The following is a 288,358-nucleotide window of genomic DNA, read 5'->3' as shown; positions in this document are numbered from 1 at the left end:
CAATGGACAGCTGTACTTAGAGAATGTAGCAAACAAATGTTGGTCTTTCTTACTGATTATAGTAGGTACGGTACTAGTAGTACTACAATTAAGATGCTTTTTCGGGTGAGAGAAGTTAGGATCTGTACACTCATAGGAGATTCAACGGAGGAACTGCATCAAAAATCATGGCTCCACAAGCAACAGCATTAATATGGAAGCCATGTTTTTTACTGCAGCTCTTTAGAACCCAAGTTTTCTCTCCATAGATTGTTTTAGTGAGAGAAATGGGAGCCAATACACATTCGCCTTTGTAAACAAGAACAATACTACTAACTACTAAGACTACTACTACCAATAATAACAATAAGTCAAGTTAATACAATAAGTTATTGTATCTGTGAGAGCCATATTGGGCATTAAATCATTCCAATATGAAAAAAGGTCTGTCTTGTTTGTTGCTGCACGGCGGTCTAGTGGTTAGTGCGCAGACCTCACAGATAGGAGACCAGAGTTCAATTCCACCCTTGGCCATCTCTGTGTGGAGTTTGCATGCGTGTTTTTTCTCAGAGTACTCCAGTTTCCTCCCACATTCCAAAAACATGCTAGGTTCATTGGCGACTCTAAATTGTCCATAGGTATGAATGTGAGTGTGAATGGTTGTTTGTCTATATGTGCCCTGTGATTGGCTGGCCACCCGTCCAGGGTGTACCCCGCCTCTCGCCCGAAGACAGCTGGGATAGGCTCCAGCACCCCCTGCGACCATTGTGAGGAAAAGCGGTAGAAAATGAATGAATGCAGAGATATTATGTAAAACGCCACCGTCACACCTCCACACCTGTGTTGTGTGTGTGTGGGGGGGGGGGGGGGGTCTACCATTCTCGAGGTCATGTTCGATGTTCCACTTACATCTTGGTATTTGTCACTGTCTTCTTTCGTACATTATTACGTGTTAAATGTCGTTTCTTGTGTCATGGCCAAAGCTACTTCTACTCAGCAATATATTACAATAATAAATTAATAGAATAATCCATGAGTGTGCCTGCTTCTCTTATTCATGCCATTTTTCTAACGATACTTCAATGACGGCTCAGTTTGTTTGGCCAAGCTCTGTTTATTTATTGATTCTTATTGCACTGCGAGGCCTCTGTTGCTTCACTTCATTTTCATTTTCTGTAGGAAGCAGAAAGGCACACGTGTACACATCAGATATGTTAGAAAAAAAGTTGTGTTAAATTATTAAGTTTGCCCAACTGTCAGTGAATAACTGAACACATGTTTTACAGTGGAAATAATGTGCTTATGAGTTATAGTACTGTATATACTACACGGTGCGTTGTAATTAAGAGCTGAGGGTCAACACCACTGTCAAGTCTGCCTCACCTGACATGTCTTTCCTGGAGATAGTTAGCCTTCATCATCTGCTAACGAAAAGGCTTTGGAGAAAGGTCAGATGTACTCAGTATTGAAGCTCTAATAGCAGACCAAGAATGACAAGTCAGAGGTGGCATAGAAACTTAGATCGTAGTTGATGGAAAGCTTAGAGTAGATAGACGAGGTGGAGAACTGGCACTGCAGGTCTTTTTAATAGTATGCTTTAAAAATTGGAGAGGTAAGGTAATGCAATATAAGGTAATGTCATCCATGTAACATTACTGATGCCTAGTGAGATATTTTTTGGGGGATATTTTTAATGAGTAAGAGTCAACCACGAAACAACAATCATGTATTCATACATTTTGGAAAAAACGTCAGAGTTAGGTAGCCATGTTTGAACCGCCAAGTGGAAGGGATGGATATACTCATTCTTTCATTTTCTATCGCTTATCCTCAGAGGGTCGTGGGGGGTGCTGGAGCCTATCCCAGCTGTCTTGGGACGGGAGGCGGGGTACACCCTGGACTGGTGGCCAGCCAATCACAGGACACATAGACATAGACAAACAACCATTCACACTCACATTCATACCTATGGACAATTTGGAGTCGCTAATTAACCTAGCATGTTTTTGGAATGTGGGAGGAAACCGGAGTACCCGGAGAAAACCCACGCATGCACGGGGAGAACATGCAAACTCCACACAGAGATGCCAGATGGTGGGATTGAACGACGGTCTCCTAGCTGTGAGGTCTGCGCGCTAACCACTCGACCACCGTGCAACCAGGATGGCTGTATGTTATATTTATTCTTAGCATATATACTAAAGAAAACAATGATCAAGCGCCCACGTCTGGTATTTGAAGAAGTGTAGTGAAGCCTGAATTTTTTGTTTTTTAGAAAAAGCTGTCATTTTTAGAAAACCTGAAATTTTGAGCACCTCTTCTGACAAAAAATGGCGCAACCAGTGTAGATACTCGTCTTGGGATATTTTTCGTGAGTAAAAGTCAACCACAAAAAACAACAATCATGTATTCGTACATTTTGGAAAAAAAACATCAGAGTGAGGTAGCCATGTTTGAACCGCCTAGTGGAAGGGATGGCTATATATTTATTTTTAGCATATATAATAAAGAAAACAATGATCAAACTCCCACGTCTGGTATTTGAAGAGGTGTAGTGAAGCCTGAATTTTTTGTTATTAGAAAAAGCTGTCGTGAAAACCTGAAATTTTGAACAAAAAAATGGAGCAAAGAAGTGACGGAGATGATCTATTTTTGTCATGTTGGGTCCTGATAACACACTTGAGGAACACATACTGTTAGAACGTGATTAAAAAGTACATTTTGTGTAATAGGGGACCGTTAAGCAGGCTCGTAGGGTTTGTTCCTAAGTGCATTTCTTCACAACAATAACAATAAATCGTTGTTTTGTTTTCTTAAACATTCATTTGCTACACATATAGCCGGAGAAATTGGTTGCATGCTCCTGGGAGCTTAAGGGGATTACAAAGTGCATGCTGAGCTTCCATCCAGCTCGGTCCAAGCGTGGTGACGATCACCTGCTGCTTTTTCATGTACCGCTCCCCGCAGCATGCGCCATGTTCTGGTCTAATGAGTCCTTCAGCTGACCTGTGTGATCATTTGTCCAGCCGCTAGTACTTTTTTTTTTTTTTTTTTTAAGTCCTGGAGCTTCTCATTAGCCACCGTAATCAATGTACTACAAGTCAACTGCAATTTGTAGTTTTGCAATAGTTCCATTTCCATCCTCTGATTTTCTCCGAGCTATACACCCCTTGAATAATAGAAATGTCATCAACTTGCTCGCTTCCCCGCTGGTAAAATGATGTGCTTCATTCGCACATAGGCTCAAGAGAACATTACAGCAACATTGTGTAGGGAAACCTGCAGATTTATGACTAATTTATATCCGGCCCGACTGATTCTATTATTTGTGTACTTTGTTCTCACTCCATGAAATATACACAGTATGCCCGTGTTTGAAAATGACACGGGAAGGAATTGAATATATGCTAATTCTGCATATTGGATCAATTGTAGCTTATAATAGCCGGCAAATGGCCCCTTGGAAAAAGCATGTAGAGTAGTTAGAACAACAACGTTAGGCTAGCAAAGCGATAGGAAATACATATCAATCCATTCGGTTCTTTATTTTCTACCTGTCCCATTGTTAAAATGAATGCTGAACAACAAGCCAGTCTCTGCTGACTTCAGCACTTTTGGCATATCAGGCACTGTTTTGACAAAGGAAGTTGCCAAATACAGCATGCCACGTATGGAGGATGCCATGTGAAGGAATTATACCTTGTATGCCAAGGTGCATCATAGATCTATAATGGTATGTTGCATATAGTAACCCCAATACAACATTCATTCATTCATTCATTTTCTACCGCTTTTTCCTCACGAGGGTCGCGGGGGTACTGGAGCCTATCCCAGCTGTCTTTGGGCGAGAGGCAGGGTACACCCTGGACTGGTGGCCAGCCAATCACAGGGCACATATAGACAAACAACCATTCACACTCACATTCATGCCTATGGACAGTTTGGAGTGGCCAATTAACCTAGCATGTTTTTGGAACGGGGAGAACATGCAAACTCCACACAGAGATGGCCGAGGGTGGAATTGAACCCTGGTCTCCTAGCTGTGAGGTCTGCGCGCTAACCACTCATGCACCATGCAGCATTTCTCGTACTTGTTACTTGAAACGTATTTCTATCTGCAATTAAATGTGATTAATTTGAGTTAACTATGGACAAAAAAGGTGATTAATCGTGATCAAATATTTTAATCGATTGACAGCTCTAAAAAAGTAGTCGCCCCCAATACAACATATACTACAAAATAAGCATTTAGATGCTATGATGTAGCATGGCACAGATTACCATTGTCAGGAGATTGGATCAGATTTTGGGTCCAGTGTCATCTTCTTCAAGCAGCACATCATGCACCATCTTAAGGACGTAGTGTAACACAAAGTAGTCTGGATCCTGAAGCCCGGGCCACCTAATCTGGATCTACTCCAGTTCCTCCCTGATGAGAGTGCACCTCACCTTATCTCTAAAGGAGAGTTCTTGTCCTTTCGGCCTCCACCCAAAGCTTCCGAGCACAGGTGAGGCTAGAAACGGAGCTCGACCGGGAAATTGAGAGATTTGCCTTTGGGCTCAGCTCCCTCTTCCGATGCAGAGTCTACATCAGTGCAGATGCTGCACCATTACGCCTTTCCATCATTTCCATCATTTTTATTTAATTCTGCCTAAAATTAATCCCAATTTTGAAAAAGATGTGTCTCCCACAAAGGAAAATGGAACCGTTATCGAAGAAGTAGTCAATGATCACACAATTTTTATTCACCTCATGAATTCACCATATCACCTTGTACTTCAGTATGTGACAAAAATAAAAATAAAAATAAAAATAAAAATAAAAATAAAAATAAAAATAAAAATAAAAATAAAAATAAAAATAAAAATAAAAATAAAAATAAAAATAAAAATAAAAATAAAAATAAAAATAAAAATAAAAATACTAACTATATTAGGAAAGCAGGAAGTGAACAAATGTAACAGTTGTTGATTGTAAATGTACCAGATGGAGGGGTAGGATTTAATAAGCTTTGCTTCTTCCTACTCCTTTTGGACATGTGGAACTGTGAACTGATTATGGGATGCATTCAATTGTAATCTGATGCATGTTCAAATGAAATAAAACCATTACCATTACCATTATTTAAAAACTAAGAGCTCAATCCCAAAGCCTCGGCCATCTCTGTGTGGAGTTTGCATGTTCTCCCCGTGCATGCGTGGGTTTTCTCCGGGTACTCCGGTTTCCTCCCACATTCCAAAAACATGCTAGGTTAATTGGCCACTCCAAATTGTCCATAGGTATGAATGTGAGTGTGAATGGTTGTTTGTCTATCTGTGCCTTGTGATTGGCTGGCCACCAGTCCAGGGTGTACCCCGCCTCTCGCCTGAAGTGAGCTGGGGTAGGCTCCAGCACCCCCGCGCATCCCTTGTGAGGATAAGCGGTAGAAAATGAATGAATGAACAAAGAGCAATATATTTGGTAATGGCAAGGAAAATGGAGTGAAAATAAAGTACAGTATTAAATCAACATTACTGATGCCAAGGAGTGACCAGAATACTACATACGACCTGCCTTTCAATATTTTTGACTAATAGTCGACGATAAAATTGTCATCATTGATTTATTTATACATTTTTGAAAAGCAGTAATCAATCAACTTAAGCTTGTGTGAGAGAGGCTGGCTCGACTTTCTAACGATGCTGATAGCGTGTCTATGTAGTATTTTCTTTACTTAGTACTTTTCCAGGGGTTATATGTGAGTGTTGTGCAACTCTAGTTGTGCTGTGTGTGTGTGAGGGACATCTATGAGAAGCTATTAGACTAAAAATGCATTGAGCTCGTAGACTGAATCTGAAAAAGTGTAATAATATCTAGCAAATAATATACAACAATCTTATATTTCATTATTTCAAACACAACTCGGTATAAGATAAGAAAAAAAAAAAGCGCTTGGTGAATCCGGTGTCTATTTTAAGAGGTCTCAGGTGAATAATGTTGAATAACTCTCTTTTCGGCTAGAAAAACTTCATCTGAAGAACTTTTTTTTTTTTCATTCACCCCTCGTGGCTCCAAATGACATTTAAAGTGATCAAAAGCAATTACTGTCGTTACAAAATTCCATTTCCTTTTTGAAATTAACTTTGAGAGTGGATTAATTACATTTCTTCACTGTATTTTTTTTTTTTTTTTAATTTTGAAACCAATTACTCAAACTGTCTAACTGTCCCAGCTCGGGGTAGGTAGGCTTCAGAAGTACAACATGGTAATCTTCCCAAAATAAATACAATTTTAAGCAGCACTGGAAGCGAAAGGAAGTAACAGTTTCTCAAACGTTATGGCCATCGGTGGTGTCGGTAATCCTTAACAATGGCTTCTCGGTTACAACAATAAATAAGCAAAACACCGTCTGGGGAAGTCAATCAGGATTACACCTCAGGACCGATGCTGTGTTCCCCTCCCAAGAAATGCAAACACGATTACGTCGAGGCAGATGACTTAATACCTTTTGATTGGCGTTGATTTTTAAGGGCGCACGGCTGCAACATGCTGACAAATGTTGAGTAGATACATGATTAGCGAAGTTGTATTGTTGTGGTGTGGGGGAGGGCGGGGGGGTCTGCGTTCCTATAGACACCGGCAGCATGATTTAGGTCCTTTTGCAGGGATTTCATGAGACGTCAGCTCCATAAGTAAATCATGCACACCCACACAAAGTGTGGAAACACGGGGAATTGGTTGACTCGCATCCCTGTAATTAAATTTGTGCTTGGATATGTCCAATTAGCCTGACTTGCCAACAGGCGGCTCATTAACATTCAGTCACTGGCTATGTAAATTTAGCTCTATAGACTTTTTGGTGATAGATTGCAAAGCCGGAAAAAGCGAAATATGCAAAGAGACCGGTTATGATAAATTTAAATAGCCAAGACAGCGTACAGTACGCAAGCACCAAGGGAATTGATCGGGTTAAATATCGGACTCAAAGGTGCAAAGTGAGATCAGGAACTTCTCACTATGACCCTTGGAGGTGCATTTAATCTAGTTTGGACACCTACAAGGTGAAGAAGTATCGATCCCTGGACGCTGTGCGTTGAATGAGCGGTTAATGAAAGCAGCGGCGAAGGAGTGAGCATGTGTATTGTATAACGCCTCATCTGCAGTCTTCCATCAAGTGCAGTGTACTGGACCAACGGCTAATCAAAGACCCGAGGCCGTACTTTATGACCTCAGTCAAGCTGATTTTTTTGGAAGTAGGACATAAAACCGTGTACAGTGTTAATGAAAAGGACATTCCTTCATTCATTTTCTACCGCTAATCCCGCTAATTGCTGGAGCCTATCCCAGCTGTCTTCAGGCGAGAGGCGGGGTACACCCTGGACTGGTCGCCAGCCAATCACAGGGCACATATAGACAAACAACCATTCACACTCACATTCATACCTATGACAATTTGGAGTCGCAAATTAACCTAGCATGTTTTTTCATCCATTTTCCTCCGCTTATCCGGGTCCGGGCCGTGGGGGCAGCAGTCTCAGTAGATAAACCCAGACTTCCCGGTCCCCGGCCACTTCCTCCAGCTCCACCGGGAGGACACCAAGGCGTTCCCAGGCCAGCTGTGAGACATAATCCCTCCAGCGTGTCCTAGGCCTGGATGTGGGATACCGGGGCCTCACCCTGGAGCCAGGCCCGGGGGAGGGGCTTGCAGGCGAGCGCCTGATGGTCGGGCCACACAGGATCTCCCCCTCATAGACCCACCATCTACGGGGGCAAGCATAAGGGTCCGGTGCATTGTGTGTTGGGGAGGCGGTCAAGGGCGGGTGCCTTGGCGACCTGGTCTTCGGCGGTCAAATCTGGAAACCGGAGTACCTGGAGAAAACCCACGCATGCAAACTCCACACAGAGGTGGCTGAGGGTGGAATTGAACTGGGGTCTCCTAGCTGTGTGGCCTGCGCGCTAACCACTCAACCACCATGCAGCATTTCCCCTACTTGTTACTTGTTATAAAAACATATTTCTATCTGTGATTAAATGTGATTAATTTGAGTTAACTATGGACGAAAAAGGTGATTAATCACGATCAAATATTTTAATCGATTGACAGCTCTTAAAAAGTCTGTTATCATATCAGTCCCGAGAAGCCCAAAGTTATTGGTATCAGTTTGAAAGAAGGATCTGGACTGTAAATGCTCTGAAGAACTCGGGTCTCCTAGCTGTGTGGCCTGCGTGCTAACCACTCGTCCACCGTGCAAAATAACAATAAAATAGGAAGCCATTGTTAATAATAAATTTGCGTTAGGGTTAAATAAAGACATATGTCTGACATTGTAATTGCTGTGACTATTTTGACATGCGCTCCCAATCGACGTATAGCAAGTTCTGTTTTTCATCACGCAGCGTCTGTTTTTTATCTCATCTCCTGCTGACATGCCATTTGTTTTACTGCATCAGAGAACTTGGAAAAAAAGGTGAAAAACAGATCATTATAAAATATTGAATTAATGTGCCTCCGAGGAATACCAGATGTTGGACTAATCCGCCTACTGTCTTTGTCACAAACTTGGAAGTTTAAGCAGCAAATATAAGGATAAATGTGTGGATAAAGTTGGAGGATGACGCAGAAATGGTGCATCGGATACTTTTTTGCTGTAAATTATTTTTAGCACAGCGTCAGCCAGATGTCTCAGCTGACGATGTCATCAATCAACAGTATGGCTTTATGGCATGAAGGAGCCCGGGTGCCATCTTTGAAACTAACTACCGTGTGTTGATTACTTGAGCTCCTTCTGGCCTGCAAATCTTTTATACATTTTGTGATTAGTCACACAGGTTTATGCACTTACTGGGTCATGGGTATTTTTTGCAAAGGTGCAATATGACCACGATAACTCATATATTTGATTATTTTTCAATATGGCACCCTGAAAGCCCTGAAACGGGCACCCCCTTCTTCTTGTTGTTACTTTGAGTATTCTTCTTATTTTGTTATTGTACATGCAGTTAGTTTAAAAAATATATGAATCATGACCCTTTTAGATCTTGATAAATATTTTTTTTTTCGAATTTGCACCCCCTTCTCATTTTAAATGTGTTTATGGCCACCCTCCCTGTCCCTCATCTTTAGCTACTGTACTCTGTTGAATTACCATTCATCTATTTTCTATGCTGCTTATCCTAACTAGGGTGGGGGTGCTGGAGCCTATCCCAGCTGTCTTTGGGCAAGAGGCGAGGTACACCCGGGAGTGGTGGCCAGCCAATCACAGGGCACATATAGACAAACAACCATTCACACTCACATTCATACCTATGGACAATTTGGAGTGGCCAATGAAGCTAACATGTTTTTGGAATGGGGGAGGGAAGCAGAGTACCCGGAGAAAAGAACATGCAACCTCCATGCAGAGATGCAGAGATTCCGGATGTCCAATGACCACTGTTTTTTTTTTATTTTTTAAGTTTTTTTTTTTTTTTTTTTAATTTATGACTCCACCAAAAACTGCCTTTCATGTTGCCAGAATGGCCAATTGTTATCATTATTTTCACTTTAGTAAAAGAATACCACCTTGACACACGCACACTCACATAGCTCCATCAGAGTTGCGAAACAGTTCAATATGAAAGCGGCAGACATACAAAAGATTCAAAACATTCATTTTCATTTCAACAGACCAAGTTAGTATTAGTGAAAAAAACTGACGTGTTTTTTTTTAATAAAGAATTGTTTAGAACTAAAGATGCATTGTTGCCACCGTTTGACGCCCCCGCACAACCTGAAGCTCCATTGAAGGAAAAAGCACCCCAGATTATGATGGCGTCACCTTCACTGTTATGTGTGGAAAACATCTCGGGGAATCTCCTTGTCATCAGGACTGCCAAGGTTACATTTCTTCAGAGAATAAAACTTCCAATGTTTAAATGATTGGTGCTCTCATGTAAATTCCAAATGAGTAGTTTTGTGGCACTCAAGGACTTTGAAGACGTATTTTGTTTTTAAAACCCTTCTTCTCACAGATGCCGTGTGATGGTTATGGGACTGCACTTGGCATGAGTAACATTAATGTGAGCCGACGATAGTCCTGTGTCTTGGCAGACAGCCAATCAGATCATCCGGCTTTACCACTTCACTTTTTTTGTTCCATAACACTCGGAATCTTTTGACATTTCAAACGACTCCTTTGCGGCGTCCAATCTCAGCAGCAATGGCGTGATATAACAGGCCGTGCTTAAGAATCTGACTACGTCCAAAGAGAGAAAGCTGTTTTGCCTTTGCCATGTAGAAATCATGACACAGTGAATACCAACAGAAAATGACATTGAAACCACATTTTTGTCAGATTTAGGTGCAGATTCTGAAAAATATTATTGTTATTATTAAATCTTATTGTTATTGTGTGTAGCTGCTCTATAGGAGACCACAACTCAATACAAAGGGTGGAAAAATGAGCATAATATGTCCCCTTTAGGGACGACAGTAGAGTGGTTAGCGCGCAGACCTCACAGCTAGGAGACAAGGGTTCAATTCCACCCTCGGCCATCTCTGTGTGGAGTTTGCATGTTCTCCCCGTGCATGCGTGGGTTTTCTCCGGGTACTCCGGTTTCCTCCCACATTCCAAAAACATGCTAGGTTAATTGGCGACTCTTAATGGTGGACGAGTGGTCATTGGACATCCGGAATCTTTGCATCTCTGCATGGAGGTTGCATGTTCTTTTCCCCGGGTACTCCGGTTTCCTCCCCCATTCCAAAAACATGTTAGCTTCATTGGCCACTCCAAATTGTCCATAGGTATGAATGTGAGTGTGAATGGTTGTTTGTCTATATGTGCCGTGTGATTGGCTGGCGACCAGTACCCCGCCTCTCGCCTGAAAACAGCTGGGATAGGCGAGGAAAAAGCGGTAGAAAATGAATCAATGAATGAATGTTGTGTCCCTGAAGAGAATTATACTCCATAGTCTCCACTTTGCTGCAGTGGCCCGTTTTCTCATTCTTTTTGGATAAAATTTTTCTTCAACAGCCACATGCCTAGAAATAGTAATAGAAGTCTCCTTCATTGTTGTTGTTTGTTCGCATATATCCAGGGTGTACCCCGCCTCTTGCCCGAAGACAGCTGGGATAGGCTCCAGCACCCCCGCGACCCTCGGGGGGAAAAAGTAGTAGAAAATGAATGAATGAATGAATGTCCCCTTTAACAGTGCAAATTTTGATCATCAGTGTATCTGATAGTGTGATAGATAGTGTGAATTCAGCATTTTCAAACTTCAAACCTCTACTGAGAGTTTCCCTATTTCCAAATGTAATATTGATGCTATGAGAACTCGGGTTAGACCATCCTCCTTCTGTGCATCAGAGAGTGGTTATGATAACATCGCGGATGAAATACGCTTTTCTGTACGACAGCAGCATGATTGTTAGCTGTACTAATAAGACCATAAAGCTCAGATCTTTTCCCCTTTTAACCACACAAAAGAATCACCATGAACTACACTTTCTAATTCAAATAGAGTCAGACTTTGGGAAAGTCAAATGAGTTCATTTGTGCTTAATGCAGTGCGGTCAATTTCTTTTTCCTGGAGAAAAACGACGGCCTGCCAACAAATGGCGGCCGCTAATCTTGACCTTGGCACACCTAAAACTCTGGCTTGTCTCATCATTAAGCTTGTCATTTATCTCCGCCATCGCCCTCCTGATGACTTGTGACTGCTGAGCTAAACAAGGTTAAACTGCACATTCTTTTACTCTGCGGGCCGACCGCTCGACCGCTCTGCATGATAAAGAATAAAACAAATATTTCTTTTGGCTAGCGCTGTTAAAGAAAAAGAGTGACAATATCGCATTAAACTTTCATATAGAGGCTGTGCTTCTTATTATTAATCTTTCCCAATATCTATTTTAGTCAAAAACAGGACAGAAAATTAAAGTTTAAAGTATAAGACAAAGGAGTAATATGGCTGCTGCAGTGCCAAAATTAGAGCTGCCCCCCCAAACAATATTACATATACATATTGCCCTTGGCCAAGGCAATCTCCCAAATTACCTCTTCAAATAAGGAAATGCCACCACTTGATGTTTATGTGCGTGGCGCCACTGTTTGGTTTGTTTTTTTACTCGTAGCGTACAGAACATAATGTATGTTGGACATATTGCACCCCCACAGCAGCAGCAGCAGCAGCTATGGAAATTACAGTGGCTGCGTTTGACAAGCTCAGTAAATATTTAACGTAGCGTGCAGAAGAACTCAAATTAGTTTGGATCATCTAAAGAGTTTTGGGAACTTTGCTGATTAATCACAAGGATCTAAATAATACACCGGCTTTACGACAAGTACTTCTGGAGCTTCTTTTAAGTGCTTGACAGCTTTGTAAATGAAGAAACCCCTTATGATTATTTATACCGTGAATTTGCTATTCCTTCTAAGGATGAGGCAAAAAAAAAAAAAATGGCCATATTATTTAGAGAGGCCCCAAATCTTTTAGTTGGATACTTGCTGAGTGCTCCCAAGCTCCCTCGACGTTTTGTGTCCCGGCTGCACGGCGGTCGAGTGGTTAGCACGCAGACCTCACAGCTAGGAGACCAGGGTTCAATTCTGTGTGGAGTTTGCATGTTATCCCCGTGCATGCGTGGGTTTTCTCCGGGTACTCCGGTTTCCTCCCACATTCCAAAAACATGCTAGGTTAATTGGCCACTCCAAATTGTCCATAGGTATGAATGTGAGTGTGAATGGTTGTTTGTCTATATGTGCCCTGTGATTGGCTGGCCACCAGTACCCCCGCCTCTCGCCTCCCCATAGCTTTCTGTGCGGGTTATTGTGTGTAGCCGCTCTACAGCAGACCACAACTCGACACAAAGGGCCAAAATGAGCATAATAGGTCCCCTTTAGGGCGGCACGGCGATCGAGTGGTTAGCGTGCAGACCTCACAGCTAGGAGACAAGGGTTCAATCCACCCTCGGCCATCTCGGTGTGGAGTTTGTATGTTCTCCCCGTGCATGCGTGGGTACTCCAGTTTCCTCCCACATTCCAAAAACATGCTAGGTTAATTGGCGACTCCAAATTGTCCATAGGTATGAATGTGAGTGTGAATGGTTGTTTGTCTATATGTGCCCTGTGATTGGCTGGCCACCAGTACCCCACCTCTCGCCTGAAGACAGCGAGGAAAAAAGCGGTAGAAAATGAATCATTGAATGTTGTGTCCCTGAAGAGAATTATACTCCATAGTCTCCACTTTGCTGCAGAGGCCCGTTTTCTCATTCTTTTTGGATAAAATCTTTCTTCAACAGCCACATGCCTAGTTTCCTTCATTGTTTGGTCGCATATATCGTCTGACTGATGCATGTGGTTTTGGGCTGTACCATTTGGCATCTATGCATCTATCATAGGACATAGTTAAATAATAACATACATTTTTTTTCAAGGGTCCATGTACAGTATGACTTGCACGCTTTTTCCATGACTACCGTTGTTCCATGACTACTATGTTCCTGTGATGGCTGCCATGGCCGCCAACATGTGGCCATAAACAACCCTAACTAAGCATCCGCAAGCACCGCGAGCATCTCTGCGGGGCCGCACTTAGGCGCAGCGTTCATTTATTGCATTCCTTGAGGCACCACGGGTATCTGGACACATCGGTGCAGCCATCTATCTCGTACTTGCTGAGATATTTCAAGTTGCAACAGAGAAATGGTTTTACACGCCCGACGACAGACACCTCTCGCCATTCGTGTATAAATAACATATCATGCTAATTCTAACGGGAATACATGTTTGGAGATCCGGTTTCCATTTAAGGCTTTGCTGACAATCCCAGTGGTAATGTTACAGTAATGTCAATAACATTTACATGATGGCAACCGGACTATTTGAACTATTCCCATTACACGTGGGAACATTTTGTACAGAATTCCATGGTATGTAGTTCTCAGCTTCTTTCTATGGTGACATTCAATTACTTTTTAAATTAAATAATTACTCCATTTTGATGTGTTTCACATATTTTGGTTATACTTTGACTACTGGATTAAGTGATATGAATTTTAAAAATGGAAGGAATTAATTCCATGCAGGAATTCACCCATTTAACGGCCATCATGTATGTGACTGCCGTGTAAGTGTTATGTTTCCACGGTACCAGACGAGGCGTTTGAGGCTGATCGGCAATGTCAACCATCCCTCACCGGGCGACAATGTTATTAAGGTTTTGTGTTAACAAGCCATCAAATCATTAACACCAAATATGAGGAGGCCCACACTCGCGACACCTGTCTCGTATTCGTCAAAGTCAACTTGGTCAAAGTGGGTGTGTTGTCAGAATGTGTGTGTTGATCCAAAGCAGCTGCCCCCCCCCGGCGGCGAAGTCTCTTTGTGTAAATTGGAATACAATCAAATCTGGCAGACAAATCCTATTATGTTTTTTCTTCTTCGTTTTCAGTCGCCACAACACTTTCCCCTAATTACTTTAACAAAGTTGATTAGCATAAATTATTTTCCCTTTTAATTCAACTGTGGTTTATTCTCAAAATGACATTTAGGGGGAGGCGGTTTCTGATAAAATTCCCTTTATTGAAATGGATGTCCAGTATGTCATTAGCATTTCATTACCTCCAAAAGGAAGACAGCATAATGGCTGGTAGCTCACCTCTAACAGGACAAATATTAAAATAAGAGTCCATAAAGTGATGGGAATTAGAAGAAGTCTTTCGGATGAACTGTCATGTTCACCCGGAAAGGATGTGCTTCACAAAGGAGGTGTAGTTGATGCACCCGTTGGCGTCTTCCTGGCCGGCCATGAGTCTGTCCACCTCGTCTTCCGTCATTCTCTCCCCAAGTGTTGCCAAGACATGGCGCAGCTCGGCCCCCATGATGGTGCCATTGCCCTCCTTGTCGAATACCCTGAGGCCCTCCACAAAGTCCTCAAAGTTGCCTTGGTCTTTGGCACGGGAAATGTGCTGAAGCATTGGCAAGAAGGTCTCAAAGTCCACCATCTTGGAGCTCATGTCCTCCGGTCGAGGCTTCCCGAGCACCTTCAGTACGTCGGCGTTTGTCGGGTTCTGGCCAAGGGCTCGCATCACATCCCCGCACTGGGCATAGGTGATCTTCATTTCGCCTTTCGGCGTTCTGTCAAACAAGGTGAAGGCCTCCTTGAATTCCTCAATTTGATCGGCGGTGAATTCGAGAGTGATGCTCTTGGGATCAAAGTCGGGTTCCTTGGGACGGTCAGGCAACGGCTCCGGAGTCGGAGCCGGCTTAGAAGCCAGAGAAGCCTTGGGTTCCGGCTTTTTGGGCTCTGGTTTCTTTGGTTCAATCTTCTTGGGTGCCATATTTTGATAGGTATTGAGAGGTGAGCTTGTATTGGCAGTGAAACACGGAAGTCTGGAAAGAACTCAGGAGCACAGAGGCCCTTCTTGCTTTACTGAGCTTTTATACGCGGTTCTTCAGAGGGAGCCACACTGCAATTTCCAACGGCGTACTATAAAAGGAAGAAACCCGAAATAGATATCCCATAGCAAGTGATGTCAACATTAAGTATTGTTCTCAGCTGTTGTCATCTGGCCGGCGGTGCTATTTGCTGTCATTAGCCAGGGTCCAGTTGCATTAGGCCAAAAATGTTCTGTCTCTCTGATGGACAAAGGGATCAGAGCACAGATAATATATCAAGCCACCAGGGAGAAAGACTAAAATAGCTTTTCTCGGCAACTGTTAAAAGTCTGGGAATCAGTGCTTTCTGAGGGAATATCTTTTTTTATTATTATTGACTGATTGCATCCTGTTTCAATTAAGCCCAACAGCCTTCATGTAATACTCTGTCATCATTTATGCATCGAATTTAAATATGCCAAAGTACAGTGTCAGGTTCAAACTCCTGTGACACTTGTAAAAAACACTTAAATACAGAAATACCGAAGAGACAGACAACAATATTCAAAGTTACTCGCAGCGAGGAGAGTGAAACAACATACCCAGTGACATGCTGCTCCACTCTGAATATGCAGTTCAAGCTCCTCTCTTGTTATTCTCTTTCGGGGATCCCTACTACATGGTTGTGCAACTCTAAGGAAGTGGGGGGGGGGGCAGTTCCACGAGCTGTATTAGTTTGTCTAAGTGTATGTGTGTATGTGAGAGAGTAATTACTTTTATTGTTTTATGAGTTCTTATCTTGACACATTCTTGCAGGATTAACAGAAACATCTGCAGGGTTGCTGTTGGCGCATCCAGGCATCTTCAGGACCTGGGGGTATCTGATCAGGGTCATGGGAACATTTCTTCTTCAGCGCATTCAAACACTTTCCATTGCCTAAGCAAATGCATATAAGGGTGATAACTACTGCTATATTCATGCTATTGTAGTGGTAGGTTACCGGGACGTAATTCACCCCGGAACTATCGATAGGGAAGGTGTTGCCACCCGGAGGGGTAGGCGCAAGGGACGGGGGGTTTTCCGCTTCCTGTTGTGGTTGAGAGACGGGGCTTTCATGTCTTTCATGCCTTTTACGTAGCAAAAGAGTGCAAGTTAATGTTGGCAAGTAAAATAAAGTTTTCTCCCAAATTTGACACTCCGCCTCAGACTCCAGTTCTTCGGCACTTCACTGGTGACCCCGACGTGATTCACCCCGGAACTATCGATAGGGAAGGTGTTGCCACCCGGAGGGGTAGGTGCGAGGGACAGGGGGTTTTCCGCTTCCTGTTGTGGTTGAGAGACGGGGCTTTCATGTCTTTCATGCCTTTTATGTAGCAAAAGAGTGCAAGTTAATGTTGGCAAGTAAAATAAAGTTTTCTCCCAAATTCGACACTCCGCCTCAGACTCCAATTTTGTGGCACTTCACTATCTACATTTTATTCTAACATACAGTAAAACAACCAATTTAATTTCTTGCTGTTGCGTCTTCATTGAAACAAGTTGCCTCTGTCATTCAGTTTCTGCTGATATTAATAAACATGCATTCCCATTCAAGAGTTATAATACTGTCCTGGTACATAACCTACCCTTTTTACTCAAATCGTGTGGCCACAGCCATTCATTTACTCAATTATGGTAGTTCAATACCATACATTTAATGTGTTAATAATAAACCAATATTATAAGTTACAATTCAAAACCTATTTTAGAAATGCAACATGTCCATTGACACAGCTCGGTCCCATAAAGTCTCCAAAACACAGCAGTAGCGCTGAGTTCCAAACTGCTAAACACCTCTTTGAGTCATAAATGACTTGACACCATGTTGTCTCTAAAGTGTTTTGACACCTGCAAACAGATAATTTGAGGGTAATGAGATGCCACCTCCAGGATTTAAGCACCGGAAGCAAGTAGTCCAGTAAGTCGCATTAGTGTTAGAGCAGCACAGCTCAACCAGCATCTGTGGTCACATTCCCAGATGAACACAGTCAACTAACCCTGTTGGATGAAACCCAAGATTTGTCCTAGAATGGCCCTGTGTGTGTGTATGCTCCTGCTACATCAGTTGCCCGGCAACCGCCTCTGTCTCATCATGTATGCCCAACCTGATGCGGTGATTTGTGGAGGGCCTGCAAATGCGGCATTTACGGTCAATAGACAGCACGGGCATAAGGTTCTTTCTTATTTAGTGACGGACATTTCTTGAAAAATGAAATATAGCTGATTATGAATTAATAGTCCAGCACAAATATCAGAAATCTGATGATTTTGAAGTGAGGCTACTTTTGGGGTGGCTCTTCTTCCCTGGCGTTCTTGTGTGCAACAAATGGTGAATAGTCAACACATTCATTCATTCATTTTCTACGGCTTTTCCTCACAAGGGTCGCGGGGGGTGCTGGAGCCTATCCCAGCTGTCTTCGGGCGAGAGGCGGGGTACACCCTGGACTGGTCGCCAGCCAATCACAGAGCACATATAGACAAACAACCATTCACACTCATATTCATACCTATGGACAATTTGGAGTCGCCAATTAACCTAGCATGTTTTTGGAATGTGGAAGGAAACCGGAGTACCCGGAGAGAACATGCATGGCCAAGGGTGAAATTGAACCCTAGTCTCCTAGCTGTGAGGTCTGCACGCTAACCACTCGAACACCGTGCCACCCGTCAACACATTTCAAAATTAAAAAAATACACATGATGGCGTTGTTATTAATCCTAAAGTTTTGACTCCATAAGTTTGTGGAAAGTCGCCGCCGACTCCCTGAATAAAAACCCACTGTAACGTCACGGTGTTTAGATGAATCACCGCAATCTTTGGTAGACACGTTCCGAGTACTGGCAACCACAAGCCTGTAAAATATGAGCAAGATTGGTTGACAAATATGGTTATCATCAGTGGAAACGTGCCAGCAACAAATTGGCCATAAGTCAGTTACCATTTGTTTTGTGACTGTAACACTTTGAGTATATACATAGTACATGTATTTCAAAGTATTAGCGCCATAGGGGGGCGCTAATGGGTAGTCACGTGGAAGAAAACAGGCCAACCTGTGCGTATTAGGTACTGCTTGTTTATAACCTGCAATGCATTTTTTGTTAAGCCACAGATTATCAGTATTTTTCCAAGATTCTATCCACATTTCAAGTCAGAACTTCTCTTCTGAGTGCATGCGAGGCTTACTTGTGCTAGTGGATTAAACAGACCGTCTCCGGTAGAAGCAAAAGTTTAGAATCTGCATTTCTCCAGTAGAGGAATGGCCTCTGAAGACATGTTTGGTCCACTTTCTCGGGGATTAAGTGTCTGAATTAAACATACTGGCATCCCAGCTGAGAAAATCACCTGGTAAGCTCCAAGGAAAACATCTTCTAAGCCCGTGTGCTGCCGGGATAAACAGGTAAAAGCCATTCGGAGACACGCGCCAACCAGCATCAGAGGTACATCAGAAAATAGGCCGGTCCGGCTGAACGGGGGAAAAAGGATTGGACCACCAAGCCAAGTACTCCATGGAGAATGGATGGGGTATGAATAGCCTGGAAACTTCCCTAATCTCCCTGTCAGAATTCCAAGTCAAGCTTGGGAGAAATGGGCATAGTGCTCATTCCTAGCTGGGGGTGGTGAGGCAATTGTGCAGTGTGATCCTCCAGCTATTGTCTGGCTCGGAGAAAGACATGGGTACCTCAGAGAAGTGATGCCAAACAAGAATAGACAAAAAGTTGATGGAGCATGAAGCATCGTGAAGTTCACTTTGGCAAGTAGTGACTGCGTACTTTGCCTTTTGTATCCATAACAACAGCCCGGGAGAATCAGACTGCATCAAAGAAGCACTTTAAAACAACAATGATCCATTTTACTGAGGGAATAATACTCATGCTAGGAGTCTATTGGCTTTTTTTATATTCTACTTTATTGATCTTGATTAAATAACAATAATGCCGGCTAACAGTTGATGCTTTCTCACAATCTTATTGTATGATAAAAAAAACTCGTATTAGGGTATGTTGGCTTATTTAAGTCTCATCATCTTATTTAGTTGGCACAAGGACCATAATTGTCCGCTGTCTTTTGTGGAAAAGTTGTAGTCAACCCTAGTCCAATTTCGTTTTGTAGGCGACTGTACATGCAACCAAAATCATTAGCCTAATAGCTTAACGGCTACTATAATACCGTGGAACCTCGGATAGCGTGTCATTAATGTTAAAAATCTACGCTACAATTTTGCCTGGTTTGCCTGCATTCTCAGTTTAGTAAATGACAGAATTTGGTGTTGTTTGTGTGATCCAATAATATGTAATATGTTATCCAAAATAATAATGTACACAAACCAAGACAATGTACAAGAACTGGGGCAAACAGGCTTATTTAAGTCTCATCATCTTATTTAGTTTGCACAAGGACCATAATTGTCCGCTGTCTTTTGTGAAAAGTTGTGGTCGACCCTAGTCCAATTTCGTTTTGTAGGCGGCTGTACATGCAACCAAAATCATTAGCCTAATAGCTTAACGGCTACTATAATATTGTGGAACCTTGGTTAACGTGTCATTAATGTTCAAAATCTACGCCACAATTTTGCTTGGTTTGCCTGCATTCTCAGTTTTGGTGTTGTTTGTGTGATCCAATAATATGTAATATGTTATCCAAAATAATAATGTACACAAACCAAGACAATGTACAAGAACTGGGGCAAACAGGCTTATTTAAGTCTCATCATCTTATTTAGTTAGCACAAGGACCATAATTGTCCGCTGTCTTTTGTGGAAAAGTTGTGGTCGACCCTAGTCCAATTTCGTTTTGTAGGCAGCTGTACATGCAACCAAAATCATTAGCCTAATAGCTTAACGGCTACTATAATATTGTGGAACCTTGGTTAGCGTGTCATTAATGTTCAAAATCTACGCCACAATTTTGCTTGGTTTGCCTGCATTCTCAGTTTTGGTGATGTTTGTGTGATCCAATAATATGTAATATGTTATCCAAAATAATAATGTACACAAACCAAGACAATGTACAAGAACTGGGGCAAACAGGCTTATTTAAGTCTCATCATCTTATTTAGTTAGCACAAGGACCATAATTGTCCGCTGTCTTTTGTGAAAAGTTGTGGTCTACCCTAGTCCAATTTCGTTTTGTAGGCGGCTGGACATGCAACCAAAATCATTAGCCTAATAGCTTAACGGCTACTATAATACCGTGGAACCTCGGTTAGCGTGTCATTAATGTTCAAAACCTACGCCACAATTTTACCTGGTTTGCCTGCATTCTCAGTTTTGGTGTTGTTTGTGTGATCCAATAATATGTAATATGTTATCCAAAATAATACTGTACACAAACCAAGACAATGTACAAGAACTGGGGCAAACAGGCTTATTTAAGTCTCATCATCTTATTCAGTTGGCACAAGGACCATAATCGTCCGCTGTCTTTTGTGGAAAAGTTGTGGTCGACCCTAGTCCAATTTCGTTTTGTAGGCGGCTGTACATGCAACCAAAATCATTAGCCTAATAGCTTAACGGCTACTATAATATTGTGGAACCTTGGTTAGCGTGTCATTAATGTTCAAAATCTACGCCACAATTTTGCTTGGTTTGCCTGCATTCTCAGTTTTGGTGTTGTTTGTGTGATCCAATAATATGTAATATGTTATCCAAAATAATAATGTACACAAACCAAGACAATGTACAAGAACTGGGGCAAACAGGAGCTTTGGACCACCCTGTTTGGTTCGGTTCGACTAGGCTTAGGAAGAACTGATGTAGGAACATGGTAGTTTATGTAACATTAAGATACATTGTTACAAAAAGTGTAATTTGTGTTAAATCCATTTACAATTTGCTACTTTGCTGGAAGTAATCCATGTTACAATCTGGTGGCCAACTACAAATGACAAATGGTAAACAAGACAATCCTATTCCCGTATGCCAAAACGGCGTATAAAGTCATATTTCCCTAATCCCACAAACACAAAATCCACACACAATCAAATGTCAAATCCACGACAGAGCGATTAGCTCTTTGACTGATTAATAATATGGTTGCTGGCTAGAGTCTGGCCATTGACACGCTGACATTCACAGTCAGACGGTGTATCTTTTTTTAATCGCTCAGTCACTTCTATATTTATTGCTGTCTAAATGAAATACACAAAGGGCTTTTCTCTGGAGGGACAACGTATGATTGTATAATACCATTGATTTACGCTGTCTCATCCGAGCAGCATTTGTCAAGGGACAGCATGGCTCATACCACTTCCACTTCATTCTATCTCAGACCTGTTGAATAAACTCAAATCTGAAATTTGTGTCCGAAAACACTACACTAGTGTTGGCAAGTCGTACCTGTGAAGCCTCGCGACTCTTCAGCCTCCTTGTTGCAGCTCCCTTCGCCCAGGGTGGTGTGTTTTTTTTTTTTGTCTCTCTCTTTGAAATATGCATTTTCAAAAAGAATGTCAAATATCCGACTCACCACAAGTCTGTGAATGCGTCTGGACTGCATTCTGACTGCTGATTGGATGAGCAAAAGAAGGGGACATAGGTTATTATATGCAGTGCGTCACAATGGAGAGAGAAAAAAAAGTTGAGGAGGGTTTGAGTTCAGAGTCTAAAGCAAGTTACTGTGAAGTAAAATAAAACTACGGAATTAACAAGGGCGTGGCAAAATGGCTCTGTAGCCTTTGATACGCTATTTGCAGAGGTGGTGACTCTGGGAGAGGGACGGGGGATGACTGTTGGGGACGAGCGAGTCCAGTACTATCTGTATTTGTACTGTATTTGTACTGTATCTGTATGTGTACTGTATCTGTATCTGTATCTGTATCTGTATCTGTATCTGTATCTGTATCTGTATCTGTATCTGTACTGTATCTGTATGTGTACAGTATCTGTATCTGTGTACTGTATCTGTATTTGTATCTGTATGTGTACTGTATCTGTATCTGTATCTGTATCTGTATCTGTATCTGTATCTGTATCTGTATGTGTACTGTATCTGTATCTGTACTGTAGCTGTATTGTTAGGGATGAGTGAGTACAGTACTATCTGTATCTGTACTGTATCTGTATGTGTACTGTATCTGTATCTGTATCTGTATCTGTATCTGTATCTGTATCTGTATGTGTACTGTATCTGTATTTGTATCTGTATGTGTACTGTATCTGTTTCTGTATCTGTATGTGTACTGTGTATCTGTATCTGTATCTGTATCTGTATCTGTATCTGTATCTGTATCTGTATGTGTACTGTATCTGTATCTGTACTGTATCTGTATGTGTACGGTATCTGTATCTGTGTACTGTATTTGTATTTGTATCTGTATGTGTACTGTATCTGTATCTGTATCTGTATCTGTATCTGTATCTGTATCTGTATCTGTATGTGTACTGTATCTGTATCTGTATCTGTATCTGTATCTGTATCTGTATCTGTATCTGTATCTGTATCTGTATGTGTACTGTATCTGTATTTGTATCTGTATGTGTACTGTATCTGTTTCTGTATCTGTATGTGTACTGTGTACTGTGTATCTGTATCTGTATCTGTATCTGTATCTGTATCTGTATGTGTACTGTATCTGTGTCTGTATCTGTATCTGTATCTGTATCTGTATCTGTATCTGTATCTGTATCTGTACTGTAGCTGTACTGTTAGGGATGAGTGAGTACAGTACTATCTGTATCTGTACTGTATCTGTATGTGTACTGTATCTGTATCTGTACTGTATCTATACTGTATCTGTACTGTATCTGTATGTGTACTGTATCTGTATCTGTACTGTATCTATACTGTATCGGTATGTGTACTGTATCTGTATCTGTACACTAGCTGTACTGTATCTATATGTGTACTGTATCTGTATCTGTACTGTATCTGTATTGTATCTGTATCTGTATCTGTATCTGTATCTGTATCTGTATCTGTATCTGTATCTGTATCTGTATCTGTATCTGTACTGTATCTGTATCTGTATTATAATTGTTGGTGATTCATACAAACATGGTAATAATCATAGCAGTAATCTGTCAATCCTTGCTGATTGTATTACAAGCAGTTTTCCAACTGACTTAATATCACAAGCCAAACCACCCAAAACAAAACAAAAAACACACACAAAAAAACACCGTCAGTGACTGATGCACGATCGTGCCCACTGTCTTGTATTTCGTGAAACAAGTTTAAGATTGCAAGGTGCGTACTGCAACGTATTGAGGGGGGTGTAATATCGAAATATCGAATATCTCAAAAAGGCGAACAGAGTTCGGTGTGTCCGCTGCACTTTGCTGAATTTTGCTGTTATAACATTTAACGTTTTTAAAAGATTCAAAGTTCATAACCTGTGTCATGTTTTGCAGCTCCTGGCTCTTTTGTTGCCAAATGTTGTGGACCCCCGCACTTACATATATCACAGAACCGAGGACTGTTGCTAGTTTCCAATTGGTTGATTGTGAAGCATATCACTGGTGGCAGTGGGGAAGACAACGGGTGGGGGAGACTGGGGCCTTGAGAAAAGAAGCATGCCTGTCTGTGGTAATTAAGGGAGTGAAGTATTGGAACAGGCAGTGCCGTCACCAGCTGTAATTCTTCAAACATGCTCTTGATTAAACTGTTTACACAGTGGCGTGTGCTAACTGCTTCCTGCAAGAGTCTCACCCATTATTACAATTCAATAGCATTACTGGACTATTAGACGCTTTTATTTTTACCTAATTCAAATGTTCATCCCGATTATCATGTGGGATGAAACACAACTGGAACAAATCAGAAGTTGACAGATTATCATCTGTTTAGCCACCCATATCTCCCCAATTTGATTTGTTTGTTCTTTTTTTGTTGTTTGGGGGTACTAGTAACTCCCAAAAACAAAAAAAAAATATTTAAAAAAATGTAACAAGTAATGGACGAGATACAATTTCTGAAAAAAATGGTAAAATCAGCCCCCCAAAAATCATACAAAATACATTTACCACTGAATAGATATATAATTCAGATGGATTAAACAAGTGTAAAATAAATGCAAGTGTAAAATAAATTAGTCTCTTACTTTATGTAACTGAAAAATAAAGTTAAATATAAGTTAAACATATAAAAATATATGAATTTAAAATGCATTATATGTATCTTTGGGTCACCAGGCTTCAGTTAAATTAAATTAAATTAAATTAAATTAAATTAAATTAAATTAAATTAAATTAAATTAAATTAAATTAAATTAAATTAAATTAAATTAAATTCATTCATTCATTTTCTACAGCTTTTTCCTCACGAGAGTCGCGGGGGTGCTGGAGCCTATCCCAGCTGTAAATTAAATTAAATTAAATTAAATTAAATTAAATTAAATTAAATTAAATTAAATTAAATTAAATTAAATTAAATTAAATTAAATTAAATTAAATTAAATTAAATTAAATTAAATTAAATTAAATTAAATTACCACTGCATACCTTCAGGGCATGTCTGACACAACCTAGTTCTCCTCACATTCCATGTGGAAGTGGTAAGGTTTTTCTCCACTTTGAAACACTTTAAGTTTAGAATAAGTAAATTGGAGAAGCTAACTAGTTAGCTATGGAGCTTGCTATGCTAGCGGCAACCATCTGTTGTGGAACGTTGTGGAAATTCCCCTAACAAGGTCAAATAAACAAATAAACAAGGGACGACCATGCATACCTAAAAGGGAATATATGCAGCAGATTGTAGCGGGTTGTAGCGGTAGTTTATAGACTTGAAAAACATTTGTCGTCTTATATGTGTGTTTGAATTTTGATGACTCACCTTTAGCTCTATCTGAAGAATGTACAGTCACCGGCAGCTCTGGACTGTTGTCCTATTTTGGGAAGTTACTTAAAGCGGGACTCAGACCGGATCCACCGGTGAATTATAACCGCTGTCTCAATAACTGGCCGTCCCTGCTAGCTGGGACCGTACCGGGGGTCTGCCTGTCATCATCCCCGGTGTTATCTGGAGGATTAAAGGCTGGGTGTTCATGCCACCCGCTTACTCGCTATCTCTACACCTCGTCACACAGATATAAACAAACAACACATAGATCTCCACAAAACACACTCTCATCCGTCCATGCATGGAGTGGAAGGCTGGAGTCAAAAGGGAATGGCAGACATCAGTTGGGGATTTAGCGAAGGGATTTGAACGAACACACGCCGCCACCCTTCAAATATATCCCAAAATAGCACAGAATGCAGGCGGCTATACCAAGTGCAAATAAAAAGTGGAACTAAATAACATTGATATTTTCACACTGAGCCGCCGTGTCCTGCGGTGAAGGAAGTACAATGTACCGAATGATACGCCGCTAGCAGTCACAGCAAAGAAGAAGATTATAAACAGCTAAAAACAATGAGCCAAAACGTCTGCCGATGTTGATGGTCTTCCTAGCATCCAAAGCTAGCACTCAACCCCATTGGATTGTGCCACTGAAAAGGGTGATGTTTATCAACGCAAGGTAAGTATGACGCAGTGGCTTATGAGTACCATGCATGTCAGATCGAGTCCGGCCACCAATGCTTTTGCCTGAAGACTCTCAGGCATTATGTTTGGCATGTCGTCTGGAATTTCTTGAGATCTCGAACAACTTGAATCCTTTGCTACATTCGTTGTGCCATTGAGTGGGATCTTCTGCCGCTCTCTCGAAAGGATGCAGGATCAATTCCATGGCTCTTCAGCGAAGCTTTAAGCACATCCTTGTAGCGTTTCCGCTGTCCTCGATATGATCTTTTCCCAGAGTACCGCTCACCAAACAGGAGAGCCTTCTGTATTTTCTCAGAGCCCAAACGCACCACATGTCCAGCGCATGCCTAAGAAGACATTTTACACTTTGGACTCCACAACAATGTCAGTGTTGGCCAGTCTCTCCTGCCAGGGATGGTGGAGCTGCTAATGTACCTGGATGTGGAGATGGTACTGAGTCCATGACTCATAACCACATAGACGTCAGCACTACAGGTTTCTACACTTGGACCTTTGAGCTTAATTGTTGGTAATGGTAATGGTTTAATTTCATTTGAACATGCATCAGATTACAATTGAATGCATCACATAATCAGTTCACAGTTCCACATGTCCAAAAGGAGTAGGAAGAAGCAAAGCTTATTAAATCCTACCCCTCCATCTGGTACTTTTACAATCAGTAACTGTTACATTTGTTCACTTCCTGCTTTCCTACTATCGTTTTTTTTATTTTAATTTATTTTTGTCACGTACCGAAGTACGAGGTGATATGACCATCCAATGACATAATGGGTACCATAGTAAGTGTCAATATAGTGATATATATAGCACATCATGACTGGTTCAAGACTCTTCATCCTTGTATTTAGCAAACATTAACTGCTTGTATTGTTTCTTGAATTGGCTCATCGTTGTGCATTGTTTGAGGGTCTTACTCAATCCATTCCATAGTTTGATTCCACATACTGAAATGCTATGGCTTTTTAACGTAGTCCTAGCATATAAGTGTTTCAAACTAAATTCTTCCCTGTTTGCCATGGTTAGACCAGACAAGGCTTGCCTTGATGACGCATGCTGTGAAACACACACCATTTTGAATTCTTCATTAAGACAAATTAGGCTGTTTTGGAAAGAAAATGCTGTGATTGGCTGATGACCAGTCCTGGATGTACCCCGCCTCTTGCCCGAAGACAGCTGGGATAGGCTCCAGCAACACCCCCGCAACCCTTGTGAGGATAAGCGGTAGAAAATGAATGAATGAATGAATGCAGCCTCCCACCATGTAGTCAGAGTGGTACAATATTGGTCACATGACCGTTTTACATGTTTTACAGTATTCAACAGCAAGCTTGATAGTCAAATCAGACTCCTCCAAATTGTCAACTCCCCAAGAACAAACAGATATAAGACGTTTGTCCCCTCTTACCGAAAGGTCATAAAAAGGTGTAGTTTTCATGTAATCCTGCTAAGCAACCAACCAACAATACTTTTCCGCTTCCGCAGAAAACGAAAGTAGCAGCAATGATTCACTCGAGACATCTAATTTGTCCTTCGTTGCAAGGTTTCTTCATTGTGTCTTTCTGGTACACACACACACATCGCACAAAGCTGTCAGTTGTGCTAACCGCGTGACCCCCCCGAGTAAAGATATTAATCTTAAATTAAGGTCAAACACTCTCAGGCACCCACTCTTCAATTACACTGTCCAAGGACTTCCAGATCCAGATTGACAGATCTCAGAAGACTGGATTGAGATGGGAAAAGGTGATTATCAAGATGACGGATTTCTTACGTCCCAACACCAGTTGATAAACATTGCTGGGCGTCTGTTAAATCGAAAAAGGCCTGTGCTGGCTTGATTTAGTATATGTTAAATGAGTTAAAGTCACATTTTCATTTTATGATGAATCTTCTACCGCTTATCCTCACAAGGGTGCTGGAGTCTATCCCAGCTGTCTTGGGGGAGAGGCGGGGCACACTCTAGACTGGATCATTTCCACTCACATTCATACCTATGGACAATTTGGAGTTGCCAATTAACCTAGCATGTTTTTGGAATGGGAACGAAAACCCACGCATGCACAGGGAGAACATGCAAACTCCACGCAGAAATAGCCGAGTGTGGGATTGAACTCAAGTCTCCTCGCTGTCTGCGCACTAACCACTTGAACACCGTGCAACCCCTGCAAAAAACAGATACTACTTGGAAAATGGAGGCTATAAACAATAATAATTCAACTAATGCTAAATAGATTATACACATTTGCATACTTTTAGGCAAGTTGAGTGAAGGAATGATTATGATTATTTTATTTGGAATATTATTATGATTTAGTGTGAATAAATAATGAAGAATATGACCTTATTTCACAATATAGCCTACAGACTGAAGTCAAGCTTGATAAAAACAAGCTAAAAAATAATTCATTCATTCATTTTCAACCGCTTTTTCCTCACGAGGGTCGCGGGGGTGCAGGAGCCTATCCCAGCTGTCTTTCGGCAAGAGGCGGGGTACACCCTGGACTGGTGGCCAGCCAATCACAGGGCACATATACTGTAGACAAACAACCATTCACACTCATATTCATACCTATGGACAATTTGGAGTCGCTAATTAACCTAGCATGTTTTTGGAATGTGGGAGAAAACCCACGCATGCACGGGGAGAACATGCAAACTCCACACAGAGATGGCCGAGGGTGGAATTGAACCCTGGTCTACTAGCTGTGAGGTCTGCGCGCTAACCACCACCGTGCCGCCCTCTAAAAAAACTTATCCCATTAAATTGATTCAATTAAAACAGGGGTCTCAAACACGCGGCCCGACACTACTTTAAATTATTACATTTGATTAATGTTCATGTTAAAGGTTAAATAACTGTTAATAGTTATCCTCCCTATCCGTGTGGAAGTGGTACGTTTTTGGCTATTTAAGTTTAAAGGAAATAACTTGAAGGCTACCGTTTAGGTCGCTAGATCTCTAGTTTGCGAGTTAGCATGTGTCTCTAGACCCCGCCGTTGCGCAATATGTCGTAAATAAAAAAAGTATAAATGTGACTATAGTCGTGTTTTGTCATGTCTACAGGGCTCTAATAATGCTTTGTTCATTTTAATCTGAAAAAAAGAATTTGTCTACCCACCAACTATATGTGGTTTCTTAATTTTTATTATTTGCCGTTTTATTACTATTATTATATTTATTTATTACTGATTGATTGATTTTCTTTATTCTTGATTTGTTTATTTTTCATCTTATTTTGTGCAGAAAAATAAAAATTAAGATATTTGAGAACAGTGGAATTTCTTGTAGAAAATCGGAACCAAAGCACTGAAAAAGTTTGTATACTTTTCTGTTTTTAATAAATGTGTTTTTTTTTTTTTGGGGGGGGGAAACCTGATGTGGCCCAGCCTTGCCCAGACCCTAGCTCCAGTGGCCCCCCAGGTAAATTGAGTTTGAGACCCTGAATTAAAAGATTAAAACCATCACAACATTTGCAGAAAGGCTGAATGTGGATTTTTTTCTTTGTCACCATTCAATAGTATACTTTCTAAAAATTAGAATAAATGGCGTCCTTGGCTTTCATTTAGCGCGTTCTCGTTTTCTGGTAATGTCGGAGCAGGGAGAGGGCAGGTTTACGACGTCCAAAGCACTATGGGATGTAAGCACCTCATGCAGGACGTCACCGAGGGAGACAGCACCTTTAACACGATGTGGTACAAATCCAATACAAGCCTAACAGTCATATTTAATTCACACAACCACAGCCTATACAGGCCTTCGATTAGGATGACGTTAGCATGCCGAGCGTGGACATTTCTTTCTCTCGCCTTCCTTTATCAAGCCTGAGTCAATATCACCTTGGGGATGCGGGCGAGCGGAGGTGGCTTGTATTTGCTTGATGTATGACTCGCCGGCACGGCTTGTGACCGCCTTATCGCTCAATCACTCAGCAAGATGGAGACGCAGACGCTGGCGGACTATAATAATCACCCCCAGACCTCCATTGGCCCCCACCAAAAATACCCCAAAAACACCCCTCTCTGCATGAGTGGGGAGCACATGAGGTAATTGTATTGTTTTCTTCTTGTTCTCTGCTTCAAGTGTGATATAAAAAAAGATGGATGACACACAATTCTATCTTCAAACGTGACGAGACTGTAATATCTACTCGCACCGAACCGCATGTGTGTGTGTGCGTGTGAGGTCCAAGTTTAATTCCAGGGTGCGTGCCAATCACGTTCTTAGCCATGACGCACTCTCGGACTCCCGGAACAGATCTACCCGAGTGCTTTCCGAGCCTTTCGCTTGCTGTGTTTGTTGGCCCCTAATTGCCTGCTGTCAAAACGTCTTGAGTGAGATGATAGCAGGAAATAGGACAAGGCATGTGTGGCCCTCATTACCCCATCACTGGTGCAGCAGATGTGGCAGAGTGAAAGATAGAAAAGTTACACGGGCAGATATTAGCCGTGTCACTCAGGCCTCTTTATTGATGCAAGATTGTCTCGAAATGAAATGCAACATCTCAATATCGTTAACGCGAAGAAGGATTTGGACGGGAGACAGCATACTGATGGTGACCATTCATTCATTCATTTTCTACCGCTTTTCCTCACGAGGGTCGCAGGGGTGCTGGAGCCTATCCCAGCTGTCTTCGGGCCAGTTGCCAGCCAATCACAGGGCACATATAGACAAACAACCATTCACACTCACATTCATACCTATGGACAATTTGCAGTCCCCAATTAACCTAGCATGTTTTTGGAATGTGGGAGGAAACCAAAGTACCGAAGTAGTATGATTAAATAGTATGTGATAATAAGATCATAACATGGTTTGTCTGGTATCAGGCCCAGTATCATGCCCCCGCGTGATTTAATCATGAGCTTATTATAACGTACTATTTAATCAAAAGACCATTTTGTTTCCAGAAAAGGTTCAGTTTATTACATGTATTATATCTAAACAGTGTAAACACAGCAATTGCAAAAATATTTCAACAATAATATTTTATCAACAATCTTATCTTATCAATGTCTGTCATTCATTCATTCATTTTCTACCGCTTTTTCCTCACGTGGGTCATGGGGGTGCTGGAGCCTATCCCAGCTGTCTTCGGGCGAGAGGCGGGGTACACCCTGGACTGGTCGCCAGCCAATCACAGGGCACATATAGACAAACAACCATTCACACTCACATTCATACCTATGGACAATTTGGAGTCACCAATTAACCTAGCATGTTTTTGGAATGTGGGAGGAAACCGGAGTACCCGGAGAAAACCCACGCATGCACGGGGAGAACATGCAAACTCCACACAGAGATGCCCGAGGGTGGGAATTGACCGTGCCGCCCGTCTGACAATTAAAGTTCCATTAATCTAGTTTTTTTTTTTTTTAGGTACTAAGCACTCGTGTGCTGTTCTCTGATTGGTTGTTTCACGGGCACGATACCAGAGCAGCACGCTCTGAGTGGACAGCTACGGGGGCTGATACTGGACATGGTTAAACTCTATATTTTATCAGTATCACTGCCCTGGGCTTTGACACAGTATCATTTGGGCCTTTTCCCGTATCATTCATGGGCGGTTTCTAGGGTACAGGGCCAATTAATACTGTAGTATATGATAATAAGATCATCACATGGTTTGTCTGGTATCAGGTCAGGTATCATGCCCCCAAGTGTCAGTATCAGCCCGAAACCGAAGGTTATAGGATACTGTGATAACCTATAAATATCATCCAATAACCAACCAAACCAATAATCAGCATCTTCATCATCAAAGAATCGATAGACAGATACTGTATGCTAATCAGGCCTGGTTAAAAGCCAGCATTTCTACGGGAATTTAGCAAAAGGAATCCAAGAAATGGAAAGCCAGGAGCCAGAGTACCAATTTACTGATCTCTGTTATGGCCGTGTTGGAATGTGCAATGCGATGGTGCACCTAAATGAGTCCTAGCGAGAAAATGAGATTCTTGGGGAAGGACATTAAAAATACAAAGAATATACAGAGGAGGAACCCAGAGGGTGCATATCACTGAGATGTGGGCCTATACATAATGCACAAGGCTGAAGATGCCATCTCAAATATGCTAATAAGAAATTGGGATGGAGGGGGCTCGCTAATGGATCAGCACATTAAGTACACTTGGGCGAGATGAAGCAGCATAAAAATCCAGCCTAAATTTGTTGGATTGTTCCTGTTGCCCGGCTGGGTTCTTTGAATTATGTGTGTATTATTTATCAGGAATCTCTTCATTTTAGCCACAAATTATTTCTATGGAGTCCTGCAGTCAACAGTCGTGACTTTGCAATCTCATGAATGTTTTTTTTTTAATTCTTGCCTAATATTTATTTAAAAAATCAGTAATTTATGCTAATTTATTTATTATAATTTTACATTTACATTATGATTTTTAACATATGCAACTTAAAATATATTTAAAATATATTTTGGAAGTTCTTGCCGTTGACCAAGCCACGCCAAGCCATGCCAAGCCACGCCATTGCCATGCCATTGCGATGTCACGCCACGGCCATGCCACGCCACAGCATTGCCATGCCATGCCACAGCATTGCCATGCCATGCCATGCCATGCCATGCCATGCCATGCCATGCCATGCCATTCCACAGCATTGCCATACCATTGCTATACCATTGCCAGGCCATGCCATTGACATGCCACACCACGCCACACCATTGCCATGCCACGCCATTACCATGCCACGCCATTGCCATGCCACGCCATTGCCATGCCACACCATGCCATGCCACTGCCTTGCCACGCCACACCACACCACACCACACCACACCACACCACTGCCAAGCCACGCCACGCCACGGCATGCAATTGACACGCCACGCCACGGCATTGCCATACCATTGCCACAGCCATGCCACGGCCATGCCACGGCCATGCCACACCACACCATTGCCATGCCATGGCCATGCCACACTACACCATTGCCATGCCACGGCATTGCCACGGCATTGCCACGCCATGCCACGCCACGGCCATGGCACGCCACGCCATTGCCACGCCATTGCCACGCCATTGCCACGCCATTGCCACGCCATTGCCACGCCATTGCCACGCCATTGCCACGCCATTGCCACGCCATTGCCACGCCATTGCCACGCCATTGCCACGCCATTGCCACGCCATTGCCACGCCATTGCCACGCCATTGCCACGCCATTGCCACGCCACGCCAACTAAAACTCAATGTTGGGCGGCTTTCATTTAATGAATGAACTTGCATATTCAGGTAGGATTTAGCAGTCCAAACAGATGCTGGTAATGCCTCGGCTCTCCTGGGGGACGGAGACTATATCATTGTTAATTGCACCGAGTTAAGATCAGGCTAATAACGGCCTCGGTATTAACACGTTTTTCTTTTCACAATTTAAGCGCCACCAAATGCTAAGAAAGGCTGTTTGTGTGTTAAAGCAGATAATCAATATGCTATTCACAAATCCCTCCTCACCTTTCCTGAGCAGATGGCTTGCCGGAGAGGGAGAGAAAAGGGAAAAAAAAATGCCAAGAAGTAATCATATGTGCAATAAATGGTGCTGCTTATGTTCCTGTGGAGTGACTACAGATGGCGTGGTGACGGCCCTGCCTCAATGTGTGGACGCACATTTAAGAGACACCCTCACGCTGCCCCGATGGAGACTTGTTAAGCACAGTGGACAGTCCCTACCAATCGCCAATAAGGAGCCAGAAATCACACGGGGAACATATTTTAACCACTTCTAATTCTCTGTTAGCATGAGAGACTGAAGGCGCTTCAAAATGAAGGTAAAATGAAAAATGAAATGAAGGTAACAAATGTAGAAATGTAGAAAGCATGTAGAAATCATCCCCCTGAGGACTCTAAGTGAGTTTCGAATAGAGGATAAGGGAATCTTAAAGAATCAAATTATAGTCCCTGTATTCCTACAAGTAAGCGGGTCTTATTAAGCGCAGCTGCAAAAAAAAGGTTGTTGTTGTTGTTTGTTCTTCTTTTAATGAAGGTGTAGATGTCATTTTGAGGATTTTAACAAGATAATTCTTTTTTTTCTTTTTTTTGTGGAAAAAATATTATTCAAGGAGTATCATTTGAATACATAAAAGGAATCTTTAATTATTAAATTATAATATATTTTATATTTAAAAACAACATAATAGATAAATAATACATAATAATAAAAGATAACATAATTGTGATAATTGCAATTGTTTTAATAAATTATTATTACTTTTATTATTATTATTTCTTTTGATTATTTCTTCCCCATATACACACAAAATCACACATACAATAATATACTGTAACTAAAACACACATGTACGCCCACAAACAAAATGTAATTTATTACATTTATTACATTAATTAATTTATTACATTTACAGGAAATTATGTGTGGAAAAAATATTATTCAAAGAGTTTCATTTGAATACATTAAAGGAATCTTTAATTATTAAATTATAATTTATTTTAAATTAAAAAATAACATAATAGATAAATAATAAATAATAATAAAAGATAACATAATTGTGATAATTGCAATTGTTTTAATAAAATTATTATTACTATTATTATTATTATGTATTTTATTATTTCTTTTGATTATTTCTTCCCCATATACACACAAAATCAGACATACAAAATAATATACTGTAACCAAAACGCACATGTATGCCCACAAACAAAATGTATTTTATTACATTTATTACATTAATTAATTTATTACATTTGCAGGGAATTCAGCATTATGTTTGCAGTGGGCAAATTTTATTATGTTTGTGGGAAATTTATTACATTTTTTCGGGATTATTACATTCAAAGCTGCAGATTTGTATTACGTTTGTGGTTTATAACGACGTTTGTGGGCAGTTATTACGTTTGCGGGTGTAACACTGCAGTCTGATTGGCGTTGAATGGCCGATCATGTGATTTTTCACAAAAATCGCTGGTCAATTGATTGGAGCGTCCCTAATTATGATACCATATGATTTCAAACTTGTTGCTTTTCAATGTAGCATGGTACGTATGTAAGTTTGACTCCGACTCTTAATTTGATGGACACTTGCAATAGTAATTGCCGAGAGCATTGTGAGCTCCACAATGTCGCCTTAATGTGACTTTGATTGCACATTGGAGTCACCGGGTCCGAGGTCGTATCCATATCTGATTCCCTTATAGCCATTGGCTTTCTATGTGTGATAGATATGATCTCAGCAATCCTTTAAGAACAGCATGCGGAGAAGTTGCAGCCCATCCATTAGCTGATTGGCATCAGCAGTTTCATTCAAGGCTCACAATCACCGGCTCATTGTTCAGCTGCTTGGCAACCGGCTCGTAATCATCAGTCATACCTGTAGCAACACTAGCCACCTTCACAAATACAACACAGTATGCTTTAATGCCAGACAAAGGCAACTCGCCGTGATTAAATACCCTTTTCTTCTGACATGTTATATTGTGTTGCCTGCCAGCCAAATCTGTGGCCCAGAGGGATTGGGACTCACGTTGTGTTGATCACATATGCTTAGCTCCTTTTTTTTTTTAAATGTGGATCACACGTCCAACTGTGTGCAAACATATGGGTATGCTGGTGTATCAGCGTCTATGAAGTCTGCCGCCATTGTTGCTGCTTTGCGAGTGAAATGAAAATCAAGCAGAGAACAGGCTTTTGAATTTTAGTCCAACTCCTCGGCTAACATTAATCAAGGAAGACGCACACGTATTTATACTTGATTGTTGCTTGGTCTTGGGTGGTCTGAAAACATCAAGAATCAGATGATGCATTTCAAATTTTGCGGCTTTATTCCCACTTAAAAAAAATTCAATAAATGATGCTGATTTCTGGTTAAATACGACCTATTATTATTTTGAAATGCATATTGTGCTGTTAGGGCTATGTCGGTTTGTTCCTCATTAAGTAATGTCATTTTGTTCACCTGACCAGTCCAGGCTGAAGACAGCTGGGATAGGCTCCAGCAACTCCTGTGACCCTCGTGAGGATAAGCGGTAGAAAATGAATGAATGAATGAATTTTGTTCACCTTTTTGTAGTGTTACCAAAGATGGGTCTTCTACCCAAATATAAAAAAAAAACAAAACAGATCCATCACCTTAATGTAAGAAAAAAGTCTGTTGTATTCCAAGCTTAAAAAATAAATCCAAGTTAATAATAATAATACATTTTATTTGTACAGCGCTTTTCAAAATACTCTACATTTTATTTGTATAGCATTATACAAATACTCGCACACAGATTCAAACTCTGATCTCACCGATCTTCTGTGTAGCCAACATGCTAACCACTGGTCCAACATGCGGCCATTTATTTTTACTATTTTTAGATAATTCATTGCATTTATTTCACAGTTTTTAGATAATTAATGTAATGTATGTTGAAGTATTTTTATATAATATTTTGTGTTATTGTACATTATTTGATGTATTTATTCATTCATTCATTCATTTTCTACCGCTTATCCTCACGCGGGTCGTAGGTATGCTGGAGCCTATCCCAGCCGTCTTCGGGCGCGAGGCGTGGTACACCCTGGACTGGTGGCCAGCCAATCACAGGGCACATATAGACAAACAACCATTCACACTCACATTCATTATCCATATTTTGGATAATTTTATGCTTGTATTTGAAATATGACATCATGATCCAAATATATGAGAAAATGTCTGACCAGGACAAACACATCCATGACCCTAGTATGAGACTGTATTCTCTCAAAAATAACCATGTTCGGCTTTCCCCCCGGGATTGATAGCCAACTGCATGTCCATGTGGAAAGGCAGTTCATGGATGCTAAGGTGCAGAACCGTTCCTTAAATAATTGTCCCTATGCTGAAGAAGAGAACTCCTTTAACCTGTACCAGTGGTTGGCATTCAGCACCAGGGACAGCGCCCATCTCCACTCTTCCCATCTCCAGCCAGAGTGTGGATCGATCTGTGATCAATGCTCTGTGGGTAATTTGACAAGAGCTTTCATCTGGATGCGGCCCAACCCTCTGCTTTGTGTCGTCATTAGCCATTAGGTCGATGCACCCAGAAGCTGACCCACGTTGGAAAGATTCAATGACAACTTGAACTGCAGACAATTCCCCTATTATCTCCTAATCTCTTCCCTGTCTTACCGCTAGTCAATGTCCCTAACTGATTCATCATCTTCTCCACTGCGGCACCCGGGTCTTTTATTTCCATTCCAAAAGTCCCTCTTTATTAACTGTACACTGTAAAAAAAAAATGACTCAACTTAAAAAAATTTGTAACCTTGCTGCCTTAAAATTTTGATTAAATCTAGCAAATTATTTCAGGTAATTTCAACTCACAACTAAGTTTCTCCAACTTAAAAGATCAAGTCCACATGACTTATTGCTTTGTTTTGGGAACTTTCTTTATTAGGTCTAATATTTTTGTTGTATCAAGAATAGAACTTAAGTAATTTCAACTCACTTTTGATTTAGTCTAACTAATTAGCTCAAGTAAATTCAACTCACAATTAAATTGACATTATTGAAATAATTTGTTAACCTGATTTGGAAATGAGTTGAGATGACTTGATTTACATTGTTGATACAACCAAAATATATGGTTCATTCATTCATTCATTTTCTACCGCTTTTTCCTCACGAGGGTCGCGGGGGTGCTGGAGCCTATCCCAGCTGTCTTCGGGCGAGAGGCGGGGTACACCCTGGACTAGTCGCCAGCCAATCACAGGGCACATATAGACAAACAACCATTCACACTCACATTCATACCTATGGACAATTTGGAGTCGCCAATTAACCTAGCATGTTTTTGGAATGTGGGAGGAAACCGGAGTACCCGGAGAAAACCCACGCATGCACGGGGAGAACATGCAAACTCCACACAGAGATGGCCAAGGGTGGAATTGAATCCTGGTCTCCTAGCTGTGAGGTCTGCGCGCTAACCACTAGACCGCCGTGCCGCCAAAATATTTGGTTATTTGACCTAAAAAATGAAGTTCTCACGACAAATCAACTTGGTCTTTTAAGTTGTAGAAACTTAGTTGTGTGTTGAAATTACGTGAAATAATTTGCTGGATTTAATCCAAATTTTTAAGGCAGCGAGGTTACAAATTTTTTTAAGTTGAGTCAACTTGGAATTTTTTACAGAATGTATCAACTTCTTGAATGCAGTAGTCGGTTTTGAAATCTGACACAAATCATAACAACGAGAAATGTCATGTTAAATCAACTATTTTGTTACAAAACAAAAGGCTACCAAACATAAATTTGGATTAAAGTAAGTTTGGATTGAAAACATTAAAAATGTAATGTTTTGTCTTTAAAATATATTTTTAAAACATTAGCATAAGAACAATATGTTTCTTTCCATCTGTCAGTGTGTGGGATGATATTTGTGATGTGTGTGTGTGTGTGCATGCATGTATGAGTGGCACCATCACAAGTGTCTGAGCATGTGCAAAACCCATCACACTCTTGTACAAGTTGGCCACACCCACATTTCAAAGTAGACTGAACTCTTTCATTAGTTGGGAACATTTTTAGTTGTCTCAACTTTTTGGCAAAATTTTGTTGAAAATTTTTCTTGGCAAAATAAGTTGACGGAACTAAAAGCTAATTTTTTTTTTTTTTTACAGTGCACATGATCTGGGGTCTGAAAGTCACAAGGTAACAATACAATACAATACAATACAATACAATACAATACAGCTGTTTATTGGGAGAAAACCTATAACGACAACATGACAGCTGATTAGCTTCTGTAACAGTTGAGCTGTGAAGTAAATAGAATGGAGTTGGCCTCAACGTCCTCGACCAGGCAGGACTTGACAGCCATGTTTATTCAATCTCTGGACAATGTCACGTCAGAATGTCATTAATGTCAAACAATAGCAACAGAGAATAGAATCTGTGGTTTTTTTTTCTTTTTTTTTTTTGCTTTTGTTGAATGACCTCCACTTCTACACAACCCGCAATGCAGTAAAGCCCAACTCTGCCTCAGGCTACAATCCTACCATCCTCCTCCACCAACTATATTCTTATTCTTTGCATGTCCTTTGAAAAAAACACTCCTGCTTGTTCCAAGGTCAGAGTTGCAAACCTTGGGACCAAGAATTTATACGGCCAATTTAAAGGTCTGGTGAAATCTTTGCAGTCCACCATGTCTGCCTGCTTCCTGTGAGCTTGTTAGGAATGGTATTTAGGAATGGTATTAGGAATGGTATTAGGAATGGTATTCATTGTGTCCATTGTCTTTGCTTGTCTTAAATGTAACCCTGCTGCCTTCCAGAAAGGGTCTCTCTGGTAAAAGAGATCTTGATCTCAGTGGGACACCTGGATGAATAAAAAAGGACTCCAAAACGGTTTAGCTTGCTATTCATGTTTTGCTATATAATAATAATAATAATAATAATAATAATAATAATAATAATAATAATAATAATAATAATAATAATACATTTTATTTGTATAGCACTTTTCAAAATACTCTACTCTACATTTTATTTGTATAGCATTATACAAATACTCTCAGGCAGATTCAAACTCTGGTCTCTCCGATCTTCTGTGTAGCCAACATGCAAACCACTCGTCCACCGTGAGGCCATTCATTTTTATTATTTTTAGATAATTCATTGAGTTTATTTCACAGTTTTTAGATAATTAATGTAATGTATGTTTAAGTATTTTTATATAATATTTTTGTTATTGTACATTATCTGATGTATTTATTTATTAATTCATTCATTAATTTTCTACCACTTATCCTCATGCAGGTCGTGGGTATGCTGGAGCCTATCCCAGCCGTCTTCAGGTGAGAGGCGGGGTACACCCTGGACTGGTGGCCAGCCAATCACAGGGCACATATAGACAAACAACCATTCACACTCACATTCATACCTATGGACAATTTGGAGTGGCTAATTAACCTAGCATGTTTTTGGAATGTGGGAGGAAACCGGAGTACCCGGAGAAAACCCATGCATGCACGGGGAGAACAAGCAAACTCCACACAGAGATGGCCGAGGGTGGAATCAAACCCTGGTCCTCCTAGCTGTTAGGTCTGCGCGCTAACCACTCGACCGCCGTGCCGCCGGAGAAGAGGTATTTGATCAACAAATGTGCCAATGGAGCAAATTTCACGAAAGAAAATGTTAAAAACGGTTGGAATTATATAGAAAATACTTTTATAGTTCAATTGACGTATTTATTTCATTATTTTTTTATTTTTCACCATGATGATGATTGAAACAGTTGTCATAAAACAACTGTTAAGCAGCTAACATATAGGATTTTTTAAAAAAGTCGTAACAAATATCGAACAGCAGATGTCTCCGATGTGAAGAAGGGTGGTCTTCCATTCAGGACCATATTACATTCAGGTCAAGGCGCTATATAAAAGTTCCATCCATAAGTTCCAAGTTCCTCGTCCATCTGTCAGTCCATGTTGCGTCTGTCAGACCCGTTCTGTGTCTTCGTCCACTGGCTCTTTGTGTGACAGTCTGTCAGCTGGTCAGCATGCCTTAATGGTGGCCCCTGTCAGATCACTTCCTCCCCCATCTGTCAACTCATCTTCATGCAAGGCTCGCATCCCCACGAGTGCCTCTGAAATATGTTGGAATTAGAGGCATAATTATCAGAAGTTTGCTTTGCTTCCTTTATTACGTCCCTGAATGTAAGACGTGAATACGCTCATCAGGGAGGTGAAGTAGGGCTATGCTAACCTTTCCTCCTTGTAAACAGCCCTCACTTTTTACTTCCTTGCTTGTTCTACTTTATATCGCTGCCCGTGGATTGCATTACAAAGCATATAATTATGTTGCTCTTGAATTATGAGCCTGCATAGGGCTGTAAAGCATGCACCTGCCGAGTAAGTAGAGCCGTTAAATCATCAGCGCAAATGCAAACTGCTCTGCATTCCCCCCGTAGGAAGTTGAAGATGAAGAAGAAGAAGAAGCTTTGTGGTGGCTGTCTTTTTTTTTTTTTCAATGGCGTCGTCATTCTCATCAACACAAGGGAGGGAAATTATTTTTGTCAGCGTGACAGGATATCACCTCAGCGAACCAGCCAATAGAATAATAATGTTGTGTTGGTACGGCATGTGATGACCTTGGCCGTCTTGGAAGTGCATCGGGATTGTTTCAAGAACTGCAAAAAATGTACTCAATTGAATTAAAATAAATAAATACACACTCCGGTTTCCTCCCACATTCCAAAAACATGCTAGGTTAATTGGCGACTCCAAATTGTCCATAGGTATGAATGTGAGTGTGAATGGTTGTTTGTCTATATGTGCCCTGTGATTGGCTGGCCACCAGTCCAGGGTGTACCCCGCCTCTTGCCCGAAGACAGCTGGGATAAGCTCCAGCATACCCACGACCCGCATAAGGATAAGCGGTAGAAAATGAATGAATGAATAAATACACCAGATTATGTACAATAACAAAAAATATTATATAAAAACACTATAATACTATAATATATATTATATAAACATACATTACATTAATTATCTAAAAAATGTGAAATAAATTCAATGAATTATCTAAAAATAGTAAAAAAAAAAAATTGAAGTTGAACGAGTGGTGAGCATGTTGGCGACACAGAAGATCGGAGAGACCAGAGTTTGAATCTGTGTGCTTGGATTTTCTCCGGGGAATCCGGTTTCCTCCCCCATTCCAAATACATGCTAGCATATTAGCTTGGTGACTCCAAATTGTCCATAGGTATGAATGTGAGTGTGAATGGTTGTTTGTCTATATGTGCCCTGTGATTGGCTGGCCACCAGTCCAGGGTGTACCCCGCCTCTTGCCCGAAGACAGCTGGGATAAGCTCCAGCATACCCACAACCCACGTGAGGATAAGCGGTAGAAAATGAATGAATAAATGAATAAATGAATAAATAAATACATCAGATAATGTACAATCACAAAAATATTATATTAAAATACTTAGACATACATTACATTAATTATCTAAAAACTGTGAAATAAATTCAATGAATTATCTAAAAATAGTAAAAATAAATGGCCACACATTGGACGAGTGGTTTGCATGTTGGCTACAATCTGCGTGCGTGGCTTTTCTCCGGGGGAATCCGGTTTCCTCCCACATTCCAAAAACATGCTAGGTTAATTGGCCACTCCAAATTGTCCATAGGTATGAATGTGAGTGTGAATGGTTGTTTGTCTATATGTGCCCTGTGATTGGCTGGCCACCAGTCCAGGGTGTACCCCGCCTCTCGCTCGAAGACAGCTGGGATAAGCTCCAGCATACCCACGACCGGCGTGAGGATAAGCGGTAGAAAATGAATGCAAGAATGAATAAATAAATACACTAGATAATGTGAAATTACAAAAAAATATAAAAATACTTAAACATACATTACATTAATTATCTAAAAACTGTTAAATAATTTCAATGAATTATGTAAAAATAGTAAAAATAAATGGCCGCACGTTGGACGAGTGGTTAGCATGTTGGCTACAATCTGCGTGGAAATCCGGTTTCCTCCCTCATTCCAAAAACATGCTAGCATGTTAGCTTGGCCACTCCAAATTGTCCATAGGTATGAATGTGAGTGTGAATGGTTGTTTGTCTATATGTGCCCTGTGATTGGCTGGCCACCAGTCCAGGGTGTACCCCGCCTCTCACCCAAAGACAGCTTACCCCCTTTATCCAAGGCATTCCCAGGCCAGCTTCTCGCCATGCCCGCAGCACCTCACCAAGGAGGCATCTGGACGAATGTGGTTCTTTGGGGTTCTTTGGACCAACCCTAACAGTTTGGAAGGATTGATATCATTCTAAGGCGGTCACACCAATCCCCCACGGCATGTCCCCATGTTTCTGATGTGGAACAATCAGACTATTTTGGGAACTGTGGCCTCACAGTGGACTAATATTTGACACGATAGAAGCGGTATCCGTGATGCTAACAGTAATCAGGAAGAGTGTGATTGCTTAGACACAACAAGCACTTTGCAGAGACTGTGATAATGATTGGAATGTACGGAAGAAGCAGCGAAACCATGGTTACACGGTGAACACTCATGTCATACTTGTCTGTCTCTCCATAAAATGGAAATGAAACCACTTCATGTTGTGACAACAATATGCAGCAGCTTTATTAAAGTGTACGTCAAGTTGTCACAGGCGGGTGCAAGGGACACGGGCAGACATTATGGAACATAACTCGGACTGAAAAAATAAAAAGGCATACGGGTACAGATGCGGCACGGACTGCTGGGATAAAAACCTTGAAATAAACAAACTCAATTCCTGACATTTAGGGGGATTTCTTGCATCTTGCTCATAATAATGAATATATTGTTATGTTCAGTGGTGTGTTGGACGCTTTGTGTGTTTGTTTTTTTTACCTTTTTCTGTGCAGAGTGGTGACACACCTGGAAGGTGAATCCCAGGTGGGCCTGATTGCCAATCAGGTGGAGCTGGCATATATAGGAGGCAGACGGCAAGCAGTGCTCTTTCGCTTCTCTCCGTCTCTCAGGTGCTGCCAGGTGGCCATGCTGTGTGCTATTTGCTGTGTGCTGTTTGTTGTGTGCTATTTGCTGCATGCTGTGTATTCGACCATTTTTGTTGGGATTGTTTTCAGTTGCTCCTGGAATGAAATATTTCATTTACATTCACCTGCTAGTGTGCTACCTGTCCTATTTTCTTTTTACACTTTTGGGACATAACAATTTACTCCAGGTTACTTTTATAAATCTCTAACTCGCTTTACGTTACTATTCAAAGCATTATTTGCATGTCACTGTTTTGTACGTAGGGTGGCACGGCGGTCGAGTGGTTCGTGTGCAGACCTCACAGCTAGGAGACCAGGGTTCAATTCCACCCTTGGCCATCTCTGTGTGGAGTTTGCAACATTCATTCATTTTCTACCGCTCATCCTCACGAGGGTCGCAGGGGGTGCTGGAGCCTATCCCAGCTGTCTTCAAGCGAGAGGCGGGGTACACCCTGGACTTGTGGCCAGCCAATCACAGGGCACATATAGACAAACAACCATTCACACTCACATTCATACCTATGGACAATTTGGAGTGGCCAATTAACCTAGCATGTTTTTGGAATGTGGGAGGAAATTTTCCTCTGCTAGTAGGGAAACCCAGACTTCCCGGCCCCCGGCCACTTCCTCCAGCTCCACCGGGAGGACATCAAGGTGTTCCCAGGCCAACTGTGATACATAATCCCTCCAGTTTGTCCGAGGCCCGGATGTGAGATACCAGGGCCTTCACCCGTAGGGCTCGGCCGGGCCAGGCCCAAAGAAGCCACACGGGATCTCCCCTTCATAGACCCCCCACCTACGGGGGCAAGCATAAGGGTCCGGTGCATTGTGTGTTGGGTGGCAGTCAAGGGCGAGTGCCTGGGCGACCCAGTCTTTGGCGGCCAAATCTGGAAACCGGAGTACCTGGAGAACATGCAAACTCCACACAGAGATGGCCATGGGGTGTCTTCAACATGCGTCTCACTGCATCACTTTCCCATAATGTTAAACTGCATACACTTCTATATACAGTATATTCAGTGTTCCCACGTTTATCGCAGAAGATAGGTTCCAGTAGTAGCAACTTTTTTTTTTTTTTTACGTTATACGGTATGTTTAGAGGCTGTAAGACCCCTCCCCATACACTTCATGAACTTTTTTCATTAATATTTTATACCTTGTGTACTGATTGCCGAGTGACCAGTCCTGGGTGAACCACAATGCTAGTCGCCTTAAGACCCTGATATTGAAAACAATATACAATATGAATAAATTGTATTGGACCTTATTGGATTGTGCAAATCTAAGTTATGCCAAGTGACTGAGAAGTTACTTCGAAACGTAATACCACCTTGAATACCGAATGTCAAATACATACTGAATTCCCACTCACCATTCTTCATGTTAAAAGGACGACTTGATCGTATTGGCTCACACGATACGGTACATAATGAAACCGATTTGGAGAGGAACAATTGCATCAGTGTGCAGCTTTGGTGGTCATTTAGAGAGCAGCTTTCGTTATTCAATGTCTCCACTATTCTCTTCCGCGGCGGCAGAAATGCGCTTCAAGGAAACAAATTTCGATTCATAAGGAACCCAAGGACAGGGGGCAAATATAAAAGCAATAAAAGATATCCAGGAGATAGGAGCTATCTGCAGTCATCACACTGCAAAAGCATGCATCACGCTTTTGTCCTTGAGACATTTTGCTCTCCCTACGTCCTCCTTCTAATACTTACCCCTATCATATGAAAAATGTGATTAAACTCTTCACTGCTGGGAAAAAACGGGTGGGTGGGTGGGGTAGTGATTTTCCCAGAGACATTATTTTGGAAGCTGCACATGTAGCGTCCGACGCTCTCATCCTTCGGTACATTATTTTATTTTTTGCTCCCAGTATTGATCCCCATTTCCAGGGACGCTGATGGTTTGAAATACTCCAGACGTGAGCATGTAATAATAGAAGTAAAAGACAAACTGATTAAAATCTGTTTCCCCCCGTCTTCCGTGTCATAACCCAGACACTCAAGTAATGCTACAAAAAATGTTGGTTCGATACCATTTGTGTGGGACATCCGCTGCTTTGCTGGAAGAGTATTGATCATGTCTTTAGAAACACCTTAAGAAATATTCACACGGCAAACTTTAGCCGAGATCCAAAGTACTGTTATGAACACATTCACCAATTGCTGAATGAGTATTGATTTAGTCTTTAAAATACCTGTAGAGGTAGTCACATTTCAGTTGGTACAAACCGATAATGTACTGGATGTCTTCTGGTGTTTGGAGTCAATAAAAGATATAATCATAGCGCTACAACGTTGGCGACGCCTTCAAGAACACAATGTAACCAAATTGGAAAAGAAGGTAGATTTCAATCGGAAAAGTATCTGATTTGATCGGGTTGTCCAAGTCCAAAGGTGGGGTTTACGGTGTTAGACTTGGATGAAAAGTACTCACAATTCATATTAACAAATCGGGCATATGGTCAGGATGCCCCCCCCCCCCCACCCCTGGACGGAGGTGTTCAGGGCATGTCTGACCAGTAGGAGGACTTGGGGAAGACCGTGTTGGAGAGACCATCTTTCCCAACTGGCCTGGCCTCGGGATCCAGCGGTCAGAGATGGCTGGATGGATGGAAAACTACTACTTTTGAAAAAAATCTATATTTTAAGGTTATTATTTTTTGACCAAAAATAGTTTTCTGTTTAATTGGCAAATCGGGAAAGTGCGGGATCCACTGTATTCTCGATGATTCGGTGGAAACTAAAATGACATTGCACAACAATAGACACAGGGCCAGATGGGAAGGAAGTGGACATCCGGACAGGGAAATGGATTCATAGAAAAATTGGATTAAGGTTAGAGTTCAGAGGATTTGAGAAAGAGAGTGATGGAATGGAGTGGAGCGGAAAAAGGAGCGCTTGAAAGAAGGATGGCTGAAGGAAAGAGCGGAGGGAGGATAATGCAGCAGGAGCGAGAGATAAATGCGACAGTGAAGTTGGCTTTCCTCGCCTCCAGCTTTTATGATGGATGGTGTGTTTTTCTCCTTCGTGTTTGCCACAGTATGTCACTGTAGGCTGCTGTTTAGGCGCCACTTCAGGACAAGGCAGCGAGCGTGGCGGTGGTTACGGAAGAAGGAAAATTAAATTGATGGATTGTCAGGCCTCTGCTTTATTTACTGTACCCGTGCTAGCAACACTGAAGCTTAACAGAACGCATCAAAATACCATTAAAAGTACATGGTACCTTTTGGATTCGCAGGCGTCAAATGTTTATATTTTAGTACTTTGCAGGTTTTGTTTTTTTTACCTTTTTAATATGTAAGTATGTAATTGTTAATATTCTTCTTTCATTACTGTTGATAAAAAGGACGGGGGGGAATCATACTTTATTACATACATGGGTTGCAGAACATTCATACAAAACCTGATCAGTGCTTTATAATAATAGTAATAGACAACGTTGGATGGAGGACATTGCGTCATTTGGCCTATTTTAGGGGGGCTTCATCCCCCTAAAATGTTCTTAATCCCCCCTAAATAATTTCATATTTTTTATAGATTTTTTATTATTTTTTTTTAGATTTTTTTTTCAAAAAAAAAGTTTTTATATAATAGGGCGAAAGCAGACTAATAAGCAAGCCAATTCGCAGGCTAATACTAGCCTACTAGTAGTAGTAGTAATAATCAGAAGAAGAAGAATGATGATAGTAATAATAATAGGCTAATTAATAATATAGTAATGATTATTATATCATTGATCACTGTCCACTGCACTGTAAAAAAATCCAAGTTGACTCGACGTAAAAAATTTGAGCAGCGATATCCCGACTAAATCTGTCCAAAAGTGGGAAAGTTATATCCATGTTCTTGTTCCTTATTTGTTTTGGGAATTTATGGATTTTTTGGAATTTGTCTACTACATTCATTCATATCCTGTACATCTCCAGGGGGCTAAGCCCCCCCGTCTTCAGAACCTAGGGACGCCCCTGATTTCCAGACTGAATCAAAACCAAAACCAGGAAAATGCAACATAATGGAGAGCTGTGAAGCATACAAGCGCATTCAAGAGTCAAATTGCAGGTTGAGTACAGTAAATGTGTACACGTTGGCAGGCCTGCAGTACCATTGGAAACAATGCGTGCCGTTAATACCCCCTCACAGTTCCTCGCCCCACTATTTAAGAAGCACTGCCCGAAAGTGACAGTGGATGTTTTGTAGAGCACATTTAAGTGTGTGAGAAATTCCAAGTCAACCGACTTCTAACACAGTTGGGGACATGTTTTTGACACATTTTCACTCTTTTTGTATGCAGCGATTCAGGACTAGAAAACTTATCTTACATACACAAACGGTCATATGAAAAAAAGTAGGGCGCTCCATGCAGTAAATGAAAATAGTAATAATATATATCTTTGTCATACTATGCATGTTATGCATTTTCCAAATGCTAACCTAAGCAAAGTACTGACGCCACCACTTAGAGGAAATTGAGAAATTTGCCTGTCATGTCAGCTGACGCCACAAAGTGGATTATTGCTCCCCCCTCGAGGCGAAAATCCTATTTAAGCTGCTATCTATTTATAGATAGTGATAGTACAGTGGCTCAGACAATGAGGGAGGGGGGGAATCATCAAAGTCAAATTCACAAAGGTCATTTTCAGAAGTGAGCATTTTTAATTGCAAATAACACCATGGGATCCCATTATGCCGATATGGAAATCTGTGCTAAAGGGACAATTATGCAGCGAGGATTAAGGTTAAGCACCTACAAATGTACCTGCCACGTTTATTTGGAGGTCAGACCGCTGTATTTGTATATATTGTCCTATATGTCGGAAAGGAAAAGCATTCATGTCATCTGGAAAAAGGTTTGTATTCATGTCATCACATCCCCTGCTGCTGTTACTTATGCATGCCGTACTCCACTCATGCTCAATTATACACCTGCTGCTTCTACTCATTCACCCATAGAAGGTGCCGTTAATCAGCTCATTCGCCTACTTTTGGAGGATTTCGATTATTACTCACACAGCTAAATAGTGTTTTATATGAAAATGCCCAAAATACAAGCTGAAACAGGAGATGATGTAGTTATTTATAGTTTGTCTGTTTCGTTTTGTTAGTTATATTGCAGGGGTCTCAAACACGCGCCCCGTGGGCCAAATGTGGCCCGCAGGACACGAGTTTGAGGCCCCCACCTTGATATGAAAGTTTAATGTTAGTGCGGCCCGCGCAAGTTTGATATGCATGCTGTATGGTATCATGTACCCAGAAAAAATTAAGTTTGATTAATGTTCATGTTAAAGGTTAAATAACTGTTAATAGTTATCCTCCCAATCCGTGTGGAAGTGGTAAGTTTTTATTTTCTACAAGAAAAGCTCTGATAAAACATTCTACTGTTCTAAAATATCTTACCTTTTATTTTTCTACACAAAATAAGATGAAAAATAAATAAACAAATCAAGAATAAAGAAAATCAATCAATCAGTAATAAATAAATAAATATAATAATAATAATAATAAAACGGCAAATAATAAAAACTTAAGAAACCACATAGACAAATTATTGGGTAGACAAATTCTTTTTTTCAGATTAAAATGAACAAAGCATTAATAGAGCCCTGTAGACATGACAAAACACGACTATAGTCACATTGATACTCTTTTTATTTACAACATATTGCGCAACTGCAGGGTCTTGAGACACATGCTAACTTGCAAACTAGAGAGCCAGCGACCTAAACGGTAGCCTTCAAGTTATTTCCTTTAAAATTAAATAGCCAAAAACTTACCACTTCCACACGGATAGGGAGGATAACTATTAACAGTTATTTAACCTTTAACATGAACATTAATCAAACGTAATAATTTTTTCTGGGTACATGATACCATACAGCATCCATATCAAACTTGCACGGGCCGCACTAACATTAAACTTTCATATCAAGGCCGGGGCCTCAAACTAGTGTCCTGCGGGGCACATTTGGCCGCATGTTTGAGACCCCTGATTTTTTAATCTAACATATTACATTTTATTCTAACATCAGAAACCACCTCGTCTTCATGATCTTCATGATCCTCGTCCTCATCGTAGCTGACTTGAGTGGACCAATGCTCACATTTGATTCCCGGATGAATCCTGTTTTTCACCGTGCAGGGCAGATGGCCGACAGCTTGTATGGCGTTGTGTGGGTGAGCGCTTTTCTCATGTCAACGTTGTGGATGCATTGGGCCCATGGTGGGGTTACGGTATGGGCAGCCTTGATGAACATCACCTCATGTTGCAGCGTGATGAATCGCTGCCCCGTGTTGGAAAGATCTACACAATTCCTGGAAGCTACAAAATGTGCCACTTGTACTATTCCTGCCCTGTTTCTATTATCCTTGCGCTGAGAAGAAACAAAAGGCAAGATCCCAATTTCTTCAATGAGAGAATGCCATCCAGCTGATTAAAAATTGTAGGTAAAATCCCCCCCCCCAAGCTTTTAGATACAATTGTACTGCTAACTATCAACTGACACTGCTTCCAGGCCTAACATTGATTTTATTTCCGTCAGAAAATATGCGCCTTGTCAGGCCACAGTGGCAATAATGGATGTAGCAATTACTCCCAGGGCGACACGTCCTTCTCGCTCTTGCTTGGAAGAAGTGTAAATTCTGTTAATTAGATGCAATTTTAAGGAGGTTAAGCCCATTAGTATATCATCCACATAATCAGTCACACACTAGCGCTGCTTTGTTAGTCTGTATCCAAAGAAATGCCTTGTCAGTCTACAGGTCACAGTTGTACATCCATCAGTTTGGGTCTTCTACTCATTAAACCAGCTGGTGTGAGTCCTTTATTTTACTAGTCCTTGGTATTTTTAAGGATATTTGACCTAGTGATTGTCAAACGTCCTCCTGTAAATGCTGCAATTAACTCCTGTTAATCGGAGCATCACAGCAACATTGTAATGCTGTAACAACATTGGTTCTGTGCGGCTGTGTTGTGTATTATACTTGCCAATAAATGACCATGCAGTCAAAGAAAGCTACCGTATTTTCTGGAGTATAAGTCGCTCCGGAGTCGCACAAGGCCAAAAATGTATAACTAGATAGAAAAAAACATACATAAGTCACACCGTAGTATAAGTGGCACGAGGACAAAAATGCATAATTAGGTAGAAAAAAACATACATAAGTCGCACTGGAGTATAAGTTGCACAAGGCCAAAAATGCATAATTAAGTAGGAAAAAACACACATAAGTCACACTGGAGTATAAGTCGCACAAGGCCAAAAATGCATAATTAGGTACAAAAAACCATACATAAGTCGCACTGGAGTATAAGTCGCACAAGACCAAAAATCCATAATTAGTTAGAAAAAAACATACATACGTCTCACTGGAGTATAAGTCACATTTTTTGCGGGTATTTTATTTTCCAAACTACTTGACCAAAACAGACATTACATCATCTTGGAAGGCAAGTTCTAACAATAAAAGAATAGAGAACAGGCTGAATAGGTGTAAGATATGCTAACACAATGCTTATTCAGCTACACAAAAAATAAACATGAACAGAAAAGGTGTCCAGTGTTTATGTAACAAACAGTTTTTTCATTTATAAGTCGCTCAGGAGTATAAGTCGCAGGAACAGCCAACCTATGAAAAATAGTGTGACTTATAGTCCGGAAAACACGTTAGTTTGTAAAATAAATTACCCGCAAAAAATGTTACCTAATTATGCATTTTTGGCCTTGTGTGACTTATACTCTGGAGCAACTTATAGCCCAGGAAATACGATAAATGTGTTGATGTTTCACATAAGGGTTGGCAATGATGGGCAACATTCCCAAAAATGTGCAGTTCCTCTTTAAATCCCATTCAGCTTTTAGATGTTGACTGTTTCAGTTCTTATACTTTATTTTCAGCTACACAAAAAATAAAAATAAACAGAAAAGGTGTCCAGTGTTGTAATATAAACAGTTTTTTCATTTATAAGTCACTCTGGAGTATAAGTCGCAGGAACAGCCAACCTATGAAAAGAAGTGCGACTTATAGTCCGGAAAATATGGTACTTTTTCCTTTCCACTTTTGCATGCACTCTAGATCATTCTTAAAGTTAAAAGTTTGAGCTTATTATTGTCATTCTAAGTGTCTTCCAAACTATACAGCGACTTTGTTTTTGTTTGAATTCACATTATCCAAAAATTGCCGAGATAGGCAAATGTGTAACGATAGATCCGATATGCACAAGGAGTTCCAGACTGCTTTTAAGAAACCGCAGCTGCGACGATTGAATGATTATGAGACAGGCTGGAGATCAAGGCCGTCAGCTGCTTTCACACAAGACTGCACTTGGGAACGCGTCACCAAGGGGGGAAGAATTATACTTGCTCTGCGTGCTAAACAGGCTGTCGCCTTTCAAAACCACCAATTGTGACATCAAGGTATTGTTAGGGCTTTCATTTTCCTTTTTAAGACTCATCTTCTTGGCTTTACCAGGCTGCCCTTTTGACGTAATTGTAGGGTTTATCTTGTGAAGTATTCTCCCTCTTTGACTTTAAGTTGGCAAAAACTGCTTTCAGAGACAGGAAATGACTGTCAATCTGTCCTTTGATAAAACTAGGCCTTGAGGAAATCTTTTTATTATTAATAGGAAGCTATAGGACGCCATCCCCAAGGTTGGGTGTACACTGGAGGAGCCATGGTGTTGTTTTATCGAGTGACATGGCCAACTATGCACGGTGGCCGAGTGGTTAGCATGCAGACCTCACACCCGCAGACCCGAGTTCAATCCCACCCTCTGCCATCTCTGTGTGGTGTTTGCATGTTCTCCCCGTGCATGCGTGGGTTTTCTCCGGGTACTCCGGTTTCCTCCCACATTCCAAAAACATGCTAGGTTAATTGGCCACTCCAAATTGTCCATAGGTATGAATGTGAGTGTGAATGGTTGTTTGTCTATATGTGCCCTGTGATTGGCTGGCCACCAGTCCAGGGTGGACCCAGTCTCCCGCTCAAAGACAGCTGGGATAGGCTCCAGCATCCCCTGCGACCCTCGTGAGGATAAGCGGTAGAAAATGAATGAGTGAAAACAAAATGACAAAAAATAAGTATATATATTATATATTATATTATATATTATATATATTATAAGTAAGTATAAGTAATAAGTAAATATTTAAAAAAAACTTATACAAACTAACAAAATATACAAAACAACTTATATTAAGCATACCCATTATGTCATTGTATGATCATATCACCTCGTACTTCGGTACGTGACAAAAATAGAAAAAAAAATACAAATAAAAACAAAAATAAAACTTAAACTATATTAGGAAAGCAGGAAGTGAAAGCATGAAGTTTATATGTGCCCTGTGATTGGCTTGCCACCAGTCCAGGGTGTACCCCGCCTGAAGATAGCTGGGATAGGCTCCAGCACCCCCGCGACCCTCGTGAGGATAAGTTTTCCCCACTTTCCATCCACACCAGTGGAGTTTTAAAACCATGCATCCACATCACATGCAAGCCTGAGAAAGCAGTCACAGCTGACTTGGTCAGCCATTATCAACAAGTAAGAATTATAGGTAGCCTCTATTCTGTATGTAAGGTACGTACATGCATGCCAAGTGGGAACATGCATGGCAAACTGGCCAAAAAGGGCAGGGATTGTTTCAGACAGTCTCTGCAAAATGAAGCAAATTGTGTTCTGTGGAGGTTAAGCCCACCGGCTTTGGAATCAATCTAATTGAGAGAAAAGGTCTTTGCTGCCGAGCCCCCGGGGCTCTTTTAAACATCGCTCTAGTGCCAGCTTTAAAGAAAGAAGGCCGTTTCTTCCCTTGCTTTTTCTCTGACCGCTCCTCGGACAAATCCCTAAGCCGTGGCGATGATCTGGATTCAGGGGAAGGTTGGCGATAAAAGGTCACAATATTCTCCGGCCAGATGAGAGGTAAGACTAAATTATGAGGCGGCACGAAGCTTGGCAAGGCATTGTTGGAGAGTTGAAATGGTATCATATGCTCAGCATCTTATCGCTGCACGCACGATAACATCTCATACATGGACTCCGTGAGGAGAAGATTAGAAACATTATCCAGAAATCTAAAGCTTCTGTGAAGGATCTAACCCTCCAGCGTATTGGACTAACATTCTGTGGAACGCTAATTGCAAAGCTTAATAAAAGATCTCCCATTCAGAGGATGAGCCCTTGTAGAAAACATCTGGAAGACGGCTGGCTCTCCTTTTCTCCTTTCAACTTTGTCAGGTTTATTGCAGGTTTAGTAAACTTTGGGAAGCCCAAGTAGCAACCAGACAACAAAACAACAACACCGAACAAAGATTCTGAAGATAATCCACGTAGAACACCAGCAGAGTCAACCAGGGAACAAATGATGACTCCACGAGACCACCAGTGGGGTGACACAAGGGCAGCGAGAGAGCTCATTGGCTGGGAGTGAAGCGTCCGTAATTAAACCCATGAGACACAGGTGAAACCATTCATAGACAGGAAGTATAGCACATACGCGAGGAAGTAGTGTTTCAAAATAAAACGAGCTGAATTGTAACTCTTAGAGGCTCGTATCTAAAGAATGACAAAAAATAAAACAAAATGACATGGGCTGCATGGCGGTCGTGTGGTTAGCGCGCAGACTTCACAGCTAGAAGACCAGGGTTCAATTCCATCCTCGGCCATCTCTGTGTAGAGTTTGCATGTTCTCCCCGTGCATGCGTGGGTTTTCTCCGGGTACTCCGGTTTCCTCCCACATTCCAAAAACATGCTAGGTTAATTGGCGACTCCAAATTGTCCATAGGTATGGATGTGAGTGTGAATGGTTGTTTGTCTATATGTGCCCTGTAATTGGCTGGCCACCAGTCCAGGGTGTACCCCGCCTCCCGCCCACAAACAGCTGGGATAGGCTCCAGCATCCCCCGCGACCCTCGTGAGGATAAATGGTAGAAAATTAATGAATGAAAACAAAATGACAAAAAATAAGTAAATATAAAAAAAACTTATACAAACTAACAAAATATACAAAATAACTTATTTAATATACCCATTATGTCATTGTATGGTTATATCACCTCGTACTTCGGTATGTGACAAAAATAAAAATCAAAAAATACATATACAAACAAAAATAAAACTTAAACTATATTAGGAAAGCAGGAAGAGAACAAATGTAACAGTTACTGATTGTAAAAGTACCAGATGGAGGGGTAGGATTTAATAAGCTTTGCTTCTTCCTACTCCTTTTGGACATGTGGAACTGTGAACTGATTATGTGATGCGTTCAATTGTATTCTGATGCATGTTCAAATTAAATAAACCCATTACCATTACCATTACCAAAGAATGAGGGTCAGTTTCTTCCACGCAGCAATAAGGCACCTCAAACGGCACCTTACTAATTATTTGAAGCTATTATTTTGAAGTGTGTACGAATGATGCAATGGAGGCCTTACAATTTTATTGTGATGTTCTTTTACGATGACAATAAAGCAAGCTATGAAACTTCAAGTTGCTGGCCATTTGATGGCGATGTGCGATACCAGTGATTTACCAAACTGAGTACAAGTGGGTATCAGTGCTACCAATCCAGGCCCAATGAGTGACCACGTGATGCAGTAGCAAGCACCAAGTGCAGGCCCAAGGTTGACTTTTGCCGCTTAAATGATGTTTAGTCATCAATCTGTGAAGATGCTTTAATTTTCCCATCTTCCCCTCCTACTAGTCTTGCTGTTTTTTTTTAACTGAACCTTTTTGCTTGGGCGGTGACAGAAGTGTCAGTTTTTCCTATTAGTCTTTGAGCAAGATGACAGGCGAAGAGAAAAAAAAGCAACAAATGGGCAAGTCAAGACTGCACTGTGGCCATTGTGGACTTTGAAATTGCACACAACACGTACATACTCCAATGAATCCTAATGTAAAAACTCAGAGATGAACCCCTGACGGCCACGCTGCCTTTCCAGGGATTCTAATTGTCTGGTGGGTTGCATTCTTCAACAATGCCGATGGACAGAAAATGGAATTCTGGCCCTCTGGAAATACTATCCTGCAGCGCCTTCACCTCCTGTGACATTTACAACTGGTAGCTGTAACAATATAAGAGGCAAACTTTGGGGGAAAAATATCTCGACCTCTACGACCCAAAGTTCTCGTATCACAACTCTAAAATGAAACATGTCATCGGCTGAGAAATTAAACCCTCTAGTGAAGAACACACAACGGATTTCAGAGCATTCGTTTCTTTTCTTCCTGAGTGACATGTCTTCAGCAACAGAACCGATGTTGGAATAGCAGTAGCAAACTGATCAGCTCAGTGTGGCATCAATACCGCTTGTCATGTCTTTGGGTCAGAGACATTAATAATTCATAAGTTTCATAAGTTAGTTAAAATGAAAGTAATAAATAGCTAAAAGTTCTAATAAATATTGTTAAAAGAGCTAAGGTTCAAAAGTTTACAGAGTGAGACATCTTCACTAGAAAGAATCGTTTTGGGCCACGAGAGTGAAAAGCGGGCTGGCAGAAACAAAACGGGAAACTTCATAAACACGCTGAAAGTTGCTCCAAACGCTTGTTTCTTGGGAAATTATAGTCTTTGTAAGTATATTGGTGTATAAAGCACTTACATTGATGCATTTTCTATTTCAAAAGTTGTACTAGTTTTGTCAAGTTTGCTAGCTTCATGCTACTGCTAGCTTGCATTTGCAGCTGGTGTACGTGTGTTAGCTCACTGTTAGCTGATGTGTGTTTAGCCTGCAACATGAGCAGTATTGGAATTTTTTTTTTCTGTATGTTTCAGTTACCACTATTGTAAATATTGTATATATGTTCATGTTATAATTACACAAATTTCTGTTTAATTTAAGTAATACCTGATGTGTTTGTGTTGTCATGTTGATGTGGAATGCTAAAAACGTCACAGTGTACCCCCTACTGCTCCTAACTGTTTACGCTGTACATTGTTGTTCGTATTTGATGTAATCTATTTATTCACTACAACGACATTTTGTTGGCAATTTCACTGGTGTGTTATTGTGCAATGACAATAAAGTCCATCCATCCATCCATCATCTTTCCATCCATTTATCCATCCATCCATCTGTCTGTCCGTCCATTTATCCATCCATCCATCCAATCCAATCCAATTAGTGCAACAAGTTTTGGCCACTCCTTCCTACTTCCCTTTTATTGGCAATCTCTATGTGAGAGGTAGGCGTGTGTATGGCTTAACAAATGTCTTTATTTTAAAACTTTATTTCTCATTTTTGTCTTGTGTTGTAATCTGTGAAGGGGCATGTTATTCGGCCACATTTTGACTGCAATGTGTTTGTTATACTCGATCAGCCGAGAGTAAAGTGCAGCAACTGCAGGAACCCTGTGTATGTCATCACTCTTCGATCACAACGCAGTGAGTCAAACACCACCGGTTACACATAAATGATGACGAGTGGGTCCCGCTACATGGGAGAGCAGTAGGTCTTAGTAGCAGTAGCTACTCAATACCACATTGCTAATAACACAAATATGAAACGCATGTAAAAAAGAAACATTCTCATCCTTTACAGATTTACAATACAGCCAACACAAAAGTTAGTCGACAATAACAGAAGAAAAGTCTGAAGTGGAGGCTTTGGCCGTGCTTTTCGCTCAAAGCCACTTTTCCATAAATTTTTCAAATGAAACCTTTACGTTGATTATGGTCCCGGTGCACAAAATGCATTATGCTTCATTTGTTTTCATTTTTAAAGCTCTTTTCTCTGGAACCTTTTTTGACAACATTCAGCAATAAATGCATTTTGGCATTGGTGTATTGTGCTTGCATCTTGCCACAATTGAGACAAACAAACACAACCTCAGTCTAAAGTCTAATGCACTTAGACCAGGACATTAGGAACACACATCCTGTTTTATTAATGTGGTCAATACAGTCCATTAGGCTAGGGGTTTAACTGCCACAAAGCTCTCTATCCGCCATTAATAATTTCCTCCTCCAGCTCATCCTAATCTTGTTTTTTGGGGTGAAGAACGATGGGTTGCGTCGCATAGTCTCTATATTCTAGGAGATAGAGTTTTCTTATTTTTTTGCATAATTGCTCTTTATCATAATGCATGGGAGGTTGCCTAAATTCAATGGTGACTTTGTCAAGGTTTATGGTCTCACATTTTATATTTCATTATTTAAATTTCACCCAGATATATGTGTAATTTTTCACACCGTGTTTCCCATTTTTCTGACACATTTGTCATAACCTATACATGATTATATTGCTTTACTTTTTATTTCCATACTATTTTTATTCTTAGAGTCGGTATATATTCATAGTTATTGCATTAAGACAATAAAACTCCCTTGGGTATGTGTTATAATGACTACTAATAAAGGATTATGTCTAAACTAATGCACTTTTGTTATATGTTTCTACCTGAGACGAACAGGCCTTCTATTTCCTAGCACCATTAGTGCTTGTCCACAATAGAGTCAAGGTTGTGTTCGTGTGTGTGTGTGTGTGTGTGTGTGTGTGTGTGCGTCACATGTAGAGGCTCAGCAAAGGTGTATTCCCTTTACTGCCTGACAAGGTCGGACAAAAATGGTCAAAGCTCACTTTGCTGGGCATTAACAGAATTCATTTTTTAAAAAGTACTTAAAGACGTATAAAAATACACTTTTTGGACAACTTTCTTCATTTGACCAATACCTTCAACTATGGCAATCGACAAAAGGCTAGACAAAAGATGCTGCAAAAAATGTTTGCAGACTTTTAGCAGAATCTCCCTTCATTCTTTTTCTATGCCGCTTATCCTCACTAGGGTGGGGGCATGCTGGAGAGGCGCGGTACACCCTGGACTGGTGGCCAGCCAATCAATTCCAGGGCACATATAGACAAACAACCATTCACACTCACATTCATACCTATGGACAATTTGGAGTCACCAATTAACCTAGCATGTTTTTGGAATGTGGGAGGAAACCGGAGTACCTGGAGAAAACCCATGCATGCACGGGGAGAACATGCAAACTCTACACAGAGATGGCCGAGGATGGAATTGAACCCGGTCTACTCCAATTAATTTAGCTAAACCTTAAGATTTTATTTTGTGATTTTTACACACGTATACACAACATATGGATACCACATATATTAAATATAACTGCTATTTTTTCTACTTTTTTGCCAAAAACCAATCCATAACGCAGACTTTATTAGAGAACAGACTTTTCAATCTCTTACTATGGTTTACTGTTCACGGGTGGTCCCAGCCTTTAATCTCATCCAATAGCAGGCATCTGCTGTATATTCATATGAATGTTAGCAGAAAGTTATGTTATTTCTACCCTTAAAGATGACACCCCATGCCTTGGCTTCGACTTGGTTGCAGAAATGAAGACTTGTCCAGTGAAGGCTGAACCACAGAAGAAGTCAATATTAGGACTGGAAAGACACTCTGCTGATTGTATTTACTGACTTTGTGAGCAGGAAGAAAGATTGTGGAGGTACAGGGTGGTTGACATCTACACTGCATTGATCCCACAGGGGAAATCACTGAAGTCTGGGTCTTACTTGCGGTAGTCGAGCAAACATGAAGCTGGAATGCTAGTGAGTGTCGACTCTGAGGACTGGGGGGGTGTGAAGAGCTGGCTTTAGAGACTGAATGCTGGCCAGGCTGCTCCTTTGAAAGTGGGGGCCACCTGGCCAGCTGTCACCTGCTACTGGGAAGAGGAAGGGGCGCCGCTTGAGACACATTGAGGTCTAAGACTCAAGGAAATGGACGAGAAGATTTTACATCAATTATAACAATTATGACTCAATTGTCCTGAAAAGATGTGTTTTTGCACCTCATTCACCCTTTTGTTGATGCTAATACCCGTTCCTCACCCTCTTTAAAAGCTTAAAGAACCATGCAGTGACAGGATTCATGATGATGGAGAACTTTGGAGGAGGGGACGAATACCAAGGTTTTACCATCCATGGAACTTAACACTCACGTAGCACAATAACTGGTAGCTTACTAGGTTGACAGTGCCCAAATTCAACTTTAAAGGAGACCTATTATGCTAATTTGTCAACCCTCTGTATTGAGTTATGGTCTCTATAGAGCAGCTACACACAATAACCTGCACGGAAAACTTTTTGGTTTCAGTGTCAGGTTGCAGGAGTGTCAACTTTCATCACGATTAGAGCTGTCAACGATTGGTATTAAATTGTACGCTACTTTATTTAGATACAAAGAAATATTTTGTCACTAGCCACGTTTACATGAGGAGTTTTTGTCTTTCTGAATGAAATCTTTCCGAATGACCTTTCCGAAAGCAATGGTATACATGGAAAGGAATATTCCAATCTCGTGTCTACATGCACCGCTATAATAAACCAGAATAGTCAATGGGGCATGCCCAGTAAAGCGTAAACACCAACATCACCGACTTTCTCCAGTTTTTCTTTCACTTGTTGGAATAACTCCATATTGCCAGTTTTTCCGTCGTCCAGTCTTGAAATTTAGTTTGAATCAAAAACAAACTTTCCGCAGCAGTCCAGTGCCGATTGCTCGCCTCCATTTTTTTAAATCGAAGAACGTCTCGAGCTGCGTGTTATGTCATATCTCAGCATTTTCCGGGAACAGGAAAAGATAAAGTTCAATCTTGCTAATATTTTATAATTAAGCTCGGCACATGTTTTATATAGATATGTATTTTCTTTTTTAATAAAACTGGACTTGTGAATGGCGTATAGTAGGGTTTAGATTCTGTTCCACAGATGGCGCTAATGCACACGAAAGCTGCTTGCCAATCGCCAATAAACAACAGAAGAAGAAAAACACCACGAAGAAGAACGCAATCCGACAACTTTCCGTTTGAGCGGGTACAAGATACCTCAATCGGATTGGGGAAAGGAATATTCCACCCCTGTAAATCCGATTATATATTCATTCGGATTGGCACTTTTCTTTCAGAATGAGGTGTATACAAAGGTTACATTCTTTCCGTTTGAGCAAATAACCCAAATGGAATTGGAATATTTGGGTACATGTAAACGTGGCTACTGACATAGATTTCTGATATTTAATCTTACAATTAGATTAGCGTTTTTGCTGTCGAGGTGTTGCAATACAATCGCATACAGTTTCAGAAACGGCTAAATATGATGATAAATTGCTGTCATCGTGAGTCAGAGTAGGATTCTGTGCTCTCCATGGGCGGATCAACTGCCATAAAAACATCATCAGACCATCAACAAGCCACTTCCCAAATAGCCATTTTGTGTCACATGGAATGAGGCAAAAGGGATACCGGGATGGAGCGCTAGAGGAGGACGCAGGCACCATTCCAGGCCGCAGTAACCTTGATGACACCCTTCATTATAGGGGGTGCAGGCTGACATCCTGACAGAGGCGTGCGGCACCAGATGGAGGGGAGGGGCGCACACATTCCCATCCTTTGGCTCCCTCGCCCCGCGAGTAAGAAAGTTGCCGATTGGGAGAAAGAAGAGCGAGGCTTTTGACTGACGCTGCACGGGCCGCCCTTGTCCTTGTGCCCGGGCAGCAGGAGGCCTCCACCGCCGTCTGACCTTGCTGTATCGAAAAAGCCAAGCCCACTCTGCATGAAGCAAGAAGACCCACCTTCCAACGTCTGTGCGTCCCCCGCAGAGATGTCAGCATCAGTACGCTTCATCATAAATTTAAATGGTCTCTGCAGGTAGAAAAGAGGACCTTATTGAAGACTGACGGCTCATACAGAAACTCTTTTTTTTAATGTGGCTGCTCACGAAGCAAGAGCAGATGTGCATGAGTTGTTTCTTTACAAAGTAACAGCGCCAACTAGAGGCGTGGCATGCAGCATCTTCAATGATATTTGAAGGACAATCAGGGTTGAAAAACTTACGAGATGTTCTCCAACTATGGGTGTGCTGTCCTCACAATGACAGCCAGCGAAACAATGAAGAAAACTCTGCACACAAGGCTTGCTTTATGAAGCTTTCTTGTAAAAATAACTGGTAACTGAAACATACAAAAAAATAAAAGGAAATTCCAATACTGCTCATGTTACAGGCTAAACACATCAGCTAACAGTTAGCTAACACACTTACACCAACTGCAAATGCAAGCTAGCAGTAGCATGAAGTTAGCTAACTTGACAAAACAAGTACAACTTTTGAAATAGAAAATGCACCTATATAAGTGATTTATACACCAATATACTTACAAAGACGATAATTTCCCAAGAAACAAGCGTTTAGAGCAACTTTCAGCGTGTTTATAAGGTTTTCCCGTTTCGTTTCTGCCGTGAAACCAGCCTGCTTTTCACAGAGAGAAAACGACAAAGATTGTCGATATGCCAGAGCACTCACTCTCTAGTGGTAATAAACGATACTTTCTACAGATGATGTCTCACTCTGTAAACTTTTTGATCCTAGCGTTTTTAACAATATTTATTTACTTTTAGCTATGTATTACTTTCATTTTAACTAACTTTTGAAACATATGATAATGGGAATGAAACGGGAAAAATAAAAAGTAGTTCATAAATGAACTAATTCATGCTTCAGAAGCCTTCCCTCTCGGCATCGGCCATTTTTGATGATTATTGGGTTCTTGGCCTATGTAGACATGGTGTATACCAAAAGAAAGATTAGACATCATCTTTCATCAGAAAAGAACTTAAAAGTTTCCTTCCACCTTTTTCCGTTCTTTGGGAATCAGCAGTAGAATATAAGTACATTTTTAATTGACATAATTTAAATTATTTATTTATTTCTATGTATTTTAATTATTTTATTTATTTATTTGTGTCAATTTTTTTATTTATTTTTACTTTACAATATAAATCATATACATAATTCTATAATAATGTTTAGTTAGGGGAAAAAACTAAATATTTATGTTTTTTATCGACCATGCAAAGAACTAGCTTAAAGTAATGTTTTATTTTTATTATTTCTTCATTATTTTTTATATTTCTTATACTCCTGTGGAAATCTTCCGGAAAATCCCCAGTGATGTTTAAAAAATGTAGAAATTTCCATCATGTCCATAATGTTTGTGTAGCAGAATAATATATAAGCCTTTTTTCTTTATGTATTTGATTGTAATGGTGACTGCGGCGATGAAAAAGCCCATGCGTTGTTCACTGGGTTGCATCACTTGCTTTTAACAGTTTAAGGTGAATAACTTGAATTCCAAAAAAATAATCTTTAAGAAAATTAAGTGAAAGGCGCTGTGATATAAGATAAGCTGAGACTATAGAGTTGTTTTTAGTGACACGTTACAGAGAAGATCTCAGTCAGTCAATCACAACAGTGCAGCTGCTGTGGGAAATAAAGTCATGGCGGAGTGATCAAAGGTGGCATTGCCAGCCAAAGTCCTCCTTTTAAGGGCATTTGCAGTGAGCAAAGGGCTGCCAAGCGTCTTTGTTTCTCTGGCAGCCCCCTTTGATGGACGGCCCCCTGGGGTGATTCACTGACTTACACCAGCGAGGAATCACGTCAAAATGGATTGAATGCGGAAAGTGGAAGTGAAGGGCAAAAGATTAAAAAAGGATCAATAGCTTGATATGAACATTACCGTGAATGCGACTGGAGGTTTATTTGTCGATGGAAGATTAAAATGCTGACGCCATGCTGGACTTTGGGAACAGGTTAGACATTATGGATAAAAACTAAAGGTATGTTCGTTTTTTTTTTTTTTACTACTGTGTAAAACTACATTATATGACATGTTTTCAGAACCTGCAGATATTATTCCAAGGATTTTTTATTCAATGTTTTGAAATTGTTAGTGGTGGGTGGAATGGAAATGTCATGCTTGTAAGTGGTTAGCTTTAATATTAACCGTAGTTGCATCCTTTAAAATGATGCGCAGTGGAAGTAATTATTGATGTACTGCAAAATACGCACCCGATTTCTGTTGGAAATCCAATAACAATCATTACTTTTCGCGTCCCCCCGCCATCACACAGGATAATTGAACAGCTTCTGTTTTGATTCCAACACACACCAGCCGCAAGGCACAAAGGCAGTTCATAGTCATGGGACTCCATGTGTATAGAACCTTAAGTTAATTATGCACTGGTATATAAAAATCATGTGGTGTCCAACCATCATGATTGTTATCACTGACAGCCTTTATATTTTGGTTAATTTGCGACAGTTTTTTATCCTACAGTTTTTACATGATGTTTTTATTTTGTAGCGGTGATTGGACACTGCAAAAATTTTGGCTCTATTATTATGAATTAATTGTATAAAACTTTGGGTTCTTCCCGTTACAATTTGTGTTGTTGCTTTGTTTTCCCTTTTTTACTGTTTTTTTGGGGAGGGGGGTTCATTTTATTTTTATAATGTGCAAGTTCTGAGTTTAAAATCGCTACGAAAACGTCCAACTTGAGTAAAAAAATAAAATTAGTTAAATGATCAAAAATGTCAATATTAAAAACTACTGGTTTGTGCTCTTTAAAAATGTACTACAAAAATCTTTTATTTTTTTTTGTTTTATTTTTCAAATCAATATAATACACGGGCGGCACGGCGATCGAGTGGTTACCGCGCAGACCTCACAACTAGGAGACCAGGGTTCAATTCCACCCTCGGCCATCTCTGTGTGGAGTTTGCATGTTCTCCCCGTTTATGTGTGGGTACTCCGGTTTCCTCCCACATTCCAAAAACATGCTAGGTTAATTGGCGACTCCAAATTGTCCATAGGTATGAATGTGAGTGTGAATGGTTGTTTGTCTATATGTGCCCTGTGATTGGCTGGCCACCAGTCCAGGGTGTACCGACTCTGGCCCAAAGACAGCTGGGATAGGCTCCAGCACCCCCCGCGACCCTCGTGAGGAAAAGCGGTAGAAAATGAAATGAAATGAAATGAAATATAAAACAGAAATGGTGCAATTCCAAGCTGTGGACCATACACGGCACATTTAGTTGTTTTCCTTCATCTGACATTTAGAACAAACTATGTATTATTGTGCTTTGTATTATGCATCTACAGGCTGAACTTTGCGTGACATTACAGAATGATTGTCAAAAGCTGTCATCTAGCTGCTGTTTCATGTGGAGTGCTTGCAGCCAAGTCAGCATTTTATTTCATTATTTTATTGACTGGCAGCAGTGTCGCTTCCTGGCTGTTGTGGTGCAAGCAGCGAGAGGCGTGCAATAAACCTGCTCAATTCTGCCGGCAGATGGCAAAACTGTGTGCATTCCCAAGAGGGGGGGCAGCAGCAGCCAACCTGGCCTCTGAGATGATGCTGTGCTGGAAAGTTAAGGGATAACAACAAATGACAATAAACAGGAAAAAAGAATGTATGTTACGTGCACAATAACCGGCATCATCATCTGTTGCATGAAAATTGCAATCTTCATTGATTAGCATCACGTGAACTGAGCCGTGCCGTCCCGTTAAATTAATTCATTACCCTTAACCATTCGGGAATCACTTAAACTTGTGAAAATGTGCCTGGGCCACGTAAGGTTAATTGGGCATTTAAGCCCGAAGGGAGCTAGCCTCAACCCCAAAGGAACAGAGTGTCCCTAAAACAGACACAAGTTCTTAATAAAAGTAGCACAGTGACCCTTCCAATATGCGGAATAACTAGTTTTTGTCTTTGACCCGTCTCAGCCATGTAAGGCGTACATGGATGAACGCCTCCACATAATCCTCTTCTGTCCTGTCCTTGCAAGCGAGAGGACACTCAGGTGTTTTTATCATTTTTATCTCTGCCAAATGCAATGCTTTGATTGCTGTTTGTTTGTTGGCTGGTTGGTTGGTTGGTTTGTTCGCAGGATTATGCAAAAAAAACTTCTCTAATTGCTGTATATTCTTTTTACCATTTGAATCATGACGGGCGGCACGGCGGTCAAGTGGTTAGACCTCACAACTAGGAAGACCAGGGTTCAATTCCACCCTCGGCCATCTCTGTGTGGAGTTTGCATGTTCTCCCCGTGCATGCGTGGGTTTTCTCCGGGTACTCCGGTTTCCTCCCACATTCCAAAAACATGCTAGTCCAAATTGTCCATAGGTATGAATGTGAGTGTGAATGGTTGTTTGTCAATATGTGCCCTGTGATTGGCTGGCCACCAGTCCAGGGTGTACCCTGCCTCTCGCCTGAAAGACAGCTGGGATAGGCTCCAGCACCCCCGCGACCCTCATGAGGAAAAGCGGTAGAAAATGAATGAATGAATGAATGAATCATGACGGATGGTACATTCCTGATGTTCCCTGTGTTTTTTTTATTATTATTATTAAACTATATTAGTATTTTTAAACTTTTCTTGTGTTTTTATCTTTTTAGTCCTATTTTATGCTCTTAGTCTTCAGCTTTTAACTCCAGTATTTCCTCATGGTGGGTCCTCCACACTGGGGGCTGTGTCCGGTCTGCTGAGGGGGTGCCATCCTTGGGTCCCTTCGACCCGGCCGGCTGGGGGTTCCTCCCTTTAATGTGGGGGTCCGCCCGTCTGTCGGAGTCGTGGGGGCCCGGGTGCTGGTCCCCCGATGGCATGGTCTGCAGCTCCTCCCAGTGTGGACGGCCCCAAAGGTGGCGTTTCCTTGATCCTCAGTGCCATGCCATGTCTACCTACTGTGTGTGATTGTGTGTGTGTCTAGTATTTTTTTTTCTTTGTTCTTTCCTTTTAATTGTGGTAATTGTTTTAATTCTGTAAAGCACTTTGTGTTGCATGTCTTTGCAGGAAAAGTGTTATACAAATAAAGTTGATTTGATTTTAAGTCCTGAACACCAGAACGTTGCCTGCTATATGCCGTCTCCCACTGCGCCCTTGAATGATTCTGTCCCACAAACAAAGGAAGACCTTGTTCGGGGGAGTTTTTTTTCATTTAATTTATTTTTTTAAGCTATTTTTACAGACATATCTAGACATCGACAGACGGTGCTAGCCCATTCAAAGCTTGGACCTTAAAAATTTCCGACATCTAACTTTGGATGACCGGCAGTTGTAATATTTACTCAGTAAACGCATCGGATTCTCGACTTTCATGACTCTTGGTTGGACGGAGTGTGATAGTAGTCCCAGATATAATAGTATTCCAAGGTAACGGTGATCCACGTTTGAAAAAGAGCCAGCAGATTTGACTGAGCGTACGTTGATTAGTCATGACTTCATGAAAAGGCAGCTGTCATGTAAAAACTACAAAAGAGTCAAACTTGCCAACCTTTGGTTGCTCCCATTTAAGCAGACATTCCTCAGGCTTTTCATGTGCAGGAACTTGGGCTCACTGAAGACTCCTTCAAACTCAAGCAGACGTTTTGAAGACATGTTCAGACATCCTGTTCTGGACCGACATGGCCAGAAAAAAATTGACACCGTCTGACGTGGATAGAAGCAGTGGGACACAAGTTTTTTTTCTTAATGGAACAGTTTTATCCCACCCCAGAATAAATACAAATTACAGACCCGTGTTGTGTCATCTAGATAGAGCATGCTAACCAGTATACAGCCAGAAGAGCACAACCTATTGTTTATTTTTAAATCAAGATTAGCAATGTCCTATAATCGGCCAACTGATATGATTGGCATTGTGATTGGCTCATATCAGTATCAGTGCATTTTGCAAACCTAAGGCCACCTAAATATTAGCGCTAATTTACTATAAAAACTGGTATGACTGCACGTGCTTTCCAGCAGCTGTGGATCATACCAATCAGGAAACAGTAGGGGTGCCCCAAGATATCCAGCTCACCAGACAAAATAATAGATTTTAACAAATTCTACAAAATCTACTGCAAGGGGGCTGCACGGCGGATGAGTGGTTAGCGCACAGACCTCACAGCTAGGGTTCAATTCCACTCTCGGCAATCTCTGTGTGGAGTTTGCATGTTCTCCCCGTGCATGCGTGGGTTTTCTCCGGGTACTCCGGTTTCCTCCCACATTCCAAAAACATGCTAGGTTAATTGGCGACTCCAAATTGTCCATAGGTATGAATATGAGTGTGAATGGTTGTTTGTCTATATGTGCCCTGTGATTGGCTGGCCACCAGTCCAGGGTGTACCCCGCCTCTCGCCCGAAGACAGCTGGGATAGGCTCCAGCACCCCCGCGACCCTTGTGAGGATAAGCGGTAGAAAATGAATGAATGAATGAATGAATCTACTGCAAGGCCCCTTCCCTCCTCAAGTTTGAATATTGGTGATCCCAAAAACACACCAACCCCCACAATGTCCTCCACTTTAAGCAATGGAGGATGAGCGTATACGTCCGTGGGCGTAGGTGTGATATTCTAACCCGTAAAAACAGCCAGACAGTCCAGAAAGAGCTCCACTGCTTTTGACGCCTTAGCGACTTGGCGAAGTCCCTGATGTGGGTTCAGAGAGTAGCAAAGTCGATTCCTTCATTGGTGAATCTGTGTTCATCCCATCTGATTCCTCATCTGATGAGGATTCGGCACGAAACTGCATCTCTAATCAAAATGGAAACCCAGAATAAGAAATGGTACGATTCCGTCAATGTATGACCTAAAAACCAGCCAATAGTCAACCATGGACAGATGGATGAAAGCTAACAAATATGGCGCTTGACTATTTTTTGTTGCTTGTCTTCCATCATTTTAAATCTTTGTCAAGTCTGCTATTGTTGTGTTTACGTTGTGTTATTTGTGCGAAATGCGCCCCCCTGACAGAGACGGATACGGCGGCAGTCGCCGCTTTTTACCAGTGCAAGCAGCTCTCGGAATATTGTCAGGGGAGTGTTTCTTTTTCTTAAATCCAAACTTTCAAGTCGCAGCCATCAATCTGGCCTCTGGCCGTCGAGAAAGAGGCAGCGCTTGCTTTGTTAGCGCTCACAAAAAAAAATATGTGAGGTCTAGGTGAGGATGTTGGTCATGGATATGTAAATAAATTGCCCCATTCTATCCATCAACTTTTAAAAGTGGGCCAAGTGTGGATCCACCTAGCAAACAGCAAACAGCTCATTGGGAATGCACACCAGGGAGTAACAATACGTCCGACCATTTACTTTGCACTGATTGTGTTTATCGTTTTTTTGGTTGTATCTGCTCATTGACTCCCCTTGCTGTTAGTTTTGGGGCATTTTTGCTGAATTTGCATAGAATATTGATTTTTAGGACGACATAAACATTGAAATGATGTGAAGTAGTCAGTTAAAGTGGGTTTGAAGAATCAGCATGCTAAACATAAGAAGTAATCACTATGGTCAAGGTTATTATTATTAATATTATATTAATTATAAATATAATTATTATTATTTATTCTAAATTATTTGTGCAAATTACTGTTTATGCTGTACATTGTTCAGATCTGATGTCATCTATTTATTCTCCATACACTATTATTATTATTATTATTATTATTATTATTATTATTATTATTATTATTATTATTATTATTGTTGTTATTATTATTGTTATTATTATTATTATTATTATATTTATTATTTATTATTATACGGGAGCCAGGCAACGACATTTCAACGACAATATAGAAATATAGAATCTATCTATCTATCTATCTATCTATCTATCTATCTATCTATCTATCTATCTATCTATCTATCTATCTATCTATCTATCTATCTATCTATCTATCTATCTATCTATCTATCTCTCTATCTCTCTATCTCTCTATCTCTCTATCTCTCTATCTCTCTATCTATCTCTCTATCTCTCTATCTCTCTATCTCTCTATCATAAAAGCTTTGCACACAGATCTAAACAATGATTCGAGCACTAACGCTAACATAGCATGGGAGGCGTCCTGGCTGGTCCACCAATGTTAGGACTAAAATATGTAGTTAAGCATTGGTTGCCGTGGCCACATCAGTGCCGCTATTCCGCTAATTAAATGGTAATAATAATGGTTTTATTTCATTTGAACATGCATCAGATTACAATTGAATGCATCACATAATCAGTTCACAGTTCCACATGTCCAAAAGGAGTTGGAAGAAGCAAAGCTTATTAAATCCTACCCCTCCATCTGGTACTTTTAAAATCAGTAACTGTTGCATTTGTTCACTTCCTGCTTTCCATAATACAGTTTAAGGGTTTTTTTTCTTATTTTTTCTTATTTTTTTTATTTATTTTTTTATTATTTTATTTTTTATGTATTTTTTTAAAATAATGTTAATTGTTCACTTCCTGCTTTCCTAATATAGTTTAAGTTTTTTTTTTTTTTGAATTTTTGTTACGTACCGAAGTACGAGGTGATATGACCATCCAATGACATAATGGGTACCATAGTAAGTGTCAATATAGTGATATATATAGCACATCATGACTGGTTCAAGACTCTTCATCCTTGTATTTAGCAAACATCAACTGCTTGTATTGTTTCTTGAATTGGCTCATCGTTGTGCATTGTTTGAGGGTCTTACTCAATCCATTCCATAGTTTGATTCCACATACTGAAATGCTATGGCTTTTTAACGTAGTCCTAGCATATAAGTGTTTCAAATGTAGTTCTTCCCTGAGATCATATTTCTCCTCTCTTGTAGAGAAGTATTGGATGACATTTTTAGCTAATTGGTTATTTTTAGCCTTATGCATTATTTTAGCTGTTTGAAGATGAACTATATCAAGTGGATGACGCTCTAGAAATGCTAGAGATTGTTGGGTTTTTGTAAGTAAAAATCAGAACTACAGGATGGGCTGATATCAAACACCAAATATCAATAGCAAAGGTCGTATCGTATTGATACCACCTCTTCCCACTGTACAAGATCTTCACATTAAACATAATAACCTTTTTGTAATTTTCTCCCTCAAGCTAATCTTGTAGGTTTTAAGGCTGTGTTACTTAGAAGCATGAGAATTCCGTTTTAGCTGATTCTATACTGTCTGCATTTTGAGCTTTTATGATGAGCCGAGCACTGACAGCTAATAAAATTGAAAGCTTCAATTTACTATCCACATCTTACCAACGTCTGCTAAGGTTGCTCCTTGTACCGCCGTACAGCCGGTGAAGCTGGGCGCCAAGTACACAATAGCGACTCCAATAACCTTAAAACGTCCATGCACCATTACGCTGTGTGTGCCCGACTGTCTGCACATGTCCACGTCCACCGGGGGTCTCTTTCTGAGAAAATGAAAGGAATCATCGGCGGTGGCGTCAGTGCCTGCTAGAACTATCTGGTGGGTATCAAAGAAAAAATAAAGCAAGTTTAAAAACTAATTTAAACCTTAAAGAAAGTTACTTTTGTAGAAAGGTTTCATCTTCCTTTACTTCCTGTCATTGGACTGCTTGTCAGTGACTATTGGACAAAATAAAGATAAATCATTAAAGGTTAAGCAGGAACACCTGAACGCCAAATATATGCATGACGTATCCCAATGCTAACTTGAGTCTATGTTATGTCAACAATATGCATGTCATAAATGTATTATATTATTATTTCCTGCCCGAACTGCTCTGCTGCTCCCCATCTGCTCTCTATTGTGGTGCACTACCGATCCTGTCGGGGGCGGCGCCACCTACAAGCACCTGGGAGTAATTCAGGTCTTCATGAGCCGTGTTTGGACACTCACAATATTCTCATATATTATATATATATATCATATACTCACAATGTCAATATTATGGCTATTTTGCTTAGCTTTTTTTTTAGCTTTTACCTCCCTTTGTTGTGTTTTTTCTGTGTGGCTTTGCCCGGATTTTTATGTTGTACTTTGCTTTTTGTATTTTTCCACTCTGTTTGAATTCGCTTTTTCTTATTAAACCATTTTTCTTCACCGTTTTTGTTGTCTCTTTGGGGTCCAACCACTGGCTGAACACTGATCAAAACAAACCATGACTGTAGGGGTGCTATTTCATATGTATAGGGCTCTAATGTTGAAAAACAACCAATTTAGAATACCGTAAAACGGTTTTATGCTATGCTGCTTATTTTTACTACAGTCATGGGGGTATGCTGGAGCCTACCCAAGGTACACCCTCAACAGGTCGGTTTACTATGATCTAAATACAAAAATTGGAATCATAATTCACAAAATTTCACTCATCACGGTTGGGTCGTTCATTCATTCATTTTCTACCGCTTTTTCCTCACAAGGGTCGCAGGGGTGCTAGAGCCTATCCCAGCTGTCTTTTGGCGAGAGGCGGGGTACACCCTGGACTGGTGGCCAGCCAATCACAGGGCACATATAGACAAACAACCATTCACACTCACATTCATACCTATGGACAATTTGGAGTCGCCAATTAACCTAGCATGTTTTTGGAATGTGGGAGAAAACCCACGCATGCACAGGGAGAACATGGCCGAGGGTGGAATTGAACCCTGGTCTCCTAGGTGTGAGGTCTGCGCGCTAACCACTAGACTGTGCCGCCCCGATTGGGTCGTGATGCAGTTAAATTAATTTAATTAATGTACAAAACTATTATAATTGAAATCCATTAACTTTAGTTCCCTATGTACCTTCACAAAAAAGGTACAGTAGAAGGTATACACAGTATTATTTTATATGAATAAATATGTCCATAAACTATTTTTTTAACGCTGTTTGTCCCTGTGTGCTGTGCTGTTTTGCTTTTGTGAAATGTTTTAATGACTAATTCCGTGTCCTATTCACAAATAGCTGCTCTTTGTTCAGTTCAGCTCAGTTAAAAAAAAAAAAAAAAACAGCTTTTGCCAAGCAACAAAAAAACATATTTTCAATGCTCCAAATATGTTTGTCTCACAAGTGGAATACCCTCGCATTGCTGTCATTACACAAAGAATGGAGAATAACAGCCTTGGGTTGTTTGTGTGAGATGTGTGCTTTCAGTTTTCAGGAGAGCTAGGGCCGAGTTGAAGTCCTGACAAGTCTAAAAGTGTCCAGCAACTATGAAGTGTCTGTACTGAAGGTCATTGAAGGTCATTCCATTGGTGTGGAACAGGTGAGATTATCTGCAGTTGTGTTTTTTTTTATGTTTTTAGATGGTTTTGTCAGATGTTACGTTATTTTTTTTTGTTCTTCCACGTTTGTCTGTGGAAAAATCATCAATTGTTCTTGGATGGTTGGGAGAAGTTGTTCATTCATTCATTTATTTTCTACCGCTTTTTCCTCACAAGGGTCGCGGGGGTGCTGGAGCCTATCCCAGCTGTTTTCAGGCGAGAGGCGGGGTACACCCTGGACTGGTCGCCAGCCAATCACAGGGCACATATAGACAAACAACCATTCACACTCACATTCATACCTATGGACATTAACATTTTCTATTCATGGTTCTGTTTTTGGGCAGAATTGTGAGTGAACCCACTTCATTGGCTGAGAAGAAACCTGACACAGGATGCTTTACTGTTGGCATGACACAGGACTGATGGTAGCACTCACCTTCTCTGGACAAGCTTTGTTCCTGGATGCCTCAAACAGTCAAAGAAAATGCTTTTACTTTGACCACTAGTCCGTCCTTGATGTTTTCCCAGAAGAGAAGTGTCTCCTTTGTGCCCTTTTTTGACACCAGACCATCTTCTAAAAGTCTTTGACTCACTCGCACATGCACTTCCCACCCGCCTGCTACCGTTCCTGAGCAAGCACCTGAGCTACATCAACTTTGGGCAGCAGTCCAGACGCTTGCTGAACTTTCTAGGGTGCCCTGGATCCTTCTTCACATCAACTGAACCGCTCTCCTTGAAGTTCTTCATAATCTGATAAATGCTTGGTTTAAGTGCACTCTCACCAGCAGCACGTCCGTGTCTATGATGACTGTACTGTATCCTTGCAGGTAACTATGGTTACAGCTAGTCGTAGAACTCAGACATACGTACAACGTACCCGGTCATTAGCATTAATGCAAATGTGCAATATTTTCCATCACTGCCTCTGTTTCTACCTCAATCATATTTATTTATTTAACAACCCAATACAATACACTCACATGTGACTTTACTCACCAGTATACACCATTATACATCATTATGTGCACTATGACCCATTTATCATTGCACTAAAATTAATATATCTGCAATATGTCTGCTCCTGCATATGCTCCTGTGCAATACTATGTGTATATTCTGGATACCTTGTATATATCTTGTATATATCTTGTTAAATTGTCTTTTTTACTGTACAGTAAACCTCGGATATATCGGAAATTCGCTCACAACGGACAGATAAAAAAGAACCGATTTTTCTGTAATGCATTTCCAATAAAAATTCATTGCATATATCGGATTTTTTATAACGGATTTCGCCTATTTCGGACAAAATCTCCAGTCCCGTTCCAATTTCCCTCGCATATATCGGATGGCCGCATCGTGTCTTTCTCCTGGCTCCAGATTTAGGACAAATATAAAAGTGAGTGACGTCAATAATACTAGCACAGCAGTGAATGAGATCTTAACCTCACTATTGGAAATAACGTAGGCCTGACGGGCGTAACAGGGCCTAGCTTAAGTTAAATTCTCATTACCTTACGTCTCTTTTCATTGCCTAGTCCAGGTACATTGGAAACATAGTCAAGGAAGTGCCTTTTTATAACGGATATAAATCCAATATATGCGTAAAACGGACATTTTCCGGTATACGCATATAACGGATTTCGCTAAAACCAATGGGAACAATTGAATCCGATATATCCGAGGTTTACTGTACTTTTATATACTTTTTTTAAAAAAACTTGACTACTGCACTGAAAGGAGAAGCTCTCCAATGTCGTTGTACATCTTGTATATAGTGACAATAAAGGCCATTCCATAGTAATGTTACAAGAGGTGCCGTGGACACCCTGGACTGGTGGCCAGCCAATCACAGGGCACATATAGACAAACAACCATTCACACTCACATTCATACCTATGGACAATTTGGAGTCGCCAATTAACCTAGCATGTTTTTGGAATGTGGGAGGAAACCGGAGTACCCGGAGAAAACCCACGCATGTTAACTCCACACAGAGATGGCCGAGGGTGGAATCGAACCCTGGTCCTGCCATCAATAGTTACAGCGAAAAAAAAAAATATTTGATGATACTTCAACTTGGTAAGTGTCGTGGATTAACACCATGCATATATTTTGCTTCTTTGGCTTTTTGTCACTATCCAAAAACGATGATTACTTTTTAGTTAGAAGCCAATCACGAAGTGACAGGATACACGGAATGAGAGACCTGACCAAGTGTGATTTTTCCACACATGCACCCAAAACCGTACCAGTGGAAGATTCTAGCATGGACTTAGTATGTGCTATGCACATCGTTTGTGAGCATATGATAATTATTTCAATTAAAACAAACCGCGGATGTCACTTGTGTGCACCAATGGCGACTGATCACAAGATAAAGAAATTATCATTCTGCTCACAAACACTTTGAATCCAATAACTCTTCATCTCATCTACTTTGTATTACTGAAAGCTGACCAGGGATTTACACTTTGCTGCTCAAGGATAATGATGATGGCCTAACAAGGAAACGTATCCTGGGGATTGATATGGGAGGCCAGCTTGGAGCGGGGGAGGGAGCTTCAATCAAATATAAACTCAGGAGAATTTTGTAGGAATAGCACAATAGATAGTGTGAACCGGACTATTTTACAGCAATATAAGTGACCTCCAGTGGGAGAACACTGTGGCGTGTTCTCGTTGTAGGCCACGTGGAGGCATTCTCTAGGGCAGGGGTGTCAAACTCCTGCTATGGAGGGCCGAGACATTGCAGGTTTTCTTTCCAGCCGGTCACTAAAGCCGGTGATTTGAATGATTAACACTCCTTTGGTTTGAGGGAAGGAGATCATCAATTTAATCACCTGCTGGAGAAACTGCTTGGAAAGAAAAGCCTGTAAAAAAAAAAATCTGTAGTTTTTAAGAAAAAAAAAACTGGCAGCTGTGGTTGCCAGAATTAGCCTGTAAAAATTACAGTAGAAATGTAAACAGTCTTACAGGCTAAACCAGGGGTGGGCAAATACTTTCACTCGTGGGCCGCATTGAGGAAACAAAATTGTCCGGGGGGGCCAGAACATATATATATATATATATATATATTTAACACACACACTATTTTATACTTATAATTTTCCTTGAATTTTTTTTTGTCTAATTTTATCTGTAAGTGTTATATACTATCAGCTGTATGTTTTCATGTCCCTTTTTTTCAGGAGCACTTTAAACATCACACCACATCTAACTACGTCATTTAATTTGACAGTTTTGTTGTTTTTTTTTACTAAATAAGACTTGCAAGTCATGTTGCCAGTTTGTATGTTAAAAGTTGAAATACTTAGAAAGCAACTGGCGGGCCGGATTCAAACGCTTGGTGGGCCGCATGTGGCCCCCGGGCCGTAGTTTGCCCACCCCTGGGCTAAACTGTAATTTTTTTTAACTGTTACAATTTTTTACAAAATTGCTACATTTTTTCTTAAATCAATATGGGTATTTTGTTATATCATGTTTTATTTAGGCGGCACGGTGAAGTAGTGGTTAGCGTGCAGACCTCACAGCTAGGAGGACCAGGGTTCGATTCCACTCTCGGCAATCTCTGTGTGGAGTTTGTGTGTATGTTCTCCCCTACAATGTGGGTTTTCTCCGGGTACTCCGGTTTCCTCCCACATTCCAAAAACATGCTAGATTAATTAGCGACTCCAAATTGTCCATAGGTATGAATATGAGTGTGAATGGTTGTTTGTCTATATGTGCCCTGTGATTGGCTGGCCACCAGTCCAGGGTGTACACCACCTCTCACCCAAAGACAGCTGGGATAGGCTCCAGCACCCCCGCGACCCTCGAAAATGAATAAATGAATGAAGAAAAGGTGTCCAGTGTTTATGTAACATAAACAGTTATGACATAATAACATGTGTAAGTATTTACTGTATGGGATGGGCATTTGATTCGAAGGAAAATGCGTGGGTTTTCTCCGGGTACTCCGGTTTCCTCCCACATTCCAAAAACATGCTAGGTTAATTAGCGACTCCAAATTGTCCATAGGTATGAATGTGAGTGTGAATGGTTGTTTGTCTATATGTGCCCTGTGATTGGCTGGCGACCAGTCCAGTGTGTACCCGGCCTCTTGCCCAAAGAAAACTGGGATAGGCTCCAGCACCCCCCACACCCCTTGTGAGGAAAAAGCGGTAGAAAATGAATGAATGTTTTATTTATGTAATATTTGCAGAAAATTGCTGTTAATTTGTCATCAAAACACTATTAAACACAATGGATAAACACTGAGCAAAAAACATTGTTTTGTTGTGTTTTGTATTTGGTATAAGTCAAGAGGAGTTTAGTAGTACCTGTTGTAGTCAGTGACAACAGTATTATAGATATTAGCTAACAGTATTATAGATATTTTATAGATATATTACAGATATATTATAGATATTAGCTAAAAAACACAATAAGGTTGCTTTTAAGCTTCAGCCAAGTTTTTAATTGTGTGATATTTTTAATGTTTTGGCCTATATTGTAATTAGTAGAACAAGGTACATAAGATGAATAAATGTTCTTACATTTTTTTTTATTTTTCCTGTAAAAAAATTAAGTTCCCAACATGAATTATTTATTATTTTAACACTTTAATGCTGTAATTTTGACCTCATTGTACTGTTTATTGAATTACAAGTTTTGTGCGTCCAAGTTATAGGAATCTGTAAATTCTACAAATAAAGTTGATTTTTTTCACATCATTTTACTTTTAAAATAACAGATTTGTTTTGTTCTGTATTTTACAAAAAAGGGGTTCTTTGTTTTTCTGTTTACATTTTTATGATGTCATGATTTGACCGCATTCCGCTGTCAATTTTACAAACATTTTTTTTAAAGTGTATTGGAAGAAAGACGTTCATATTTATTTGTGCTCGCTGCTCGTTTGCTCATCAGAGTTTCGTCTTCGATGAAGGTGTTCATTTAATTCATATCATTGAATTCACTATTCATATGCTGGCTTATTGACAATAGCTATTCACCAGCACAGCAGGGTGCCTCATCCAGAATGTGTTGTGGTTCCCCCATTGCCTCATGGGAGAAAACACATGACAAGTTTGTCGGTGCTTTTTCTGCTATTTGACTTGGAATTGTATTGTGACAGTTTTATGTTTTTTAAAGGATGCTTCCAATCCCATTGAAAACAGTCTACAGCGCCACAATTAGCTTTAAAAGACCAGGAGGATAAAGGGACTCGTTTTAGGCGCAGGAGGACTGAAGGCTTGTATAAAAGGCCACTGCTTTTTCTTTAACTCTAGCCCAGTGCTCAAGAGCTGGAGCACAATAGATGGCCGTTTAAAAGCACTTCCTCGCTGTCTTCTTTTTTCTTATCCTTTCAGTTCAAATTACAGGCTGAACGGACACACATCTCCATGAAAAGAAGCCGGCTCGGCACAACCAAGCAGCCTCTTCTTCAGCCCGTCAAATAAAAAACCTCCCCATTCAACTGTTGGGATAATTCTTGCGTTTCAGACTTTCTCAAACTTAATCGGTCAAAAATGCTGCAGGAGGGAAAACAAAGTAGAAGAATTGAAACAGTCGACATCGAAAAGCTGAATGGGATTTAAAGGGGAACTGCACTTTCTTGGGAATGTCGCCCATCATTACCAACCCTTATGTGAAACATCAACACATGTTTACCGTATTTTCTGGACTATAAGTCGCTCCGGAGTATAAGTTCCACAAAGCCAAAAATGCATAATTAGGTAGCAAAAAACATACATAAGTCGCATTTTTTGCGGGGAAATTTAGTTTACAAAGTACCGTATTTTCCGGACTATAAGTCTCACTATTTTTCATTTTTCAGTTTGTAAAATAAATTACCCGCAAAAAATGCCACTTATACTTATGTATGTTTTTTCGACGTAATTTTGCATTTTTTGCTTTGTGTGACTAATACTAATAGTCCACGGTCTATATATATATACTATATTTTCCTGACTATAAGTCACTCTTTTCATAAGCCAACTTATGAAAAAAAGTGTGACTTATAGTCTTATATATATATATATATATATATATATATATATATATATATATATATATATATATATATACCGTATTTTCCAGACTATAAGTGCACTTTTTTTCACAAGTTGGCTGTTCCTGCGACTTATACTCCAGAGCGACTTATAAATGAAAAAAGTGTTTATGTTACATAAACACTGGACACCTTTCCTGTTTATGTTTATTTTTTGTGTAGCTGAATAAGCATTGTGTTAGCATATCTTACACCTATTCAGCCTGTTTTCTATTTTTTTATTGTTAGAACTTGCCTTCCAAGATGATGTAATGTCTGTTTTGGTCATAAAATAAATTACCCGCAAAAAAATGCGACTTATACTCCAGTGCGACTTACATATGGTTTTTTTTTTGACCCAATTATGCATTTTTGGCCTTGTGCGACTTATACTCAGGAGCGACTTATAGTCCAGAAAATACGGTACTTGACCAAAACAGACATTCCGTCCTTTTGGAAGGCAAGTTCTAACAATAAAATATGCTAACACAATGCTTATTCAGATACACAAAAAATAAACATAAACAGAAAAGGTGTCCAGTGTTTTTTTCATTTATAAGTCGCTCTGGAGTATAAGTCGCAGGAACAGCCAACCTTTAAAAACAGTGTGACTTATAGTCCGGAAAATATGGTATTTCCCTTTTCTGTGCGTTATAACACGAGAAAACAAGTTAATATGAGCTAGCTAACAATAATGTTAGATAGTTCTTGCAAAATCCTGATTAGGAACACACCAATGAAAGCACAGCCTCCTTGGAAAAGCTAATAACTTGAGGTGTCCTGAGCCAGAGTAGGAGTGATGGCGGCCATGTGTATTTTTCATTAAAGACGTGGTGGCAAAGGACCAAGGAAATTCCCACGGGATGACGTGAAGTCATTTGCCATAACAGAACGAAGCCAGCCCGTCAGTGGCGGGAAAAATAGGTTTAAATGCTTCATTGAACACCTCCAATGTACATTTTGAAAAAAAAAAATTACACCACAGAAGCTTAAAGAAGAAAATAGGCTTGTTTTTTCATAGCTTTTGTTGCTGATTGTTGTTCTCGTAATAACACAACATGAAAATAAAAATAAAAATATGTATGATCCCTGCTGATATCGGTTTGATATTGTATCGATGTATCGCATTGAGGGTGAAAAAGTTGCATCAGGACAATTGTGTACATTCAGTATTGAAATAGCAAAACATTCTTAAATCATAACACAAAGGGCGCTGTTGGTGCAGAAACAAGCACGTCAATTATTATTAAATATAGCATTTTAATGAGAAATTGATTATAATATGAAACATTCATTGAAAGAAGCTGATATGATCGAAACTGAACAACCAAAACAACAAAAAAAAAAATACATTGGCAACGTATTAGGTGCGGAATTCTTTAACACATTTAATGGATACATGTAAGCAACATGATGTATTGCGGCATAATGCAATTATATGGAAATGATTGCCAGTGATTTTACTTTATATATTGCAAGGGGATGTACAACAACATTTGCAAGCATAAGACTAAAACAAAGTACTTGGTGTTTATCAGAAACTATTTATATTGAAATGACGCCTCCATCGTCCCTCAGTACTAAATAAAATAGCTAGACCAGGGGTCAGCAACCCACGACTCCAGAGCCACATGTGGTTCTTCAGTGTCTTTGTTGTGGCTCAAATATTTTTTTTTAACACCCGAATGGGGAAAATATGCATCTTCTGTAATGAGTTTTGAAAAAAAATCGGCCTATACTCGATCAACTCTGATTTTTCTCCTCTGAACTACTTTGATACCCCAAAATTCCCTCCAAATCTGGAAGTCAATCAAAATGTTTGTCGACTCTCAATTCGCTGCACATTTCTTCAGGTGTCAGGTATTGAAGTTTAACCAAGATGATCCATCACACATGAACACTGCATTTCTATTTATTGTATTTATTGTTAAAACTTGTTAAAATTAAAACAGATTATCAGATATTTTTATTTAGATAGACTTTTACGCTATTTTGAAATTATGTTTTGCAGCTCCAGTCTATTTTTTTTTTAGTGAGCGAGGGGGTAAAATGGCTCTTTTGATAATAAAGGTTGCCGACCCCTGAGCTAGGCTGTGGAGTTTGTGATCAGATTTGCACTTTCATGAGTATTACGCTTGCAGATGTTGTTATGCATGCTATATAAAAGTAAACAAATGCATCACAAATATACTGTACTATGTGCTCGTTTTATGGACCTTGCAGTGGCTCAACAACTGAACAAAAGAAACAGCAGTCCTGATAACCTCCAATTGTAGTCCAATAGGATCAAATTTTTGATAATTTAAGGATTATTTTGCCCAGGAACGTACATTTTATTCTCTTTTTTGTGCGTTCTAAAGAGAGGAAAAACACGGACTGGGCATCGGCACGACATGCCGATAAAAATGGAGTGTTGAGTGCTCTCTTTAGAACGCACAGAATAGGGAAATCCATATATGGTCGTGTTTTATGTAAGGATTGTAGATTAATCTTTAGATTAATCTGTAGATAGATCTTTTAAGAACCGCCCTATACGTTATGCTAAACACAAGCAGAATTTTGCTTTTGTTTTATACGTATAATAGAATTAGGGACCAACGCCAACTCTGCCTGTTTGGTGTCATTTTTTAAAAATTGCCGAAATGTTGCCAAAGCTTCTAAAGGAAGTGATTGGTCGCGATCTTTTGCCCAGCTGGAAACATATTAAAGGGATATGTAACAGGCACTTATTTCATACTAATATATAATATCTAACGTCCGATCTTCTCGAGAAAACAATCAGTTGTGCGACGTGCCAATAAATCTGAAAACAGTTTTTTTTTTTTTTTTTCAAAATGCGACCTATTTCTGAGCATCTGTTGCGTGTTTGATGGTGAGTCAAGAAAGGTAAGTTTGCATTCGGAAAGCGTTCAGGCACAGTGTCAGAAGGTAGATGGCGTTAAGATGCAGTCGCCATAGTTACAGGCATACACACACACACACAGTAAAGTAAAACATACGAGACACATCCAGACCATTTTACGTCATTTTTACCTCTTACGCAACAATAGATCATATTATGTTAGCATGTGCTGGTGATACGGCGATGGTTTACAAAAGTCATGCTCGCACGCTGACAATTGGTAGCTGAGCTAAACTCTTCAATTTCCATCCGATCATAAATTTAGTTATAAGGTGTTCATTTTTGTTCCTTATGTCAAAATGAAATAAACCGTGCAATGCTTTAGTTGGTTCGTACTGAACAATTACGGGAAATCATTACGAGATTGAAATTTGCATACCCGATATGTGCCTCTGCAATGCCCACAAGACTAATGTCACAAGAAACAGTGAAGCAGTAGTATACAGTAGAGCTTTATAGGCCAAAACCACAAGAAAATGCTGAATTTAGAATTTTGCGACTCGGCTGGCGTCTTTTACAGTGAAAGGACTTTTATGGTGCCGTTAAAGACATGGGATAGAGGAACCGTATTAGAAATGGCATTATATACACAGTCACTTGGAATGCCAATGCTGTAGCATCAGGACAACAACTGAAAGGTGACCGACACAACAACAAACATGGCATAGGTAGTGTTTCAATAAAAAAAAAAAAAAAAATGGTTGTGGAAAGATTGCAGATTAAAATATAGTTTTAAACTTTCATATTTCTATGATATATTTTCTTTTAAAATATTTTTTTTTTCCGCAGCACAACATACAAATTCAGTGACTTTCCGACATACAATACTTGCTGTTTTGCTGTGCTCTTTTCAAATTTCTTCAAAGCAACCAAAAAGCAACTCAAATCCAACATCATTGTCATGTTCCGTGTTATGGAAATGAAATGTTTGAATAATGTAAATGCTCCAATCAACGCCTTTAACCCGTTAAACTTTCAAGGTTAAAGAAATAGCGCAAGGTCAGAAAACAATGTTAACAGTTGTATCTTCTGATGACACTCCATAATTTGGCAAAAGCTGCCTTTTAATCATCATGAACATTTATCTACCTCTATGTGCGCTTTAAAGCGATGGTTGGACGACTGAGCTGTCGGTGCTACACTTGTCATACCGCTGTGTACAGCAACTAGTATTAATACTAGCTGAGCAGTTTGCTCCGTATCACGAGTACAACATTGGTTCTGTTGCTCCTGTGTTGTCTAGTGTACGTGATCATTAACCCTGTAGTCAAAGATAGCTACTTTTTTTAACTTAATAAATCAGAATTGTCTTAATTCCTTGTTACACCCGCAAACGTAATAAACCACAAACGTAATACAAATCTGCAGCTTTGAATGTAATAAATTTCCCACAAACGTAATAAAATTTGCACACTACAAACGTAATACTGAATTTCCTGCAAATGTAATAACTATTATATTTACAGGAAATTATTACATTTTGTTTGTGGGCTTGCATGTGCATTTTAGTTACAGTATATTATTGTGTGTGTGATTTTGTGTGTATATGGGGAAGAAATAACCAAAACAAATAATAAAATATAATAATAATAATAGTAATAATAATTTTATTAAAACAATTGCAATTATCACAATTATGTTGTTTTTTTAAATTTAAAATACATTATAATTTAATAATAAAATATTATTTTAATGTATTCAAATGATACTCTTTGAATATTTTTTCCACAAAAAAATGATTATCTTGTTAAAATCCTCAAAATGAAAATGAAAATGAAAAGAAGAAAAAACAAACAACAAGAACAACCACAAAGATCATTATTTTGTCTCATTTTACATTTGTGGGAAGTTATTACATTTACAGATTTTCACTTTCCCACATATATAATAATTCAGTATTATGTTTGCAGTAAGCAAATTTATTGTGGGCAATTTATTACATTTGCGGGATTATTACATTCAAAGCTGCAGATTTGTATTACGGTTGTGGGCAGTTATTACGTTTGTGTGTGTAACACTCCTCGCCAATTATCACCTGAAGGGGTCGTCCTCATTAGGGTTTAAGTAAAGAATTAGAGAGAATTAGAGCATTTACGGTACGTTATGTGTTACTGTACGTCTGTTTCAGGGATGGGAAATATGGCTTTTTATAAATGTGCCTGAACAATGAATGTTTACATTTTAGTGCCTCCGAAAAAAAAAAAAAAAAGCTCCACAAACCAGCAGTCACAACATGTACCATTTTTTTTTGTTGTTGTTTTGTTTTATGCAAAGCAGTACAAAATAGCGTTGATTGTTAAATCTTTAGAGACCACGACATTGTGCACCAGGACGTACCGCCTTGTGAAATAACATAAATAAATAAAAAAACACGTAAAAAGCTTTTAGAATTTTTAAAAAAATTCGATTGATCTTCAAATGACACATTTGTTTAACAGTACAAGCAAAAAAAAAAAAAAAAAAAAAAGCAATGCGCAGACATCCACCCACATATAGTGTATATGTATATATAAACAGCTGGCTTCCGTTCTTTGACGTGACTATCTATTAGCGGCCGGCTGTGTGTGCGTTACATGTCGGAACAATGATGGAGTGCCTCATAACTGGCAAAAAGAGCATCGCCGACTTGGTGCGGGTTTTGAAATGTAATAAGGACTCCATAATAAATGTGTCGGCTTCACTCTCGAGCTGGTTCATCCTTAGAAACATACTTTCTTTTTAATATTAAATCATCGCCAGTTATTTAGCGTGATGACACAATTTCTGAATGAAAAGGATATCCGGTCTGCCCTTGTCTCCCCCATTAAAAATGTTTCAAAGAAGAATGGCAGTTTCAGATCGAGTATAACCTTTGATCCCTCAGGGGGAAAAATCAAGGCCTCTTTTTCACCAGTACATAGAGAATCAACATTTTTTTTCTTGTTTTTTTTTTTTAATCTGACACAAAAGTTCTTTAAGGGAATGACAGACATGCTTGGACAAATATGTTACAGTCCTTATATTAGTTCCGGATATCGTCTCTTAAACATGTCGGAACACTTTTCATCATTTTTTTTTTTTGTCGTTTTGAAGTAATATGCTTACAAAGTTTGTGTTACATCAAAAAAAAAAAAGCAGAAAAGGTCCAAAAAAGGGAATCCGCCAAAAGAAAAAATAAATGCCCACCCCGGAAAGTCAGGTTGCGGTGTTTCTGGTTTATGTTCAAAGCGATCAACACAGCTTAGCAGTCAGGTGATCTGATTGTTTTAGGATCTCTGTGCTGTACATGTCCAAGGCATGATTGACTCTGATCATCTCACTGTTCGTCAGCTTGAGCCGATGCTTCAACATACAAGAAAATAGGTCCAGTTGGGGTTTGCCAGGCGCGGATGGAGGGGCTAGACGGTTAATGCGATCCCGTATGTCCAGTAACAGGAGCATGACGGATGACGAGGAGTAGAATTGACTTCCTTGCGTGTACGATTGGTTGACCTGCTGAACGGCGCTACGCAGCAGATCGGCGTTGAAACGCAGGCTGTAACCAAATACTTGGATGTCGGATATTTTGATGTAGATCTGCCGCTTGTTTGGATCCGCTAGATCTACCGGACCTGTGTCGTTGCGGAGGCCTGTGGGGATCTTGGCTCGGCTTCTCAAGTAGATGTGCACAGTCTCAAAGAAGGTTTTCCAGCGGTTTCCCAGCAAGAGGGTCCAGTTGAAGCACTGGGAGTTCTGCAGGCGGACCTTTTCCCAACGCGGGTAGCCGTGTTCGCCGAAGGGCATGCTCCAGCCTTCTGAGTGGCTGCCACTAAAAGGGTTGACGTAGACAAAGAACATGGGGTCGATGCTGCTGTTTCGCATCTGGCAGATCTTCATGGAGAGGCCGATGATCATGTGAAGGTAGTCCATACGGTTTTTGTTACTTTTCAGCGTCAGGGACATGCGCTTACGCCACCTCGGGTCAAAGAAGGTCTCCAGGCGGATCTCGTTACTGATGAACGTGGTGTGAATGTACAAGCGCGAATCCATTTTCTGCAGCAAGTACTTCAACTCCAGATCCTGAAAGTCCAGATCTGTTTCGAAGCTGATGAACTGCTCGCTGCGCTCCGAGTCCACATTCTGTGGTTCGCAGCGACCGCGGTACATCTTGTAGCCCTTGTTGCAGGAGCCGCACTGGGAGATGTTGGCCAAGCTGCACATGGCGCAGCTGTTGTTGCCCCCGATCACGCAAGGGATGGGGCGCTGGCACAGGGTGACGCCCGTATGACACACGCATGTCCTTTGACTCTCCAGGAAAGTTCCCCAAAAGCCGTTCTCATTGCAGTAGAGGAAGGACTGAACCCTGTTGAGCCACTGCATCACGGACCTTTGTCGGAAAAGACAAGAAAAACATTAAAACGCGTTACACCGTGAGCGAGAAAGACCAATAAGAACATGACCAAAGAATCCATGCAATCTATACATGAAGGTTGCCTTGTCAGGATGATTAGAGTCGAACACTTGGACGTTTGGTTATTTCCCTTAGGTGGAAAGTATCACTTGCTATTCTCAGCTTGTCCCCGCATCCCCCCTCCCAGGCATGTTCCCCTGTCATCTTGACAGTATTAGAACTTCATTTCACTTCATAGAGGAAATGGATTCTTATTTTTCTTTTTCAGGAGAGCAGAGTTGGTCAAGGTTAGCATGACATGTTAATGAACCCGAGTACTAACTATGATGGATGACATTGCATTCTTAGCAGACCAGAAAGCCCCCCTCGAGCTACAGATCTAAATGAGCTTGAACATATCACCTAGAGAGGACAATGGAAGCACACTTGGGCAGGACAAAATCCCAACAACGTGAATTTTATTTCTAAAATGAATATAAGCAGGTTTGAGCAGTTTGCTCCGTATCATGAGTACAACATTGGTTCTGTTGCTCTTGTGTTGTCCAGTGTACGTGATCATTAACCCTGTAGTCAAAGATAGCTACTTTTTTTAACTTAATAAATCAGAATTGTCTTAACTCCTTGTTACACCCGCAAACGTAATAAACCCCAAACGTAATAAAATTTGCACACTACAAACGTAATACTGAATTTCCTGGAAAATGTAATAACTATTACATTTTGCAGGAAATTATTAAATTTTGTTCGTGGGCTTACATGTGCGTTTTAGTTACAGTATATTATTGTATGTGTGATTTTGTGTGTATATGGGGAAGAAATAACCAAAAGAAATAATAAAATATAATAATAATAATAATAATAATAATAATTTTATTAAAACAATTGCAATTATCACAATTATGTTATTTTTTTAATTTAAAATACATTATAATTTAATAGTAAAATATTCTTTTAATGTATTCAATGATACTCTTTGGATATTTTTTCCACAAAAAAAAATTATCTTGTTAAAATCCTCAAAATGACATCAACACCTTCGCCCTCATTAAAAGAAGAAAGAAGAAACAACAACCACAAAGATCATTATTTTGTCTCATATTACATAGATAGATAGATAGATAGACTCCCTTTATTGTCATTGCACAAAAACACTAGTGAAATTGCCAACGAAATGTCGTTGCCTGGCTCCCATATAATAACAGACACAAAAGAAGATAAATTATTACATTCAAAGCTGCAGATTTGTATTACGTTTGTGGGCAGTTATTATGTTTGCGGGTGTAACTGCTCGTTAGGGTTTAAGTAAAGAATTAGAGAGAACAACGTGAATTTTATTTCTAAAATGAATATAAGCAGGGAAAGATACGATGGCAAAATCTACATCAACCGACATGGAGGACCAGTACAAGAAATAAAAAAAAAAAAGAACTAGTAAAACTTTTTTGTCATGTCATATGTGGACTTAGGGATGCATAACTGGCATCCTGGATGTTGTGAAAACTTTTGGCTTGATTGCTCTTGTTGATTTTTTACTTTGGACAGTCTTTGGCAGTCAATCAATGCCTTCATGAAATGTTGTTACCCCTGGAAAGCATCCACATTATCATATTCACATCATTAGAATTTAGTTTTCTGGGCACTCCTCAGACTAAAACTCTCTTGGTACATGCCCTGTCCGTATGTTTATCTGTAATTAGGTGGGAAGGGGGGGAATACATAAAGCTCCAGGGCAATACTTTGGCCAAAATCACACAGTTGTTGAGCCAGGTATCTGGTGTTGACAGATAGAGTGGGAGTGTTGGAACAGTTCGTCCTTGAGGCGTTCATATTGTTGCTCTGATTTGACCAGTTCGGGGACAGTGTGCGCTCTTTTCAGTGGCACACTTGTTGATTTGTTTTATAAAAAAAAAACCTAATTAGTCATCCAGTTTATTATGCACATAAGCATGAGTGTCTATTTTTGTTGTAATTGTGTATTTGCATGAAACTGAAGCAGATGATTTGCATAATTGTGCCATGACAGGGCACAGCGTCACTCCAATTAGTGACTAGACATGGAACTGATACTTGCTATTCTGAGAGAGCTGTGAATAAACAAGGAAAATGTCGTCAATGGAAAAATAGTTGCAATGATTTCCGGACTATACAGCGCACCGCTATGTAAGCCCATCTGTATATAAATAGTACATATATATAGGCAACCGGTGTCCATGTCAAAACATGGCATATTTAGTATGCAAAGATTTTTTTACACTTGATTTCATAAATGCTTTTTACCAGAACAGTGAGCGTAATATGACTAGTTAAGCAGTATTGAACCGTGAGTGTAATACAGCGAGTTAAAAAGTGCCGAACCGTGAGTGTAATATGGGTATTGAACCAACAACCTTCTGGGAAAGTCATTCAACACTCTCCTCTTTGTCCTCCTGGGAACTAAAACTACTCAAGCCGTCTTGACAAGCATCACAATTGAAAAGCTTCATAATTCCTTCATCACACATTTTGTCAGCCTCTCTCTGTATGTCCTCCAGCTATTTCGCTTTAGCTGTCCTCTTCATTCATTCCAGCCTTTCAAAACCCATTGGTAATGCTGGACACATTTTGATAACGGTCACATTTAAGAATACGGTTTCACTCACACAGTGTACTAATAACGGGAAAAACGGAAACACATCGATCTCATATGCAAGAAGTTGACATAGAATCTTTTGGGAAAATATAGAATTGTAGCCGCAATCATATCATCTTTCTTGTTCCACTGGATGCTATAATTTTGACCTCATCCGTGCTACTCTTTTCCACAATGCTGAAAAACATCTTAATCTTGATGTCCCGATACAAGTGATTCTATGATCATATCTGGTTTTTATTGCTCCTGTGTAATACTGCAGCGTGTGTACTCATATGCAGTCAGATCCTGTTTAGTGTGGCTCGTCTGCATCTGCCTTGGGTTCGATGTCACCAGCTATTGTCTGTAATTCCGCTATCAATGGGTTATTCCTGTATGAAATGTGTGGAACTAATCAGAATAGAAATGTGTTACAATTTGAAGGAGCCTTATCAGTTTAATTTACATAAATTAAGAATTAGCATACTTTCTTATAAAGTTCTGTGCCTCGCAGGAAATGACACACTAACTAATGTCTTTCATATGAATTGTGTGACTGTTTAAGCGCGCCATCAAGCTTTGTTAGAATTGTCACAGGAAATCAAAAAACAATAACCTTTCAGTTGACATTGTTTATTATCTACTAAGCGTACTTTGCATTTGTTAAACAAATTAAGATTCAATCATAAACTTTTGAGCAGTAGAAATCTGCAATTCAGTGTTATTATTAGATTTTTTGTTTTAACAAGAGACTTTAAAATAAGATAATAAGAGCAGAGATGAACGGCCCAATCCAACTGTCTGGACTGTCATTAAATGTAAATGACATTCATTTGCAATGGTATGGTCTACCTAAATGTAAAACCACACAAAAAAACTTGGCCGCTAAATACAAAACTAATCATCATATTAGTTTAGCCGTACATTATTTATCCCATCATAAGTAAATGAAAATCGCCAGTAAGTATTCTTCTCAGGCGAGAGGCTTCTAAATGCACATTCAAGCAGTCTGATAGCAATTAGAAGCCAAGTATGTCATTATCACTTAATGAATATATTATATTCCCATGCAGGGGTCATTCAGATTCCATAAATGTCACTATTTGAGCATGAATAATTAAAGCTAATGTATAGCCAAGATGATTTTTTTTGGCAGTGACAAGACCATTAACCTGTCATTATTAATCATTTACACCATTTAGACAAAGTGTTCATATTAACGCTAACAGCAAAAAACGAATGCAAATGTGACATATTTTCATAATTAGTGTAGAAAATGCAAATGTATATAGTGTCCGTCTTTTATGAAATATGCATTTAACCAACTTAACACCTATGTACAGTAGAAGTTGTAGCAGGAAATACGATACATAGTGTGGAGTTCCTCAAGGGTCACTACCACGACCCTTTCACCATTGAATATACTTATTCCCCTCATTCAGAGGCATATATTATAAAATGTAGGTTCGTTAATATTGCATTTACATTACATTCATACTGGTTGGTGCAACGCTTGGAAAAAATATGCAAATGTGATGTATTTATATAAGAAAATGTACATTTATATAGTTCCTGCAATTGATTATATTATACCTACAGATCACTGTAACTTGCTGTGTGGAGTTCCTCAAGGGTCAGTTCCATGACCATTTGCTATTTAACTTGCTTATAAAATGTACTATGTTTGTTTACATTGCAATGTGCGATATTACATATTGTTCCAAACGTGTTTTATTATCAAAGGAAATGACATCAATTTGAAGCTATGTTGCCCGCTCCTCGTAAGAAAGAGCCAAGCAGTTAGAACACAGCACAATGATTTCTATAAACATATTGAAAATTGAACAGAAGGATTTTTTTAGCTCATTTTAATGATTAATAACAATAATTGGTAGCAAGCTATGTGCATCTTTTGTCACGAAAAACATTTCAACAGTTCTCCACGAAGCAGAACTGCACTTCTTGGACCATTTGACATTTCTGTTTACCCGCCAAAGATGTCTCGTGGTGAGGTAATGGCTGATCACTAAAGGGGGCCTCCGCATTCAGAGAGCTTGGAGAATGTGGAGAAAGCTGGGATGCTGTTGAATCCACAGGAGACGCCATTGAACATGATTCTCACAGCAGCTCTCCAAGTGAGAGCATGCACACAGTGGCAGCTGGATGACAACATCCACCCCCATTGTGGTTCTCGTGTACGAATGACGGCGACACAAACGCACAGGGGATGGCTGCTGATGCGAGATGCTTTTCACATCATCATCCTCGTGCTTGTCCAGAGCAGCTCTCGCCTCTGCGGCCTGGCTGGCATGTTGAAGATGTGCTACAAGGCCTCCCTGGGGTGGGGGGCACACACCTTTGAAACACTTTACGGATCTTCAGCAAAGCTGCAATTCCCTCATCCACTGATCACCTGTTATGGGCTGCCAAGAGAAATGGCGAGTCCCCATTGGTAGCGCAGTAGGGGCTTATTTTTAGACTTTTAAAACAAGCACTGGGGGCAAGAATGCAGGATACAGAGATCAAAATTCCAAACAAACACAATTTCATAGATAAACTGCAATTTTAGTCGGTAGAACGTAGACCTCCACCCTGCCAAACAATATTTAACATGACTGATTTTAATAAAAAAAACTTTTTAGGAGATATAATTCTCATTTTAGCTGATTTCTCTAATCCTCTAATTTCAGTATGTGGAATCAAACTATGGAATGGATTGAGTAAGACCCTCAAACTATGCACAACGATGAGCCAATTCAAGAAACAATACAAGCAGTTGATGTTTGCTAAATACAAGGATGAAGAGTCTTGAACCAGTCATGATGTGCTATATATCACTATATTGACACTTACTATTTTGTTATTGTATGGTCATATCATCTTGGACTTCAGTATGTGACAAAAATAAAATAAAATATATATATATTTTTTTAAATTATATTAGGAAAGCAGGAAGTGAACAAATGTAACAGTTACTGATTGTAAAAGTAGGATTTAATAAGTTTAGCTTCTTCCTACTCCTTTTGGACATGTGGAACTGTGAACTGATTATGTGATGCATTCAATTGTAATCTGATGCATGTTCAAATGAAATAAAACCATTACCATTACCATAATGTAATTGGTTTCATAGGAATTATTGAAAACCCTATATGCATACATATATATAGCTATTTTTTGCTGTAATTATTATGTCATTATATGTCCATAATAAAAAATAACTTGTAATTGTCTGCTATAAAAGTTGTCATAGCAACAAATTAGTTATTCTATGATAACTGATGATTATCAGTAAATACACATTTTGCTATCAGCTATCTAACATATCATCAGTGCGAATTCACACTAATATTTAATAGCAGGAACTAAAGTAAACCACGCATGATGACAAGCTGTAATACTGTAATACCACTGAACACATAGCCAATTTACATACATCAGCATCCGTAACTGCTGTAATATCTCCACAAGCGCAAAGACGCAATGAAAACAACTCATTCCACCCAAGCCAACCCACTTGTCTGGCAGTATATTACAGTGTAATCAGGCCCTCTTAAAGCAGGCTTGATGGTAGAAGAGGTGAATGCTGAGGTTCTTTAATAACACTTCAGAAACAACCTTTCCTGAAACTCTCTAACGGTGTGGAAGTGCTCATTTTTAGAGGGCTGGAATAAATATTGAACCAACTTGGAGGGGGACGTCCCCATCACGGGCGTCTCATCCACAAAAAGTTGCTGCCGTGTCAGGCAAAGGTGCTCCAAGAGTAAAGGCTCTCAGGGTGCAGCTGCAGTAGGTGGTGACAGATGTGTGCAGTGACCTTTCTGCAAAACTCCCACAGATGCACTTTCTTTCCGGGCCGTGATGTAAGCATGTGCAATTCTCAGCACTGACTTGACACGACAGACATAAAGAACACAGCCATAACCTGGTGATCTATAATAAATGGCGTCCTTAAGTGTGCGTGCCAGCATCACAGAGGAACGCATTCTGTAAGAATTTCTCCAAAGCAGACTTGTCACATCACACCTTTTGGTTTGTCAGCATGAGACGTTTTGCCGCATTGTGTAAGATTGTATTTCTACCCACCTCTCCCTTGGCGTCTGGTGGTTGGGATTGTGGTGACAGCGGATGCTGAGGCCAAAGAGCTTGCGGGCAGTGCGCTGGATCTTCAGCCGCTGCACCTCTAGGGAGCTCTGCAGCAGCCTGTAGCGAGCCTGCAGGTCCCAGTCGCTTCCCCAGAGCAGGTGAACGCTGTTGATGGGCAGGAAGTGAGTGGAGGGCAGCCTCTTTAGGAAGGACTTGAACTCATCTAGACAGCAGAGACGGATGACAAGAGTGAGGTTACATTATCCTGTCGGATGCTATTTCCGCATTTGTTAGGTAAGCATAATTGAGTCTTGATCGTGACAAATAAGAAATATCAGTACAGTAATTGTGTTTATCACGATTAACTGGTAGGATTACTTATATTTTTGCATAGAAAACCTGTTTATGACCTTCTAAATATGTTTTTTTTAACATTATTAGAGCTTGAAATGACACTCATAGCCACTATAGTCACCTTCACACTTGTATTACCCATTATAGTCCTAATAATAAAAGCAAATAAGCCATATCAGACATACGGTATATACTGTATGTGGCGACGAACAGTGGCCAGTGTTTTTCATTCATTTTCTACCGCTTGTCCTCACGAGGGTCGCACGGGTGCTGGAGCCTATCCCAGCTGTCTTCAGGCAAGAGGCGGGGTACACCCTGGACTGGTGGCCAGCCAATCACAGGGCACATTCACACTCACATTCATACCTATGGACAATTTGGAGTCGCCAATTAACCTAACATGTTTTTGGAATGTGGGAGGAAACCGGAGTACCCGGAGAAAACCCACGCATGCATGGGGAAAACTCCACACAGAGATGGCTGAGGGTGGGATTGAACTCGGGTCTCCGAGCTGTGAGGTCTGCGCACTAACCGCTCGTTAGCATGCAGCCTGGCCCGTGTTTTTATTAGCCATTTTTATTTGTATATTTTTATTGTTGCATGACAGTGTGTTTTTCATTTACACATTTATATCCTGGGCTGCACGGCGGTCGAGTGGTTAGCGTGCAGACCTCCCAGCTAGGACACCAGTGTTCAATTCCACCCTCGGCCATCTCTGTGTGGAGTTTGCATGTTCTCCCCGTTTTCTCCGAGTACCCCGGTTTCCTCCCACATTCCAAAAACATGCTAGGTTCATTGGCCACTCCAAATTGTCCATAGGTATGAATGTGAGTGTGAATGGTTGTTTGTCTATATGTGCCCTGTGATTAGCTGGCGACCAGTCCAGGGTGTACCCCGCCTCTGGCCTGAAGACAGCTGGGATAAGCTACAGCACCCCCGCGACCCTTGTGCGGATAAGCGGTAAAAAAATGAATGAATGAACATTTATATCCTCACAAAAGCGAGAGAAATCAACACCCATGTGGAGAAGAGCTCAAGCTAAAATAATGTTTAAAAAAAGATCAAAAGCAGCGGAATGTTTCCTTTGACAACACATCAGAGTGGGAATTGGGTATTTTATTGGTTCCAGTCCACTAGCATCAGGCCAAGCGGGGCAGTGACCCATGAGAGCCAGAAGATGGAACTGTTGCGGTGGAGTCGGAGAGTCTTTCCGGCCTATTTGTTCAAATGTCTTTCTTAATTTAGTTTCCAGCTAAGCGACAAGCAGCTAGGGGATGTCGCCGGCACTTAAGGGGAAGGACAAGGAGTTTTAACTTGATTGGTGAGCTAAATTTAAAGGCAGAGGTATAAATAATAGAGTGAACATTCAAGCTGAAGACATCTCCAAAGTTCCCTCACATGACGACCTCCTTTACTGGATTCTCTGTCGCTTTCACGGTTTTGTGATGTCATGTTTCAATGTATGCTGTGCATGACACTACCATGACCTTCAAAGGCCAATTTGCAACATGCCGACATGAAATGCCTCTCCTCCAGACTTCAAGACTGTTTAGCAGCATTAGCTTTTTCCAGCCTCAGCTGAGACATTTCTCTGAGTTTTCTACTTTTCCTCCTCGGAGGCTTGTCAGATCTGCTTGGCTCTTTTTCCTCAAAGACACCGCGGTCCCTCTCCTCCTCCTCCCCCCCATTTGCCACGTTCCTCCACCCAGCGTTCCGACATGTCAGACGCCACCCTCAACCTTTTCCTCCAGGAGACGGATGTCGGCTCACGGTGAAGAATCCCTAAAAAGACTCTTAGCGTGCCCCTCCCTTCCAGCTGCCATGTCCTTCATGAAGCGTTAAAAAATGGATCTCTTCCTAATATGAATTCCTGTCTGACTATCATGCTTAATTACAAGCTTACCAGAGTTCTCAAAGTCCTTGTAGGAGGCCGCCCAGGATTCTGCCATCCCCAGCAGCATGTTCTCCATGATCTGGATGTCGGTGATGGGACAGTTGCACTGAGGATACTCCTCGGCACATTGACAGATGCACTGGTTGTTCCGGCACAGGTACTCCCCTTCTCCGTTACACATTATGTAGCTCAGAGCCGACTGGACGAACTTCTCCTGCAGGTACTCTGGGAAAATCACCTGAAGACCTGGAAACAGAGAGAATGCCACAATGGATACCTGGAGAAACGTAAACCAAATGGGATAAAACAGTCAAATAAATGCATCAAAGGAAATATTTATGGGGTACGGAGAATGGGGTACCGGACCACATAATTTAGACTGGGCGGTGTCAGAACTTGGTCCGCATTGCCGGGAATAAGTCGGACTCATTCCTAAGGCTGCCAATGGTGACGCCATTTCTGATGTGCAGCCATGAAGACGTTGAGGGGATCCCGTTTGGTGGGGGCAGGATCGGGTCTCTGCTTTTACCAGATGATGTGTCCAACTCTCATTGGAAAGGATGTGGGATGAGACTCTGCATTCCCAAGTCTGACTCTGTGGTTCTAGTCCAGAAAAGGGTGGATTGTCATCTCCGGGTTGGGGATGAGATTTTGCCCCGAGTGGAGGAGTTGAAGTGGTTGGAAGTGGAAGGATGGAACCCGACATGGGCGGCAGATTGGTGTGGCATCTGCAGTGATGCGAACCCTGCATCGTCCGCTCCGGTGAAGAGAGAGTTGAACCGAAAGGTAAGGTTCTGAATTTAAGGTCTTCGCCGCTGGGTAGATTTGGGGCTTGCTTGCGGGGGTGCATAGGCCCGTATGCTGCTTTTGTTGTGGCGTTGTGTGTTTTCAGGCCTGTCAGAGGGGGGTTGTGGCGATGGGCGGGCTGTCACCTGGCTCCTGGTGGGTGGTGGGAATAGTTGGATGGTTTGCTGATGGTTTCACCTTCTCTGTTTTGCTGCTCTGTCGGAGCTGGGCACTCGGCTTCCCTTCGATTTTCGGGTGTGACAACTGTCCTGCCAGTGACATCCGGTGCTGGGTGGAGTGTTGCCTTGTTCTTTGTTTGTTTCTTTCCTCGCTCGGGGGTGGCCTTTTGCTGGATGGTTCTGTGCCAGGTACTATGGGTGAGGCACTCCCCTGCTCTTTTGGGGCTGGAGCGGGGAGGGGGGCGCCCTCCGGCGCTCAAATAGCCAACTGTCCTTCCATGTCGCTTGTGTTACTGGCACTCCTTTATTTGTGTAAAGGACGTGCTTCAAAGCTTGCCAGTGCTCAACATGAGCTGTCACTTTTGTGCTGGCTGGCGCTCAGCATGACAGCCTTCGGCGCTGATTGATTCCTCCCATCGTGTGCAGTGTCGGCTTATTTAGCACACAGCCATATCCCTGAGCAAACGCTAGTCTGCCTGGTTTACACAATTAGCCAACCAGAGAGTTCTCGTTTGTATATTTTAACTGTGTATTGCTTACTGATTTTCAACAATAGTTTCTTATGCTACTGTAATGGACTCTCAGTTTATATTTGTATTGTCATTTAACCATTTCCACAAAACTATGACGCCATTTCATTTGCATCTTATAATGTTTTTATTATTCTACCAGAACAATAGTGATAACTTTCTTCTTTTCTAGTGTAACAATGAAACATTTTAATGACCAAATTTGCAACAGTCAAAATCTACAAAGCAAGGCTGGGTGAAATATCATATTGTATCATTGTTTGTTACGGTACGGTATACATTGCCATGTATAATGTAATATAATGTCATGTATCAGAAACTAGCATAAAGACACTGATTGCTCTCGCTGTTAGTATTCTATCCATACACCTGCATCAAATACAGATGATGTAATGTATGGTGTCCAAATATACATATTGAAATGTATTGTTATTGCTTATAGTGTGGTATTAACACACTAGCAAAACATAGTGATATTGCAATTTATTGTAATTTATTGTAGTGTAGTGTCAATACACCGGCAGCAACATTAATATGGCAACCCTACAAAAGGAGAATATTTTTATGTTATTACTCATGCTAATACTAATACATAGTAATGTAGTAACAATACTGTAGTAAGCCATAGCCAAAGTGAAAAGGAAGGACTGTACCTTTTTCTTTCCCAAAGTACTGTCCTGTATCGGAGGCTATTTATTGTTGGTGAAAATGTTGAGCTGCTGTGATTCTCGCTCCTGCTTTTGACGTCCCTTCTCGAGACTGCCATTGCAGTTTGGTATATACAGTAAACTAAAGGTCAACAACTCCAAGCAGAAGTGCATTTTGCCACCTCTGACTGTCTTGTAAACGTATCATTATTAGACCCTGGACAAATTGATATCTCTCAGGAGATCTCGCAGAATTGAAGGTTGGGCGGCAGGAAATTCTGTTTTTGTCAGTTCAGGCCTGCAAAATAAACTCTCAGCAGTACAAAGCAGTAGACTGGGAAAAAAAAAAACAAAACTGTTTTTTTTTTTTACCTTTTCAAATGGAACCTTGGGAAAGCAATATTTTTAATCAGGTCTACTTGAGCACAAACGATGCCTCAGCAGAAAATATGCGAGCAGGAACCAGAACATAACGTCTTATTGAATGATGAATGATTTGGGTTTTCTTTTCCATCTCCCCACCCCCACTCACGTATTATTTTCTCCCCAAAGGTGAAAAAATTAATCAATTTATGCAAAATCAACATAATGTAGCTGAAATGAAAAGGAAAGCAAGCATATTATTGGGCATTGAACACATGACTAACTTTGAGCCTGCTGTTAAAGGAGTCAAACTGTGTCTCTGTGTAGCCGTACTTCAATTACAGCTTCTTATTTTCACAGACAAAATATGCTAATGCCAAAACCGGGGAATTAAAAAGTTAATTAAGATCTCAATATATGCCAATATTTAGCATAAAACTATGCACAACACGTTACGTGTGGAGAGCTGAAGCATTAATATTCCTAAAACAGTGAAAACATCTCGCGGCAAAGAGCACACGTCTTTACGCTAATAGCGGGAATCATTTACAATTGAAATAAAACACAGCTGATCCTTAATTTTGAGAGCAACCCATTTGGGATAAGGGTTTTTATTTGTTGGGATATACGAGGTTAGAAGTCATGAAAATAAAGTGGAACCAGTTTTAGTGAAAAGTAGACCTCAAAGCTAGACCTCTGAGACTCAAGTCTGAACTTCACGTCTGAACTTCTTTTTAAAGCTAGGAGAATACACATCTGCAAGTTCATATATTACGTGTGGAGTTCCCCAGGGGTCAATACTGGGACCAAAACTGTTCAACTTTTACATCAATGATATCTCCAAAGTCACGGAAGACTTAAAGCTGGTATTATTGGCGGATGATACCACTGCTTTTTGTTCTGGAGGGAATACAGACAAAATCATTAGTAAGGTCAGAGAAGAAATGGTCACATTAAAAAGATGGTTTGATGATAATAGATTGTCCTTGAACCTAAGTAAAACTAAAATCATGCTGTTTGGTAACAGCAAAAAGGACACGCACCAGCAAATACAAATAGATGGTGTAGACATTGAAAGGGTGAAGGAAAATACATTTCTGGGGATCTCAATAGATGAAAATATGAGCTGGAAACCTCATATTACAAATATACAACATAAGGTGGCCAGAAATATTTCAATATTGAACAAAGCTAAATTTGTTCTCAATCAGAAATCACTCCACATTCTTTATTGCTCTCTGGTTCTACCATATCTTAATTATTGTGTGGAAATATGGGGTAATCTTCACTCGCTAAATATACTGCAAAAAAAGGTCAGTAAGGATAATTCATAATGCCGCCTACAGAGAACATACTAACTCCTTATTTCTAAAATCACAAATACTTCAACTTGCTGATATAGTTAATCTTCAAACAGCTAAAATAATGCATAAGGCTAAAAAGAACCAATTAGCTAAAAATGTCATCCAATACTTCTCTACAAGAGAGGAGAAATATGATCTCAGGGAAGAACTACATTTGAAACACTTATATGCTAGGACTACGTTAAAAAGCCATAGCATTTAAAAAAAAGAACTACAAAAAAAAACTAAAAAAATACTTAAACTATATTAGGAAAGCAGGAAGTGAACAAATGTAACAGTTACTGATTGTAAAAGTATCAGGTGGAGGGGTAGGATTTAATAAGCTTTGCTTCTTCCTACTCCTTTTGGACATGTGGAACTGTGAACTGATTGTGTGATGCATTCAATTGTAATCTGATGCATGTTCAAATGAAATCAAACCATTACCATTACCATATTACCTCCGAATGTTAAAAAGGTCATCAAGGTTTGGACTAAAAGGTGTCATTGTCATTTCTTTGTTGGCGTTTGTTCTTGGGGACAGCATTTCAACTATTGGATTTTGAAGGCAGGTTCTTGGGTAACTAAAGACTGCATCCATCACGTCCCCTTCACTGTACCGTGGCCGCCGCCCATCAATGATGGAAGGACCAGACAAGGGGAGGGCTCAAGGAGCAAAGTGGATGGATAGCTCCACGGTCTGACCACAAAAGAGTCGGGTTGCTCGAGCCTTTTTTCTCCATCAGGCCTGTCTGTGGCCCCCGGATCCAATATTCATTTAGCGTGATGTATTTCTCGGCTTGAAACTTTAATGTGATTTGTGGGAGAATCCAGATGGCAAGTTCACGGATCAACGCCGCTCACTGACAGAGCCGGTGCCAACGGCCCGCTGCACAATAACACAGAGTGCCTTGCCCTCCCCCTTTCTATGACCATACTTCATAAGCTCAGAGCCTTGCATCAACATCCACATCCATCACTTCTCATGTTGTCCACTCTCGTCTTCTTTCAGTTTGTCTCTCCTCTTTGCACCTCTGTCCTTCTTCATTACACTCACTTCTACTCCCACCGTGTTCACCACCCCCCTCCGCTGGTCCCGCGTCGGCCTTTGGCTTCCATATACTCCATCACTCATTCCTGTTTCTTCACCTCTTGCGCTCCCACGGCACTCAATCACTGTAGTCTGCAGTGGAATTGTCGTGTCTTGTCCTTACACTTGGCTACAATATGACTAAATCCCTCAGCGTTCTTTGACAGACCTGTGCCAAGCTTTACAGACGGTACATGTTATCGGAAGCAAACAAACAAACCTGCGCTATACAATTTGAACACACAAAAAGCACACAAATACGTGCTGTTATTCTACTCGTCTTACTTAGCATTATTCTAACATTCTATTTACTACAGTCTTTGTTATGACAGTTATCATTTTTCACCAGGAGGGGGCGACACTGTGACAAGGGTCACATGAGGTATGTGCTGTCCTCACAACACGTGTCTGTATGCTGCTAGACAGCCAGCGAACCAATGAAGAAAACTTGCTTGCTTTATGAAGCTTTCTTGTAAAAATAAGTGGTAACCGAAACATACGGAAAAAATAAAATAAAATTCCAATACTGCTCATGTTGCAGGCTAAACACACATCAGCTAACAGTTAGCTAACACACTTACACCAACTGCAAATGGAAACTAGCAGTAGCCTGAAGCTAGCGAACTTAAGAAAAGTACAACTTTTGAAACAGCAGATGCATCTATGTAAGTGCTTTATACACCAATATACTTACATAGACGATAATTTCTCAAGAAACAAGCGTTTAGAGCAACTTTCAGCGTGTTTATGAGGTTTTCCCGTTTCATTTCTGCCATGAAGCCAGCCTGCTTTTCACAGAGAGAAAACGACAAAGCTTGTCTATATGCGAGAGCACTCACTCTCTAGTGGCCCAAAACGATACTTTCTAGAGAAGATGTCTCACTCTGTAAACTTTTTAACCTTTGCGTTTTTAACAATATTTATTAGAACTTTTAGCTATTTTTACTTTCATTTTAACTAACTTATGAAACTTATGAACTATTAATGTCATGTCGCAAAGATGTGACAAGGCTATGGAGACACAGACTAGAGAGTGACCTAACACTCCGGAAGCTACTGTTGTGGCTGTAGCTAAAACTCAACAAAATTCCCAATGTCACTTCCTGTCTACATGTCTGGAAGACATTTCATTAAACACAAATGAGCATGAGTCTTATTTATGTCTTAAATGTTGTATTATATCTAATATATTGGGTAATATGAGTGACTAACGGGCTGCACGGCGGTCAAGTGGTTAGCGCACAGACCTCACAGCTAGGAGACCTGAGTTCAATCCCACCCTCGGCCATCTCTGTGTGGAGTTTGCATGTTCTCTTTGTGCATGCGCGGGTTTTCTCCGAATACTCCGATTTCCTCCCACGTTCCAAAAATATGCTAGGTTAATTGGCGACTCCAAATTGTCCATAGGTATGAATGTGAGTGTGAATGGTTGTTTGTCTATATGTGCCCTGTGATTGGCTGGCCACCAGTCACAGCTGGGATAGGCTCCAGCACCCCTGCGACCCCTCGTGAGGATAAGCGGTAGAAAATGAATGAATGAATGCGTGACTAAGGTGACTATAGGGGTGCTATTTCATGTCTAGAGAGCTCTAATAATGGTTAAATCAAGAAGGTTTCCTAAATAAGAAAATATTCAGTTTATTATTGAATCCTACTTAGTGGAAAATGACCTTATGGAGCGGATTAATGACTCTAAGCAAGGTTCCACTGTACTCTGCATTAAATTGCTTGTAATTCTAAATGGTACATGCCCTAATTTAGTCTACAATTCAATCACACGTTGATTGTTTTGTTTATTAAATCCTCTGTGGTGGTGTGTGGAGGAAAAAATCCACAGTCAATCTCCACATACTTCTGCAGCTAACGCTACTTAGACGCGATGCCCTTGTCACACTTGCTCTATAGAAACACATTTCATCCAATTCAAACAGCTGACATTCAAAAAACAGAATGATTTGCTTCAAATGTTACAAACGTATGGCATCTTGTCAACGCATGCACTTTGAGTTATGTCTCCTTCTGCGGAGTACACTTCTTACATCCTGATGGATGGGGGGCACACACTGCCACCGAGTGCTTACTGCAATGCCACGCTTCGCCTCATAAGTCACACTTTCATTAGCGATTAATTGACCATTGGTGGCTGCAATTTTGCTAAATAATCATTACTTCATCCACTGGTGCAATAAAGTGCCTTTAGTTGAATGGTGAATTAAGATTGGAGGTTATTGTGGGCGGGGGTGTGAACCCCACCCCTCTGATGTGGAATATTCCACATTTACATTGCGCAATTGTCCAAAAACACTTCCCCTTCACTTCCCCTTTTTAATGAGTACCAGGTTCCCAATTTTTCTAATAGCAAACAAAAATGCTAAACAGGTGTGTTACACCCGCAAACGTAATAAAAATCTGCAGCTTTGAATGTAATAATCCCGCAAATGTAATACATTTCCCACAAACGTAATAAAATTTGCCTACTGCAAACGCAATACTGAATTTCCAAAATTATTACATATGTGGGAAAGTGAAAATCTATAAATGTAATAACTTCCCACAAATGTAATATGAGACAAAATAATGATCTTTGTGATCTTTTTTTGTGGAAAAAATATTATTCAAAGAGTATCATTTGAATACATTAAAGGAATGTATAATTATTAAATTATAATTTATTTTTAATTAAAAAATAACATAATTGTGGTCATTGTAATTGTTTTAATAAATTATTATTACTATTATTATTATTATTATTATATTTTATTATTTCTTTTATTATTATATTTTATTATTATTATTTCTTCCCCATATACACACAAAATCCAACATACAATAATATACTGTAACTAAGGACATTTATGCCAACAAACAAAATTTAATAATTTCAGTATTTTCAAATTTTATTTTTCAAATAAATTCAGTGCCCTGTGATTGGCTGGTGACCAGTCCAGGGTGTACCCCACCTTTTGCCCATAGACAGCTGGGATAGGCTCCAGCATCCCCCACGACCCTCGTGAGGAAAAAGCTGTAGAAAATGAATGAATGAATAAATTCAGTATTACGTTTGCAGTGGGCAAATTTTTGTACGTTTGTGGGAAATTTATTACATTTGCAGGTGTAGATTTACTTTGTAGATTTACTTTATGAGGATAAGCGGTAGAAAATGAATGAATGAATGAATGACTTTAGGCTAGGGATACATGTACTGTAGCAGCTATGCAACCTCTTTTCATTTCTTCCCATAAGGCACCTCACCTCACCTCACACAGAGGATCTGGGAATGTGATTGCATCTTTAAAAGTTGGGGATCAGGTGTACCGAGCATGCAAATGCATCACAGACTGATGGATGTGCTCTGAGTAGATTATTAAAGATTACCGTAAGTGTTCTCGACACACTGCAAGCCAGCGCCTCGTGTTATCAAAGAGGGAGCCTAAATATTGTAACACAATCTCACTTGGCGAAGGGGGGGCAAATTGCACAGGACAGCTTAATAAATATTTGCATCTGTCTCTTATTTCCAGCATGGAAATTAAGGATGCATGACTTCTTGGGGATGGAACAGCAAAAACACTGAAAGCGTGGAGAATTCTATTTTCTAGCAGCTCTCAGAGACAAATGCCTGCGTTGGCATACGTGCTGTATCGCATTATCTCAGTGCAAAGCGCTTATTTCTGATGTTTACGCAGAGAAACAAGACAAGGCCGAGGATGCGGTAATGACTGTGACAGCATACAGTACATCCAAAAAGAGGCGGACTTCCTCCTGAAAAAAAAAAAAAAAAGCTGCAGTGGCTTGTTGAAGCAATTGTTGGATTGAGGAGGGCAGCCTGTCTGGAGTGCCTGATGAGCTCTCCGCGCTGGTGAGTTATTGCAAGCCGTGCAGCTCACAAGTCACGGCAATGCAGTAAAAGTGAAATAACCATCCTTCTTCTTGTTCTTATCCTGTGTGCACAATCTCTGTGGAGTCAATTCAACTTTGTGTGTGTGTGTGTGTGTGTTTCTTAAAGGAGCCACACCATCACTGTGGAAGTCTATGAAAGAGTATTCGGGCAAACGCCACATGGGACGTATTAGGCAGGATAATGTTGGAAATCACATTTCTTATGAAAATAAAGTCATAACCATGATATATTATAACCAAGGATATAATATACATGAAGTAGTATGAAGTAGTATGAAGTACTAGTAGTACGATTACATTTGCAATACAACAAAAATCATGTATCATCAGATATAATCAAAAATACTTCTGCAATTACAGGTTGTAAATAAGGTGGAAAATAGTACTATTCTTAAGAATAAATTAATATCACGATGAGAATAATGCTAATAAAAATAAATAATTTTAATAAAATTGTAGTAGTATTACAAAAAATAAGAGAAATTAATTTATTACTAGGAAATGTGGCAATTTGATTAGAATAAAGTCAATAAGTCACTCATTTATTCATTTTCTACCGTTTCCTAATGAGTGTCGCGGGGGTTGCTGGAGCCTATCCCAGCTGTCTTCGGGCTAGGGTCTCCTCGCTGTGAGGTCTGCACACTAACCACACGGCCGCCGTGCAGCATATTATAACCAAGGATATAATATACATGAAGTAGTATGAAGTACTAGTAATACTGTATTTACTTGTATTTGCAATACAACAAAAATCATGTATTATCAGATATAATCAAAAATACTGCTGTAATTACAAGTTGTAAATATGTGTAATCATTTTTACAGTGTATCGAGACAATAACATGGTAAATAGTATTATTCTTAAGAATAAATTAATATCATGATAAGAATAATGCTAATAAAAATAAATAATTTTAATAAAATTGTGGTAGTATTACAAAAATATGATAAATTAATTTATTACAAGGAAATGTGGCAATTTGATTAGAATAAAGTTGGACTTGTAAAATAAGTCATTCATTCATTCATTTTCTACTGCTTTTTCTCACGAGGGTCGCTGGGGGGGTTGCTGGAGCCTATCCCAGCTGTCTTTGGGCAAGAGGCCAATAGAGACACATATAGACAAACAACCATTCACACTCACATTCATACCTATGGACAATTTGCAGTCACCAATTAACCTAGCATGTTTTTGGAATGTGGGAGGAAACCGGTACCCGGAGAAAACCCACGCATGCACGAGGAAAACATGCAAACTCTACACAGAGATGGCCGAGGGTGGAATTGAACCCTGGTCTCCTAGCTGTGAGGTCTGCGCACTAACCACTCGACCGCCGTGCCGAATGTATGACGTTATGAGAATTAAAAACAATATAAATGTTGTGACATTATGAGCCTAGAAGCATCTCTAATAAGACCGTTGATTCCAAACGGTTAAAAATATGAGCTTATTAACGCTTCATTCTGTGAACAATATTTTTTTCATCACGTTGAAATTCTTTTTCCCCTTTAAGTGTGTCTCTAAAACACCTTGCAGAGTCTGCTGACAGACCGACTGATAATTAGTGGCATGGCAACAAGCATCGAAGTTAGCGTGACGTGTGTGCGCACCCATCAAGCTGTTCCGCCATGATGTGATGATGATGTGATGATGATGTGGTCATGTGTCCCTACACGCTGTGTACCAGTGCACATTCGTGAGGGCGTGCACACATCACATGCTTTTACAAGGACCCCGGAGAATGGGGGGGGGGGGCTTGCCTGTTGACAAGCTTTGACGTTTCCATTCCAGCTCTTAAAAGATACGACTGCCCTCAAAGTGTCAAGATTTGCTGTACATACACTGGCAGATCAAAAGCTTAGATTTACTGCAGACATTTATTGGAGAAACTAACATCAGACGATCTGGAGCGCTGGATGAGTTCTCGCATTAGGAGACACGTTGCTTTGAGATGTCTGAACCATCGTCATGCTCTGATGTGCAAATAACAATAAAGATCTACTCTATATTTGTGTGGCTTGCTAATTTAGCCCACCTGATAGGACGGATGACATGGATCTGAATAATGCTTCCAAATGGGTGTGTAGTCTAGATACTATGGAATCTAAGGCTGCGGTGCTTAGTAAGTAATGGTAATGGTTTTATTTCATTTGAACATGCATCAGATTACAATTGAATGCATCACATAATCAGTTCACAGTTCCACATGTCCAAAAGGAGTAGGAAGAAGCAAAGCTTATTAAATCCTACCCCTCCATCTGCTACTTTTACAATCAGTAACTGTTACATTTGTTCACTTCCTGCTTTCCTAATATGTTTTTTTTTTTTGTCACGTACCGAAGTACGAGGTGATATGACCATACAATACAAGTAAGTCTAAGCTTATGTGTTTGTGTTATTGTTATGCTTTTTATGGCATTTCCATGTACTGGAAGTCACATCCTCCTCGTTCCACAACACGATGGTCGTCCAACATTAGCGATATAGGATAGGAACATAGGAAGATATAGGGTTAACTGGTTACTAATGGTATTCATCCCCAATTATGCAACACCACGCATTGCTATGCTGTGTTTTTGTATATTATTGACATCCTGGGTTTCTATAGTTGCTACCCGCTAGTGGCGGTTTAGGGGTTAACTGGGTTGCTGAAGTCCCCACTGAAAGCCCAGGAATTAAATGCACCACTCGCCACTGCGGTCTCGCGTGGGAGTATGCTGCAGCCTATCACCGCTGACTTTGGGCGAGAGGTGGCATCCATCCTATGGCTAATATTGGTGAAATGTAATATGGCATTGGCTTGTGTATAAAACTAATATGGAAACTAAAAGTGGAAAAGGGTCATGAAGAAGGAATATTGTTCAGTTGTAATAAAACTGCTACTGCGGACAAGGTTACAGTTACAGTGCTACTTCCTGTGGAAGTCTCATTTTACAGTCTTTTTACAAGACGTCTCTGAGGTCCCCCAATAGTAAAACTCTAGCCTCGATGCTCGAATTTAGACCATTTAAAAGTACTTTTAGTGATAAAATATGTTGTTTACATATTTGAGCTGTCAAAGTGAAAGTTATGCTTAAAATGTATCTTTCCATGAAAAGCTGGTTTTAGTCGGGAACGGATATTTTCCTGAAACCTCCTATTTTCTGCTGCTGATTAGAAAAAAAGACTGATCGAATTAACTGAATACTGATGATGTAACAAACATGATCAGAGAGACCCTAACCCCAAAGCGGCGTCCATCCTATGTATGTAATATTGGTGAAATGTAATATGGCATTGGCTCGGCAGGCTCAGAACCTAAAGTGTATAAAACTAAAATGGAAACTAAAAGAGGAAAATGGATATTGTTCAGTTGTAATAAAACTGCTACTGCGTACAAGGTTACAGTTACAGTGCTACTTCCTGTGGAAGTCTCATTTTACAGTCTTTTTACAAGACGTCTCTGAGGTCCCCCAATAGTAAAACGCTAGCCTCGATGCTCGAATTTAGACCATTTAAAAGTACTTTTAGTGATAAAATATGTTGTTTACATATTTGAGCTGTCAAAGTGAAAGTTATGCTTAAAATGTATCTTTCCACAAAAAGCTAGTTTTAGTCGGGAACGGATATTTTCCTGAAACCTTCTCCTATGTTCTCCTGCTGATTACTAACAAAGACTGACCGAATTAACTGAATGCTGATGATGTAACAAACATAATCAGAGAGACCCTAACCCAGAAGCGGCGTCCATCCTATGGCTAATATTGGTGAAATGTAATATGGCATTGGTTCGGCAGGCTCAGAACCTAAAGTGTATAAAACTAAAATGGAAACTAAAAGTGGAAAAGGGTCCTGCAGAAGGAATATTGTTCAGTTGTAATAAAACTGCTACTGCGTACAAGGTTACAGTTACAGTGCTACTTCCTGTGGAAGTCTCATTTTACAGTCTTTTTACAAGACGTCTCTGAGGTCCCCTAATAGTAAAACTCTAGCCTCGATGCTAGAAATTAGACCATTTAAAAGTACTTTTAATGAGCCCTACTAACTAAATAGTGTGGGGATGTCAAACAACCCCTTTTTGTGTTGTTTGTTTATGTTGTTTACATATTTGAGCTGTCAAAGTGAAAGTTATGCTTGAAATGTATCTTTCCATGAAAAGCTGGTTTTAGTCGGGAACGGATATTTTCCTGAAACCTCCTATTTTCTGCTGCTGATTACTAAAAAAGACTGACCGAATTAATTGAATGTTGATGATGTAATAAACATGATCAGAGAGACCCTAACCCAGAAGCAAAAAGTAGCATGCAGGAAGGGGCGCCATGGCGATGTAACACAAACCCAAAGCAACAACCACACAGAAATGACAGAAGGGGGAGATTTATGGTCATGCCAGCCCAAATGGAAACTCACTCTTGATTGACCACTTCCAATTGAAAGCTGACCTCCAGGTCAGTCTGGGAAGATTTCATCAGGTACTAGAGGAGGCTTTACCGTGTTTGAGGGCTGTGGAAAACGTGTGTAGCCATCCATCTTGTAAATGATCCCGTTTTATCAGTTCTCCGGGCAAAGGGTCGCATGTTTTAATAAAGGAAATCATTACTGTGGTCCGGTTTCTCGGAATGCCTCTCCGACTCACACGTGATAATTCCTGGAAATAAAATACAACAATTTTGCTTCCTTTCTTGATCTCGCCTTAGTTAATTATTTTCAGTTTTTCTGCCCAAGTGCTCTCCAAATGCATATTTCCACAGTAAGCCATTAAAGAAAAAATAAAGTAGATAGTAGTTAATTTTTCATATTTGTTTGTGTTCCCCCGTGATGCATGCAGCATCCCCCCCCCCCCCCCCTCAAAGAGAGGGACAGCGATGGAGCGACAAGTATCTAATTCATCACGCAGCTCACAACTCGCCTACAGGGCCAGTTTAATTTACTTTCACTTCACCACTTTGAAAAGTGTTGGCTCAGGCTATTCTAACATATTCATAAATCTTGTGTGATGTGCTCATGGCTCTGCCGAGATACACTCGGAGGGAACGGGGAAGAGACGAGAGGCAGAGAGCACGTGTGGAGAAAGACAAACCAAGCGGCTTTGTTTTTGGCTTTCATTTATGACAGCGGTGTTGACAATGATTGGGTTCCTCTGAGCTAACGGCTTTTCAAAGTTAACCTTAATCTCCATCCTTTATGTATTTATACATGATACAATGTTTCTGTACTCCCTAGTTATTCATTTCCCCAGTTGTTTAAAAGCTGTTTATTTTTCATATACTTTAATTTCCAATGTATTTCATGATTTATTGTATGTTTTCATTTTATTCCATGGATTGTACAATGAGAGGAGGGGGGGTTCTTTCTTGCCAATACGGAAGAGTGTTAATAAACAATTAAAATCACGGCCGCTTAGCAACTTCATGCAAATTTTCATCTAAGGCTCGACTCTCAGCAGAATCGTTTTTACCTTTTGGTCTCTGAGGAAATTTCAATTTCACTGGCGCTAATATCAAGAGTGCCTCTCAGCGTCAGTCTGGAGCCAGGACAAACAAACAAATGTGCTGGGAGCAAATTAGTATTGAAATCCCAGTCGGAATAAAGCAAAAGACATTTTGACACATATAAATTCTTTAGAAATATTACACCCGGGGACTTTCAAGGTCTATGAAACTAAAATGGCACAAGGCGGAGCGCAGACTGGCGCTAAGTCCTAAAGCCCTCATGTGGCTAACAATTCTTTAGAAAATCTGAACCAAAGTGATGCAATGATTACAAATCTGCATATTCATGCTCTGTAGTACTTAGTGAGCTGAACTTGTAAAGTCATACTTTGAAGAGTAGTGCAATGAATGTCACGCTCTGCAGGACGAGGTGGGCTTGCTGAGCCCTCCTTTGCTGCTTTTGCTGTGGGATGGATGGATGGAATTTCCTTTTAGATAATGTTGGCCATTTAAGAAAATTGGGAAGTTACAAAAACTGAGTCGTAATTACCATAAAGGGTATTATGAGAAAAGGAATGAATGGCCGTAATTTTATGAGTAGTAGTAGAAAAAATAGAAGTAGTAATACTACAGGCAAAAATATATCAAGGAAAAAGTGAAGATGAGGATGAGTATGAGGACTGCCAAATTACGCTTCATAAAAAGTGAAATTGGGCTGCACTGCGATTGTGTGGTTAGCACGCAGACCTAGGAGACCAGGGTTCAATTCCACCCTCGGCCATCTCCGTGTGGAGTTTGCATGTTCTCCCTGTTTTCTCCGGGTACTCCGGTTTCCTCCCACATTCCAAAAACATGCTAGATTAATTGGCCACTCCAAGTTGTCCATAGGTATGAATGTGAGTGTGAATGGTTGTTTGTCTATATGTGCCCTGTGATTGGCTGGCCACCAGTCCAGGGTGTACCCCACCTCTCGCCCGAAGAGAGCTGGGATAGGCTCCAGCAACACCCGCGACCCTCGTGAGGAAAACCGGTAGAAAATGAATGAATGAATAACTTATTTTACAAGTCCAACTTTATTCTAATCAAATTGCCACATTTCCTTGTAATAAATTAATTTCTCTATTTTTTTGTAATACTATTGCAAATTTATTAAAATGATTTATTTTTATTAGCATTATTCTTATCATGATATTCATTTATTCTTAAGAATAGTACTATTTACCACCTTATTGTCTCGATACGCTTGAAAAATTATCACACATATTTACAACTTGTAATTACAGCAGTATTTCTGATTATATCTGATACATATTTTTGTTGTATTGCAAATGTAATCATACTACTAGTACTTCATACTACTTCATGTATATTATATTGCTTATAATATATCATGGTTATGACTTTATTTTCATTTTCAAGAAATGTGATTTCCAACATTATCCTCGACATAGTCTGTCTGTGTACCCCGCCTCTCGCTCAAAGACAGCTGAGATAGGCTCCAGCACCCCCCAGCGACCCCCGTGAGGAAAAGCGGTACAAAATGAATGAATGAAATAGTGATATCATTTATGGTACATTAAGGTCAGGTTATCGGTGAGAGAATAGCATTAGCAGTAAGATACATTTATCCAGGCTACAATAAATTGGAGTGTTAGCCGTTATTTTGTTGACTTTTCGCCAGGACTTCCCAAATGTGAGGGGTGTTCTGCATTACTCGAGTCCTGGGTTAGCGAGGTCTGTTGAATCTAAATCCGGGCTAGCCTGTAGGCGACTCTCTTCTGGGGTTCGGCGCGTTTGTTGACTTGTGTCGCCTCAACTCTACCAAGTTTCTTACCTGCTGCTTCTGTTGTCCTCGGTCACCTTTTGTTCCTGCCTGGACTTAATAAAAGGACGTTTATGTGCCTGTGTCTCTGCCCACTGCCGCCCAGTTAGTGACATTTAACCTATGATCTGTGTTTTGTCTATATGTGCCCTGCCATTGGCTGGCCAGACCAGGTTGTAGCCTGCCTCTCTTCCGATGTCAGCTGGGATAGGCTCCAGCATACCCCCACATAGAACACAATGGATGGATGGAACATGGCCTGGCAAGTGCCTGTATTGTCATCATTGAATGTTGAACAAGCCCGAATATGAAAGAAAAACTTGAGCGGCCACATGAAGTTGACACCAATGAAAGTGTTTGATTGATCAAAGAGGCGTGAAATGGAATATGAAAAAAAAACACAGCTCCGACACCATCCTTAATTTGGATGATTTCTCTGCGAAACAAGGGAGAAAGCACACGGCGTCGGTTTCATACGCCAACTATTTAAAATCTGCTGGGGAAGCAGGAGGACAATGTTTGGGCTTTGATAGGTAGCTCCCTTTATGTTCAATTCCAATAGCGCATTCTCATCTATATCTAAGTGGAAGCAGGAGGCATATCCAGGGAATGTCATATCCTGCGTTGTGTTATCTGTGTCTCGCAGCCTCGCTTGCTCACAAAGACCACAGGGACCACAAGGGTGAGACACAAACTGATTTTCCTTTTGAGTATGGCCATGCTTTGTGCGCCACGGTCCCTGGGTGTGGACCTTAAGTCATTTTAAGTCCTCCTTGCTTGTTTACCTAAAATCTGACCGAAAAGACTCTAAACCAAAACACAGAAAGAATGTCTCCTTTACGAATGGGCATGATTATATATTATTTATTATATATGGATTACAAGGAAGCAATTGAAGTGCATTACTGGTTGCAACCAGCAGAGGTGCTGTCGATTCCGTATCAAAGATTGTTTTATTCATTCATTCATTCATTTTCTACCGCTTATCCTCACGAGGGTCGCGGGGGTGCTGGAGCCTATCCCAGCTGTCTTCGGGCAAGAGGCGCAGTACACCCTGGACTGGTCGCCAGCCAATCACAGGGCACATATAGACAAACAACCATTCACACTCACATTCATACCTATGGACAATTTGGAGTCGCCAATTAACCTAGCCCACTCATGCACGGGGAGAACATGCAAACGCCACACAGAGATGGAATTGAACCCTGGTCTCCTAGCTGTGAGGTCTGCGCGCTAACCACTCGACCACCGTGCCGCCTCTGTGTGAGAAATGTCCACCCAAATTATGGTGGTCAAACATTGAGTTTTGGACTGGTGGCCAGCCAATCACAGGGCACATATAGACAAACAACCATTCACACTCACATTCATACCTTGTCAGTCAAAAAGATGACATCACATCATTGACTTACGACTGACGCTATTGCAACATTGGTTCTGTTGACTACAGTTAGAGCTTTAATCGTCCATAGTCGATTAAAGCTCATGTAGTCACATGCCCGTCTCTAATTCGGATGTAGTTATTCTGCAGTCAGTCAGCGGTTGGGCTCCACCCACTGAGCTGAATTCTTAATGCATTTGAGCATGTCGCTAACAGAAATGGAAATGCACAACACCAAAAGACGGCACTGTAAAAAAAATGTGTCCATGGTCAATTAAACAATAATTGAAACCTGCAAGCTGCAACCTGCTCTGGCCTTCCACCTGGGTGCAGCAGTTGGGGGTTAAAGGGCTCGCGTAAAGGCGCTACCATGGTGTTAATGAGGGAGTGTCTTGTTTCTCCATTTTTCTCCCAACACACAGGTTCATCATGTGAGGCTAAGACCTTTATGACCTTAAAATCATCAAGTTTGCATTGCTAACCTTTGGGCCTTTGGGATTATGTATAAAATAATGACTTGTGCTTGAATTGAAGTCATTATTTTCTTATGGATGGCTCATAAAAAGATGGTGCCTCATTGTTTTAGTGCCTAATTGATGTTTCAGATGTGACTCATTTCCATTCAAATTCCATTCGAATATTCACGTTTGGCTAAATCAGACCTGTTTACATTGGTAATGGTAATGGTTTTATTTCATTTGAACATGCATCAGATTACAATTGAATGCATCACATAATCAGTTTACAGTTCCACATGTCCAAAAGGAGTAGGAAGAAGCAAAGCTTATTAAATCCTACCCCTCCATCTGGTACTTTTACAATCAGTAACTGTTACATTTGTTCACTTCCTGCTTTCCTAATATATGTATATATGTATTTATTTATTTTTTTTAACATTGACATATTTTGCATAGGCGGCACGGCGGACGAGTGGTTAGCGCAAAGACCTCACAGCTAGGAGACCATGCTTCAATTCCACCCTCGGCCGTCTCTGTGTGGAGTTTGCATGTTCTCCCCGTGCATGCGTGGGTTTTCTCCGGGTACTCCGGTTTCCTCCCACATTCCAAAAACATGCTAGGTTAATTGGCGACTCTAAATAGTCCATAGGTATGAATGTGAGTGTGAATGGTTGTTTGTCTATATGTGCCCTGTGATTGGCTGGCGACCAGTCCAGGGTGCCCGAGGACAGCTGGGATAGGCTCCAGCACCCCCGCGATCCTCGTGAGGAAAAGCGGTAGAAAATGAATGAATGAATATTTTGCATACATGTACACTTTGCTCAGTGGAAGCTGCTGGTAATTGAAGGAGGCCAAGCTCATTTTTTTCTGCCAGACATCATAAATGTGTTTATTTATTTACATGTAAGTTCTAGTATCTGCCATGATGTGCAGCTTGCTAGCAGCTGGAGCTACAGAGCAACGCTCTTGTGTGACCGACCGGCTGTGAGTTTGAGTAATCGTGACAGGCAGCTGCCGCTACTCGTTGGGGAAAGAAACCACAGAGTGACAAAAGAGAGTCGTCAAACACAAGTCTAGTCCTTTTTGGACAAGGACAAAGTTGCTGGGGATCGCTAATGTCAGCGGATCATTCACAAGAACGGAATGAAAACTTTATACTTAAGGTTTATATACTTGAAGATGGCTGATTCGCTCATTTTACTGTCAATCAAACAGATATTCCACCTCAGATAGATCATCTATGCCCCTTAGACCCTCAGAGATGTTGAGCGTCCGATGGATGTTACGAAGCCCAACATTTATATATCTATGACCGTCCATATTTGGGCCGCTTAGTGTCCGGCTGCATAGAAGCGATGAACGTATGAAGGAAGTCTTATCACAGGTAGCTCTACTCTGAAGAAAACATTCCATATTTTAGCACATATTTAGTCAATGAAATATACACATTTCATTGTAATGTGTAATATCACATTACAACGTGATATTTCACACCTTTTTTTGGCAGTTTAGGTTGCACCTTTGCGCCAATATAGTGAAATATTAGACATCAATTATATTTAAAATCAACGCTTGTTTGGAGCCTATGAAGCATCATAAAAATTATGAAAATATTAATTAATTCATTCATTTATTTTCTACCGCTTTTCCTCACGAGGGTCGCGGGGAATGCTGGAGCCTATCCCAACTGTCTTCGGGCGAGAGACGGGGTACACCCTGGACTGGTCGGCAGCCAATCACAGGGCACATATAGACAAACAACCATTCACACTCACATTCATACCTATGGACAATTTGGAGTCGCCAATTAACCTAGCATGTTTTTGGAATGTGGGAGGAAACCGGAGTACCACGGGGAGAACATGCAAACTCCACACAGAGATGGCCGAGGGTGGAATTGAACCCTTGTCTCCTAGCTGTGAGGTCTGCACGCTAACCACTCGACCACCGTGCAGCCTGAAAATATTCCAATTATTAATATTAAATCCTACTTCACGGAAATTCACTTATCACGGTTGGCTCTAGAACCAATTAACTATAAAAAAAACAAGATATTAATATTTATGTGTTCAATGTGTCTTTTAAACAACTGTTAGTAATGCCAGCTAGCCAGTAGAGATGGACTTATGTTTTTTTTGTTTGAAAAAAGTTTAGAGGGACAGCACCGTTAAATCTTCACAGTCAGTCAGAATGAAGACGCATAGTAGGTGTTTAGAGGAAGTGCTTGGGGCAACCCTATGTCATAGTTTCCTTCTAAGGGTGTCTTGGTTTCCTTTGTGTTGTCAAGAAAGAAGATGATGCCTTTGAGGGCTTTTTCCTATTGAGTTGGCGGCGAGGATCAGCTGTAAAGACTTATTCAAAGAAAAAGGCAGCAAAGATGCTTTTTGTGGATTCAGAAGTTGCTTCAGATGGTCAAAGTTTCCGACTAGGATGCAAGATAAAAAAGCATCCTTTTCCTCTTACACCGTGGATCAACTTTTTCTCCAAAGAGGAGCTGAAGTGGAGTTTAAAGCCGAGGCTGTAACCTTTCTTTTCAAGATGTTAATTATGCTGAAGCACACTTTAGGTATTTTTGCCAAAGCCCTTTGACATGCTCATTGGCAAAGTAGGAATCTATATAACCCCCCCCCCAATGGATTTGGATCATGACATATCACATCACCGTGTGTGTGATCTCTTTAAAACAATGCTTTTCTCCACAGAGAGCTTATGAAATGCAGCAATCAATAATCTCCAGAGTGGAACCTTGTACTTGCATGAATACTATTGGGGGGGGGGGGGTTGCAGGCATGCCTCCATTTAAATGTGTCTTTCTTAGCAATTATCACCTCAAATTGACATGGACGACATGGAGCAAATCACTGAACCGGAGTTTTCTTGTGACAGGCTCGGTTTGTCAATTCGCTGGCTGTTTCCCCCCCCCCCCCAAAGTGAGAAATGTCAAAAGATTACCGTGAGGGCAAAATACAAAAAGACTTCAAGACACCCCATCCTGACCTTTTTACTTGAAGCTGTCTAATGAATTGCCATTTCTATACCCAACACTTTAGCAAGGCATCATCTGCTTGAAGGGTTCAGGTTAAGAGGTTGGAGGCAATAATGACGCAAGTTGTAAAGTTCAACATGGCAGACTTATTAGGGCACCGCTTCCATGTGCTTTTTTTTGTCTTCCTTCGATGCTCACGACGAGTATGTGACTGTAAAGCTTCCTACGTGATAGTTTATGTTCTTTTTTTAGTTTAGTTTCTCATTGGATGCTCTTATTTTTGTATTCACTTCCTGTTTTGCCTTGTTTCCAGTTTCCTATCTCCCACACCTGTTTCTAATTTCACTCTTTTCTATTTAGTTCAGGTGTGTGCTGCTTCCTTTGTTGGTTCATTTGTTTGCCTTGTTTGCCCAGTTGGTGTTTTTTCTGCTTATCTGCAATCATTATTAAAAGAAATACTTTTATCCTGCACTTTGCTTATGTGTCTGCATCCTGGAGTCACAACCATGCCTAAACTTGACAGTTGTGTTATTTTTCAAGCCTATTTTATGTGCACCTTTGTTGTATTTCCACTTGCCGACAGCGACCATGTTTGCGTCATGTGGCCAAACACATTATTATATTTGTGAACCATAAAGAACATAAACGTGTAAAATCAGTTGCTAAACTAATTACAGGCCCATAGACCTCAGAAACGCCCTAATTGCCCTGCACTTTGCTCATTGTGCTGTGCTGGGCCGTTCAAACGCATTATGTAACACAGTGTCAAGTGCTAATGCTGTTTTTTTTATTTTTATTCATGGACCCCCTATGACAGTGATTCCCAAAGTGTGGACCACGGCCCCCTGTAGGGCCATGAGAGGTCATTAAAAATATGATTCATTTTTGCTGTAAAATATTTATTGCACTTTTAGAAAAAATATATTTATAAGCCTAAGTAATAACCTATTGAGTGTTATTGAGTGACATTTCACAATATTTTAGGAACCTTATATAGTTTATGATTGGAACATAGCTCTCTGGTCATCATGCCAGAGGGAGCACGTAGTATGTAGTGGCGGGAAAAATGGATCGCAGTTGAGAAACACCACAATTTAAAAGTTTGGGCTTCCTTTATCCCCCTGCTTTCATTGAAATCCTGAATCTTTATAATAATGATACTAATAAAAAATAAAAATAAATAAATGAATAAATCAATATTCATAAAGTTAAGTGCGCTAAAAACGCAGCATTTCGTCTATGTACTGTTTATAGGACAAAGGTGGGCCGCAGACATTTTTTTAGATTTTCAAGTGAGTTGGTAAAGTTTGGGAACCCCTACCCTACGACATTTGGTGGGGTACGCCCACCCCACTTAGGGAACCTGGGGACAATGACAGCGGCTTTGATGCAAAAGTAATAGTGTCTCATGACCTCAGTACCAGTACCAGTACCAGAGCTCATAGGAGGTACAGATGCAACTCAACAGTACAAATCAAAGCTATCCATTTTAACACAACATCTGGTTATTAAAGATTAAGACTAAGCATTTGGGATTCTATTAGCTTGAAGCATTTACTGGACATTTTTGACAGATATATTAAAAAAAAACAATAAAAAACTATATTATGAAAGCAGGAAGTGAACAAATGTAACAGTTACTGACTGTAAAAGTACCAGATGGAGGGGTATAATTTAATAAGATTTGCTTCTTCCTACTCCTTTTGGACATGTGAAACTGTGAACTGATTATGTGATGCATTCAATTGTAATCCGATGCATTTTCGAATGAAATAAAACCATTACCATTACCATTTTCTTTTACTTGCCAAACCCTGCAATAACATTGTGTAGCGTTTTACCCGAACCAAATGCATTGCTGTTTTCTGGACTTTGAACCTACCCCAAATGGTGGTTATTGTCATCCTCTACTATGATGGACTCCATTCTGGATCAACTCACATATTTTCTCCTTGTTTCCCGTCACTACCGTTTCAATGGTGGCGGTATCCACGGTGACGGGTGGAGAGAGTTGCCCTTATTTATGCAAATGTTGAGAGGTATGTTCCTGAATCAAATCTTTCAATCTACTACTGTTTGTGGTCTGAATGCAGAATGAACACACTAAACTTGTGGGGATTGAGTTAGGACAAAATAAATGCTGCCACCGTCGTTTAATCTGAATACAAATAAAGTGCAAAGAGACAAAACATGCTCAGTAATCTCCCAGGAAGGTCACAACACAGAAGACTAAATATGAATACATTTCCTGGCAACAGCTTGAAAAATGATATTCTCCGAAAGCTTTAAATCACGCCAACATGTGTTCAGTGGAGGCCAAATCAAACTGAGGCATGTGAACTCCGAGGAAAATGAAAAAAGGTTTTAAAGCTTTGCAGATTTGGTGTTCCCAAGAGAGCAGGGCCGGCTTAGGGAGAACCATGCAAACAATCTCCAGTTGAGATGAAAGAAGACTAATTGCTACACGAACGCTTGTGTTTTAAGACCAAAATGGGTGGGTTAAATAATTGGATGTCATTATTTCAGCAGAGTATATCGTATAAGTGCTCCACTGGGAACATGCGTCTCGATGAGCCGTGCAAAGTGCAGTCTCTTTGTATACCACTTCGGCTGTTGATAATGTAAAATCATCTTCTCCTAATTAACAAGCGCACACCATAAATTTAGCTATTATAACCTCAAGGCGCCAAATTGTGTCCTTGCTGCCGACTCCATGATACACGTAACCAAATATTGAAGGGATTCCATTGTTTTGTGCTGAATTTACCTTACCTGTTCGATTCCAATTCTGTGCCCCCATATGTATTTTGGATATGCATATCCAATAGCATTGTATTAGATTTCATAAAAACCTAAACCCAAATGTGTTAAACTTGCTTAGGGATCCCGTAGCCCTCAATTTACCTGGGGGCCACTGGAGCTAGGGTCTGGGCAAGGCTGGGCCGCATCAGGTTTTCAAAAAAAAAACCCAAAACGCATTTATTAAAAACAGAAAAATATACAAACTTTTTCAGTGCTAAAACTTTTTCAGTGCTAAAACATTCCACTGTTCTCAAATATCTTAATTTTTATTTTTCTGCACAAAATAAGATGAAAAATAAATAAACAAATCAAGAATAAAGAAAATCAATCCATCAGTAATAAATAAATGTAATAATAATAATAAAACGGCAAATAATATAAATTTAAGAAACCACATATAGTTGGTGGGTAGACAAATTATTTTTTTTTAATTTTTTAATTTTTTTTTTATTATTTTTTTAAAATTAACAAAGCATTATTAGAGCCCTGTAGACAAAACAGGGCTATAGTCACATTTATTCATTCATTCATTTTCTACCTCGCGGGGGGTGCTGGAGCCTATCCCAGCTGTCCACCCTGGACTGGTGGCCAGCCAATCACAGGGCACATATAGACAAACAACCATTCACACTCACATTCATACCTATGGACAATTTGGAGTGGCCAATTAACCTAGCATGTTTTTGGAATGTGGGAGGAAACCGGAGTACCCGGAGAAAACCCACGCATGCACGGGGAGAACATGCAAACTCCACACAGAGATGCCTGAGGGTGGAATTGAACCCTGGTCTCCTAGCTGTGAGGTCTGCACGCTAACCACTAGACCGCCGTGCCGCCCCTAGTCACATTTATACTCTTTTTTATTTACAAAAAAATGTTGAGACTGGAATCGATTAACCGCAACTTTTTGTCTGATTCATATCTCTTGTAAAGAGGCATGATTTGAATATGAGAATATCATATTCTGTGACCTTTCGTCTTTTAGGGTGCCGTGACCTCCTGTATATGTCACAAAAGTGTACCTCACAGTCATCATTGTCCAAATATTTGGTGACACTTTGTTGTAGTGGTCAGTGCCAGAGTGCTGGCTGTACTGTGGAGTTGTGGTTAATCAAGGGAAACGTCAATTCCAACATGTATTTATCGTTTGAGACACACAAAAAAAAAAAAAAATCCAAAGTCCAAATCCATCCTTTAAAACAGGAAGCTACCATCTCCAGTTGGATGCCTCCTAAGATGAGGTAGGGATGCAAGCGTGAGTCAGACACCTACAGAGATCGTTCATCAAGACACAATGGAGGTCTTAAGTGTTTCTTTGACAAGCCACTTAGTTGTCTGATTTTTAGAGGACAAATAATGATCTCTCCAGAGATGAGAAGCTGAAAATGTGCCTTTGAGAATCTCTAGCTGGCTCTAATCATCTCGGTAAACTTGGCGAAATCAAAGAAGCGCTCACTCTGTTCAAATACTTGACCATAGATTACACGAGCGCTTCATCTCTTGACTCTTTCTCATTTGCCTGCCAATTGCATCTCCCAGCCTTGTAATTACTCGTGACATTGTTTAAGATCTTTTTCCGCTTAAGAACTCAAAAAGGAACCACCGGAGCGTAAAAGTTAGTTATTTGGATCCGTTGATGAGTTGTCCGTGAAAGATTATTTTTCGATCGTGTCCCAACCCCATGAAATTGGTTAATTTTCTTTCAAGAACACGTATCATTGAATAAACTTGACGTCCGGCGAAAACACGCATCCCATGATGCATCACTCTCGGCAATTTCAAAGAGACCAAATTGAGTTTGTGGAAGCGTGACACAATGTGACATGGCGTCGTGAAGCAAATATAGACCACGCTCGGACTTTGTTTACCTTGCAGATGAAGCTTGCTCTCTGGGCTCTGCAGAAGGATGGAGCTCACCGAATCGAGATTGTCGTAGCTGCTGCATCCCAGCGGCCCTGTCCGTGTCTCCGTCACCTGGAAAACAATTAAACGCCATTTAAAAATACATGACTGGAAATGACGTTGGTCGCCTTCCCCTTTCGATTTGTGCTCAAAATGCTCTGGAAGACGCGGCGTACATGTAGAGGTCATTCAGGCATCCTATAATGATTAGACAAATGGTCAGCGACTCGTAGCCACTTAGCTGCTAAGCCCTGATAGACCCCTACGTAAAGATTGTTTGACGGCCATAGTTTTGGACCAATCGTGTGGCTGCCAGTCCCCTAAAGGTGTGTACCAAATTTCATGGGAATTGAACTAATATCCCGAAAGCGAGAGCATTGAACTGTGTGAGAAATTAATTCATTCATTCATTCATTTTCTACCACTTTTTCCTCAATCACAGGGCACATATAGACAAACAACCATTCACACTCACATTCATACCTATGGACAATTTGGAGTGGCCAATTAACCTAGCATGTTTTTGGAATGTGGGAAGAAACCGGAATACCCGGAGAAAACCCACGCATGCACGGGGAGAACATGCAAACTCCACACAGAGATGGAATTGAACCCTGGTCTCCTAGCTGTGAGCTCTGCGCGCTAACCACTCGACCGCCGTGCCGCCCCCTGTGTGAGAAATGTCCACCCAAATTATGGTGGTCAAACTTTGAGTTTAATAACAGCGCCACCATGTGGTCTATTTGCACATAATCAGTTCACAGTTCCACATGTCCAAAAGGAGTAGGAAGAAGCAAAGCTTATTAAATCCTACCCCTCCATCTGGTACTTTTACAATCAGTAACCGTTCCATTTGTTCACTTCCTGCTTTCCGTAATACAGTTTAAGGTTTTGTTTTTTTTTTTTTGTAATTTTTTGTCCCGTACCAAAGTACGAGGTGATATGACCGTAGTAGGGGTGAATGTGTTACTTTCCTGGGGGGTTCTTTAAAAATAAATGCAATAAGCTATAATGGTATAAACGCCAGGCGATGATGTAATATTTTTGTTTGTATTCAAAGTAAGATTCCTTGTTTGCTCTCCACTCTTAATCGTTTTATAAAAGCCATATCTTCATAAAACAAGCGCCGAGAACAATGACATGTCGTTAAATCTTGAAAGTGTATGTTTAAGTATCTTTCTAGGCATATTCCAGAGCCATGAATCCATTCTTTGACATTAAACCACTGGCCACACGCCCGACTTGCCACTAAGGATGGGCTTAAAACACTTTTATGGGGGGCATAAATGGACATTTTTCTCCAATAAAAGCCCATGCCAAACACGCTGGCCAAGATGTATAACAATAGCTTCTGATGCTCAACCTCAAAGTGCTGCTGGGGGAATAATGGCGCTATTCCGATGTGAAGAGGCTGCCCTAAATGTATACCTTTAACATTGGAGTGTGTGGAAAGGTTATCCTTAAAAAGGAATGGAGGGAAATAAAGTATCTCCTGTGCCGACTGAGGAGTGGCTAAAAGTAGCTTTGAAAGGTTATAAAGTAAAAGAAGTCAATGTAAAGATGCTTTGGGATGATTGTGTAATGCTGCCTTAGAAATAATCTATAATAATAATATGTCAAACTATTTTAGGCTTTAGACGGAAGTGCTTTTAAGTGGTTTGGGATACAAATGAAATACTAACAAAGAAAAGTTTGTAAGATTAGTGTAACGCTTTCCTCGTCTTTAATGTTGATCCTGCACCAGATGGTGTGCTGACATGCAAGAAATTAGACGGATGCATTTCCTACCCGCAGCATCAGGCCGTTAAGGCAGGGGAAAATGCAAAATCAAAGAACTGTCAGAACTATGGCATTTTTGTATTTTATCATACATCACTTTTACTCCCGTGGAATGTCGTAACGTACGGCAGTAAATGGAAAGGATGGCCCATCGCGGGGTGCTGAAGTGGAAGCGCTTTAAGAAAGCTCCATTAACACATGCCATACATAAATTGAACACCTGCCTGTTGTTGCAACTAGCGCCATCCCAGGCACTCGATTACCATTGTGTCCTATCATCGAACCTAGTCGTAACAGACACCAGTATATCACTTGGAACTGACTGCTAATTCCATTAAAGGCACGTGTTTACATTGAATCATATCAAAGAATAGGGTTAGCTTTCAACCGCAAAGTCATAAACAAAATAAATTATGGTTGATCAGGACTTTCAATAAAAGCTTTAATGCACAACGATGAGCCAATTCAAGAAACAATACAAGCAGTTAATGTTTGCTAAATACAAGGATGAAGAGTCTTGAACCAGTCATGATGTGCTATATATATCACTATATTGACACGCACTATGGTACCCATTATGTCATTGGATGGTCATATCACCTCGTACTTCGATATGTGACAAAAAAGTAAAAAAAATAAAAAATAAATAAAAAATAAATAAAAAACTTAAACTATATTGGGAAAGCAGGAAGTGAACAAATGTAACAGTTACTGATTGTAAAAGTACCAGATTTTTTTGTTTTCTATTTTTAATAAATTCAAAACATGTCAAAAAAAACTTTTTTCACATTGTCATAATGGAGTATTTTGTGTAGAATTTTGAGGTAAGAGATTAATTTAATTCAGTTTGGAATGAGGCTGTAACATGACAAAATGTAGAAAAAGTGAAGCGCTGTGAATACTTTCCGGATGCACTGTATATTAGGAAAGCAGGAAGTGAACAAATGTAACAGTTATTGATCATCTGGCGTTTATACCATTATAACTTATTGCATTCATTTTTAACGAACCCCCCAGGAAAGGTAACACATTCACCCCTACTACGGTCATATCACCTTGTACTTCGGTACAGGACAAAATTAAAAAAAATAAAAAAAAAACCCTTAAACTGTATTACAGAAAGCAGGAAGTGAACAAATGTAACAGTTACTGATTGTAAAAGTACCAGATGGAGGGGTAGGATTTAATCAGCGTTGCTTCTTCCTACTTCTTTTGGACATGTGGAACTGTGAACTGATTATGTGATGCATTCAATTGTAATCTGATGCATGTTCAAATGAAATTAAACCATTACCATTACCAGAGAATGAGGGTCAGTTTCTTCCACGCAGCAATAAGCTTTAAAATTATTTAAAGCTATTCTTTTTGAAGTATGTGTATGAATGATGCAACGGCGGCCTTACAATTTTGTTGTGATGTTCTTTTAAATAAATAAAAAAATAAAAATATGAATAATATTAATAATTAATCATTATATTTATATAGTAATTCATATTAATTAAAATAATAAAAAGAAAAGAAAAAAACATTAAAAAATTAAACTTTATTAGGAAAGCAGGAAGTGAACAAATCTAACAGTTACTGATTGTAAAAGTACCAGATGGAGGGGTAGGATTTAATACACGTGGAACTGTGAACTGATTATGTGATGCATTCAATTGTAATCTGATGCATGTTCAAATGAAATTAAACCAATCCTGAAAGGACAATGTGACACAACTGCGGCCATTAAAATTTAACAAGATACAAATAGTTTGTGAAATTGCTTTTTTTTTTTTAAATAAGCCCTGCTGTTACAAGGATTTTATACACATTTTAGTAATCTTCATTTCCTTTTCTGAGACTAATAAAGGCATATCTTAGCTTATCTTATCATTCTATTAGTAGCTATTGTTGCAGGTTATGCAAAAGTGTGACATAGGTATGTTGCATTTGATCCAAAACAACAATCAAGCCATCCGTGCGTGGATGTTCCCAAACATTCCAAACATGCATACTTTGTGGTGGTAGGCTGCTCCATTCTGGAGGCTTCCCATCATTCCCAGCTTGGGAGTCAAAGAGCGCTGAGGCTGACGTTCTTCCCTGCTCACACTATCCAGTCCAACATCCACGGTTGATGCTTCAAAGAAGATCTTAACCTACATGTCGCTAACATCCCTGAACCGGTGGCTGCCTTAGTTCCTCTAATCGAGTCCCGGGCCTTCCTTTCCACTTCATCCATGTACAAAGTTGGCCACTATGGAGGGGACTGGTGAACCCTGACATAGACATGTTTTTACTGCCTGGAATATTTGTTGAATTGGAAGTACAGTAATTGGTGTGGCGGCGTTGGGGGAGATTGGTAGATTGGTAGGTAGGTTAACTTCCCTGATCGTAAACATAATGGCCGCAGTGGCGGGGATGCATGTGACCATGTGAGGTGACGTCTACTCTGACCATGGCTATGGTGTGATGCATTGCAAACCACTGGAGTAAGAATGGTGGCCAGATACCTGGCGATGTTGCAGGGGGGAGGGGGTCGATGTTGGTGACAATAGGCCTGATTAGCGCTCCTTTCTTGGGAATCTTTGGAGGCCATGAATGTGGCGTCCCTCGGGTACAGGCGGTAGTTCATGCAGCGGTTGATTACTTCCTGCCTTCATTGTCACCCGCGGAGGCTAGACTTGTCATGTTAACATTTTTATTGGGAAGGAGAGGGATGGGGGGGGCATATTGCTGAATGAATTACTCCTTTAAAAGGTTATGTTGCATGCTAACTGAGCCAAGTGTATATTTATTTGTCCCTTGTCGCCTGCAGACGTCTTCCCAAGGGCGGCACAGGTACACAGGATTGAAGTACGCTGTGACACGTTTACATTAGTTTCCACACACAACCTTAATAGATGTGCATAAACATGAGCAGTCATACGCAGCTTTATGGATTAAAGAGTGCCCTTGATAATCTCTGGGACTTTCGGAGAGCTACAGTCCGCATCCCTCCTTGCTAGCATAGACCATAAAATGCACGCCAGATTATGGAAATGGGAGTCAAGAGTAGTAAAAAAATCCAAGGAGCAATCAAACGACTGAAGTGGGTCTAAAGGGACATGGGAGGATTTGGATTATTAAGCGGAACACAACAGTGGAATTCCACCAGGCCCAACCCCCTCCTCGAGTATATCACAACCCCACCGTCACAAAGCACAGTTCTGGAACAGCCGTGGTAATTGTCATCTGTCATCAAGAAAATTATCTTAGCGCGGTAAATAAAACCATACACAGGAGATCCAAAGTTTCCTCTGCTGTGAAGTTGCTAAATAGAGCATGCAGTATTCCCAGCTGCACAAATGCAACACTGAACATCTTCCCAATGCTAAATTAATCCTGATGACGCTCAGTCGTGAGCAAGTCGCTATTAGTGTTTTATAGCCATGTTGTGCTGCCCTCTTATGGCATGCCGTGATTCACATTGTGATGTCATTGTTGGGAGGTTTCCGCTTCCCGAAGTTCCATACTTTTATTATTTTGTGGCAGGAATGTGTCATTTTAGTCTGACTTATACTATTGCCCAACACCACCCCCTGTGGCCAAAAAAGGAACTATTGCCTTCTAATCCAATCCACTTTATTTATATAGCACATTTTATAAACAGAGTTTCCAAAGTGCTGCATAGACTAGTAAAATAAAAAAAAATAAAACAAATAAAGTTAAAAATTTAATTTAATCAGGAATTAAAATATCAAATAAGAAGAAAGACAAATTAAGACAGTCAAATATTAAAAACAAAAAGCAAAGCAATAAAAGTATAAAAAATAAAAACCAATTAAAACAAAAAAGAACTAATAAAGATGATTTATTATCACTATCATGAATTCTGTAATGTCAGAACTTTATTTCGAAAAGAAAACATTTGACAGAATTTGAACAGATTCATCTTTTTGTAGGCCAACATATACAATTGTTGTGTTTTTGCATCTAAAGGCGCCTTGGGACACTTTGTGGACTTGCAAGGTTTTCATCAACAACGTTGTCTGTGACCATTTGGCACAAAGATAATAATGGTAATAGTTTAATTTCATTTGAACATGCATCAGATTACAATTGAATGCATCACATAATCAGTTCACAGTTCCACATGTCCAAAAGGAGTAGGAAGAAGCAAAGCTTATTAAATCCTACCCCTCCATCTGGTACTTTTACAATCAGTAACTGTTACATTTGTTCACTTCCTGCTTTCTGTAATACAGTTTAAGGGGTTTTTTGTTTTTTTGTTTTTTATTTTTTTAATTTTGTCCCGTACCAAAGTGCGAGGTGATATGACCGTAGTAGGGGTGGATGTGTTACCTTTCCTGGGGGGGTTCGTTAAAAATAAATGCAATAAGTTATAATGGTATAAACGGCAGACGATCAGTAACTGTTACATTTGTTCACTTCCTGCTTTCCTAATATAGTTTAAGGGCAAACATCAACTGCTTGTATTGTTTCTTGAATTGGCTCATCGTTGTGTATTGTTTGAGGGTCTTACTCAATCCATTCCATAGTTTGATTCCACATACTGAAATGCTATGGCTTTTTAATGTAGTCCTAGCATATAAGTGTTTCAAATGTAGTTCTTCCCTGAGATCATATTTCTCCTCTCTTGTAGAGAAGTATTGGATGACATTTTTAGCTAATTGGTTAATTTTAGCCTTATGCATTATTTTAGCTGTTTGAAGATGAACTATATCAACAAGTTGAAGTATTTGTGATTTTAGAAATACAGAGGAGATATATTTCACTTTTTAGTTGCTTGCTAAATTGCACACGGATAGTGTTCCACAACAAATGTGGCAAGTCTATTTGATTAGGACCGGCCTATTGGACCCTCTTTAATGAGCAGACAACACGCACTGCATCTACCAACCCATGTCACCACTTTTCAATACTTTTACGCTCCACCTTGCAGCATGCACACTTTTAATTAGACACCAATTAAAATCTGGCAAGGGTCTCTGCAGCTTGACAGGACATAGGCTGAGGTTTGGAACGTTGGGTGGGAAATGCAAGACTGTTATTCCTAGAGCATGACCCACCTACCATAGCGGTGTGAATTATTTGCATTAGCGTGAAGATCGTCATGCCTAATTAGCATGCGACATAGGAAGTTGTTATCAGTTTTAATGTATAAATGATTACACTGGCCGCTAACGGTATACTTTGAGAAGGTTTTAGCGAACACAAATGACTAATGGGGAAGAAAAAAAACAACAAAGGGTTCGCTACACATCCATTAACATCAACGAGAACATCTCATGCATTAGATATCAGCCTTGGATGAGCATTCGTGCTCTATAATCAGGTCCATTGAAAGTCTCACTACTAAATATAGAACTCATTGTTATTGTTTGATTCCTTTGTCAAATGTCAAAGGTTTAAGGTACCAAGAACTACTCCACCTTCACGTGGAAGTGTCTCCATTTCTCACACGGTCTCTGCTGACGCCTCCTAATCTGTCCATCACCTGCCTTGCTCCTAATGACTTGCTATTTCTGGCCATGTCGAAATGAAGATGACGTGCTGCTCGCTAATTCTCCTCAGTGTGATCTCGCAGAACCTCTGGAGTACCAGAATGAAACTGTCAGAGGAACACATGTGCAAAAAAGATTATGTAAAGTTACTTTTCTTGGCAGAATCTGTGTGTGTGTTTTTTTTTTTTATAATATTTCGACACTGTGTGGTAATAATACGTAATCAGGTGCCATCCCAATAAACAAGATGCAATAAAGAAATTAAATGTACTTTTTAATACATACTGTATATTGTATACTTAGTGTTCTAGCATAACATAAATACTGGAATTATAGCCAAGGGGACTATTTACCTAAACTACCAAGTTTGTGGGCTGTTAATAGGAAGCAGGTGATGCAATCATCCCTTGATACAGCGCTGTTTGTGTGTGGCTAAATTGAATGTATAAATTATCCTAATTTAGGCATTTAAGCATAAAAATGGATGAATTAACCGAGAAACAAATATTAAGAATTATTATGTTATTGTTTTGTAGTTCGCCTTCACTCTAATGAAAATAAATCTGCTGTGCATATGTTGACTGATTAGTTGGTGCCAAAAAATAATCAAAGAACATTTGTAGAGGATGTCTGCAAATGCAAATCTGTTGAATATTTATTATATATGAATTTATTAGATGGATGGATGGATGGAAACTACAGACAATTTAAAAGTAGTTAAAAAATAAATTGTACATATGACAGGATGGAGAATCTGTTTTCCATTGAAGGTTGTAAGATCATAATAAAAGAATTGAGATTTAAAATGCAATGCAAGCAAAATAAAAAGGGGTAATTACACTTCATATAATGCATTTATAGATACATTTTTGTTTCAAGGAAATATGTTTTTTTTTCATTAGGTGAACATAAAAAATAATGAGTGAGTGTTAAGAACTGAGTGTTAAGTTGTGGCCAGTAATTAATTTAAGTAGTATTAATTTAGTTCCAATCAGTGCAGACAACACAAAAAAAATAAGACACACAAAAATAATAATCACAAAAACTTAATTTTGTTAAGTTGCATGAACGTAACAAAATATGTAAGTTAAGTATTGCACACTCAAAATAACTAAATTGTCTTTACTCGTCATGTTTAAGTCAAATTCATTAACATTTTTAAGGCAACGAGTTTGCATACTTTTTATGTTATTATTATGTTTTACTTGTACTTTATTCATCTCCAAGAGAAATTTACAGCAGTAAAATAAAATAATAAAATAAAATTAGGTACAAATAGCAAATACAGTAGAGCAAAAATATCAAAAATATAGTAGCAAAGCAAGTAAAATATAATGCAAAAACCTCCATCTCGTGCTGTTGTGCAAGAGATGTTGATATTATAGATATTGATATAGATATTAAGAGATATTACGGCAAAGCATACTAAAGATGACGGTTGGACAAGAATATGGTCACATGAATGAACTGTATGCTGTTTTGGTGCAAAAGTTGTATTTTCATAATGCTATATTTGTACTTTTACTTTTACAGTGCCTCATCTTGCAGGATAAATGAGGTACTTTGCAGTTTGGGTGTGTGGGTTTGTGGCTCGGGTTAAGTACTTTAGCAATACTTGTGATACTGCAAATGCAGTTTTACACACTACGGGTCCGTATTCCAACTAATGGAATAAAGGCGTTAATTGGAGCATTGATAGAATATTATTAATATTTTTTCAAAGTCATGTATTTATTTAGTTTTTTTTTTTAAGGATAAACCATCTACTCGTTGAAGGTCGTTAGCCCACACCTAGGGGTTGTGTACACATGAAAAAAAATCACTCACTCTAAAGACTCTTCCCACTGTGAGCGACGTAATTCCTTGCTGATGGAAATAAATGTTATGAAGTTTTTTGTCTTTGGCTGGCTGAACCTGAATGTTTCAAGCGAGGACTTCCAGTCGTGAGGGATGATCATTTAGTGATGGAGTACGGTATCCAGTGGAGTATTTTAATGAAAAGAAAATAGCAGTTTACGTTCAAGTATCTTCTTGTCGAGAGGCGTGTTCCTGTGCAGGAGGAATAACGTAGAGATGCACGCATGGCTGCAAGGACACATGGCTGGGTGGCAAACTCCCACATTGTGTGCATTGTAAATGCATCCAGGCGTGAGGTTCAGGAAGTGTGCATCCCTACCCGGCGGGGCTTTGCCTGCATCCCTCGCAAGGTCACTTATGCGCATAGCTACCGTGGATTGATTTACACCGGTGCTCAATATGCATTTTCTTTGTCCTGATGCTCCTGCGGTGTGGGTGGCAGAGCAGGAGGAGGAGGAAGCTGACATTTCCACAGGCATGTGAAGTGTTCCATACATGTTCCAAAAGCTGCTTTTAGCAATAAAAGCACATGTAAGCAGTGCGAAATGGAAAGACTTTTAGCAAGGTGATTGCCTAAAACAGGGGTGTCCCAACCTTCTCTATAGGGGGTCCATATACCGCAAAATGAAAGGATGCAAGGCCCACATCCAAATATTCATTCATTCATTTTCTACCGCTTATCTTCACAAGGGTCGCGGGGGTGCTGGAGCCTATCCCAGCTGTCTTCGGGCGAGAGGTAGGGTCCACCCTGTACTGGTGGCCAGCCAATCACAGGGCACATATAGACAAACAACCATTCACACTCACATTCATACCTATGGACAATTTGGAGTCGCTAATTAACCTAGCATGTTTTTGGAATGTGGGAGGAAACCGGAGTACCCGGAGAAAACCCACGCATGCACGAGGAGAACATGCAAACTCCACACAGAGATGGCCGAGGGTGGGATTGAACCCTGTTCTCCTAGTTGTGAGGTCTGCACGCTAAACACACGACCACTGTGCAGCCCACATCTAAATATGCTAAGACATTTTTTTTCTGTACTTAATTTTTTTGTTTAGTTTTGGAGTTTAATTATATTACTAGAATGTGCCATGGGCAAACAAACATCTTATGTGTATGTGCGAGTGTGTATGTGTGTCTTGTTGTTTTTCTTCTTCTTTTTTTTAACATGTAAAGCACTTTGTGCTACATTTTATGTATAAAAAGTGCTCCACAAATAAAGTTTGATTGATTGATTGATTGATAAAAATGTCACAAATGGCCCCCAGTCCACAGTTTGGACACCCCAGGGCTAAAATTTTCTACACAGCCATTAGAGAAAAATATTAAAAGTACAAAACGGAACTATAGAGTAGACACCTGAATATGATTGAACTCATTCAATTCCGGCCATTTTTGAGGATTTTGACTGATTTTTCATGGCACACAGAATATTGTGTGTTAGGGCTATATAAACATGGTGTCTACCAAAAGAAACATTATGGTAATAGTAATGGTTTTATTTAATTTCAACATGCATCAGATTACAATTGAATGCATCACATAATCAGTTCACAGTTCCACATGTCCAAAAGGAGTAGGAAGAAGCAAAGCTTATTAAATCCTACCCCTCCATCTGGTACTTTTACAGTCAGTAACTGTTACATTTGTTCACTTCCTGCTTTCCTAATATAGTTCAATTTATTATCAATTTTATTATTATTATTTTATTTTTGTCACGTTCCGAAGTAATCACCAGTCAAACATTTCAGCTAATTTCAGTTCTTGAGAAAACTACGGCACAACATAAACACAAAAATTGGTTGTTTTACATCTACATAAAAATACATAAAGAAATACAACACTGTAAACTATTCACAATTATGACATTTGTAAGCTTTGGTGTGACCGAAGGACACTATCCACTTTACAGATGCTGGCTTGGCGGTGTGCTTTATGGAAGAAATGATTGTGCAGTGTTTTAATATTCGAGTGGACTTGGCCATTAACCGAGGCATGGCGGTACAACAAAAGGTACTAAAAAAACTGCACAGTACACAGTATTTGGACATTTTTGAAAGATCAGAGTGTTTTCCCGTCTGTTAAAGCAGCGATACATCCATGATCAGAAAGAATGCCCATACCGCCTGATCTCATTATCTCCTAACCCCGGGCTAACTTGCTGCACACGGTATGTTTACTGTCTTTGTCTCTGTAGAATCATGTCTGCCTTCTTGCTGGTAGCTGACACTGCAGAAGGCAAAAAAAAAAAACAAGACAACTAAAACGTATTTCACAATATTGTCTCATCCCCCAATGGGCTTATTTATCAGGTTTTTTTGGGGATGTTTGTTTAAAATGAGGTAAACAACTGACTGAGGGTACTAGCAGCCGAGTGGAGATATGTCTAGATTTTGATTAACGTTAAGATGAGACTAAAACCTCCAAGGATCAAGCCGGGAGAGAAAGAAAAAAAAAAAGAGGCTTGATGCATCCGACCGGGTTCTCCGCACGGAGTCCATCACTTCACACTTTTAGTGGAAAGCAATTGGATGAGGTTGACACATACACATAAAATACACACGCCGGCACAGAGTTGCTTTTTAAATGTGATCTGAGATCCACGGGAGGATTTCCACTTAATAAAGGGAGCGCTTCTCACAGTTTCACTCAACATCCTCATGTCGTGTAATGACTTTTTTTTTTTTTTTCCGGGTATTTCAGCGCCGTACGCGGAACCCGTGCGAGTGATAACAATCGGAACCGTTGATAGTTTTCCACAAATGAGGCCGGTTTTGATGAGGAAGCGTTGCGTCAGCACCTGCACAGATGTCCGCTAATAAGCGACTGATTGTTATGTCCTGCGTGGTCCTCACACGCCAATGTTGTCTCGTTGTAATTCCTGCATTGTGCTTACAATGATGCTACCCAGAAGACCTTCCGCATCACAATCGTAGCTAAATATTCTAATCCATACACAAAATAAATCCCAAGCTGAAATGGAATGAAATAAAAACATTCTGTTCCATTTAGCAATTTAAAACGAGTGACAACAACCACAGTACACACCACTGCAGGTTAGCGTATAGCTAATGGTGCAGCGCTAACAGTGCTACATGTTGCTTGCTAACTCCATATTATAGCAAAATGAAGGGTGGAGGCATTGTTACCAATTGCACCGAGTGAATTCTCGGGAGAGGCGGTCCCTGTGTGCGACTGGCCAATCACAGAGCGTCGAGACTGAATACATAATGAGCATTTTCTTTGAACATGAATACAGATAATGACCAAATGTACTACTTTCATACTCATATCTGGCAAAAAGGCATTGTCCGTTTATAACGAGTATCCCTAATCATCCCTAGTAGACATAATAAGACATAATAAGATTATGTCATGCTGCACATAAGTTAGCGAGTGGTTAGCGCGCAGACCTCACAGCTAGGAGACCAGGGTTCAATCCCACCCTCGGCCATCTCTGTGTGGAGTTTGTGTGGAGTCTGTCCATAGGTATGAATGTGAGTGTGAATGGTTGTTTGTCTATATGTGCCCTGTGATTGGCTGGGGAACCAGTCCAGGGTGTACCCCGCCTCTCGCCCGAAGACAGCTGGGATAGGCTCCAGCCCCCCCCCCATGAATGAATGAGGATTATGTCATGCTGCACAGCGGTCGAGTGGTTAGCGCGCAGACCTCACAGCTAGGAGACCAAGGTTCAATTCCACCGTCGGGCATCTCTGTGTGGAGTTTGCATGTTCTCCCCGTGCACGCGTGGGTTTTCTCCGGGTACTCCGGTTTCCTCCCACATTCCAAAAACATGCTAGGTTAATTGGCGACTCCAAATTGTCCATAGGTATGAATGTGAGTGTGAATGGTTGTTTGTTTATATGTGCCCTGTGATTGGCTGGCGACCAGTCCAGGGTGTACCCCGCCTCTCGCCCAAAGACAGCTGGGATAGGCTCCAGCACCTCCCGCAACCCTCGTGAGGAAAAGCGGTAGAAAATGAATGAATGAATGAAAAGATTGTCATACTTCAGTACGTGACAAAAAAAACCAAAAAAAGCAGGAAGTGAACAAATGTAACAGTTACTGATTGTAAAAGTACCAGATGGAGGGGTAGGATTTAATAAGCTTTGCTTCTTCCTACTCCTTTTGGACATGTGGAACTGCGAACTGATTATGTGATGCATTCAATTGTAATCTGATGCATGTTCAAATGAAATTAAACCATTACCATTACATTTTGAATTCCTAAACTGATGGAGGAGCAGAAAACCGTTTCATTGAATTTGAACATGACATTCTTGCTATTGTGGTCTACATCAGATTACATGCTGTGTGAAATTCCCTGATATATTTTGAAAATCTGTTATGCTTCACTTCTAATACAGCAACGATCCATTATCGGACACACTTCTGTATTCTTAGGCCCGCAGCCAGAAGAAGATGCTGGCGGCCAACCGTTGGCGACATCTTGCTCCAAGGGACTGTGCAGCCGACCAGCTTGTGGCCGACCATTGGCGGAATATGCATACGTATCCAAATGAGAGCATCTGCTGTCTTCCAACTTCAGATGGTAATAGTTTATGAATTTACATCAGCTGCTGTTTGGTTCAACGTATGTGACAAGAAGCTTGAGGTACAAAAATAAAAACCTTGTTTTCATTGATTTGCTTAAAAGGAAGTGGACTTCCATTGTAGTCAAACCAGAATGGTCTGACTCAGAGGGTTGAACATAGCTCCGCCATTCCGCCACTGTGTGCTCCAGGACCAGACACAACATGGGAAAAAGGGATTTATAGCACGGAAAATACAGTCATTTATGGCCGTGTGGGTACACGTATTTTAGTATTTGTAAGGTTATTTCATATGTACAGGTCTATAGTCACGTTTACATGGGGAGTTTTTCTCTTTCCGAATTGAATCTTTCCGAAAGCAATGGTATACATGGAAAGGAATAGTCCAATCTCTTGTCTACATGCGCTGCTATAATCCAACAAAATAGTCAATGGGGCATTCGCAGTAAAACGTAAACATCAATCGACTTCCCCAAGTTTTTCTTTCACTCCGTATTGCCAGTTTTTCCTTTGCCCGGTCTTGAAATTAGTTTGCATAAAAAACAAAATGATGTTTTATATAGATATATATTTTATTTTTTAATAAAACTGGACTTGTGAATGGCGTATAGAAGGGTTTAGATTCTGTTCCACAGATGGCGCTAATGCACACGAAAGCTGCTTGCCAACCGCCAATAAACAACAGAACACGAAGAAGAACGCAGTCTGACAACTTTCCGATTGAGCGGGTACAAGATACCTCAATCGGATTGGGGAAGGAATATTCCATCCCTGTGAATCCCATTATATATTCATTCGGATTGGCACTTTTCTTTCGGAATGAGGTGGATACAAAGGCTCAATTCTTTCTGTTTGAGCAAATAAACCGAATGCAATTGGAATATTTGGGTCCATGTATACGGGGCTTATGATTGGATGGATGTTTCTGGTTATCCTCACTCTTTCTACTCCTTTTAGGATGTATTGAATGGTGCAATACAAACATGTTGTGCGCTTCAAAATCACTAAGCATGTTCAAAATAAACCAAAGCAAACCAAAGCAAACCACCCCAGTAACAACAAACATTACCAACCAGCTCAGTCGCATGAGCTTCCAATAATTCCGCAGAGGAAAATGGACTCTAACTTGTTTCCTCATAGACAGGAAACGTCTCAAACATATCAGCGGTATTGACAAATGTTTTTCATCCTGATTGTAAGTTTGCACTTGGAAGCAGCTCGCACAGCCACACTGAATCAATATTAGAGGAGCAAAGCCCTTGTTCCCTGTGTTTATAGATCCGCAGGCTTTCTGCCGGACTTTGCTTTCCTTGCACATTCGCATCACTTTTCAGTCCATCGGAAGACGTGACCGGAAAGCACCAATTTCATGTCGCCATTATTCATAGTCAAGGGATTTTTATAAGGCACATAACCTCAGATTAGATTTAGTTATGTTATACCTGCAATCATACAGCTGGCTATGCGTGTTTTATATTCACATCAGGCTACCCCCTGAAGTGGCGCCTCAAGTCATTTTGTGCTCCTCTCACCTCCAGTCCGAAGGATTTCAACAATGGGAATTATGTTGGAAATGTATTTTATCCTATTGTAACTGAATCATCCATCGGATTTTGGTTGGTTTGTTTTTTTAGAAAAAACAATTTTCTAAATTGGACTGCACGGTGGTCTAGTGGTTTGCACACAGACCTCACAGCTAGGAGGCCAGGGTTCAATTCCACCCTCGGCAATCTCTGTGTGGAGTTTGCATGTTCTCCCTGTGCATGCGTGGGTTTTCTCCGGGTACTCCGGTTTCCTCCCACATTCCAAAAACATGCTAAGTTAATTGGCGACTCCAAATTGTCCATAGGTATGAATGTGAGTGTGAATGGTTGTTTGTCTATATGTGCCCTGTGATTGGCTGGCCACCAGTCCAGGATGTACCAGGCTCCAGCACCCCTTGTGAGGATAAAATGAATGAATGAATGTGACTTTTGTGCCACAATACTACTATAGGGTACACCATGGACTGGTGGCCAGCCAATCACAGGGCACATATAGACAAACAACCATTCACACTCACATTCATACCTATGGACAATTTGGAGTCGCCAATTAACCTAGCATGTTTTTGGAATGTGGGAGGAAACCGGAGTACCCGGAGAAAACGGGGAGAACATGCAAACTCCACACAGAGATGGCCGAGGGTGGAATTGAACACTGGTCTCCTAGCTGTGAGGTCTGCACGCTAACGACTCGACCGCCGTGCAGCCCAGGATATTAATGTGTAAATGAAAAACACACTGACATGTAACAATAAAAATATACAAATAAAAATGGCTAGTAAAAACACGGGCCGGGCTGCGTGCTAATGAGCGGTTAGTGTGTAGATCTCACAACTAGGAGACCCGAGTTCAATTCCACCCTCCGCCATCTCTGTGTGGAGTTTGCATGTTCTCCCCGTGCATGCGTGGGTTTTCTCCGGGTACTCCGGTTTCCTCCCACATTCCAAAAACATGCTAGGTTAATTGGCGACTCCAAATTGTCCATAGGTATGAATGTGAGTGTGAATGGTTGTTTGTCTATATGTGCCCTGTGATTGGCTGGCCACCAGTCCAGGATGTACCCCGCCTCTCGCCCGAAGACAGCTGGGATAGGCTCCAGCACCCCCTGTGAATGAATTAATGAATTTTCTAAATTGCACACGTATTAGAGGTGCTGACACAAGTTATGGTCGGACATTTTCCCAAAAAGGTTGAAAACTCCGGTTGAAAAATTTACTTCCCTTCCCAAAGTGTAACAAACAAGTGATTTTTCTCATATTTGGTGCTCATAAAGCTGCACAGATTACTGTGAGAACATCATTAAAAAGTCCATTTTACGTTTATGAGAGTACGCAAGTTCAGCAACAAAGAGTAGCCTAACGGGATGATGTCCCCGACCTTGTACAAACGACTGTTCTTTCTGTGGGATTAGCGTAGGAAACCAAACACATCATAACAGTACATCCACTGTGATCTGTACACAGCTGTGTTTTGTCTATCTGCATAGCAAATGAGCGTAGCTGCTGTGTTGCCCTGTTAGACGAGCAAGAGACATCCACCAGGAGATGCAAATGAGTCATTCCATCTCGGTGGATCTGATGGTGGGGTGGGGGGCGGTGGGGGAAGCAATCTCAGATCTGTACACATCTATTAAATGTAGATCTACACCCCCCCAAGCCTTTGTTTAAAAAGTCTCACCTCTTGACATATGCTCCAGGTCTTTCAGACGTGATAGGCAGACCCACTGTCCACTCCGCTTTCTAGTGAGTCCCCTTGACACCCCCTGTCCTGCCCTCGCCGAGGAACTGACTCAGCAGCCGATGTCAGGTTTGCTTAATTTTGCTACGCTCGACTTGCTGGCTACCTGCAGTCTCATCTGACATCCCGCCTTAATCCTCTTGTCACTCACAAGCACAAAAAGATAAGAGCATGAATGTCAAGGCTTGTGGGCCGTGGAGTTGGGAAGTGAAGGTGGGGGTATGGGGGGGCAGGCTTCCTTCACTTAAAGTGCTTGTGGAGACCATGGAAACATGTTTTTTGGCATTTTGTTTAAATTGATATTTTCTGTTTGAGTGGGAGGTAAGATGTTTGGGTTTTAACTGTAAAACACTTGGTTGTCTTGAATTGTGCAAAAAGTGCTTTATGAATAAAGTTTGATTTACTTTGATGAGTGATTTATTATTTTTATTTATTTTTATTTATTATTATTTTATTTATTTTTTGCCCAACAGAGCTTTTCTTCCTGTAACTCACATGCATGTGGATTATTCCCAAAAAAATATTTTTTTTCTTTAAAGCCATGTATTTGTATTGTACTTCATTTACTTTTTCATTTATTCAAAATTCTATTATATATATTATATATTAATATATATATTAATATAAAGTTTGATTTACTTTGATGAGTGATTTATTATTTGTATTTATTATTATTTTATTTATTTCTTCCCCAACAGAGCTTTTCTTCCTGTCACTAACACGCACGTGGCTTATTCAAAAAAACTTAATTTTTTCTTGAAAACCATGTATTTGTATTGTACTTCATTTACTTTTTCATTTATTCAAAATTGCATTATATATTATATATTAATATATATTAATATAAAGTTTGATTTACTTTGATGAGTGATTTATTATTTTTATTTGTTATTATTTTATTTATTTTTTCCCCAACAGAGCTTTTCTTCCTGTCACTCACACGCACATGGATTATTCCAAAAAAAAAAATTTTTCCTGAAAGCCATGTATTTGTATTGTACTTCATTTACTTTTTCATTTATTCAAAATTATATTATATATATTATATATTAATATAAAGTTTGATTTACTTTGATGAGTGATTTATTATTTTTATTTATTATTTTTTTTCCCCCAACAGAGCTTTTCTTCCTGTCACTCACACTCACTTGGATTATTCCAAAAAACATTTTTTCTTCTTGATGTATTTGTTCATGTATTTGTATTGTACTTCATTTACTTTTTAATTTATTCAAAATTTTATTCAAAATTTATTCAAAATTATATTATATATATTATATATTAATATATGTATATATTAATATAAAGTTTGATTTACTTTGATGAGTGATTTTTTTTTAATTATTATTATTTTATTTATTTGTTCCCCAACAGAGCTTTTCTTCCTGTCACTCACACGCACTTTGAGACGTTTCTGTTGTATTTTTATGTCTATGATTTTGTCAAGGTCTTCTGTTCTGGGTTGGGTAAATGCCTAAATATGTATTTTATTTGCAAGAATTGCAGCCCAAGTTGAAGCTTTTAAAAACATTTTTAGCACTCGGCTGTAAAAAAAAAAAACATTCCTCTACACGATTCTTACATGATTCAACTTGATGTGCTCATTAATGGTTGCGACAATGACTTGCAGTTTCTCCTTCATGTCAGAGTGAGAGACGCTCCAAACAAACGTACTTTGCAGCGCCACCAAAAAACAAGCCCCCCCACCCACCCTCCCAGCTTTAAGTCCCTGTTGTATTGCCTGGCACAAAAAAAGAAATAAAAAGTATGTGCTGGCAAGGTCATAATAGAGATGTGGCCTGTTGCTCTGTGCCCCTGGGTAGTATTATTTATTCAACATACAGGTACATGCACTGAATTATACGCCATTCCTGCTCGACTACGTATAAAAATGTATTATATTCCAGGCGCCATCCCGCTCAAGCTGGGTGCTATAAATTGCAGTGGCTTCTTTGTTTCCTCCTGCTTTTAGAAAAATGAATCATGCAAGAGTCGCAGTTAAGTGAAATAAATGTTAAATAAAAAAAAATGGAAAAGACCTTCAAAATATGAAAATCTAAAAATCACAAAAATTTGCGTTGATTAATAAAGAATGTTCATCTTTGTATCCTTATGGCTCAGAACACCCCTACTAATTTATTGATGATTTTATATCATATAATCCTATAAGTCGCTCCGGAGTATAAGTCGCACAAGGCCAAAAATGCATAATTAGGTAGAAAAAAACATACATAAGTCGCACTGGAGTATAATAATAATAATTAGTAATTTATTTTCCAAACTACTTGATCAAAACAGACATTACATCCTCTTGGAAGGCAAGTTCTAACAATAAAAGAATAGAGAACAGGCTGAATAGGTGTAAGATATGCTAACACAATGCTTATTCAGCTACACAAAAAATAAACATGAACAGAAAAAGTGTCCAGTGTTTATGTAACATAAACACTTTTTTCATTTATAAGTCGCTCTGGAGTATAAGTCGCAGGAACAGCCAACCTATGGAAAAAATATGGAAAATACGGTAATTGCTTCCGGATCCGACCCTGATAAGTGAATTTCTGTAAAGTTTTCCTAGTTTTGGCATAAAAAAACCTGTTTAGGATTTTCTAAATGTGTTTTTAAGATTATGAGAGCCCTCTAGACACGAACTATATAGTCACCTTTACATTGGTATTTGCCAAAATAGATATCAGAGTCAGAGAATTTAAACATGAAACTGAAACTGTCACTGTAAATGTGTGGAAGACAGGAAGTGATGTCAGGGGATCAGATTTGAGTTTTAGCTTTGCCACAGTAGCCTGAGTTATTATTAATTCTTTTGTTATTATTAACAGGCCTTTGAGATTCCACTACCAACTCCACATGGGGACAGACTGAAGCTGGGAATGTTGGCGCTCAACTTGGACCTGGCGACATTTTTAAGAGGACTCGGCGAGATGCTGGTCTGAGATCAGCATTTCTGACCTGTAGACTACACTGAATTTACCAGCCCAAAGGGGAGCAGCACACATTGAAAAGATACATCCATCAGTCGGCATCCCAGTCCCAGTTTTATTATGGTCTCATTTTGACCATGAAACATTTGGTACTACGTGATGCCGCTATGAGAATGACTTAGTGTTTCATTACATGATCTGTTTACCCTAGCGTTATTCTCTGCCCCAGGAAAGAAAAAAGGAGTTGTCGGGGGCAGCTCAGTCCGCTATGATTGGCGGTAGCCAACACTCTCTCGATGCTGCTGCTGTTGTTGACGGAAGTGGCGTTCGTTGCTTTGGGCTCTGTGAAATCAGTGGGCCCAGGAAGGAAGTTCCAGTGATGCTAAAAATAACCATATACTACCATATATAAAATTACCAATACTATGAGTATTTTGTGTGCAGTTTGTTTAATATTCAGAAGGCACAGAAATGACAAAAACGTGTGTTCATGTTTCACACAAGGATTGTGGTTGATTACAAAAAGACTAAATTTTTCCTTGAAAGCCATGTATTTGTATTGTACTTCATTTACTTTTTGTGCTTGAAAATGCGTATTTTAGGCAAAAAATATGCTCAGATATTCATTTTTAAACTATTAATGACTAAATGCAATGACTAAAAGACTATCTTTGGGTCTTTGGGTCTGTGAGTCTTTGGGTCTTTGGGTCTGTGGGTCTGTGGGTCTTTGGGTCTTTGGGTCTGTGGGTCTTTGGGTCTTTGGGTCTGTGGGTCTTTGGGTCTGTGGGTCTGTGGGTCTTTGGGTCTTTGTGTCCAGGTACCTTAGGGTCGCCATCAGTGAAATCACTGGTAGACTGAAACTTAAACTGCTATATTTCTAAGCTATCCAACTCTGCTCTCCACTCGTAAGCATGGAGTTAGTATTGCAGTCATCATGGTAAACACAAGATATAAAATGTTTTCATGTGTACTTCTACTACACGTGCACGCACCAACCTTGATAGCATTGGTAGAGATCTGGATCTCGTGCAGCTTCCTCATGGTGCCGTCACGGTCAATGAAGTAGGAGGAGGCCAGCTGGTGGAGGGCTTCCACATTTTGAGTGGCGTTGGCCAGCTTCCTGTCCAGCTTGTTTTTGGCCAGGTACATTGTCAGCGCCTCCTCTCCTAGTAGAGCAGAGAAGAGTGAGACAGCCTTTCGTTGGCACCACAGAACATTGCAATACAATCACCACAATTCAGGAATAGTTCCGCAATGTATCATGATTTTTCACAACGGAACATTTTGTGCGGTCCAGAGGGATACTGATTTCCCACACGGAACATCAACTCATTCAACAGGCACCTCTTTTTGCTTCTATTGCTTCTCCAATCTAAAAGACATATAAATACGTTGTTGGGCTAAGGCATTGGAGTTTATAATAACTACATCTTTGGTATGGAATGAGTTACATAAGTGAGGGACAGGAAGTCCAACCAATGAATCCATCTCTTCATAGAGTCACAGATCTACTACATAGCTGGAGATCAAGTCAGGGAAAAGCCAGAGCTTGCAAACCCTCTTCCATCCATTTCCAGACAGAAACTGACAAATACAAGAGGCTACGACAAAAGCGGCGTTTTTCAGTGGAATTCAGGACCAGGGCTACAATCTGTTACTGCCTTTATTTACATAAACTTAGCATTTTGCAGTTTTCTATGTTTCATTTTAAATTGATTAGAACTAAAAAGCTGCACGACGGACGAGTGGTTAGCTCGCAAACCTCACAGTTAGGAAACCCGAGTTCAATCCCACCCTCGGCCATCTCTGTATGGAGTTTGCATGTTCTCCCCGTGCATGCGTGGGTTTTCTCCGGGTACTCCGGTTTCCTCCCACATTCCAAAAACATGCTAAGTTAATTGGCCACTCCAAATTGTCCATAGGTATGAATGTGAGTGTGAATGGTTGTTTGTCTATATGTGCCCTGTGATTGGCTGGCGACCAGTACAGGGTGTGTACCCAGCCTCTCGCCCGAAGACAGCTGGGATAGGCTCCAGCACCCCCCGCGACCCTCGTGACGATAAGCGTTAGAAAAAGAATGAATGATTGAATAAAACTAAAATGCTCAGCAGTTTTGTGTTTTGTTTCTAAAAATAAATTATATCGCGACCTAAAGATTGACGTACGTACTGAATGTCGATAAAGTAACCAGCTGAACTTGACACATTCAAAGTCGACACAATATTTTGGGGTAATTAGCTCTTATCAATCTTGTAACGAGAGCCTTTAAACGATTTATTCTCACTCCAGTCTTTCCCAAGTCAAAGTAAAACTGCAGTAATCCTTCAGATCCCCCCCACACACACACACACACTCTTATCTCGACCGTCACTTGTTCAAAAGATACAAAGACAAGCAACTTTAGCAGGAGAAAACCAGATGCCCCAGTTTTCCAGGAACATATTTGCTGCTTTATCCCCAGTTGGCGTCAGACGGCACTCCCAGAAACAGATTTACCCTGTCGGGATGGAATTAGGATCCATGAAAGGACGTTGTATATACAGCAAGGCCCTGTGTGTATGTGCTTGGACAATGTTGCTATTACAGAAATAGAGTACAAAGATCCCTATTGTGCTCTAATCACATAGAAACAACTGCTGTACTTGCTTGTTAGGCTGTTGCATTGTGTACAATGTCGCCATGTTATATCCATTCATGTTGTGACTGTGTGGCAGACACTGAGCCCGTGTTTAGTACTTAACAAGTCCAAGGTTGGATTCGTCATGGTGCTATTATGAAGAACTCGAACCAATCTGTTGTCTCGGAGATCACGAAAAACCAGCACACAGTGCAATAAACTTACATCTATCAAAAACAACTGAGATATTTAGCGTCAGATAACGGACGGCCTTGTTCTTCCGACCGGCTGATACCTTGCCGATATGGCTGTCAGCTGGAATTTTGCCAAACTGACTTAATGAGCCTCGTGGCCGTCAACAGTGTTGTTGTTGTTGTTCAACGAAAAAGGTCAACCTGAAATTCATTTTTAGCAAAGCAGCCGAATGGAGTTCTCAGCCTCTAATGAGAAGGGAGTTTCAAGTCGCCGCATCTGTAATAAGGTTAGATTTTGTCAAGTAACAGGAAATCGATAATGCAACAAAAAGTCGTTGTCTCTTCTATCTTTTCTATGGTTATCCACGCTTAATGACCAGGAAAAAGATTTGGAACCCACAAAACTTGTTCTTCCTCAGAAATATTTCAGTATTGAAAAAAACAAAATTTGTTCTCAATCAGAAATCACTCCACACTCTTTATTTCTCTCTGGTTCTACCATATCTTACTTATTGTGTGGAAATATGATATAATAACTATAAAAGCAATCTTCACTCGCTAAATGTACTGCAAAAAAGGTCAGTAAGGATAATTCATAATGCCGCGTACAGAGAACATATTAACTCCTTATTTCTAAAATCACAAATACTTCAACTTGCTGATATAGTTCATCTTCAAACAGCTAAAATAATGCATAAGGCTAAAAATAACCAATTATCCAAAAATGTCATCCAATACTTCTCTACAAGAGAGGAGAAATATGATCTCAGGGAAGAACTACATTTGAAACACTTATATGCTAGGACTACGTTAAAAAGCCATAGCATTAGTATGTGGAATCAAACTATGGAATGGATTGAGTAAGACCCTCAAACAATGCACAACAATGAGCCAATTCAAGAAACAATACAAGCAGTTGAGGAACAAGAGTAGAGAGCAATACTTGTTATTACGGAACGCTACCACCGACAATTGGAGTATGAAGTATTATAATAATATTCATAATAATATGTTTTTTAAATAAAAGAAGCGCAGACCAGTTGTAAATGCTGTCATTCAGTGAAACAAAAACATTTATAATGCAGATTAGCAAATTTGGGGATTTTCGATTTTCTAGCTGAAGTAATCAGTCACAGAAGAATTGTATTTACACAACGTGAGCCAAGGTAAACCACAAGAAAAGGTCATGTGACATATTTAATCTCGTGACATCTCACCTAATTCCCTAAAATATAATGTATGTAATACCTAATACAAGCAGTTGATGTTTGCTAAATACAAGGATGAAGAGTCTTGAACCAGTCATGATGTGCTATATATATCACTATATTGACACTTACTATGGTACACATTATGTCATTGGATGGTCATATCACCTTGTACTTCGGTACGAGGTGCATTATAAAAAAAAAAAAAATACCCTAAACTGTATTATGGAAAGCAGGAAGTGCACAAATGTAACAGTTACTGATTGTAAAAGTACCAGATGGAGGGGTAGGTTTTAATAAGCTTTGCCTCTTCCTACTCCTTTTTGACATGTGGAACTGGGAACTGATTATGTGATGCATTCAATTGTAATCTAATGCATGTTCAAATGAAATTAAACCATTATTATTACCATATCTACAGGCTTAACTCCACACCTATGTTGCTTTTGCTTTGGCTTTTTTGTACAATTCTAATGCAATGACCTCCCAGCGAGGGTTATACCAAAATAAACGTCGAGAATGTGATTGCTCAGAGCTGTAACAAGTCCAAATATTTACCCGGCACCCGGCAATCACTCTGCTTTGCATGTAATACATTTGTTTGTTGACACATTCTCCCAAGGTTTGATCTGTTCATTCTCTACCACATCATTATTTCTCTATTTCTCATTGTGACAAGTGCAAGGAGCAAACAAGCAAACACCAATTCAATCCCGCCAGCTCGGGTCTCGACCTCGCCTTTGAAGATTAGGGTTGGGAAAAGGCAAAGCGTCTGCCCGCAGCCCGTCTGAGAGCGTGTCACATATGCTCAGATTTGCAGGGCCCGCGTATGCTTATTTGGCCTCGAGCGATGCATCGGAATTGGTCGCTTAACTCGTGGTGGCCGTGACTAGCAGTCCGGGGCCAATGTCTCATGCCTGGTTAGAGTACGAGCACCCCTTTCGGGCTCCTCTTCCCCTCGGGCCCTGCAAAGTTACTTACATACACTTCACTTGCACTGCTGCACACGCATAATGCATGAAGCTTCTTTATAGAAGCTATTGTCGTATATAACAGTTAAACTGTTCATAAGTATTTGGAGTTATTACTGCTGTAGTCTTGTCAAGTCCTAAATTACACAGCACCCCATTTGCTATATTTAATGTGCTTTGTTTATGGCTAAAAACACCTTTGGATACTACATCTCACCTTGAACCGTACTCCGCCAAGTCCAGACTTATACACATTTTTTTAATGTATGCATGTAGAGCATATACGGTAATGTCAATGAGGGTTGAGAGTGCAAGTAGTGTTTTAAAGTAATGGAAAGGCTGAGAGTGCTCCATTTGGTGTTAATGATACATATGTGGGTCACTTTATAGAGGAACATAAAACTATACTGCTACAGTATGTATGGCACTTGTCCAATAGAGGGGGGATAATGGATGTTTTTAACATATGGATTCAGGCAAATTTTACTTTGACGCTTTTATGTGCAATTTTTGACATTGCAGGAAGCAGTCAGTGTAGCCATGGAAACAAAGTTTCAAAGAAGATCATCACCAGGTTACCAGGTATATTTGATGTGCAGTCACATTATCAGATACATATCTCTTTCTTGGCGGCACGGCGATCGAGTGGTTAGCGCGCAGACCTCACAGCTAGGAGACCAGGGTTCAATTACACCCTTGGCCATCTCTGTGTGGAGTTTGCATGTTCTCCCCGTGCATGCGTGGGTTTTCTCCGGGTACTCCGGTTTCCTCCCACATTCCAAAAACATGCTAGGTTAATTGGCCACTCCAAATTGTCCATAGGTATGAATGTGAGTGTGAATGGTTGTTTGTCTATATGTGCCCTGTGATTGGCTGGCGACCAGTCCAGGGTGTACCCCGCCTCTCGCTCCAAGACAGCTGGGATAGGCTCCAGCACCTCCCTTGTGAGGAAAAAAGCGGTAGAAAATGAATAAGACCTGATATGAATCGAGTATAGTCGAGTCTATGCTTTGCTGTTCCTTCCACTACCTTATCAGAACTATTTCCACTTTACCCAGGTCGGGTAAATCCAGCTCCAATGTCCAATCATGTCCTGTGCGTGTCGAGTAGACTGCAGAAAAAGCCAAACTACTCAGCGTTGTCGCCTCGACGGCTTTCCACTGGGTTTTGCTTCAAATCCCAAAGAGCCAGGTTTCTCCAAAACAAGTCATTTCCATAAACCATTTCGTCAAGTCGGGCCCTGAACACAGAAGACCGCTGCATTGGAAGTGCCTCAGATCCGATCACGGGTTGTGCTTTGGGAGGGAGGAAAGGAAGCGGAATGAGCTCCAAAGCGCTGTCTCCCTTTCAGCCCAAATCTATATTCTGCTGCTTGTTGATGCTAAAGAAGTCATCAGCTTGACAACTGGGTCTTTTCTGTTCAACAGGTTCGCCGCTCCCAATCAATCACTTACGTTGAAGTTCCGCAGTGCCACCAGTCAGGTAAATGTCCCGGCTTTTAGTAAATGTAGTCATTTCACGATCGATTTCTGCATCGTAACATCCCACATAACTTCCTATGAATAAAACGGCACAACGCGGACTGATTATGAACGTATAAGGGACAGATGTAGTGGAATATGTCCACAATTATAACTCTGGCCTCCACAGTGACTTTCATGACAGTAGCTGCCGTAGCATTTATATACAGCCCCACTCGTGCAGTAAATCCACCCCCCATCCAAAAGCTTGGGAAAACGAGTGCTGTAAAGCACACTGTTCTCCGCAAGAGCATTTACGCCGGGACGCTTTCAAGATTTTGTCAGTTATTATGGCTCGGGTACCTCGCAGCCGTGGTGTCTTTTATTTGAAGTCTGCAATGGATTCCCTTTCTTAAAACTTCTTCCCCGGCTCATCAAAATCCACCGCCGTCACTCCATGCCAAGTTGAAAGCATTTGATTGAAACTTGGCTGGGGGGGGTCAAATAAAGTATGGAATTGTTCAGTTAGAAGAGAAACGCTGGGTAATTGGTGAGTACCATAAGTACCGGTTGTGTTGAAATAAAACAATGTTGCCATATTTACTACTTTACTATATCCTGATACGTCAAGGTTTAATTGGAATAGTCTGATCTGAATTCATCACACATGTGTGATGAATTCAGATCGGACTATGCCAATTAAAATATTATGAATATTATTAGAAATATTATGGCGGCCATTGAAAACATTGTTGTAGGTGTTATCTCAGCTCATTTTATGAATCATTTTCATAAATGAGTGACCCGGAAGAATCCCGGTGCCAGCAACTGGCTGCACGGTGGTCGTGTGGTTAGCGCACAGACCTCACAGCTAGGAAACGCGGGTTCAATTCCACCCTCGGCCATCTCTGTGTGGAGTTTCCATGTTCTCCCCGTGCCTGCGTGGGTTTTCTCCGGATACTCCGGTTTCTTCCCACATTCCAAAAACATGCTAGGTTAATTGGTGACTCCAAATTGTCCATAGGTATGAATGTGAGTGTGAATGGTTGTTTGTCTATATGTGCCGTGTGATTGGCTGGCGACCAGTCTTTTTGCCCGAAGACAGTTGGGATAGGCTCCAGCACACCCGACCCTCGTGAGGATCAGCGGTAGAAAATGAATGAATGAATAAATGAGCGACCCGGCAGAATCTCGGTGCCAGCAACTGGCTGCACGGTAGTCGTGTGGTTATCGCACAGACCTCACAGCTAGGAGACGCGGGTTCAATTCCACCCTCGGCCATCTCAGTATGGAGTTTGCATGTTCTCCCCGTGCATGCGTGGGTTTTCTGCGGATACTCCGGTTTCCTCCCACATTCCAAAAACATGCTAGGTTAATTGGCCACTCCAAATTGTCCATAGGTATGAATGTGAGTGTGAATGGTTGTTTGTCTATATGTGCCCTGTGATTGGCTGGCGACCAGTCTTCTTGCCCGAAGACAGTTGGGATAGGCTCCAGCACCCCCGACCCTCGTGAGGATCAGTGGTAGAAAATGAATGAATGAATAAATGAGCGACCCGGCAGAATCTCGGTGCCAGCAACTAGCTGCACGGCGGTCGTGTGGTTAGCGCACAGACCTCACAGCTAGGAAACGCGGGTTCAATTCCACCCTCGGCCATCTCTGTGTGGAGTTTCCATGTTCTCCCTGTGCATGCGTGGGTTTTCTCCGGATACTCCGGTTTCCTCCCACATTCCAAAAACATGCTAGGTTAATTGGCAACTCCAAATTGTCCATAGGTATGAATATGAGTGTGAATGGTTGTTTGTCTATATGTGCCCTGTGATTGGCTGGCGACCAGTCTTCTTGCCCGAAGACAGTTGGAATAGGCTCCAGCATCCCCTGCAACCCTTGTAAGGATAAGTGGTAGAAAATGAATGAATGAATGAATAAATGAGCGACCCGGCAATATCCCAGTGCCAGCAACTTATACAGTGGTTTGTACAGATACATTAATTATAATAAAAAGATTATATTTCTGCACATGGAGGAATGTAATGGCTATGAAAGGAAGAGAAAAAAATACAGGATGAGCAGAATTGTCATTTAACTTAATATAACACGTCCAGGCACCAAAGTATAAACCACACACACACACCTAAAAGTATTGATGTATTCTATTTCTATTCCATTCCATATTACAAGCAAATGGCCCAACCACTAATGGAACTCTTTACACTTGACCGGTGAAATTTAAGTTGCCTGCAAAAACTCTGTCCTTCCCTCTCGGGTGCATAACGACTCTTGAGACCATAAAGTGTAGGTGGCCACAAAGAGAATTAGCCTCTTCTTGATTACTAGCCTGCTGAGCACCTTTATTGTGTTCTATAACTGTGTTCTTTAATGGACAATCCCAAGAGGGAGATCGTAAGAAGTAGATTGACCTGCAACTCAAGACGGAATGGCCTCAAGGTTAAAGGATAATGTGAAGACGGTTTTGACATGCCATCGACAGGTGGACTGTACCACTTTCTTAGAAAACTATATTTACATTATTATTATTATTACAATTATTAATTGTTTGTATAGGACAGCGGCCGTTTGCTGTTGGCCAATTGATGTTTAAGTACAGGCTACAGTTTCATCCTTACTGCTTTTTTGGTTCAGATAAATACAAAAGGTCGATGCCTCAGCATTTACCAGCTTCCCTCACCAAAATGCAAAACCACATGACCCAAGGCATGTATGTACAAACCATTATCCAACCCACTGAAGCTCTCTTACCTCCCAGAGTGGCCGAGATGAGAATGTGGGTTCCATATTTTTTAATGATGGTGTGAATGAACTGCTGAGTGGTTGGTCTGCGGCCCAGCAGGCGTACACTCCGCTGGAACTCGGGCATCAACGGCACCGGGTTCCGGATCAGGTCCCGCCTCTCGATGGCCGTGTTCCTCACCTTCCAACGTGCAAATTCCCTGGTAAATGACAGTACCGTAATGTCAGAATGACTTTAGACCATGACTGGTATGCTTCAACTGAGTCCCGATGCGAGTGGATGATAACGTCAAAAAGTTTGAAAACATTTCACATCTCTAATGGACTTCATGGACTGTTTGTGTGTGTGTACCTACCAAAGTTTTGTAGAAATCAATGTGTTTTGTTTCTGCGTAACATTGCAAAGCAGAAAAAACAATTTCCTTGCATTTTTTGCGACTGGTGGAGGTAAAAAAAAATAAAAAAAAGCCAATAAAGACCAACAGCAGTGATATTTGACCGCAGCCTAAAAGAAAAATACAAATGTGGCTGTCGGATAGATCTTACAAATATTTGTGTGGGTGTTTTATGATGCGAGACGCACGTCGGGGGAAAACATCGGGGAAAGCATCGCCTCAGACAGAGATACAGAAATCTCTGTTACTCTGTGGCAAAGCACCTAAGCCCCGAGGATAAAAGTGCCAGGTTTTCTCCGGCTGTCTGCCGTGCTGAAACGATAAAGAAGACACACTGTCACTGAGTCAATAGCTAACGCCCGGCGTGTTCAGGAAGTAAAATGTCAGTGATTAGGCATGCAGGTAAGACGCCGGCATTATCTGTGTGAAGAATATCTGAGACGGCTCACACAAGAAGTCGACAACAGTCGGCTCGCTGTTGATTTGGGGTTGTTGTACAGTCTGACGTGTATTTCTGTCAGCATATTATGCCAAAACTGACATGATTACAATGATACCCATCAAAGGTTCCACATCTCACTTCCTCCGCCGTTTGTCAAAATGACGGTACAAATCCGAACAATTAAGAATGGGTTTCACATACTGGCTATGGTTTCAGAATATTGTTTAACAGCAACGGCATAATATCGCTCCGGAATGTTCTGAACTCCTGTTTCAATGGCAGAGGAGTAGTGACCAGAATAATGCTTCTCATAGTCTTTCAGTCAATAAACAACGCCTCTACAGGTTGCAGACAAGTAGTGCATTTTTCCCTCCATTGCTTTAAAGTACACGTCACCATCAAATTTAAATGTAATATGATGAAATATCAATAATCAATCAATCATTAATTATGCTGTACTAGCAATGTAATTTGATTATTAATGACCCAAAAATATTAGTGTCATTATAATGACACTAATATTTTTGGGTCATTAATGTGTGGAGGTGATAACTATAGTTATCACCTCCACAGTGTTCCCAGGGATTTGGTATTTTGGAATGTTGGACTTTTTCCAGACTCAGTAAAACATGTGTACCATTGTGTACCATGTGTACCAATGTGTACTATTGTGTACCAGGTGTATCATTGTGTACCATTGTGTAGCATGTGTACCATTGTGTACCATGTGTCCCATTGTGTCCAATGTGTACAATTGTGTACCATGTGTACCATTGTGTACCTATGTGTACCATGTGTATCATCGTGTACCATTGTGTACCTATGTGTACCATGTGTATCACCGTGTACCAATGTGTACCAATGAGTACTATTGTGTACCATGTGACCCATTGTGTACCATTGTGTACCAATGTGTACCATTGTGTACCTTATGTACCTTGTGTACCAATGTGTACCAATGTGTACCATTGTGTACCATTGTGTACCATATGTACCATTGTGTACCAATGTGTACCATTGTGTACCAATGTGTAACATTGTGTACCATGTGTACCATTGTGTACCATTGTGTACCAATGTGTAGCATGTGTACCATTGTGTACCAATTTGTAGCATGTGTACCATTGTGTACCAATGTGTACCATGTGTACCATGTGTACCATGGTGTACCAATGTGTACCATTGTGTACCAATGTGTACATATGTATCATTGTGTACCATTGTGTAACACTGTGTACCATGTGTACCAATGTGTACCATTGTGTACCAATTTGTACATATGTATCATTGTGTACCATTGTGTAACACTGTGTACCATGTGTACCAATGTGTACCATGGTGTACCAATGTGTACCATGGTGTACCAATGTGTACCATTGTGTACCAATGTGTACCATTGCGTACCATTGTGTACCAATGTGTGCCATTGTGTACCAATGAGTACTATTGTGGACAATGTGTACCATTGTGCACCATTGTGTACCTTGTTTACCATTGTGTACCAATGTGTACCATTGTGTAGCATTGTGTACCATGTGTACCAATGTGTACCATTGTGTACCATGTGTACCAATGTGTACCATGTGTACCAGCTGCAAAAACGAAACAATGAATTAATGATTAATCAATTAAGCAATTAATCTACCACTATTCTCTATTGGATTAATCATTTTCAAATGTGAAAATGTAAATACCCTCTGATTTCAGTTTAAATTTTTGTTGTCAAGAAGTTATTACTCATACTTATACTTGTGACTTTTTGTGTGTATTTTTTTCTAATGAATTATGCAAATGTGCTGTGACATGCGTGTCCAACTACAGCGGTTCCACTGCGGTCTGGTCATGTCCTTGTCTGCGACTATCCCTCCTGTCTAGGATCCATTCCCAGTGATTACTGCGTGCGGTCCTGTCGTTGCCAGTTATTATATAAAACGTTATATGGCAGGCCATATGTGTGAGGCTCCTTCTGCCCCAGATTAAGCATGCCAGCAGATGGAATCGGAGACATGATTCAGTGCTTTACTTCACAGCTCCAAGACCACTTTAATGACCTATCACTGAAAGTAAAGAGGAGATGAATGGCGTGGCGGCTGCATAGGAGAAGGAAATTGGAACAGGGGTGATTATTGCTTCGTGGGGGTTCCAGTAACTCACGGGGGTTACATCGCATTGGTGTGTCACATACAGATTTTACAAGATAGTTCATCTGACATGGAGTACTATAACCGACTATCTAATCCAATCCTAAATACTGCAAAGCTTGTATTTGTGCTGCGGAATGTAACGCTAATGCCTCTTACGCTATCTCGCCGGTGATGTGAGGTCTCGGCCCTCATTTTCAGTGTTTTTCTCTGTCCTGTTTAGAAAGAAGCTAGGAAATACATTACCACCATGAAACAATAAAGTGAAGGTGGCATAAAAACAAGATAATAAGATCCGGGTGCTTCCATGGACGCTCACCATGAAGAAAAGCCTAGAAAACAAGCTGCACGTAGTACTATTTATATTGGAGTGAAGTACTGCTGTTTCTCTTACTTCACTTGTTTCAAAAAAGTTGACAGCACGCTAAAGGGAACTCTGAGTCCTCAAAGTCACCACAGTGAAAGCGGAAGCTGTGATTTGCTGTGGAGGTTTTTACATAAAAAATTGATACAAAGTGAGCGCTTGGTCTTGTGACTGGGAGCTTTGCTTTGTCAGGACCGCATTACCACCAAAGCTCACGAATGTGGACTTAAAACGGCTATTAAAATCACTTAACAAAGCCTCATTACAAACCTTCATTGATTTGTGACTGTTCTGAACTCCTGCTTCCATGCCATTATGGGATTGAGTAGAATAAGGCTGCCCAGAGGGGTTTATATCATGGGTGTTAATTCTTCATTTTCTTAGCGAGGAAACTAAAGGAGATGAAACTGGTTTCATCCATTTTGCCTAATTTGCCTAATCAGCAGCTTCAGAACAGAATCATAAGGATACATGAACAGATCAAGTGATTATTATGCCCATAACTAGTCGACTGCACATGTATTATTCTCTATGAAGTATTACTGAAATCGAAATCTTTTTATGTGCGTCACACCACCCCACCAAGTAGAAGAATGTAGTACGCTGTGAGAAATTCTGCTAAATGTTGGGTAGAAGAGACAATGTACAAAATGTAGAAAAATGAATACTAATAAAATCAATAAATGTACATATTAATGTGTCAGCATGGTCAATCGCTTTATTACTACAGTGGAATTTGGACATATCATTGCTTGTCCTCATTAGAGTGGAGCCTACCCAGTTGACTTCAGGTAGGGGGTGGGGTCCACCCTGGACTGGTGGCCAGCCAATCACAGGCCACATATAGACAAACAACCATTCACACTCACATTCATACCTATAGTCTCCAGTGAATCTTAACATGCATGTTGGAATATTGGAATGGGGGAGGAAGCCGGACTGTGGAAATGTCCAGACGGAGATAGGAACCGAGGTCTCCTCAAGGTTACCTGACTGTGTGGCCACCGTGCGGCCCGGCAAGGACAATGCTGGGGAAAGAACCACTCAGGAACCTGTGTGGTTTTGACCCATCGTTGTGATTGATGGCAGCTCATCCCTGGAGAAAGATGATGATCTCCTTAGAAGAGCTGAAAACATTCATTAATTCATTTTCTACTGATTTTTCCTCACGAGGGTCACAGGGTGCTGGAGCCTATCCCAGCTGTCTCGGGGCGAGAGGACTGGTGGCCAGCCAATCACAGGGCACACATATAGACAAACAACCATTCACACTCACATTCATACCTATGGACAATTTGGAGTCGCCAATTAACCTAGCATGTTTTTGGAATGTGGGAGGAAACCGGAGTACCCGGAGAAAACCCACATGCATGGGGAGAACATGCAAAATCCATACAGAGATAGCCGAGGGTGGAATTGAACTCGGGTCTCCTAGCTGTGAGGTCTGCGTGCCGCTCAAATTTAAATAATAACAAATGTAAAAAGTTATTGGTTATTGGGATCGGTCTTGAGACAAATATTTTGTGTATTGTGTACCTAATTATTTCCTTTGGGAGAATATGTTTTTCCAAATCGGAAGAAAATCCAAATGACCCGCGATGTTCCACTGTATTCATTACAAACCCTGAGTCGTGTCAGCCTAGCGAGTGATTAGTCTACAAAGGACCCCATCCCCACTGTGAAGTAACACTCAGAGCGCCTCATTAAATGAAGTCATTACTGAAGATACAAACAAGACCCCGTTTGCTTTTGAAGGCTTTAACAGACAACATAAAGTGTCATGTTTGTCTTATTTGTAATCCAAAGAAACCTGCAGACCAAACACAGAAAAATGGCCCCTCGAGTGCTGATTGAAATGTATTGTTTTAGGGAAGAAAATGTTAAGATTAAAGGTGGGTCAATATAGCCGGAAATTACACTTGGAGTGTGAGTTTCACGTCTAAAAAAAAAAAAACACGTCACATTTCCTGACACCTAAGCCCTTCTTGGAATTTCCTAGACAAATAGTTGGAGCGTCACAGGGTGTCGAAACCGGCGTGTGACAGGCTCTCCAGTTGTGGTTTACTGCAAGAAAATCTCGAAGCAATTAAAAAGAAAATGTCCCAGCAGGAGTCAAAGACAACATGTTTCTGGGAGCTTGAAAGAAGACATCAGAAAAGACAAAAAAAAAACATCCTCCTGTTTATCAAAGTACACAAATACACCCCCACAAGGTTATTTTGGACAATTCCAACCCGGCCTTCATTAGAGTATATTTGGAAAGAAACCAAAAAAAAAACAGCTGCAAGACGACAACGACCATTAATGATGAAAGCAAATACAATTGTGACATCCAGCTATAAACATGTGAGGGTTTTCACAACTCTTCACTTTTATTTGAAGCAGACAAGATGTTGTCGTAAAGGCCAACAGTGTTGCACTCGGCATTTTTTAAATATATACACACCTGTAAAAGAGCTGCGCAACAACAAAACATCCAGGAAGATGAAAGATGTTCTTATCTTTATCCACAGAGCGTGGTTGCAAATGAAAATGGCGTTCGTAAAACTGCATTTGATTTAAACCCCGGGCGGGCCAACTCCGAATCTGAGGTTCAAACTTTCCCAGGAAACTGAAAATGAAAGGATGCGGGATAACATGTCAATCATTGATTATATTATTTGTGCATATTATTCAATCAGGGCGGCACGGCGGCGAGTGGTTATCCCACAGACCTCACAGCTAGGAGACCAAGGGTTCAATTCCACCCTCGGCCATCTCTGTGTGGAGTTTGAATGTTCTTCTTCCCGTGCATGCGTGGGTTTTCTCCGGGTACTCCGGTTTCCTCCCACATTCCAAAAACATGCTAGGTTAATTAGCGACTCCAAATTGTCCGTAGGTATGAATGTGAGTGTGAATGGTTGTTTGTCTATATGTACCCTGTGATTGGCTGGCCACCAGTCCAGGGTGTACCTCGCCTCTCGCCCGAAGACAGCTGGGATAGGCTCCAGCACCTTCGTGACCCTCGTGAGGATAAGCGGTAGAAAATGAATGAATGAATGAATTCAATCAGGGCTGCACGATGGACGAGTGGTTAGAGTGCAGACCTCACAGCTAGGAGACCAATTCCACCCTCGGCCATTTCTGTGTGGAGTTTGCATGTTCTCCCCGTGCATGCGTGGGTTTTCTCCGGGTACTCCGGTTTCCTCCCACATTCCAAAAACATGCTAGGTTAATTGGCCACTCCAAATTGTCCATAGGTATGAATGTGAGTGTGAATGGTTGTTTGTCTACATATACCCTGTGATTGGCTGGCCACCAGTCCAGGGTGTACCCCACCTCTCGCCCAAAGACAGCTGGGATAGGCTCCAGCATGAATGAATGAATTAGTCAATCGGGTTGGATATTTTTGCTTTCTCATCCAGTTCAGCTGCCTTTTTTCCAAGATTGCCAAAGAATGTATTATCATCCCATACCTCCTTTGTAATAAGAAACAACCCTGTCTGTTACATTCTTCTCAATAATCAGATGACAAAAAAACATGTTATTCCCACACTGAATCAGTCAGCGAGATACAACATTTGAAATGCAATAACAACAAAACGAGATAAAAATGCTTCCTTTCACTGTGCTGTCTTAATTGTGCCTTTGCATGAAATTCAAACACAAAGCCAAAGCGGGCAAATGAGCGTCGGGTGGCGAGGGCACGGCCACAGACTTGTTTTTGCAGAAACGATGCAGACAAAGTTATTTTGCATTGTGGACATGGAAGAGAAACTACAGAATTCACTTAAGCAAAGCTTAATGAAATGTAAATCCTAATGGAATTGGCTGTACGTGGGTGTGGGGGGGGGGGTGTTTGGAGACACTAAGCGTGGACTCCCCCTGACACAAGAGGGAACCGACAACATCGGGTTTCATGCTTTGCTGAAGGATGAGCCTTTCATTTTGAAGTTGTGTTCCACCACCGACTTTTGGGGATGAATTGACTAATACTTGAAATGCTGCATAAGGAGGGCACAATAACGACATCAGCTCGGTCTGTCATCTTATGCAAAATGTACTGTCACATGACAAAATGATCTTTGTGTTACAACCCTGACACACCAGGAAGTGAAACATAAAGGGATAATCGTGTCAATCACATGTCAAACACGATCGTTACATCAATCTAATTTACATTCACAGGTTTTCCATCCATGCATTTTATATTCCACTTATCATTAGGGTCTCTGAGGTATGCTGGAGCCTATCCCAGCTGACTTTGGGCAAGGTACACCCTGGACTACGGCCTCCGGTTGAAACGATGAGCGCCAGGATGCCAAGTCTATTATTCATATCAACACCGGCTTTGAAGCCAGAGATTCTCCGGTACTGTGCAAAGTAAAATGGTACAAATTGGAATTGGGCCACACTGCCGAGCTGAGAGATGGCGGTGCACCATGACACCGACTTCAAGCTGCTTATACGAATGGGACGGGTACTTTGATCCAATAATGGAAATTTACCCCATGAATGACTTTGTGAAGCAATTTTGACTTCCCACACGATATTGACTCGTTCATCCCCACTCAGAACACCGTGTCCCCACCGTGGGACCTCATTCGATTGGATATTGGTAATGGTAATGGTTTAATTTCATTTGAACATGCATCAGATTACAATTGAATGCATCACATAATCAGTTCACAGTTGCACATGTCCAAAAGGAGTAGGAAGAAGGAAAGCTTATTAAATCCTACCTCTCTATCTGGTACTTTTACAATCAGTAACTGTTACATTTGTTCACTTCCTGCTTTCCTAATTGTTAATTTTTAATTTTTAATTTTTAATTTTTAATTTTTAATTTTTAATTTTTAATTTTTAATTTTTAATTTTTAATTTTTAATTTTTTTACTTTTAATTAATTAATTTATTTTTATTTCTTTCTTTTTTTTACTTTTTCTTTTTTTAATTTTATTTTTTAATTTTATTTTTGTCACGCACCGAAGTATAAGGTGATATGACCATACAATGATATAATGGGTACCATAGTAACTGTCAATACAGTGATATATATATAGCACATCATGATTCATATTTTGGGGAATTAGGTGAGATGTAACGAGATTAAATATGTCACATGACCTTTTGTTGTGGTTTACCTTGGCTCACGTTGTGTAAATCCAATTGTTCTGTGACTCCAATTATTTCAGCTAGAAAATCGAAAATCCCCAAATTTGCTAATCTGCATTATAAATGTTTTTGTTTCACTGAATGACAGCATTGACAACTGGTCTGCGCTCCTTTTATTTAAAAAACATATTATTATGAATATTATTATAATACTTCATACTCCAATTGTCGGTGGTAGCGTTCCCTGGAGGCTGGTAATAACAGGTATTGCTCTCTACTCTTGTTTCTCCTGGCATTATGCAGCAGCTGCAGGAAAATATGTATAAAAAGAGACTTTTCATGTTAATAAGGAGGCAAGGTCCAGCAATAAATCAAACAGACAGAGACACAATTGAAATCCTCTATGAAATTCAGCCAGCAAGAAGCTTTCCAAATATTATACAATGCATCTTAATCACACGCTACAGTGCACAAACAATATCCAGACAGACAGAGGTCGGGTGTTATTTTGCTTGACCTGAGCTGTTTGCTTGGGCTGGATTTATATATTTTTTCACTTCACGACTGGTACTCTCAAACGCAGCTACAGCTACAGTGTGTTTGCCGCGTACGTGAATTTCGCAGTTGATTTCATTGCTCAGGTGCTATAAATAGTAAGCAAAGCCAGATAGCATCAGTAAACATAGCCGCATACAATCGGAGTGACAGGCAATATTGCAGGTGACCTTTTTTGCAAATGCAGTTCTATCTACACATACAGTAGATTACATCGACTATGTACTGTAAAAAAATCAATTTAATACACTGAAACCACAGCCAGGACATATGGAAAGGCATTCATCAACATTTATGGTTACTTTTACCTTCGCTGATGATGTGATTTTTTTGGCCAAATACACAATGCGGCAGCAATACGAACACCACCTTCCTGTTTTGCTATGAGCTATTTCTTGAATTCAGTAGTGTTACTCACCTCAAGCCTCTGCTATTCTTTTGAGCACAGCATAAAAATAGGCCACAATGGAGACAAAAAGTTGCAAGTGCCAGAATTTGTTCAAGAAGGGGATAAATACTACCGAATTCAAGAAAAAAACTCATAGCAAAACCGGAAGGTGGCGTTTGTGTTGATGTCATTGCCACATTGTATCTTGCATGTAAAACTGGAATTGTCAAACTCTAAAACGTATGGTCGTATCACCTCGTAATTCGGTACATGACAAAATATAAAAAAATAATAAATAATTTTTTTTAAATGAATAAAATTAATTAAAAAAAATATTTAAAAAAATTAATTTAAAAATAAAAAAACTTAAATTATATTCGGAAAGCAGGAAGTGAACAAATGCAACAGTTACTGATTGTAAAAGTACCAGATGGAGGGGTAGGATTTAATATATCATTTAATATACATATCACCTTGTACTTCGGTACGTGACAAAAATAAAATAAAAAAAAATAAAATTAAAAAAAGATAAATTAAAAAAATAAATAAATAAAAATAAATTAATCAATTAAAAGTAAAAAAATTAAAAATTAAAAATTAAAAATTGAAAATTGAAAATTGAAAATTGAAAATTGAAAATTGAAAATTAAAAATTAAAAATTAAAAATTAAAAATTAGGAAAGCAGGAAGTGAACAAATGTAGCCGTTACTGATTGTAAAAGTACCAGATAGAGAGGTAGGATTCAATAAGCTTTGCTTCTTCCTACTCCTTTTGGACATGTGGAACTGTGAACTGATTATGTGATGCATTCAATTGTAATCTGATGCATGTTCAAATGAAATAAAACCATTACCATTACCATTTTTTGTGTTAATATTTTTTAGACTTGTGGCGTGTGAAGACAGCCAGCCAGCAAAGAACCGCTGATGATGTCATAGATTGTAATTTTTTTTTTGTGTGTTCTTTTCCTTTTTCATCACTGCCCAAGCTACATATTTATGTGTTCTCTATCATTTATCTCCTTATTGGAAACACAGGAAAGAAACAAACTAACTGTCGGTAACTGTTGAGGAAAGGAGAATGGGAAGGACTTAATCAATTCTGCTTCTTTCCTACTCCAGAAATGTCTGTATGGTGAAAATGTAAACATGTCATGTTCCTGAATGTAACAAATAAAAGCAAAATAAAAACAATCTGGTGATTTACATTCACATAAATGGAACTGAATTGAAACACATTCAAGAAAGTGCAGGCTGCTGGTGTATATAAGTACATATACTGTATATTTGTTATAAATATAAGTATATTATATACCGTACACAATAGTTGAATATTTTCTTTCTTGGTAAACATCTGTGTGCCATGTTTTGTTACACATTGCGTGCAGCTGATGAAACACTTCCCTCTTTGTCCCCCAGCATGAAAACAATAACGCTCTTTCAATCTCCATGCAACAAAAACCCAGAGCAAGGTCGAGGTATTCATGCAGTTAAAAAGAAACCTCTCCAATGTCCTGGCCGCTGCTTATTGTATCCTATCTACTTGCAGCTGAACTAAATTTGCTCCCTAATAACTGTCAAGTCACACGGCGAATGAAAAGCACCGTGTTGATGATTTCCTTACATTGAATATATCGGCCGTGTGCGTGTTCAACATAAATTGGAGGTATTGAATTGTCTCCGTGTCGTCTTTGCCGCTTCAAACTATTTGAAGCAATTTTGTTTGTACAGAGGGTGGAATTGAACCCTGGTCTCCTAGCTGTGAGGCCTGTGCGCTAACCACTCGGTGCACACCGTGCAGCAATGATGCAAATTTATGATCAGTAATAGACGTTGAGAAGGTGTTGGATTAAACAACCCTGCCTCGGTTAGCGTACATCCTGGTTAGCGTACGTCCTGGTTAGCGTGTTTTTCGGTTAACGTCAAAGGTTTTTGCTACATTTTTACCTCAATTTGTGTACATTTTCCGGTACACGTACAAGGTGGAAAGTTTAAAACGGCACGGTGTTGGTCACGATGCCTCTACTTTATTGGTTTTTCTTCAGCTGTACAATTTCAATGCACAGAGGGGACAACATGCAAACTCCACACAGAGGGTGGAATTGAACCCTGGTCTCCTAGCTGTGAGGCCTGTGCGCTAACCACTCGGTTCACCATGCAGCCATGATGCAAAACCTACGCATACACGGAGAAAACATGCAAACTCCACACAGAGGGTGGAATTGAACCCTAGTCTCTTAGCTGTGAGGCCTGTGCGCTAACCACTTGATCACCGTGCAACCATGATGCAAATTAATGATCAGTAATAGACGTTGAGAAGGTGTTTAAACAACCCTGCCTCGGTTAGCGTACGTCCTGGTTAGCATACGTCCCGGTTAGCGTACATCCTATGTTTTTTCGATTAACGTCAAAGGTTTTGTCAACATTTTTACCTCAATTTGTGTACATTTTAGTTAGCATGGGAATTTTAAAACGGCACGGCATTGGTCACGATGCCTCTCCTTTATTGGTTTTTCTTCAGCTGTACAATTTCAATGTTATATATTTTTTTACATTTCTGCCCCCAAAGCATTTGGAAAACAACCCATTGAGGGTGCCACACTTTCCAACAGTACGAATACAGCCAACACGTTGAAAATGTGCTACTAATTGGTTATTCCACCTAACCATGGCGATTTATAAGAACATAAGATGTTCCTTTTCTTAATTAAAGCTGGAGCTGTCACATATTTTTATCCGAAGAGCCATCAAAGACACCAAGGTGAAGAAGTCAGTGTAGATGTAAAGTATCACGGCTGCTTCACAGCCCTCCAGTGTGAAAATGAGATACATGTCATTTCTTGTTAAAGCCACTTATCAGGTCTTTGCCGTGCGACACCCTGGAGATGAGAACGAACACCCGGAAGATATCACTCCAAATGTCCTTCTTCGCTTCCTTCATACGTACATACTACATTTATATATTATTTTAATCCTGAACTCAATTATGAAATTGCATTGCTGTGAAAAAAACAAACTTTCCTTTTTCAAAATTGCAGCCTCCCGAGAAATAAATCTTTGGCCAGTTTGACCTTAATATGGTTTTATGAGGCTAAGCAGGTTGGTGGAATTTTGTCTATGCCTCCAACACACACAAATCTCTAAGATCCTCTGCCTTCATGAATATAAATGGTCCCAGCATAGGAACATTAAAAACACATTTTGGGGTCTCAATGTTGCTGTAGAGATGACTCTGGATACGCATTATACGATTCTCCAACCCATCCAAGATACATTAAAGGGCTGCTATTGGCAAAGCGTCAATAATTTAGAGGCCGGTGAGTTTTGGTGTCAATGCTTTTGCTGAATATACTCGTTAGCATCATCTTCTGAGTGGCAAATTTGGAACAAGGGTGTCATTACATTATGTTTTAACTTGGGAAATATGCTGGTAAAAAAAAAAACAAAGTGAGTGCTAATATTTCTTTACCGGTAACTTTGTTAGTAGTTATTCTTCCCTGTGTACCTGAATGATAAAATAATGGCTCACCTCAGCAAACAATAATCGGACTGTACATCTGTCAAATCAGCACATCAGATGCTCAAGCGGATCCCACATTAAAGTCAACTTCCTGTTTACAGCACGAGACAACCTGCCACACTCACTATTTCCAACGCATTGCGGACCTAAAGGAGCCAGAATAACATGTCCAACAAATTCAGTGTTTTGCTGAGAGTGAAAAATGACTCAGATGTTCTGTAGGAGGCCCTGAGTAAACTTTTTTTTGTGTGTATGTGTGTGTTTGTGTTGTGTAGGTCACATACAAATCACTAAAGATAAAAACTGGCAGCTGGGTGCAATAGGAAAAAAAACATTTCATATTTGCGAGTGAATAATTTAGGTATTGTGCTCTACTTTTCAAAAGTTGTATTTGTTTACTGTTGAGTGGAAGCTCTAATGTTGGGCACAATCCTTACCGGCCGATGGATGGCCTCCACAACAACACAGCAACACAGCAGCAACAGAACCAATGTTGGAACACATTCATAAGCTAAATACATACTTCAAATGCAGCTACTGCCATCGTGTGGAAGATAATCATTGTTTACTGACAAATCATTCCTGTTATTATTATTGAGATATTGTACTAGTTCACATCGTCCTCTCAAAAAGTGAACAAAATGTAAACAATAATATGTAAGCTAACACAAGATTGGAAGTGTCAGCATGTAGAAATTATGACGCAAATTCATTCATTCATTCATTTTCTACCGCTTATCCACACAAGGGAGCCTATCCCAGCTGTCTTCGGGCAAGAGGCAAGGTTCACCCTGGACTGGTGGCCAGCCAATCACAGGGCACATATAGACAAACAACCATTCACACTCACATTCATACCTATGGACAATTTGGAGTGGCCAATTAACCTAGCATGTTTTTGGAATGTGGGAGGAAACCGGAGTACCCAGAGAAAACCTACGCATGGACGGGGAGAACATGCAAACTCCACACAGAGGGTGGAATTGAACCCTGGTCTCTTAGCTGTGAGGCCTGTGCGCTAACCACTTGAACACCGTGCAACTATGATGCAAATTAATGATCAGTAATAGACGTTGAGAAGGTGTTGGATTAAACAACTCTGCCTTGGTTAGCATACGTCCTGGTTAGCGTACGTCCTGGTTAGCGTACGTTGCGTGTTTTTCGGTTAACGTCAAAGGTTTTGGCAACATTTTTACCTCAATTTGTGTACATTTTCCGGTTAACATGCAATATGGTGCACATCCGATCACGCGGCCTTAGCATTCAAGTAAAACTCAAGTACTTCATAAACACCGTTTGTGTACTGTAATATGAGATGGAAAAAGGCAGCTTTCAAGTCTGCTGGATTAAAAGTTAACCAGGGGTCTAAGCGTTACCCCGTGATATCAGCACCATGAACATCATGGCCAGTGTGACAGCTTTTCTAACAAATATTATTACATGTACATTTCACATAGTCCTTTCACCATATTAGACAGATTAAGCAGCTTGAAGCAGTAATGTGAGACGGGGCGGCGAGACCGACGTCTCCTCCTTGGAAAAGCTTGTTGCTCTTGTCGAGATTGCCAGTCTCGCGGGAGGGGTGGCAGCAACCCACGCAGTGAATTAGTCAGTGCTTAACCCTGGCACTTTCGTTCTCGCCTCCTGTTACTCCGCTAATTATCAGCCTTTCCTTGCTGGTGATTAGTCAGCCCACAGCTGGGGCTTTTTGCCACATAGGGAAGTGGCACGGACGTCATGTCAAAATAATAACACTATTTACACGTAAGATGCGACCTGCGCCAAAGCTGGACTAAAACCACAGTCCAGGAACGGAACTTGTACTACACCCGAGGATCGTGTTTATATTTTTGTTCCGGAACAAACCATTGACTTCAAAGGTTCCATTGCAGCTTAAAATGTACACAAGTTGGTATAAAAACAGCATTGATTCTGTAATTTCTGCAAGGTAATGTGGAGTTGTTTCTATTTCTGTTGGCTTCCATCTGTTTGGGAAATATGCGCCTGCGAGAAAATTATAGCTAGATTCTCTGACAATAGTAATTCCACAGATTTAATGGTTGGTGGACTTACAGATCTCTTGCTGATTAGCTGAAGTGAATCCTCAACATCCATGAGCTGGACGTGCTTAGTGCTTCAGTAAGCAAAAATGAGTATTGATGTCTGCCGCTATAGCCAAGGGCCTTGTGGCTGGCAGCTTGTTCATGGGATGGCCAATCGCAATTGTCTCCATCAACTGCTGGGCGACCATAACGGCAATGTAAATGGTACATCTTCACATTGAAATCTAATGTGTGTACAGATGGGATAGCTGCCAAAACCGATCCAACAACAAACCCGAGGTGAACAAAAACACACAAAAACACTTTCTTTTATTGGATTTGCTCGACTGGCCGTCTTATATTCGGTTCTGCAGATTCATATAAACAAAAACAGACTCCTTCCCCAAGCAAGTCAAAGAAGGACTTTACCTGAACTCGAGCTTGTATTGTTGTGTAGATAGAGCAGATGCCATGTGAGCTGCTGGTCATGCCGCACCGACATTGATATGATGGGAAGGTTTATACCGTGACGTATCAATATGTTGTATGAATCCATTATTGGATCAAAATATCCACCCGTTCTGTTGTCTCTACCGGTATAAATGGTCTCTAAGCGGTTTTAAATGGACTCCTTCTCTAAGTAAGTCAAAGCTTTCTCCAGAAGGACATTACCCGAACTCAAGCTTGTATTGTTGTGTAGATAGAGCAGATGCCATATGAGCTGCTGGTCACGCCGCACCGACATTGATATAATGGCAAGGTTTATATCGTGACATATCAATATGCTGTATGAATCCATTATTGGATCAAAATATCCACCCTGTCTGTTGTCTCTACTGGTATAAATCGTCTTTAAGCAGTTTTAAATGGTTTTATATACTAAACCAGTTTGGCAAGCTAGTAAAAATGATTTTCCAAACAAAGCGTTGCTGTGATGACAGCCTGAATAATAAAGGTGCTGTTTGTACTTTATGTGTGTGGAGGTGTGCTCAGTGAGTCAACAAAGCCTCTCCGGCTTTGAACCGGCCTCTTCCTCACATCGAGCGTGACCTCGGTGCAGCTGAAACACACTAGAGCCGCTTTCATGTCTCCAACACTTACATATACATTTTGGTACTTTTAGCACCTTCCTGTCATGCTACCTAATGGCGCCTCAACCCGTGTCACCATCCATCCTAATTCTTCAGTCTGTTTCATCGTTCCTGACTTCCTGTTACCTTGCCACGTCCTCTTCCTTTGGCTACAGTGGCTGCAGCCTGCTGAATTAAACATGGCCACAGCTAGCATGCGGACGTTATCAAATCCATCCAATTATAGATGGCTCATCCCAGCTAATGCGTGACCTGAGTCAGACAAAAGTTGTGCCTTGTTTCACTTTAAAAACAAATGAGGCTCTGATTTAGACGTGGAAATGAGAGCAAAGGAAATTTAAAAAAAAACGACTCTGTGTGATGAAAAAGTAAGAATTAGGGCACAGAGTGTTTGCATATGCAAATGAGACATGCAGACTGTTCATTTGAGGCTTATTGCTGATCAAGTGGTTGTCTGTGGACTGATTAAGAATAATTAATATTGCAAGGAAATGTTCATTAGTGCATAATGTGCTTACATACATAGTCACGTGTTATGGCGCACTGCATCAGGATGGAGACAAACGCTTTCCAGACGCGAGTAGTTTGAATCTGTGTACAATGCAAGTAGCACCAATTTGTGTAAAAGTGCGTCCCCACAGTGTCATGACTTGTCAACGCTGATAATGTCGCATGCGGCGACTCGCTTGGAGCAAACCATGTGCAAACGAGCAGCTTAACACTTTGACTGACGATTTGTGCTAATTGGGCGCCACCGGCTTTGTGTTTTTTTTGATTGTCATTGTGATCCACATGGTAATTACGGCTGAGTTCACACTTGCCATGTTTGCTTCGGTTTAGAGGAACGCTAGCGCTTTGGTCAAGTGGAACTGGGATAATCCAAACAAAAGGCGGGGGAGGGTCTAGGTCTGGTGGTAGGGATGGAATCCATGGAGTTTTTCTGTCAAAATTTTTTTAAGTCAAAAATGGATCTTTTAAATGCTCAAAAATTAAAATAGATGTTTTTATCATTTCAAGGCAAATGGCGAGCTAGTGGGCGGAAAGATGTTTGTATTGTATTTACAATGTTATTTGCTTAATCTCAAATGTTTCAAATGAATATTCAAGCTCATATTTTCCTACTGTAGCATTGGTTCTGTTATCCAGTGCTGATATTTGACTATAAAGCAAATTAAGGGGAAAAATACAAATAAAATTCATAAAACATAATTACCATTGCGGGCGCACAGACCTGGCTAACCGGAAAATATACTCAAATTGAGGTAAAAATGTTGCCAAAACCTTTGACGTTAACCGAAAAACATGCTAACTGGGATGTACGCTAACCAGGACGTACGCTAACCAGGACGTATCTTAACTGAGGCTCCCCTGTGTCGAAAAGGGTTGTTTAATTCAACGCCCTGTTCCGTCTTTGTTTGCTCTATTAATGATCTTTAGTTTGCACGGTGAATGAGTGGTTAGCGCGCAGACCTCACAGCTAGGAGACCAGAGTTCAATTCCACCCTCGGTCATCTCTGTGTGGAGTTTGCATGTTCCCCCCGTGCATGCGTGGGTTTTCTCCGGGTACTCCGGTTTCATCCCACATTCCAAAAACATGCTAGGTTAATTGGTGACTCCAAATTGTCCATAGGTATGAATGTGAGTGTGAATGGTTGTTTGTCTATATGTGCCCTGTGGTTGGCTGGCGACCAGTACAGGGTGTACCCCGCCTCTTGCCCAAAGGCTCCAGCACCCCCTGCGACCCTCGTGAGGAAAAAGCGGCAGAAAATGAATGAATGAATGAATAATTACCATTGCCACTTGTGTTTGTGCAGGCAATTTTCATTCAGTAATTTAGCATTGTGATGATAAATACTACCTCGAGTGAAGTGGAAATGGCGTCATAAAACACGCATTTTAAATGAGTATCCTCCTGTGGTATATATTCCATGTATTTGTAAAGCAAACAAAAGGCTTTAGTTTTTTCTGTATAATTGGAACGATCTGTTGCTTTATTTGATACCTGATTTAGTTTCCCCTCTGTGGGTCATGGTGGCTGTTCAAAAAGTGATCAATCAAGAACTTTGCATTTTCATCAATATTTCTCAATGTAAATAACATCCTCCACCTCCGTCTTTGATTGCAGTACAATAGCGTTTTTCAGGCCTTTAAAATGCATTAATGGTCACCGGATTTGCATTTATATTGGATTTTCACAAGTACCTGAGGTAGAGCAAACAAAGACGGAAGAGGAAACATATGAAAGACATTGGAGGCCGTCATGCAGTACAACCCAGAGAAGAAGCGATGCTACTGTGAGCCAAACTGGGCTGAATTAGAAACATTAACCGCACTTATATATCCGGTGTGTGACTTTTTTTTGTGCCGCATGAATGCTTTAAAGCACGCTTGAAGATTACAATCAACGGCGAGCGCAGTGTTGATGATTACTTCAAGTCAACAAGTTTTTTTGGAGACACTTAAGTCTAGACGGAGAGAATAATTGGTTCCTTGTGGCGCATCCGTCCCCTTCAAGCAGCACTGACCTTTTCAGAGGACGAGACAAGAGGCTGCCACCTCCTAAAGCGCCGCTCATCCTCTGTATTAGACGCCAGACCCGCGTTTATTAAAGATGGGCCAGATTTGTTTGTCGACGATCAGGTTGGCATTGTCCGTGCGGCGTGCCTCGGGGGTAATTGTGCGTGATAAGAGAAGTCAAAAAAAAAAAAAAAAGAGTTTTGTGTCGCTCTGCAAATCTGATTCGACCACTTTCCTCCCGCTAAGTCGCCGAGGCTGACAACGTCCCCTGGGAAATTTACAAAGCTATTCAGCGCTCATTGGCGCTTAGAGGAGAGCACGGCGGGGCTATCGTGGGCTTTCATTCCAGCAAAACACTACACCAGCTGATGTCGCTGATTTCCTCGCCTCTCTGCTTGAAGATGTGGCCGTCATTGAACATGACATACTGCTACTTCTACTTGAAAACTAAATTGGCCCGACCACCAGTCCATTTGGACCAACGCACCCAAGACTCATTGGGTTTGGATTTTGGCTTGGAGGAAAAAAGGTGTTCCACCGTATCAGCATTCACATTAATGCTATAGTGCATCCGAATATTATTATTACAACCATGTGATATCAATCCAATCGCAAACAGTAAATGTGTATCATATAGCTTCCTTATACTTCTAAATACTTTTGGACAAAAAATGTTACAAGAACATAAAATGCAAAAGAGGGCTGCATGGCAGTCGAGTGGTTACAGCTAGGAAACCCACTAGGAAACCTTTGACGCTAACTGAAAAACACGCTAACTGGGATGTACGTTAACCGGGACGTACACTAACCAGGGCGTACGCTAACCGAGGCTCCCCTGTATTGAAAAGGGTTGTTTAATCCATGCCTTCTCAACGTCTATAACTGATCATTAATTTGCATCAATTTGCTGCAAGGCGGTCGAGTGGTTAGCGCGTAGGCCTCACAGCTAGGAGACCAGGGTTCAATTCCACCCTTGGCCATTTCTGTGTGGAGTTTGCATGTTCTCCTTGTGCATGCGTGGGTTTTCTCCAGGTACTCCGGGTTCTTCCCACATTCCAAAAACATGCTACGTTAATTGGCTACTTCAAATTGTCCATAGGTATGAATGTGAGTGTGAATGGTTGTTTGTCTATATGTGCCCGGTGATTGGCAGTCCAGGGTGTACCCCGCCTCTTGCCCAAAGACAGCTGGGATAGGTACCAGCACCCCCGCGACCCTTGTGAGGATAAGCGGTAGAAAATGAATGAATGCATAAAAAAATGCAAAAGCAAAACAAAGCGATCAATAATTGTTGTTGCCAGTTGTTGACAATGTCAACTGGAATCAATTAGTTTGATAAATTTGTTCATGTATTTAGTCCAAATATCATTATCGGCAGAAATACACTAAGACTCAATTGTCATGCCAATATTGGTTCATAATATTAGTCATCCGTTTTTCATACCAAAATGATATTTCTTTGACCAATCCTCTATGGTTTGACAGATGTAAAAATCCGTCCTCTTTAAAAGTACACATGGATTGTTCGCAGAAGGAGACAAGACCATGGCACTGCAGCTTCCCAGCGGGCCCACCCCCCCCCCACTCTCTTCCGCCCACCCCACATACAAACACACTGTAAGTTGCAAGAAACCACTACAGCGCTCCGCACTTTAGAAGTCTTGCCTCTGAGAATCACATGGCGCGTGCACCAGCCAGCTCCAGTGGAGGAACATATTATGCAAATGTCTTGTTTACTGTTCATGTGACAATACTGAGGTACGGAACCCGGGGGGGGGGGGGAGCCGAGCGACTGAGGCGACTTTCCAAGAGACACCGAGGAGCGAGACAGAACAAACTCAGATGGAGAACAGTCAAAGCAATATGGCGAGCGACTTGATTTTTATACTCTGACTCAGGTTTTTCTTTTTCCCTGAAATCGTGTTTGCAGCAGGGTGAGAGGAAAACTGAATCTCATAAGACTGCAAGCACTACTCTATCTACACGGCATTAGGGATGTAAAGTGGGAACACTGTTTGGGGGGGGGGGGGGGCATTGGAAGCACGCCATATTTGGAGGAAGGTCGGTATTTCCCAAATGGGAAAACTCATTGGAAATAATTGGATAGAAGTGTGCTCCTTACTGCTATTACAACATCGGTTCTGTATATACAATATACTAGGGAACCATGGTTTCTCATGCACTCCAAATCATCATCAAGTTCATCTTCATCAGCCAGCAGCTTGATCTACTTTTGCATGTGAGTTCATACAATCATCCCTCAGAATATTGCTATAATTCTAATAATGCAATAAAAGGTGATGAAGTCTGGTGCTTGTGTGTCATTACAGTAACATTACGAACATCTCGGGACCGCCACTACTATTATAAACTATGATACTACATATCTTCGCAATATTTTTGTTCGTTCAGCCATTTTGATGCTTGAAAATGCTTAATACAGGCAAAACATATGCAATCATATTTAGTGACTAACGGGACGAATTCAACCACCAAACAGCATTATTTATTAAGATCCTTATATTTTTCAAAAGGTATACCACATCTCTGCTGGTCTCTGGACTTTGGTTTTAGGTTTCTGTAGGACTGTTGGCATTTCCTTGAGAAATGTACAACTTGATGCCCCCCCGCCGCCCCCGACATTCATCATAGTTGACTTATTAAATGAACACACAGTCTAAATCCAAGCTGTATTTTTTTCCCGGGGCCAACTCGGCGAAGGAGGTAGAGTGGCCGCATTTGGTAATTGCTTGATCCCGCCTCCTGCGCCACGTCTAAGTGTCCTTGTGCTAGACACTGAACCCTTAAGAGCTCCTGATGAAGCGGTTTCGCACCCTTGCAACGCTGCCATCGGTGCATGGACGTGGGTGTGAGTAGGTGTTTGAGAGGCGATGCAATGAAATGTTACACAGCGCCAAGGACTTAAGTGCTGTTTTTTTTTTTTTTGAAGAAGTGCTACTGTATAAATGCCCTTTATTTATGGTGGCCTTTTGCGGTGATAAAGCTACTTGCCCGTTGTTTTCCATTAATGCTACTTGGAATATTTTCAAAGTCCCTTCATAATAAACGGCTTTATCAATTTCCAATGAGAGGTGATAATAAAAAATGCTTACTCGCTAGGTGAAAATGCACCGCATGTCATGTAGCTTTATGCAACATCTCCACAGAAGACGCCTACTCACCTATAAATTTTATATCTGGTCGTGAATCCTTGGCGGAATCTATCCACAAAGGACAGATAACTGCGTGAGTGGTGGAACGGTCCACGGTCGGAGATGAGCCAGTCATACTGCTTGGCGACATGTTGCTCAGTGGCCAACGGGTCCTGGCGGGAAGACTGAACTGTTATATGGTCCCATATAAACAGGAAGCAGATGACCTCAATAAACCTCCAGTTCATGCTTTTTTTTCAGCCGCTCTCTGTTCATTCTCGCTCCATTATGCGGAGACCTGATGGGAAAGGGAAGACAAAAGGAGGGAGGAGGGTAGGGTGGAAGAAAGAAAGCAAACATGAGGTTAATTGTTCCGTATAGATGAAGGAAAACATCATGGACTGTTTTGTCTTCGACTGTGATGCCGCTCATCGGGTCAGTTTCTGTTCTAATTGTGGTGCGACAACCCAACTGGCAAATAACCAATTCATTTAGACTCAAACTTGCATATGTAGCACATGTATGTGGTTAGCATGTCGCCTTGTGAAGAATGATGTTGTAACAGTAACACGCATCCCTAGAGCTTGGCTAGCTCTGCCATGTCGGACGTGCCATGGCTGACCACAGTGTTAAGATGATGTTATGTAATATTGTCGTCAATGTTTTGTGTATTATGTGACTAGAATACTACACTGTTAACCTCCAGTCAATTTTATTCATTGATAATTTTGATGTTTTTGGAAAAATGTAATATAATGTGGGAGCGATGTTAAAACCATGATATAACAAGGGACGACTGCGATATGGGTACTTTTTGTTGAAATATGTCCTAAAATGTTATCTCCGGTTTCCTCCCCCATTCCAAAAACATGCTAGGTTAATTGACGACTCCAAATTGTCCATAGGTATGAATGTGAGTGTCTTATCAGAGGTGAATGCTAAGGCTGCATTATCGGATGTGCACCGTATTGCACGCTCACCGGAAAATATACACAAATTGAGGTAAAAATACGTTACAAGAACATAAAATGCAAAAGAGGGCTGCACGGCGGTCAAGTGGTTAGGAAACCCACTAGAAAACTTTTGACGTTAACCGAAAAACACGCTAACCGGGATGTACGCTAACTGGGACGTACACTAACCAGGACATAAACTAACCGAGGCTCCCCTGTATCAAAAAGGGTTGTTTAATCCATGCCTTCTCAACGTCTATTACTGATGATTATTTTGCATCATGGCTGCAAGGCGGTCAAGTGGTTACTTTTTGTTGAAATATGTCCTAAAATGTTATCTCACTCCGGGTACTCCGGTTTCCTCCCACATTCCAAAAACATGCTAGGTTAATTGTCTCCATAGGTATGAATGTGAGTGTCTTGTCAGAGGTGAAGACTGCATGATCGGATGCGCACAATACTACACGCTAACCGGAAAATATGCACAAATTGAGGTAAAAATGTTGCCAAAACCTTTGATGTTAACCAAAAAACATGCTAACTGGGATGTACACTAACCGGGACGTACGCGAACCAGGACGTACGTTAACCCGAGGCTCCCCTGTATTGAAAAGGGTTGTTTAATCCAACGCCTTCTCACGTCTATTACTGATCATTCATTTGTACGGTGGTTGAGTGGTTAGCGCGCAGGCCTCACAGCTAGGAGACCAGGGTTCAATTCCACCATCAGCCATCTCTGTGTGGAGTTTGCATGTTCTTCCCGTGCATGCGTGGGTTTCCTCCCACATTCCAAAAACATGCTAGGTTAATTGGCGACTCCAAATTGTCCATAGGTATGAATGTGAGTGTCTTGTCAGAGGTGAATGCTAAGACTGCATGATGGGATGCGCACCATATTGCACGCTAACCGGAAAATATACACAAATTGAGGTAAAAATGTTGCCAAAACCTTTGATGTTAACCAAAAAACATGCTAACTGGGATGTACACTAACCGGGATGTACGCGAACCAGGACGTATGTTAACCGAGGCTCCCCTGTATCGAAAAGGGTTGTTTAATCCAACGCCTTCTCATGTCTATTACTGATCATTAATTTGTACGGTGTTTGAGTGGTTAGCGCGTAGGCCTCACAGTTAGGAGACCAGGGTTCAATTCCACCCTCGGCCATCTCTGTGTGGAGTTTGCATGTTCTTCCTGTGCATGTGTGGGTTTTGTCCCCCATTTCAAAAACATGCTAGGTTAATTGGCAACTCCAAATTGTCCATAGGTATGAATGTGAGTGTGAATGGTTGTTTGTCTATATGTGCCCTGTGATTGGCTGGCGACCAGTCCAGAGTGTACCCCGCCTCTCGCCCGAAGACAGCTGGGATAGGCTCCAGCACCCCCGCGACCCTCATGAGGATAAGCGGTAGAAAATGAATGAATAAATGAATGTTATCCCGCATCCTTGGTAGGGAATCTTACAATGCCATCTGACTTTTTCACTAGATAGTTTTTCCAATAGAGCCTGCATAGCTAGAGTATATTAGCACCCTCCACGCACTGTAAGTCATTAGAATAGTAAACAGGAGCTTGTTTCCATGAATTATTGAGATGCCAACACTTTGAGGCTGTACAAATTGACCTACAAACAAATCTAAACAACGACTACATTGAGGTTTCATTTCACCTTAACGACACCGTGACTACAACAGCATAAAGATTATTCCACACCGCAGTGAGATTCATAATTTAGCAACCTCACATCCTGCTTGGCGGACGAAAGGAAGCACAATGTTAACAACATTTGGCGAGTCGGTACATTAAAATACTATATGTCCTCATTGTGTCGACTACCCCTCCCAATCATTTTTTTGCTCAGAAGTGAAATTAAGGCACTTTGTTAACGATAAGGGGGGAAAAAAATCATCAGTAATTGCATTCGTAGACTTTGCCCCCTGGCCGTGGGGCAGCCAACCGAGTGCTATCAAGTGTGACTGTATGAAATCTTTCCCATTTCATGCTTTATTAGACAATAACATCATAAAAGAGCAGACTAAAATGTAATGGGCCTAATCTGGTCCTACTAAATAGATGATGAACGCCGCGATACCTAACGTTAAATGTCACTGGCACAGTTAAAAGCTTGATTGTTTTGTGCCATTCTGGTTAAATTACAGTACTACTGTACATTTTGTCATGGGATTTGATTAGGAGACACATGACAATGTTGTCAACATTGCCATTCTTACCTCCAGGTGTGCACAAACAGTTTAAGCTACAGGTAAGATAAGATAATATATGCCTTTATTCATCCCTCAGTGAAGAAATTAGCATAATATTGCATAATAAATGTCATAATAAATGTGCATAAATTTGGGCTGCACGGCAGTCGAGTGTCGAGTTAGCGCGCAGACCTCACAGCTAGGAGACCAGGGTTCAATTCCACCCTTGGCCATCTCTGTGTGGAGTTTGCATGTTCTCCCTGTGCATGCGTGGGTTTTCTCCGGGTACTCCGGTTACTCAATCACTCACGGTTGAAGCCATTTGTAAGGGGGGGGGGTCTCAGAACGTATGGCCACGCATCTACAGCGGTGTCCAAAGTGCAGTGACAAGAAACAAGCCAGGTCAACTGTGATTTTAAGTCAAAATATTGATTAAAAAGTTTGAATCTAATGGAAAAAAAGTTGAAATCGCACAAGAATATCGTCGTATTATGAGGAAGAATAACATTTGAGTGGCATAAAGTTGAAATATTTGTTAAAAACACAGTTTTTAAAAGTCGGAATATTATCCAAAACAAATCAAACAACAAATGAAGTTTAAAAACAGCGGATATGAGAGGGAAAAAAACAAAATTTTACAAGAATAAAGTAAAAACAGGCTGCACGGTGGTCAAGTGGTTAGCATGCAGATTTCACAGCTAAGAGACCTGAGTTCAATCCCACCCTCGGCCATCTCTGTGTGGAGTTTGCATGTTCTCCCCGTGCATGCGTGGGTTTTCTCCGGGTACTCCGGTTTCCTCCCACATTCCAAAAAGGTGTTAGTATGTTCTCTGTAGGCGGCATTATGAATTATCCTTACTGACCTTTTTTGCAGTACATTTAGCGAGTGAAGATTGCGAAGAGTACGAACCAAATTTTGCCTTGATTCGACAAAACACCCAAAATGTACATTGAGCTGGTGAGAAATTTCAAGGCAATCCGAATCCGTATTTGTCGGTGAAATAATCGTACAGGCAACACAGAAGGGCTGAATGTTTTGACACATTTCCTCCCCTGTTGTGTGCAGCAGTAGAAGAGCAAATGTTTGACATGACATAATAATAATCTTCACCACCACAGTCTACCATCATATGGCCTCGAGAACATGTATTAAACACATCGTACCGGTTCTAATCCTGGCACAACTTCCAACACACCGAACGCGCACCCTGAAGTTAGCGTGTGACAGATTCCAGAGCGTGAAAACAAGTCAGTCCTGTGGTCGACCCGAAGGCTTGGACATTTTAGCTAGCTGGCACATCATCCCTCCCTTGAATCCCCACCTCACTTCCAACCTCCCGCCGTGAGTACATTTACATTCAAATGGCCACAGGATGAGGGCAAATCCGCACTTCTTATTTCCACGGGCGCGATTCTGTTGGTGAATTAAGATCTTTATACCTCCTACTGGCGTGAAATGGGGTTCATCCCATGCTACCTTTTCTGCTGATGTTTGAACAGTGTGACACCTTAAACCTCACTTACCGTCTGGTAAAATGGACTCTGGTATAAAAGCACCACAAATATAAAAATCAGCACTAGCTGGTAAAACCAAATCCATTAAATGTAGACTAATAGGCGTGAATAGTTGCTTTCTGGAAGGCTAGTGTTAGCAGTTAGCAGGACACGGGAGGGGGGTTTAGGACCATGTCCATTTTTCAGTTTAATTGTTGTTTTCAATCAATGGCATCAGCCCTTTGCTATGTAAATAGACTTGACTTGACTTGACTCGGGGCGGCACGGCGGTCGTAGCGCGCAGACCTCACAGCTAGGAGACCAGGGTTCAATTCCACCATGCTTAATCCCAAATGTTTGAAAGGAATACTCAAGCTCATATTTTCCTACTGTAGCATTGGTTCTGTTATCCAGTGCTGATATTTGACTATAAAGCAAATTAAGGGGAAAAATACAAATAAAATTCATAAAACATAATTACCATTGCGGGCACACAGACCTCACAGCTAGGAAACCAGGGTTCAATTCCACCCTCTGCCATCTCTGTGTGGAGTCTGCATGTTCTCCTCGTGCATGCGTGGGTTTTTTCCCACATTCCAAAAACATGCTAGGTTAATTGGCCACTCCAAATTGTCCATAGGTATGAATGTGAGTGTGAATGGTTGTTTGTCTATATGTGCCCTGTGATTGGCTGGCGACCAGTCCAGCCCGAAGACAGCTGGGATAGGCTCCTGCACCCCTGCGACCCTCGTGAGGAAAAAGCGGTAGAAAATTAATGAATGAATGAATGACTTGACTCGACTTTTTCAAAATGTTTTTTTCCCATCCCCCTTCTTTCTTTTGCATATTGTTGCTCTACTTAAAACTTCATTAAGAACCAAAAGGGCAAAAAAGAGATTCTAGCTATTTTTACACTGGCCTTGAGCTTGTGATCAGGTATATACGTATATATATGTGTGTGTGTGTGTGTGTGTGTACATGTGTTCCACGTTGGTTCCAAATAGTGTTTCCCTTGGAGAATCATAGAGAATCATATATAGGCAGCCGTTCAATGCCATCCAAAGGACAACCTAATCATTTGGGTCAGTCCAATATGGGGGCTGTACCAATGTGATGGAAAGCTGTATCTACAAATACGGATCAAAGTGGTAATAGTCTGCAAGATGGCATTTAAAAATATATTCAAAGCACAACCCCACAACTTGGCACAAATTGGGAAATCCTATTCATGAAATAAGATTCGATTTTCCAGATGAGAAGCTGCATACCATTCAAAGGTCAAGACACTGTGACAAAAAAGCGTCGCAGGTTTGGATTTCTCAGCTTATTATTGAAAGTGATCACATAGAAGACGATGTCAAGGAAGACTGCAGTCATAAAGTGTGACATTTTGTCTTGCAAAGTAAATATGAAATTGCATGGTTTACATCGTTTCACCTTTAGCGTGTACATGTCGCAGGGACTTAACAAGGAGGTTTGCTGTCGTGTTCAATATTAAAAAAAATAAGAAGACTCCAAAGGGCAAACACAATCTGTTCCGGTGCGCCAACCAAAAAACCTTCAAAGTAAACGGGAAGGCACTCATTTTTCCGTATGACGACCAGATAGATTGGATCCTGTCGGAATGTTTACCCTTAAGAGTCCCTCTCATATGGTTGTGATACAAATGTGATAGACTTTGGTACTTTCACTACAACAAATCTTTATTTGTATTTCTTTTCATTTGTTTTTTAATTGCTTTTGTCTTGAGATGGGAATGGACCAAATGGGCCAACGGGTCAGTAATCGGGAATAACACGATTTGGATTCAACATCAGTAACCACGTTTACATGATACGTTTTTTTTCTCTTTCCAAATGACCTTTCCGAAAGCAATGGTATACATGGAAAGGAATATTCCAATCGCGTGTCTACATGCGCCGCTATAATCAACCAGAATAGTCAATGGGACATGCCCAGTAAAGCGTAAACACCAACATCACGTGATACCGACTTCCTCCAGTTTTTCTTTCACTTGTTGGAATAACTCCATATTTCCAGTTTTTCCTTCGTCCAGTCTTGAAATTTAGTTTGAATCATAAACAAACTTTCCGCAGCAGTCCAGTGCCGATTGCTCGCCTCCATTTTTTAAAATCGAAGAACGTCTCGAGCTGCGTGTTACGTCATCATTTTGTAAAGATACAGTAGATCTCTCAGCACGTCAATCTCAGCATTCTCTGAAAGAACGCACCCGGGAACAGGAAAAGATAAAGTTCAATCTTGCTAATATTTTATAATTAAGCTCGGCACATGTTTTATATAGATATGTATTTTCTTTTTTTAATAAAACTGGACTTGTGAATGGCGTATAGAAGGGTTTAGATTCTGTTCCACAGATGGCGCTAATGCACACGAAAGCTGCTTGCCAACCGCCAATAAACAACGGAAGAAGAAAAACACCACAAAGAAGAACACAGTCTGACAACTTTCCGATTGAGCGGGTACAAGATACCTCAATCGGATTGGGGAAAGGAATATTCCACCCCTGTGAATCCGATTATATATTCATTCGGATTGGCACTTTTCTTTCGGAATGAGGTGTATACAAAGGTTACATTCTTTCCGTTTGAGCAAATAAACCGAATGGAATTGGAATAGTTGGGTCCATGTATACGTTGCTAATGATCCATTTGAGGTCTCTCTCAGTTTATCACAATGGAATATGTCAACATTTGAACAGAAAACTGAACTGGTTTTAATGGGACCAAATGATCCTGAGAGGAAAGAGTCTCCGAAATTTCTGAATCTTGCTGATACAGTTGGAATGTTCCCATCAGGATTTCATGCTGCCAATACCGATCCCGATAATCTTTGTTCAAGTCGCATGGATTGCCACGCAGCCGTGTTGCATCTTGAATCAAACCACTGCAGTTGGACAGGAAACCAACCCTAAATATCAATCTTCTACATTGGTATCGATCAGTATTGACATCAATGTTGGGCTCGCCATATAGGAGTGGCGAAGTGTCACAGAGCATGCTCCCAAATCCGTACTGAGGCGGTACCCATCCCCAAATGTTGCCCCATTCCCAAGTACAGCGGGTTGGGACCGCGGCTTTATAGACATGGCATTTTTCCCAGAATATCAGTTAAGTTGCCTGGCCATGGACATAAATACTATTTATTTATTTTACAATAACTGTAGAAATAAGGAAATGGGAAACTGGTTTTCCATACAGATACGGTAATTTTAACTTAAATAAATACTAAATCATAAACAGCCAAGCTGGAGCTATGAGCTTCTTCTTCTGACACAAAACAACAATGCCTCATCAGTAGCGTCTCCATTTTGCTTTCATTGCATCAAGACCCAAATAATCAACAATTAGATCCCCGATCGGAGAAATATAATCCACAAAAATAAAGCATGTTTAACACATCCAAGTACAAACATTTTCACCATTTCAAAGTGCCTCCTTGAGTAACTAAAACACCGTGGACTCGATCAAGCATGCGGCTGTAAATATTGATCGATCCGTCCAGGGTTTAAAGGGAGATTTTCTGATGTTTTGTATTTTTTTGTTTGCATCCTGAGGCCAGATTTGATATGCAAAACAGCCTGGCAGCATATTGTAAATAATGGCAATCTTGTATTGTTTGCAGATTACAGCTATTTGCAGAGTGGATTAGTGAAACCAAAGAAGAAGAATAAGATGAACCGACATGGAGTGGAGCACGTTTTTCTCTTGAATTAAAAATAAATAAATAAATAAATAAACGGGAGGATGTCTGCTCCAGGAAATCAACAAGACAGGACAAGGGAAGCTTGTCTCCTCCGTCCCCTTCTTAAAGCAGCCTTATTCATGCGGCGGCCCCTCCTCCGTTTAGGTTCATTCAAGGGGATTCAATTTCCATTCTGGTCCCGTCACGGGCGGTGTCAATCAATCCTATCTCCCCTGTGCTCGCCTCTATATTCTAAAAAGTTCATAAGAATAGGGAGGCTTGTTCTCCCTATTTGAATTCTAAAATACCAGCTAGGCGAAAGATCAATGTACAATGAAGTCTTTGTTGGGGGGGTGACAGGTAGACTCCAGGGACTACATATTGCCTGTGTCTTACAGGGCATCTGGTCGGCATTATTATGAATGTACGATTTGTTTATGCTGACATTGAAAGTATAAAGCAGACCTACTTTGCATGTCTAAAATGGACTAAAAACGTGGTTATCATTCACTGAAAATTGGAGGAAAATGTGTGGAAAAATCCTGGAACTGCAGATTTATCACAATCGGCACCAAAAATTGCTTAAACTGTCACGTAATCTTGCTCAAACCCAAACCATAACATAATTATATGGAAAATGGTTTAATATTTGGTAGAACCTGGTAACCTGTAATCCAGTACTACCTGTTTCAGAGTTGGGTTGACGGCGACTAAACCGTCTCCCCCACTATTCCCTTCTGGAAATTGATGTGGAGGGTGGCTAGACACCCTGATGGAACGAAAAGCAAGATCCATCTACAAGAGCGTTGGCTCAGGTGAGCCAACAGCAACCATCCAGCAAAACCAAACCATGGTAGATGAAACTTGATACCCTTGACAGGTTCATCTAAGACAAGGACAGTCTGATGTAAAACCTACGAATCGAGGACCTCGCTGTCACCGTCCCAGCTAGCTAGGCCATGGCAGATGAACCCACCGGGTGTAAAGGGTGGGGCCAGGACTGCACACACTGTAGTACATCTTAAAACTCCATTGCGCAGGAAAAAAAAGGGATCAAAATTGGTTGAGAAACATGGCCACCATCAAGCAACACATCAAAATGTTCCTTAATTCATTCATTTTCTACCGCTTATTCTCACGAGGGTCGCTGGGGGTGCTGGAGCCTATCCCAGCTGTCTTCAGGCGAGACTGATCGCCAGCCAATCACAGGGCACATATAGACAAACAACCATTCACACTTACATTCATAACTATGGACAATTTGGAGTCGCCAGCTAACCTAGCATGTTTTTTGGAATGTGGAAGGAAACTGGAGTTGGGGGGGAGAACATGCAAACTCCACACAGAGATGGCCGCCGGTGGGATTGAAGTCTGTGCGCTAACCACTCGACCGCCGTGCAGCCCCCACATCGAAATGTATTCAATGTATATAATTTATTGATTGATTTAGCAACTACCTGCCAAAGTTTGTTTGTTTAATGACATACAATTCAAGGGCAACATTTTGCCATCATTCAAAAAGTTCCATTTGAGTCTCATTTTTTCACGATCTTGATACCTCAATTGGGATATCAATTGATGTAATGTATACCGATGTATACCGATACAATTCCCATCCCAGAGCTCTGTTTTCTTTAAAATTCAACAGTGTCAAAACAATATCAACAAACATAACCTCCCCCCACACGGGCGTTAGCACAGACACACACTAGTGCTCAACCTGACGCGTTCACGGTTTGATGGACAACACAGAAAAAACACAACTCTTCATGTTGACTGATGCTCTTTAGGCTAGGTTAGGTAATATTGGTCTGGTTATGTTTGCTGACATCGAAGCACAGTCATGGTTCATGATCGGTCATCTTACGGTGGTATTGGCCATTTCTGAGCTGTGAATTACGCTGCTATCAAAACCCGATACCAATACTGAATCTGATCTGGAAATGGATGACTTTGAAAACAACAGTCCTATGACAGCACTTGGTATTGCCCATGGCGGTAGACAGGATTGAAATGGAAGTACTTCTGGAAGTTTCTGGTGTCTTTTATCCACATAACAAATTGAGCTTCGCTAAAAGGACAAGACTAATTTGTGTGCTAACGCTTAAACGAATACTTTAGGGCATCTTTCTTTGGGCAAGCCTGATAAGGGTTTATTAATCTGTTTATTAAGCGTTGAATGGAACTGGACTGTACCACTTGGCGAAAAGGCAGCACCAGAAACCAAAAAAAAAAAAAAAAAACTCAATGTGTGTGATTATTCGGCAGTGTGGAAAGGCATGGTAATGGTCTGCCACTTGCAATTGCCGGGAAGCAAGAGAAGAACGAGAGGACCGGCCGTAGCTAACTTCATTTGTAGTGGATTCTAACTCCAACATCCCACCCCCCCCCCTCCCCCCCACCGCACCTTACCTTGCAGTCTCTCACACACAAAAAGCCCTGACCTTCAGAAAACGTGGCTGAGCAAGCAGCTCACTTGATAATTAAATTCACTGGCTGGTCGGCAACCAATCAGCCCAGCTCGGAGATCAATGGCTGATTTTAAACAGCAAACTCATTCACTAATGGCAGAAGTTATTCCAATTTACCTGGCTGCTGAATTATTGTGTCCAAATCCATTCTGTTACGGGAGAGATCAATGCGAGTTGGGTGAAAAGCGGAGGGGGGGCGGCTGGGAGGTTTATATGCTAGTTGCCTGCATGAACCACAAAAACGCGGAGGCGGTTTATGGGGTGGTTTTAAAGCAGGGACCGTCTCCATCATAAAGCAAACTAATTAATAAGCTTTCAAAGACAGCGTGAGACCATCCGCTGTGGATGCGTTTCAGCTATTCCTGACATTTTTTTCCCAACATTATTCAGACAAATTGGCCACCTGAAGGGCTATAAAATATGACATGAAATAAAAAAAACATAATTTATTTTCTTCGTAGGGGAATCGGGAGCAAGGGAAATAAAAACATTGTCATGTTTTAATCATTTGAGGTTGATTTTGTTGTCTATTATTTAATAAAAAACTGGTTACAGCGGTAATGAAAAAAGTATAATATTGTCTTCAATGTATAAAGAATGTATACCAACCATGTATTGGCAACAGTGAAGCTCTAATCATATATTGAAACATTTTTATCGTGTACTTTGGAAGGATGTACTGCCCATGAACTAGTACAGCATCTATGAAATAGTACAGCAACTATGAACTAGTACAGCAACTATGAAGTACTAGAGCAATTATGAACTACTACAGCAACTATGAACTAGTACAGCGTCAATGAACTAGTACAGCAAGTATGACCCAGTACAGCGTCTATGAACTAGTACAGCAACTATGACCTAGTACAGTGTCTATGAACTAGTACAGCATCTATGAACTAGTACAGCAACTATGAACTAGTGAAGCAACTACGAACTAGTACAGCAACTATGAACTAGTACAACAAATACGAACTACTACAGCAACTATGAACTAGTACAGCAACTATGAACTAGTACAACAAATACAAACTACTACAGCAACTATGAACTAGTACAGTGTCTATGAACTAGTACAGCAACTATGAACTAGTACAGTGTCTATGAACTAGTACAGCAACTATGAACTAGTACAACAAATATGAAGTACTACAGCAACAATGAACTAGTACAGTGTCTATGAACTAGTACAGCAACTATGAACTAGTACAGCGTCTATGAACTAGTACAACAACTATGAACTAGTACAGCAACTATGAACTAGTACAGCAACTATGAACTAGTACAACAAATACAAACTACTACAGCAACTATGAACTAGTACAGCGTCTATGAACTAGTACAACAACTATGAACTAGTACAGCAACTATGAACTAGTACAGCGTCTATGAACTAGTACAGCAACTATGAACTAGTACAGCAACTACGAACTAGTACAGCAACTATGAACTAGTACAACAAATACAAATTACTACAGCAACCATGAACTAGTACAGCAACTATGAACTAGTACAATAAATATGAAGTACTACAGCAACTATGAACTAGTACAGTGTCTATGAACTAGTACAGCAACTATGAACTAGTACAGCAACTACAAACTAGTACAGCAACTATGAACTAGTACAACAAATACAAACTACTACAGCAACTATGAACTAGTACAGCGTCTATGAACTAGTACAGCAACTATGAACTAGTACAGCAACTATGAACTAGTACAACAAATACAAACTACTACAGCAACGATGAACTAGTACAGCAACTATGAACTAGTACAACAAATATGAAGCACTACAGCAACTATGAACTAGTACAGTGTCTATGAACTAGTACAGTGTCTATGAACTAGTACAGTGTCTATGAAATAGTACAGCGTCTATGAACTAGTACAGCAACAATGAGCTAGTACAGCAACTATGAACTAGTCGAGCAACTATGAACTAGTCGAACAACTATGAAACTATGAAGTACTAGAGCAATTATGAACTACTATTATACTACAATTACAATTACGAACTAGTGCGTACAGCATCTACGAACTAGTAGAGCAACTATGAACTAGTAGAGCAACTATGAACTAGTACAGCAACAATAGGCTACAGAGCTCATGCAGCAACTATGAACTATGAATCCTATATGGCAGATATGGATTATGGCGTTTACCCAATGACTATGGAGTTTATATACAGTAGCAAGTCCTATAAAACAACTATGGAGATTACACTGCGACTATGGACTATGGAATTTGTGCACTAATTCAATAACAGAGATGTCCTGTTCAGCCATTGAGGCAGATAGTATTCATTCACTCATTCATTTTGGGGTCTGCGCGCTAACCACTCGACCGCCGTGCAGCCTGGCAGATCGTATTGTTGATCTAAATGCCCTTATCACCCCAATAACAGAGGTTGTAAAAAGGCTATTTAGCAGCGTAACCCCAGACTACCAAGCTCATACCGGAAGAAGCACTGCAGTATCCATTCTCCCGTCGTGCTAGGTTTGACTATCCCTCTTAGCTTTTCTTCCAAGCACCAATAGGCAGCGGATCCAGCCCCGCTCCCCGCTTCACGTTACCGCGACTGCCTTACAGATGAAGATTGATCATTTGTCAAGTCACAAATTGGCTTTCAAGTGCTTTCTCTAATTACCCTGCGGTTTTATTGATGGCAAACCGCTGACTGTTTTCCTTACATTTACCTCACCGGGTACACTTTTGTTTGGAATATGTGCTCTTTCTCAACTTCCTCTCCAAAAAGGCATCGGAGAGGAGCCTCCCTGGGCCACTCCTGACAGATCATGCTCATCTGTTCTGCCGGAATAATTCCGTACATGATTAAACACCAACGCGCCCGAGTGAATTCCCTCTCCTTAGTGCAACCTGTAATGCAGCAAGAAAAGCCCGCCCCCGCCCCAACCCGACATGGATGTGAGTTGCTGGAAGGATGTCAGTGACACCCTGGCTGTGCAGGTCCCGCCGTGCTCGTGCATGTAAATGTCAAGTGATGTTATCCACTGGACTTTCCACTCACCTAAACGGTGTTTGCCAAGGGACGTCATCAGCAGGAAGGGAAGGAAGAGATCACGTTGAGGGAAGAGGGAAGGTCTTTAAAGCTGATGTGGTTTTAGTTCTTATTTTTCCATTAGTTATGATTTAGGTATTATATTTCATGTTTTCTTCATATCTAGGTTAATAATTGTTGCGTCAGTAGTTGAACTGTGTAGAATTGAAACACACCACTTGACTTGGAAGCTTTGTTGTACGACACGAGAATATGTTTTTATGTATCTGATGCTAGTACAGAGGCTGTATGGTGTGTGAGTGGTTAGCACGCAGACCTCACAGCTAGAAGACCAGGGTTCAATTCCACCCTCGGCCATCTCTGTGTGGAGTTTGCATGTTTTGCCGGTGCATGCGTGGGTTTTCTCCGGGTACTCCGGTTTCCTCCCACATTCCAAAAACATGCTAGGTTAACTGGTGACTCCAAATTGTCCATAGGTATGAATATGAATGTGAGTGTGAATGGTTGTTTGTCTATATGTGCCCTGTGATTGGCTGGCGACCAGTCCAGGGTGTACCTCGCCTCTTGCCCAAAGACAGCTGGGATAGGCTCCAGGCGCCCGCGACCCTAGTGACAAAAAAGTTACAAGAACCTTAAATGCAAAAGAGCGCTGCACGGCGGTCGAGTGGTTACAGCTAGGAGACCCGCTAGGAAACCTTTGACATTAACCAAAAAACTTGCTAACCGGGACGTACGCTAACCAGGACGTACGCTAACCGAGGCTTCCCTGTATTGAAAAGGGTTGTTTAATCCATGCCTTCTCAACGTCTATTATGATCATTAACTGGTTTACTGGCAACTCCAAATTGTCCATAGGTATGAATGTGAGTGTGAATGGTTGTTTGTCTATATGTGCCCTGTGATTGGCTGGCCACCAGTCCAGGGTGTACCCCGCCTCTCGCCAAAAGACAGCTGGGATAGGCTCCAGCACCCCCCGCGATGATAAGCGGTAGAAAATGATGCTAGTACACCGAAATATGATGTACCAAAAGCGAATACCTCCACCAAGTAGACAGGTTGGCTTCATCTGTCATTAATACTTCTCATTGTAATCACCCCAATAATTAGCTAGCACTTCCTGGTATCTTCCCGCTGTGACTGATCCGTCAGCCTTACTTGTGTCATCATTTATTCGCATCTCACTACGGGTGTCGCCTTGTTGTGCGTGATGAAAGTGTTGCGAGGCAACTGTGAAGATTGCGACTAGAAGTGCGGAGAGGCATATGCTAAAGAAAAAGCATCACCTTATCAGGCTGCAGGCTATGTTTTGCTCATCCTATTTCAGCATCCGAGAGGGAAAGAAATAAATACAAGTCATTTTCTCATCCCGGGTTTTATCTGCCCGCGTGGAAAATGAAGCTTGAACGGGATCATGTCTTTCCCGCTCACTCCAACTCATCTCCTCCGACTCCCACTTTTTTACCGACAGATGTTCATATATCACAAGGAAGTACATGTAATAAAAAAAGGAGCGATAAAGGCGCTCCGACCGAAATGGAGAACAGCTGCCGCCCTCTCGAGGGACTCGACCAGTGGCATAATGTGCGAGGGAGCTTTTTGTCCAGCTGCAGCCAGTTATTTCTGTCCTCGCTCTGATGAGGTGCCATCCCTGAATCTCCTGACCTCATTTCTTCCCAATTTTCTGTTTACTTTCCAATTGACAAATTTCTAATGACCAGACTCTGGCGAGGGTTCCCGATGCGAGCGGACAGCAGCGGAGGAAATGAAGTGTTAAGCCGGCGTCCGCCTGCGCCCACAGTGCTATATTTGCGAAATGGGAGGAAATCAGAAGAACAAGCAAGACACTCAGCGGGTTCCATAAGTCGGTTAAATCTGCTGAGACACGGAGCAGATGGTTCCTCCTTCGTTTTCTTTTTCTTCGGCTCGACTCCTTTCAGATTAAGAACCGCAAAGCGAAACGGTGCCGTGTTATGCATGCCGTGTGCCGGTGCCATGCAGCGAAATCAATATTGTTGGGGTGTTTTGTTATTTTTTTGTTGCCAGACGCAGACCTGATCACAACTATTGGTGCCAAGAGTCGAGATGGCCGGAATGGGAAGTGCTTCCAACTGGGTAAAGAAAGAGCTTAGTCATATGTGTGAATAACGTGACATCATAGGGTACCCCGGGCCAATGACTTGGAGGAACATTTGGAAGGCCACACCGTAAACAAATGACAACAATGAAGGACAGCCAACATTTGGTGGCAGTGGCTCTCCATTGCCTCCTGCAAAGAAAGTTGCATTATGATTTCAACCCACTCATTCCGAATAAGGGCGTCATTGAACCACACCATATTGATTACAGCATGAACGAGACGTTATTATTATAGGCAAAATGTACATATTTACACATTATTTAGATCAGTTTTGTCATATGGCCAAACAGCGTATTATTAGTATTAACTAAAGACTTTGGTCTTTTTTCCTTGGTTTTCCTGTTTTATTTTGTACATTTGGGTTTTTCGGACTATTACAATTTTTAAAAAATATTTTTTCTTTAATATTTCAACTTTGTGGTAATAAAATGATTTTTTTTCCTCAAAATATTAGAAATTTAGCATTTTTGTGTTAATATTTTGACTTTAAGGGCTGCACGGCGGTTGAGTGGTTAGGAGACCAGCGTTCAATCCCACCCTCGTCCATCTCTGTGTGGAGTTTGCATGTTCTCCCCGTGCATGCATGGGTTTTCTCCAGGTATTCCGGTTTCCTCCCACATTCCAAAAAATGCTAGGTTTATTGGCGACTTCAAATTATATACTATCTATAGGTATGGATGTGAGTGTGAATGGTTGTTTGTCTATATATGCCCTGTGATTGGCTGGCCACCAGTCCAGGGTGTACCCCGCCTCTCACCCGAAGACAGGTGGGATAGGCTCCAGCACCCCCGCAACCCTTGTAAGGATAAGCGGTAGAAAATGAATCAATGAATGAATTATTTTGACTTTATTTTCATAAAATTTCTGTCTTTTCCATTTTTTATTATTTAAAAGACTACTATTTTTTTCATAATTAGGACTTTATTCCAATAATATTTTTGACATTATCCTTGTAACTTGTTCCACATGCAAATTTTCCAAAAACTACATCTTTATTTGAAAAAGGCTTTTCTAAAAGTAGGTCTTGGAAGACCACCACAAGCACCTTTTTTGATACCATTCCCAACTGTACTCAACAATAATCAGTGTTTTTGTCAGTTTTTGTAAAAGTGACGACCCTGCCATCCTATTTTTAGCATTTCTTTCAAAGGTAGTAGCGCCAAAATCTGAGGAAAACCAGCCACGTTGAACGCATCGGATGACATGAGACGCTAAAAAACAACAATGTATTATAGCGAAGGTCCTCTGCACTGCTCAGGTTGTCCAGGAGGAGACTGAGATCATCCAAAAATGTGTGATTGCAGCAGCGATGTTGGCAGGACTGTTCCACCCGTTTTTTACATGACCTGCTCTGCACGCATCAAACATCAAATGACCAGGTAGCTTTGGAAAAAAGAAATACCTTATTTTCCATACTGCAAGACGTACTTAATAGCCTTTCATTTTCTAAAAATTCAACAAGGAAAATACGGAACATCAATATTTCATTGAGCCTAGCAAAGACAACCCCCCCAAACAGTTCTTACTTAACACCGTGCTCGGTGAAAACATCTTATTCTTCTCGCATACAATAGAGTACACCCAATCCACCTTTAACTAGCGTAAAAAGACATTTTAATTGTATGCTGTTTGCATTGATTTCCCTGCAAGCACACACTCTCCATTTACAGCCCCCACTAAAGAGAAGGAGCCGACTTGTAAATGAGTGAGCTGTGATGGTCTAATTATATATACAGGTCATGTTTTTTTTTCCTTCTTTGGAGATTTCGATGAAACAGCCTTGAGCGGTGAACAGAACGGAATTATAAAACTAAACTGTCTGTCAGGACATTCTGTGATTCCGACGGAAAGCTAACCTGGAGAGACAGCAGAGAATATATACTGCATGTGTGGCATCCCGCTAGGGTACGAGGTGCTTGTAGAGCACACGTAATAATATTCAGTCACTTATTTGTTGAATGGAGATATTTTGACTGGAAATTACACATGAAAGTGACAAAAACGGTTCCATGTTCCAAATTATTCAAACCGCTGAAATGGGGGGGTTTATTTACTTAAACTACCAAGAGGACAGGGACTCAAGAGATATAATAACGGAATTGTGCACATTGCAATTCAAATTTGGTTTCACTCTAATATACTGTATATTAATAAAGCGTGCTGGTTTGTGGTTCATTAGTCAAAACATCCATATTCATTCATTCATTTATTCATTCATTCATTCATTCATTCATTCTCACAAGGGTTGCAGGGGGTCCACCCTGGACTGGTGGCCAGCCAATCACAGGGCACATATAGACAGACAACCATTCACACTCACATTCATACCTATTGACAATTTGGAGTGTCCAATTAACCTAGCATGTTTTTGGAATGTGGGAGGAAACCGGAGTACCCGGAGAAAAGCCACGCATGCACGGGGAGAACATGCAAACTCCACACAGAGATGGCCGAGGGTGGAATCGAACGTGGGTTTCCTAGCTGTGTAACCACTCTTCCCATATTGAAGCACATTGTATGTATTTTTAAGACATTTTAATACATAAAAGAGATGCTTTTTTAGCGGTTTTTATATCTTTAGAATGCACAGAAAATATACATATGTGTTGATGTCTCTGCAGATCATAGGGCAAAATTCCCCCAAAAGTGGTCATTTTATTTGGTTATATATACTATTGGATAATACAAGTAGAAAAGGTGACTATAGGGGTGTTATTTCATGTCTAGAGGGCTCTAATGATTTTACCGATTTGACTAACCATTCTTCCCATATTGAAGCACATTGTATGTATTTTTAAGACATTTTAATACATAAAAGAGATGCATTGAAATTCATTTTTTAGATGCTTTTTTAGCGTTTTTTATATCTTTAGAATGCACAGAAAATATACATATGTGTTGATGTCTCATAAGGACTGCAGATCATGGGGCAAAATTCCCCCAAAAGTGGTCATTTTATTTGGTTATATATACTATTGGATAATACAAGTGGAAAAAGTGAATATAGGGGTGTTATTTCATGTCTAGAGGGCTCTAATGATTTTACAGATTTGACTAACCACTCTTCCCATATTGAAACACATTGTATGTATTTTTAAACCATTTTAAGACATTAAGGAGATGCATTGAAATTATTTTTTTTAATGCATTTTTAGCGGTTTTTATATCTTTAGAATGCACAGAAAATAGACATATGTCTCATAAGGACTGCAGATCATGGGGCAAAATTCCCCTAAAAGTGGTCATTTTATTTGGTTATATATAGTATTGGATAATACAAGTGAAAAGGTGACTATAGGGGTGTTATTTCATGTCTAGAGGGCTCTAATGATGTTACAGATTTGACAGGTTTTCTATGCCAACTAACTATGAAGATATTTATAAATAAGGACTCCTACTCCATGGAAGTCCGGAGCCAATTTACCCCGATAAACGAGGGAATACAAACGTATTCCACCATAGCAGTTTGATCAGAACTTTACTTTATTCATACCTTGACATCCCGTACCAGCGTTTGGAGACCCCCCTTGTTCAATGACGGGGATAAAGTGCTTCCAAACATTGACTGTAACTGTATAAAAAGAGACACCGGCTGCTTGTCGGAACTTTGTTTCTACTTGACCGCCAATGGATGTGATAGACAAATACACTTGTTTCTATTGTCTCTTCTCCAGATGGTATTGGAGAACAAACCATCTGGTGTGTCACTTTCAATGAGCACTACAAATGTGCACTCCATTGAGTCTTTGAGAAGTCTTACAGAAGCCTTCTTGCATCGTGGGGATGCACATAGATCTAGAGTGCATAGATGTGTCGTATGTAAGAGCAACAAGAGCTAGATATCGCTTCCTGGGAGGTTATCCTTGGAAAAAAAAGACCACCTTTGATGTGAAATATAGCAGCTGACCTGCACACTTTCCCTGCATGATAACATTGAAAATAGACGGTTCTTGACCTTCTGCCTTTCAAATTCTGCTCTCCCCTCCCCCACACCCCGAGAAGTCACCGCAGCTCAGGGGCTTTTGCCGCAGGGCTTGCAGTTTCATCCCCCATACTCTCTGGCCTTCTTTCTTCCCGAGATTGATGTAAAGCGAGTCATAGCAGCCATGTCGAAACGAAACCAGATAAAACCACGTGACAATGTGGGTTTTTTTTCCCATCCTGCATTCCGACAAATTTCGGCAAAGTTGGCGAGCCGTGAAATGCTCGACTGAAGGCAGCTTTTGACAAACGTATTGCCGTTCCACCCCAGCGCCTTTAAAGACTGTTCTGAAGCATTATTTATATTAAAGCTACCTTTAAGTAAACTGGAAAAGCCTTAACTCATTTCCGCCGCTCGCGGCTATCATTTCGCTACCAAATTACACAGTTGGCTGGATGTCTCACAAGAGTAGAAATAGAATTGCATACATATATGACAGATGCCTGCAGTGGATTTTTCAATGTTGAACTTCTCAAAAGTTGTACAAGTTGGAATCCGAGTCAACATTTCTGCCTGAAAACTCAACCAGGAAATATTTTAATTTGCGGTGCGCACGGAAATATGACACCAAATCAATCAATTTGATGGCATCGAGCAACGTATTGGCTTGGGAAAGTGTTTAAAGTGAACTCAGCAATGCTATGGGTAGTTTGCTTCTTATTACGTCTACAATATTGGTTCTGTTCATGCCGTGTTGCGCAATATACCTTTTGGAATTTATGAGCATTTAAGAAAGTAGAAAGATTTAAAAAACTTAAAAAAAAAGGTAAAAAAAGCAAAGACTGAAGTTCGTACTAATAATCCTCTTTTTCACCTTTAATTTTGACTAAATTTTAAACACTTATATGCTAGGACTACGTTAAAAAGCCATAGCATTTCAGTATATATAAAATTAAAATTAAAATTAAAATTAAAATTAAAATTAAAATTAAAATTAAAATTAAAATTAAAATTAAAATTAAAATTAAAATTAAAATTAAAATTAAAATTAAAATTAAAATTAAAATTAACTTAAATTACATTAGGAAAGCAGGAAGTGAACAAATGTAACAGTTTCTGATTGTAAAAGTACCAGATGGAGGGGAAGGATTTAATAAGCTTTGCTTCTTCCTACTCCTTTTGGACATGTGGAACTGTGAACTGATTATGTGATGCATTCAATTGTAATCTGATGCATGTTCAAATGAAATAAAACCATTACCATTACCTTAATCACAAAGCTTAGATGTGTTTTTTTCTCTTAAAAAACTTAAATAACCACGTTACAAAATATCCAAGTGGCGCTTGCATCAGTTCATGTTTCAGTCGTAAACAATTTGGTATACGTTATATACCTTTCCATTTTATTCACATAGATTCTCATGAGATGTTCCCATAATTCTGCAACCCTCGCCACGCCTGTGTCATCAGTATTACTGGGTTTTATTTTTAACTCCAACATATCAAGATTGTTGTGCAGCAAAAAGTCCACCAACAGTGCATTTTTTTTCTGCTAACGACGATAGACTTCATTTTGCTGTGTTGCCTTTTCTTTCGCCCTACATGGGAGTCATGTCGGTGTGCTGAGTGTGCACATTGAACGAGAACATGATACTGCTCGGCTAAGCTTCACCTGCTCCCGCTCTGGCTGTCATTACGACTAACAACAGTGGCTCCATCAGCAAGACTGCGGAAGGCATCATATGGGAATACCATGCACTCCGCTCCGATTGTATGCACATCAATGTGCACCGGACCTTGTCCTCTATGTGCCACCACACGCCCCCAGAGGGCTGGATTCATGGATTTCCGTTTGGAGACCACATTGTTGAAGCCGGATGAGTGAAACATAGGCAAAGACTAAACGTACAATGTACGCCTGAGTGGAGGAAAAGGCTCTAAATCCAACAAAACACCCTAATCGATCGAATAGTTATGACATAATAACATGTGTAAGTACTTACTGCAGGGGTCTCAAACACGCGGCCCGCGGGCCAAATGTGGCCCGCAGGACACTAGTTCGAGGCCCCCGCCTTGATATGAAAGTTTAATGTTTGATATGGATGCTGTATGGTATCATGTACCCAGAAAAAAATATTACATTTGATTAATGTTCATGTTAAAGGTTAAACAACTGTTAATAGTTATCCTCCCTATCCGTGTGGAAGTGGTAAGTTTTTGGCTTTTTAAGTTTAAAGGAAATAACTTGGAGGCTACCGTTTAAGTTGCTAGCTCTCTAGTTTGCGAGTTAGCATGTGTCTCAAGACCCTGCAGTTGCGCAATATGTTGTAAATAAAAAGAGTATAAATGTGACTATAGTCATGTTTTGTCATGTCTACAGGGCTCTAATAATGCTTTGTTCATTTTAATCTGAAAAAAGAATTTGTTTATTAATATTTGTTGTTTTAATAATAAGTTTTTATTATTTGCTGTTTTATGATTATTATATTTATTTATTACTGATTGATTGATTTTCTTTATTCTTGATCTTATTTTGTGTAGAAAAATAAAAAGTAAGATATTTGAGAACAGTGGAATGTTTTATCAGAGCTTTTCTTGTAGAAAATCGGAACCAAAGCAAAGTTTATTCATTTTTCTGTTTTTAATAAATGCGTTTTTTGTTTTTTTTTTTCGTCCAGACCCTAGCTCCAGTGGCCCCCAGGTAAATTGAGTTTGAGACCCCTGATTTACTGTATGTCTGGGATGGGCATTTGATTAGAAGGAAAATGCGTGGGTTTTCTCCGGGTACTCCGGTTTCCTCCCACATTCCAAAAACATGCTAGGTTAATTAGCCACTCCAAATTGTCCATAGGTATGAATGTGAGTGTGAATGGTTGTTTGTCTATATGTGCCCTGTGATTGGCTGGCGACCAGTCCAGGGTGTACCCCGCCTCTCGCCCGAAGACAGCTGGGATAGGCTCCAGCACCCCCCACGACCCTCGTGAGGAAAAGCGGTAAAAAATGAATGAATGAATGAAAATCATCCATTAGCTTCCCATAGATCCTTTAAATAGCAAAGTCGGTTAGATTTAAAGGCGCTGTCGTTCTTGGTGAGGTACTGCATGGGGCGCTGACCCCTGAACTTGTATCTGCTGCCCACTTCCTGCTCTGACGCTACAAAACCTGACAGTTCCTCTTCAGTGGTTAGGTTCTGAAACATGTTCTGCTATCTGAAGCATCTCCGTCGGGTGCGTTCATACAGTATCTTACATGAGCAGCGTCTTCATTATCGGCTGCATATCTCGACCGTGTCACCCTGCCTTGATTCAAAGCAATCCGACAAGGTGTTCAGCACTCAAACATTGCAACCTAAAAAAAGAGTTGAATTGTGTTTCTTTATTCTTAGTTCTAACAGACAAATCTCGTTTTTTTTTCTGAGGGAACAAACAACATATAAGATGATTGAAACGGCTGTTTGTGTTATGCTAAAATTAGGAAAAAAGGATTGACAGGAGGCGGTTTTTTAACGTTCGACAACTTAAAGCGCAGAAAAGTGTCGAGGAATCTGAAATGAAAAGAGATATTGAATCCTACACGTCTTGACTTTTTCCCTCCGATACACAATTTGATTTTTTACGTCTTGATGGTCTTTTGGTTACTGTTCAAAGTGAGCCCATGGGGTGAGGGGACAGATGTGTTCTATTTTACGACTGGAATTCTTTCAGACTGGGATCGTTGACTTTTTCCGGCATTTTCTCACCACTCGGGATCCCATATGTTGTATTAAAAATAACCTATGGAGTTTTGAAGAAATTGCCCTCAACTTCTGTCTCTTCTCGGCCAGGTATCCCCAACTACTCCATCTCTGTCACCCCGCTTCCTCGCAAAGGGGATCAAGGGAACCCCACCCCCCTTTTCAAATACCTTCCACCTCTAATAGGGGCCTCCGAGTGCCTCATGATCACCAGGTGTCAAGATTAAAGGATGGCTGCAGACAGAGAAAATAACATTCCGTAATTACTGATAAATCCAACACACCTTCCTCCCCATCCACTCGACTCCAATGTCAGCGTGCAGGGCTGAGCCATTCCGGCTGAGAAGAAACGACCCACTGCTGATACTGCAGTTTAGTTGGGGGAATTCAGGCCCAATTGGTCGACTCAGAGCTTTTATTCACCTTCCAATTGCCGACTCTTTTGAAGTGAGACGCTCCGTACCCGAGCAAGGGCCAGCTCACAAAAGACCTCGCTCCGCAACAATCTGGCCCCATAGTACACCACTCTGAACATTGAGTACAGCTCTGTGCCTCGACGCTCTTGACAGGGCTGTAACCCGCAGTGGCCGCACGACCGAGCAAAGCGGGGCCTTTTTTTATGCTGAGTGCTGCACGACACGGCGGAGAGGATACATTAGCCAAGACGGACCGCTGTGATTGTTTGTTTATGGGTGCCCTCTGCGCCACCTGATGGAACACAGAGGTGAGTCGGGTCCAGTCGTGCAGGGCGGCTGTTTGCTGAGACCCCACAAGGTTTGTTTTGGAAGTTCTACTAACATATTTCCATTTCGCAAAAGCATTGAAATATGCCTGACAAACCTGGCAAACACTGTGCGCCTCTCAGACAATTTACCGCTGCGCAGGGTGCGCTTCACCTGCACCAAGAATACACCAAATCAGAGCTGCCAAGCTTTCAGCGCACCTTTGGCGCACCGTTTTTGTCACAAAATTGTCACTGAGACAAGCTGAAAATGTGGACACCTCCCATGGTGCGCCGACACGCCCATCTTGGCGCAGTCCAGAATTATCGAATTATCAAATTGGCTGTGCACAGTGGTGCGCTGGACCAAATTCCAGCTGTGTGGGCTGCACCCCGCTTTGCTCAGTTGTGCGGCCACTGCGGGGCCTTTTTTTCTGCTGAGAGCTGCACGACACGGCGGAGAGGATACATTTGCCAAGACGAACCGCTGTGATTGTTTGTTTATGGGTGCCCTCTGTGCCACCTGATGGAACACAGAGGTGAGTCGGGTCCAGTCGCGCAGGGCGGCTGTTTGCTGAGACCCCACAAGGTTTTTTTTGGAAGTTCTACTAACATATTCCCATTTCGCAAAAGCATTGAAATATGCCTGACAAACCTGGCAAACACTGTGCGCCTCTCAGACAATTTACCGCTGCGCAGGGTGCGCTTCACCTGCACCAAGAATACACCAAATCAGAGCTGACAAGCTTTCAGCGCACCTTTGGCGTACCGTTTTTGTCACAAAATTGTCACTGAGACAAGCTGAAAATGTGGACACCTCCCATGGTGCGCCGACACGCCCATCTTGGCGCAGTGCAAAATTACCGAATTACCATATTGGCTGCGCACAGTGGTGCGCTGGACCAAATTAACGCTATGTGTGGGCAGCGCCACCTTGCAAATTAGAGACCGTTATGTCTTAGTTCGCTTAGTTGACGCTGCAGTCTCCAGTGTCTCCACTTTCTTGCTGCCCTCAGTCTCCATTTGGATAAAATTAGCCTCTTTTACAAAGTAAATAGTAGAGACCCTTTAGTTGATCTTTATTAGGTCAATGCGGTGTAATTGTTGCAGTTTCCTGCTCCACTATTTCAAGGGGAACACTGAAGAGCAAAGTCGGCACCGTGCAATAGTCGTCATACATTTCAGAACTAGCTGACCTCCACAGAAAGGATGCTTTTTTTCTCGCAATCATTGTAGAAACATGTTCATTTATTTAAGAGTCGTGTTTTTTTTTTTTTTTGCACTTCTCTAACAGGCTGTGCAAATGCATGAGTCTGCATTTCCACCGTCGAATTGGCTATTTTTGTGTCACTTTATCCAGGATACAGCCCGCTGCACCACTTACTCACTGCTCGTCGCGTGTGGAAAACACAAACAAGAAAAAGAGAAGTGCAATCTTTCATCAAATGATGCGGCAGACAACACAGCCCGCATGTCTCCGCGTTTCATCGAAAAGTCAGTGTTGCTGCTCTTCATTGGGAGCCATGTCGGAAAAAAAAATCCCAACCTTGGAAATACACGGCACTGAGAATAGAAGCAGCCACCTCAAATCATATTCCCAGTGTGACACTCTAACCTTGGTGGAAAGGATTTTCACGGTCAGAAAAGGGAAGCGGTGGCTTCGGCGAGGTTGTTTTAAATTAAGAAAAAGCTCAGCGCGACTTCAAAATGTTTTTTATAATCTCATATTAAGCTCCAAATATGACCCCAGAAATTTGCAGTACTACATTCATATTAATTGTATGGGGCAACTAAATATTCAGGGGCTGGTCCAGGCTGACTTGAGCGTCTTTCCTGACAACTGGAAGTACCTCACTAAAAAGACTTTAGCGTTCTCTGTCAAACAAAAGAAGATACGTTGAAGGCAAGAATATACCTTGAAGATTTGGCTTCTAATTCAAAGGACTATAGGAGACTTATTCATTCATTCATTTTCTACCGCTTTTCCTTACGAGGGTCGCGGGGGTGCTGGAGCCTATCCCAGCAGTCTTCGGGCGAAAGGCGGGGTACACACTGGACTGGTCGCCAGCCAATCACAGGGCACATATAGAGAAACAACCATTCACACTCACATTCATACCTATGGACAATTTGGAGTCGCCAATTAACCTAGCATGTTTTTGAAATGTACCCAAAGAAAACCCACGCATGCACGGGGAGAACATACAAACTCCACACAGAGATGACCGAGGGTGGAATTGAACCCCGGTCTCCTAGCTGTGAGGTCTGCGCGCTAACCACTTGACTACCGTGCAGCTCTATAAGAGACTTAATTGAATCAATTATGTTCTATAGCTGTCTATATGTGCCCTGTGATTGGCTAGCCACCAGTCCAGGGTGTACCCCGCCTCTCGCCTGAAGACAGCTGGGATAGGCTCCAGCACCCCCGCGACCCTCGTGAGGAAAAGCGGTTGAAAATGAATGAATGAATGTTCTATAGCGACTCCAAATTGTCCATAGGTATGAATGTGAGTGTGAATGGTTGTTTGTCTATATGTGCCCTGTGATTGGCTGGCCACCAGTCCAGGGTGTACCCCGCCTCTCGCCCGAAGACAGCTGGGATAGGCTCCCTCGTGAGGAAAAAGCGGTAGAAAATGAATGAATGAATGAATGTTCTATAGCTGTATTTGAAGTATCATTAGCATTTTGATCTACCTCTGCATGCGCTTTAAAAGGTCACGCTACTCAGTCAAGTGTGTGAAATTCATACTAATGTTGTAATGGCAGCCTATTACAACATTGGTTTAATCTACTTGTTATTAAAGAACGCTATAGTTTACTTTAGTTTTATTTAAGATCAGTTTTCAAATGTCTTTAAATGTCTCGTCCTCTACTTTAGAGAACTGCAGTTTTTCTGCTGATGTATCGGACTGCTGAAATACTTGAAGGTTTGCTGTGACATGAGATGTGATTTTGTTAATTTTTTTTCTTTCACTGATTATTTTTTGGGGCTGCACGGTGGTCTAGTGGTTAGTGCGTAGACCTCCCAGCTAGGAGACCAAGGTTCAATTCCACCCTCGGCCATCTCTGTGTGGAGTTTGCATGTTCTCCCCGTGCATGCGTGGGTTTTCTCCGGGTACTCCGGTTTCCTCCCACATTCCAAAAACATGCTAGGTTAATTGGCGACTCCAAATTGTCCATAGATATGAATGTGAGTGTGAATGGTTGTTTGTCTATATGTGCCCTGTGATTGGCTGGCCACCAGTCCAGGGTGTACCCCGCCTCTCGCCTGAAGACAGCTGGGATAGGCTCCAACACCCCCTGCGACTCTCGTGAGGAAAAAGCGGTAGAAAATGAATGAATTTTTTTTTTTTTTAGATTTTTTTCTAAACCATACTTCCACCGCTGCTGCAAAAACCAAACTAACCTGCTCTACTTTCACTTCAAAAACACGCAATCATACATTTCTACTACAACACGACATAAACTTTGAACATGTCAAGAACATCCACACGCAGACACCATTGGATCAATATAATAAGTCATGTATTTGCTTAGATTAATATTCCTCACCCTGAGGCGAGTCTACTTTAAATTCAGCCATGCCTTAAGCCCCCGGGTGAGCTTTACCTTGTAAACACGAGTGTTTCATTTACATGCAAAGTAATGAAAAACTCCATCAACGAGATTAAAATCAGTAGGAAAAATGCCGCCCGTTATTAGTCCATATTTCACCCACCATTGCTTATTCTTCAAGTGCTAATTATATGGACTGATATAGTTGAAATGAAACTAGGAGATGTCGTGCATATGTAGCATGTGCTACCATAGCAACGGCTTACAGGAAGTAACCTCCACTGAGCACAATTATGCATTAATTGCTATACGATCAATGCCCCCCAACTCCCCCCTCCCCCACTCCCAGGCTGGGTGTAACAGGATGTGGGCTATAAGTTCACGGGCAGATGCCCCCCATGGGGACATGTCTGACATAAATGAAGGATTTATGCTGGTATTTAATGTGTGCTAGAGTATAGGGCAGGGCAGGGGTCCAACAAGGGCCACATAGAAAGTCATACGTATATATTTCCAGAATATATATATTTCAGGTTTGCAATATTTCCGCTCTTACAAAGAAGGCATATGGAGCCATATCACTTCTTTTTATTAATGGTGCTGTTGGGGTGTTTTTAAAATTTTTAATATGCCATTAATATGCATGGGACCTCTTACTTCCTCCATTTGAACTCCCTGCTCCTCACCTTGCCCTCCCAACTACGATGGACGTTGACTTCAGGGTATGACTGACCACTGTCTTTTTCCCCAACAACTCTAGCTGAAGAAGCCCAGCGCATAAAAACAGATTTTACAAAAAAACTACAGCATTCAAAATATAACTGTAATTAATTAATCACAATTAATCTTGTAATTTGACAGCCTTAAGTTGGATTACCGAAAACCAGGACAGTGAAACAACAATGATCGTTTCAGTAATCAAAGGTATGTCTTCTGTACTTGGAAAAACAGTTTTTCCACGCTGCTATGAATAACCAAAGAAAAACTGTCCATAAATGTTCAAAAACGGGCACAAAAATGTTTCCAAAAGCAGAACAACAGAAACCTAAGGAGTTTGTTAAGATTTGGAATGTAACAGCGGAGGTATAACTGCATGTTTTGCTTTTTCTTTGGCTTTTTGTGCCGCTTCACAGGGATTACGTCACATGCAGAGTACCCTAACATAAAAACAGGACATGTAGTAATGAATGTAGTACTGTAGGCCAGTACATGGACACAATGGACTCTCCAGCATCTGACAGAAGTGAATATTCATCCAGCATATCTCCGTTAAATTAATTAAAATAAAAGAATTAAATTAAAATAAAATCTGATTCATAATATCAGTGAACTGGTTTTGGATTGCTATAAAAAATTATATTTTTGAGCCACGTTACAGTTTTAACTAATAGAAATGAAGTCCGTGTACATCTTATATAGTAAGTTTGAGTTCTATAGGATTTTTTTATTTTATTTTAATTTATTTATTTTAGCCCTGTGATTGGCTGGCGACCAGTCCAGGGTGTACCACGCCTCTTGCCTGAAGACAGTTGGGATAGGCTCCAGCACCCCCCACGACCCTATTGAGGATAAGCGGTAGAAAATGAATGAATGAATGAATGTTTATGTTATTTTATTTTATTTTATTTTATTTTATTTTATTTTATTTTATTTTATTTTATTTTATTTTATTTTATTTTATTTTATTTTATTTTATTTTATTTTATTTTTTATTTCCCATATTCAGGTCAATATGGTATATAGGTCATATAGCCCAACTACTGAATTATTACAGTATTTTCCAGCAGCTAGAATGGCAACTATAATGAATAGAGTAGCATCAATAATAATAATAATAATAATACCATATTCTATAAGAAACTACTGACATTCGGTACAACGCCACAGTCACACACAAGCTAAAAATGGAAGCAAGGAACAAAAACGTGCTGCCTCGATGCCTCCGCTTACGACCTCACTCTCATCAGCCACAATCATCGTCTCTTCAACTTGTCAATAAATCTTCTTTCATTCACATTTCTGCCTCCCAAAGTCCTGCATTTCAGCTCACCTGTGCACCAAGCGTGACAGATAACGATTCATCTATCGTGCAGAAAAAGCACCTCTGGAAATCTCATTTGGATTTCATCCACGGTGTAGTGTTTTCCCCGTGAGGAGTTGGGAGAGATTATGTGAAATATTAATATGCAGATGCTAAAATCCCACTTTAGGGGCACAAAAAGCTGCACGCTAATCTTTACAATGAAGAGTCACATACGTACGTATATCATCAACGTCACCACAAATCAGTAACAATCATCTCGCACCTCGCAAAGAATGAAGGAGAGGATTAGCGGCCATGTTGACGCATGGCAAAGCATTATTTTGACATTCCTAATGAATTGGCAAGTGAGTGGATGATCAGTGAATCATCTGCGTACGATGACATTGGTAATCAAAAGGGAAATAATAACCTTTTCATCTTTCTCCACATGATATTGCAACGACGGGACTACTAATAGAACCAGGGAAGCTTCATTACTTATGTTTTCTAATTAAGAAATCTTCTGGCCTATATCAGGTAATACAGCAACCATTTGAAATTCATTTGGATAAAGATCTTTGATTAGAAGGCTTTCCATTTCATATTAATTGAATAACTACTGTATTATGTTTTATCTTGATTGATTGGCTGCTTCTGCTATTAAAAATCTGGCATGTGTGGATGCTTTGTGAAAGTTGATGAACGGGCTTGTTTTTGTTACATGTGGTTCGGTTCAACCAGGCGTGTCCAAAGCATGGTCCGGGGGCCATTTGCAGATTAGATTTCACAAGAAACTAAATAAACAAGCAAAAACTAACGTAAAAGTCCTCATTTATGGACAATAATGTCCAGGAAAAATATCATTTTACACTTTTCTCCGGGTACTCCGCTTCCCTCCCCCATTTCAAAAACATGCTAGCATGTTAGCTTCATTGGCCACTCCAAATTGTCCATAGGTATGAATGTGAGTGTGAATGGTTGTTTGTCTATATGTGCCCTGGGATTGGCTGGCCACCAGTCCAGGGTGTACCCCGCCTCTCCCCCAAAGACGTTGTTTTTTTAAGTTGTAATATTATTTAAAAAAAAACAAGCTATAATATTGTGGGAATAATTTCAAAATACTAGTTTTTAGTAATAGTTTTTTCTTGACATTTGTACAGTATAACTTGTAGTGTATATACAGTATGACTTGTATAACTTATGTATATAAGACAGTTTTTTATTGACATTTATAAAGTATAACTCGTAGTGTATGACTTGTTTGACATATATATTTTTTTTCTTGACATACGTATATCCAGTATAACCTGTAGTGTATATACAGTATGACTTGAATTACTTATAGTAGTATATAAGACATTTTTTATTCTTGACATTCATACAGTATAACCTGTATTTTATATACAGTATGACTTGTATAACTTATAGTAATATATAAGACATTTTTTTCTTGACATTTATGCAGTATAACCTGTAGTGTATATACAGTATGACTTTATAACATATATAGTATATATATATATATGACAGTTTTTATTCTTGACATTTATCCAATATAACTTGCAGTGTAAAAACAGTATGACTTGTATAACTTATCGTAGTATATAAAACAGTTTTTTTCTTGACATTTATCCAGTATAACTTGTATTGTATATACAGTATGACTTGTATAACTTATGTATAGCTCGTGTTGCTTTACAAAATATCAAAGTGGTCCTAGCATCCTTTCACTATGTCATTACATGACAAAGCTAATTTGGGGTCAAAATAATGTTTTTTGGGAAAGAGTTTTGTTCTTCCGAATGATGCTTGACAAAATCCCCACAGCGAGACGGAATCAAGGGCGGTACGTTTCCAACGCGGTGCACCTATTTCTGCTTCTTATCAACTTTTGATGCGCTACAGTTCGTTGCTCATGTGGGATTGTTGAGGCGCTTTTAACAAATGCAAATGCCGCTCATTGAAACTGGTTGCCTACTTTGAAGGAAAGATGAACGAGTTTGGAGCACACACTTATCAGATTCTGCAGGGGAAGAATGGCGAGTTTGAAAAATTTATAAAAATAAATGCCTCTATTGTAATCACTTTCTGCGCCTGCGTGGGTTCCCTAAAGACTTGGTGTAGACTTCAAATTTGGATCTTTTTACTTTAATGGCGGGCCTTGCAGCAATTAACTGGCAGGCTGAGACTCGACAGGAATGATAGTGATGTCATGCACACTTAAAGGGACTACACGACATTGGTTGAAACCAAAGAATATGGAAACACTACCACAGGGTAGCGTATGCTACCCAGAGTGGTTTAAACAAACAAATTGGACAAAAATATTGTTGTTTTTTTTCAAAATTCTGAATTCAAATGCATAAAAATTTTGCTAAATTTTTGTTTGGCCTGAATAAAATAACTGGCCTTCATGGCGGTCACCCACTGCTGTGTCCGAGGCACCTACACACAAACCACACTCAGTATTTAGTAGCTAAACTTTGCCAAATCGCTATCATTAGCTGGCAATAAACATGCGTGTGTTGTGTTTTCTGTACTCATAACAGGAGGAGGAAGACTGTCAGTTAGCAAGTTAGCAAACAAAATATGAGTAGTTGCTAATTTGAAGATGATGTGCCCTGTGATTGGCTGGCCACCAGTTTAGGGTGGACCCCGCCTCTTGCCCAAATTCAGCTGGGATAGGTTCCAGCACACCCGCGACCCTCGTGAGGATAAGCGGTAGAAAATGAATCAATGAATGAATGAAAATGATGAAAGGCACTGATATTGAGAGTATACTGTAATTCAATACTGCAATTGAAACCCAAAGAACTGCAGTAATCCCTCATTTATCATATTTACATTATTTACAAATGCAATATTTTCATAACCTTAAGAACAAAACCTGTTTACAACCTTCTAAATGCAATCTAACATGATTAGACCCCTCTTGACATGAATTAACACCCTTATAGTCACCCTTAGACTCGTATTCCTCAATATAGTAGAACTTTAAGACATAAATAAGACTTGTGCTCATGTGTGTTGCTATTAATATTTTCCCTTGAGTGAATGGTTGACAGGAAGTGACATCAGGGGTTCGGCTTTCTGTAGCCTGTGTTTTTATTCGGGATTATGGTGCCTAACCTACAGTCAAGTGTGGCGTTTGTGTGCCTCACTTAACATTATGGTACCGTTACTGATATCGAGTGTCTAGTGTTGAATATTACTTGTAATTCACCGCGTCTTTGAATGCGTCTTATATTTGTTTTTTACTTTAAGTAGCCATTACTATGCTTGAGAACGGTTAATTTGGGGCAGAAAATGAATGAATGAATAATAATTATTATTATAAAAAATAATAAAATAATAATAATAATTAAAAAATAAAATAAAATAATAATAATAATAATAATAATAATAATAATAATAATAATAATAATAATAAACACAATAATAATAATAATAATAATAATAATTAACATCATCATCATCATCATCATCATAGAAAATAATAATTGGCATATATTTAGGTTCACAATAGGCCATATTCTTCGTCTTAAATGTTGCTACATCGCTACAATTAGCTGAAAACTATCATAATGAATGTGTGTGTTGGTCCATGGGGCCTAGCTTACATGCTCAGAACAGGAAGCGGCCGGGATATATAACCTCACAGCATGCTGGGAAGACCCCCCCCCCCCCCGTCCCCCCCAGCTGTGCCCCTCTAAGTCGCTAACAGTAGCATTTCACACAGATACAACGATGTTCCTGTTGCATGTCATGACGCGACCCTGTTGGTTATCTTTACTCTCTTCCAGGCTCCTGGGGGTGGGCACTTCAAATGTAGGCGTGAAAAGACCACAACCACCAACTTTGTGAAGATTGCCTGACAGCATCTTAATATTCATTCCCGTCGTACATTGACTGGAAATTCATCAGAAAGCTGCACTTGACTGACAACTGTCCAGCTGCAAGAACGTTCAGAATGTTCTTTCCTTCCTTAGATAGATGGACACGAGGTCATCTAACGCTGTGACACAAATATAGCTAGAAGCCAATGCTGGCATTTCCATTCTTGGCACAATGATGTGGAATGCCTTTTCCTTGTGAACATGATTACACATCGCCGGCACTTCGCCACTGAAAAGGCCACCAGATTGAATGAGGCATTATTATGAATAAGGCCGATTTTTCCTTTTTTTTCCTCCCACCAGCAATTTTCCCTGCTGCCAGTGCAGGTTATTTATTATTTTATTTTTTTTAGCTTGTGCAGGCGAGAAGGCCAAACAACATCACAGGATGTGTTGACTAATGCTTTGTTTGCTGTGTCGCATTGGACAGCGCCGGCGACAAATGGCAATTTAAAAAAAAAAAAAAACGCCGAGTCAGTTCTGTCCTGTCAGGGAAATGGCCTTGGGACCAATTTCAAAGATTCTCTAATTCCGTAGAGTTGATATGAGGATCATTAGCAGCTATCTTGCCTTTCCAAATAATAATGGCGGCTGGAGTAAAAGAGCATGAGCTCCCCTCTCTGTAAGTCAGTGGAACAGCAATTGATGGAAGTTAACTTTGCCTCTTTTTTCTCTGCTGACATAAACACACTTTTATTAAAATAGAAATTCATCACACTAAACCACCCCTGGCCTCCCACTCCCACACCTTAGAACTTTATCTGATCTCAATATCCTTGCCCTTTTTCCACCTCTAAACTTAGGTTGAACCCCCACTGAACAGCCAGTAGGCCAATACATGTTTTTTTTTTAAGAACACAGGAATACATGGCTGCTTCAAGCATGCTTGTTATCCGAAGCAGCATCCGTACTTCATGCATCATCATCACACCAGGAGACACGTCCACGTAAGCTCTGCTTAAATACAACCTGCTTCAAGTCAGCTCGCTGCAGCAAATTTGCAAAAAAAAAAAAAAAAAAAAAAGAATAAATAAATAAACGCCGAAAATCCTCGAATGCATCATTTAAACGGAAGAAAAGATCGTGCAAGATCGTGCTCACCTAAATCTAACTCTCCCCTCCTCTCGGCCGTGTGACTTGCGTGGCCAACAACTTCTGCTGGAGCATCCGGTGCTCGGCGATAAAACTGGATTGCGGATAATTTGGCAATCCTGGCAATCCTTTTCATGCTCGGCTTGAAAAAAACAAACAAATCAAAAACAATCCCTCTCGGTTACTGGATATCGGATAGATTTGTTTTTGAAAAGTCCGTCAGATGGACGCCACGTTCCTGGCTTCTATCTTCTCTATCTTCTCTATAGCTTCTCTAGCTTCCGGTGGCTTCCAGTCACAGCAGCTTTGCGGTTGAGGGAAGGTGTGGGATGGAGGAGCCGGGGATGTGCTCAGACTGAAGCCGAGGAGGAGAAAAAAGGGGGAGGTCCTGCAGAGAACACAGACAGCAAAGAAGAAGCAGGGAAAAAAAGGGGTGGGTCTGGACCGGATGAGGTAACTAGAGGGAGGGGGGGGTGTGGGGGGGTTGAGGACAAGAACCTATCCATGTGGTCGTGACTTCTTCTATTATAAAAGCAACGAGGAGGCACTGGTGTCCGGATTCATCACCAATAGATTGGAGTGCGTGTGAGAGTCGTGACACGGGTGGGCATGTGTGGACCGCCCAAGTTGGAAGATGAGAAACAAGTTAGTGGCGCTGTCCTTGGTGCTGAAGCCAGATGAACCCAGCAGACTCTTCATGAGGCTCACCTGCACGATTCCACGCCAGCCAAAACACACAAGAGGCATAAAAAAAAACATGTGAAAATATAATTTGTTTGCAGCTATCCATCCAGCCTTCAACATGCGGTCCGGGAGCCATTTATGGCCCGCAACTCTTTCATTATCGACCCTCTGTACGATTTAAAAATACAATTAAACCAGGAAGCTAAGAAACACAAAAAGAAAAATGGAGAACTAGGACCGTTATTTTGTGAGAAAAAGCAGAAATATTAGTCATAAGTCATACTACATATAATATTAATATAAGAAATCATGAAAAGAACATCTTAGGAGCATAACGTTGTGAAACTAGAAGGTTAAAAAAATTAATTCATTCATTTTCTACCGCTTATCCTAACGAGGATCGCGGGGGTGCTGGAGCCTATCCCAGCTGTCTTCGGGCAAGAGGCGGGGTACACCCTGGACTTGTGGCCAGCCAATCACAGGGCACATATAGACAAACAACCATTCACACTCACATTCATACCTATGGACAATTTGGAGTGGCCAATTAACCTAGCATGTTTTTGGAATGTTGGAGGAAACCGGAGTACCCGGAGAAAACCCACGCATGCACGGGGAGAACATGCAAACTCCACACAGAGATGGCCGCGAGTGGAATTGAACTCGGGTCTCCAAGCTGCTAACTAGGATGCGCTCTAACTGTGCAGCCAGTTAAAAAAAATAATACACAATAATACTAATGTTGTAGTGTGGTGCCCAAGGGCTGGAAAAGTTCCAGAAGCAGACCGACACTTTCCAAATGTGTGGTGTCTTTACTGACATTGCAGCCCATAAGGTGAAAAACTTACCAAATAATAATAATACAAAAATTGAAAGTATAAAAGAACAGGCTACAAGACTCAATTGAGGGCTTTCCACACACCCCCCCCCCCCCCCCCTCACCTCCACCTTTAGGTTGGTCTACCATAAAACCCCCACAACATGGTAGGGTCTGATGATGTCAGTGATGACATCATCCAGGAAGTACCTGGCAGCTCCTCCTCAAACATTCCTGAAGGTGAACTGCAGCCACAGGTGTGAGCGTCCCCAGGTAAGATGCTGAATCTGATGACCATGTTGCCTACAAGAAGCTGTTTTGTTTGATTTGGTTTGGTTTACAAAGTGTAAAATATTAAAGTGACCCCCATAGTCTTTGCTTTGACCGTACGTGGCCCTCGTTTTGACACACCTGATTGAGACAGTGGAGTCTCCAATTAGCCTCAGTTGTGTGTTTTGGATGTGGGCCGAGGTCATGCCAACTCCTCCTCTGCTGTCACATGTAGCACAAAGCTAACATGTTGATGTTTTCTTTGGATAGCTCCACATATATAGACCCCTTGGATGGGTTTTCACAATAGTAAAGACTGTTATTGTTATATTAATAGAGTTTTAGCTCTGTGATTCAAGGTCTTGTCTGTTGGTGAGCCTGTTGAAAACACTGACACTGTTTATTTCTGGTGTGAAACAATGTGCACTGGTCAATACGTGAAGCTTGTTACATACAACAATGACTATGAGTTACATTAGCATCATAGCTAACCATAACATTCCATAGAGCAGCTCTCCTTAACTCACTTCAGGTTGCAGGGCTGATGAATTCCAGTTCTATTGACACTCTACTGTATGTACAGTATAACCCATGAGTGAGAGGGGGCGCTATTGAGCAATCACTCCCACCATTGTTAGAACAAGTGGATCACAATAACAAAAGTATTCCTGTTGTCGAGTAAAAACTGGTTAAAAGTTCACATTAAATAACACAAGTTCAGTTTTCGCTGTTGAGTCAGCTTGAATTGGGGCAGGAAGGGGAATGGATATCAATAGTGCTGGTACTAAATGTTCCCTGTATGTGTACTCACTTGTCCTGACAGCTATTGAGGCCATGATGCTTAGCGACTCTACTGTTGTACCCTGATGGCTCTATATGGACGCATTTACTGATGGGACTTAATCTCAGCTGGTCTGGCTAACTTGGCTCACATATTTCAGTATGTGGAATCAAACTATGGAATGGATTGAGTAAGACAATCAAACAATGCACAACGATGAGAGAATTCAAGAAACAATACAAGCAGTTGATGTTTGCTAAATACAAAGATGAAGAGTCTTGAACCAGTCATGATGTGCTATATATATCACTATATTGACACTTACTATGGTACACATTATGTCATTGTATATCACCTCGTACTTTGGTACATGACAAAAAAATTTAAAAATTTAAAAAATTTAAAAATTAATAAAATAAAGTTTGAATTTTTTTTTAAGATTATTTTTAAAAACTATATTGACAGTTACTATAGTACCCATTATGTCATTGTATGGTCAATCACCTCGTACTTCAGTACGTGATTTTACCCCCCACCCCGCAAAAAAAATTATATTAGGAAAGCAGGAAGTGAACAAATGTAAGAGTTACTGCTTGTAAAAGTACCAGATGGAGGGGTAGGATTTAATAAGCTTTGCTTCTTCCTACTCCTTTTGGACATGTGGAACTGTGAACTGATTATGTGATGCATTCAATTGTAATCTGATGCATGTTCAAATGAAATTAAACCATTACCATTACCATATTTGGTTGGCTTTTAGCGTGATGCGGAACACAGACTGACCTTTCACCTTCTTAACCACAACCACCTGTCCCAGCACAAGGTGACTTTTAGCAATGAAATTAGCCCGGGTGTTTCTCCACTTCACACATTGCTGTGGCACTTATTAAAAACTCCACGCGATGCCGTTGACATGATTCTGTCTTTAACGTCGAACTCCGACTGGCATTCATTTAAAGTTTCATCAGCCGCCAGCCCCCCCCACTCCGTTTCATCGGAACGCCTCCTGTGCGGCTCACACTTTTTAATAATTCCCAGGACTTAGCACGGGCAAGAAGATATGAATTTGGAGTATACAGTATTTGAAGTGATTTATGAGGAGCATATTCATCATTAATTAGGTTGTTAATGGTATGCAAGCTCCCGGTGGTTAAATGTGCTTATTAGTCATTACAAAACGTTGTCTTGGATGTTAAGCTAGGGTGGTGACAGTATCACCAAAAATGTATTTCTTCTTGATTAATGTTCAATTCTGAATAATATATTCATTCAAAAATCAGTGGTGATGTTCATATCATTCATATTTTGCTGCTGAGTATTAAAGTAAATTAAAGTCGACTAAGGTATATCGTCATCCTGCTTCATTTTCATTTTTCAAATATATATTAAATACAACCTATTATTAGGAAAACAAGATGTATATTTCAGCAAAACGTTACTTTTGTTGCCTAAAAATGTCTAAATCAGCCAAAATCCAGCAATAAAGCATTCATTCAAAAAAGTTGATGAGCTGTAATATTCCACACTGGCCACTAGGTGTCAGTAATCTTAATCTAATGTTCAGTCCGACACTCAAACGCTAGACTTGACTGCTGGAACAACAGGATTTTATTGCAGGTTTGAATCATCACAAAATCACAAAAATCCCAGGCTGTTTTTTTAGCCTTTAAGGAAATAAAAGCCCCCAAAATGGTCACCGATATTCACTGTAACTCCAAATTTGACCAGAGTGTAGATCATTTTGGTGTTGACCCGTGAACTACAAGTAGTAACAGTCCCACAAACATCATAAGATTTCTACATCGACAAAAAAATGTTCTCTTGTCAAAGCAAACGCACTTTGACCCACACACCCACAAACGCTACAAATCTCAGCTGAAAGTGCGTCCATGTTGCATTTCTTTGACGTCATTTCTCTTTTATGCAGCAGATACATGAGGTCAGAGGTCAGAATGCCTCCTACTGCCTCCTGGAGCTGAGACTCTCACTTGTGGGGCGTTTTCTCTCTTACATAACATTACACGCTAGCATCCTCAAGGAATGCTGTCATTTGCATCTCATGTTAAATATAACAGAATTCAGCCTTCGCCTTCAAAGAGGCTGAGCAAGTGAGTAGTTTTTTTATCGCTTTTACATCCTCTGCTCGCGATGCAAGCGTTACATCCCTGTGTTATCTTCCAGGTTTAAATGCACAAGATTATTTCTAATGACGGGACGTTTAAGGTGATTGATGCAGTCATTTGTAAAGGGAAGTTTTCTTTTTAATTCCAACCATCTGTGCCGGCCGACAGTAGAAAGCATTTGGCAGTTTGAAAGCCGCCTTTCTTAATTCCAACTTGGATTTAGTGGTTGATGTGGAACTGTCGATTCCTTTGGCTTGGCGGCTACACGCCGTCTCCAACACCGCATTCATGGAGGCGTTAATTTCCAAAATTTTTTTTAAAGGGGACCGGTTATGCCTTTTGCATTCTTCTGACCTATTCTCATTGTAAACCACGCAAAACTTTCAGAAAATGAGTTTGCACGTTTGGATGTGAGCCATGAAAGAAGTTTGGGATGGCCCTGAACGCTCCGTTTCAGAGAATTCTTTATTTCACTTCCTTATATGGGTTGCAGATTGACAACACTCTGTAAATCTACATATCCGGAAGTCCTCGGGATTGCATGGGAGTGTGACCAATCACAGCGGAGTGGGCGTGCCTGGAGGCGAGCCCTGGGTGGAATAAATTAAATAGACCATTTGGGTCAGAAGCAAGGAAGAGGTGCGGAATCTGGAAGATCTTGAAAGCTTTTGTGTGGGTTATTGTGTGTAAATTCAAGTTGACCAGAAGACTAAAACGGCAAATAATAAAAGAAAAGAGCAGTAGTTTTATAAAAAAAAATGTAGCAATGCAAAAGTCGGAAAAAAAGATGGCAACCACCGTAGCGCATGCTAGTAATACGACCTACGAACTTAAGCTACGACACAAAGCGGAGATGCAAACCGTTTGCTTTTTCTTACTTTAAACTTTAAACAGTCTGTGCGTTTTTAAGAATGAAAAATACACAGAAGCATTTAAATATATTTTTGTAATAATAGTTTTTCTAATAATAACAATGCATTTATTTACATTTTATTGACTCAGGTCATTATTTTGGCACTGTAGGTGTTGCTGCAACAAAGTTAAAAAAAAATACCTCAAACTAGCAAATATTTATTGAAATACTCCAACATAATAAAGTGCAAATAACTGAAATATTTATTGAAGATGATGAAAAGACAATTTGACAGCAAAAGACAATAAATTTGCACCCTGATCCTTGGCACTGCGCTAATATGTGGACCCAATGCTGCGCTGGCAAGTTGAAGCCAATGAGGCCAAATGGATGAATGGTCCATTACAGAGTCGTTCGCTTGGAAATGGTGGTGACACATGACAGTTTTCCTTTGCTTTCCTGGATGTATAAAATTCCAGGGATCATTGACGTCCTGGCGTTTCCCATTAATATTCATCTGAATCTGAGTTTCAGGCCCCATTTGGATCCTGAATCAGATTTATTTGCAGATGGCTGACTTCACTTTTGCAGCAGCGGCAGCTTTGACAACACTTACTGATGTAAAGAACTAAAAGAAAACTATGCTGCACGCTTTTGAGGCTAGGAAAATGTCTTGTAAATGTCAAGGCAGCTAATGTCGTTCAAGAGTGGCCTATCCATCACCCACCTGGCTGCTACGTGTTCGTATTTGCAGAAAGCAAGAAAGCAAATGCTTCATAAAATAAAAGACAAGGAAAGTGTCTATGAATGATATGAGGCAGATTATTCATAAATAATACGTATCATTTAAATGGACGAGTACACTGAAGGCACCAACACTGATGGAAACATTGGGATAGGCTTCATCTCATAAGACACACGTTGCATTGACCTTTTACTTGTTGTTTCTTCTCCTTTTTGCCCCCCAGCCCTCCCAACCGGCAGTTCTTCCTTTCTGTCTGTTTTTTAGTTTTACATTTTGTTGCTTTGCTTCATTGACTTATTTTTTGTGCACCGCAGTTTTTTTCTTCCTGCGATATTTAGCACCATTGACCACCAAGAATGTCCTATTATTATTATTATTATTATTATTCATTTGTTTTGTACCGCTTAGCCTCACAAGGGTCGCGGGGGTGCTGGAGCCTATCCCAGCTGTCTTCGGGTGAGAGGCGGGGTACACCCTGAACTGGTTGCCAGCCAATCACAGGACACATATAGACAAACAACCATTCACACTCACATTCATACCTATGGACAATTTGGAGTGGCCAATTAACCTAGCATGTTTTTGGAATGTGGGAGGAAACCGGAGTACCCGGAGAAAACCCACAGGGAGAACATGCAAACTGGCCTGCGTGCTAACCACTCCTCCCATATTGAAGCAAATTGTATGTATTTTTAAGCCATTTTAAGACATTAGGGAGGTGCATTGAGATGCATTTTTAGCGCCATCTTTTTAGCGTTTTTAGCATTTTTTAGCTGTTTTTAGCAGTTTTTACATTTTAGCGAAATACAAGGATGAAGAGTCTTGAACCAGTCATGATGTGCTATATATATCACTATATTGACACTTACTATGGTACCCATTATGTCATTGGATGGTCATATCACCTCGTGAAAAAAGACCAAAAAAAACTTAAACTATATTAGGAAAGCAGGAAGTGAACAAATGTAACAGTTACTGATTGTAAAAGCACCAGATGGAGGGGTAGGATTTAATAAGCTTTGCTTCTTCCTACTCCTTTTGGACATGTGGAACTGTGAACTGATTATGTGATGCATTCAATTGTAATCTGATGCATGTTCAAATGAAATTAAATCATTACCATTTTATATCTTTAGAATGCACAGAAAATGAGACATATGTGAGACATATATTCCTGCTCCTGTCAAACATCCTGAGTTGTGCAACTGCCATCATGTGATGTCCCGTGATGTAACTGGTCCAAATAAACAAATAAGATACCCTGGCAGGTCTTTTTAGGGGTATTGCCAATAAAACTATAGGAATAGTTTGTCAGACATCCTATTGATTTTCGGAGTTCTAGCTGCTTGTCAGCCCGACCACATAAAACCGCCCCCAGCAAAAAAATCCCAACATAACTTGACCAGTGACTTCTAACCAAACTTTGCTGTGCACTAAAGTTTTTCTATCATCCGTGCCGAGTTTCCTGTGCAAAGCCTGCTGAAAGCTCGTTCACGTGCATCAAATTTTTTCATCACTTCTTGTTAGGTGTATTAACGAGCCATATGCTGCCTTGCTCATCTGGCCAGTCAGTCCTGATTTGACATTGTATGTTTCCTAATGCGACTTCAAGCGTGTTTTGGAGGAATGAAACCGCATTAAATGTCAATATATGGTGGCAGAAAGTGACGTGGCACTGACTTGCAATTATCTCCTCATCAGATTTCCTTCACTAAGTTTTCAGATCGTGTTTTGACACCTTCGTGCAGGTGGCTGTCGTTTCATGTTATGCAACTCGGCACGCTTTCACCCTCTCCGCTACAAATAAGTTTAGTTTCTTTATACGTGATCCAAAATAGTCTTATTGGGCAGGTTCAGGTGAAAGAACATAAACAGTAAGTCTTGGTAGCGAGTGAAATAATTACATTGAACGCAACATGAAGCAAGATGGCCGTTTGTTGATACGTTTGAATGTTCCCCATTATCCGAAATAGTGTTTAGTGATGTTATAGCAGCAAAATAAGCACCAAACAAAATGAGAAAAAGCTTGTTTGCTCCACTTATTAAAAGAAAATGTGCTCAAAATGATCTTGGTTTTTTTATAGGCGCCCTGAAGGAAAAATAATTCCTATGGTCCGTTTTACACTCCTTTTCTTTATTGATATCACAATGCTAACACGCAGGCTACAGGATCACTGCAGGGCCACAACTTCAAGCATAGCATGCTAGGGACCTAACTTGTTATCCTCCAATTCATTACCACGTTTACATGTACCCAAATATTCCAATTCCATTCAAGTTATTTGCTCAAACAGAAAGAATCTAACCTCATTCCGAAAGAAAAGTGCCAATCCGAATGAATATATAATGGGATTCACAGGGGTGGAATATTCCTTTCCCCAATCCGATTGAGGTATCTTGTACCCGCTCAATCGGAAAGTTGTCAGACTGTGTTCTTCTTCGTGGTGTTTTTCTTCTTCTGTTGTTTATTGGCGGTTGGCAAGCAGCTTTCGTGTGCATTAGCGCCATCTGTGGAACAGAATCTAAACCCTTCTATACGTTATTCACAAGTCCAGTTTTATTAAAAAAGAAAATACATATCTATATAAAACATGTGCCGAGCTTAATTATAAAATATTAGCAAGATTGAACTTTATCTTTTCCTGTTCCCGGGTGCGTTCTTTCAGCGAATGTTGAGATATGACGTAACACGCAGCTCGAGATGTTCTTCGATTTAAAAAAAAATGGAGGCGAGCAATCGGCACTGGACTGCTGCGGGAAGTTTGTTTTTGATTCAAACTAAATTTCAAGACTGGATGAACGAAAAACTGGCAATACGGAGTTATTCCAACAAGTGAAAGAAAAACTCCAGGAAGTCGGTATCACGTGTTGTTGGTGTTTACGCTTTACTGGGCATGCCCCATTGACTATTCTGGTTGATTATAGCGGCGCATGTAGACACGCGATTTGGAATATTCCTTTCCATGTATACCATTGCTTTCGGAAAGGTTATTCGGAAAGATTCCATTCGGAAAGAAAAAAACTCCTCATGTAAACATGGCTATTGATTCATTGTTTGATTGATTTTAGTCCCGGTTCCCATCCATGCTGGACACCCGAACCTCATGAGACCAAGATCTAGAATCTAGAAATACATAACATAACCATCACATTAGGTGAACATCTTGAATGGGGGCACATTTTAGATGGAATGGATGGAATGGAATGGCCGTTATAGTCATTATACAAGATGTACAACGAAATTGGAGGGAGACCATCACTGCTAATCTCAAGTATTTTCAAGTCATTAGACTAAAATTCGAGTCAAGTCACAAGTCTGTGATAATATTGTCAATTATTGTCCAGCGTCATCAGTCAAAGTACAATCCAGTTGTAGATGTTGAATCTAGCGGTAATTATCTCACCTTTACTTGAATCAACCCCCCCCCCCCCCATCCGGACCCCCGCAAGACTGACAGTACACTAATGGCTGATCTCCGAGGCTGGGCCACTGAGATGTCTCTACCTGGTGTTAATACAAGTTGTCGCGGGAGCCAGTGACATTGTAGTCGGACCTTTCCCTGCCACAGCGACGCACGGGTAGAAGACAGATGTCCAAATAGCCGGCGGGTTCATCACTCACGAGGATTTGTTTCACTCAGCGGGGTCAAGGAGGGGGTGAAGCGCAGATGAGTGAAGATGGCACCGTTTCTGCCTCTCTGCTCCTCTAATGAAAAACAAACTCATCCGGGGAAGGCTTGGTTGGGGGGGGGGGCAGCTTACACAGAACAGAACTTATTTTTATACTTAACTTATTACTAGTTTTTTCGTCATGTTAATAACTTGGCGACGTCTTTGCAGGTCATATGGGTTCGTGTTTCTGTTGGACCATCTCAGTGGAGGTTCTCCCTGTGCTCCCCCATCCCTAAAGTATGCATGCTAGGTTACCCGGAGACCTCAAATTGTCCATAGATATGGTAATGGTAATGGTTTTATTTCATTTGAACATGCATCAGATTACAATTGAATGCATCACATAATCAGTTCACAGTTCCAAATGTCCAAAAGGAGTAGGAAGAAGCAAAGCTTATTAAATCCTACCCCTCCATCTGGTACTTTTACAATCAGTAACTGTTACATTTGTTCACTTCCTTCTTTCCTAATATAGTTTCAGTTTTTTATTTATTTTGTTATTTTTATTTTATTTTATTTTTATCACGTACCGAAGTACAAGGTGATATGACCATCCAATGACATAATGTGTACCATAGTAAGTGTCAATATAGTGATATATATAGCACATCATGACTGGTTCAAGACTCTTCATCCTTGTATTTAGCTAAAACCTAAAAACCGTTAAAAAGATGGCGCTAAAAATGCATGTCAATGCATCTCCCTAATGTCTTAAAATGGCTTAAAAATACATACAATGTGCTTCAATATGGGAAGAGTGGTTAGCGCACAGGCCACACAGCTAGGAGACCCACGTTCGATTCCACCCTCAGCCTTGCATGTTCTCCCCGTGCATGCGTGGGTTTTCTCCGGGTACTCCGGTTTCCTCCCCCATTCCAAAAACATGCTAGGTTAATTTGCCACTCCAAATTGTCCATAGGTATGAATGTGAGTGTGAATGGTTGTTTGTCTATATGTGCCCTGTGATTGGCTGGCGACCAGTCCAGGGTGGACCCTATAGTGATATGTATAGCACATCATGACGGGTTCAAGACTCTTCATCCTTGTATTTAGCAAACATCAACTGCTTGTATTGTTTCTTGAATTGGCTCATCGTTGTGCATTGTTTGAGGGTCTTACTCAATCCATTCCATAGTTTGATTCCACATACTGAAATGCTATGGCTTTTTAACGTAGTCCTAGCATATAAGTTTTTCAAATGTAGTTCTTCCCTGAAATCATATTTCTCCTTTCTTGTAGAGAAGTATTGGATGACATTTTTAGGTAATTGGTTATTTTTAGCCTTATGCATTATTTTAGCAAGTTGAAGTATTTATGATTTTATAAATAAGGAGTTAGTATGTTCTCTGTAGATGTGAATGTGAGGGTGGTTTGTCAACAATTTCTATGCAGAAAAGGTTGTGTTTTGGTTCAAATGATTGATGATCAATATTAGTCAACATGAAACTGAACGAGCCAATTAAACTGGCAACGCTTTTTTTTAATCATATTCTTAAGATAGAATGCTATTTTCCTTGCTGTGTGTCACGTATGGTTGTTATGTGACCGTTCCAGCATAACAATGTGCCAGTTATGTCAATTAAAAGGGATTTTGGTTTTATCTCGCCGCTGCTCTGAATTAGAATTTCCATTATGAATCACTTTACCTGAATGTGTTGTTATTCTGCAACTTTCCCATTACAGATCTTTTAATTACATCAAATCCCATTTTGGCATTTATCTTAGCAGCGACCCTACATTTCAATTCCAAAACTGTTGTTTTCTGCAGCTTCTATTTCCCGATTCTTCACAGCCAGATGCACGGCGGCTGAAGCTCATTTGGAAACAGCATTCGTCATCGGGGTGATCTCTTATGCCGCTCGCGTTTCCTGAAGTGACATAAGTCATGCTAAATGCACAAGCGCCCTGGCCGCCTACCAGCACAGACAGGTGCACAGAGTGGGGGGAATGGGGGAGGGGGGCTGGCACTAACGGGAGGTCGCTACACCAGAGCTGGGGCACATCCTCCAACTGAAGAGCCATCAGAGAGGCAGCTGCTATCAACAGTAAAAAGCAAAGATAACACAGGCTAAGCCAATCACGTGCACTCAATTGCAAACAAGCCACAATGGCGGGATGGATGAATCCCCACGGATACAGCTCTTTGAAGCGGAACGGCGGGAACGGCTTATGTTAATTTTTACGTCATTATCGCCGATGATCTGCTAGGACGCCTGCGTATGCTTGTCGTCCATCTGCCTGCTGAAAGGAGGAATAAAATGAAGATGATTTAGCTTTAGTTTAAAGCTAGCACGTGGCCCGCGGGCTAAATGTGGCCCGCAGGACACTGGTTTGAGGCCCCCGCTTTGATATGAAAGTTTAATGTTAGTGCGGCCCGTGCAAGTTTGATATGGATGCTGTATGGTATCATGTACCCAGAAAAAATTATTACATCATGTTAAAGGTTAAATAACTGTTAATAGTTATCCTCCCTATCCGTGTGGAAGTGGTAAATTTTTGGCTATTTAAGTTTAAAGGAAATAACTTGAAGGCTACCGTTTAGGTCGCTAGCTCTCTAGTTTGCGAGTTAGCATGTGTCTCAAGACCCTGCAGTTGCGCAATATGTTGTAAATAAAAAGAGTATAAATGTGACTATAGTCGTGTTTTGTCATGTCTACATGGCTCTAATAATGCTTTGTTCATTTTAGTCTGAAAAAAAATAATTTGTCTACCCACCAACTATATGTGGTTTCTTAAGTTTTTATTATTTGGTGTTTTATTATTATTATTATTATTATATTTATTTATTACCGATTGATTGATTTTCTTTATTCTTGATTTGTTTATTTATTTTTCATCTTATTTTGTGTAGAAAATAAAAATTAAGATATTTGAGAACAGTGGAATGTTTTATCAGAGCTTTTCTTATAGAAAATCGGAATTCATTTTTCTGTTTTTAATAAATGCGTTTTGGGTTTTTTTGTAAAACCTGATGCGGCCCAGCCTCACCCAGGCCCTAGCTTCAGTGGCCCCCAAGTAAATTGAGTTTGAGACCCCTGGTTTAAAAGAAGACCTTGTGTTCGGAGGCTGCGTCACTGAGTATTAGCTAAAATGCTAAACGTTGGAACTGCATTCATTAAATCGGTAAATCTAGCGAAGCTGCACATCTTATCGTTTAAAATCCATCATGACGAGATGTCATTCCCACTTTGTCAACTGGATCAAAGTTTATATAATCAACCTTGAGATGATTTTTTTTTTGCAGGCAGTCTCTCGGCATGTGACCGTTTTGCACACGTATATTCTTAATGACCCATCTGGCACAAAAGCCAGGAGAGTACAAGTCAAGTAACTGCAGTGAACGCACCGTCTGCGTCAAACTATTCTGAGAGCTTCCTTGAAAATATTTTGGAGCAGCGGGTGAGATTGAAGAATTCTTCATGTGTTTATTCCAAATAACTTTGCAGAACGGTGGAGCGTACTTGACTTGAGTGCTCCCTGTCACTCAATGTTTTACACTTTTAATTAGTTTCTACTCTATTTTTTATTTGGGTGCAGATTCTTTGGCTCCGTTTTAGCACTGTAGCTCTCAGAACTCCTTGGATTGTACCAATACATGAACAGTTGAAAGGTCAAATCATTTTTAGGTATCTGATATGCTAGCTCATAACGTTGCTGGCTGGAGATTGGCCTTTTTTTTATATCTCTGCAATATCCGAGAGCAACAGGCCTTTTGTTGTGTACATGTTGTAGATTTTGGTGTTTTGCTCATAGTGTGAATGGTTGTTTGTCTATATGTGCCCTGTGATTGGCTGGCCACCAGTCCAGGTTAGACCCTGCCTCTCCCCAAGACAGCTGGGATAGGCTCCAGCATGCCCCCACCCTAGTGAGAGTCAGCTGCAGAAAACGGATGGATGGAGTTTTGATCATGAAAGAAAAACAAGGTATTTTGTTGAGCGTAAATAATATATAAGTAGCATCGAAAGAATGAAGCGCAATCAATTGACCCCTGCAGGATGCAAATGAACAAACAATGAATTCATTTTCCAGTGCTGGATGGCGTGTTCACTCACTATTGCATTTCTGTCTCCAGACAGAAATGAATCAGCAGAAGCAATATTGAAAACAAATATCCCTAAGAGGAATTATTGAAGGGAAGGAGCAGTGCCGAAGGGTCATATGTATTCACTAAATATGCTTCCAATGTTTATTATGTAGTCATACATTTGTTTAGGAGGGAGGTTAACAGTCATTTTCAAGGAAAATCTTGAAAATGATCGGGGGTGCAAAAACCTTTTCATACGACTGTTTGTGTTCATGTTTCATAAAGATTGTCAATGATTACGCAAAAAGGGCCGTTCCCCTGTAAAGTATTCTCTTTCAGATTTGAGACAAATTAAAAGGGCACTGCAAATTGTTGCAAAATAAATTAATTTTTTATGAATAAAATATTTATTATATATATTTTTTATTCAAGTAAATATATATATTTTTATTCATATATATATTATTCATATAAAAATATGTATTTATTTATTTATATATATGTATTTATTTATATATATGTATATATATATATATATTTATTTATTCATTTAAATATATTCATTTATTTATTCATTGATTTATATACATATACATATATATATATATATATTTTATTTATTTATTCATTTAAATATATGTATTTATTTATTCATTGATTTATATACATATATATATATATATATATATATATATGATATGCAGTGTTCCACAATGGTCACTAGGTGTCAGTGATGTTACAATGATGAGACAATAGCCACCACAGGAGGTACGACTACTCGACTTGTGTCTTTTCACGCGTGGAACAAAAGTTGACAACTTTTATGCGGTTTAAATTAGAATTGTGAAAAAGATTCTTTTTTTTTTTTTAGATATGAAATCTTTGTTTATTCTTTTCTCTCCATTCAGTATTTGTTCATTTCCCAATTCTTTTCTATTCCTTCAATGAAAATATAGTCCAGCTCCGGGCACTTTGTGTAACGTATTCCACGGGTGATACTTTGTATTTCAGATGCTTATTTAATCCTTTTGACAATGAATTTCACGCCTCTCATTTTGTTAAAACCCTGGACGTCTCTGCGTTTGCAGAGCATGCTCAGTTGTTAAATCAACACTTAAGCTAATGAGGAGCTGATTTAAGATGTGATGATGTTTTAATCATTTGGCGTAACGAGGGAAGAGCTGCCTGAGAAAGGGAGGAGTTGAGTGTATAATTCAAAACATGGCCTCCAGTGTTGTCGTGGCAGATGTAAAAAAAGTGCAAAAAAAAAATAGAAAAGAAAATGATTCCTGCATCCTGGGAGGCACAAACAACGAGCGGGGGAAACATGTCTTCTACCTGAACGTGAGCTCCAGGACATCATCATGGTGTGCCGTCCATTCGTGTCGCTGGCACCTGATTACAAATTCTATCAGGATGGAGTTTACAATATTTTCTTTTCGGCACACAAGCAGGCTGGGGGCCAATCAGGGAGAAGAGAAAACACCCTGGAGTACGCCCAAGGCTGTCCAGAAAATAGTTTATAGATTAACAGATTATACGGAATATAAACCAAAGCCTAACATTTAAAGTTAGGTGAGAGGCCGATTTAGACCAATCAAAACATGACATCCAATAGAAGAAGAAAACCGATAGACCGGAGCCATGTTGACTCCAACAAGTCTTCTCATAGTCATGATTCATCTGTGGAAATGTGGCCATCATGGATGGTACAGACGAGGTCTTCATGATCATTAGATGGTCATTTATTTCTCTGTTTCGTCATCATTTCTGTTGTTGTCTCCATTCAAGGTCAAAATGCTAAGCTCGTTCGGGACACATGGGCTATCTCCACTTTTCAAAACAGTCCCACATTTACTGTCATTTCATATTTTCAGTGACAATGTTCCTATTGAACATGAATGGAAAACTCATTCAGACCAGGAGACCAGTCTTCGCACAAAAGCCACGTATACATGGACCCAAATATTCCAATTCCATTCGGGTTATTTGCTCAAACGGAAAGAATGTAACCTTTGTATACACCTCATTCCCAAAGAAAAGTGCCAATCCGAATGAATATATAATCGGATTCACAGGAGTGGAATATTCCTTTCCCCAATCCGATTGAGTTATCTTGTACTAAAGTTGTCTGCGTTCTTCTTCGTGATGTTCTTCTTCTTCTGTTGTTTATTGGCGGTTGGCAAGCAGCTTTCCTGTGCCATAGCGCCATCTGTGGAACAGAATCTAAACCCTTCTATACGCCATTCACAAGTCCAGTTTTATTCAAAAAGAAAATAATAATTCTTAATTATAAAATATTAGCAAGATTGAACTTTATCTTTTCCTGTTCCCGGGTGCGTTCTTTCAGCGAATGCTGAGATATGACGTAACACGCAGCTCAAGACGTTCTTCGATTTAAAAAAAATGGAGGCGAGCAATCGGCACTGGACTGCTGCGGGAAGTTTGTTTTTGATTCAAACTAAATTTCAAGACTGGACGAAGGAAAAACTAGCAATATGGAGTTATTCCAACAAGTGAAAGAAAAACTCAAGGAAGTCGGTATCACGTGATGTTGGTGTTTACGCTTTACTGGGCATGCCCCATTGACTATTCTGGTTGATTATAGCGGCGCATGTAGACACGCGATTGGAATATTACTTTCCATGTATACCATTGCTTTCGGAAAGGTCATTCGGAAAGAAAAACTCATGTAAACGTGGCTAATGAGACTTTTTGGTTGGAGTTGGATTTGAAGTAGCCACAACACAGACATTTGTATCGCTTGACTTTCATTTCCTGTTCTATGGTCATCATCACATTTCTTGGGCAGCATCATATATGATACCACTTTTGACTAACTTTGTGGCCTATTTTTAGTCGTATATTATGAATTGTTGGCCCTGAGGGGCTTTTTTTTTGTTTTTTATTGTAGTTGTTTGCATCAAAATTTTACAAGCTTTGTTGTCTCTAGTCGCATGAATTCCAAACTATCCGCAGCAGATGTCTGTGGGAAGGGAGTAGCGAGAGTTCACAAAATACACACACACACACACATACCACAGCAAACGTGTCATAAATATTGACATTTCATTGTGACAGCTGCAAACTGCAAGGTTCCTCAACGTACCCTTCCTCGTTCTGCTCCTCCTCCTCCTCTTCCTCCCTGAAGCAAACACAGGCAAACAAACACACACGAGCAAACAAAACACACACAAGCAAACAAACACACACCCTTTCAGCGTGATGCTGTTGAAGGCGTGTACAGTGGTGAGAGTGGCACTCCACTGAAATGGCGACTGTCACAAAAACATCAGCTTTGCTCGTTGGAGAGAGGTGACAGTCTGCAGGCGGTGTAAATTCTAGACTTTTGTGTTGTTGTTTTGGCGCGGGACGATAAATCTTGTAACACATGAAATGACCTTTGACTTCTGCTCTGCTCAGACGCATGCTATTCAAAACAACAAGGGTTCTTGCTGTAATACAAGAGCAGCAGGATTCAATGTAAACACCTCGGCCCTCTTTGGATTCGTTTCTATAAGATAATTTGTCTTTCTGCTCTCATACAGAATAATAAAAATATTTTGCCTATATGTGCCCTGTGACCCTGTGATTGACTTGCCACCAGTCTAGAGTGGGCCCCGTGGGTGCTTTACCCCACCTTAATGAGGATAAGCGGAACAGAAAATGGATGGATGGATGTTGCCAATAGTATTTCATGTGTGGAGGGGTTAAACCAGTGATTCCCAAAGTGTGGGCTGCGCTGGTACTGCCGTTGGGCCATGAGAGGTCATTAAAAATATGATTCATTGTTGCAAATATTATTTTTATTGTAAAATATTTATTGCACTATTTAAAAAAATATTTATAGGCCTAAGTAATAACCTATTGAGTGTTTTTAGGAACCTTATGCATGATCGGAACAAAGCTCTCATGCCAGTCATCATGCCAGTTTTGAATGCAGTTATGAAAAGTATGAGAATTAATTCAGTCTTTTGAGGACACCACATATTAAAAGTTTGGGCTTCCTTTATCCCTATGCAGTTATTTCACTCCATTATTTTTATTTTTATTTTTATTTTTATTTTTATTTTTATTTTTATTTTTATTTTTATTTTTATTTTTATTTTTATTTTTATTTTTATTTTTATTTTTATTTTTATTTTTATTTTTATTTTTATTTTTATTTTTATTTTTATTTTTATTTTTATTTTTATTAGTAGTAGTAGTAGTAGTAGTAGTAGTAATAGTAACAATCTTTGTCATATTATTATTATTATTATTATTATTGTTAATAATGATAATAGTAATAATAATGTTCATCGTATTCTTACTATTATTATTATCAGTATTATTATCTCTTATCAGTATTACTATAATAATACGATGTGATTATTATTACTATTATTATTAGTAGTATTAATAAAACATATAATAATAATAATAATAATAATAATAATAATAATATTAATAATAGTAACAATGCTAATAATAGTAATAATAATCTTCATCGTATTATTATTAACAATAATAGTAATAATAATCTTCATCGTATTATTACTATAATAATACAATGAAGACTATTACTATTAGTATTAATAATAAAATAAATATTAAATATTAAAATAAATAATTATTATTAATAGTAATACTAATAATAGTAATAATAATCTTCTTTGTTGTATTATTACTATTATTAGTATTATTATTACTATAATAATACAATGAAGATTATTATTACTATTAATTAAAAAATAATAAGATTATTATTATTATTAAGTGCTCTGAGAACGCAGCATTTCGTCTATGTACTGTTTATAGGACAAAGGTGGGCCGCGGACATTTTTTCGATTTTCAAGTGGGCCCTGAGTTGGTAAAGTTTGGGAACCCCGGGGTTCAAATTGTTCAATTGTTCAAATTTTAGAGGCCCCGCTGTCCTGCAATGCTGTCGTAGCCAAGTAGAGGACTCTTAGCAAATGTTTAAACTGCTTCGAACGCATTCAATCGTATTTTAAAACGGCCTGACTCATCCACTTGGTAACGTCAAAGCCAACATTTTGCATCCCTTGCGAGGTCCCTCAGATAGAGACGGGGTGGAGCGCTATCCTAAACGTGAATGATGCCCGGACGACAGCTCAATCTCATAAACGACTGGGTTGGGGCTTTAAGTTATTGAGCTCGGTGGGCGGGGAATCGCTTCATCACAGGTGCCAATCTTCCTCCAGCTCTAATGTAATTAGTGTGGATCCCCTCAGACCCAACGTCGGTCTTCTGTTGCTAAATGTAATTAGTATAAACAAGTATAAAAAAATACAGATAAAAAATGAAAGTGTGAAAAATGTGACAAGAAAGGCTTTATTATTACCAGAGTGGCTGGCAAAACATGCACACTCCAATTATCCTTGAAGGGAGGTTATATTAGATGGGGCCTTTCAGGTGACAACTTGTTTGCAAAATGTTGATGATGAGACCAGAGGCTTTTTTTCCTTGAAATGATCCCAGCCATGCAAAGGAAAGCTCAGCTGTAGCAACATAGCAACATAGCAACATAGTGAAAGGTAGGCAGGGAGAGTTAATCACACATGGTGGGTTGCAGCATTTCAAATGTAGCGTCTCAGACAGCTTGACTTTTCCGAGTGTGTTAATCTGACACCGGGCGATTTGTGCCACAAATCCCTCAAGGCAAGTCAATCATATTACAAAACATGTGACGCACAGAAATGGGGGGGGGGGGGGGTGTACACTGACTGGTAAAGCCGGAGACCAATGGCTAATTAAGTAGTACAGTCCAGGGCTGTTCATTGCAGTACTGCATAAGGCAACGACATTTCATTGGCAATTTCACTGCTGTGTTATTGTGCAGTGACAATAAAGGAAGTCTATCGATCTATCTATTTATTCTTTATTCATATCTATCTATTTATTCTTCTAATTTCTAATTTCTATATTTTGTACTGTCATACTGTCTTGCGCTGAAAATTGAGCTGCTGCAATTTCATTCTACTATATGTCAAATGACAATAAAGGGTATTCTGATTCTTATCTCTTTATCTCTTATCTCACTTTATCTCTCTATGTCTATCTCTCTCTCTCTCCATCTCTTTATCGCTCTCTCTCTCTCCATCTCTTTATCTCTCTCTCTCTCCATCTCTTTATCTATCTCTCCATCTCTTTATCTCTCTCTCTCTCTCTCTCTCTCCATCTCTTAATCTCTCTCTCTCTCTCCATCTCTTTATCTCTCTCTCTCTCGCCATCTCTTTATCTCTCTCTCGCTCTCTCTCTCTCTCGCCATCTCTTTATCTCTCTCTTGCTCTCTCTCTCCATCTTTTTATCTCTCTCTCTCTCTCCATCTCTTTATCTCTCTCTCTCTCTCTCTCCCCATCTCTTTATCGCTCTCTGTCTCTCCCCATCTTTTTATCTCTCTGTCTCTCTCTCTCCATCTCTTTATCTCTCTCTCTCTCTCCATCTCTTTATCTCTCTCTCTCTCCATCTCTTTATCTCTCTCTCTCTCCATCTCTTTATCTCTCTCTCTCTCTTTATCTCTCTCTCTCCATCTCTTTATCTCTCTCTCTCTCTTTTTATCTCTCTCTCTCTCTCTCTCCATCTCTCTCTCTCTCTCTCCATCTCTTTATCTCTCCATCTCTTTATCTCTTTATCTCTCCATCTCTTTATCTCTCTCTCTCTCTCTCCATCTCTTCATCTCTCTAATCTATCTATCTCTCTATTTAATAGGCAGGCAATAACCTGCAAGGAAGTCATCACTGACAAATGACATCTTAAAGTAATTGAGCCCAAATTATTAAAGGGTAATAACAACAAAAGCAAGGACCTGTGGCACGGCTCTGAGTGACGTCACGTAATAAGAACAGTGTAATAAGAACAGGATGAGTCAGTAATTAAAGGGGTCATGTGTATTTGGGGCCACGCATTACTTAATAGTAAGGGCAAGGAGGATGAGATCAGCAGGAGGCTAGCGAGATTGGCCACTATCTGGAAAACCCGAGCATTTCATGTTGCCCCCCATGTCATGGATAATAAACAACAATGGCTGGATGCTGTTGAGATACAGCCAGAAGGACACATCCGGGTGCTAAATAAGGTAGGCGGAGGGGGTGCAGTTCATGTGACCTGGAGAAGGTGATCAATTCCAGCAAAGTCAAAGGAAGAAGAGGACAGGGCAGACCTCCTTTACCTCCATCATACCTGGGGGGTGTTTTACCGCCATCATACCTGGGGGGTGCTTTACTGCCATCACACCTGGGGGGAGCTTTACCGCCATCACACCTGGGGGGAGCTTTACCGCCATCACACCTGGGGGGAGCTTTACCGCCATCATACCTGGGGGGGCTTTACCGCCATCATACCTGGGGGGTGTTTTACCGCCATCATACCTGGGGGGTGCTTTACTGCCATCACACCTGGGGGGTGCTTTACCGCCATCATACCTGGGGGGAGCTTTACCGCCATCATACCTGGGGGGAGCTTTACCGCCATCATACCTGGGGGGGGGCTTTACCGCCATCATACCTGGGGGGGGGCTTTACCGCCATCACACCGGGGAGGTGCTTTACCGCCATCACACCGGGGAGGTGCTTTACCGCCATCATACCGGGGGGGGGGGTGCTTTACCACCATCACACCTGGGAGGTGCTTTACTGCCATCACACCTGGGAGGTGCTTTACTGCCATCATACCTGGGGGGTGCTTTACCGCCATCACACCTGGGGGGTGCTTTACCTCCATCATACCTGGGGGGTGGCTTTACCGCCATCATACCTGGGGGGTGTTTTACCGCCATCATACCTGGGGGGTGCTTTACTGCCATCACACCTGGGGGGTGCTTTACCGCCATCCTAGGTCCTCATTCCAAGTATATGTATGTATGGAAGGATGGATGTATCTCATCTCGTCTACTATTCTACAGGCAAATGCAGACAATTTAAACGCTTAACAAGCACTGATTACTTTGGGGCCTCAACCTCAACTTGACTTTTACTTGAATTCCACCTCGTCCAATATTGAAGAGAAACAGCCCTGGCATTTCAAAACAGAAAGATCTCTGTGTCTTTTGAGGATGCCGTCAATGCCGGTTGACATCAGTGACAGGGAAATGTTGCATAAGAGAAGCACTCTTTTCAATTATTTCCCCCCCCAAATAATGTGCAGAACAAACTGATAAATAAATCTGTCACTTGAGGAGGTCTTTCCCGGGACGATGTCAGTCCCGCCCGTTGGAATCAATGCAGTGTATGTGATTATGCAATGTCATCTTTTTGCCATATGTTCATGCTAGTAGCGTGTTTTACAACAAAAAACAACAATGGCGCTGTAGACATGAACATGAAGTAGGCTGCTATAAAAAAAACGATGTTTTCATTCATTCATTTTCTACCGCTTTTTCCTCACGAGGGTCGCGGGGGGTGCTGGAGCCTATCCCAGCTGTCTTCGGGCGAGAGGCGGGGTACACCCTGGACTGGTCGCCAGCCAATCACAGGGCACATATAGACAAACAACCACTCACCCACCGTGCAGCCATTATGTAAATTAATGATCATAATAGACGTTGAGAAGGCATGGATTAAACAACCCTTTTCAATACAGGGGAGCCTCGGTTAGCATACGTCCTGGTTAGCGTACATCCCGGTTAGCGTGTTTTTTGGTTAATGTCAAAAGTTTCCTAGCGGGTCTCCCACTCGTCCACCGTGCAGCGCTCTTTTGCATTTTATGTTCTTGTAACGCTGGAGCCGATCCCAGCTGTCTTCGGGCGAGAGGCGTGGTACACCCTGGACTGGTGGCCAGCCAATCACAGGGCACATATAGACAAACAACCATTCACACTCACATTCATACCTATGGACAATTTGGAGTGGCCAATTAACCTAGCATGTTTTTGAAATGTGGGAGGAGAAAACCCACGCATGCACGGGGAGAACATGCAAACTCCACACAGAGATGGTCGAGGGTGGAATTGAACCCTGGTCTCCTAGCTGTGAGGTCTGCGCACTAACCACTAGCCCACCGTGCCGCCCCGTTTTCCAGGTCAGTCCACACCCAAATGTTCCTTCATACAATCGGTGTGAAGACTGAAAAGCAGCATCACAATACCGCTGATGTCATATGAGGTGTTGCCATATTGGCTCTCATGTTGAAACAGTAGCCCGAGCAACGACTGTTGTGTCTCTACTTATTGTTGTCAACAAGCGCTGATGCTGATCCGAGTTGACTTGTGCGGCCCCAACTGGGATGCAACACTTCACTCGGTCTGACCCAAACAATTTGCGCCTGTCCTCGAGTCCACGCTGGACTTGGCTTGCGCCCCCCTCCCTTTGGTGGTAAAGATCGATATTTATGATGCATCCCCGTCACACGCCTCTGTGCACAATCAGTCTTCATCACGGGCGGAGGTGCACGTCGCGGCTTGGCGCTTGACAGATTAAACCTGGCACACTCAGCAGAGATTGCCTTCTCGTGCATCTCGCAGACGGGAAAATTACAACTGTGATTTACGAGACAACATAATTGTTATTGCATTAGTTGAATGATATGTTGCATCACTTCATTTGAATTGCGCTCACAGAATGGAAATCATCCTTCCTCACTTCCCCGACGTTCCGGCCACTGGAGATTTCAGCCCCACCCGGTCGTCAGCTTTGCTCTCTGAGAACCAGCTGTTTATGCCATAAATGTTACACATTTTGGCTGCATCGGTATGAGCAAACAAAGGGTTAACAGGCGTTTTTATGCCTGCACAAGCTGGCCAAATGTGCTGCAGAGGAGTGCTTTCATGGAGGTGTCTGGCATGGCAACGGCGGACCATGTGTGCCACTCTTGTGCCATCTCCACAGCAGAGGACAGATGGACAAACGTTCGAGATGAACAGAAGTGGTACAGTTCTTCAACCATGCCACCTGTACCGTCATCCAGACTTTCATTCTCGTACAGTTCTTCAACAATGCCACGTGTACCGTTTATTCAGCCTTTCATTCTTGTACAGTTCTTCAACAATGCCACCTGTACCGTCATCCAGCCTTTCATTCTCATACAGTTCTTCAACGATGCCACCTGTATCGTCATCCAGCCTTTCATTCTGGTACAGTTCTTCAACAACGCCACCTGTATCGTCATCCAGCCTTTCATTCTCGTACAGTTCTTCAACCATGCCACGAGTACAGTCATCCAGCCTTTCATTCTGGTACAGTTCTTCAACGATGCGATGAGTACCGTCAACCAGCCTTTCATTCTGGTACAGTTCTTCAACGATGCCACGAGTACCGTCATCCAGCCTTTCAATCTGGTACAGTTCTTCAACAATGCCACCTGTAGCGTCATCCAGCCTTTCATTCTCGTACAGTTCTTCGACGCCACCTGTACCATCATCCAGCCTTTCATTGTGGTACAGTTCTTCAACGATGCCTGCACCTGTACCGTCATCCAGCCTTTCATTCTCGTACAGTTCTTCAACGATCCCACCTGTACCGTCATACCATCTCGCACACTGTTTTGCTATGCTGGACTTGCTTTAAGGCTTTCGTCCTTGACGTTGAAGGACTTTGTATTGTTTCCACTTAAACTACAACACAACATTTAGGTACATTTGTTCCCCGTCGTGCTTGTTCGTACAGTGGAAACACCGTTAATATGTTCCGAGAGATCCGACACAAACGCTAACCAAAACAGAGTTCCCATAAGTAACGTTCAACATTTTTAAAATAGTTTTACAATTACAGTTTTACATGCGGAACACAATTCAAATTGTGTATAAATGATGAATAAAAGGGATCAACCAACATGCAAGGTTCCTTTTAACTTAATTGAAAACACGGTTCTTCCCAAAGACTGTGTGGCATCGAGACAAACACTTCCTGTTTTGCCATCAGTTATTGATTGCTTGATCTGAGCTTTTCTTCCCGTTACTCACTCACGCCTAACAGAGAAAGGATCTCACAGATTGGCCAAGTTAGTAAACATCAAGCAGGTCTTATATTGCTATTTTTAAGAAAATGCAATCAATGCACTGATATTGAAAAGCGTTGTTTTCTACTTGGTCCGATACGAGACAAAATAAATCTCTGCTGAGGCCATATTTTATCCAGGTTTAGTAATCCCAGAGTACTTTTCTGTGTTCATTGCATGAGTCAGTGACTACAGCATCTTTTTTTTTTTCAAATGCAGGTCGACAGTTGTGTGAGAGGGTTTCGGCACCATCAACACTCAGGATGGTTTCAAACCCGAGAGCGGTGATGCATTTTTAAGAGAAGCATCTGTCATAAGCTTTATAACTCACAGCAAGAACACGCGGTCCGTCCAGCAACAAGCCAAAGCTTGATCCGTGATCTTTGCACTCCCGGATGCTCCTGCTCCTCCGAGGCCGCTGCGGAATGCTGAGGGGAGATGCGGCCGGGAAGAGATGCTTCAAGGAGTTGAGAGGAAATGGCATGTCATGTGGTTTATACCTTCGGTAAATATCACAGTAAAACCAACCGTGAATTTTTAATATAACTCACATTTTAGGCACTTGATGTATGCATTGGAGAAACTTCCATTCCCGTTATGCTTAATTGTCAGCGGTGCCCTTTAGCTAATAGAAGATGACCTTTCCTATCATGGCGAGGCGTCCTCTCGTGGTCATACTACCAATCAACGTTTAAAATCATAACACAGGTGCACGGCAGATAAAGCACTCCTTTTGCTTTGAAGGGAAGGCCAGGGCGCCAATCATTTTCCAGATAAGCATCAGCAAATTATTTTTGGATCACATTAGCCAATTATATCAGCGTATTTTTTGAAAAATATGATTATGCCTCATCTTGTGTACTTCTGTGACTTTTTTTAATTGAAGGAAAACTTGCATTTAATTAACAATTGACCAGAAGGAAATGAGTTTTATCGATTTGTTTGCGGAGGGACGACAGTCACCCGTGTTTATGCGGCTCACTGGGTGAGGACAGGCAGATACCGAGTTGGGGATCGGCAAATATTGCACTTCGGAATCGATGGCAAGGGTCGATGATGCGCACTTCTTCAGGGGAAAGAAAGAGTGGCTGGAATAATTACGGCAAGTCTGTGGGGCCGAACATCGTGGAAGTGGAACAGTTACGTCTCAAACCCGATACTTTGGATCGTAAAAGATATTATGGGTTGTATAACGACGTGACTGATGCCACCCAAATGGGACAAAACTTTTCCATCGCTTATGTAAAAACAATCATAATAATAATAAGAAAAACTAGCACGCTGCTTCTTCTGCAGACAGAAGAAAAAGATCGGTTTCTGATTGCTGCTTTTGGACAATCACACACACACACACACGAAAAAAAAAAAAAAACAAATAGCTGCTGCTGCTGCTGCAAGGGAGGTGGGCGGTGTGGACATCTCGCTCGCCTAGCAGAAGCGTGCGTGGGTGGGGCGGTGCCAAGGTTGGAGCTCACAAGAGAGAGTAAAGCACGCACACACACTGCCCGTCATGTACACGTGCGTACACACTGTATCTACAAAATTAACACGTTCATCCTCCTCCTCTAATAACCCTCAAGCAGCCACCATTAAAACTGACCAAATATGTTTTTTTTTTACTCGTCTTAATTCCTTTTTAATTGCTCTGAGCGGACAACCGTAATTTGCGGCGACTCTATTATTGGCAGGGGGTGCCGTTATTTGTCCCGTTCAAATTTCACAGCTTGACTCTGTCACCGTATCACTGTATCTTATATCATCATATATCATTGTATGAATCATTGACTATAACTCAGGAATAAAACATAAATAAATAAACACATTGGCACGCCAGGGTTAAGTGCATGCATAAACATGGCTAAAGACGTATTCTACACTGGCCACTAGGTGTCAGTAGATTTAACATACAAGTGCAATATGGGCACAATAATAATAGCATCATAATCATAATAACAGTAATCCTAATAATAATAATAATAATAATAATCCAACTAAAACTGAACTTTGAACCTCCAAACTTCCTGTCCTGTTCCGGAACACTTTTACTGCAATACACACCCACTCAAAAGAGGTATTTTATTTATATCTAATATCTTATATCTAATATGTGAAGGAGACTATTGGTGACTTTTCATGGGGATTACTGTACCCTGATTACTGTACCCCGAATACTGTATCCATGATTACTGTACCTCTGATTAGTGTACCCCAATTACTGTACCCCTGAGTACTGTACTACTGATTAGTGTACACCCAACTACTGCACCCCTGAGTACTGTACCCGAGTACTGTACTACTGATTAGTGTAGCCCTCATTACTGTACCGAGTACTGTACCACTGATTACTGTACCCCTGATTACTGTACTCTAATTACTGTACCCCTGAGTACTGTACTACAGATTAGTGTGTACCCCTGCGTACTGTACGACTGATTAGTGTACCCCTCATTACTGTACCGCTGAGTACTGTACCGCTGAGTACTGTACCCCTGAGTACTGTACGCCTGAGTACTGTACTAGTGATTAGTGTACTCCAATTACTGTACCCCTGAGTACTGTACCCTAGTACTGTACTACTGATTAGTGTGTAGCCCTGAGTGCTGTACCCCTGAATGCTGTACCCTCAATTACTGTACCCCTGAGAACTGTACTACTGTACTACTGTAGTACTACTGTACTGTACTACTGATTGGTGTACACCAAACTACTGTACCACTGAATACTGTACCTGAGTACTGCACTACTTATTAGTGTGTACCCCTGAGTACTGTACTACTGATTGGTGTACCCCTGATTACTGTATGCATGATTACTGTACCCCTGAGTAGTGTACTACTGATTAGTGTACTCCAATTACTATACCCCTGAGTACTGTACTACTGATTAGTGTGTACCCCTGAATACTGTACTACTGATTAGTGTACCCCTCATTACTGTACCGCTGAGTACTGTACCCCTGAGTACTGTACTACTGATTAGTGTACTCCAATTACTGTACCCGAGTACTGTACTACTGATTGGTGTACCCCTGATTACTGTATGCATGATTACTGTACCCCTGAGTAGTGTACTACTGATTAGTGTACTCCAATTACTATACCCCTGAGTACTGTACTACTGATTAGTGTACCCCTCATTACTGTACCGCTGAGTACTGTACCCCTGAGTACTGTACTACTGATTAGTGTACTCCAATTACTGTACCCGAGTACTCTACTACTGATTAGTGTGTACCCCTGAGTACTGTACCCCCCAGTACTGTACCCCTGAGTGCTGTACCCCTGAATACTGTACCCAAGTACTGTACTACTGATTAGTGTGTACCCCTGAGTGCTGTACCCTCGATTACTGTACCCCTGAGAACTGTACTACTGATTACTGTACCCCTGAGTACTTTACCCCTGAGTACTGTACTACTGATTACTGTACTCCTGAGTACTGCCTAGCAGCAAGTTAAAGAAATACAAGAGTCCAAGCAGCTGTTTCTATGCTTACTACTACTACTACTACTACTACTACATTATATCTTCATAATGAATAATAATGAATAATTGATGTCTGTGTGATTTATCATTGGAATTAAAAAACGATACTGGGTACTGCAGTGTGGTCACCTTGGCCACCTTGGCCACCTTGCTGATGGTGGTTTTGATGATGATGATGATGATGGTGAGCTTGCAATAACATCTTAAAAGTATTTCAAAATGTAGCTCATTAAAAATCCAAATGACTGATCTCTCGTTTCTCCTTTGATGGCCGCTGTGGAGCTTGTGGAGACGGCTGAAGTGGGGAGAGTTTTCAACCAACTCGGACTCACTGAATTTCCTCCCCCTTCTCCTCCTCCTCGTCTTAACCATTCTTTTTTATTTATGAGTTTTTCCTGTTTGCTTGTACAAGAAATCTGCACATTCATCACGGCGTCCTTGCTCACCTTCATGAATAATGTTGCTGTGTTTGTGCATCCGGCAGATATCGCCACGCATTGAAATGCAATGCAACTTTCAAGTCGTGCATTTGAAAGTGATTGCGTCAACTAAATGCATTCGCTGCGCCAAAGATGCGCATTTCAGTCGGTACGTTTTCTTTATTCAACACAAGTTCAAAGCACTAGAGGGAAAAGGGCAAATGATGGCTTTAAGTAGCCCAACGTAGCACCGAACGCTCACGGTAGCTGCTAGCTAATCATTGACTTTCTTTCATTTCAAATGAAAAAATGGTAATGGTTTAATTTCATTTGAAAATGCATCAGATTACAATTGAATGCATCACATAATCAGTTCACAGTTCCACATGTCAAAAAGGAGTAGGAAGAAGCAAAGCTTATTAAATCCTACCCCTCCATCTGGTACTTTTACATTTGTTCACTTCCTGCTTTCCTAATATAGTTCAAGTTTTTTTTTTGTTTGTTTGTTTTTTTGTTTGTTTTTTTTGTTTTATTTTTGTCATGTAATGAAGTACAAGGTGATATGACCATACTGTGACATAATCGGTACCATAGTAACTGTCAATATAGTGTGAATATAGTGATATTATTTTTGACATAATCGGTACCATAGTAACTGTCATATCACTGTCATATCACAACATTGACAGTTACTATGGTAACCAAAGTACGAGGTGATATGACCATACAATGACATAATCGGTACCATAGTAACTGTCAATATAGTGATATTAATTTTGACATAATCGGTACCATAGTAACTGTCAATATTCATTTTTGACATAATCGGTACCATAGTAACTATCAGTAGTACCGATAATGTCATTGTATGGTCATATCACCTCGTATTTCGGTTACCATAGTAACTGTCAATGTAGTGATATTATATGGTGTATATATAGTGATATTATTTTTGACATAATCGGTACCATAGTAACTGTCATATCACTATATTGACAGTTACTATGGTACCCGATTATGTCATTGGATGATCACCTTGTACTTCGGTTACTATCGGTACCATGGTAACTGTCACATCACTGTCATATCACTATATTGACAGTTACTATGGCACCATAGTAACTGTCAATATAGTGATATGACAGTTACTATGGTACCAATTATGTCAAAAATAATTGCGAAGGGACTGTAGCAACCTCCTCCAGGCTTCTACTTGACCAAATGATGGTTATAGCGCCACCTATTGTTGTAGCCATCGTGAGAAGGCGTTTGGAGTTATGTTTGTGGCGAATGGGAAAACACATAACGTCCTACCTGGAAATGAGTGTTGTAATGTAATGAAGGAGCCAAATATTGTTCCAGCAAAACTCCATTTCCTGCGCTGTTTACAAGCTGAAAATAACGCTGCAAGTTTACAGTCATTTTCCTAAAGCAGGTGTTTGTCACCACGATTACCGGCTACAGCGAGAGAGCATGTGGAGGACGCCATATGTCCTTGGCAACTTAGCAAAACCGCCTAAGGTCAGAGTGCACAGCATTCACAAGAAAGCCTTGGAAATAAATAGAAAAATGTAATCAAATAAACATTTTCAGAAGAAACAGCCAGCTCACAGCAGCGCCTGTCAAAGGTAAAGGTATGGAATCAGCTCAAGGATGTTTGACAGATGGACAGTAGGGAGGCGGCGTTTGCCGCTAGCCGTTGTAATTAAGTTGCGTAATTGCACAGATAATGAATCCGTGTGCCTTGGAGTCAAAACAGTCCATGACACACAGCAGGGAGCTTTTCTCCTTCCTGGGCTGTCTGCTGCACCGCGAGAAGCTCATTCTGCTATGACTCCGATTATACCAACCGCTGCGGTTGAGTGGTGGAAAAGCTGCGATGATGAGCTGGGGATCACGCCATAAAACACGTCGGCCATGTCTTTAATTCAGCTTTCTATTGTTTTACAGGATAGCAAGCGTTGTCGAGCAGCCTCCTGTAATCGGATGTAGGGCGGCGCCATGGTGTAAATCCTCTTTTATGGACACTCACCAGCGAAATTAAATTACAAAACACACATTATTGGTAATACGATAATAAAAAATGAAAACGCCTCGTAAATGAGAGTTTTGTGTAGATTTGTGTTGAGCAAAAAGGAAGAAAACGGTTTTATTCACTGCTGTTTTACTTGGTTTATGAGGAGTCGTTATGATATTTTCAGTTAAAAACAAAACAATGTCATTTGGGAGCCTGAAAATGCAAATATTGAGCAAGAGGTCAGTGGAAGATTTTTAGAAACAAAGCTGTTTTGGTCAGTGCTTTTATAGCTTGTGAATAATAACAGCCAGGGCGTCCATTTCCCCAAACTGCCACGGGATGGGATTCAAAGGCGGGTTTTGATCAGGAATTGGGCATGTCCATTCCAAACAGTGCACCGCTTTTTAAGGGGGGGGGGGCAGACACCCGCATACAAAAACAGTCGAACCTTCGAAAGCATTCAGCATTTTCATCAAAACCCACCCACAAAGGCATCCTGAGACACCAGATTAAAAAGGTCAACTTTTTTTATGGAAAACCAAAAATAAGCAGAGAATTTGTATGTTGTATCTATGCTGGAATGACCCAAGTTGCCAGGCTCTAAAAAAAGAGGACAGTCTGAAGGGAAAATTATCAAACGAAAACAGAAATGGAGTTAGACTTAAGCGTGGCGCAGGGTGGCGCAGGGTGGCGCAGGGAGGCGCAGGTAAAATTAATTGACTTACAGCTACTAGTATATATGAATTTGATGCATGCAAATTAATCAATGATTCATTCATTCATTCATTCATTCATCCATTTTCTACCGCTTATCCTCAAGAAGGTCGCGGGAGTGCTGGAGCCTATCCCAGCCTATCTTCGGGCGAGAGGCGGGGTTACACCCTGGACTGGTGGCCAGCCAATCACAGGGCACATATAGACAAACAACCATTCACACTCACATTCATACCTATGGACAATTTGGAGTGGAGGGTGGAGGGTGGAATTGAACCCGGGTCTCCTAGCTGTGAGGTCTGCGCACTAACCACACAACCGCTGTGCAGCTGTTAATCAATTATATTTTCTGAAAATCAATTAATCATATTAATTACAACTGACTGCTGTTTACAAATTGCTTGTGGGCTATTATTAGTGAAAAATATTGAAAGACAAGTTATATGTAGTATTCTGGTCACTAGGTGTCAGTAATGTTACACTGATTAGACATGACGTTGGATTAGCTTTCCTTCCCACGGAATGGAATTTGCAATTGCAATTTAATTGCAATTAATTGGAGTGCATTCCCTTTTTCTGTTATGAATTTCAATATCCTGTGGTCAACTGTACATGACAAATAATATTGAAATAGTGAATTGATTTTCCAAGGCCAATCCATCAAGACATTTTAGTTGAATGCCCAACCCTGGATGCAGAAAAAATCTGGTTAAACAGTCCAAACAACCTTGTAGTCTATTTTTCATGCAAATAATCCGAGGTCACATGTGAACAAAAAGAAGGACATATCAGGCAAACACTCTCACAGCGTTGTACTAACGATGGAAGGCCCGGAGCCAAACGACACGTCTGTGTTCAGGAGGCCAGCTTGAGCTGAAGGACGTTTCAGCTGACAGATATCGACTAGTCTTGGAGCAAGGCCTGTTGCGGCTCTGCTGCTGATCACCATGTTGATGTGTGGAGCGGGGCACGTCAGCAGAAATGTCACTTATCCCAAATGACTTAGTTTCTCTCCGACATAATTAAGCCAGCACAACAATAGCAAGATAATGCAAATATGCATATTTGGTGGTTAACCCGCACCACATCTCACGCTTCAAAAACCTAGCGGATAACCGGGGTTGAAAAATTAATGGGATTCTTCCGCAAAGGAAGGGGATGAGACATATCTTTTAATTTGGAGACCTACACAAAGAGTATTAAATGATAAGAGGTCAGATAGCAGGAGGTGCGTATCCAGCGAAGCTCTCAGAGGAATCGGGCCTACAATCTGACGTCTTCTCCTCTATGAACCACTTAAGGACTAAACCTGCATGCTGAGCCGCAGAAGCAATGCGGCATGAAATCCAAGAAAGACAACCTGGTAAATAAACATCGTTTTCTCACTAAAGACTTTGCTTGGCGAAAAATCGTAAAAGATTAACAGCCAGGGCATGACTAAGTATTCCAATGTTCTAGTACATTACAGATGCATTCAAACTGTGACAAAACTAATCAAATAAATGTCCTCTATATTACATCTGGTGGTTAAACATGGTATATTAGCTGCTTACGTGAAAATGGATGGATGTTTGCCAAAACATTTGTCTACACTTTTGTCTACGCTGCTGTAACTTTAGGGTGTTTAGTCAAATCACAGTGAAATTGGGTACACGCCTGTAAAGGACTGACAGCAAAGCTAGTGGGAAAAACATGGCCGTCTTTGCAGGAGACAGGTGGGACCACCGTCCATCTGTCCATCCATCCATCCGTCTGTCTATCCATCCATCTGTTCGTCCGTCCATCCATCCAGCCATCTATCCGTCTGTCTGTCCGTCCATCCATCCGTCTGTCTATCCATCCATCTGTTCGTCCGTCCATCCATCCAGCCATCTATCCGTCTGTCTGTCCGTCCGTCCGTCCATCCAGCCGTCCGTCCATCCATCCAGCCGTCTGTCCATCTATCCATCCGTATGTCTGTCTACCCATCCGTCCGTCCATCCAGCCGTCCGTCTATCCGTCCATCTATCTGTCCATCCGTCCGTCCATCCGTCCGTCCATCCATCCATCTGTCCATCTGTTCGTCCGTCCATCCATCCAGCCGTCTGTCCGTCTATCCATCCATATATCTGTCTATCCATCGTCCATCCAGCCGTCCGTCTATCCGTCCATCTATCCGTCCTCCGTCCATCCATCCAGCCGTCCATCCATCCGTCCATCTGTTCGTTCGTCTATCCATCCGTATATCTGTCTATCCATCCGTCCGTCCATCCAGCCGTCCGTCTATCCGTCCATCTATCCGTCCGTCCATCCATCCATCCGTCCATCCATTTATCCATCTGTCCGCCTATCCGTCCATCCATTCATCTGTCCATCCGTCTGTCTATCCGTCCATCCGTCCATCTATCGTCCGTCCATCCAATCATCCGTCCATCCGCCTATCCGTCCATCCATCTAGCCATCCGTCCATCCATCCATCCGTCCATCCATTTATCCATCCGTCTGTCCGTCCGTCCATCTATCCGTCCATACATCTATCCGTCCGTCCATCTATCCGTCCATTCATCCATCCATTCATAGGGCACATATAGACAAACAACCATCCCCACCACATTCATACCTTTGGAGACAATTTGGAGTGGCCAATGCAGGTAATGTTTTTTGGAATGAGGGAGGGAAGTGGAGTACACGGAGAAAAGTTGGGATCATCCATTCCAGGTAAAGATATCACATAGCAGACCAACAATAGATGAGACATCAAATGAAGTTTATAGGATTTACAGAAAGTATGTAATCATTACGTCAACTGAAGTAGGCAGGTCCATACATTTGGGCACGCCCATCAGAAAAGTGACATCAATATTTAGTAGATCCTCATATAGCAGAAGTAAATTCTTCCGTTTAGGGTCTGCTTTTCTATTGGCATTGCAGTATGAGCAGTAACCTAAGTAGTTAAACTACATGTGTACATTGTTCATGCAGTATGTAAATCAACAGTACCTCTCGTTATTGCAGGAAGGAGCTCTCAAATTTGGTAGACAATCAATTCCTCACACTCAACAGTTAGCTTAGACGTGAAGCACATACTGAACCACCACTCTTCCTGCCCAGAAGCCGGAATTGGCAGGAGGGGGGTCAGACACTGTGCTAAAAGTCGAGAGCAGAGCAAACGTTGACTGCATGGACTTTCATGAACCGACTTCAGTGGAGCGTCAAACACACACAGAAAAAGAAGGTGTGTTTTGGTTATTTTTTTTCTACAACATGTTGACTTCACCAGAGGGGGGGAACATTTGCACGCAGTCAAAGTAAAAAAAAAAACAAGAAAAGCGGAATGTAAAGACAGATAAATATCGAGGGCAGGCACGAGCACAAGCACAACCCTGCAGCCAAGTTGCACTGTCACAACACTGATTAATGACGCCGTTTGCGTGTGACAAAGTGAGCAGCTGAAACGAATGATAAAAGTCCCATATAAATCTGTGTGAAAAGCCTGTCTGGGACTGTCAGGCTGTAAAATTTGACGTCGGAAACGCAAAACTGAAAGGATTGTGAAGGGTAAATACAGAACGGCGTGGAGGACTCAGATAGGAAGAAAATGACTGACAGTAGCCGGCAAAGAAGGGAAAAGGACATATTTATCTGGCATTCCTAGCAAACAAACAGTGCTTAAAGTGAAATAAGCAGATCCCAAAGCAGAGGGGGGGGGGGGCAGAAAAACAAATACAGCTTAGAGTTTTAACGTGACAATAGGACGGTCATTATCTGAAGAAGCGTCACGTCTCACACCGATGTTATCGCTTAGCTTGACGACAACGCACAACTGTTAAACAGCACAACTGAAAAAGAAGAAAAAATCCAATTAATCAGGAGTTTAGTGGCAAAGACTTTCAATTTAATCTCCCTGAGGAGGATACTTCATGTACCTCATTGAAGCATGTCAGAGTTCAGGGGTTTAAGGGATTGCAGCACAGGCTTACCGTGTCTGGACGGGGACACTTATTGAGTGCACTCGTCCTTGGGGGTCGGACAAGGGCTTACGTGGCGGTGACAAGAGTGACAATGGCAGATGTCCCCCCAATTGTGTCCTACAGTGCTCCATGGGGCACAGAAATGGGAAAAGGAGGCTTGTCAGTGTGGTGGCATACTTTTTGTGTACCCTTGACTTTTACAGCTTGGTAACGAACTTGGACCCTTGTTCCGCTAATCATCACTTCTGGGGAGTACATTACAAGGGGAATCTATGGCGAGGAACACAAATGGACTCCACGGCTACCCTTGAAAGTACACCAGACTCTCAAACAGTGCAGGGTACCGTTCTAACTGAAGTATATTTATACTTATTATTTAGAGTTTTACTAGTCTGTGGTAACTGTGTTTATAAAATGTGCTATATAAATAAAGTGGATTGGATTGGGGCTGCACGGCGGTCGAGTGGTTAGCGCACAGACCTCACAGCTAGGAGACCGGTGTTCAATCCCACCCTCGGCCATCTCTGTGTGGAGTTTGCATGTTTTCTCCGGGTACTCCGGTTTCCTCTCACATTCCAAAAACATGCTAGCTTAATTGGCGACTCCAAATGAATGTGAGTGTGAATGGTTGTTTGTCTATATGTGCCCTGTGATTGGCTGGCCACCAGTCAAGGGCGTACCCCGCCTCTCACCCGAAGACAGCTGGGATAGGCTCCAGCACCCCCGCGACCCTCGTGAGTATTAGCGGTAGAAAATGAATGAATGAATGGATTGGGTTGAAGCACGAGGTGTTACAGCTATGTTGCAGCAACTATGGACAAAAAAGTGATTAATCACGACTAAATATTTTTAATCAATTGACACCCCTAATAGAAATAAGTATAAAGCATGAGGGGGCGCATGCACGCAAACTGAGGCAAACTGGTTCTACCATATCTTACTTATTGTGTGGAAATATGGGCTAATAACTATAAAAGCAATCTTCACTCGATAAATGTACTGCAAAAAAGGTCAGTCAGGATAATTCATAATGCCACCTACAGAGAACATACTAACTCCTTATTTCAAAAATCACAAATACTTCAACTTGCTGATGTAGTTCATCTTCAAACAGCTAGAATAATGCATAAGGCTAAAAATAACCAATTACCTAAAAATGTCATCCAATACTTCTCTACAAGAGAGGAGAAATATGATCTCAGGGAAGAACTACATTTGAAACACTTATATGCTAGGACTACGTTAAAAAGCCATAGCATTTCAGTATGTGGAATCAAACTATGGAATGGATTGAGTAAGACCCTCAAACAATGCACAACGATGAGCCAATTCAAGAAACAATACAAGCAGTTGATGTTTGCTAAATACAAGGATGAAGAGTCTTGAACCAGTCATGATGTGCTATATATATCACTATATTGACACTTACTATGGTACCCATTATGTCATTGGATGGTCATATCACCTCGTACTTTGGTACGTGACAAAAATAAATTAAAATAAAAAAAACGATATTAGGAAAGCAGGAAGTGAACAAATGTAACAGTTACTGATTGTAAAAGTACCAGATAGAGGGGTAGGATTTAATTAGCTTTGCTTCTTCCTACTCCTTTTGGACATGTGGAACTGTGAACTGATTATGTGATGCATTCAATTGTAATCTGATGCATGTTCAAATGAAATTAAACCATTACCATTACCAAAATTGTGGCCTAAATGTTCAACATCAACACTAACCAAGGTGTATGCTAACCAAGGTTCCGTTGGCTGCAACTGTTTATTTGCTTCTATATCGCAAACATTTCATCTTGTAGTTTGCACCTCTTGAATGGATGTGAGATGAGAGCGTTGTACCCGCGCCATCAATACTCCACTGATATCTGTCCATGTGGGTAATTAATGCATGGCCTCTCTCCATATGTTCACCTGTCGGAGCACATGAAGGCTAACTAATGAATCCCGACAGTCTTTGGAGACAATATTGAAGATAAACGACACCCATGTGTGCTCGTAGGCAAAGGTAATTTAGTGCTTTGAATTTATTTCCCTCAACTTTTTATCCAGCTGTGCTTTTGTATAGCATCCAATCATATATGACGCATTCTCCGAACCTGCAGAGATCTTTACAAAGGTATTTTATTCCGTATATATTATGGAATAGTTACTCGCAGGTAACATGCGTCAAAGAAAAGAACTTAGAAAATCCAAAAATTTGTTCCCGCCGCCATGACACAATGTGTCAATTAGCATTTGATGGGCCTCAAACGCCTCGTGTTTTTCTTGGAACCCACACCAGCTGCGAAGAAAGAATCTAAGCTGTAGTTACATGACCAAATATGAGCTTCATTCATCCATTCATTCATTTTCTACCACTTTTCCTCACGAGGGTCGCGGGGGGTGCTGGAGCCTATCCCAGCTGTCTTTGGGCGAGAGGCGGGGTACACCCTGGACTGGTGGCCAGCCAATCACAGGGCACATATAGACAAACAACCATTCACACTCACATTCATACCTATGGACAATTTAGAGTCACCAATTAACCTAGCATGTTTTTGGAATGTGGGAGGAAACCGGAGTACCCGGAGAAAACCCACGCATGCACGGGGAGAACATGCAAACTCCACACAGAGATGGCAGAGGGTGGAATTGAACCCTGGTCTCCTAGCTGTGAGGTCTGCGCGCTAACCACTAGACCGCCGTGCCGCCCAAATATGAGCTTATTTAGTTAATTAATAATTGACATGAAATTCATTTTGGATGCATGTTTTTGTACTTTTTTTCACCTCGCCAATCAACACGGTGCATTCAGCAACTGAAAATGTAACTTATGTGGAAGCAGACATATTATTGAATTATTTGCTGACAGAGACTCCACTTCCTCGTACCTTCATGTTACCAAGCAGCTAAGAAATAAATATCTCATGAAGAAAATCATTAATATCATCATTATAACTGGGACTGGGAGGAAATTAAAGCTGCCGACAGATAATTAACAGAGCCCCGAACAGGTCAGCAGGCCGTCACAGCGCCATTAAATATACCTGACAGATAAATACAAACATTTACACCAGCTTTTTTTTCCTTTTACGTCCCTCCAGTAAAGGATTCAGCTATTAGCGTCTACTCTTTCGGGCACTGAAATTATTCCCATGTACAATATGTTGGAATGAAATCCAGGCTTGTCAGTTGTTCCCCAGAATCAGTGCCTATTGGATAATGCATTGCACTAAACAAGCCAGTGTCTTGTGTGGAAGCTGTGTGGGTGTTGCATAGGAGTTGATTTTTGCTGACTCTGTAGAAGCCACACAGTCACGATTGAGTGTTTTTTCCTTGGATCAATAATTCCGGACTGCACAGCAGCAAGGACAACGACAGATCATTGGTGGGGAAACACCAGTTTTTTGGTGCAAGCGTTTGGTGGTTGATTGTCAGGCGTTATGCAGGATCACGATCTACAGTGGGTCCGAGGGAGAGTGGTTAAACAAGTTCTCATTAGTCCCTCGGTTCTTGGATAGCTATCTCACCTAAGGCGCCTCTGGCTCTCCCCACACATGCTCGGAATATCTTCCCAAACACGCTAACACCTTCAGATTCAGAAATGTATATGATTTGAGTCCATGGGTTGGGGCGGCGGCATAATCAGTTACGACTGAAGTATCCATCTTTTCACATTGATATCGACAATAGTCACGTTTACATGGACCCAAATATTCCAATTCCATTCGGGTTATTTGCTCAAACGGAAAGAATGTAACCTTTGTATACACCTCATTCCGAAAGAAAAGTGCCAATCCGAATGAATACATAATCGGATTCACAGGGGTGGAATATTCCTTTCCCCAATCCGATTGAGGTATCTTGTACCCGCTCAATCAGAAAGTTGTCAGGGTGCGTTCTTCTTTCTTCTTCTGTTGTTTATTGGCGGTTGGCAAGCAGCTTTCGTGTGCATTAGCGCCATCTGTGGAACAGAATCTAAACCCTTCTATACGCCATTCACAAGTCCAGTTTTATTAAAAAAAGAAAATACATATCTATATAAAACATGTGCCGAGCTTAATTATAAAATATTAGCAAGATTGAACTTTATCTTTTCCTGTTCCCGGGTGCGTTCTTTAAGCGAATGCTGAAATATGACGTAACACGCAGCTCGAGACGTTCTTCGATTAAAAAAAATGGAGGCAAGCAATCGGCACTGGACTGCTGCGGAAAGTTTGTTTTTGATTCAAACTAAATTTCAAGACTGGACGAAGGAAAAACTGGCAATACGGAGTTATTCCAACAAGTGAAAGAAAAACTGGAGGAAGTCGGTATCACGTGATGTTGGTGTTTACGCTTTACTGGGCATGCCCCATTGACTATTCTGGTTGATTATAGCGCCGCATGTAGACACGCGATTGGAATATTCCTTTCCATGTATACCATTGCTTTCGGAAAGGTCATTCGGAAAGATTCCATTCGGAAAGACAAAAACTTCTCATGTAAACGTGGCTATTGATATAGAATATTGACATCGAGGTTGGCATCGATATTATCAATATTTGGAAACATCCGCCCACCACTAACATGGCCCTATATGAAATTATGAAAGCTATTGCAGATGGTAATCGAACAATTAATTCATTCATTTTCTACCGCTTATCCCCACGAGGGTCGTGGGGGTGCTGGAGCCTATCCCAGCTGTCTTCGGGCGAGAGGCGGGGTACACCCTGGACTGGTGGCCAGCCAATCACAGGGCACATATAGACAAACAACCATTCACACTCACATTCATACCTATGGACAATTTGGAGTGGCCAATTAACCTAGACTCCACACAGAGATGGCCGAGGGTGGAATTGAACCCTGGTCTCCAAGCTGTGAGGTCTGCGCACTAACCACTAGATCCCCGTCCTGGTAATCGAACAATATCAAAGAAAATCACAATAGAGTAATTATTTGATCATCATTCATGAAAAGCGAATATGTCCAACTAATGTTTTTTTTTGCAGGCGTGAGTGTTTTATGAGAACACAAAGACAGCTCGAGCATGGAATATGTTCTGGATCTTTCCACAGTCATCGCTGCTTTAAAAGGCTTCACAGAGAAACAGCGTGGGAGGTTTACATCCTGTATTACAAAACACTCGCTCTGCCTCCTCATTTATCTGTTTATCCCTAGCTATTATTGTAATTAGCTTTTTGAACCGGGAGCCACATCAGTCGTAATAATAGGGCCAAAAACAGCATGCGAGGCAACGCAATGATGGCAAATTGGACCCAAACCCAAAAATGCCACCAGTCATCTCGCAGGAGAAATAAGTCAGGTCCCTGCCAGCCGCCAATAGTGTAATTGCTCCCTTCAAAGACTTGCTTGCCGGGCCAGGACACGATAGACTGACCTTTTTTAACGTGTTATTTTATTTTCATGCGTGCGTGTGAGGTAGTAAACCTCCATTAGCGGGTGACGGCTGTGGTCAAAGCCGTGACCTTCTGCTTCTGCGCTACTCTGCACATATTTTAATTATGTCATTCAGAGTTGCCATTTCACTCTCGTTTTTTTTTTTTTTTTTTTTTTTGCAAAGAGGCGCACAGGCTGTGTCAGAAAACTTCCAGGACTGTTCCTGGCGATCACGTACGTCCATGTGAGGGGCAGTACACCTACAAAGAGATCTCTGCTTTAGATGACCGGTGGTGTCATTAGGCCTAAAATGTTCTTAAGCCCCCCTAAATACTTTGATATTTTTTATTTTAATGTCTTACGCTTTTACCCATGTTTTAGCGGTGTATAAACGAATTAATGTTGCATTTTAATGTATTTAAATCATTTAAATTTTAATCTTTTAGTCTGTTTACTTGCTTTTATTCATTTCCATTTTTTCTGTAAAGCATCTTTGAGTATTTTGAAATACAAATAAAATGTATAATTATATTATTATTATTATTGATTTTCTTTTATTTTATTTATTTATTTTTTTACAAAAAAATCTCTGAAAAATTTCATACAAAAGGGCAAAAGCAGGTTAATAAGCAAGCCAATAAGCAGGCTAATACTAGCCTATTACTACTAGTAGTAGTAGTAGTAATAATCAGAAGAAGAATAATGATGATGGTAATAATAATAGGCTAATTAATAATATAATAATGATTATTATATCATTGATTATTGATCAGACCACTCCAGGGTGTACCCCGCCTCTCGCCCAAAGACAGCTGGGATAGGCTCCAGCACCCCCCGCGACCCTCATGAGGAAAAAGCGGTAGAAAATGAATGAATGAATGATTATTGATCACTGGACAGAATGGTTGCAGAGCTTGAGCAGCGGTTTTGCAGTGTAGATTGTGTGTACTTGTGTACATTTAATGGTGGCCTTAAACAATTGAGTATTTCTTCTAAAACTGTCCAATATATAATATATATAATATATAATAATATATATTAATATAATATTAATATCTACTACAGTCATTCATATCCTGTGCATCTCCAGGGGGATTAGCTCCACCTGTCCTCAGAACCGAGTGACGCCCCTGTTGTCTACATTGTCTACATTGATCTGGTTATCTTTGCTCGTTTACCTTGCCTTACTACAGCAACTCAATTCTGCATGAAAAGCTTCAAATGTGCTGTATTGGTAGTTTCTTTTATTTGGAAAAGGGCCAAACCCATAAGACGGCGGGCTTTTTTGCCACAGTATGCAATAAGCAAGCTTTCGCTCTTATGAGGCGTTCACACGTGAAAAGAATAACAACAATGGCTGTTAAGTTCAACACATTCATGCAGGGTGAAAAGGTTGTGATGTCTGACAGACGCGGCGGCGTCTCGCGTGTCATGTTCAATATTTCCTTCCTACACAGGCTGGATTAACTTTTCCTCCTCTCGCAGAAAATCTTCCCAGTGGTCAAAAGATATTACTACTGCTTCACTTTTTAGTCTACATTTACTCCAAATAACACAAGACCTCCCTCGTCGTCAAGCACCAACCCCGCAGCCAGTCAGCCGTTCTTTTTGTGTAGGCTACGTGCGGCGCATTGATGGAGCATCCCCAGACGCGGCCACAGGGTTTCTTATTCAGCAGCTCCAAAGCCTTTTGAAGTAGCCATCTATCAGAAGATCAGTGCCCACAACCATTTTAATTGTGCTCGCCACCCATCTTCTCATTTCAAATCTCAGCTGTTTAGTTACATTGGATGTGAATGGACATACGACGCATACACTTACCTTCATGAATGGACAGACATACTCAGACATACTCATTCATGCTGTGTGTTCATCTATTATTTACATGAAACGTGTATGTGAATGGATGGACACATGTATTCACTTTATACTGTATGTGTATGTGAATGGACAGACACGTATTCACGAGTGTATGCAAATGGCCGACTGAATATTTACCTTATGTGAACGACAGGCTAATCCTTATGTGTAAATAAGTAATCTTTTATAAGTGCACACTTGGATCCACAATATGCGTGTGTGTGAATGGATAGACGGACATTTACTTAGTTTGTATGTGAGTGACAAACTAATCTTTACATCGTGTCTTTTAGTGAAGGGACAGGCCGATGTTGACATTGTGTGGATGTGTATACAAATATGTTTACGTGTGTATGTGAATGGACAGACACATGTATTCACTTCATACTGTATGTGTATGTAAATGGACAGACACATGTATTCACGTGTGTATGCAAATGGTTGGCCGAATATTTACCTTATGTGAACGACAGGCTAATCCTTATGTGTAAATAAGTAATCTTTTATAAGTGCACACCTGGATCCACAATATGTGTGTGTGTGAATGGATAGACGGACATTTACTTTTGTATGTGTTTGTATGTGAGTGACAAACTAATCTTTACATTGTATATTTTAGTGAAGGGACAGGCCGACGTTGACAATGTGTGGATGTGTATACAAATATGTTTGTATATGTGTGTACGTGAATGGACAAACAGATCTTCCCATCTTGTCAGTTGTAGTTGTGCTTTTAGACATGCTTGTTTCAAACACATTGTTTTTTTACTAGCGGGACCATGGTGTTATTACGAGAAACGCAGTCCATGTTTGGTGCGCTACGGTATGTCGTGTTGCATATTTCGTCCACTTTTGTGGTGTTTTAAACCCGCCCGGCAACACTTGATTGAATTAATTTATGCCATTATAACTCTGGTACATTCATATTATTATTATTATTATTAATAATAATAATACAGCTTGAAGTTGAAGCCCTGGTCTTAAAATGACATCAGCCACCCAGCATCTGGGTGTTTATTCCCAGTATGTTGTCTCCACTTTACAGTGGATTTAATTACATGCAATGCTAATTAAGACTTAGTATCGCTTAATGGAGCCTTAATTACAGCCTTTCTCCTCCAATCACTCTCAGCCTTTATAAGGTTGTGTTTCTTCCCCAAAACTTGGATGCCACTTCGTGGTGGCGTCGGCCTGCAGCACACCTTCTGCTTCTCGTCATTCTTTGCTTTTCCTTCATCCCCGTCTTTCTGTGACAAGATGAAACACTTATTTTTCTTCCCTCCCCTCCAACCTCTTTCTTCCTCCTTTTGCTTGCCGCATCGCCTCATCTGTTTGACTGCGCGCCCCCCCCCCCCCTTTCTCCGCTCTGTCGTCCCCCACTAACCTTCATCTTGGAACAAGCTGAGGCGCAGCCAGGGACTGTTCAAACAAAATGCTAATGCCTTGCTAATGGATCCCGGCCTTCCTGATATCTATATCCATATTCTCTTTATCGTGCACGCTGCACAGGGATTTACAATACGCAATGAGACAAATACTTTTTGTGTGTGGCACCAGCTGTCTGCTGGCGTAATTATATTAGCACATGGCCTGTGTGAATGGACCGACGGATGCATTCGTATTGTGTGTGTATGTGAATAGCCCTACTGACTCGTTTATATCATGTCTGTTTCTAAAGCAGCGGTGTCCCAACATGTGGCCCAGGGGCTGTTTGTGGCCGGCAGCTGTCACAATAGAATTTAACAAGAAATGTAACAAGAAAAAACTGCAAAAATTGAAAAATTAGCAGTCATTTCAAAAGAATAGTGTCCAAATATGAGAAAAATGTTGTAATATAACAAGACAAGTAATTGTATGACAATAACCTCATGATATTATGAGGTATTGTGATTATTATGATTTTAGCAGCATACAGTTGAAATACTATTGAAAATGGACATTATTTGTAATGCTATGATAAACAAGTTGTAATGTTTGGAAAATTATATATGTGTGTGTGTGAATGGATAGACAGATGTTTACCTCATCTGTGTGTGTGTGTGTGTGTGTGTGTGTGAATGGATAGACAGATGTTTACCTCATCTGTGTGTGTGTGTGTGTGTGTGAATGCATAGACAGATGTTTATCTTATCTGTGTGTGTGTGTGCGTGTGTGTGTGTGTGGATAGACAGATGTTTATCTTATCTGTGTGTGTGTGTGTGTGTGTGGATAGACAGATGTTTACCTTATCTGTGTGTGAATGGATAGACAGATGTTTACCTTGTTTGTGTGTGAATGGATAGAGAGATGTTTACCTTGTTTGTGTGTGAATGGATAGACAGATGTTTACCTTATCTGTGTGTGAATGGATAGACAGATGTTTACCTTATGTGTGTGAATGGATAGACAGATGTTTACCTTATCTGTGTGTGAATGGATAGACAGATGTTTACCTTATCTGTGTGTGACTGGATAGACAGATGTTTACCTCATCCGTGTGTGTGAATGCATAGACAGATGTTCACCTCATCTGTGTGTGAATGGATAGACAGATGTATACCTTATCTGTGTGTCAATGGATAGACAGATGTATACCTTATCTGTGTGTGAATGGATAGACAGATGTATACCTTATCTGTGTGTGAATGGATAGACAGATGTATACCTCATGTGTGTGAATGGATGGACAGATGTTTACCTTATCTCTGTGTGTGTGTGTGTGTGTGAATGGATAGACAGATGTTTACCTTATCTGTGTGTGTGTGTGAATGGAAAGCCTGATTTTAACATTATGAGTGTCTCTGAAAAACATAGAAATTGAAGCATATGTGTGTACTGTATTTACTATAAGTTATTACACAATGATTTATGATGTATGTGAATGGACAGACGTATGCCTATGTGTGAATGACGATGGATAGACAGATATGTACCTGTACGTGACTTGATAGACAGGCTGATGTTAACATTACATCTTTATGTACATGACAGAATAACTAACCTGACATAACATATGCATGTGAATGGACAAACACATTATTATGCGTATGTGAATGGACAGACGATGTGTTGCTGAGTTCAGGTGAAACGTACTTCAACATGAATCAAACTTTGGCTCATTTCAACACTGATATGACGGAGCCCTTTTCCAGAAATGCCTTTTTCCAGGCCTGTGATTGGCTAAAATGTATCCCTAATTGAACGGGGCCGGTCCAGCTGTTAAAAACATCTGTCGTTTGGCTTCCTGTCGTTCGGATGATGTATGCATTCACAAGGCGATGACTCTCTCTTGTATTGGAGTGGGGAAAAGGGATGTGATAACAAGTATTTTCTTTGCATTCTAAGTGCTGAGCTTCTACATCCAAGTGTATTGTACATGCTGTGACGTGCTCAGGATGCTAACTAGCGTGGACGCCATAGCATGACAAATGAGGCTACAAAAGCTGCAGTCAATGAAAAGGTCATTGGGAGCAACACATCCAAATGCAAATACATTTTTCTGAAGTTGAGGTGTCAAGTGCAGAAGCGCAGGCATAGTCACACTTGATTAACTTGTCCAAAATGCATCAGCATGGAGGCCTGACTGGTGCTGGTGAAGATAGGAGGCCTCCTTGTGAAGGCGGGTCCTTCTCCTCCCTCCGCTTTGAAAAGCATTTCTCAGCATTATCGATTCATTCCCTGCTCGGTCAACTGAATTACATTCGATCCAATTTGGTTCCCCACCTTTTCTACTCTGCAGGACAGGGGAGCCATTTGCATTGAAGGGAGAAATCGCAATTGTAATCCAATAGTCTGGGAAGTTCTCAGCAATTTTCGGACAGAGTCAGCAGGCGGTCTGTGGTCAAAATGGGCCGGAAGGTGGATTTGTGTGCATTTAAGGCCTTTGGAAATAAGCTAGCTGAACTAGCATATGCCCCTAATCAACATCTTAAGAACAGTTGATCTTAAGGAGGTTTTGAAGAGCAAAATTTGTGAAATTGGGTAAATCTATCCATCTATCATCCATCCTTCCATCCTTCCATCCATTTATCCGTCCATCCGTCCATCCGTCTATCTGCCTATCTGTCATCCATCCATCTATCATCCATCCATCCATCTATCATCTATACATCTATCATCCATACATCCATCTATCATCCATCATTCCATCTATCATCCATCTATCATCCATCCATCCATCCATCATCCATCCATCCATCATCCATCCATCCATCCATCCATCCTCCATCCATCCATCCATCCATCTATCATCCATCCATCCATCCATCCATATATCATCCATCCATCCATCCATCATCCATCCATCCATCTATCATCCATCCATCCATCTATCATCCATCCATCCATCCATCCATATATCATCCATCCATCCATCATCCATCCATCACCCATCCATCATCCATCCATCATCCACCCATCTATCATCTATCATCTATCATCCATCCATCATCTATCATTCATCCATCCATCCATCTATCTATCATCTATCATCCATCTATCATCCATTCATCCATTCATCCATCCATCCATCTATCATCCATCCATCTATCATCCATCCATCTATCATCCACCCATCCATCTATCATCCATCAATCCATCTATCATCCATCCATCCATCATCCATCCATCCATCCATCTATTATCCATCCATCTATCTATCTAGCTCTCTCTATCTCTCTATCTCTCTCTCTGTTTCTCTATCTCTCTGTCTGTCTGTCTGTCTGTCCGTCCATCCGTCCATCCATCCTCCAGTTATTGGTCACATTGTGCAGGCTACAGTATCTCTCCAGGGACAAAGAAGCCAAACATTAACCACTTGCTCTCAAATGTTTTCACTCCATCTCAGCCATGGCCTGTCGGCTCCGCCCTGTTGGCTCCATAGCCAGTCTCCATGCAGTATGAAAGGTAATGTAATCTAACATCACTAAAAATGGGCCATAATTAACCAGAAACAGTCATTATTTATTCTGTATTTTTCATATAGCGAGGGAGCAAATTAAGGTGACAGATCAAGTGTGCAAGTGGACAGGCAGGTACTCATGTTAGAAGTGTATGTGAATGGATAGAAGTATATTTCCCTGAATAGACATACAGATGTTAACATGCAAACGTGAACGACTCATTTCTAAATGGTGTGTATGTGAAAGAGCAGGCTCATGAAAACTATAAATACTTTGTCAATCATTTGCAACATACTTTTGAAAATGCAACAGCAGCTGATATTGAAACTGTGCCCTTGATAGGCGTCAGCCCGCTAACAGTTGACAGATGGCTGTCACGGCAACGTCAAAACACAAACCTGTAAATTGGATGGTTTTCACCGCGGTGGCATCCGAAGTGTCATCCTCAGAAGGCCACACATCTGACTGACACCAGCAGAAACAACCAAAAAAAAAAGTGGGCCACTTAGTGCATTTTCGCCTCATGTGGCATGTGGCCCCTCCCACTAGTCTCAAAACACACATCTGGTAAAGACAGGGGGGGTCTAGCTGACAGTTCGGACGGCGAGCTCATTAATGATTACCTTCAGCAGGTGTCCCATCGCGTTGCATCCTCTGACCTTTGCCGCCAAAGACAACAGTCGATGGACTGCAACAGCGCCCAGTCAGATGCCCTTCCTTCTCCTGATGGCCCGTCAATCACACAGGAAGCCAAACAAGGAAGGAAGGCGTCGCCACATCATCGTACAATAAAGTATTCAACCAACTAGAATTGACCAGTTTGCACTGGAATATGGAAATGCACTAACATACATATGGATTCTGTTATGTTTGTATTACAATGGATGGACACATACTGTATTTACCTTCTGAGAGTACGGGAATGGGTAGTCCCTATGTGGGGTTGATTCCATGTGGGGTCGATTCTATGTGGGGTGGACCCTATGTTGGGTAGACCCTATGTGGGGTAGACCCTATGTGGGGTTGACTCTATGATGGGTAGACCCTATGTGGGGTGGACCCTATGTGGAGTGGACCCTATGTGGGGTGGACTCTATGTGGTGTGGACCCTATGTGGGGTGGACCCTATGTGGGGTCGACTATATGATGGGTAGACCCTATGTGGGGTGGACTCTATGTGGGGTGGACCCTATGTGGGGTGGACCCTATGTGTGGTGGACTCTATGTGTGGTGGACTCTGTGTGGTAGACCCTATGTGGGGTCGACCCTATGTAGACCCAAAACACCAAATAAAGTTGTCATATTATTATTGAAATAATAAATATTATTGAAAATTATTTTGCAGAGAAAATCCCAATGCTAAGAAAATAACATATTTTGAAATAGTTAATGAAAAAAACTGAAATGAAACAACTGTAATTTTACAATAATAAAGTCAAAATATTAAGCAATGTTTATTAAGCAAGAAAAAAGTCATAATTTGACAGAAACAAACACATTTTAGCAGTATAGAGTTGAAATATGAAAGAAAAGAAGTTTATTTAAAGAAACAAAACAAAACATGATGAACATATCACTTTCAAAAGTTGTAAATAAAGTTGTAATTTTTGGACAACTGGGTTGCAGAAAAAGTTGACAATAAAGTCCAAATATTAGGTAAATAATAATACATTTTATTTTATTTTATTTTATTTTATTTTATTTTATTTTATTTTATTTTATTTTATTTTATTTTATTTTATTTTATTTTATTTTATTTTATTTCATTTTATTTTATTTCATTTTATTTTATTTTATTTTATTTTAGTAAAAGGTAAAAATTACAAAAAGAACATTTATAAAGCTTTTTTGAGAAAGAAGAAAATTGAAAAGAAAAAAGGAGAAATTGAAAAAATATGAACAAGTAAAAAAACCAACATTACGTATGAGAATGGACAGACCAGATACATTCAGATTGTCCAGATATTTACTTTATTTCCGGGTTGTTTGACTTTAGAGGTTCCGCTCTACTGCGATGGAAGTGTAACAAGAACCAATATCTCAATAAAGTTTCTAAAGTAACTTTCTAACATAACGACAACACAATTGCTTTGGCATCATAAGATCACGTAGCATACCACCTGAATCCCAAACCAGCCGAAACATCACGGTTTGAATGTCTAAACATTTGTTCTTGGAGTGTTTTCTCATCACATTACAGCCCACTCTCATTTATTCCCGCTATTATTCTGATGTGTGTGCGTTGCACTCGTTCCCGATGTCCCCAGGGAGCCCGAGGGAACCGTCATCCAATTAAAGCTAAATTTGATTTGGCTAAAAGGCTGCCATCATTTTGAATGGTCTTTTTAGTAAAGAATTAGGAAGATGCATCGCCGCTGTTGCAGGGTTTGTGTGCATTGTCGCGGCAGTTAGCACATTGGGACTCGGTCCTCTGGATGCCATCTTTGAAACTGTCAGACAGGGAAGCTTTTTTGGTTACTTGAAGTTGCTTTTTTGTCGTGACATCACGCGTTTGGACCTTTTTCTGCCGCTCCTTAATGTTGTTGTACGTGATCTATGATATCTATTATGCTGAACAAGTGCAGAGTTCCAGGGTTTGTGTAAAACGTTGGTAAAGTGCACATGATGGCTTCTTGGAGCGGACACACACTGTGGGAGACAGACTTGGACAAACACAAGTCATTAGCAAAACACTGTGTTTCCCAGTAGGCCTTACTAGAAGCACTTTTCAACGGTCTAAATACCGTTGAATACCGTCTAAGTACCATTATCAGGGTACTTTTGGGCAACAGACATTCAATAACGTATGGAGGACTTGTTCTTTTCTTTAACTTAAGCTCTGGTTATGTCGTACAACGGAGTATTAGATATTGGAAAAAAAAAGGATAATCAGGATGGAGTCCTTCTGGGAACCCTGATGAATGTGTGGTGGGTTTGGTCCACCACCCATACCAGAAAAGTGTTGTTTCAGCACCTCGAGAAACGAGAATTGTAGGCAACCTTTTGACATTAATTGTACTCAAAATTTCATTATACTGTGTACAATTTTTTTAAACTTTAATAATGATTTGGAGTACCTGAGAAAGTGGAAAGGAGCTCTCTTTGATGCCTCAATCAACCACAGAGTTAACGGTAGTCGCCGGGTGTCGCTGGTAGTCGCTGGTCTACAAAAGCAAATTACAACTATGTCTCTAAATAGCACCAGGAATTGTTTGATTCCATCCACCCAAAGGCGGAATCTGCATTTGAACCATCAGGACTGATCAGCATCCAGCAGCTTGATCTCCCTCTGCATGCCCTTGATGTTGTCCACACTACTCAAATTCGAAGAAGAATTCAAATAATTCAAAAAGAATTTGAAGAAGAATTAAAAGAATTAAAAGAAGAATTCAAAGAATTAAAAGAATTAAAAGACGAATTCAAAGAAAAATTCGAAGAAGAATTCGAAGAAGAATTTGAAGAAGAATTTGAAGAATTCAAAGAAGAATTTGAAGAATTCGAAGAAGAATTCGAAGAAGAATTTGAAGAAGAATTTGAAGAAGAATTTGAAGAAGAATTCGAAGAAGAATTCGAAGAAGAATTCGAAGAAGAATTTGAAGAATTCGAAGAAGAATTTGAAGAAGAATTTGAAGAAGAATTTGAAGAAGAATTCGAAGAAGAATTTGAAGAAGAATTCGAAGAATTTGAAGAAGAATTTGAAGAAGAATTTGAAGAAGAATTTGAAGAAGAATTTGAAGAAGAATTTGAAAAATTTGAAGAAGAATTTGAAGAATTTGAAGAATTCAAAGAAGAATTTGAAGAATTCAAAGAAGAATTTGAAGAAGAAGAAGAATGCACACATTGACAATGTTGCAGTGAAATCAAACAGTATCGGGAGCATTAACGTACTGTTAACTTAACTCAAAGTCAGCACTGTAGATCACAGCCATCGCTATGAAACAAACAATCATAATTATAATAAGTTTTTCATCATAAATCTAATAATAATAATCAGAAGAATATGTTGATGAATTGATTGTCGAGTCTCAGCATTGAAATTCTATTTTTAATCGTATGAAATTTTGAAGGCCTCTGTGTGTTTTAAAACGTTAAAAAAGTCTAACTGCAGGCTGAAAGCTAATTTCCCCGTCTCAGAAAACACTTTCTCTATCTACCAAATGTAACCTTTTCAAAACCCAAACGCTACATCTGCTGCACAAAAAAGAAGCAAAAAAGCGAAGGACAGGACTACATTCATTAAAAGTAAAGGGCATATCATTTCTTATGTACGGCGTCCTAGCCCTTCACTGGTCGCCACACAACTCCTGGACCCTCAGCCGACAGTTGGACATCAGTCTGACCCAAATAAACACAATGCTAATTAGCTACCAGGCTATTACGCCGTATGGCGGTCGACCTATGGCGCAGACCTCACAGCTAGGAGACCTGAGTTCAATTCCACCCTCTGCCATCTCTGCGTGGAGTTTCATGTTCTCCCCGTGCATGCGTGGGTTTTCTCCGGGTACTCCGGTTTCCTCCCACATTCCAAAAACATGCTAGGTTAATTGGTGACTTCGAATTGTCCATAGGTATGAATGTGAGTGTGAATGGTTGTTTGTCTATATGTGCCCTGTGATTGGCTGGTATATTTCTCCTATTTTTCAATGCAATTTGAGAACTTCTCTGATAGCAATGTGGTCCCAAGGATAGGTCAGTGAGGACTGGCACTAGCCACGTTTACATGACGAGTTTTTCTTTTTCCGAATGGAATCTTTCCGAATGTCCTTTCCGAAAGCAATGGTATACATGGAAAGGAATATTCCAATCGCTATAATCAACCAGAATAGTCAATGGGGCATGCCCAGTAAAGCATAAACACCAACATCACGTGATACCGACTTCCTCCAGTTTTTCTTTCACTTGTTGGAATAACTCCGTATTGCCAGTTTTTCCTTCATCCAGTTTTGAAATTTAGTTTGAATCAAAAACAAACTTCCCGCAGCAGTCCAGTGCCGATTGCTCGTCTCCATTTTTTAAAATTGAAGAAACTCTCGAGCTGCGTGTTACGTAATATCTCAGCATTCGCTGAAAGAACGCACCCGGGAACAGGAAAAGATAAAGTTCAATCTTGCTAATATGTTATAATTAAGCTCGGCACATGTTTTATATAGATATGTATTTAAAAAAAAAATAAAACTGGACTTGTGAATGGCGTATAGAAGGGTTTAGATTCTGTTCCACAGATGGCGCTAATGCACACGAAAGCTGCTTGCCAACCGCCAATAAACAACAGAAGAAGAAAGAAGAACGCAGTCTGACAACTTTCCGTTTGAGCGGGTACAAGATACCTCAATCGGATTGGGGAAAGGAATATTCCACCTCTGTGAATACGATTATATTTGGATTGGTACTTTTCTTTTGGAATGAGGTGTATACAAAGGTTACATTCTTTCCATTTGAGCAAATAACCTGAATGGAATTGGAATATTTGGGTCCATGTATACGTGGCTACTGACGCGACTATAAAAAGTATGAGATGAATTAGATGAATTTCACTTGTACAAAATCTGTTTGCTATTCTGCACCGCACCTCATTTCCTGTGCTTGTTCCACTGTGACACTTTTAAACGGTAATAGCTTTTTCTCCCCCCAGTTGTTGACTTTGGGACTGCGAGTTTGGGCACAGCTTCTAAAAGCAACCAGGGAGTAAGAGGGTGGAATATATACAAAGGTTGGCAAAGCTCTTTTTATCAAGGATGGCCAATAACAAACAAACGAAGGTCTGCAAGGTGTTAGAATTAAAGCTTAGCCAAGTAGCAAAATAAGCAAACGCTATGATTTGAGAAATTCTTGGACAAAAAAAAAAAAATACAGACTCTGTCGGGGTTTGCTGAGGTGTTGCTTTCTGTTTGGGGAAGCTAACATCACTAAGCTTTAAGCTTCTAGTCGCCATATTTCATCTTTTATCTCCATACAGCGGTGCACAAACAGTCGTGCTGCTTCTAACCTTTCCACAAGCTCGCCACTTTCAGGACATTCAAGCCTACGCCGGGGAAAAAAAAAAAAAAGCAGCGGCGAGCAAACAACAAGCCTCCGCCCACCTTCCAGATTGGGATGACTTTGATATTCCCCGGGCACGGGACCCAAGGTGGCCCGGGATTAAAAGGCTTTTATTCATTGTGACCTTTCGCTTGCCATCTTCCCTCAGAGAAATCTCCTCGCTTCCGTCTCCCGCCACGTCGGTGACAGGCCATTCCTGCCAAAATAAAAGGCCAAGTTGGGTCGACTGACACAAAGTCAATACGTTTCTGCACGGTTCTTGTTTGGGGAAACGTCACATGATAACCTCCGCAGTCTTGTTGGTTTTGGTGATGGAAGGTGAAACCTCTGGTCTGATTGGAATCACCCTTAGGGGGGCTGACTGATAGCATCGTCACCTGTCATAAAAGCGTAAAAAGAAGTTAAGCACTAAGAACAAGCAATAAGCACTCAATTCAAAAACAATTTCAATGACATTTTTGGACGTCGCCATGAACTGGAAAGTTATAATACGATAACTAGCCAACAAAGGACACAACTTTGTTTATGTTAGCATAATTTTTGTTATGCTAACGGTGGCGTTCCCCCTGCTGCCTTTCAAACATGTTACATCAGTTTACATGAAATTACTAACTAAAAATTGGATAAGTAAACACTCAACTGGGCGGCACGGCGGTCGAGTGGTTAGCGCACAGATCTCACAGCTAGGAGACCAGGGTTCAATTCCACCCTTGGCCATCTCTGTGTGGAGTTTGCATGTTCTCCCCGTAGATGCGTGGGTTTTCTCCCACATTCCAAAAACATGCTAGGTTAATTAGCGACTCCAAATTGTCCATAGGTATGAATGTGAGTGTGAATGGTTGTTTGACTATATGTGCCCTGTGATTGGCTGGCCACCAGTCCAGGGTGGACCCCGCCTCTCGCCTGAAGACAGCTGGGATAGGCTCCAGCAGCCCCCGCAACCCTCATGAGGAAAAAGTGGTAGAAAACAAATGGATGAATGAAGGATTAGTTAGCCGCTGATGCTAACATTTACGTGACTAGTTTCATTCAACTTTTTGTCATGTCTACATTTTTTGTACCCCCATTCCAGAATTCAAATGCTAGCATCACATATCTGTCTTACGCCATCTTCCATAAACCTAGAAATAGCCAACCTGCTAACATCAGGTCTGGTGCTTGTGTCTCACTGAACATTACAGCGACCTTACTGACACCTCATGACCAGTGTAGAATCACAAGGTCTTTGAACGCGTCTTCTGACTGCCTCTATTTGTAAAAAGCAAGCATTCAAGCACAAACAGCAGGATTTATTAGTTAATCTACTTTGGAAATGCTACAAAAGTTGAAGATCAAACGTGGTGAGGGACGACTGTGTTGCCATCCACTGCCTTTTCCTCGTCAGCAGCGTACACGCTGCAGCTTTACCCCACAAAGTGGTTAGACAAATAAACAAAAACACTGCCAGGGACCAATAACAACTAAAATGTTATTGGTGAATGAAATATTTGCATACTTTGAACAACTTGACTGCTTTAATGCTAGCAAATGTTCTCGTCACTCAGCTGATCTGCATGATTTTGCCACAGGAAGTTATCTCCTTCATTTCTATCTCCATTTGAACGCACATGATCTGTTCTGCTTTTGGCAGGGCTCTTTCTTTTGTAATTGTCCGTTTGGCCACTAGTATTTTATCTGCGAGTCCAGCTCGTCTCCATCCACCATGACCAATCCACACCACCGGCTCCCCCTCCCTCCGACTCCCCCCTGCACACACAAAGCCTACCACTCATTCGTTTTCATTAAGCCAACTGCAGCTAAATAGCGGCAGCTTTGTTTACAAGGCGGCTCGCCGGCCTCTGCATTCCACGCACGTCTTTACAGCCAGTCGGTGGTTTATCTCCAACTGCACTTACTGCTTTCTTCATTTACATTTGTGTGTGTGTATGTGTGTGTGTTTGTGTGTGTGTTTCATCCACACTTATTTACATATCTGCCTTGACAGAGAAGAGGCGTATCAGTCAAATTGACTTTAAAACTCATGCAATAGAACTAACAGGCATGAGGGAACAATAATAAAGATTTCCGTCCAAATTGAAACTTGTGAATTCCTTTAGAAGTAAAGTCTGCCAGGTACGAATGTCCTTTTGCTGCAACTCATGTTATTCATCTTATTTTTTTATGTATTTAGAAGTTTTTTCCTTTCTCATCCATCCCCTTTATTACGTTGTTATCATTCTTAAAGAATTAGCTTCCATTAGCAACCGTGTGCTGTCCCACACTGAACAAACTACAAACTGGAACCACTGTAAATAACATTTCATTCACTTTAGAATAAATGGAACTGCTTCATGTTAAACACAGGAAGTGGACAAACTATTCAGTGGAAAATAGAGAAGGAAGAATTCAATGAGCTCTTATTTTATTGAACACACACTGTTTCTGTTCGGATTTGTATTATACAGGTATCTATTCTTAGTCATTTATACACTCTTCTCATGAGTCTTTGTGTCGTCGTGGCAACAACAACAGGTTCTCAACTGCCCTGCACCGCACACAGTGTCATTATTTCATGGGAGGACATTATGAATGGCTATAAGGGGGTGCATTGTGGTGGTCTACTTGCCACACAAGATGCAACACCATCTGGGGGTTGGTCAGTGTACTCTAATGTCCATAATAAGCTCTGCTTCTTCCTGCTCCTTTTCGGACACGTTGAATTGTGCAAGTGTAGACGGTAAATGTGGTGTACTTCAATGGAACATCTATCTGTCCATCCATCCATCCATCCAACTGTCCGTCCATCCGTCCGTCCATCCGCCTGTCCATCCATCATCTGTCCATCCATTTATCCATCCATCCATACGTCTGTCCCTCCATCCATCTATCCATCCATACGTCGGTCCATCTGTCCGTCCGTCCATCCATCCATCCATCTGTCTGTCCATCGTCAATCCAACCATCTGTCCATCCATCCATCTGTCCGTCCATCCATCCATCTGTCTGTCCATCCGTCAATCCAACCATCTGTCCATCCATCCATCCATCCATCCATCCATCCATCCATCCATCCATCCACCTCAGTGCTGAGATTCACACCCCTGGTGCGCATGCGTTAATGACACAAAAAACACGACCACAATTGATTAAATTAATTTCCCTGTTTTTTGGGCCAGAAAAGCGCATTAGAAGCAAGTTAAAAAAAAACAACACACTAACCACTTACGTTTTTTGTAAAAAATCACCTCCTTCAAACTCTGGCATTTTATGCCCGTTTTGGCTCCTTCTGGGGCCCCTGTTGAGTGTGTGTGAGGTTTTTTCTGTTTTTTTGTCCAGAAAAGTGCATTAGAAGCAAGTTGAAAAAAAAAGACATACTAACCCCTTATGTTTTTTGTCAAAGATCACCCCTTCCATCAAAATCTGGCATTGTATGCCATTTTTGGATGCTTCTGGGTCCCCCGTTGAGTGTGTGTGAGGTTTCCACTTCTAGTTTTGACAGAAAAGTGCTTTAAAAGCAAGTTGAAAAAAATGAAAAAAAACGAAATACTAACCCCTTACGGTTTTTTCAAAAATCACCAAATCCAAAATCTGGCATTTTATGCCATTTTTGGATGCTTCTGGGTCCCCTGTTGAGTGTGTGTGAGGTTTCCACTTTTACTTTTGACAGAAAAGAACGTAAGTGGTTAGCCCTTACGTTTTTTTTCATACAAAGGCGAAAAATCGACAGCCCAACCTGAAAAACGGGCAAAAAACGAAGCGTCAGAAAAGTGGGATTTTTTGCCTTCTTTAGGTCCTGCCGGGACCCTTGATTAATGTGTGGTGGGTTTTGTCCACTTCCCGGACCAGGAAGGTGTCATTTAAACAACTTTTAAAAAAAGGCGAAAAATCGACAGCCGCGGACCTGAAAAACGGGCAAAAAACGAAGCGTCAGAAAAGTGGGATTTTTTGCCTTCTTTAGGTCCTGCCGGGACCCCTGATTAATGTGTGGTGGGTTTTGTCCACTTCCCGGACCAGGAAGGTGTCATTTAAACAACTTTAAAAAAAGGCGAAAAATCGACAGCCGCGGACCTGAAAAACGGGCAAAAAACGAAGCGTCAGAAAAGTGGGATTTTTTGCCTTCTTTAGGTCCTGCCGGGACCCTTGATTAATGTGTGGTGGGTTTTGTCCACTTCCCGGACCAGGAAGGTGTCATTTAAACAACTTTTAAAAAAAGGCGAAAAATCGACAGCCGCGGACCTGAAAAACGGGCAAAAAACGAAGCGTCAGAAAAGTGGGGTTTTTTGCCTTCTTTAGGTCCTGCCGGGACCCCTGATTAATGTGTGGTGGGTTTTGTCCACTTCCCGGACCAGGAAGGTGTCATTTAAACAACTTTAAAAAAGGCGAAAAATCGACAGCCGCGGACCTGAAAAACGGGCAAAAAACGAAGCGTCAGAAAAGTGGGGTTTTTTGCCTTCTTTAGGTCCTGCCGGGACCCCTGATTAATGTGTGGTGGGTTTTGTCCACTTCCCGGACCAGGAAGGTGTCATTTAAACAACTTTTAAAAAAGGCGAAAAATCGACAGCCGCGGACCTGAAAAACGGGCAAAAAACGAAGCGTCAGAAAAGTGGGGTTTTTTGCCTTCTTTAGGTCCTGCCGGGACCCCTGATTAATGTGTGGTGGGTTTTGTCCACTTCCCGGACCAGGAAGGTGTCATTTAAACAACTTTAAAAAAAGGCGAAAAATCGACGGCCGCGGACCTGAAAAACGGGCAAAAAACGAAGCGTCAGAAAAGTGGGGTTTTTTGACTTCTTTAGGTCCTGCCGGGACCCCTGATTAATGTGTGGTGGGTTTTGTCCACTTCCCGGACCAGGAAGGTGTCATTTAAACAACTTTAAAAAAAGGCGAAAAATCGACAGCCGCGGACCTGAAAAACGGGCAAAAAACGAAGCGTCAGAAAAGTGGGGTTTTTTGCCTTCTTTAGGTCCTGCCGGGACCCCTGATTAATGTGTGGTGGGTTTTGTCCACTTCCCGGACCAGGAAGGTGTCATTTAAACAACTTTAAAAAAAGGCGAAAAATCGACAGCCGCGGACCTGAAAAACGGGCAAAAAACGAAGCGTCAGAAAAGTGGGGTTTTTTGCCTTCTTTAGGTCCTGCCGGGACCCCTGATTAATGTGTGGTGGGTTTTGTCCACTTCCCGGACCAGGAAGGTGTCATTTAAACAACTTTAAAAAAGGCGAAAAATCGACAGCCGCGGACCTGAAAAACGGGCAAAAAACGAAGCGTCAGAAAAGTGGGGTTTTTTGCCTTCTTTAGGTCCTGCCGGGACCCCTGATTAATGTGTGGTGGGTTTTGTCCACTTCCCGGACCAGGAAGGTGTCATTTAAACAACTTTAAAAAAAGGCGAAAAATCGACAGCCGCGGACCTGAAAAACGGGCAAAAAACGAAGCGTCAGAAAAGTGGGGTTTTTTGCCTTCTTTAGGTCCTGCCGGGACCCCTGATTAATGTGTGGTGGGTTTTGTCCACTTCCCGGACCAGGAAGGTGTCATTTAAACAACTTTTAAAAAAGGCGAAAAATCGACGGCCGCGGACCTGAAAAACGGGCAAAAAACGAAGCGTCAGAAAAGTGGGATTTTTTGCCTTCTTTAGGTCCTGCCGGGACCCTTGATTAATGTGTGGTGGGTTTTGTCCACTTCCCGGACCAGGAAGGTGTCATTTAAACAACTTTAAAAAAAGGCGAAAAATCGACAGCCGCGGACCTGAAAAACGGGCAAAAAACGAAGCGTCAGAAAAGTGGGGTTTTTTGCCTTCTTTAGGTCCTGCCGGGACCCCTGATTAATGTGTGGTGGGTTTTGTCCACTTCCCGGACCAGGAAGGTGTCATTTAAACAACTTTAAAAAAAGGCGAAAAATCGACAGCCGCGGACCTGAAAAACGGGCAAAAAACGAAGCGTCAGAAAAGTGGGTTTTTTTGCCTTCTTTAGGTCCTGCCGGGACCCCTGATTAATGTGTGGAGGGTTTTGTCCACTTCCCGGACCAGGAAGGTGTCATTTAAACAACTTTAAAAAAAGGCGAAAAATCGACAGCCGCGGACCTGAAAAACGGGCAAAAAACGAAGCGTCAGAAAAGTGGGATTTTTTGCCTTCTTTAGGTCCTGCCGGGACCCCTGATTAATGTGTGGTGGGTTTTGTCCACTTCCCGGACCAGGAAGGTGTCATTTAAACAACTTTAAAAAAGGCGAAAAATCGACAGCCGCGGACCTGAAAAACGGGCAAAAAACGAAGCGTCAGAAAAGTGGGATTTTTTGCCTTCTTTAGGTCCTGCCGGGACCCCTGATTAATGTGTGGTGGGTTTTGTCCACTTCCCGGACCAGGAAGGTGTCATTTAAACAACTTTTAAAAAAGGCGAAAAATCGACAGCCGCGGACCTGAAAAACGGGCAAAAAACGAAGCGTCAGAAAAGTGGGGTTTTTGGCCTTCTTTAGGTCCTGCCGGGACCCCTGATTAATGTGTGGTGGGTTTTGTCCACTTCCCGGACCAGGAAGGTGTCATTTAAACAACTTTAAAAAAAGGCGAAAAATCGACAGCCGCGGACCTGAAAAACGGGCAAAAAACGAAGCGTCAGAAAAGTGGGATTTTTTGCCTTCTTTAGGTCCTGCCGGGACCCCTGATTAATGTGTGGTGGGTTTTGTCCACTTCCCGGACCAGGAAGGTGTCATTTAAACAACTTTAAAAAAGGCGAAAAATCGACAGCCGCGGACCTGAAAAACGGGCAAAAAACGAAGCGTCAGAAAAGTGGGATTTTTTGCCTTCTTTAGGTCCTGCCGGGACCCCTGATTAATGTGTGGTGGGTTTTGTCCACTTCCCGGACCAGGAAGGTGTCATTTGAACAACTTTAAAAAAAGGCGAAAAATCGACAGCCGCGGACCTGAAAAACGGGCAAAAAACGAAGCGTCAGAAAAGTGGGATTTTTTGCCTTCTTTAGGTCCTGCCGGGACCCCTGATTAATGTGTGGTGGGTTTTGTCCACTTCCCGGACCAGGAAGGTGTCATTTAAACAACTTTAAAAAAAGGCGAAAAATCGACAGCCGCGGACCTGAAAAACGGGCAAAAAACGAAGCGTCAGAAAAGTGGGGTTTTTTGCCTTCTTTAGGTCCTGCCGGGACCCCTGATTAATGTGTGGTGGGTTTTGTCCACTTCCCGGACCAGGAAGGTGTCATTTAAACAACTTAAAAAAAAGGTGAAAAATCGACAGCCGCGGACCTGAAAAACGGGCAAAAAACGAAGCGTCAGAAAAGTGGGATTTTTTGCCTTCTTTAGGTCCTGCCGGGACCCCTGATTAATGTGTGGTGGGTTTTGTCCACTTCCCGGACCAGGAAGGTGTCATTTAAACAACTTTAAAAAAAGGCGAAAAATCGACAGCCGCGGACCTGAAAAACGGGCAAAAAACGAAGCGTCAGAAAAGTGGGATTGTTTGCCTTCTTTAGGTCCTGCCGGGACCCCTGATTAATGTGTGGTGGGTTTTGTCCACTTCCCGGACCAGGAAGGTGTCATTTAAGCAACTTTAAAAAAAGGCGAAAAATCGACAGCCGCGGACCTGAAAAACGGGCAAAAAACGAAGCGTCAGAAAAGTGGGATTTTTTGCCTTCTTTAGGTCCTGCCGGGACCCCTGATTAATGTGTGGTGGGTTTTGTCCACTTCCCGGACCAGGAAGGTGTCATTTAAACAACTTTAAAAAAAGGCGAAAAATCGACAGCCGCGGACCTGAAAAACGGGCAAAAAACGAAGCGTCAGAAAAGTGGGGTTTTTTGCCTTCTTTAGGTCCTGCCGGGACCCCTGATTAATGTGTGGTGGGTTTTGTCCACTTCCCGGACCAGGAAGGTGTCATTTAAACAACTTTAAAAAAAGGCGAAAAATCGACAGCCGCGGACCTGAAAAACGGGCAAAAAACGAAGCGTCAGAAAAGTGGGGTTTTTTGCCTTCTTTAGGTCCTGCCAGGACCCCTGATTAATGTGTGGTGGGTTTTGTCCACTTCCCGGACCAGGAAGGTGTCATTTAAACAACTTTAAAAAAAGGCGAAAAATCGACGGCCGCGGACCTGAAAAACGGGCAAAAAACGAAGCGTCAGAAAAGTGGGGTTTTTTGCCTTCTTTAGGTCCTGCCGGGACCCCTGATTAATGTGTGGTGGGTTTTGTCCACTTCCCGGACCAGGAAGGTGTCATTTAAACAACTTTTAAAAAAGGCGAAAAATCGACGGCCGCGGACCTGAAAAACGGGCAAAAAACGAAGCGTCAGAAAAGTGGGATTTTTTGCCTTCTTTAGGTCCTGCCGGGACCCTTGATTAATGTGTGGTGGGTTTTGTCCACTTCCCGGACCAGGAAGGTGTCATTTAAACAACTTTAAAAAAAAGGCGAAAAATCGACAGCCGCGGACCTGAAAAACGGGCAAAAAACGAAGCGTCAGAAAAGTGGGGTTTTTTGCCTTCTTTAGGTCCTGCCGGGACCCCTGATTAATGTGTGGTGGGTTTTGTCCACTTCCCGGACCAGGAAGGTGTCATTTAAGCAACTTTAAAAAAGGCGAAAAATCGACAGCCGCGGACCTGAAAAACGGGCAAAAAACGAAGCGTCAGAAAAGTGGGATTTTTTGCCTTCTTTAGGTCCTGCCGGGACCCCTGATTAATGTGTGGTGGGTTTTGTCCACTTCCCGGACCAGGAAGGTGTCATTTAAACAACTTTAAAAAAAGGCGAAAAATCGACAGCCGCGGACCTGAAAAACGGGCAAAAAACGAAGCGTCAGAAAAGTGGGGTTTTTTGCCTTCTTTAGGTCCTGCCGGGAACCCTGATTAATGTGTGGTGGGTTTTGTCCACTTCCCGGACCAGGAAGGTGTCATTTAAACAACTTTAAAAAAAGGCGAAAAATCGACAGCCGCGGACCTGAAAAACGGGCAAAAAACGAAGCGTCAGAAAAGTGGGGTTTTTTGCCTTCTTTAGGTCCTGCCGGGACCCCTGATTAATGTGTGGTGGGTTTTGTCCACTTCCCGGACCAGGAAGGTGTCATTTAAACAACTTTAAAAAAAGGCGAAAAATCGACAGCCGCGGACCTGAAAAACGGGCAAAAAACGAAGCGTCAGAAAAGTGGGGTTTTTTGCCTTCTTTAGGTCCTGCCGGGACCCCTGATTAATGTGTGGAGGGTTTTGTCCACTTCCCGGACCAGGAAGGTGTCATTTAAACAACTTTAAAAAAAGGCGAAAAATCGACAGCCGCGGACCTGAAAAACGGGCAAAAAACGAAGCGTCAGAAAAGTGGGATTTTTTGCCTTCTTTAGGTCCTGCCGGGACCCCTGATTAATGTGTGGTGGGTTTTGTCCACTTCCCGGACCAGGAAGGTGTCATTTAAACAACTTTAAAAAACGCGAAAAATCGACAGCCGCGGACCTGAAAAACGGGCAAAAAACGAAGCGTCAGAAAAGTGGGATTTTTTGCCTTCTTTAGGTCCTGCCGGGACCCCTGATTAATGTGTGGTGGGTTTTGTCCACTTCCCGGACCAGGAAGGTGTCATTTAAACAACTTTTAAAAAAGGCGAAAAATCGACAGCCGCGGACCTGAAAAACGGGCAAAAAACGAAGCGTCAGAAAAGTGGGGTTTTTTGCCTTCTTTAGGTCCTGCCGGGACCCCTGATTAATGTGTGGTGGGTTTTGTCCACTTCCCGGACCAGGAAGGTGTCATTTAAACAACTTTAAAAAAAGGCGAAAAATCGACAGCCGCATACCTGAAAAACGGGCAAAAAACGAAGCGTCAGAAAAGTGGGGTTTTTTGCCTTCTTTAGGTCCTGCCGGGAACCCTGATTAATGTGTGGTGGGTTTTGTCCACTTCCCGGACCAGGAAGGTGTCATTTAAACAACTTTAAAAAAAGGCGAAAAATCGACAGCCGCGGACCTGAAAAACGGGCAAAAAACGAAGCGTCAGAAAAGTGGGGTTTTTTGCCTTCTTTAGGTCCTGCCGGGACCCCTGATTAATGTGTGGTGGGTTTTGTCCACTTCCCGGACCAGGAAGGTGTCATTTAAACAACTTTAAAAAAAGGCGAAAAATCGACAGCCGCGGACCTGAAAAATGGGCAAAAAACGAAGCGTCAGAAAAGTGGGATTTTTTGCCTTCTTTAGGTCCTGCCGGGACCCCTGATTAATGTGTGGTGGGTTTTGTCCACTTCTCGGACCAGGAAGGTGTCATTTAAGCAACTTTAAAAAAAGGCGAAAAATCGACAGCCGCGGACCTGAAAAACGGGCAAAAAACGAAGCGTCAGAAAAGTGGGATTTTTTGCCTTCTTTAGGTCCTGCCGGGACCCCTGATTAATGTGTGGTGGGTTTTGTCCACTTCCCGGACCAGGAAGGTGTCATTTAAACAACTTTAAAAAAAGGCGAAAAATCGACAGCCGCGGACCTGAAAAACGGGCAAAAAACGAAGCGTCAGAAAAGTGGGGTTTTTTGCCTTCTTTAGGTCCTGCCGGGACCCCTGATTAATGTGTGGTGGGTTTTGTCCACTTCCCGGACCAGGAAGGTGTCATTTAAACAACTTTAAAAAAAGGCGAAAAATCGACAGCCGCGGACCTGAAAAACGGGCAAAAAACGAAGCGTCAGAAAAGTGGGGTTTTTTGCCTTCTTTAGGTCCTGCCGGGACCCCTGATTAATGTGTGGAGGGTTTTGTCCACTTCCCGGACCAGGAAGGTGTCATTTAAACAACTTTAAAAAAAGGCGAAAAATCGACAGCCGCGGACCTGAAAAACGGGCAAAAAACGAAGCGTCAGAAAAGTGGGATTTTTTGCCTTCTTTAGGTCCTGCCGAGACCCCTGATTAATGTGTGGTGGGTTTTGTCCACTTCCCGGACCAGGAAGGTGTCATTTAAACAACTTTTAAAAAAGGCGAAAAATCGACAGCCGCGGACCTGAAAAACGGGCAAAAAACGAAGCGTCAGAAAAGTGGGGTTTTTTGCCTTCTTTAGGTCCTGCCGGGACCCCTGATTAATGTGTGGTGGGTTTTGTCCACTTGACGGACCAGGAAGGTGTCATTTAAACAACTTTAAAAAAAGGCAAAAAATCGACAGCCGCGGACCTGAAAAACGGGCAAAAAACGAAGCGTCAGAAAAGTGGGGTTTTTTGCCTTCTTTAGGTCCTGCCGGGACCCCTGATTAATGTGTGGTGGGTTTTGTCCACTTCCCGGACCAGGAAGGTGTCATTTAAACAACTTTAAAAAAAGGCAAAAAATCGACAGCCGCGGACCTGAAAAATGGGCAAAAAACGAAGCGTCAGAAAAGTGGGGTTTTTTGCCTTCTTTAGGTCCTGCCGGGAACCCTGATTAATGTGTGGTGGGTTTTGTCCACTTCCCGGACCAGGAAGGTGTCATTTAAACAACTTTAAAAAAAGGCAAAAAATCGACAGCCGCGGACCTGAAAAACGGGCAAAAAACGAAGCGTCAGAAAAGTGGGGTTTTTTGCCTTCTTTAGGTCCTGCCGGGACCCCTGATTAATGTGTGGTGGGTTTTGTCCACTTCCCGGACCAGGAAGGTGTCATTTAAACAACTTTAAAAAAAGGCGAAAAATCGACAGCCGCGGACCTGAAAAACGGGCAAAAAACGAAGCGTCAGAAAAGTGGGATTTTTTGCCTTCTTTAGGTCCTGCCGGGACCCCTGATTAATGTGTGGAGGGTTTTGTCCACTTCCCGGACCAGGAAGGTGTCATTTAAACAACTTTAAAAAAAGGCGAAAAATCGACAGCCGCGGACCTGAAAAACGGGCAAAAAACGAAGCGTCAGAAAAGTGGGATTTTTTGCCTTCTTTAGGTCCTGCCGGGACCCCTGATTAATGTGTGGTGCGTTTTGTCCACTTCCCGGACCAGGAAGGTGTCATTTAAACAACTTTAAAAAAGGCGAAAAATCGACAGCCGCGGACCTGAAAAACGGGCAAAAAACGAAGCGTCAGAAAAGTGGGATTTTTTGCCTTCTTTAGGTCCTGCCGGGACCCCTGATTAATGTGTGGTGGGTTTTGTCCACTTCCCGGACCAGGAAGGTGTCATTTAAACAACTTTAAAAAAAGGCGAAAAATCGACAGCCGCGGACCTGAAAAACGCGAAAAAAAACGAAGCGTCAGAAAAGTGGGGTTTTTTGCCTTCTTTGGGTCCTGCCGGGAACCCTGATTAATGTGTGGTGGGTTTTGTCCACTTCCCGGACCAGGAAGGTGTCATTTAAACAACTTTAAAAAAAGGCGAAAAATCGACAGCCGCGGACCTGAAAAACGGGCAAAAAACGAAGCGTCAGAAAAGTGGGGTTTTTTGCCTTCTTTAGGTCCTGCCGGGACCCCTGATTAATGTGTGGTGGGTTTTGTCCACTTCCCGGACCAGGAAGGTGTCATTTAAACAACTTTAAAAAAAGGCGAAAAATCGACAGCCGCGGACCTGAAAAACGGGCAAAAAACGAAGCGTCAGAAAAGTGGGATTTTTTGCCTTCTTTAGGTCCTGCCGGGACCCCTGATTAATGTGTGGAGGGTTTTGTCCACTTCCCGGACCAGGAAGGTGTCATTTAAACAACTTTAAAAAAAGGTGAAAAATCGACAGCCGCGGACCTGAAAAACGGGCAAAAAATGAAGCGTCAGAAAAGTGGGGTTTTTTGCCTTCTTTAGGTCCTGCCGGGACCCCTGATTAATGTGTGGTGGGTTTTGTCCACTTCCCGGACCAGGAAGGTGTCATTTAAACAACTTTAAAAAAAGGCGAAAAATCGACAGCCGCGGACCTGAAAAACGGGCAAAAAACGAAGCGTCAGAAAAGTGGGATTGTTTGCCTTCTTTAGGTCCTGCCGGGACCCCTGATTAATGTGTGGTGGGTTTTGTCCACTTCCCGGACCAGGAAGGTGTCATTTAAGCAACTTTAAAAAAAGGCGAAAAATCGACAGCCGCGGACCTGAAAAACGGGCAAAAAACGAAGCGTCAGAAAAGTGGGATTTTTTGCCTTCTTTAGGTCCTGCCGGGACCCCTGATTAATGTGTGGTGGGTTTTGTCCACTTCCCGGACCAGGAAGGTGTCATTTAAACAACTTTAAAAAAAGGCGAAAAATCGACAGCCGCGGACCTGAAAAACGGGCAAAAAACGAAGCGTCAGAAAAGTGGGATTTTTTGCCTTCTTTAGGTCCTGCCGGGACCCCTGATTAATGTGTGGTGGGTTTTGTCCACTTCCCGGACCAGGAAGGTGTCATTTAAACAACTTTAAAAAAGGTGAAAAATCGACAGCCGCGGACCTGAAAAATGGGCAAAAAACGAAGCGTCAGAAAAGTGGGATTTTTTGCCTTCTTTAGGTCCTGCCGGGACCCCTGATTAATGTGTGGTGGGTTTTGTCCACTTCCCGGACCAGGAAGGTGTCATTTAAACAACTTTAAAAAAAGGCAAAAAATTGACAGCCGCGGACCTGAAAAACGGGCAAAAAACGAAGCGTCAGAAAAGTGGGGTTTTTTGCCTTCTTTAGGTCCTGCCGGGACCCCTGATTAATGTGTGGTGGGTTTTGTCCACTTCCCGGACCAGGAAGGTGTCATTTAAACAACTTTAAAAAAAGGCAAAAAATTGACAGCCGCGGACCTGAAAAACGGGCAAAAAACGAAGCGTCAGAAAAGTGGGGTTTTTTGCCTTCTTTAGGTCCTGCCGGGACCCCTGATTAATGTGTGGTGGGTTTTGTCCACTTCCCGGACCAGGAAGGTGTCATTTAAACAACTTTAAAAAAAGGCGAAAAATCGACAGCCGCGGACCTGAAAAACGGGCAAAAAACGAAGCGTCAGAAAAGTGGGGTTTTTTGCCTTCTTTAGGTCCTGCCGGGACCCCTGATTAATGTGTGGTGGGTTTTGTCCACTTCCCGGACCAGGAAGGTGTCATTTAAACAACTTTAAAAAAAGGCAAAAAATCGACAGCCGCGGACCTGAAAAACGGGCAAAAAACGAAGCGTCAGAAAAGTGGGGTTTTTTGCCTTCTTTAGGTCCTGCCGGGAACCCTGATTAATGTGTGGTGGGTTTTGTCCACTTCCCGGACCAGGAAGGTGTCATTTAAACAACTTTAAAAAAAAGGCGAAAAATCGACAGCCGCGGACCTGAAAAACGGGCAAAAAACGAAGCGTCAGAAAAGTGGGGTTTTTTGCCTTCTTTAGGTCCTGCCGGGACCCCTGATTAATGTGTGGTGGGTTTTGTCCACTTCCCGGACCAGGAAGGTGTCATTTAAACAACTTTAAAAAAAGGCAAAAAATCGACAGCCGCGGACCTGAAAAACGGGCAAAAAACGAAGCGTCAGAAAAGTGGGATTTTTTGCCTTCTTTAGGTCCTGCCGGGACCCCTGATTAATGTGTGGTGGGTTTTGTCCACTTCCCGGACCAGGAAGGTGTCATTTAAACAACTTTAAAAAAAGGCGAAAAATCGACAGCCGCGGACCTGAAAAACGGGCAAAAAACGAAGCGTCAGAAAAGTGGGATTGTTTGCCTTCTTTAGGTCCTGCCGGGACCCCTGATTAATGTGTGGTGGGTTTTGTCCACTTCCCGGACCAGGAAGGTGTCATTTAAACAACTTTAAAAAAAAGGCGAAAAATCGACAGCCGCGGATCTGAAAAACGGGCAAAAAACGAAGCGTCAGAAAAGTGGGGTTTTTTGCCTTCTTTAGGTCCTGCCGGGACCCCTGATTAATGTGTGGTGGGTTTTGTCCACTTCCCGGACCAGGAAGGTGTCATTTAAGCAACTTTAAAAAAGGCGAAAAATCGACAGCCGCGGACCTGAAAAACGGGCAAAAAACGAAGCGTCAGAAAAGTGGGATTTTTTGCCTTCTTTAGGTCCTGCCGGGACCCCTGATTAATGTGTGGTGGGTTTTGTCCACTTCCCGGACCAGGAAGGTGTCATTTAAACAACTTTAAAAAAAGGCGAAAAATCGACAGCCGCGGACCTGAAAAACGGGCAAAAAACGAAGCGTCAGAAAAGTGGGGTTTTTTGCCTTCTTTAGGTCCTGCCGGGACCCCTGATTAATGTGTGGTGGGTTTTGTCCACTTCCCGGACCAGGAAGGTGTCATTTAAACAACTTTAAAAAAGGCGAAAAATCGACAGCCGCGGACCTGAAAAACGGGCAAAAAACGAAGCGTCAGAAAAGTGGGATTGTTTGCCTTCTTTAGGTCCTGCCGGGACCCCTGATTAATGTGTGGTGGGTTTTGTCCACTTCCCGGACCAGGAAGGTGTCATTTAAACAACTTTAAAAAAAAGGCGAAAAATCGACAGCCGCGGATCTGAAAAACGGGCAAAAAACGAAGCGTCAGAAAAGTGGGGTTTTTTGCCTTCTTTAGGTCCTGCCGGGACCCCTGATTAATGTGTGGTGGGTTTTGTCCACTTCCCGGACCAGGAAGGTGTCATTTAAGCAACTTTAAAAAAGGCGAAAAATCGACAGCCGCGGACCTGAAAAACGGGCAAAAAACGAAGCGTCAGAAAAGTGGGATTTTTTGCCTTCTTTAGGTCCTGCCGGGACCCCTGATTAATGTGTGGTGGGTTTTGTCCACTTCCCGGACCAGGAAGGTGTCATTTAAACAACTTTAAAAAAAGGCGAAAAATCGACAGCCGCGGACCTGAAAAACGGGCAAAAAACGAAGCGTCAGAAAAGTGGGGTTTTTTGCCTTCTTTAGGTCCTGCCGGGACCCCTGATTAATGTGTGGTGGGTTTTGTCCACTTCCCGGACCAGGAAGGTGTCATTTAAACAACTTTAAAAAAGGCGAAAAATCGACAGCCGCGGACCTGAAAAACGGGCAAAAAACGAAGCGTCAGAAAAGTGGGATTGTTTGCCTTCTTTAGGTCCTGCCGGGACCCCTGATTAATGTGTGGTGGGTTTTGTCCACTTCCCGGACCAGGAAGGTGTCATTTAAGCAACTTTAAAAAAAGGCAAAAAATCGACAGCCGCGGACCTGAAAAACGGGCAAAAAACGAAGCGTCAGAAAAGTGGGGTTTTTTGCCTTCTTTAGGTCCTGCCGGGAACCCTGATTAATGTGTGGTGGGTTTTGTCCACTTCCCGGACCAGGAAGGTGTCATTTAAACAACTTTAAAAAAAGGCGAAAAATCGACAGCCGCGGACCTGAAAAACGGGCAAAAAACGAAGCGTCAGAAAAGTGGGGTTTTTTGCCTTCTTTAGGTCCTGCCGGGACCCCTGATTAATGTGTGGTGGGTTTTGTCCACTTCCCGGACCAGGAAGGTGTCATTTAAACAACTTTAAAAAAAGGCAAAAAATCGACAGCCGCGGACCTGAAAAACGGGCAAAAAACGAAGCGTCAGAAAAGTGGGATTTTTTGCCTTCTTTAGGTCCTGCCGGGACCCCTGATTAATGTGTGGTGGGTTTTGTCCACTTCCCGGACCAGGAAGGTGTCATTTAAACAACTTTAAAAAAAGGCGAAAAATCGACAGCCGCGGACCTGAAAAACGGGCAAAAAACGAAGCGTCAGAAAAGTGGGATTGTTTGCCTTCTTTAGGTCCTGCCGGGACCCCTGATTAATGTGTGGTGGGTTTTGTCCACTTCCCGGACCAGGAAGGTGTCATTTAAACAACTTTAAAAAAAAGGCGAAAAATCGACAGCCGCGGACCTGAAAAACGGGCAAAAAACGAAGCGTCAGAAAAGTGGGGTTTTTTGCCTTCTTTAGGTCCTGCCGGGACCCCTGATTAATGTGTGGTGGGTTTTGTCCACTTCCCGGACCAGGAAGGTGTCATTTAAGCAACTTTAAAAAAGGCGAAAAATCGACAGCCGCGGACCTGAAAAACGGGCAAAAAACGAAGCGTCAGAAAAGTGGGATTTTTTGCCTTCTTTAGGTCCTGCCGGGACCCCTGATTAATGTGTGGTGGGTTTTGTCCACTTCCCGGACCAGGAAGGTGTCATTTAAACAACTTTAAAAAAAGGCGAAAAATCGACAGCCGCGGACCTGAAAAACGGGCAAAAAACGAAGCGTCAGAAAAGTGGGGTTTTTTGCCTTCTTTAGGTCCTGCCGGGAACCCTGATTAATGTGTGGTGGGTTTTGTCCACTTCCCGGACCAGGAAGGTGTCATTTAAACAACTTTAAAAAAAGGCGAAAAATCGACAGCCGCGGACCTGAAAAACGGGCAAAAAACGAAGCGTCAGAAAAGTGGGGTTTTTTGCCTTCTTTAGGTCCTGCCGGGACCCCTGATTAATGTGTGGTGGGTTTTGTCCACTTCCCGGACCAGGAAGGTGTCATTTAAACAACTTTAAAAAAAGGCGAAAAATCGACAGCCGCGGACCTGAAAAACGGGCAAAAAACGAAGCGTCAGAAAAGTGGGGTTTTTTGCCTTCTTTAGGTCCTGCCGGGACCCCTGATTAATGTGTGGAGGGTTTTGTCCACTTCCCGGACCAGGAAGGTGTCATTTAAACAACTTTAAAAAAAGGCGAAAAATCGACAGCCGCGGACCTGAAAAACGGGCAAAAAACGAAGCGTCAGAAAAGTGGGATTTTTTGCCTTCTTTAGGTCCTGCCGGGACCCCTGATTAATGTGTGGTGGGTTTTGTCCACTTCCCGGACCAGGAAGGTGTCATTTAAACAACTTTAAAAAAGGCGAAAAATCGACAGCCGCGGACCTGAAAAACGGGCAAAAAACGAAGCGTCAGAAAAGTGGGATTTTTTGCCTTCTTTAGGTCCTGCCGGGACCCCTGATTAATGTGTGGTGGGTTTTGTCCACTTCCCGGACCAGGAAGGTGTCATTTAAACAACTTTTAAAAAAGGCGAAAAATCGACAGCCGCGGACCTGAAAAACGGGCAAAAAACGAAGCGTCAGAAAAGTGGGGTTTTTTGCCTTCTTTAGGTCCTGCCGGGACCCCTGATTAATGTGTGGTGGGTTTTGTCCACTTCCCGGACCAGGAAGGTGTCATTTAAACAACTTTAAAAAAAGGCGAAAAATCGACAGCCGCGGACCTGAAAAACGGGCAAAAAACGAAGCGTCAGAAAAGTGGGGTTTTTTGCCTTCTTTAGGTCCTGCCGGGAACCCTGATTAATGTGTGGTGGGTTTTGTCCACTTCCCGGACCAGGAAGGTGTCATTTAAACAACTTTAAAAAAAGGCGAAAAATCGACAGCCGCGGACCTGAAAAACGGGCAAAAAACGAAGCGTCAGAAAAGTGGGGTTTTTTGCCTTCTTTAGGTCCTGCCGGGACCCCTGATTAATGTGTGGTGGGTTTTGTCCACTTCCCGGACCAGGAAGGTGTCATTTAAACAACTTTAAAAAAAGGCGAAAAATCGACAGCCGCGGACCTGAAAAACGGGCAAAAAACGAAGCGTCAGAAAAGTGGGATTGTTTGCCTTCTTTAGGTCCTGCCGGGACCCCTGATTAATGTGTGGTGGGTTTTGTCCACTTCTCGGACCAGGAAGGTGTCATTTAAGCAACTTTAAAAAAAGGCGAAAAATCGACAGCCGCGGACCTGAAAAACGGGCAAAAAACGAAGCGTCAGAAAAGTGGGATTTTTTGCCTTCTTTAGGTCCTGCCGGGACCCCTGATTAATGTGTGGTGGGTTTTGTCCACTTCCCGGACCAGGAAGGTGTCATTTAAACAACTTTAAAAAAAGGCGAAAAATCGACAGCCGCGGACCTGAAAAACGGGCAAAAAACGAAGCGTCAGAAAAGTGGGGTTTTTTTGCCTTCTTTAGGTCCTGCCGGGAACCCTGATTAATGTGTGGTGGGTTTTGTCCACTTCCCGGACCAGGAAGGTGTCATTTAAACAACTTTAAAAAAAGGCGAAAAATCGACAGCCGCGGACCTGAAAAACGGGCAAAAAACGAAGCGTCAGAAAAGTGGGGTTTTTTGCCTTCTTTAGGTCCTGCCGGGACCCCTGATTAATGTGTGGTGGGTTTTGTCCACTTCCCGGACCAGGAAGGTGTCATTTAAACAACTTTAAAAAAAGGCGAAAAATCGACAGCCGCGGACCTGAAAAACGGGCAAAAAACGAAGCGTCAGAAAAGTGGGATTTTTTGCCTTCTTTAGGTCCTGCCGAGACCCCTGATTAATGTGTGGTGGGTTTTGTCCACTTCCCGGACCAGGAAGGTGTCATTTAAGCAACTTTAAAAAAAGGCGAAAAATCGACAGCCGCGGACCTGAAAAACGGGCAAAAAACGAAGCGTCAGAAAAGTGGGATTTTTTGCCTTCTTTAGGTCCTGCCGGGACCCCTGATTACTGTGTGGTGGGTTTTGTCCACTTCCCGGACCAGGAAGGTGTCATTTAAACAACTTTAAAAAAAGGCGAAAAATCGACAGCCGCGGACCTGAAAAACGCGAAAAAAACGAAGCGTCAGAAAAGTGGGTTTTTTTGCCTTCTTTGGGTCCTGCCGGGAACCCTGATTAATGTGTGGTGGGTTTTGTCCACTTCCCGGACCAGGAAGGTGTCATTTAAACAACTTTAAAAAAAGGCGAAAAATCGACAGCCGCGGACCTGAAAAACGGGCAAAAAACGAAGCGTCAGAAAAGTGGGGTTTTTTGCCTTCTTTAGGTCCTGCCGGGACCCCTGATTAATGTGTGGTGGGTTTTGTCCACTTCCCGGACCAGGAAGGTGTCATTTAAACAACTTTAAAAAAAGGCGAAAAATCGACAGCCGCGGACCTGAAAAACGGGCAAAAAACGAAGCGTCAGAAAAGTGGGGTTTTTTGCCTTCTTTAGGTCCTGCCGGGACCCCTGATTAATGTGTGGAGGGTTTTGTCCACTTCCCGGACCAGGAAGGTGTCATTTAAACAACTTTAAAAAAAGGCGAAAAATCGACAGCCGCGGACCTGAAAAACGGGCAAAAAACGAAGCGTCAGAAAAGTGGGATTTTTTACCTTCTTTAGGTCCTGCCGGGACCCTTGATTAATGTGTGGTGGGTTTTGTCCACTTCCCGGACCAGGAAGGTGTCATTTAAACAACTTTAAAAAAGGCGAAAAATCGACAGCCGCGGACCTGAAAAACGGGCAAAAAACGAAGCGTCAGAAAAGTGGGATTTTTTGCCTTCTTTAGGTCCTGCCGGGACCCCTGATTAATGTGTGGTGGGTTTTGTCCACTTCCCGGACCAGGAAGGTGTCATTTAAACAACTTTAAAAAAAGGCGAAAAATCGACAGCCGCGGACCTGAAAAACGCGAAAAAAACGAAGCGTCAGAAAAGTGGGGTTTTTTGCCTTCTTTGGGTCCTGCCGGGAACCCTGATTAATGTGTGGTGGGTTTTGTCCACTTCCCGGACCAGGAAGGTGTCATTTAAACAACTTTAAAAAAAGGCGAAAAATCGACAGCCGCGGACCTGAAAAACGGGCAAAAAACGAAGCGTCAGAAAAGTGGGGTTTTTTGCCTTCTTTAGGTCCTGCCGGGACCCCTGATTAATGTGTGGTGGGTTTTGTCCACTTCCCGGACCAGGAAGGTGTCATTTAAACAACTTTAAAAAAAGGCGAAAAATCGACAGCCGCGGACCTGAAAAACGGGCAAAAAACGAAGCGTCAGAAAAGTGGGGTTTTTTGCCTTCTTTAGGTCCTGCCGGGACCCCTGATTAATGTGTGGAGGGTTTTGTCCACTTCCCGGACCAGGAAGGTGTCATTTAAACAACTTTTAAAAAAGGCGAAAAATCGACAGCCGCGGACCTGAAAAACGGGCAAAAAACGAAGCGTCAGAAAAGTGGGATTTTTTGCCTTCTTTAGGTCCTGCCGGGACCCCTGATTAATGTGTGGTGGGTTTTGTCCACTTCCCGGACCAGGAAGGTGTCATTTAAACAACTTTAAAAAAGGCGAAAAATCGACAGCCGCGGACCTGAAAAACGGGCAAAAAACGAAGCGTCAGAAAAGTGGGATTTTTTGCCTTCTTTAGGTCCTGCCGGGACCCCTGATTAATGTGTGGTGGGTTTTGTCCACTTCCCGGACCAGGAAGGTGTCATTTGAACAACTTTAAAAAAAGGTGAAAAATCGACAGCCGCGGACCTGAAAAACGGGCAAAAAATGAAGCGTCAGAAAAGTGGGGTTTTTTGCCTTCTTTAGGTCCTGCCGGGACCCCTGATTAATGTGTGGTGGGTTTTGTCCACTTCCCGGACCAGGAAGGTGTCATTTAAACAACTTTAAAAAAAGGCGAAAAATCGACAGCCGCGGACCTGAAAAATGGGCAAAAAACGAAGCGTCAGAAAAGTGGGATTTTTTGCCTTCTTTAGGTCCTGCCGGGACCCCTGATTAATGTGTGGTGGGTTTTGTCCACTTCCCGGACCAGGAAGGTGTCATTTAAACAACTTTAAAAAAAGGCGAAAAATCGACAGCCGCGGACCTGAAAAATGGGCAAAAAACGAAGCGTCAGAAAAGTGGGATTGTTTGCCTTCTTTAGGTCCTGCCGGGACCCCTGATTAATGTGTGGTGGGTTTTGTCCACTTCCCGGACCAGGAAGGTGTCATTTAAGCAACTTTAAAAAAAGGCGAAAAATCGACAGCCGCTGACCTGAAAAACGGGCAAAAAACGAAGCGTCAGAAAAGTGGGATTTTTTGCCTTCTTTAGGTCCTGCCGGGACCCCTGATTAATGTGTGGTGGGTTTTGTCCACTTCCCGGACCAGGAAGGTGTCATTTAAACAACTTTAAAAAAAGGCGAAAAATCGACAGCCGCGGACCTGAAAAACGGGCAAAAAACGAAGCGTCAGAAAAGTGGGATTTTTTGCCTTCTTTAGGTCCTGCCGGGACCCCTGATTAATGTGTGGTGGGTTTTGTCCACTTCCCGGACCAGGAAGGTGTCATTTAAACAACTTTAAAAAAGGTGAAAAATCGACAGCCACGGACCTGAAAAACGGGCAAAAAACGAAGCGTCAGAAAAGTGGGATTTTTTGCCTTCTTTAGGTCCTGCCGGGACCCCTGATTAATGTGTGGTGGGTTTTGTCCACTTCCCGGACCAGGAAGGTGTCATTTAAACAACTTTAAAAAAAGGCGAAAAATCGACAGCCGCGGACCTGAAAAACGGGCAAAAAACGAAGCGTCAGAAAAGTGGGGTTTTTTGCCTTCTTTAGGTCCTGCCGGGACCCCTGATTAATGTGTGGTGGGTTTTGTCCACTTCCCGGACCAGGAAGGTGTCATTTAAACAACTTTAAAAAAAGGCAAAAAATTGACAGCCGCGGACCTGAAAAACGGGCAAAAAACGAAGCGTCAGAAAAGTGGGGTTTTTTGCCTTCTTTAGGTCCTGCCGGGACCCCTGATTAATGTGTGGTGGGTTTTGTCCACTTCCCGGACCAGGAAGGTGTCATTTAAACAACTTTAAAAAAAGGCAAAAAATTGACAGCCGCGGACCTGAAAAACGGGCAAAAAACGAAGCGTCAGAAAAGTGGGGTTTTTTGCCTTCTTTAGGTCCTGCCGGGACCCCTGATTAATGTGTGGTGGGTTTTGTCCACTTCCCGGACCAGGAAGGTGTCATTTAAACAACTTTAAAAAAAGGCGAAAAATCGACAGCCGTGGACCTGAAAAACGGGCAAAAAACGAAGCGTCAGAAAAGTGGGGTTTTTTGCCTTCTTTAGGTCCTGCCGGGACCCCTGATTAATGTGTGGTGGGTTTTGTCCACTTCCCGGACCAGGAAGGTGTCATTTAAACAACTTTAAAAAAAGGCAAAAAATCGACAGCCGCGGACCTGAAAAACGGGCAAAAAACGAAGCGTCAGAAAAGTGGGGTTTTTTGCCTTCTTTAGGTCCTGCCGGGACCCCTGATTAATGTGTGGTGGGTTTTGTCCACTTCCCGGACCAGGAAGGTGTCATTTAAACAACTTTAAAAAAAGGCAAAAAATCGACAGCCGCGGACCTGAAAAACGGGCAAAAAACGAAGCGTCAGAAAAGTGGGGTTTTTTGCCTTCTTTAGGTCCTGCCGGGAACCCTGATTAATGTGTGGTGGGTTTTGTCCACTTCCCGGACCAGGAAGGTGTCATTTAAACAACTTTAAAAAAAGGCGAAAAATCGACAGCCGCGGACCTGAAAAACGGGCAAAAAACGAAGCGTCAGAAAAGTGGGATTTTTTGCCTTCTTTAGGTCCTGCCGGGACCCTTGATTAATGTGTGGTGGGTTTTGTCCACTTCCCGGACCAGGAAGGTGTCATTTAAACAACTTTTAAAAAAGGCGAAAAATCGACGGCCGCGGACCTGAAAAACGGGCAAAAAACGAAGCGTCAGAAAAGTGGGATTTTTTGCCTTCTTTAGGTCCTGCCGGGACCCTTGATTAATGTGTGGTGGGTTTTGTCCACTTCCCGGACCAGGAAGGAGTCATTTAAACAACTTTAAAAAAAAGGCGAAAAATCGACAGCCGCGGACCTGAAAAACGGGCAAAAAACGAAGCGTCAGAAAAGTGGGGTTTTTTGCCTTCTTTAGGTCCTGCCGGGACCCCTGATTAATGTGTGGTGGGTTTTGTCCACTTCCCGGACCAGGAAGGTGTCATTTAAAAAACTTTAAAAAAAGGCGAAAAATCGACAGCCGCGGACCTGAAAAACGGGCAAAAAACGAAGCGTCAGAAAAGTGGGGTTTTTTGCCTTCTTTAGGTCCTGCCGGGACCCCTGATTAATGTGTGGTGGGTTTTGTCAACTTCCCGGACCAGGAAGGTGTCATTTAAACAACTTTAAAAAAAGGCGAAAAATCGACAGCCGCGGACCTGAAAAACGGGCAAAAAACGAAGCGTCAGAAAAGTGGGGTTTTTTGCCTTCTTTAGGTCCTGCCGGGACCCCTGATTAATGTGTGGTGGGTTTTGTCCACTTCCCGGACCAGGAAGGTGTCATTTAAACAACTTTAAAAAAAGGCGAAAAATCGACAGCCGCGGACCTGAAAAATGGGCAAAAAACGAAGCGTCAGAAAAGTGGGATTTTTTGCCTACTTTAGGTCCTGCCGGGACCCCTGATTAATGTGTGGTGGGTTTTGTCCACTTCCCGGACCAGGAAGGTGTCATTTAAGCAACTTTAAAAAAAGGCGAAAAATCGACAGCCGTGGACCTGAAAAACGGGCAAAAAACGAAGCGTCAGAAAAGTGGGATTTTTTGCCTTCTTTAGGTCCTGCCGGGACCCCTGATTAATGTGTGGTGGGTTTTGTCCACTTCCCGGACCAGGAAGGTGTCATTTAAACAACTTTTAAAAAAAGGCGAAAAATCGACAGCCGCGGACCTGAAAAACGCGAAAAAAACGAAACGTCAGAAAAGTGGGGTTTTTTGCCTTCTTTAGGTCCTGCCGGGAACCCTGATTAATGTGTGGTGGGTTTTGTCCACTTCCCGGACCAGGAAGGTGTCATTTAAACAACTTTAAAAAAAGGCGAAAAATCGACAGCCGCGGACCTGAAAAACGGGCAAAAAAAGAAGCGTCAGAAAAGTGGGGTTTTTTGCCTTCTTTAGGTCCTGCCGGGACCCCTGATTAATGTGTGGTGGGTTTTGTCCACTTCCCGGACCAGGAAGGTGTCATTTAAACAACTTTAAAAAAAGGCGAAAAATCGACAGCCGCGGACCTGAAAAACGGGCAAAAAACGAAGCGTCAGAAAAGTGGGGTTTTTTGCCTTCTTTAGGTCCTGCCGGGACCCCTGATTAATGTGTGGAGGGTTTTGTCCACTTCCCGGACCAGGAAGGTGTCATTTAAACAACTTTAAAAAAAAGGCGAAAAATCGACAGCCGCGGACCTGAAAAACGGGCAAAAAACGAAGCGTCAGAAAAGTGGGATTTTTTGCCTTCTTTAGGTCCTGCCGGGACCCCTGATTAATGTGTGGTGGGTTTTGTCCACTTCCCGGACCAGGAAGGTGTCATTTAAACAACTTTAAAAAAGGCGAAAAATCGACAGCCGCGGACCTGAAAAACGGGCAAAAAACGAAGCGTCAGAAAAGTGGGATTTTTTGCCTTCTTTAGGTCCTGCCGGGACCCCTGATTAATGTGTGGTGGGTTTTGTCCACTTCCCGGACCAGGAAGGTGTCATTTAAACAACTTTAAAAAAAGGCGAAAAATCGACAGCCGCGGACCTGAAAAACGGGCAAAAAACGAAGCGTCAGAAAAGTGGGGTTTTTTGCCTTCTTTAGGTCCTGCCGGGACCCCTGATTAATGTGTGGAGGGTTTTGTCCACTTCCCGGACCAGGAAGGTGTCATTTAAACAACTTTAAAAAAAGGCGAAAAATCGACAGCCGCGGACCTGAAAAACGGGCAAAAAACGAAGCGTCAGAAAAGTGGGATTTTTTGCCTTCTTTAGGTCCTGCCGGGACCCCTGATTAATGTGTGGTGGGTTTTGTCCACTTCCCGGACCAGGAAGGTGTCATTTAAACAACTTTAAAAAAGGCGAAAAATCGACAGCCGCGGACCTGAAAAACGGGCAAAAAACGAAGCGTCAGAAAAGTGGGATTTTTTGCCTTCTTTAGGTCCTGCCGGGACCCCTGATTAATGTGTGGTGGGTTTTGTCCACTTCCCGGACCAGGAAGGTGTCATTTAAACAACTTTAAAAAAAGGCGAAAAATCGACAGCCGCGGACCTGAAAAACAGGCAAAAAACGAAGCGTCAGAAAAGTGGGGTTTTTTGCCTTCTTTAGGTCCTGCCGGGACCCCTGATTAATGTGTGGTGGGTTTTGTCCACTTCCCGGACCAGGAAGGTGTCATTTAAACAACTTTAAAAAAAGGCAAAAAATTGACAGCCGCGGACCTGAAAAATGGGCAAAAAACGAAGCGTCAGAAAAGTGGGGTTTTTTGCCTTCTTTAGGTCCTGCCGGGACCCCTGATTAATGTGTGGTGGGTTTTGTCCACTTCCCGGACCAGGAAGGTGTCATTTAAACAACTTTAAAAAAAGGCAAAAAATTGACAGCCGCGGACCTGAAAAACGGGCAAAAAACGAAGCGTCAGAAAAGTGGGGTTTTTTGCCTTCTTTAGGTCCTGCCGGGACCCCTGATTAATGTGTGGTGGGTTTTGTCCACTTCCCGGACCAGGAAGGTGTCATTTAAACAACTTTAAAAAAAGGCGAAAAATCGACAGCCGCGGACCTGAAAAACGGGCAAAAAACGAAGCGTCAGAAAAGTGGGGTTTTTTGCCTTCTTTAGGTCCTGCCGGGACCCCTGATTAATGTGTGGTGGGTTTTGTCCACTTCCCGGACCAGGAAGGTGTCATTTAAACAACTTTAAAAAAGGCAAAAAATCGACAGCCGCGGACCTGAAAAACGGGCAAAAAACGAAGCGTCAGAAAAGTGGGATTTTTTGCCTTCTTTAGGTCCTGCCGGGACCCTTGATTAATGTGTGGTGGGTTTTGTCCACTTCCCGGACCAGGAAGGAGTCATTTAAACAACTTTAAAAAAAAGGCGAAAAATCGACAGCCGCGGACCTGAAAAACGGGCAAAAAACGAAGCGTCAGAAAAGTGGGGTTTTTTGCCTTCTTTAGGTCCTGCCGGGAACCCTGATTAATGTGTGGTGGGTTTTGTCCACTTCCCGGACCAGGAAGGTGTCATTTAAACAACTTTAAAAAAAGGCGAAAAATCGACAGCCGCGGACCTGAAAAACGGGCAAAAAAAGAAGCGTCAGAAAAGTGGGGTTTTTTGCCTTCTTTAGGTCCTGCCGGGACCCCTGATTAATGTGTGGTGGGTTTTGTCCACTTCCCGGACCAGGAAGGTGTCATTTAAACAACTTTAAAAAAAGGCGAAAAATCGACAGCCGCGGACCTGAAAAACGGGCAAAAAACGAAGCGTCAGAAAAGTGGGGTTTTTTGCCTTCTTTAGGTCCTGCCGGGACCCCTGATTAATGTGTGGAGGGTTTTGTCCACTTCCCGGACCAGGAAGGTGTCATTTAAACAACTTTAAAAAAAGGCGAAAAATCGACAGCCGCGGACCTGAAAAACGGGCAAAAAACGAAGCGTCAGAAAAGTGGGATTTTTTGCCTTCTTTAGGTCCTGCCGGGACCCCTGATTAATGTGTGGTGGGTTTTGTCCACTTCCCGGACCAGGAAGGTGTCATTTAAACAACTTTAAAAAAGGCGAAAAATCGACAGCCGCGGACCTGAAAAACGGGCAAAAAACGAAGCGTCAGAAAAGTGGGATTTTTTGCCTTCTTTAGGTCCTGCCGGGACCCCTGATTAATGTGTGGTGGGTTTTGTCCACTTCCCGGACCAGGAAGGTGTCATTTGAACAACTTTAAAAAAAGGCGAAAAATCGACAGCCGCGGACCTGAAAAACGGGCAAAAAATGAAGCGTCAGAAAAGTGGGGTTTTTTGCCTTCTTTAGGTCCTGCCGGGACCCCTGATTAATGTGTGGTGGGTTTTGTCCACTTCCCGGACCAGGAAGGTGTCATTTAAACAACTTTAAAAAAAGGCGAAAAATCGACAGCCGCGGACCTGAAAAATGGGCAAAAAACGAAGCGTCAGAAAAGTGGGATTTTTTGCCTTCTTTAGGTCCTGCCGGGACCCCTGATTAATGTGTGGTGGGTTTTGTCCACTTCCCGGACTAGGAAGGTGTCATTTAAACAACTTTAAAAAAAGGCGAAAAATCGACAGCCGCGGACCTGAAAAACGGGCAAAAAACGAAGCGTCAGAAAAGTGGGATTGTTTGCCTTCTTTAGGTCCTGCCGGGACCCCTGATTAATGTGTGGTGGGTTTTGTCCACTTCCCGGACCAGGAAGGTGTCATTTAAGCAACTTTTAAAAAAGGCGAAAAATCGACAGCCGCGGACCTGAAAAACGGGCAAAAAACGAAGCGTCAGAAAAGTGGGATTTTTTGCCTTCTTTAGGTCCTGCCGGGACCCCTGATTAATGTGTGGTGGGTTTTGTCCACTTCCCGGACCAGGAAGGTGTCATTTAAACAACTTTAAAAAAAGGTGAAAAATCGACAGCCGCGGACCTGAAAAACGGGCAAAAAACGAAGCGTCAGAAAAGTGGGATTTTTTGCCTTCTTTAGGTCCTGCCGGGACCCCTGATTAATGTGTGGTGGGTTTTGTCCACTTCCCGGACCAGGAAGGTGTCATTTAAACAACTTTAAAAAAGGTGAAAAATCGACAGCCGCGGACCTGAAAAACGGGCAAAAAACGAAGCGTCAGAAAAGTGGGTTTTTTTGCCTTCTTTAGGTCCTGCCGGGACCCCTGATTAATGTGTGGTGGGTTTTGTCCACTTCCCGGACCAGGAAGGTGTCATTTAAACAACTTTAAAAAAAGGCAAAAAATTGACAGCCGCGGACCTGAAAAACGGGCAAAAAACGAAGCGTCAGAAAAGTGGGGTTTTTTGCCTTCTTTAGGTCCTGCCGGGACCCCTGATTAATGTGTGGTGGGTTTTGTCCACTTCCCGGACCAGGAAGGTGTCATTTAAACAACTTTAAAAAAAGGCAAAAAATCGACAGCCGCGGACCTGAAAAACGGGCAAAAAACGAAGCGTCAGAAAAGTGGGGTTTTTTGCCTTCTTTAGGTCCTGCCGGGAACCCTGATTAATGTGTGGTGGGTTTTGTCCACTTCCCGGACCAGGAAGGTGTCATTTAAACAACTTTAAAAAAAGGCGAAAAATCGACAGCCGCGGACCTGAAAAACGGGCAAAAAACGAAGCGTCAGAAAAGTGGGATTTTTTGCCTTCTTTAGGTCCTGCCGGGACCCTTGATTAATGTGTGGTGGGTTTTGTCCACTTCCCGGACCAGGAAGGTGTCATTTAAACAACTTTTAAAAAAGGCGAAAAATCGACGGCCGCGGACCTGAAAAACGGGCAAAAAACGAAGCGTCAGAAAAGTGGGATTTTTTGCCTTCTTTAGGTCCTGCCGGGACCCTTGATTAATGTGTGGTGGGTTTTGTCCACTTCCCGGACCAGGAAGGAGTCATTTAAACAACTTTAAAAAAAAGGCGAAAAATCGACAGCCGCGGACCTGAAAAACGGGCAAAAAACGAAGCGTCAGAAAAGTGGGGTTTTTTGCCTTCTTTAGGTCCTGCCGGGACCCCTGATTAATGTGTGGTGGGTTTTGTCCACTTCCCGGACCAGGAAGGTGTCATTTAAAAAACTTTAAAAAAAGGCGAAAAATCGACAGCCGCGGACCTGAAAAACGGGCAAAAAACGAAGCGTCAGAAAAGTGGGGTTTTTTGCCTTCTTTAGGTCCTGCCGGGACCCCTGATTAATG

At 41.2% G+C, this 288,358-nt stretch overlaps 2 protein-coding genes across 2 annotated transcripts; both read right to left on the bottom strand.

Moving 5' to 3' along the window:
- Positions 1 to 14,493: 14,493 nt before the first annotated feature.
- Positions 14,494 to 15,344, bottom strand: LOC131108066 (myosin light chain 4). Its single transcript, XM_058058822.2, has one exon. It carries the CDS (start codon positions 15,270 to 15,272, stop codon positions 14,670 to 14,672), a length of 603 nt encoding a protein of 200 aa, XP_057914805.1. The 5' UTR covers positions 15,273 to 15,344; the 3' UTR covers positions 14,494 to 14,669.
- Positions 15,345 to 81,508: 66,164 nt separating this feature from the next.
- On the bottom strand, positions 81,509 to 206,133 carry brinp1 (bone morphogenetic protein/retinoic acid inducible neural-specific 1). The gene is made up of 8 exons (XM_058065135.2): positions 205,724 to 206,133; positions 170,817 to 171,084; positions 149,095 to 149,285; positions 140,880 to 141,049; positions 119,951 to 120,056; positions 94,390 to 94,626; positions 92,133 to 92,355; positions 81,509 to 85,414 (listed from the first exon to the last, which is right to left on the bottom strand). Exons 2-8 carry the CDS (start codon positions 171,032 to 171,034, stop codon positions 84,280 to 84,282), a joined length of 2,280 nt encoding a protein of 759 aa, XP_057921118.1. The 5' UTR covers positions 171,035 to 171,084; positions 205,724 to 206,133; the 3' UTR covers positions 81,509 to 84,279.
- Between the last annotated feature and the right edge of the window lie 82,225 nt (positions 206,134 to 288,358).

Source organism: Doryrhamphus excisus, linkage group LG10, assembly GCF_037039965.1.
Source record: "Doryrhamphus excisus strain RoL-2023G ecotype Guam linkage group LG10, RoL_Dexc_Guam_v1.1, whole genome shotgun sequence".
Lineage (NCBI taxonomy): Eukaryota > Metazoa > Chordata > Actinopteri > Syngnathiformes > Syngnathidae > Doryrhamphus > Doryrhamphus excisus.
This window is presented reverse-complemented; position numbering and strand designations above follow the sequence as displayed.

Bases quoted from the DNA above. Each gene is read 5' to 3' on its own strand.
- LOC131108066 (XM_058058822.2), bottom strand. From the start codon at position 15,272: ATGGCACCCAAGAAGATTGAACCAAAGAAACCAGAGCCCAAAAAGCCG.
- brinp1 (XM_058065135.2), bottom strand. From the start codon at position 171,034: ATGAACTGGAGGTTTATTGAGGTCATCTGCTTCCTGTTTATATGGGAC. The intron at 94,627-119,950 runs GTAAACAAAGTC...CTCTGTTTCCAG, and splicing joins GAGCAAGCTTCATCTGCAAG to GTCTTCAGGTGATTTTCCCA. The intron at 85,415-92,132 runs GTGGGTAGAAAT...TTTCCGACAAAG, and splicing joins CACCAGACGCCAAGGGAGAG to GTCCGTGATGCAGTGGCTCA.